At 40.5% G+C, this 242467-nt stretch overlaps 1 protein-coding gene and 1 long non-coding RNA gene across 9 annotated transcripts; one reads left to right on the plus strand and one right to left on the minus strand.

Moving 5' to 3' along the window:
• Positions 1-59318: 59318 nt before the first annotated feature.
• LOC116443183 lies at positions 59319-113787 on the minus strand. Of its 2 annotated transcripts, XR_004239773.1 has the most exons (5): positions 110412-113787; positions 86721-87462; positions 76743-79937; positions 62553-62677; positions 59319-60779 (listed from the first exon to the last, which is right to left on the minus strand). It is a non-coding gene; the product is annotated as an uncharacterized LOC116443183 (long non-coding RNA). The 2 variants fall into 2 exon arrangements; XR_004239772.1 differs by lacking the exons at positions 59319-60779; positions 62553-62677 and adding an exon at positions 65170-72541.
• Positions 113788-136102: 22315 nt separating this feature from the next.
• Positions 136103-237914, plus strand: GRM3 (glutamate metabotropic receptor 3). 7 transcript variants are annotated; one of them, XM_032105421.1, is made up of 7 exons: positions 136121-136330; positions 173813-173921; positions 193140-193743; positions 206705-207560; positions 227271-228337; positions 231857-232031; positions 237368-237914. In XM_032105421.1, exons 3-7 carry the CDS (start codon positions 193276-193278, stop codon positions 237439-237441), a joined length of 2640 nt encoding a protein of 879 aa, XP_031961312.1. In that variant the 5' UTR covers positions 136121-136330; positions 173813-173921; positions 193140-193275; the 3' UTR covers positions 237442-237914. The 7 variants fall into 7 exon arrangements, with proteins under 7 accessions (XP_031961313.1, XP_031961312.1, XP_031961315.1 ...); XM_032105424.1 differs by having other exon boundaries at positions 173813-173915; XM_032105423.1 differs by having other exon boundaries at positions 173813-173911.
• The last annotated feature ends 4553 nt before the right edge of the window (positions 237915-242467 follow it).

Below are 242467 nucleotides of genomic sequence, written 5' to 3' on the forward strand. Positions count from 1 at the left end.
CCATTCAGACATTAAATAATGAGCAGAGCAACCAGCTTGTCGTCCAGTGGATATTGCAATGACAGCTGAACAATTCTTTTATATAAACCTTGGTGCTGGACATCCACCTGAGATAAAAGTTGCTTTACACTGTAACCAAAGAAAATTCAGTTCTGCCTGTTTTACACAGCCTGGATTTTGCCTGTGCTTTTGGATAAATGAGTAAACAATCCTGGCTCACAGAAGGCTGTACAGAATCCCACTTTGCACTGACACTCAAATGAACTGTGCTTCCTCTATTTGTTAAGTATGTTGTAAACAGACATGCTGTTCATCAACATGCTTTTTAAAGCATTCCTTTGCAGATAGATTAATTAAAGTAGCTGAAAACCATCAAATAACGGAGCTTACCTCGACACCAAGGAGCTGTTCCTGTTCTTGACTTTGCAAAGTCAAGAGTTTACTGTGCAGCCTCCCTAAAGTACAAAGCCTTGAATAGGATTGGTACAGCCTCTGCCAGCAACCTCCTCTGTCACACCAAATGTGTTTGGATAGTAGCTAGTCTTTTTTTTTTCCCAGATGGCTTTAGGGCACATTTCATATTCAGCAACTACTGCCTGCCTTCTTTTTTCATCATATAGCTACAAATAATATGCAAACAGTCCTGGTTTAACCCCAGATGGCAACTCAGCCCCACACAACTGCTTCATTCCACCCCTGCCCCTGTGGGACTGGGGAGATAAACAGAAAGGTAAGAGTGAGAAAACTCATGGTTGAGATAAAGACAGTTTAATAGGTAGAGCAAAGCAAAGCAAGCAAAACAAGGAATTCATTCACCACTTCCCATGGGCAGGCAGGTATTCAGCCTCCACCAGGAAAGCAGGAGTCCATCATGCACAACAGTGACTTGGGAAGACAAACACCATCACTCTGAATGGTCTCCTCTTCCTACTCCTTTCCCCAGCTTTGCATTCTGAGCATGACATGATATGGTCTGGACGTCCCTTAGGTCAGTTGAGGCCAGCTGTCCTGTCTGTGTCCCTTCCCAAACCCCTATGCAGTCCCAGCCTCTTTGCTGGCAGGTTGGGGTGAGGAGCAGAAAAGGCCTTGACTGTGTGCAAGCCCTGCTCAGTAGTAACAAAAACATCCCTCACTTATCAATAGTGTTTTAAGCACAAATCCAACCCATAGCCCCATACCAGCTACTGTGAAGAAAATTAACTCTACCCCAGCCAAAACCAGCAAAAATAAAAACTGTATGAAAAAACTTACAGAGGAGTCATTAATTGCTTCAGCAGATTTGTTCTTAGATGAGTAACACTAAATAAATATTAGAATATCTGTACCATCAAATTAAGAACAAGGGACTTGCAGGTTAGCTGCCCCAATCTCAATTTAAGGACAGAAGCGCTATAACATCTACTTCAGAAAGCAATTTTTAAGTCAGAAGAGATCCAAACATGGCAAAGATGCCATGCTAACAGTACAGATGTTGGCAGGCAGACGTGTCAAATCCCAAAACACAACTTGAAGCTGGTTAGCAAACAGGTACTGCAGTCCCTTTGGATGCAAATTGTATTTATTAAAAAAGTAATCTTTAGATCTCTCATATTTACCACTCACTGTTCCTGAATATAGAATTTCTGAATTGTTTAAAACACAGAAGGTGCAGCAGCAGCACTGCCTAAAGGAGCTTCTCTTTCCTTCTACCATAGCATTTACTCTTGGTCCTGGGGCATGCCTGTCACCCTTTCCACTGTGTCAGGGAATTTATTTGGCTGCAAAACATTGCATACACCTGTAATCATTTTTGTATGCATTCCAACTTTTTTTTTTCTTGCTTACAGGCAATCAGTTCCCCATGGATCCAATGCAATAAACCAACTTAAAGGAAAAAACCAATAGGGTACTACTGCTTAGAATCAGTGCCTAAATATCCCAAATTTCAAGTTACATCATCTCTCTAGAGCATATTGCCTATCTGCACTTCTAAACCAAAGTTCACAGGAACAAGAGAACAGAAATCAGAACAACACAAGCTGAGACACAGAGCTTTTCAGTGAAGAGATCATAAATAAAAGTCCAAGCTTGCTTGATCTCTGACACCAACACAAGTGCTGAGACTAATCCTGTGAAGTCTGACTGGAGCATGCCTAGGGCTGTGAGTACCATCATGGGGAAATCCTACCTGCTTTCTCTTACTCCTCCTTACATGTGTGGGGTGAACTTCAGTAGCTCGTTACTCTTCAGTCTGTCTCTAGGTGATGTATCAACCAGGACAGTCGGTCTGCTTTCCTGGCTAGTCCATAATAGGGTAACACAGCCCATAATAGGGACTGTGTTAGTATTAACAATAACAGCAGTCGAGTTGGGGAATTTATACCTACTTAAGCACCAAAGTGGGTACATTTTATTTAAGTAGAATAGGTGGTTTTGTACTAGGTGGTCTTAAATCTTATCCGGCACCCTGATTTCTTTCTCTATAGTAATTACATTTGAAGAGTCTAACTCTAACCCCACCACTTGAGCTGAGCTGTACCTTGCTTAGCAAGAAGGCTTGCTCAACCAACATGCATTTGAGAGGTAACACAGTTTATGAATCAATGTAACATATTGAAGATTATCATCTGCCAAACGGCTAGAGAGCTTGTGACCAGGCAACCTCCCAAGAACGAAAAAAAAAGTGCAGACTTGAAAATAAGCTAGAAAAATTACAAGCAATATTACACAGCAAATCTCAGTCAGTAGATGGAAGAGAAAGGGGAAAAAGAGATAAAACATCCAGGTCTATATGAGACTCTAAAGGCTCTAAGAATATTTTTACCTGGATATCAAGAGGCAGTGTGAAGACTTATTTCCTGAAAATCTATGCTCTTACTCAGCCTCACTACTGCAGGAGCTAGTGGCTGTAAGAAGAACTGGTATCAGTCAAAAAGCTGAAACTCTGGCAAATGGGATGAACCAGAGCGGATCCAAAAGCCAGTGTCAGCTAGAAAAGCCAAAGACCCCACTGCTCCCAAGACAGGGTCTCTGTGCAGAAAATACCTCAATCCCAGCCCCTTCTCTTTGAAATGACATCTTCCTGATGTACTCACGGAAGTCAGGCTCCTGGGAAGCTGAGAGCACCAGAGTCATAGGTCCATTGCACACACACCTTTCACATATACAGTGGATCTGATGCTGAGGTCAACAGTCTAGACAGTCTTCTATAAGGAGCTCCTCAAAAAAAAGACTGCAAGGTTTTTAAACTTTAAAACAGCCAGGCTCTGTTAGAGTAAAAGCTAGGACAATTAACTCACCAAACTGAAAAATATGTGCAACAGATCAAAGAGAAAAGACTGAAAGAGTATTTGTACAGCCCTCCCCTGACTGTAACTGACTTCTTTCTTTCACTCCTAGTGATGATTGATTTGGGGTTGGATTTGGTGCAAGATTAGACACATAATTTGTCTATCTGCAGCTGCCATTATACAAGCTGAGTATCTAAGCTCCATTATAGTTGATGTAAATCTAGTTAATGCAATCTAATTGGGGCCTAGGGAACATATCAGATCATAAAAGAAGACACCTAGGACAGGCTTCAGTTATGCAAGCAGAAACATCCATCTATTGCTGTTTTATGTGGAAATGTGCAGGAATTTCTGTGAAAGCCAGCAGACACAACATACCTCCAAGGAGGACCATGTTCTTCTAGAGCATCAGCTGGAGGTCAGAGAGGCTCTCAGAGCATCTCAAATGGCTACCACTGCTTTCAGTCCTTGCACATCCTCTGTCATAAACAGGCTTGATATTGCCCCTAAAATAAATCTGATCTTCCATGTCCAGGAAGTTCTACTCAGTCCAGTTACTATTTAAAGGATCTGTAATCTCTAGCTGAAAACACCAAAAACCCTGAAGGGAGCAAGCACCCTCCAGCACAACTTTGAATCTCTCTACTTACTTCCTACACCTGAACATGGCTGGTTCCAGGGACATCTGAACATGGTTAGTCCCAGTGAGAGACAGTTTTAGTCAAGGGTGCAAAAATTCTTCTAGAGAGGGGAAGGAATGCAAACCTACTTTACCTCCAACTACAAATATGTCGCCTTTTAACCCTATAACCTCTTTTTGTCTTTGGCTAGTGCAAGAGTTTCATTAATTTGTCCAGGTAAAGTCAAAGAAATTGAAATGCTAATGAGAAGACACTGGTACAAAAACTGCTGTATCACCAGACTCCTTTCTGGGCATCTTGAATTTAGCATTTTCTGACAAGGCAAAATGTAATATTTCTCCATGTCTGGATACAATGGGAAATCATAAAACTCAACAGCTGTACTCTGGATCAAATAATTGGTTTTCAAAGGAAGCTGGCAGTAGCCAGAAGATACCACATTCTCCAGTAGTTCACAGAAGAGTGAAAAAAAAGACTCCAAAAATAGCAAGGATCTGCTTTTAAGAAATATAAACTAAGAAGACTTTCTGTGCTCGGAGGAAGGAAGGCTGCCCAGGAAGAAGGATGAGATACAAAAGCAGCAGGAAGCCAATGTCCTGTACTGTCACAGAGAGCCCTATTCCAGCCCAGAGGCCAACATCCAGAGGGATGAAGTTGTTGAGTCAAGAATACATGTGGAGGATCTATAATTTTTTGTGCCCTCCACTGTATCTCTGACTCTGTGCAGCAAATGGCAACTGTGCTATAGAAGACATTCTTAATTTAGTCTCTAGCATGTTATTCAAAGGTTAAATGACATGCCAAAGCCCCTTCATTCTTGATGAAATACTGTGAGATGAGCAAAATCCACTGAGAGTAAGGGAAGCAGCATTAAATTTTTGGCCTGCTGGGAAAAAAGTGTACTGCAGAGGGAGGGTGTCAGGTAAATTTTATCCAGGTGGTGATATTTTGCACAGCTTGAAATACTCTTTCATACACAAGTCACAGCTGTAAATAGTAAATTAAACATTTTCTGGCTATTCAAAAGTTCATTGGAAAGATTGATTTTAAACCTGAAAAGGTGGGGAAAACCTAGGTGCAGAAGTGGAAGGCAATTTATCAAAATTCAGCCTACCCCTGTGCCAGCTTTTATCACTCTTTATCCAGGTCTTGAGAAGACTCTCCTCTCTTCTCACCAATGTGTGTTTTGTTGTCCCTCTTCCATTGCTATGCTCCCTCTGCAGAAATCTGCTGGAGTCTGGGCCCCAAGGTGCAAAGAGAAATAGATAACTCTGCCCAGCCCCAGCACATTAACATCTCATGGGATTCAGCAGACAGATCCTTTCCATATTCAATGAGGTGGACAAGCAGCAGCAGTCCCATTTGTGGAGTCCAGAAAAAAAAAAAAAACAAACCAAATTAGAAGTCATTAAAAAATGTATGTTACCTTGAGGTTTAGAAGTAAACACCCCATTTGAAAACCCACATATCTGCATGACAACATGTATAAGAGGCAGCGTGACCTCCATTTTCTCTGAGATTGAGGGCTTAGGGTCATAAATAAAATTATGAGAAGCACTAGAGCCTGTTCCTGCTTCACTGCATAGAAGAAAAAAAAAAGTAATTTAAATACAGCCTGCTTGAGTTTTCTCTCTATCTTTTTAAAGGACCACCAACAAAAAGTGGCCAGCAGAAGCTTTTTCTTTTTTCAGAACAGAGCACTGTGCTGATTAAATATTAGCTCATTAGCACGGAATATTTATTTTGTGGCAGCTTGTTGTCTTTTAATATGCAGAATAACACACATGGTTTTCCTTTAGTGGCTTAAACTTTATTTTTCATGTATTTTTAGCATTTCCATCTTGCTTAATTCCATTTTTAAATGGCATGAAATTCCCTTGAAAGTGCAATCTGTCTTTGTGCAGGATCTGTGTCAGCTCTCTGTAGTGTATTGATCTGAAATATGATGGACTGCAAACCTAACTTATGGCTTTAAACCACAGACTTGTGGCAGGGTTTTTTTCTGGAAAGCAAAACCCAGCCATTACTCTTGGAAGCATTGTTTTTCAAGATTATACCTGGAGGAATGCAAAGCAAGTGCAGGCAGGGTTGATAAGTAAACTCACTAACCAAATTCATCTAATCCACCAAGCTGAAATTAAAATTGGGCTTCCAGTTCAAAACATGCAGAAGATACAGTTCCGTAGCTTGAGCTGAAGAAAAGTGCATTTATTTCCAGTATGCTGAAAAAAGGGGAGACCTTATCACTCTTTACAGCTAGCTGAAAAGAGAGTGTAGTGAGGTAGGAGTCAGTCTTTTTTTCCAGCTAACAAATACAAGAGGAAATGAACTCAAGTTGCACCAGGAGAGGTTTATATTGGATATTCAGAAAGAATTTTTTACCCAAAGGGTGGTCAGGCATTAGAACAGGCTGCTCAGGGGAGTGGTGGAGTCACTATCCCTGGAGGCATTTGAAAGATGTGTAGATGTGGGACTTGGGGACATGGCTTAGTGCTGGACTTAGCAGTGTTACATTTGCAGTTGGACTCAGTGATCTTTCCCAGCCTAAAAAATTCTATGATTCCATGATTCTACTCCTCATCCTTTCTGTGGCCTGTGAGCAGAGGGCCCCGTCATACACTCCTCTACACAAAGACCTGGTCCCACAATGTTGAGGGCACAGCTGTTCCCCTACCCCAATACAGATTTGTCTACTCAGACCCACTGACATCAACCTTGTTAGTCCATTCCATGGAAGGTCTACAGAAAGACCCAACATTTACCAAAACATTGAAGTGTTTCTGTCTAGACCATCTCTGCAGTGCATTTTCGAGGAAACACAAAACATAGGATTTACTGCATAAGAACTAGATTATTTCACTGTTTAGGCAGAGAACCATCAAAGTGCCTAAAGGGGAAAGACAAGAAAGGAACAGGGTTTGTGCACAACTCCCTCCCATCCACCTGTTTCCTCAAGATAGAGCTTTGGCTTTATGATTGTTTTCAGTTAATGCAATTACTTCCTGGGTTGTAAGTAACACTCCATTATAGTTTTTATTTCCAGGAATCTCATATTTCCCAGCTTCCCCACTGTAATGCCCACCCATCTTGCCCCTACAGTCACAACAAAAGTCTTCCTCAATTTTCTCATGTCATTTGTTCAGTATCTGGCAGTAAAGAGAAACCTCCCACCCACTCCTTTCTTTTTATGTGGACAGAAAACAGCTGTGAACAAAAAGGCACCAAGAAAGCACTTTCTCTTACATTAAACTTGCTGTTTCTGAACACCCACAGAGCTATGAGCATCCTAAAGCCCCAGGCAGCTCACAGGGCACTGCTGCTATGACTTCCCCAGTCACTCAAGCCAGAGACACCATTTACATTATCCCAACTTGCTGCAGCCTTTGACTGATGCAGATTTACTGTGCCAAAGTTGCAAGAGTCAGGCATCTGATTAGTAAGGTAAGGACCAAAACCCAGTTAATTTAGGATTGCCTTAACCTCAGCTATCCCTAGCTTTTGTAGTCTTTTAACATAGGGCAACTTATTCCTATAAGGAATGCCTCTGTATGATTAGCATGTGGCTTCACAGTTTTTTCTCTAATTCTGACTTGCACACAGATTTGTTACCTTGGCTGGCCAAGACAAAGAGAAAAACTTCTAATTTTGGTTTGGAGAGTCTCTAATGGCTATTTATGAAGTTGGAGATTGTGTTCCATATCTATGCATATATACATACATATATGTATGTGTATATATATGTGTATATGTACACAATGCCTGTTTCAAAGGATGCTGTAATTCCTGTGTGTTAAGCATGTTCCGTGAGATTCTGTGATTACAGAGTCCTTTGTGATATTTCTAGATTTCTTATGTTGGGGTTTTTTTTCATAATTCTATATGCCACCTGAATCAATAATTATAAAGGAAAATAACATAGTAGGGGATAGCAAAATACTTGTTCTTGACAAAGCTATCAAAATGAAGGAGGTCTGGTTTTGTATTTGAGTGAAAATGTCAATGAAAAAAATATTGTAAGGTTATTTGGTTTGGCTTTTTAATAATTGCAAGATCTGTAACTTAAAATGTGTAATTCAACCCAATATATAAAATCTGTCCGGGGCTCTTTTTTTTTTTTTTAGTGATGTCTGAAAAATAAATTTAAGCCAAAGAGGACACATTAGAACAAAGGTAACTGAAAATTTGAAGTCAATTTCTAAACTGTCCATCTAGATGAATGATTTTATCAACTCAAAAGATTAACACACCCACAGTCCTCCTAGAGAATGAAGTGAGTTAAATTAAGTGTGAATATTTTTAAGTATGAGCCACTAAATAACTGGTTTTTATCTAATGCACATAATGTTCTGCCTACAAAATTCTCCTCCCTCCACCTCCATTATATAGTCATCTAGAGAGGATATGAAGAAAGTTGTGATACATTTCCATTATTCTGATTAAAAAAAAAAGCGAGGGGAAAAAAGAAAGAAAGAAGGAAGTTATAAAAGGTTTGTTTATATATATATAGGCCTTGTTTTAACACTCATACCACTGCAATAAAAATTGCCCTGGCATTTATGGCTCAAATGAAAAATTAAGAGATAGGTTAGAAAACAATCACAGTGATATTTCCATTTATTTCTCTTCTCCTTTCTTCTTCCCATCTTGTATCCTGTGTTGTTGAAGAGAACAGATGGTTAAGTAATCAACTAGGTGTGAAAATATACAGTGATGTTGCTTCACACATCTGATAACAGCAAAGGCCCATTTGTGGATGTCTCTTGGAAAAAAGAGATGTGATAGGATTTTGAAATTAGATTAATCTTGTTAGGACAAAATCTACTTTCTAGACATAAGTAATTGAAATTGACCTAATTCACGAATTATGCTAATTCTATTGTACCAACTAAATTTACATGCCTCTCTGTGTAGAGAGTTAAGACACATTCATCACCTGGACCTTCCCTGCCACGAAGATTGTGTAAATAGATGAAGAAAAGACTGCTGACAACTAACTGGAGTGCACAGGCTCAAATGCCTCAGAGAAGGTTTCTGTGCCTACCTGTCACTTTGGCTGTGAAAGTAAAAAATTTAGAACCACAAAATCACTGGTGCCAAACTCAGAGAGACCTCTGTGACTGTGCAGAAATGTCTCAGAAACCCAGTTTGGCTGCTGGGTTTGCAGTAATCCCCAAGGCTATGAAACCTACAAACTGCTTAGTGCCTGAAGGTGGGCAGGATTAGTCTCTTCTTTGCTCATTTACCACCCTGAGCTCAGGGAAAGAGTCAGTGCTGGTGCTAGGGGTTATTCAGACACAAAATCTGATGCTCTATTTTTTTCTGACATAAAATAGATGAAACCACAGAGTAAGGCTTTCTCCTTCTTGATCTACTATTTTTCCTGGAGTCATTTAATTTTTGGGTAGTAATCTGAGCAATAACTCAGATGCTATAGAAGAAATGGAGGGGGCTGGTACCCCTTTGGGCCATTGCTTGCCATGAGGAGCTGTCTGCTGCAGCATGGCTGGAGGGGTTCAAACCTCTTTTTCTGAGAAGAATAGAAGCCACTTGTCTAAGAAGATAGTTGTCTAACATTCAGATGACACAGCAAAAATGCAGTAATCTCTATTCAAAATAAATTACAAAGGGTTAAATTCCATTTGTTTGTGATTTCCTTGAGAATCGAGGGCTCCCACTTCCTGAGGAAGCTTTCCAATCATGACATATCCATGAAAGAGTAAGATCTGTCAGCTGCATCAGCAGTGGTTAACAGTTCAATGATTGGACTCTATGATCTTGGAGGTCTTTTGCATCCTTAAAGATTCTATGATTCTATAAATTTTAAGAGAAAATAATGACTCAATTGTTTCTACCTATCTGTCTCTCTCGGCCATTTGTCTTCTGTCTGGCATTTTCTGTATCTCAACCTTTTGTTTGATTGATTCCCATTCACTTTCTCCCTGTGAAAACAGAGTATCTTTTTATACAGCAAATGGCAGCTCAGTCTTTCCCACTGATACTACCACCATGTCCTTCACACAAACATGTGATGTCCCCGCGAGTTTCAGTTGGTAGCCAAAGCTGTGGCACAGCTCTCTCACACACGACATGCATCCCTTTTTCTCCATTGTCTGCTCTTGACAGCTTGTCAATGGCTCACCCTGTCAAGAGAGACATCACTTCAAAGCACTTTGTTTGCTTGAAGGGAAAATAATGTTGATATGATCAGAGGTAAAGCAATAGGCACAGAAGCTGCCAAGAAAGCTCCACATGCTCGTACACACATGCACTTTGTTGTCGTTCAGACTCTTTATTTTCCTGGAGGATGTCAAGGGTTTTTTAACAGAATATAAAAATAATATTGCTCCAGGCAAAGAATAGACCGAGCAATAATGAAAACTGGCAAGTGGGGATGGCAAAAGGCAACACACTGCACGTCTTTATGAGAACATTTCTTTACCTCATCTTTCAAACTGGGAGAGCATAAGCTGAAGGGCAAGGCAGAAGCACATATGTTTGGAAGAAAACATTTTCCAAGAGCCAGAGCAGAGTATGCAGATTCAGAATTTCCTAGAGAGAACAAAGAGTTATATGCAAACTCCAGAGTAGATTTTATGTGTGGGGTTTAGGTCTGACATTTATCTTTTCTATTCTATTGATTTCTCAAAGCGACATATGCAAATCCAGAAGGTTTTGAAACAGAAGACACACACACCCATACACAAGACCAGGACACCATTTATCTAAATTCTAAATATCAGAATTTTCAAGGGAGTCTTGTGATTTGGGGGAACACAGATTCTGAGGTTTAACTTCTTGTGGTGCCTTGAGAAGAGTGTCCTTACTCCTTGCAATCTATTCTAAATCTGCTTTCAATTAAAAAAAAGAGGAGAAATGTGACTGACCTGACCTGTTGGCAGTTTGCACTGGAACATGGATTAATGGAATCAATACTTTTGTGAATGTATCTGGTGTTTTCTGCCAAGAAGCTACCACAGATTATTGATCTGACTGCCCTCTTCCCTAAATGGATACAGAATGGATTTTACTTCCAATCCTCCAGCTGAGAGGCGGAGAGGAGAAATATAACCCAATATGTAAACTCAGTAAGATACAGAAAGATATTTCAATGGTCTGTCAGTGCAAATGTTTTTTCAGTGATAAGGGAGTTCAGGAAAATGTACAAAATGGAAGATAAAGCCTGTGAACATTGTTACATATTAAATTGACCTAATATCCACTCAGTAAGCCCAATACTCTCTCTGTTTTCTGATCTAGAAGCTACAAAAACTAGTCAAGAAAACTTGAGTATGTATACGTAATAAATATGGTTTATATGGACCCAAATATGTCTGTATTCTCATCTCAGACAAATATGAGTAAAGAGCAACAGACACAGAAAACACTAATTTTATGAAGCATTATTTTACCACATCGATGTCTGTTTTCCCCCTGTACCACTGAGGGAAGCTGTTCAGGGAACATCATCTTATGAACATTTTGTACAAAGCTGTACAGCTTCAGAAGCAGTGTAATTTGTGCAATGAGCACAAATATCTGTAGATTACCTTCTTTCATTCTATAAAATTTGGCCAGGGATGTCAAGGGCAAGAAGGAAAGGTACACTGTTGATTAAAGGAAGACTAGGGAAAATCTGGGCCCTCCAAAAGGAAACAGGACCCTTGGTTACTTGGGATATGGAGAAGACTGAGGCGTTAAATGACTTTTTTGCCTCAGTGTTCACTGGTAAGTGCTCCAGCCATGCTGCACAAGTTACAGAAGGCAAAGGCAGGGACTAAGAAAATGAAAAACCAATTCCTGTAAAAGATCAGCACAAAGATGTAGGGCTGGAGCTCCTCTCCAATGACCACAGGCTGAGAGAGTTGTTTTGCCAAGAGAAGAGAAAGGTCCAGGGAGACCTTAAAGCAGCTTTCCAGTTCCTGAAGGGGGCCTACAGGAAAGCTGGTGAAGGACTCTCCACAAGTCCACACAGCGACAGGACAAGGGGTGATGGCTTTAAACTGATGTAGGGTTGATATAGATTTGATCTTTCAGAAGTAATTCTTTACTGTGAGGATGATGAGGCACTGAAGCAGGCTGCCCAGAGAAATTCCTTCACGGAAGTATTCAAGGCCAGGTTAGATGGGACTTGGAGCAACCTGGTCTAAACCAGGTGTCCCCACCCATGGCAGGAGAGTTGAAACTTGATGATCTTTAAGGTCCCTTCCAATCTAAACCATTCTATGATTCAATGGGAAAAGGGTCTTCTCCTCTCCCTATGACCTCAGCTGAATCCTGGCAGTGGGGAGAGGAGAATGTGATGGTGGGAAAAACCAGATGCAGTGCACGTAAGGCATGTGTGACAAGATATCTCCTGTAAAGCTTGAACAATGGCATAAATGCCAGCAAGATCATAAATAACTGTTTTGATACAACTACCAAGTCATTTCTGCATCAAAACACATGGGTATTATCACTTTGTCATTCCTGTTCCTTCTGATTTATCTCACACATTGCTGCTTTGAAGATGCTGCTGGTTAATTACTGAGGGGTTTATGTAGGAGGAAGGCATCTGTGAAAAACAATAGGTTACTCATTGTTTCCTACAAGGACTTCATGTAATGCTGAACAGGGCAAAAAGATGTCCTCCCTCAGGCTCTAGAACTTCCGACAAATCAGTAATGGAAACAAACCCTCTGACTTTTTCCTCTTGCTGGGTCAGAGGCAGACAAAGAAATGTTGCTAGGGAAGCTAACAGGCTGTCACTCTCCATCAAAATCTACCCTGATGAATAAAATGCTATTTTGAAATTAAAAAGAAATGCCAGACTTTTATCATTGTCTTCACATCAACCTCTCCTACAGAGCCCCATTGAACAGTATTTTCTCCAAGAATAGGTCTCATTTCATTCTTCGTGATATACAGATATCATAATCTCTTGGCTGACTATAGATCATAGAATCAAGGATTAATTTTGGTTGGAAAATTAAGATTAATTTAATTAATCTCTAAGATTATCAAGTCCAATCAACCCAGCACTGTTGAGTCCACCACTAAACCACATCCCCAACTGCCACATCTACACATCTTTTAAATACTTTATTTATAGCATACCTTTTATTTATACCATACCTTTTATTTATACCATACCTTTTCAAAAGGGACAGTAACTCCACCACTGCCCTGGGCAGCCTGTTTCAGTGCTTGACAACCTTTTGGGCGAAGAAGTTTTTCCTAATATCAAATCCAAATCTCCTCCTCAAGACCATTTCCTCTTGTCATATCAGTTGTTACTTGGAAGAAGAGACCAACCCCCACCCGGCTACAACCTCCTTTCAGGGAATTGTGGACCAAAATACCAGCTCCCTCCAAACTTCCTTTCATGCTGAACAATCTGAACTCCCTCAGCTGCTCATCAGGCTTGTGGTCCAAAGCCTTGTCCTCTCCATTGTTATTCTCTGGGCTCATTCCATCACCTTAATGTCTTTCTTGGAGTGAAGGGCCCAAAACTGAACACAGAATTCCAGGTGCAGTCCCACCACGGCCCAGCATGAAAGGATAATTACTGCTCTGGTCCTGCTAGCCACACTACTTCTGTTACAAGCCCGGATGCCACTGGTCTTCTTGGCTTCCTGGACACAAAGTGGTTCCTGTTCAGCCACTGTTGAGCAGCACCCCCATGTTGCAGTGCATGTGGCAGGGGCCACAGCAGCAGAGCATTCAGAGAATGGGCAGACAGGCCTCCAGAACACAGAGCTCTGACTCTCACCCCGCGGTTACAGCGAGTTCCCACGTCCCTAGAGGTTCTTAGTTTACATGTTTTAAGTTTATTGGTTCAGGAGTTCTCCACCCAGTTTTATGTATAAATTCATGTTTATGTATTTCCCCTAGTTGCTTATGTTTTAGTTCTGGAAAGTTCTCCCTTCTTCGATGTCCCATTGGTTGGTTTATGTAATTCCCTCCCCTAGGTTATCCCCATTGGTTATTCCCCTGTTGTCTCCTCCTCCTCAGTCAATCCCCATTGGTTGTTTCCCTTTGTTCCACCCCCGCATAAAATGCTGTGCTTTCCCCTTTTTCCTGGTCTTTGGCCCTGGGTCTTCCACCGGCAGTAAACCAGCTGGAACCTACAGAGAGACCCCTCTCTCATCCTTTGCCTCTGCCAACACTTTTAGACCACCTTTGTTTGGGGCTCGCTCCTTGCAAAGGAGCCAGCTTTCCCTGCTTTCTGCAGCTGACAGCTTTCCCCCCTTGCTGCAGGCAACCCCTGCCTGCAGCAGCACAAGCCAAGTACGTCTGCAGCTGGACGCTGTGCTGCCTCGGGCAGCCCCAACAGTGTCACCCCCAGGTTCTTTTCCACTGGGCAGTTTTCCAGCCACTCTGCCCCCAGCCTGTAGCGCTGCACATGGCTGTTGTAACTCAAGCATAGGAGTCGGCATTTAGCTTTGTTGAACCTCACACAACTGGCCTCTGTCCATCAATCCAGCCTGTCCAGATCCCTGTGCAGAGCCTTTCTACTCTCCAGCAGATCACCACTCTTTCCCAGCTTGGTGTCATCTACAAACTCATTGGGGGTGTGCGGAACAGCTACACGGGCCTCTCTTCTCTCTCCCTGGTCTGGCCTGGAGGCTGCCCTGCAGAGCTGAGCTGGAATCACAAGCTGACAATCACTAAAGAGCTGACAGTCTCTGCACGGGCCCTCCTGCCAGCAGCTGAGGGAAGACACCGGGCCTCGGGAAGACGATCTCTTTTGGGACCATCTCTCCGGACTGGTCACAGCTTCCTTGGTCAGAGCTACTGACCCCTCACCAGCTGTCATAGGGGTGCATTTGATCCCCTTGTGCAGGTCATTGATGCATATGTTAAACAGGACTCACTCCAATACTGTGCCCTGGGGAACCCCACTAGTGACTGGCTGGCAACTGGATGTGGCAGCATTCCCCACCTCTACCTGGGCCCAGCCATCCAGCCAGTTTCTTACCCAGCAGACAGTGCACCCATCCAAGCCATGAGCAGCCAGTTTCTCCAGGACAATGCTGTGGGAAGTGGCATCAAAGGCTTTACTAAAGTCTGGGTAAACAACATCCACAGCCTTCCCCTCATCCACTAGGCATGTCACTGCCATGGAAGTTCAGGTTGATTAAGCAGGCAGGACCTGCCTTTCACGCTCCCCTGCTGGCTGGGCCTGATCCCCTGGTTGTCCTGCACATGCCACATGATGGGACTCAAGATGATCTCCATGACCTTTTGCAGTGCTGAGGTCAGGCTGACAGGTCTGTTGTTCTCCAGATCCTCCTTCTGCCCCTCCTTGTGGATGGGCATCACATTTACCAACTTCCAGTCACCTGAGACCTCCCTGCTTCACCAGGACTGCTGGTAAACGATTGAAAGTGACTTGGTGAGCACTTCTGCCAGCTCCCTCAGTACACTCAGGTGGATCCCAACCAGACCCAACCAGACTTCTCTGTGCCCAAGTGGTGTAGCAGGTCACTCATCATTTTCCCTTAGATCATGAGGGCTTCACTCTGATTCCTGTCCCTGTCTTACAGCTCAGGGGTTTGGGTACCCAAAGAACAACTGGTCCTGCTATTAAGGGCTGAGACAAAGAAAGCATTAAACACCTCATCCTTTGTCACTATGCTTCTAGACACATCCAATAAAGAATGAAGAATCTCCTTAGCTCTCCTTTTGCTGGTGATATATAGAAAAATATTTTATAGTCTTTTGCAGCAGTAGCCAGATTAAATTCTAATTGGGCTTTCAGACTTCTAAATTTCTCCCTCTATAGCCTCACAACATCTTTGTTGTCCTCCTGAGTTGCCTGCCCTTTCTTCCAAAGGCTATAAACTCTCCTTTTTTTCCTTGAGTTCCAGCCAAAGTTCTCTGTTTAGACAGGTTGGTCTTCTTCCCAACTAGCTCATCTTTAAAGTGTAACTCTTGATAAAAAATCATCTGAATTTAAAAGTTTCTGTGTGTTTAGTAGGGGGAGATTGAAAATGCAGTGTGAAAACATGCTAGTTAACCCCCTTGAACAACAGCATATTTAGAGGAAGTGCACGAATTACAGTCCCCATTTCTCACATCTCCTGATAAACAAATCAGATTTTCTGCATCACAGAACCATAGAATCATAGAATTGTTTAGGTTGGAAAAAATCTTTAAGATCACTGAGTCCAACCATTAACCCAGCACTGCCAAGTCAGGTAAATCCCACTCCCATTTTCACTTCCTCCACAATATCCAGGAACAGAAGATAAAAGAGGGTTTGCTATCTGCCAGGCCACTGATAAATAGCAGTCCCTGGAAATCATAACAATAAAGCCTTGTGCTGCACACAACCCATCCCTTCCCTTGACAGCTGCTCTTGATGCTGTAAGTAGTTCATGCTGCTTTGAACCTCAGTGGCTGGAGGTTCGTGTGGCCCTTAAAGCAATGGGCAACCTTATGCCTCAGCTCATATTTTGTGCAACCCTCTGTACTCAGAGGGGATGCCCAGGGCAGGAGCCAGCAGCAAACAGCAGCGGGGTGCAAACAGAAAATAAATCTAACAAGCACTGGATGGCTGGAATTTAATGCACTTTAGAGCATCTCATTTTCCTACTATCAACCATAGGCCAATTAAAGCAGCAGAAATACAGAGCATCACTGGTGCTCAGTGACTCACTGAAGCACAATCCCACTGCCTCTCCTGGAGCCTGTGCATTGAGACTCTGTGATCAGTTTTTATTTATCTCAGGAAGATTTGAGAGCATGCAGCTGTCGTGGTTTAACCCCAGCCAGCAACCAAGCCACACACAGTCCCTCACTCCCTCTCCCACCAGACAGGGGAGAGAATTGAAGGGTAAAAGTCAGAGAACTCATGGGTTGAGATAAAGACAGTTCAATAGGGAAAGCAAAAGCTGTGAACACAAGGAAAGCAAAACAAGGAATTAAGTCCCCTCTTCCCATGGGCAGGCAGGTGTTCAGCCATCTCCAGGAGAGCAGGGTCTCATCACGTATAATGGTGAGTTGGCAAGACAAATACCATCACTCCAAATGTCCCCCCACTTCCTCCTTCTTCCCCCCCACTTTATATAATGAGCACAAGGTCATATGGTCTGGAATGTCCCTTTGGTCAGTTCAGGTCACCTGTCCTGGCTCTGTCCTCACAACCTCCTGTGCACCCTCAGCCCCCTCGCCAGAATGGCAGTACAAAAAGCTGAAAAGCTTTTGGCTCCAGTGACAAAGCATTTTCTGTGAACCTCTCAGACTAGAGTAAATGTCCCAAGTGAAGACTCTTATTCCTTATTTATAACCAGGATTTCACTTGCTGCCACTTTTGACACCTGCCTCTTGTTCCTTTCTTCATGCACTCAGTGTGCATGGCTCCATCTTCTCTGAGAACCTTAAGTTGTAGGAATCTGCACTTACCTGTCCAATGGTTTTCTGTTCTCCAGGATGCCTAACCTCAACAGACAGAGCAGGCAAAAAAAGACTCCTTGTGTCAAATTCATCTGACACATACAAATGTTGTAGTGCAAGTGTAATTGTTTTCATGGATGAAAACTGGAGCCTGGGTTGATCCATTTATACATAGATGTCTACACCAGGCTTGTCTAAAGTTAGGTGAAATGAGTCCCATCCATTGTAGAGAGTGAATGGTCTGGATAACATAGAGAAGAAATGCAAAAAATTAGGGGCCAGTCTCACTTCAAAAGATGTGAAGTGGGATTTGTCCTACCCTGCTTCAAAAGTTTTCAATGCATATGTCTAAATTAGAGCTGGTTTTCTGGACTCCTTTACACTCAGTGAACACAAATAGACACTTCTAATGTGTGATTTGTTGTGCCTATTTCAGCTGTCAAGAGAAGATGAGAAGATGAGTGACTCTTCATTAGCTGACAAAAAAGGGAATCCAGACAACTATCACAGGTGTGTCTATGGACAACCTGTGTACCTAAAATTAAGAAAGATTATTCCCAATGCTGCATTTATCTGTGTCATATTGTTCCCAGCATTCAGAGTTTTACTGGTATTAACTCCAGCTTTTTGAATAAACATAGTCCTAAAATTCTAGCACTGAGTTTTTCTGTGGTATATATCTCTCTGATTCAAACATCAGTGAAGCCACTGACAGTGTCCGGAAGGGCACAGGTGGGGTTTGGCTTCTAAAGGTTGCTGTAGTAATTGAATGGTTTTCATCCAAGTGCATCCCTGCACTAGGTGCAATTCATTACAGCCATATTAACATTCTGCAAAGACTAAGACAAAGTGACCTGGAGGGTTTTTGTCTTCAGGCCTTATTACAATGCAAATAAGGAGATGTATCACCTAGAAAATTCCACAAGTAGGCCTCTTCATTCAATATGCTGATAATGATGTACTAGCCTTCATCTGTGCCCATAGTGGGTGATGCCACAGGCAACATACGTTAACAAAAAAACCCAAGAGGATACACACCAAATCTTTGGAGCAGACTAGATTTAATTCAGACTACTAGGAAGTAAAGGCAAAAAAAAAAAAAAAAAGAAAGGCAGGGAATAGACTGTAAACAGAATGGCAGAGAATATTCACTGAGATTGTAAACAGAAAAATGGAGGAAATTCAGAGATCTAATTCACTGTGTAAGAGCTATTTGCATCCTTGGTTTCCTTTGCAGGCACAGTCATTTCATTCTTACTGCCACGGGCAGAAACTAAGTTTTCCATATGAAATGGATATGATAATGCAGCTAAATGATTCACAGACAAGAGTGAGGTAAATTTTAGACATCTCAGAGCATGGGCAGAACTCTAGGACAGGTCTAACACAGCAGTACAGACATGCCTGCAGATTCTATGAAACAAAAGGCCAAGGCACGCCTTAAGCAGCTCAAAGCAGCATCCAATTTTGGTTGGGCAGTATGCCAGCTTGTACCTTAATTTCCCAAAATAGGAGTTTAAGAGTACTGGTAGGTTTTCATTCGGAATCTGGAACCCTTATGTCTCTCAAGTATGTCTTTTAGAGTACCTGTGCTTTGTCAGTCCCTACTCTGAAACATCCAACATCTCTCACCTTCTGGCACACGTGCCTGTAAACTGAGGTCACAAGTGAGGCAGGGATTGTTAACCAGCTTATAAAAAGATGGAATCCAATGAGAAGAAGGAGATGATGCACTGACTGAAGAGCTTGGAAGTTGTGTTTCTTTCTTCATATGTGTGTAATTCCTGTAAAGGAAACATTTGGCCTTTCTGTGCCTCAGTCTGTCATGTTTAACTAATGTTAATAAGCTACCCTATGCCATGCAGACATAGGACACAAACTCTTGAAAGCCTGTTCCGAGTTTTGTGATTGCAGTTGACAGCAACACATAGATACCTCCTCTAGATGGTATCACTTTGCATGTGGGAAGGCCATGTAGCAAGGGCACACTAAACATGGAGAAACAGAGGCAGGGTATCTGACTTATTTTTCTTACAAATGTGAATTAGTGTGAAAGAATCTATTCACCTGCTTTGGAAAGAGCAACATTTTAAGGCAAGAATAAGGTTTCTGAACAGTCTAATGATTAAGGCATTAGACAAGTATTTATAGCAACTAAAGGCTGAGATATAACTGCTGAAGCCTCAGATATGATGAGGTCAAAACCACAGTAGTCCTTTTTTTTTCTGGTGTAAAACTTCAGTTATACTATTAAAATAAACCAAATTTTCTCTGTTTCTTTTCCCTCACGCCTGCCTTCCTTCCTTCCTTCCTTCCCTCCCTTCCTTCCTTCCTTCCTTCCTTCCTTCCTTCCTTCCTTCCTTCCTTCCTTCCTTCCTTCCTTCCTTCCTCCCTCCCTCCCTCCCTCCCTTCCTCCCTTCCTCCCTTCCTTCCCTTCTTCCACCACTTGTCTCCTGTTAGGCTCAGCTCAGCTTTCAATACAGAAAAATAGAACAGGTGATACTGAAGTAAAAAATGTCTCCTGACTTGGGGAAAATATAAACTAAAGATATCAAGGACCTAGAAACACTGCCCAATTTTTCCCACAAAACCAGCTTTATATGCAAGTTTAAATGGTCAAAATAGTCCTCAACATCTTCAGTTAGAGCACCAACTACCATGAGCTGTAAATACAGTAAACCTGCAGCACTGGCATAGGCAAATTTTTCTCTTTGAAGTTCTGCTCTGTCTGCTTGTATCCTCTGTCTCATTCATGCACATATTCCAGTTGGCAATTTTTCTGGGTGAATATATTTGATGACAGCTCTTCAACTCATATGAACTACTTAAAGGTCTCTGCTAATTTCTTGCAGTATTGTCCAGCAGCACAAGAACTATTATAAAAGGGAGAGATGAGAGAGAGAACTGGGGCTCAGTGATTTATTAACTGTTCCCTATTCTGTTCCTAAATCAGTTAACAGAACTTATGGTAACCTACTTACTTGGATTTAGTAAAGAAACTCACACTAAGGAGACTAGCACTGCTGTGGCCCAAACTGGTTATTTAGAGACTGTAATAACCTGTCATTTCTTGAAATTCATCCCTGTGTTTTATTGAGATGAAGCATTCTGAGGTACTTGGGGCTTGTATAAAAAAATTGTGATATTTGGGGATTTTTACTTCTGGAATACTTAGAAAAAATTCTGATCTTATTGGCTTGGATGTAAACACAGACTAACTTCACTGACGTCAGCAGTGTAAAAGCCATATGCTGCTCCTCCTGGAGCTGGCTTCAAATGATCTAAGAACTGATGGGCACCATGAACCTTCTGGGTACAAATGAGGCAGAGTCTGTTTGCTAAATCTTTACAGGTTGAACTTTCTCTTGGTAAGAGTTTATTGTACAAGGTTGTAGAGCCATATAAAGAAAAAACTTGGGGCAACTCTGCCTAAAACTTGGTTGATTCACAATGAAGAGATGACAGGATAATTCAGACATCTTGCAAAATGTAAGACTAAATGAGAAGGTAAAAAACCAGCTGGATAATACACCATCTTTATGCCTTGTTTGATCTTTAATACCTGGCCCATGTTTGGAATGACAAGTGGCCAAGCTTCACTTCCCTGAGACTTGTTTCAGTCACAGACATTCAACATGCAATAACAAAGAGTGAAATATTTTTGCAGGGAATTGTTGGATAACATTATATTCCTACTTTTCCTCAGAACTTTGAAGTTCATGGGGGGGAAATGGAGCTAGAAGTAAAGGACTGTGATTTTAAGATAATGATTTTTTACTTTGTTATATTCTAAATCTTTTGCCATGTTAACTGCAGTACATCTTGGGCAAAGACTAATCTTTAAGTACATACTCAATCACATTTATTTCTGTTCTGCAAGAAAGAAAGAAGGAAAATTAATAGTTATGACAGGTGCTAGTTTGCTTATACTGGTGTAGATCCATGCTATTGAAGAGCACGTTGTGCAGCTTTGCAAAGGCAGTGATTTCCAAAAGCCCTAATCACCCTTAAACTCTCTCACAGCTCTTTTCTTCACTCTGATATGGCAGCCTTATAACTCAATACATTTCTCCATCCAGCGTGTCTAGAAATTACTATGATAATGTACCAGATATGCTGCCGTCACACTTCATCACTTCCTATTATGTACAGCATCAGGTACTGAGATGATGGGTTTATAATCAAATCTCTTGTACACAGCTTGTTTTTTGCCAGATAGAAAAAAAATGCAGTGTAAGTTTTACACCTGAGCCACATGTTTATGGGTGTAATCTCTATCCCTATTTTTCTTTAACTGATCTTCTTTAAGTTAATTATTGACTACTTCTGCTAACCCTTATTAAACAAAGAGCTGTGGGTGGCCTGAAGACTGACTGATTTAAATGAGGCAAGAACAAAAGATGAGTATGACTCATAGATCATCAGTGCTAATCCTTCACGATAGCAGTCTTTAGTCTGATGAGCCTTTCAAACATCTACTCCAAGTCCTTCTCACCCCTTCTGCCTTCAAAGCCATCAGACCACAAAGGATTAAATGATACAAAACACTGTATTCCAAAACTGGAAAAAAGCCTAAGAAATCTGTCGTGTTTCTGATTCAAAGACAATGGAGGACATAACCATTTAGAGTTATTGTGGAATAAAAAACTGCTAAACATACCTAGGGAAACATTTCATGCCTTGTTCACTAAGCATCCATTGATGATATAGGAGGCAGATTATTGAGAGACTTATGGTATATCTCTTATGCTGTAGGTTTTACACTCCTGCAACAGCAGGTGATTTGTAGGGTGAACTGAGATCCCCATAGAAATAGATGCAAAAAACCCACAAGACAGTCTGTTGGTGGGAAATCCACTGAGTAATAAGGTTACTGTGAGCAAATCTCACTGATCGTGATCATGGGGCACTTCTCATTTGCACTAAAAGCAGTAGGACTCTTCACTCAGTGTCTTATCTCCAGCTTTGCCACTCATCTTCCCTCTAAAGGAGGAATGGAAAAAATAATGGCAGTCAAGTTAATCAGAAGAGAGAAAATATATTCTTGGCCTTGGGAGACAAACAGCAGTAATTTGGATTTACCATGTAAATCACAGCTATGCATCCTTTCATATCCTCCTGCCTGCATTTTGGGGAATATCAACACATTAAAAATCCATAACTTCCTCTCAGAGAGTTCAATTTTTTATTCTGGGTTCATCTCTCTCCTATAATTTTTCCCCATAAGTTTAATTAGCTTCATGTTGGAATGATACAGTATTCAGACCTTGTCTGTCTTATTTGGGAAGCTATTTCAGTGCTTGTGATGTCAGTTAATTTTTGGTGTAAATAGATCTGTGATAAGTTTGTCTTTGTGATTTTCTGCCAGAATTATCATCTAACATAAATATTTCTACTCTATTGCTACTGTTGAATGTTTTCTTCTCATGCCAAAATGTATTTACATGAAGTAACTAATTTCCCTCTCACAAGACTAAATAAGCCAAGCTCTGCTGATTAATCTTTTAAAGTGTGTTTAGTGTTTCCCCAAACATTCAAAGAGACTTCTACAGACTCTGCTTGATATGTGATTTACATACATGGTTCTACATCAGGCCATCTTAAGGTTTATGCAGTGAACTTAAAATCTTACTTGTTGTAAGTAAGAACCCTCTAATTCAATACATCCAATAGCAGTATTATATCTCTGCATGACCTCACCACCTTAATAACTCATACTTGTCTCAAGAGCAACAGGAATCCTGAAGATATCTAATTTCTTTTGTTGCTACCTAACCACTACAGAACAAACTATTCAATGAATCTCTAAATTAAAGACTTGGCATTGTATATACTTTGTATTTTTCTGGTCAAAAAAATCTTTCCTTGTATGATGATCTGTCCCTTGCCAATAGCCTACAATTATGTATGGATTTTGTAGCTAACTCCCATACCAAGGTGTAAGAATATGCTCTGTTGTGTACACTCAGTAGGTCTAAGGCCAGCCATGGAAGAATAGAACTAAGAACAGCTCTCCACTGAGACATCTTATTCACACATCCTTGAACTACTTGGAGTGTTTGTCCAGTTTGAATTATTTTCAAATTATGTCACAAATGTGTCTTGAATTTTAGTAATTAAGCCAAAACAGAGTCCTTGCAATTGTACTTCCATGTTATCAGCTTTACTTTTCAGTGGCTCTTCAGTATGTGAGGCAAAAGAGAATACATTAGTTTATGTCTTTACTTCTGAATGGCATTCCAGCATTCAAGAATGAAGGTGTTTGTATAATACCATCAGATTGTGTGCGATTTCTGTGCTAGAGATGCTGGAAAGCGCCAGTCCAAAGAAAAGGTAAATACAGAAATACTGTATTTTTCTAATACAGAAATACTGGCTTTTTCTAGTGGACTCCTTTGTTACATTGCAGGTATTGAGAAGGTCAAAGTCTGACAAATTTAAGGTTACCTTTAATATTTTTAGGATATTTTTTTAGTAGCTGCTTGAAGATCCACAAGAAGAAAAAAAATTGCTACATCAAAACTAAATGTGTGCACCATGCCCCAGAGGTTAGAAAAGTCCTTGTCTTTGGTTTGGATTTATTTTTATGAGCTGCAAATAATTTAATCACTGCATTTTTTAATCTGCCTTACTGATATATTAAAGCAAATTTTCCTTAATAAAATGTATTTATCAGACCAGGTTGTGTAGGGAAGAAAAATTATATAATAACTTGGAGCAAGAGATTCTTGATGCATAGTTTGATTAAATTCTCATCAAAATCCATGGGAGTTCATTAGAGTTGAAGAACCTCACTTCTTTAAAGTTCTTGTTAACTGGCTAGCTAATATTTTCGCTTTGGGGATGCAGTTTCATGACTAGTTTAACCCAGTGTATGGATGGGTTCCTGGAAAAAGGGGTGGGTCTGCCTCTCCTCCCAGTCTCAGCTGTATGTTCCCACAAGGGCATCTGATTAAAAAAAACACTCATAAATCCACAAAAGTGGATTTTTTTTCAGCCACACTTCCAACACCCCAGTCTGACTTACCAAACACATCCTGACTTTAGGAAAGTGGGTGACCAAGTGCTTGGCTGAGACCCAGGGGAAAGGGAAAACTGCCCCCATCAGCAATGGTACAAATCAGCTGCACTGAATGGGAAATTTAGCTCACCCTTATGTCAAAGTGCTGTATGGTTTGGTCATTTGCAATTTACCATATTGCCTTTTAATAAATGTAGGTATTTTCTACCTTACACTGGAAGCTATTTAGTTATTTTTATTTCAGACAATGTTAAAGGCAGATATCAATTGCAAGGAACTGATGCAGCAGACAAGAAGGAAAAAATCAAATGTCCCCTTTTGCATTGAAAATTGAGGATCTACTGCCTAAAGCACTGGTTGGGCTGCCAGTGCTTCAGTGGTTGCTAAAGGGTGTGAGCCAAAGGGATTCTCCCTGAGGAGATTGTAGATGGCAGAGCTGAGCTCTGGATCATCTGCTTTGGAGCATTTATATGTCAGAAACAAGAAAGAAAAAAAAAAACCTCAGAGACCTCAGGGAACAAGAAAATCACTCTGAACATCTAAATATGCAGCAAGGAAACCCCATTTCTAAAATAATTTCACTTCTCCATGGAACAAATTGGAATCAATCCAAAAATTATATAAAGTCTCAGATCTTGCTATAGAAAGATCAAATCTTAATTGTTTACTTCTTAAACTGAGATCATAAATCCCTTTTCTTTCTTACTGGCCCGTATGTCTCATCTGATCTTCATCTGAGCTCATTTGCTGAGCCTGGATTCCCCGCCTTGAATTCTGTACTAATTACTCTCAGCTGCTTATTGTAAACCAAACTGGCCGATAATGTACCTACTGCTTCTACCCTTCTCACTTTCTTTCTAGCTGCCTCTTCTTGTGTTCTGACAAGGAGTAGCCACTATTTAAAAGTCCCTAGGTCTGATTTCTGTTTGATTGGTTTTCTTTTCTTCATGGAAAGAAGTTTATGCTGGGATGTCAAACCAAGGAGCAGCAACCCCCAGCCCTCATCTGCAGTAATTAAATGGTGTAGTCCATATGAGCTGATCTTCCTGATGTTTTATTTTTGCAAAATTTCGGTTCTATATTTTATTTGAATACAGCTTAGGGCAATATTTTAAAAAATCTTTGTGGAGGAGTTTCATGTTTGGGATTGGTTTTTTTGAAACCAGTGTATTTCTTTACCTTTAGTAGTTTGCACTGTTTGGATTTAAACTGTTTGACAGTATTTATCAAAAGTCTACAGACTGCTTTCCCTGTCAAAGTATTTTATTCTGACAATGCTATAGAAAGCAGCATAATGACTCTTCCACAACAACACTTCAATTGCTCGACCCTCCAAAAATAAAGGCGTTTTTTCATTAATTGCAGAGATTTTACAATTCCTCTTCAGCTGAACTGACTTTACTACTTTTTCACCTCTGTAAAGGAAAAAAATTCAACATCATCTTCTGGAGCCATTCACTGGGTAGTCTCAAAGGCTCACTTTCCTTTGGACAGCTAAGGGACATTCCTGAATTAGGAGTGCAGTCATTCTAAATCACTGCCATAGTCCAAAGAGAGAAGAGAGGGGCACATTCCCAAAGAGTAAATCAGAGCTCTTTGACTTGAGAGGTCTGTATCTCTCTGTCTGGAAAAAAAAAAAAAAAAAAGAAAAAAAGGAGTCCCAGGAACGCTGTGGAAAAACATACCACCACCAATTTTACAAAGAGCATTGGGCAGAGAGGGGGCTTGAATACTCAGGAAGAGACTGAGCAAGCTCCCAGTGTCCTCTCTAGGATAATAGACACTGATATTAGAAGCCATATCATTTCATTCCACCCCAGTCATAATTAAAGATATTTCATAAAAACATAAAGTCACCCATAAAAATCACCCAAATGAGTTTGAAGGAATGTTTCATATGTATTTCAGCAAGACTGAGATACCTGGATCTTTTATATAGCCTGGAAATTGTCATCTTATATGCACATTAAACATAAGACACCAATAAAATTATCTTTAGATGAATGCTGGCCAAACATTCAGTGGAACAAGGACTGAACAGCACTGAACCAGCAAATATGACAGTCCTTGCATATTTTTAGAGATACCTAATAATCTTTTCACAGATGGAAAAATGTAGTTTTAAAATAGCTCTGTTGCTTGGGCAAGCAAGTAACATCAATAGAGAACAGATGAGTCTATATTTTGCACCTTACACATTCTTGCCAAATTCACTATTTAATTTAAAGATTTATTAAGGATGAAATGAGTATTTATTCAAACGAAATGAAGGGAGAAGTAAAGTCCTAGAGAATTCAATGACAAAATTTCGTTTGAGTTACAAGAGGTCAGGATATTATTACTCAACAGATTTTGTTCCTTGAACATTTGCCGTTTCCACTTATTTCTATTACTTAAGTGACACAGGGAGTGACAATTTTTCTTTGTCCCCCTTCTCTCCTAGTGCTCCTGAAGTGGACTAGATGATTCAATCAGCCATCCACTAGAAATTCTATCCTGGTCCTGAAACAGCTTAAAAAGGGAATTTAAAGACCAAAAATGTTTCATTGGGTAATACCTAATCAATTCTAGTTCTTAATCTGACAATTTGCCTAAAAGCATGGGGGCCAGTCACACAGGATGGCTTCAAGACCACACACACAAAGGGACTTGAGTGCCACACAGAGCAATGGAATCATGATCTTGACCCCATCTTTCCCTGTACCATCTCTACAGACATGCTTTGCAATGTGGAACATGTTCCACTTATGTTTCAGTTGTAATGTGATCAAAATTTGTCTTGTTTTGAGCTAAAGGTTGGACTAGATGTCCTCCAGAGGTTTCTTCCAACCTACATTATCCTATTATTCCCTGTACACCATTGCTTTTTGTTGTTAATGTTTCCTTGTGGTCAAGTACAAAAATTGTTTATATATTTATTGAATTAATAATAATTATATTAACATGGTGCAATAGCAACTCTGTAATTTCCTTTGTACCCTATTCTTGATCCAGCAGGAAAAACCTGTAATAAACTTGAAGCCAACAAAATCACTCCAGGAATTTCCAAGTCTGCTTACACTGAAAGAGTTCAGCAGATTATTTATAGCAAATAAGTGATGGTTTAGATATTCAGAAAATATCTCTCATTTTGTGATTTTATGCTTAATGGCTTTAAAGAAAGAAACAAGGATTTGTATTTCTTGTCCCTTGCTATCAATCTATCTGGATTTTTTTAAGCTCTTCCTTTGCAGACTGCATTATAATTTCAAAAAAGGTATAAGAAAGTGAGACTTCAGGGACAGAGATGCTTTTTACTTTCCATCAGTTCTGCAGTATGGCCTCCAAACAAACTCCCAGCCTGCTGACCTTCTGTCAGGAAAGTATCATAAATTGACAAGATAGTAAAATCCCAGAAGTTTTTATGTTGATATCAGCCTCACAGACACATCATAATTCCCTTAGTTCCTGAGTCAACCTGACACCTTTACCTTTACCTCAGCTGCTCACCTGAGTGAACAACATTTAGCTAAGAGAAAAATACGTCAGTTGATAATCTTTATGTTTTCATTCAAAACATGTAAAGTTTAAGTTCATGACAGCAACTCAAGCTAAATTCTGCTTGGGCTCTGAAGAGTAGAGGAGATTTTACATACTGCCATAGGTGTGCAAAGCTCTGTCAGGAGAATGCACAGAGATGACTTGGGTCATCGTGGTCTTCAGTGTCCTCACAAGGGGAAGCAAAGGGGCAGATTCTGATCTCTTCTCTCTCGTAACCAGTGACAGGACTGGAGGAAACAGCATGAAACTGAGTCGGGGAGGTGTAGTTTGGAAAAGGTTTTTCACCCAGAGGGTGGTTGAGCACTGGAACAGGCTCCCCAGGGAAGCACTCATAGCATTGAGCCTGACAGAGTTCACTGAGCATTTGGACAACACTCTCAGGCACATGGTGGGATTCCTGGCGTGTCTCATGCAGGGCCAGGAGTTGAATTTGATGACCCTGATGGGTCCCTTCCAACTCAGCATGTTCTATGATTTTATGGTCTCTGAAGCTATCTTGTTTGCTTTTCATTGTTCATTATTCATTAGTATTTGTACTCTGCTAATCCCTGCAAGTTTCAGTTATGCACCAGAATAAACTGCACATACACAGACATTTCTACATTCAAAAATTTAAGAAGGCTTCTACCCTAGAGAAGTCAGAGCTTGAAGAGATGGATGTTTACCAGGGAAAACCCTCCCTTTTATCCTCATTAATACAGCTGGGAGCAGTGGAATGTGGGGAGAGAGGATTTATCCATTACCAGTTTCACAGCAGCAGCCACACAGCTGTACAGTGCAACATTCAAGCTCATGTCCCTTTTGAGAAACAGTCTTTTACCTGTAATTATTTTGTACTTATTTCTCTACATATATATTTAGAAAGTTGCATAGTGTAGTGGTTTGGTCCAAAATACTCATTACTGTTTATCTGCTGTGAGATAAGAATTAGGAGAAATGCAAAGCAGGCACCAAACTTGAAAGAATATAAAGAAGTTTATTAACAGACCTAAAAGAAGGGAGAAAAGAAAAAAAAAAAGAAATTATACCACCTTCAGAACTCTCCTGCTCCCCCCACCTTCCTCCCTTCTCCCACTGACAATGTTCAAAGACAACCCTTAAGATGTTCAGTCTGTTTACCACTGCCATAATAACCTTGTTTAGTCCATTTAGAAAGAGAAGTCTCTTCTTGCTCATGCTATGAAAACATTATCACAACGAGACAGCCGCCCACTTCCAAATATTGTTCAGTCCATTTAGGAAGAGGAGTCTCTCTGCCTGCATGTGAGTCCCTTCCCCTGACTTGCAGCTTGTTCAAGGTCACACACAGATAGCAATTGGTTTTCCCACGTTCGAGGGTCCACTCTTGAAGTTTTTTGGGGTACAATTTTAAGGTTGAGCCGTTCAGAAACAAAAACAGAGGCCCTTCTCCTTCCCTGGGAGCAAAGGGTCTTCCTCATCTTCAGCGTTAGGACTATCTCTGGGAGCATCTCTAGGGACTGAGGTTTTCTCCTTTCCCGTTTGGAGCAAAAGTCCTCATCTGGTCCATCTCTCCCTGTCCAAACTTCTCATGAAATTACAGCTGCGTCAGCATCTGCCTATCTCAGCGCAGGTGCTTTTGCTTACGAGTTGAACACTCCACCCCCCATATCTTCATGGAATTACAATGGGATACTCTGATATATCATAGCTTCACAACAGAATTTCAGCTTTAAGCATCTCCTCTCTCTCTTCCCTCAGGTTTTCAGCTCTTCACAGCAATAAAAGGGTTACTCTCACCTCGGCCTTGCAGCTTTGCAGCTGGAATGTTGAATTTTTCTTATCGCAGTGGAGAGGGGGGAGAGCCGAGCCGCTCCGGCTGCCCACGGCAAGGCAGTGGGGGGGGTTCCACGGCTGGAACAGGTCCATCGGCTCCAGGATGGCCGTGGCCCGGCCCGGCCTGGCCCGAGCAGGGCCTGGCCGGGCCCGCTGGCCCCCACACGGGGCCTGCAGCCACCTGTCCCAGCGCCGGAAACGAGAGAGAGCTTGGGGGGGGAGTTTGTCTATTCTTAAATGTGGATCACAGAAGTGGTCACAACTTTAAGTGGCTTAGAGAATTGTCCATATTCAAACTGGCCAGCTGATAGATTCTATCAGTTCCCAGAGGAAACTGTAAGCACCCCTTAGCAAGGACATCCCTTCTGGGACTATGCTTGCTAACCTATGACATATGATGCACACTTTGGTACAAAGACAGAATTAGATAAGCAGACTTGAATCAAGGTATAAAAAACATACTGATAGCTCTTAATCCTACTAGGACTCACACCCCTTATATTAAAAGTTCACTTTTAACAGTAGATGAGTTAGATGACTTAGATGAGTTCATAGGTTATTATGTTATCCTGGCAGATCTAACGAAACAGATAAAAAATTTTGCTGGACTGGAACAACAGGAAATGTCTAGGGAGACAGAAGGCCCAGCATTACAGCTATGAAATATTCATATTCAGTCCCTGAATACAAAAAATTCTTAAATTTATCTTATAAGTATTAATAACAATAATAATCATGCCAATCTTCAATAGGACTGAAATAATGGTAGACTAGCCTCTGACTTAAAAAGCTCCAATGCCTGAGTAATCATCATCTTAACTTTTGGTAACCTCTTACTGCACATAATGGGAACATTGCTTTGAAAGCTTTAAGCAAGCACAGCATATTACAGAAGGAAGAAATACTTAAAATTTCAAACCACTCTGCACAAGCATTTTGTGCTGTTACAGACAATAGAGCCTGTGTTCACAGCTCACTATCACTTCAGCTCAACCCTATAGCCAGTGCCCCAAATTAATCAGAGCTGCACAATTCAAAAGCAGCAGAAAATGATTAATTAGAATCACTTGTTGTCAAACAAAAGAGACCTCCTCTATGGAGGGAAAGAATGGGAAGGTAACAGGAGGAAAAACAAATCCTGATAACACAAATTAATGGGAGATCTGTCCCACTAGGAAACACTAGCAAGAGCAGCAGAACTGAATAAGCTGGATAGGGCTGATTACAAGTGTTGGTTCAAGCTTTGCTCGATGAACTGCATCCAGAGCAGTTTCTTTGAGGTCTAATAATGTTTGAAGGCAGTCTGGAGGCTCCACGACACTACAAAAGCTGTCACTCCTGACCATCACCTCCCCAATACCATCATAATGGTTAACTTTGTGATGTCTTTTGCCCCCTCAACTGAAGAGGAAATTAACCAATTCAAAAAATGTCAGTAGGGACAGACACACAAGCAAAGCAAGATAAACTAAGTCCAATTCTTTGAGAAAACCTGGCTTCATGTGTGTGCCACATCTGTGCAAGACAGAAAGATGTTAAATAATGCCAAACTTTTTAGATTTGGTCGCCCCTCTTTTTCCTAGTAATTAGTGCCCATCCTAGCTGTCTTAGCCCCACCTGTGCTCCAGTCCTCCTCTCCAGTTACCTTTTGGATTCTCCAGAATGTCTATCCTCAACAAAAAGCAGTCAGGCCTGCCTACTCATTTCGTCTCTCCCCAGAATAACTCCAATTTTGCATCATTTAGCCTCCCTCTATTCCCATTCTAACTGGCCTATTGTACAAAACTGCAAGGGAAAGAGTAAGAGAGGAAAGGGGCCAAATTGGGACAGATTTTTCCAGAAGCTTTTCCTACCCATTTATAAAGCAAACCCAGCTCTGTCAAAGATGAAATCCACAGAAACTCCCCCACCTCCCTTTCACACTCTGATATCTGTTGTGATGCACAAAGGTGAATATTTTGCTTCTCTGGTAGCCCTGCAAGGCAGGATGGTTGACTTTAATCTGACATTCCTGTTGAACATCACGTCTTTCTCCCAAGGAAACATGCTGTCCCTTGGCACGTGACTCATTGCTCGTTGACACCAGCAGTGCTTTGCCCAGCTGCTCTGTGATGTTTTGTTTTGACTCCCAGTCATGCAGAAGACAAGACCTGGTGAAGTCAGATCTCAGAGAGACCACACAGGACATAGCAACAGTACTACTGGTCTATGTGTCTATGTTTCTTTGACTGTAGATCATGTAACATGTCTGATTTGGCTTTAAATGAAAAAGAACAGCTTGTCATGGCAGGAGGATGCAACTTAACAGCCTGAGTTCTTATTCTGCTTTTTACAACCACCTCTTAGTTGCCGTTTGCTGATCAGGTTTGAGTACAGTAGCTATGCCAGCAGCATTCAGAGCAGTTCCTAAAGTATATTTGTGTTTTGAGAGTCATCTTTATGGTACTTCGGACAACTTTTAATTTAGTATTGAATGTAGTAAAACCTCATCCATTACAAGTTTCACATGTTGGTGATGTATCCAAATAAGCTGGACTGAACTGTTAGACTAGAACAGGCCCTGAGGAAGAGGTTTCCCAATTTCTGCTCTGTTCCAAAATACTGCAGTTTTATTTCAGAAACACTGTGCTTTGGAAACTGGTTTTTACCTAATCTGTCATTTTAAAAGAGCACTGGTTACTTGTTGACTGGCTTTTTTTTTCTTTACCAGAGAGCTGCAGTGCTATGTATCAATATCTAACTGGAACTGGAAACTAAGCCTTGATTCCAGATCATAATAGGGAGAATCTTGATATTCTGCTCTCAGACAGACAGAAGAAGCAGAACGTAAAGGTTGATGAAGTATGCTTAGAAATCATGAATTCAAGCAGCAGAGTACACTGCAGAGCCCCAAATCCAGCATCAGCCTCAGCCAGTGACTCTAAATGAGCAGAAGCCAACACAGATTTGAATGCAGGATGTCAGGCAAGTATGACCTTGAATCTAAGCCTCTGAAACTCATAAGAGCTCATTAGCAGGGTCATAGTTTTGTGAATATCTGTCTATTCCCTTCCTTCTTATGATATGTTCTCTGGCTTGAGTGTCCATACACCACCTTCTGCAGTGTGCAGTGAGGACGGCAGTGATGCAGCAGTATCTGGGCCATGGAAACTTGTTTATCCTCATTCATTAGCACAGCCATACCATTTGCAAAGATTGCTTGTTGATTTATTGGCTGATGATGACAATTTTGCTCACCCTTGAATAAAAGGCTCTACAAGATCAGTCAGTTTTAGCTGAGAAAAACCTTCAACTTCATTGCTTTCCTCTGAATCCTTGGGTAGGATCTAAGGATGGCATAGGACCTACACATAGTAAAAACCCCCAAATGCATGTCTTTTTCAAGCTGGCTGTGACAATGTGCAGGTATGTACAGAATGGCCTCATGAGCATGTTCAATACTCCTTGAACAGCATTCTTGCTGCCTGCACTGGTGTCTGTTGCTGTGGTTCTTGAGCTAATTGGTTTAAAACATAGAGTTACCTATTCTGCCACAGAATATGGGGAATATGCTTGTACCAACTCAACCCAACCCAACCCACCTCTGCAAGAATTAATTTCAGTGCTTTGCGTAAAAATATATGACAATAAATGTCCATTGTTTAGACCTTTCTCATCAATCACAAAGATGCAAAGACTCTGCTCAGTGCCATGAGACATGAACTGAGGTTTCTCTAGGCAAGTGGATAACTGCAGTTAAACTCTGGAGGAAAAACCCGATGGATTTGAGACAGAAAATTAGCCGTAGCTGTTAGCAGCTTTGATGCAGTTGTGAGAAGCTGCTTTTGGTTTTTAATATAAGTAGAAAAATCAATCACCTCAAACCCTGTTCTCTGTCTTTAAAGTATTTTAACATCTTTTCCAGTTCCCAAATTAGCAGCACAGACTGAAATACTAAAAGTAGTCTTTTCATTCTATAAATCTGGAGCCCTGGTAGTGTACTGCAATGCAGCATTTACCCAAGACCTGTCCAAAATTGAATAGATGAAAGAGATATGCTTAACCGGACCGTATGTCTTCACAAACACATTGGCTAACTTTTGTTAGACTGAAAACTACATGGGATGCTAGACATGAATAAATAAGTAGCATTTTTGTTGGATTTTTTCATGTTATGGAAAAAATCAGGGCTATAAATATCTTTCTTAAAGCCACAAAAACATCAATTTGTGTGAAAATTATATATTCTATTATTATTCATTCTTAATAAAAAGATTTCATACTTTTGCTTTTAGATAGTGAAGTTCATGTTTCTAAGGTTTTCTCTACCCTTCCACTTGTTTGATTTCTGGCCAAAAAAAAGTGTCTTAGAATTCAAGTCTCTAAAAACTCAGGCTTTCAGAAAATATCAAATGTGAATCACGAGAATAAGTGACATGTTGGAGACATGAGGCATACGGCATTGTTGAGCAGCTTTCTTAAGTTCTAGTATGTGTAATGATACATTGTTTATCTCATCATATTTTCTAAGGATTTGATAGACATTGGCAATGTAGAATACAGTAAGAGCTACTGTCACCAGCTACAATGGTGATAAATGTTATCATCTTAATCATACATGACTGGTTGATTTTAAAACTGGTCCAGAAGAACTATTTAGTAGGATTTTTATCATTCTTTAAAGCATAAAACCATTAAAAGCTTAATAGCTGCTATTTAAACAGAATTAATGCTATCAAATGGTTCTTTTACTGAAAATTTTGTTTTTCAGTAGATTTACATTTTGAATCATTTTTTGCTATATTTTTGAGTAGCTGCAGTTTTCCTGAATGCATTAAAATTAGTAATAACAAGAATCTCTCAGCTAATAACAACCATGACTTAAAACCTGAATTGTTTACTCTCAAAATGAATAGAGTTCAGGAATGATTTTTCACGGAAAAGGTCTATGCTTTAAAATTCTTAATCACTCAACCAGTATAATGAATATTTTCACCTATATTAGATATGTGGAAATACAAGCATGGTAGAAACATAAAAGATGTGCAGATTGGCATTGCCATGAAAACAAATGGTAAATCACCTTTGCAAAAATCATAGAACCTTAATCTGCTGAGGGATAATTAAACATAAACAAGACCTTTTGGCTGAAAAATGAGAGTTATTGCTAAAATCTGCCTCCAGAGGCTCAGCACAGCAATCGGGCCCAGCACATTTTAGAAAATAGCTGCCTTTGTTCAAGAGTGCAACTTTTGGACTATGTTTCATTTGAGTATCTTAATAAATTCCCTGCAGATATCACATGCATATAAATGTGATAAACAGGGTAGTAACCATGTCTCCATCGGCTAAGGAAACACAAGCTTTCCTAGGCCTTGTGGGATTCTGGAGAGTACATATTCCAGGTTATAGTCCGTTTCTGACCCAAAAGAAGAGTTATTTTGAGTGGGTCCTTGAGCAACAAGAAGCCTTTGAGCATCTCAAACAGGAGACAGCTCGTATGGTAGTTCTTGAGCCTGTCCAAACAGGACAAGCTGTGCAAAATGTGCTCTACATTGTGGCCAGGGAGCACAGCCTCACTGGGAGCCTCTGGCAAAAAACATCAGGAGAAAGCCCAGGTCAGCCATTAGGGTTTTGAAACTGAGAGAATTGGGGTTCAAAAGCCCACTACACCCCTGAAGACTGTAAAAGAGATACCCCTTAATTTTTCAAATGTAACAAGAGACACAGAAAAATAGGAACAATGATGCTGCCTCTCACAGGGCTAGCACAAACTAAAGGCTGTTAAGATGAGCCAGCAATAAGTCTCTGATTGAGTCACTCATGCATTGCTCCACTTCAAGCCAGTGTAACTCTGATGGGATAAAGCTGTGTTCATATATTTATATGAACATTAAAAATATTCATATATTCAAAGATATTTATTCATATTACAGTAGCACCAAAAGATCTCTTAATGAGCCTGGAGCTGATGTAGCAGGTACTGTGATAAAATATTGAAAAAATTATCTCTATTGCAAATAATTTACTGTGGATGAGGGAACCAATTCATTTGAGATTATAGAGACAGCAGTGAGATTGCAAAATATGTAAGAGCTGACTAATTATTCTAACATTACAAGTAAGACTTTAACTCTTGGCATCTGGCTTCATTACTCTGACTCAAGGTACAATATCTCTGATCCTTTCCCTGACAGGTTTTTTTTTGCCACTCTCCACTATTCTGTTGTCTGTGAATTACTCTCAGTGCTTCACACCACAAAGCATTCCTGCCCCAGCACCATCACTTCTGCCGAAAGCGATGGACATTCTGGGAAGTGAAGGACTTCCAAGTGCTTTAACAAAGAGACCATTGTGGAAGTGTTCCATGATTTCTTGTTATCTGCTTGTCTGAACTTGTCTTCTTTAATTTCCCTTTGCCATTTAGCGGGAGAATTGTTGGGGGTAGTGTGAGGCAAAAGGAAGAAAAAATCCCCGAGAAAAAGAGATTGTGGAAAGAACAAAAAGCTCTGTTAATTCAAAGGCAGCAAGGTTGGAAACAGGGCAAAATCGTTGCCCCACAGGATCGTAGCTGCAAATACCAATGTCTTCACAACTGCTAAATAGAACTGTTCAAAACTTTTTCAGATAAAACTCTTAAAAGATGTATTTTCAGCTCCACTGAATGTTTCAGGAAAGATTCTGTTACTACAAAAGCTTCTACCTTTTGTTAAAAAAAAATCTGCTTGGGGAACGTGACATTTCTACTTTAAAAGATGATTTATTCTTTGGAGGTTTTGTGTGCTTGTTTGTTTTTACTGACATTTTCGAATAAAACATAATCCTACTCTGACATCCCAAAGCACAAATTTAACATAATTTTCATGAACCCTCCTTGTGCTATGTAAAATTCTCCATACTCTTTTTCAGGTGCAAAACTGAAGCATACAGACTTATTAAATATCCTATTACAATAATTTTGGTTTAAGCAACATTTTTATAGATACATAAGAATTACAGAATGTTGAGTGATCAGTTGTTTATCCTTTCTCTATGGAGAAGAAAATACAAATCCGTGCAATGTTTCAAAGATGTTCTCCAATATTTATTATAAACTTCCAGCATAGGAGATCTAGTAGTTTATCCAAACATCTGTTCAGAGGTCTTACTAACCTGATAATTAGAAATTTTTCCCAATCTCTATCTTACACGTTTGTATTGAAATTTCTGCCTCAAATATTTTGGTTTGAATTAAGTCAGCATTTCTTGCAACACATGCATAGGATGTGAAGGAAAAAAATGGCCATCATCATCTTAAAACTAATTAATTCCATTTCATATATCCTTATGTTTCCACCTGATCTTGTTTTTACGGAATAAGTAGACTTCTCCCAGCCTTTTGATATAAACTGTGCTTTCTTTTTGTCTTTTTTCTCTCCTTTATAGATTGTATAGTTTATTTACACCTGTCTTGTTTTCAGACTGGGGAATGGTGCACCAGCTGAGATTTCATCACTGCTTAGTACAGCGAAATAATCACTTCCGTTGTCATGCTGTTAATACAGCCCAGAATGAGATTTGCCTTTTGTGCAACCACATTATCTTGTCATCTCAGACGCAGTTTGTGAGCCATGATGACCTTGGACTTCTCCTCCCATACTGCTGTTCCTCCAGTTGTTCTCCCATTTGTATTTGTGCACTTCAGGTTCCCTCCACAGGCATTACTATTCATGGCACTTGTCATTATTGAATTTCATCCCCATGGTTCAACACTTGCTGCAGTTAACAGCATGGTTATGAATTCTGATCTGCTCCTCCAAAGTACACACAACCCTCCTCACCCAAGAACTTCAGTGCGTGTGCTTGGCTCCTTCATACATGCCACAAATATAAAGATTAACCAGGACTAGGACCAAGGCAGACCTTGGGGGTACCCTGCAAAACCTACCATATTTTTTTTGATAGAGAAAGTAATGAAAGCACTCCCTAAGTGCCGTTTTTTAGTCAGTTGAACATTGACACAGAGTGGCTATAATTTCCAACTTTGCTGGTATAGAATGTTTAAAAGCTTAATAAAGTCAGAATACTTCACATTTTCAGCTTCTCCTCCATATGCTAAGCAAGATCATTCATCAGAGAAGGAAATTCAATAGGTTTGACATGATTTTTTTTGGTAGATCCACATTGGACATGTTCAAGTATTGCATTTTGCTCTTGGTTCTTATCTACTGATTGTTTAACAATCTGTTCTTGTATCTACCCTGCTGTCAAAGTTAAAATGACAGGTATATCGATTTTGTAGGTGTTCCTGTGAAAGTAGGTAGAACATTTTCAGTAAATTCACACTTTATTTACCCTAATAGAGAAGTAGCCACATTTTCAAAATAGGTAAGCACAGCAGGAAACTACACTGTAATGCAGAATTTCATCATAAATGTCACAAAGAGAAGCCAGCATTTGAAAAAAACATCCCTGCATCATTTTCCAGTGTCTTTCAATATATCACTAGGAGAAATCTTGTTCATATCTCCTCACCTAAATTTATTTATATTATATTAATCCCATTCTTCCCTCTTCCCTTTTTCAAAGATCAGGGAGGATTTCCACCACTTCTCAGGCAAACCCAAAGTGTTTTGTGGCCAAGGGTAGAAGAGGAGCTCATCACCCTTCAAAGCACTGAAGACTGATCTGTCTGCATGTCCTCTTTGAACCTGATCCTTCCTTGGCCCCCATAAGCATTATTCATATCCAGCTGTTTTGGGGTTAGTCAGTCTGATCCTCTTTGCACATAAAATGTTTATTGAAACAGGGACCTGAACACTTGCTGCTCTGTTTTTCAAATAAATTTTCAGACAATGAAAAAATCTTTGGAAGGCATATGTGACCCAACACACACATATACCATTTAAACCCCTGCATCTTAATTTGACCCCCTTTTTTAAGTGACGATGAGAAATCAGGGGTTTTACTCATCTCTTTTTTGTTTATCTGACTCATGCCTTAGGAGCAGCATTTCTCTTGCTGGCTAGAGAAGGATGAGGCTTGCACATAGACACTGGGCAAAGATTTTACTTAGTGAGGCTAATTACAGCCTTTTTCTCTCCTCTAACCTGGAAACTCTCACCATCTTCTCTGATAGAGTAAAATTTTTCATACCTGGTGTATTCTCTCTGAAATGTGTCTTTTTGATGTATGACTATGTAACGAGAAAATACCACTTGAATTTACTTCTGCACATTGTTGAAACAGAGCTTAAAATCAATTTTTAAAAATAATCCATGTAGAAAATTATACTGTGCATCTATGAAACAACATTTTCATGCTTATAACCATAAAACCATGAAGTCATTAAAGGAATCTACTCAAGAAATTGTAAGCAACATTAGAGCAAAACGTATTCATCTGTTTCCACACTATTGCCATGAAAGATTTCTGATCAGGCTGAAGCATGTAGCTTGGTTTTTGGTCTGAAGTCATACGAATCTAAACCAATTTTACTCAGATCATCACACCTCCCAAGACCTGCTGCTGAGCTGAAAATCTGACTGGAAAATTCCAGTTCACAATTTAATTTTCAAAATGTTAGAAATGACTGACTAGGAAAAAAAAAACAAAACAGAAAAAGCAGGGAAAATGAGAAGAAAACAAACAAATGTATTTTAACCTTAACTGTACCTTTTATAAATTCTGTCAATAAAAGAACCATCTTTAAGTAATTAATTTGTCTATAAGTATAACAACAATACAGCTCATTTCCTAAATTTCAGTTTAAATATTGAAGTACATTGGTTTTGTGCCAGACCATAATATTCTCATAATGAAGAATATGTAGGAGGTGTAAGGTTTTAAAATTATTGCATGGAGCTTCACTGATTTTTTCCATAAAAATATTTGACTTAATAGTGTAGGTATTCATACAGTAAATTAAAACCTAAAATTGCAAGGAATAATACTGCTTTAATTGCCTGACAGGATGGGGATTATTTCTCACATTCTCTCCCGCACAGATGAATATAACCTTCCTAAAGAGGAAATCTATTCACTGCTGAATAAAGAGGACTGCATTAATATATTGAACTCTAGGAAGCCCCTAAATAATGTAGTATAAAGTATTAGCATTTTTCACCCCTTGAAGATCAAAGCTGAGGGTATTAGTTGTATGATGTAAGATTCATAGGTTATATCTGTGTGAATGCCAAGGTGATATTGCAGGACTAAGTCTTACTGGAGTACAAATCTTAGAATTAAAAAAATCGCACAGGGCAGGGAATTTTTTGGTGTGTTTGTTCTTCTCCTCACATACTGCATCCTTCAAAACAATTCCCAGGGGCAGCTTGCCTTTTTTAATCTTGCAACTGAAATGTGAAATTTGTGCTTCCTTCAGTAGACGTTGATGAAGCTCTGAAGGAACTGGGCTCTGGAGGAGATCCTTGTGCCATGGCACACAGCAGCTGTCCAACAGGTTTCACTTTGGTATGCCCTCAATGTTTAGGCATAATTCTTTGGGCTGGTGAAGGGACCAGCTACATTTAGACCTAGAGCAACTGGATCTGAAACCTGTGTAAGATTCAGCTGCTGGAATTAAATTCTATGCTGTGGGTGCAGATGTTTGAACTGATTACAAAACCTGAGCAAATAATTATTTTGTGAATGCAGTGCTCCACAAAAGCAGAAGTGCTGTTTCTGGGTCAAGCCGAGGTATCAGTGAATTCAGCAGAGCTCACCATAGAGCCTTTGACAGTACTGGGATTTCTGTTCCCTATTCCTAATGCGTGGCTGCTGGGAGATTCACAGCAGTGCCAACGTGGGTGACATGAGCTGTGCCAGGTGCTCTGAGTGTCGAAACCCAGCTCTGACATTGCTGCTCTCAGTAGCCAGAACCAAGACACATAGTATGGAAATCTTGTCATGAGTATAGGGATTCTCCCAGCACTAATTAATCTCTGGAAACAACTGATAGCCAGGCATGGAAGGCTCAAAATGGGTATGTGAGCAAAAATTAAGGCACAACCCCAGGCACTTCCCACTGCAGGAGGGTTTTTCCAATTAATATGGACGGTTTCCTAACCTGGAACTTGCAGTGCCAAGGTGGAGTACAGCCTTTTGGGGATGGTAGATTCCTCACTCAAGAGAACTGCTCCAGTGATACTGTGGATATCCAAGCAAAGTATTCCAGGACTGAGGTATCCCCAGGGATAATGTAATATATTCCCAGGGATAGAGAAATCATTAAGGTCCAACCTATGTACATCTTCCATAGAAATTTGCTGGAGGGTGGGAAGTATTTATTTGTTTGTTTCTGTATGTCTTCCCTGCCCATCATATAGCACATAATCAACCCCATGCAAATAGAAAATCCTAATTAAATAGTTCTAAAAAGCCAATACTTAATTGTCTCTCTACATGTGACATTATTCCAGTCACTGAGAGTGGAAGGTAATCCTAACCGTCTGAAATCCCAAAAGGTAGATTTCTTCCACTGGCTCTTCTTCCTTCTGCTTCCTTCAATTATTACAAGCAAAGAGCCATCTTAGAGAACACCTGTGCTCTGCAGGTGCCTGGAGCTTCCCTGTGGTACTTGAGCCTCTGAGGGCTGTAACATGCCTGCCAGTATGCTCTGAACAGATTGCCCCAGTAATGGACACACTGTTCCCAGTAAAGGAACACAGACTGCTGCATGAGGTGAGGTGATTCCGGGAGTAGATGAAGGAAGATGTGCTTGTCTTAGGGCCATAATGAGCTGCTGATCTAACAACAAAATTCTAGTGAACAACCCACCAGGCTTACAAGGAAAAGTTTGTAGATTTAGTATTACTGTCAGCTGTAATACTAAAATCTATAATTAGGTGTGGTAGGTTTGCTAAGAAAATGGTATCTCTGAGGGAAAAAAAGTGGAATATTTAGAAAATTCAATAGCTTAACCATAACTAGAAAGAATCTGTGTTTCTCTCTGTTATATTCACTGCTGTGCTGTTTGATCTCATTAACTCAGTGATTTCCAAAGTGGGCCTCTGTGTCATATTTGCAGATGTGTTCTTCATCTTAGCTTTCTAGTGAGTTTTGGGTATACCCTGTCAGAGAGTAAAATCATGAGTGTCAACCAGAGTTTCCAAGGGTTTCTTCTATATCATGGCCCTGTTCCAAGCTTTGCTTGGGATCAGGTATCATGTATGTGTTTGCTGTTTTGCAAGTCTTAATGACTGAAAACTTGTTATGGAGAAAGTCATACAGCAGAAAAGGCATCAACCTTCCAGCCTGTGTTCAGGCAACTGAATCCAGCCCCTCACCAGTGGAGCCCAGAAAGCACAATTCATCTTCTAGAAACTGAGACAAAAATCCACCTCAAACATAACAACTGCTGGGCCCATAACCACTTGGCCCTCTGGTAGATGGTGGATGCCAAAGAGTGAATTTAAATTTAATTACTCCAATGAGTTGTTTAGGGGACAAATTTTTACATATATATAAAACCTAAAAATTTGCTTCCATTTTGATGCACGTCCTCAAAGTTACTGACTTTGGGGAGGGAAGTGGGGTGGTGGTCTTGAGTAGTTTACCAAAGATGACTCAGGAAAGACTGTCACAGCAGAGAGCTAAATCCAGACAACCCATGCTTCAGCTATCAACAAGTTTACAGAACCTCCCAAGCATATGAAACTCTACTGTGAGAGACATAGTCCTTCTACAGCTCCTTGAAAAAAACCCTCCTTATATATGAAATGCAGAACAGATACAGGCAATCTGTGTGGAACTTTAGACAGTAGCAAACTACCTCCTCGTTCTTTGTCAAGTGTGGCAAACTTTACAATTTCCAAAAAAAGTATTGACTTAATTGAAAAAATTCTCAGTACAAGCATCCACATATGAGCCAGAGAAAAGCCAGGGAAAATGTAATTTTTCTGTATACATACATACAGGGAAATCCAGGTGCATTCAAGCCTGACTTCAAACTATAGGCAACTGCTTGTGTAATTTCAGCTCAAGCCTTTGCTTGTTACAGGAATTTTGCATGAATGGACTCTGGTCATCAGTGTCATGAATGCGATTGGATTCAGGCCAACCGCTGCACTTGGAATTAAAGTTCCAGTTCTTCACCTCCACTGAGAACTCAACCATAAATTCTCAATTAAGATCTGGCTGAGGCTCTGTGAAGCATGAGTGGAGATTTTCTTATGTAAATAAGATAGCAGTCAACTCATTTAACAAAACTTCAACAGTAATTGAGCAGCAACCAGCTCATATTGCGTCTTTCACTTCATCTTGTTCTCGATTAAATAGACAAAGGCTTGGCTGCATTCCCCTATATTTTCTCAAGTCCTTACTTGCCCAGTATCATTTGAGGCCTGATGTTTCTGATTGTTTCTGATGGAAACCTGTGTCAGACTAATTGTATAGCTTTGTCTAGATCTTTATTGGACAGCTATTAGTTCTGAGTTTTTATCTGCACTAGGTAATGAAGGCTCAGATCCAAAGACATTATATTGCAAAAATAGATAAATTCCTGTGTTAAAATGCTGTCTTGATATTAGCCCTCAGCCACTGGGTAGTTGGTTGGTTTGTTGGTTGGTTTTTAGAGCTTTTTGTGGTTAATTTTTGGGGATTGGGTTGTTTTTTGGGGGAAGCAGGGGCAGTTTTTGTTTTGCTTTGGGTTTTGTGGTTTCTGGGTCTTTTTGGCGGGGAACAAGAGTGGGTATTGTGTTGTTCCTCCAGATGGGTATTCCTGTTTTCTGTGGAGTACTGAGTCAGATGTCTAATTCGGGCAAATCATCACTGAACTACTGATGTAAGTGTTCCTACAACAGAATTTATGTCCTTAGAGATGTCCGTCCTTACGTCTGTCCTAGAGATATTAATGATGAACTCTAGTAGAGTGTTCTGTATCATCATAGAGTCACAGAATAATTTGGGTTGGAAGGGATCCTAAAGATCATCTCGTTCCAACCCCCTTGCCATAGGCAGGGACATATTCCACCAGACCATGTTGCTCCAAGCCCCATCCAACCCAGACTTGAACAATTCCAGGGATGGGGCATCCACAGCTTCTCTGGACAACCTGTGTCAGGGCCTCACCACCCTCATAGTAAAGAATTTCTTCCTAATTTCTAATCTAAATCTCCCTTCTTTTAGTTTAAACACATTCCCCCTTGTCCTATCACTATCTGCCCATGTGAAAGGTCCCTCTGCAGCTTTCCAAGAAGCTTTCTTTAAGTACTGAAAGGCCATAAGGAAGCAATTAATCTCTGCATGTTTCTGTCTGTTTTTGCTCTTGTGTGTGTTTTCACTGCATAATATTTTGTACCTGCATAAAAGATATTTTTTGAAAAGACATAAAAGTGACATTTGTGGTACAGGACTATATGTAGCACATTCTGAAACTCAAATTCATTTCAGAAGTTTAAAAATCTCCAAGGGGTGTCTGTGCATTGCTTTAGTCCAGTCTGGTTTTCATGTTAATGCTTTGAATCAGCTCAAGAAACTGATACCGAGGGATAGCCAAGAGAAGGGCTAAGTAGACAAGAAAAGAAAAGAACAAAGGCTTTTTAGCTGAAATAGCTAAAAAAACCCCAAACAATAGTTGGAGCTTATGCAAATGCAGTGTCTCTTTTAGTGCATTCATCCAGTTTTAAAAGTACCTAAATGCTATGCTCTCTAAAGTAATTTGTAATGGAAAGTGTAATAGGCTTCAACAGTTGGACTAAATTATTCAGTTCAAAAGAATGTGCGTGTGAGGAAGAGAAATAATGTTACACTATTTATATACCTCAGCAAAGGCTTGATTCTTGCACTGAGCATCCAAGTTTTCTAAACCGCATAGGCTGGCAAACACCATTCTTAAATTTGAAAAATATAGCTGACCACCACTCTGGAGGAATTTAAGGACCTGTTTATGTTATTTCTTTAGACAGTCATATTGCAATCACACACAACTCTAGCAATATGTAAAAAATTCAGGAAGTAAAAGAGTATTTATTAAATTGGGTCCATATTGAGAATTAATGACATCATTTGAAGATTTCCCTACAAAAGAGAGCTCTCAGAAGGTTTGGAAGGGTTTTGTGGGGTTTCTTTCACTAGATTGATAACCAGTAACTCCTCCTCCTGGTGAGACTGACCTCTAACCCATTGCTATCTATCACGCTTTTTGAACTCAGCAATGCTAGATGAGGCATGTGAATTAAAATGCATCTTTTCTCTCACTACAGATGGATAATGAATTTAAATCATTTTACATCAAGAACAAAAACATAATCTATAATTAGGTTTGGATGACACCTCCTCTTATAAGAATATTTCCCATGTTTTCACTTACTAATTGAAATGTTTTTAAATTTGACTGTTCAAGGTGACATTTTCTGTGCTGGTATCTGCTTCTGGCTGCTTTTTGTAATTATAACCAAGTTTATTCAGCTGTTTCCAAGAATGTAACTAGGGGGGGGAAAAAATTTGGTTTTATCCATATTAAAACTCTGCTAACCTTTGAGAAGATCCAGTGTCCTTACACTGTGGAACAGGAATTAGAGACTTGGCAAGGAAGTACACTGTTATATCAGCCTTTTTACTGTCCTCTTGTTCACCTTGTAAGGAATAATATTAGTCAGCAAATCTTTGTTGATGGTTCACATCCAACTCCTCCTATTCTGACTATTCAGAGGAAGGGCTGGAAGGAAGATGTTTTTTCTATGCAATTTTTGAGAGCATGAATTCAGTCTCTCTACACCCACCAATATGGTTCCCCACACATATCAGGATCAGTGATGTGAATTCAAAGAGGGAGTAGAGTTGGAGTGTGATAATATAAGGAGGGAAACTCAGCAGAAAAGAGCAGTTCCAGGGTCTATATGAGGAAAAATAACTGTCACAAAAAATTGGTGAAGTTATACTCTGGAGCTGACTGAGGAGTATTGGGGTATAACATAGGGATGAGCTGGAATGGGAAAAAATGAGGTGGAAAGATCAGGACAATCTGAGTAAGCATGAAAACAAGAGTAGGTGCCCAATGAGAAATTAGTCTGATTGACTGGGGCCTTCTTGTCAAAAATAAGTCTAAAGAGCTGGAATATCAAACCCTGGAGGACAGACAAGAAACTGGGAATGAGTACCAAGGGGAAATGTGAAAGAGCTGATGCAGCAGCAGAGTGGAAAAGATTGGGTGCATGAACAGAGAGGGGCAGGGTAAGGATAGTGAGAGCAGAAAGGGAGAGAGGCAAGGGATATTTGGTCAGGAAATCCATCAGAGGAAATGGAAGAGCAGCTAATAAAGAGATACCTGACTTAGGTGAAAGTTGCAGTGGTGCCAGTCACAGCAGTGTGGCTGATGAGAGACAAGAAGTCACTCTGAGGGCCCAGAGAATTCATGACTGAGAAAGAACTGCAGAACTGTCCATTCCTTGGTACCATTCAGCTTCTGGTACTGAGCAGTGTGGGACAAGATAATGCACTATGCAAGAGCCAAAGGTGTCCCTTTTGGGATGGACTTGCAGCACATCAATGTCATACCAAACTGTGGAGCAACTGTTTGTTGTTGGTAGTGATGGTGTAAGTAAATCTTTACACACAGACATAAACACTACAGAAGATATTATTTATATTTCAAGTGCAAGACCCAGAAATTAGGGTTTTTCACAATTAACACTCTCTTTAAAAATCCTCATTCTTTTAAAGCACTTTTTATAAATGGAAAAAATATTCAATATTGTCATAACTGTAGGCTAAAGACAACTCCTCACATTTCATTAATAATTGACCTCTGTTTGAAATATTGCCATGCATATTTGTTCTCTTCCAGGACTGCACCTTTACTGTAGCTAAAACTGCACTTCTTCCAAAACTGGGTCATGGCTAAAGCAAATATTTTATTAGGAGGTTTTATTAAACATATTAAATTTTGCCAGATAGATAATAACAAATTTTTACAGCCTAAAAAGAGAATTGCTTTTTTAAATTTTATTTGTATTTTTCTTTTTTTTTAGGTCAGGGAGAGAAAATCTATATAACTCGTTCATTGAACCTGATGAACTTTACCAGCATTATTGCACAGAAATATATTCTGTTGCCTAGGATCCAGCATCCTTAAAGGGGGTGGACAGGGGTCTGCAATAATAAGATGTATATAAATGAATTCCTATGCTACTGTGCATTCTAGAAGTTGTTCTTTGCTCCTATGGTTACCCTAGGGAATATAATATGGGGGAGCAAAAGAGCTGGAGCATAGCAAGACCTCATATCTTACCAACTATTTGTGCTTCAGGGACTGTAGGAGAGGCAGAATAAATTATAAGAAGCCTTTAGGCATGCCAACCTCTATAAGTATGTCAGCATGTGCTGGGGGAGGCTATGTGGTTGTGCTGTCAGATATTTTGCTCTCAGCTGACCCATGGGGAGATCATTCTGTTCCTAAATTCCACCTCCTGGAAAATCTTACCTTAAAAGGAAAAATCAAGCAGTGAAATCACTGCAGAGTTCCCAATGTCCTCAGTCATGCCAATAACCTTAAAAACAAAACAAAACTTTAAAACAATTTTTTTCCTTATTTTCTTCAAGCCACTGTTTACTTCTTTACTGTAATCCATGTGGTATGTTTAATGGACAAGGAACGGGATTTCTGCTAGTGTTGTAACCCATAGGATTTAGACTATGTTTGCCTGCTTTTCCATCCCCTCCTTAAATGAGCACTCCAATGATGCCATTGTTCTAACACAAAGAAATGAGAACAGTCTTCCATCCTGACTGGTCTCAGAGCCAGCTCAATCTTTTTAAAGATGTGGCTTTGTGTCTGTATTTAGTTTGCATGGCCAGGTTTGGGTAGCTGGGGATAGGCTACAGGGATGGCTTCTGTGAGAAGCTGCTCGAAGGTTCCCCCATGTCCGACAGAGTTGTCACCAGCCCTTCCCCAGGAAGGAACCAGTTCCCAGGAGGTAGCCACTGCTGGCCAAGGCCAAGCCCATCAGAGATGGCAGCCATGCCTCTGGGATAACTTATTGAAGAAGGAGAAAACAGTTATTGTGCAGATGTAGTTGCAGCCAGACAAGAGAGGACTGAGAATGTGAGAGGAACAACTCTGTAGACACCAAGGTCAGTGGTGGAGATGGAGGAGGTGCTCCAGGAGCTGGAGCTGAGATTCCCCTGCAGCCTGTGGTGAAGAGCATGGCGAAGCAGGCTGGTCCTGATGGACTGCACTCTGTGGGAAGGAACCTAGGCTAGTTCTTCAGGAAGAACTGTAGCCCATGGGAAGGACTCACACTGGAGAAGTTCATGAACAACTGTCTTCCATGGGAGGGACTCCACATTGGAGCAGGGGAAGGACTCCTCTCCTTGAGCAGTGGCAGAAACAACCTGTGACTATAGCCTTAACTCCCTGTCTCCCTGTGCCACTGGAGGTAGGAGGTAGAGCCCAGAAATGAGACAGGTGTAGGGGAAGGGTATTTTCAAGATTAGTTTTGCTTCTCATTACCTTGCTCTGATTTTCACTGGTAATAACTTCAATTAATATCTCCAAGTCAAGTTTTGCCCATGGTGGTAATTGGTGAATGATCTCTCCCTGTCCTTATCTCAACTCATGAACCCTTCTTTTTTATTTTTCTCTCCTCTGTCCAGTCGTGGTGGAAAATTACAGAGCTTTGGTGGCTACCAGGTATCCAGTCAGGGTCCCCACAGAGTTGAGATGGGTGTTTATGGGCAATGTTGGATGAGTGTTTGAGCCCTGAAGCATTAAAATCACTAATTTGGAGAAAAGGAGGTGGAGGGGCAACCTCATTGCCCTCCAATCTTCTGGAGGAGGGCAAGTGGGGAAGGAGATGCTGATCTCTTCTTTGTGGTATCCAGTGATAGGATGTATGAGAATGGTTCAAAGCTGTGTCAGGGGAGGTATAAACTTGACATTGGGAAACATTTCCTTACAGAGAGGCTGTCAAACACTGGAATAGGTTTCCTAGAGAGGTGTTTTATGTGCCACGCCTGTCAGTGTTTAAGGGGCATTTGGACAGCACACTTAAAAGTGTGCTTTGACTTTTGGACAACCCTGAAGTGATCAAGCAGTTGGACTACGTGATTGTTCTAAGTCCCTTCCAGTTGGAACTATTCCATTCCATTCTATTACTTCCTAAAGAGTCATGGTCACACCAACAGCATTATTTACTTTATTTTTTGCAGTCCCTGTGTTTATCTCTGCAGCCCGTATTGTGTGTATTTGGAGAAAGGCTTTTCGTAAGGTAAGTGGCAGGACAGTTAGAGGCATCCCAACACCTAGTAGGATTTATTGTGAACTGCGTGTTTAGCTGCTCCAGACTGTCAGTATATCCACAGAATCTCAGGGCACTCTTAGACTTTATATATTTTGGTTTTTTCTATTTATAGAACACAGATTAGAATTTCTGAAGATTTGGGATTTAGTTGCCTAATGTGGCACTTTTATCCTTGCGTTCTTTTCCTGATTGAACCAAGCTGCCTTGCTGAAAACTGCAAAATCTCTGGCAGAGTGATTTTACTTTAGCAGCGTATTCTGGCTAAGTCTACACTCATTTTTCTGATTAGCACATACATCATCTATTATTACCTCCAAGAGCAGGAACTACATCTTCCTTTCTGTGTCACTCCTTGACAGCTGCCCCAAAGTCATCCCTGATGTATGGCAGGCAATGTATTGCTGAAACACACCCAAATTCTTTGCACCATATAAAGACAACCCACTGGTCTGCAAGTTCAATTCTCTTTACAAGATGGTTTCCACATATGCATTTTTGGATGCTGGTTGAAATATTTGGATTCCTGCAAAAAGGGAAGATAAATCCACTGGGAAGTGAAACTGTGCTGGACAGTGAGCAGTGGGTTTTGTACCCAGATGTTCAGATGATCCTTCTGGATCCTGTTGTGCTTGCATGACTGGGTGTGGCTGCATAAATGCTCCTAAGGGCTGATGATGCCAGGATGAGAAATGCCCATGAAACAGTTCAGATCCTTGCTTCACAACTCTGATTAATTGTTTGATTAATGCTAAATAACACACACACACCCCCCTAAACAAACAAACAAAGAAGCAAACAGACACCCAAATAAAATTAAAAATTTAGCAAACAGAACCCAAACACTATCACTCTGACAAGCTATGCTGCTTGTGGAACTTATGCCAGTGGACTGTGGACAGGATGCTCACGCACTTGCCAAAAGAAGTCCAAGCTACCAACAAAAGGCATAAACCACTGACTTAGATAAAAATTAGTTTGATTTTTTTTTTTGCCTTATGTATCCATATGTGATGGGTTAAGCACCATTTGAAAAGGACAGGGAGGTGGGGAGTTGCAGCAGACTAGCTTGGACTGAAAATCCCAAGCTTAAAATAAAACCAACTGAGGCTAAACTGTGACACATGGATAAAAAGAACACGGTATTATTAATGCTTATCACTCTTTAGGTCCATACAGTTCAATGACAGTTTCAAAAGGATGTACTGATAAAGGATTTCCTGGTAGTTTGACACAGTGTGTGGTGGTTCCAGTAAGCCTCTTGCTGAACAAAGAGCACCAGGGAACGTCTGAAGCCTGAATGGATGACTGACAGTGCTGAGCCTGAGAGGGAAGCACTTTATCCAGGCTTTTGTCATTTTTTTCAACTAACTACATCAATGCTTAAGCTGCCATCTAAGTGATTGCCTTGTTAGTCAGAGTATGAAGCAAAGTCTTAATTGTTTGCAAAGTTTGTGATGCTTTCTTCTGAGGTCTCAAGATGCCCAGAAACCAGTTTTCAGAACTACTGGAATTTGAGCAAAGACAGCTGTGCTATTTGGGTTGGATTCAATGCATGGGAGATCTGGAGATTCTCTATTCTGCTTCCCATGGCCACCACTCACCCAAAAGTGTGATGGGGTTCAGAATCCAAAAAATGAAACATCTACCAGCTACAAATTATGCAAACATGATTTTCCTTCTTGCACTGAATCAAGCAGAAATCTGCGACACTTGAAGTCCAGAGAGTGATACAGATCAGGCCTTTCTCTGGTTTTGGCAAGTCTTACATAAATGAGACTATATATCCATTTTCTCTGGCAGTCTCCCCTGAGCTTATGTCTTCCTTTCCCTGCAGCTGGAATCTCCCCACAGAAATCAACCTTGCAGCACTAAGAAGTGCTTATCCAGTATGATTTGGGAGACAAAAAGATAACTTTACATGAAAAATTTCCAACTGCCTCCGGGGAGCTGAAGGAGGGTAGGAATGTTCCCTCCATGGGAGGCTTGGACATCCTGGCAGAAGACAGAGTGAGAAAGGGAGGATAATTAAAATAGTTTCTCTGCAGATTCACCGAATCATGACAATTCATAACTAGACACACCGTAGGAGGGACAAGAAGATTTACTGGATCAAGGAGCTTCTTATAAAGGAGGAACAAATTAAGAGTATTTAGCATGAAAATTAACACGGGAAGCTAAGCTTAATACTGACCCAGATACAGATAGAAAGCTACTCCCTGACTAAAATAAAATAATTATCAGCAGAGGAAGACTCTTTAATTCTAGCCATATAGAGTTAGTTAAGGAGTAATATTTGGAGAGCAAGCAGGAGGGGCAGAACCAGGACCTAATCAGACACAAATGCATTAAACAGGGAAAGAAATGTAGATCATACAGTATTACCAGAGACAGACAGAAAAGAAGCATGGCCAGACCAGTGGAAGCCCTTTAGCGTGCAGCAAGCACCGCACGTGAGACTGATGTACTGGCTTGGGCCCAAAGCCACAGTGATGCAGTCAGACAAATTTCAGGCTGTGTTTGCCAGATCAACAGCAGCAAAAAAAGGATTTATGAGCTGACAAAACACTTTCACGGAGATGTGCCCTTTTCTTCTTCTGCAGGGACTGTGGTGGAGCCTGGCTCTCACCAGCACTCTTGGGTCACAACTCATCGCAGCAAAATCCCAAGTGCTGCAGTGAGGAAGACAGAATGTAAGAAACCAACCCTGAGAGACAATTGCTGATTTTCCCCAGTATAGCCTCTCACACTACCACAGCTGTATGATTGCAAAACTTGCCAAAACAAACCACTCCCACAACCCACAAGGAGTGACAAGCATACAGGAGAGCCTGGCAAGTGTCTTTGGAAGGTAGTTAGGGCCTTGTATGTTCCCTTGCCACCACAACCAGTGTTGTGTCCTTGATAGATCCCCTGGCACCTGTCTTGTCATTGTACCACAGGTATGGATGTTACCACAGCCCTACACTGAAATAAGCCCACATGTGCTTATTTAATGGTGATTCTCATCACCAGTCTGTACCACCCTTTTGGACAAATTATCTCAGAAAAAATTTTTCTCCCCAAGAACCATGGCAAATACATCCTTTGAAGCTGACAGAAGATAATCATCTCCAATAAGGGGTGAATTTGAAAACAGCACAGATAGGAATCAACTTATTCTTTAATGCTTTAAGCAAATTTCATTAATTACAATCAATTCTGTCTGTGATATCTAGAACTTTGAGCTAAATGCTGTCTTTACTGTGCCTTCAAATGTATTGCATGAGCTGTCTGGCACTATTTGCTTTCACGTGCCTAGGACTTCCACCTGTTAGAACACTGTCAAAAAAATTCAAGTAATCACTGCTCCATAGCAGTGGTCAAAGGATCAAATGTTTTAAGCCTTCGAGCTTCTACGTTTTGCTTGGTGTGCAAATTCTCAATATATCCTTACTGGTTTTTCTATCGTAAGTTGTTCAAGCAGCTTCAGCTGGCTCAGATGTCAGTCATGGGGAGGTCTCTGTGAGCTGGAACAACTCCCACCACACTTTAAGAAAACAAGGTAAATGCTCACAGTTTTCTCAGCATCTTCTGAGCTCTCCACTACCACCAGCTAAGCTACCTATTTTAAAACTAGCTTAAGTAAAAACTACATGGTTCTGCAGTGATGAAATGCCCTCTGTCATTTTCCATTAAAAAATGCATGACCCCCTTTCTTCATTACACAGAGCTTTAGCATATACTAGATGTTATTTCCACTCTAATAACACCCAAAGGGTTGAACATATTTATATGTACATATACATATTTTCAGCAGCTCTGAATTTTCTTGTAGCCTTTCCTCTTTAAGCAAGTCTCTGGTAATTCAGCTGTGAAATTAAAGAAATAGGGGACACTGTAGTGAGCTCTACTTTCTTTTTCCCCTTGTGAAGAAATCTTAATAATGTTCAGTTTATGGCTGTCTATATTAAATAGGAAATGCAAAATGCTACAGCTTCAGATAAAGAGACAAGCCTCTCTAGCTGGTGGCTGGAACAGTTAATTTTCTCTCTCGAATTAATTCAGAGAAATACCTGCAGCATGTCAGTGAAATGCTCTAACTCTTCTTAGTAAATAGCAGGAACCTGATAGTGTTGCCTCTACTTGTGGTGGCTGTGCTTTCCTTGATTTTGGTACTAAAGCATTGTGGAGTATCCTAACAAATACTCCCAGATTCATCCCACCTAGTTTTAAGGCATCTAAATTAGGAGCCTACCTGCCTTAGATACTCTCTATGGTAGTCAAGGTGAAAATTTAAGCTACCCTACAGAGTAATTCACCCCTCCAAAAAATCTGCACTAAGGCTGGAACTATTCTACCCTGTCTAGGTTTCTAATGGAAATGTCTCATTAAATATAAACCTAAAAGGAAAAAAAAAATCACATCTGACCATTTCCATTTCCATGAATTGAGAATATTGGCTCACCATCATTTGTTGGGCTTCACTGATGTGATCACAGTTTGATTGATCTTGATATGCAATAGTACATGGTATATTCATAGTTTGGAAAATACAGATCCTTTTCCAGCTAAAACAACATGGGTTAGCAAATAGAAAACTAGAGTGTTATAGCAAAAACTTGAGGGGTTATATTAGCTGGTAACCTGCTCCTGGCTGTCCAGAGGCAGCTTTATGCAAAGGCTGTTGTGAGTGCAGGTTAAATAGTACTGGTGGGACAGCTTCTACCAGGCTCCTGTTTTTTCACTCTCAGCCTATATTCCTCTCATTATTTTTTCTTGCAGCTAAGTACTTACGAGCACTTAAGCGACTCAATTTCTAGCTTTAAGCAGAGAGAGAGGAAACACCCACTCAGCTATGAGTTGTCTGATCTTTCCTGGCTACTTCTTTTTTGGAGAGGAGATAAATGTCTCTCTGTGGAGATAAACCTCTTCTTCCTTGGACTTTGGACTACAGACCTAGCTTTGAGGTAAAATAGAATTTTTTATCACTCTGGGAGTGCTTCTTCTAACCTAAGGGCAAGATGCAGCTCATAGATGAAGACACTGAAATTTCGATGTCCACTATACAGACGTACCTCCCACAGCTTCTCTGCAGTATGTGCCAGCTCTTTGCAAGCTTTCAATACACTAATGAGGCTGCTACTGAATGCACATATTTAAGCAATTTACCTACACCCTTGTACTTGTTTTGACTGGGGTAGAGCTAATTTTCTTCACAGTGACCAGCATGGGGCTATATTTTGGATGCGTGTTGGAAACAGTGCTGATAATATAGAGATGTTTTTGTTATTGCTGAGCAGGGCTTACACAGACCCAAGGCCTTTTCTGCTTTTCATACTGCTGTGTTGGTCAGGGGGCTAAGTGTGCATGGGAGGTTGCAAGGAGACACAGCTGGGACAGATGACCCCAACTGACCAAAGGGATATTCCAGATCGTGTAATATCATGGTTAGTATACAAAGCAGAGGGAGGAAGGAAGAAATGAGGGAAATTTGGAGTTATGGTGTTTGTCTTCCCAAATCACCTGGAGATGGCTGGACACCTGCCTGCCCAAGAAAAGCGGTGAATTAATTCCTTATTTCACTCTGTTTTTGTGGGCAGCCTTTTCTCTCTTTTCTCTCTTTTACCCTTCTGATTCTCTCCCCAGTGCTGCTGGTGGGGGAGGGAGGGAGTGGCTGTGTGGTGCTGAGTTGCTGGCTGGACTTAAACCGTGACAATTTTTAATAACCCAAGCACCCAATGCAATTCATATTGCTTCAAAAGAAGCATGTAAGATGATTCAGGTGAGTTGCTCATCTGAACTGCCTATTATTTGCCACTGACACTAAAGTATAACTCACTCAGATGTTTAACTCTTTAATACCAAAGTAAATGAGGTTGATCCGGTTTGGCCAAATTTAGAAATATATCCTCTGAGAAAAGGCAGGTCACCACCCCTCCCCCACCAGGTTTGGGGACAATAAATTTTCCTCGAAGGAAAGTGAAAGAGATAAAAACGATTTATTTAACAAACACATGGGAAAAGGATAATAATGCTAAATAATAAAATCTCTCACTGTGGAGAAAAACCTGGGAAAGTGTTGGAGTCCTCCCTTTGGTGTCCTCGGAGCTGGGGCTTGGCCCAGGGCCCGGCCCTCTGTGCCCCGTGGAAAGTCCTCCCGATGTGCTCTGATACTGAAGCAGTCCAGTGGAAAAGGGAGAAAATCCAAAATTCCAGGGAAGGGAAAAAAATTCAACTCTCAGTCTCTTTCCAGAGAAAAAGCTGAACAACTGGCCAAAAATTGACCCAGGAGCAGAAAGCCAGGTGCTTCCTCGCTCCCCTGCCGCAGCTGGGAAAAAAGTTGCTATGTCTGTGTGACCTTGAACAAGCTGCAAACTGCTTTGAACAAGTTTTGCTCAGTTTTTCCTCCCCCCTCTCAGGCTCAGTTTAGAGGCATAGAAAGGCACAAAAATTAATTTCTGGGCATAGGGCAGCAATATGGGATACACATCATAAAGTCACCCCAAGACAGAGGTAAATCCCACTTTCTGGTCTTGACCCTCTGTTATTCCATCTATGAAACACTGCTGTTATTGCTCACTTGCATAACTTCTCAGCAAAAAAGAATAAAGTTGTGCCCTGCTATTATACAACTGACTTACCAGCTACCCTTACTGTGGTCTGTTGCCACCATTCCTGATTGAATTTATCTAATGCAGGCAGAACTTGAGAGTTTGTGTCAGTCATGTGGTGCCTTTCACTTGCATTGAAGGGGAAAAACACTTAAAAGTTGTTCAATATCAATTAATCTCTGAGGAAACCGCAAGCAAAGTGGTGACACTAATGAATTTATACAGAAAACACTGAAGGTTAGAAAGAGGATGCTTGTTTAACTAGTTCACTAGTTAAAGCATTAATGTGCAAAAGTGAAATTGTAGGACTATCTCACTCATGTGGAGTCTACAGCAGCTCAGGGCAGGTCTCATTCCCTTACACTCTGTACAGCAATGTATCTTGAAACTAATGAAGTGCTGTGTCTTTATGAGACTTGTCATGGACAATAAGGCTAATTGGAAAAGGGGGTATTAATGTAATGACTTTACCTTCATGTCAGTAAACTATGAAGGAGAATTAGAAAACTTGATGGGATTGCTTTGTTCAGCAAACTTTCTTAGTTTTTTACCTTAATATCTAATACAGTTCTGAGTGGTGCTGCTTAACACACTGGATTTAGAAGATTTTTTATATTTTACAAATCTTTGCATTTCTTTCCATCAGAACTTCAAGGAAGTTGTTCCTACTAATCAGCACTTTAATTCTTTAATCAGATGAGAATAAAGACCAAATTTTTTTTTTATGTGGGTCCAGTCAAATACAATGCCATTGCTGGAGCTAAAATATACACTTTATTCAAGTAAGTCTGAATGATCTACTGTATCCTACCAAACTAGCAAACAAAATATTTTGGTCTGTGATACATTAGAGATGCAACTGGCCTGTTGTACATGGAAGCAGTTATTAATTATTAATGGCAGTTTCAGCTCCTGATCCCTTATTTCTCTCTGGGGAAAATGCAAGGGAATTTTTCTGAGGTTCTTCTATACTATACAGTCTATCCAGCTGGCACTGAGATTCACCAGCTGTAAACCAGTTTTATACCACCTGATCTTATTATAGCTTTTATCAAGAGGGCAGGGTTTTGATCATTACTACTCTATTAAATACTAGTGTCCATTGCTATTTCTGTCAGTTATTTAAAGAAATGAAAACTTAGTAACTTCAGCTATTATTGTTGAGATGTGGCACTGGCCCTACTTATTCAACCTCTTGGAAGAGAATTAGATTAAAAAGCAGCATCTTCACCAAAAACCTTAAAAAGTCAAATCTGAAAATAAAGCTATCATTACATTGATACGGAAACTGCAAGCAAAGTACTCAGGAGAGACAAAACATAAAACTATCAGCAACATTTTAACTGCTCAAACAGTATAAGCTGTAGCAAAGAGTGACTATGGTTTGACGAACAACTTTATGGATTTCCTAAGGTTCACTGCCCCCAAGATATGGCAGAAATGGAAGAATGAAACAAATAAAGAAAAAATTATAAAATGGCAGTTATGATTATTAAAATAATGAAAAAATTATCTGTACAAAGCAGTATGATTTTTGGCTCTTCACATTTCAATAGATGGCAAACAAAAGATGTGATGGATAGCAAAGAGAGGAATGTGGATGTGTCATACTGTTTTAAGGCAAGTTTTATATTGAGAAGAAGAAAGTGGTTTATTAGTCAAGTAATTAATCTGTGCAAGTCATTGTCACAAGGTAAAATGGAGCTAAGTCTTACAGAAGGATTTGAAAAAGCTCAGGTATTTCTGTGAATAATAAAATCTTCATCTTTTCATCAGACAGACTGTATAATATACAAAACCCTTCATATCACTGATGCTGTCAATGCTGGGAACATCAGATTAGATTAGATTTTCTAACTTAATATGGAAGTTCCATTGGGCCTTTATTCCATCTGACTCATTGCAGTCTGACCTTGGTACGGCAGAAGGTCATGGAGCAGATCATCATATGGAGCAATCAGCATGGACTTACGAAAGGCAAGTGCTGCTTGACTAATCTGATCTCCTTCTGTAACAGGGTGACCCGCTTGGAGGATGAGGGAAGACAGTGGATGTTGTTTACCTAGGCCTTAGTAAAGCTTTTGACCCCATTTCCCACAGTATCCTCCTGGAGAAACTGGCTTCCCATGGTGTGGATGGGTGCTCTGTTTGCTGGGTAAAAAAATAGTGTTGGGGCCAGGCCTGTTTAGCATCTTTATCAATGATCTGGATGAGGGGAACGAGTGTTCCCTCAATGAGTTTGTACATGAAAAGTTAGGTGGGAGTTTTGATCTGCTGGAGAGTAGGAAGATGGATCTGGACCAGCTGGATTGATGGACAGAGGCCAGTTTTACAAGGTGCAGTAAGGCAAACAAACACAACCAACCCCATGCAGAGCTACAGGCTGGGGACAGACTGGCTGGAAAACTGCCTGGTAGAAAAGGACCTGAGGGTGTTCATTTACAGTGACTGAACATAAGACAGCAGTGTGCTCAGTTTAACTCAAGTTGGACCAAAGAAGGTTTAGACTGGATACTAGGAAATGTTTCTTCACTGCAAGGGTTGTCAAGCACTGGAATAAGCTGCCCAGAGCAGTGGCAGAGTCATCATCCATGGAAGGAGTTAAAAGACATGCAGTTGTGGCACTTGGGGACATAGTTTAAAGTAGCCTTAGCAGTGCTGGGTTAATGGTTTGACTCTATTATTTTAGATGTTTTTTCCAACCTAAAAAATTGGTAGGATTCTATGATTCTATTTGTCAGTGTTACCATGTATTAACCTGGGTTAATATACTCCTGCCATGCTGTTTTATCCTTGGGATCATTCTGACAGCATCTTGCCTATTCTTCTTTTTTAATTCATTGAGTTTTAAGTTGCCAAAAGTCTTCAGCTTTTCTATGAATCAGTGTTCAGCTGTAGCTAAAGACATAAATATCTATAAACTTCTGAATAACATTGTATTAGGATTTACAAGATGTGACATACAACATATGTCTTCTTCCCCCTCTATAGCATTTTTGTTCCCTGATATTTTTTCCTCTTATCTACTGATTCTCTTAATAATGAATTACAGAAAATTGAATTTAAATGCTTTGCCTGTGGTCCTGAAGTTCTGTGTTAGAAAAACATGTGTGTCCAGTGTTATAGTGAGAGAGACTCCTGGAGGTGTCCTGGGAACCCTGACAACTCTTGAGTGAGAATAACCCAAGACTGTTCTCCTCCAGCTTCTCAAAGGACATCAACACTCAAAACACTGTGCCATTGCTTCCTGCCTTGAGTAGAGTGGTGAGTCATTTCCCTTCTGTTTTAGGGGTTAAAAAGATCCATCCCTTGGCTCTACAAAAAATTCAGGCCACATTTTTTTTCCTTGTTGTTCTACACAGATGAAGGTCATAGATGAGAAACTTTTCTCTGTCTGCTATCCTTTTGCCCATATTTCTTATATCTCTGCAATATTTGATGGAGTGTTTCAAGTCTGGAAAGATAAAATCAGTTTCAAACTGCACATGACAAATTTGAGTTGAAATAACCAAAGCTTTCTCAAATCTATAAGCAAACTAGGTGCTACAATGGAAAGTTTTGAATAAGCTTAATAAAAGCTGATGCCTGCAGCCCTGCCTAGAATAAGCACACAGAGAAGCTCCATTGAAAAAACCAGCATGTTAATAACCATGAAATTCTCTTTAGCCTTTAAAAGAACAAATCTCGATCTCTTAGTGTGAAACCCACTGTTGGAAAAAATTCCCATAACTTTCTCCTTAGGAGGGTGACATGTAGGAAGATATGGATAGAGGGAACAATAATGAAGGGACTACAGAATGAGGGTCTGAACACAGATCTGCAGGGGAACACAAGCAAACTGTGAGGTTATTCAAGTTTTCAAAAGTCAATTACCAGTTGATGGGAGATAAATTTTAAAAAGCATAAATTTATTTCTTTGGTTTATAAAAGATTATACGCATGAAATTCTTAAAATTACAGGGGAACAGACAGTGAATAAGAACAAAGTTTCTTTCCAATTGCATTAACACAGCACTGGTTTCTCTATTCATGATCTTCTGGTGCTTTTCTCTAATGCAGCTAGCAGTAGTTACCTAATTGTTGTTCTTTTTCTTTTTGACCAGAAGGGACTCTATAAGTGTAGAAAACTGCTTTCATCCTTTTACTAAGCTTTTAAAATTTGTCTTGTTTTCTTTCACTATGTTAACTGTATATTCTCCCTTGTCACTATCAATTATTACTTCAAGCAGTATTTTTGAGGGTTTTTTTTTTAACCAGCCTTTTGAAGCAGCAAGGTTAAACATCAAAGTTGGCGTAGCATATACAACCATGTCATGCTCACTGCTTTACAGGGAACCACCAGGGGCCAATCATGGAGTCAAATCACATCTATTCAATACAAAAGATCTTTCCTCTGTGTGAGCCCTGCCCATTTTGTGATAGAAAATTAAAAGGCTTCCATATAATTTTTCTTCAGCGAGTAGTACAAACATACACAATACATTGTCTGCATATCTCCCAAACTGGTTTCCTGCAGTTTAGACACACACTGTCTTGCAAACAAATTTAGCTTCCCGTCGTTGAAACATGTCTCCTCTTGGGTTAGTGAGTTAGAAAACAGAACTATCAACATTCAAGATTGTGTAGCATTGAGTTTCTAAGGACTTCAAAAAAAAGAAATAATGGTTCTAATAGAAATGGCATCTTTCTCTCTTGTAATGACAATTTTATCCTTCTCAAATAGAAACTCTCACCTAATTTCAACTTTTCAGTTGAAAGGTCCACTAGGTTGTTGTGTGACTATTCTATCAAATCTCAACAGTAACAATTTTCAGTTCTTCTGTCCTTTGCTGCATTACTTGTTGCACGGGTCATTTTTTTCCTCTTCTATTTCATTATTTTCAACTTGTCCAATATATTTGTGGTATCATAAATTTGAGTTGGAGCAACATTTCGCTCATGCCAGTTTGGTTGTTGGTTCAGTGTATTCCTGGCTGCCCAAGAAAACTGGACCCAGATTTCCAGCTGAGGTCTCCCCCAATTCTGAATGGAGAGAAGGATTGTGTTATGAGGCTTACTCCTTGCTTATACTGATTGTTTTGGAATTTGTAGGGTTTCTCCTACAATCTGTCATTGTGTTTCATGGTCATTTGTGAGCAATAAAAATGTCTTAGTCCTTTCCTATAAACCTGCAACCCAACAATTTCTTTACTATCCTTTATTAGGAGAGCTGACTGGTTTTGCTTAAGAACACTATCTGTATCCCTGTCATGAAGTACCAGCAGTTTCGTCAATTCTCACTCCCAGTTCCATAGGATCACCTGGATTCCTGCCCTTCAGTTCTTCAGGTGCTCTCCAATCAATGCTACCTGCAAAATTGCAAAGATCGTAATAGCTCATTAATGACAATACTGAATAGCAACAGACTCAATAATGGTCCTTCAGGAACAACATTAAATTCATCCTTCAGTTTCAACACTGAATCATTACACATCATTTTCCAAGCATGTTTTCCTATGCTGTGCACTAAATTACTTTCTTCCATTTTTCCTTCCTCTATTTTTATGAATTACTGTGGAAGACAATCAAAGTGCTTGCTCTTGAAGCTGAGGTATGCAATGTAGGAAATTTTCCATACATCCTCCTACTCCATAACCAATGAAATTTGATTTGGTATTATTTATTCAGTTTATGGCTGTTATTTTTTTGATGACTTTGAGGTGAATGTGATTATTTATTTCACTCTTACTTCCAGAAACTGATTTCCACAAACGTTGAACTCACCAGGTTGTGAAGCTGCTTGCAGAGATTTGCAAGTAGTGCCATGATTACTCACAGCTCCCTCATTAACTGTTTCCTTTTAATTATAAAATTAATTAAAAATAAATTAAATAAAATTTAAAAAATAAATTAAATTTAATTTAAATTAAAAATAAATTTAAAAATAAATAAATTAAAATAAAAATCAACTTTTATGTGAGTACTTCACCACTACCACACTTTTTTCTTTTCCAGCATGGAGAGCAGAATGCACAAAGGGAGAACAAAGAACACATGTCATCAGCATGACTGGACACCACTCTGGATGTGTCTACATAGAACTACTCCTAGACTACTGAGAGAGAAAAGAGGGGCTTTTAATGAATTGATTCCTCTTGAGCTATAAAAAAATTTAGGGACTTCCAGTAGCCTATCTGAGGTCATCCAGGCTTGGGAGAATTTAGCTCCTGCACAGGCTTTCCCAGGAGCTCCACATTGGAAGAAGCTGAGAGATGATTCTCCAAAACTAAGACTGGATTTCTCTTAACTGTAATATTCCCATTCCAGACAATATTTTCGTTCTCTTTTTATTTCATTCCCCTCCCTCTAATCCATTCCCTGCTTTCAGGGACCAGGGGCTGCTCCTGGGGACAAAGGGTTCCACAAAGTTGTTACACATGCCCTGAGTACAGGGCCGGCACGCTGGCAGGTCACCAGCAGGACTGGCAGCCATGCAGCATAGGCAGAGACCGAGGCCCTGGCTACAGGCGAGTCATGGTGCCCACACTGCACCTAAGTGGCTTGGCTCCGCCCTCAGAAAGCAGGGGCAAGGCCAGGACTGGGGAAAAGGCTTTGCCCTGCTGACAGGGTGGGAAATAGGCTGGGAGAGCTCTATTTCCCCCTCAGGTGCAGAGACAGGGGCTCTCACCCTCCTTACAGGGTTGCCTCTCTCTCTGGGCAGCCAAAGGAGCACAATGGCAAAAAGCCAACAACAGCAAAGACCCAGCCCTGCTTCCAGGGAGGTTGCCCAGCGCAAAGCCAGCCATGGCTGAGAAGGTGCCCTGGCCGTGCCAGGAAGGCCCTTTGCCCAGAGGGCCTCTTGTGCCGCCTCTTCAGCTCCAAGCTCGCTCTTGCCTCACCATTCCACTCTTGAGCTCAAAGCCTATGCTCCTCTTGCTCACTCTTGCCTCGTCATCCCCCGGCTTCTGCCAGTGGACAGCCATACACTTGGGCCTGAGAAGCTCCTGAAAGGAGCTGAAAGGAACCGTAACCCAACAGCCCCCCAGGGAGATCCTCAAGCCACCTCCCCACAGACCCCCCCAGCTCCACAAAAGCTTCCAGCTTCAGCTCGACTCACTTCAGCTCCAAGCTGCTGCTCTTACCTCACTGTTCCACTCCTGAGCTCGAAGCTGCTGCTACTCTTGTTCACTCTTGCTTCGCCCTTCCACTCTTGAACTTGAAGTCATGCTGCTCTTGCTCACTCTTGCCTCTTGTCATCCCATGGCTTCTGCCAATGGACAGCAACACACTCAAGCCTGAGAAGCTCCAGCTCCTGTGCCTGAAGGGAATCATGACCCAACAGCCCCACAAGGTGAGCCTCCAGCCACCCAGTCCCAATTTTTTGCAGTAGGTCTTCCAACATATTCCTTCTTGGAATGGTATGTGGCAAGATTCCTCCCTGAGTGTGGACACCCCTCAGTTATTTCTCAAAGATAAGCAAAAGAGATTATCCACCATTTTTGGTATGGCTAAGTGACATTAACTTTTATTGAATAACTGGGTTTTGCTAGCTTTAATATAATCGCTTCAATGTTGCTTCAAAACAGTTCTTTGTACTACACTAGTTTTTATAGCTCCTATATTGCGTCGGAAATAATTCTGATTAAGCTATTTTTGTCTAGTCAGTATCATAATAAGTCATATAAATTTATATGAATATATTTGGTTTGCAATCCTTTCTCCTGCAGGACAAAATTGTATAAAGGTTCAATTACACCTGTAACATCTTCCATGCATAAACTGTTGAAAAAGTCTGGGGCTAAGATTGGATTCAGTCACACCCAGGTTCCTCTCTGAGGAGTTTAGAAAGCAAGGGGGTCCTTTTTTGCACCTCATGACTCAACAGAAGGGCTTTTCTAACAGATTTTCTCTGCAGCTCCCACTCTGCCCGCGACAGTACTCTTCTAAATTTACCCAGGTTTTCAGCTAAAAATGTCACCTATGTCCCTTCTAAGTTATCCCAGATTTTCTGTCAAAAATGCTCTGTCTTCTGTGTTACAAAAGACTTTCCCTTCATAAATGCTCAGTTTTCCTCTGTTAATTATCCTAAATTCACTTGTCAAAAATACCCTTTATGTTGTTTCATCTAAATTTCCTCAAATTTTCCGTCAAAAACATGACTTCTGGCCCTCCAATAGATTACCTCAGATTTTTCCTCCAAAACGTCCCCTAGCTGTGTCCTATAGGTCACCTAAGATTTTACCCCAAAAATATTCCTTCTGTCCCCTATATATTGCCTCAAGTTTTCCCTCCAAAATGTCCCCTACAAGTTACCTCAGATTCTGCACCCAAAATATCCATTCTGTCCCCCACAGACTTCTTCAGATTTGTCATCTAAAATATCCCATACAGATTACCTGAGATTTTGCTCCTAAACTGTTCTTTCTGATTACCTCAGATTTTCCTTCTGAAATGTTCTCTTCCATTGAGATTACCTCAGATTTTACCTTCATTCATTCCCCCGCAGATTAACCTGAGATTTTACCTGAAAAATATTCCTTCTGGCCCTTAAAAATTACCTCAGGTTTTATCACAAAATTTTCTCTGCCTGTTCTCCACAAATTTCCTCAGACTTTTCCCCAAAACCAATTTTCTCCCCTAGAGATCACCTCAGATTTTCCCACCAAAATGTCTGCCACACGTCCTCCACCGACTACTGCAGCTTTTGTTCCCACACTGCTCAGTTTTACCCCAAAATATCCTTTTTGTCCGCTACTGATTCCTCTCAGATTTTCCCACATAAATATTCCCTATTTGTCCTGTACAGATTACTTCAGATTTTGCCTCCAAAATATTCATTCAGTTCCCTGCAGATTACCTGAGATTTTACCTCAAAAATGTTCCTTCCGGACCTTAAAATTTACCTCAGGTTTTATCACAAAATTTTCTCTGCCTGTCCTCCACAAATTACCTCAGATTTTTCCCCAAAAACCATTTTCTCCCCCAAAGATCACCTCAGATTTTCCCGCCAAAATGTCTGCTACATGTCCTCCACAGATTTTCCCAGCTTTTATTCCCACAGTGCTCAATTTTACCCCAAAATGTTCATTCCATTCCCTGCAGGTGACGCCAGGGAATTCCAGCATTCCTCCCCTATGAAGTTTTTTCTCTCCCCTCTGAGTTACCTCAGCTTTTCCCCTCACAAACTGAAACCCCGTGCAGTCCTGTGACGGCACAGACCCATCCATTTTTTACCATAAATTCCCTGTTCTTGATTTTTCAATTGTCCACAACCATTTCTCCCCAGTGTGACATTTCTTATCATTCTTTCATTCCCACCCCACAGGTTTTGAATCCCTGTTTTACATATCCATTTCAGCTGTGCATCACAGTTTTACTTTTCCTCCTACCATCTGTCTTCCCCATTATCCTGTCCTATTTTCTCCCCTTAGCATTCAAGTAACTTTATTCCAGCTTGCTCTGTCATTTCCTATGAACATCCCCAGTCACACCCAAAGCTTTACTTTCCCCTTCATGAAATAAAGCACTTTACCCTTCTGGATGCTCTCTGGAAAAACTCAGTTTGGGAGCAGGCTGGTAGCAGGGGCACTTTGACTTTCAGTCTGGGTGACTGCCTGTAGCACTCACAGGTGACCCCAGAACCATAACCATAGTGTTCTGCCATTCCTAGAACTGAATATCTCAGTCAACATCTTCGGGACATTTAATGACTAAATAGGTATCCGTTACAAATATGCCTTTTTTTTTTTTTTTTTTTTAAGGATGTAAATGTAAATACTTTTGTACAGTTTTGGTACATGAAGAGAAAGAGTGTCCATCTGAAACAAAGGCTACCACCCTCTTCCCCCTGATAATTTTTAGCCATCACTCCAGAGTTCAGGAAAGTTAGAGACAGGTTTACCATAGTGCTTTGAAGGCTTCTTTTGTACTTTGAGAGCAGTGTTTAACAGCCTCACCTCTAGGATGCCTCTCTGCCCAGAGAAACTGCCAGAGAGCCGAGCCCCGTGGAGACAAAGGCACATGACAAACCCTCACACAGCTTCAGAGCTGCTGGAAGAGGAGAATCTGATCTATTGACTTGTTCCCAAAATAGCACCCGGTGGGAGGTGACTGACTGGCTAATACCTGTGGTGTTTCCATTACCGATTGAGATGAAGTCTGTTGCCAGGAATCCTGGGGTGGTTTCCTTGACAACCAGAAGAAATGCACAACCGAGATGCACATGACTTTTCAGGTGCTTTTTTAACTCCTCCGAAACAATGAGCTGCCCTACCAGAACTCAGATAAATAAAAGCTAGGTGTACAGCCAAATGGCCAACAGCATTTATGTTCAAGGGCAAATTTGACCTGAGCCTGAAATCTGCCATGAAACAAACCCTCAAGAGAGCAACCAGCCTGGAAGTATATACTCCTGGAAGTATTTCAATAGGGCAGAGATCTTGCAAGATCATCTTATTTGTTATTTTATAGCCTTTAGATGAGAAATTTCAAGGGATGGAAGGTATTTCCACGAGATATATAGATATATCTAACGTTGAATTAATTTGAGTGTCTCTATTAAATCCAAAGCCTTCAAATTCCAAAGTTGATTGCAGACAATGAAGTGTTCGTCAGAAGCACTAGGGGTATTTATTGGAATCAGAATATATTTTGAAATTATTTTAACAAGACAGTGTAAATTTTAAGCCAAAGCATACAACATTAATAGGAATAACAGTACCTCGTTATTCATTGTATGTAGGTGTGGCCACAAATTTTCTATGGACAGTAAATTCACTGAAAAATTCATATGTTCATGAATTCAAGTTATACTGAGAAGCAGTTTAAGCCCAATTATGGCCAGTATTTTTCAACTAAGGATTCCATTATAAAATGTCAAAATATATTATGTAATAATTTCAAAAGGAAATGTTCTTTCAGGTTTCATAGTTTTGGCATTTTGTTTGAAAAATTACCTACTCTTTAAGGGAAAATTAAAAATAAAAAAAAAAACGAAGAAGACAACCCCAAGAAGTATCATGTACAATAGATTGACAATTGGTTTTAAGACTGAAAATATATTGGGGATGTTTTTGGCTTTTGTTTTTAACACTTTTAGATGAAGGACCAAAATATTATTATTCCAGTTGAACTCAGAGTTTTACTTTTCAATTTAGTAAATAGTCAGAAACATCCATTTCCCTGCTTTGTGCTTGGGAGGAATAAGCACATGAGAGGAAGGTAAGGAGAAATTGAAGGGGATGCCGTGGATCAAATAAGTAAAGTAGAGGGAGTAAAGAAAGGACTTATCAAAGGTGACAAGCCGGATGACAGATGTAAATGTTTTTGAACCCTATCTGCTGACATCAGGAGGCTGAATCTACTCACTTCCCTGTTAGTGTTGATGGATGATAATCACTGGAGAATCACTGAGGTCCAGAACTAATTTTTTATGAGTTAAGAATCTGGGGTATAGTATCCCAGATAAAATTTTGGCTGGCAGATCATAAGAAATTTCAGAAAACTTCCCTAAATTTTACTTGTGGCTGAGAGAGTGAGCTGCTGAAAGAGGAAGGTAATAAAGTGTTGCTGTGGCAAAAAATAACTATAGAATACAAAGAGTGTTGCATAAGGAAATAAATCATCCCAGTCTGTCTTCAGTGGGAGTCAGGCAAAAAATATATGAAACAGAGTGAGAGTGGAAGCAAACCAAGTAATATAGAACAATGTGCACTATTAAAATAATCAGGAAAAGCGGGGTTGACCTGGACATTTTAAATGAGGACACTGCATGCATCTGAATGAATCATTAGTAGAGATTTAGGTGCTTTCCTAAAACAGATTACATTCATAATAAATAGACTTGAGTAGAGAATTTTAAAACCATATTAGTGGTAAAGGTTGGTGCCTGGGGCCGCATTAACTCAGCATCAAGCTCTGATCTGTCATAGATCAATGAAATGTAGCAAGCCTGAATTGCTGATTCAATTTAGTATTCATTTACTTTCAGAGCAGAACATAAATAGTAAGGAAGAAAATATGAAACATGATCTCTGAGACCAAGATCATTTTCTAGGGAACTTAGCATGCATGCACACATTCATCTTGTGAGTATTTAGGAAACTAAGTACTGAAAGAGCCCAATCAGTTTTGAAGCGGAATCTGCCTCAGTGCCCCAAAGGCCTTTTACCCCTAAAGATGAAAGAAACTTTGTCTTCCTTCATAGCAGATGCTGCACACAACCATGCTGGGTGTATAAGCGAGAACGAACCTCAGCAGAGTGGCAGTGAAAGCTCCCAGCAAAAATGTGGTAATTGTAATATCTGATTTAAAATCATAGAATCACAGAATACCTCAAGTTGGAAGGGACCCTTAAGGATAATTGAGTACAACTCTCTGCTCCTTGCAAAACTACTTAAAACTAAACCATACGATAAAAGAGTTGTCCAGATCCTCCTTGAACTCTGACTGGCTTGATGTGTGACCACTTCCCTGGATAGCCTCTTTCAGGGAATGACCACCTCTCCATGCAGAAGCTTTTCCCCATGTCCCATCTGAACTTCCCCTGATGCATCTTGGCTCCATTTCACCATGTGCTGTTGCTGGTCACCAGAGGAAGGAGATCAGCACCCTCCCCTCCACTGTCCCCCCAGAGAAAGGTGCAGCCTCTTCTCTTTTCCAAGCTGAACAAAGCAAGGGACCTCAGATGCTCCTTACAAGTCTTGCCCTCCAGGCCTTTCACCATGTTGATTCCCCTCCTTTAGATGCTTTCCAACAACTTTATGTCTTTCTTACACTGAGGCACCCAAACCTCCACACAGCACTCAAGTCCAGGTCAAATTAGTGCAGAATAGAGCAAGACAATCATCTCCGCTGACCAGCCAGTGATGGATGCTGTGCTGGATGAACCCCAGGATAGGGCTGGCCCTTTTGATTAGTCATGTGGACTCATATTCAATTTGGCATCCACGCAAATCTTCAACCTTCTTTCCATGGAGCTGCTTTTCAGACTCTCGTACCCCAATTTGTATGTGTAACCAGGACTGTCCCATCCCAGGTGGACAATCCAACACCTGATCTCATTAAATTGCATACAGCTCTTTAGTGCCCAGCTCTGAAGCCTATCCAGATCTCATGACTGAATGGGATAAGGTCCAGTCTGCATAACATTGTGAGAGAAGAAACGGAATACAGTTTTTCTTCTTTCAAATGGCTTCAAAATGTTACCAAAGAACTTAAGGCAACCTGACATGTCTTCAATAAATTCAAGAAAGATTGATTAATATTTCATTTATATTCAGCTACAGTTATTTAATATATTAGATCAGATACTGAATTTAAAGTCAGGACACATAGGTGTGGTCATCCAGCTCACCACAGAATCATAGAATACCTGTTGCTAAGGGATCGTTCCTGTAGTGCACATGCTACAACATCACAGCTTTTGCCATGGGAACACGGATCTGCCAAGTGTGATCAGATGCTGGCAGTGGGACAAAACAACAGCGTACAGCAGCATTAAGACTTCTCCAAATGTTTTGAAATCTTTTCCAAAAAAAGGTGTTTTAAATTGTAGCCCAGTCTCACAAAAGTCATCCTGGGATACTTCTACCTGAGCCAGCCCGTGCAGTCGCCAGTCTTTGAAGGCAGAATTCTACTGAACCCTTCCTACTGCTCTACTGAGTGTTGACATTCTGTTACTGGACAAAATATCACCTCTTCATCCCAACTCTTTTACCATGCATGACCCTGGAATGCCTGAATGCTCCTATTTCAAATACTCCCTATGCATTTTTAAAGATTTTCTTTTCCAAAATAGTAGTGCTATCTATTCATACAAATAACAAGTGACAAGAAAATGTCATCAATCATTGACATATCCTCTGAAGTTTAGGTTTGCTTTCAAACTCTTTCTACTCCACTTCTTATTTTGGTGTGGCAATAAACAGCTTTAGATTAGAGTTGCAAAGCTGATGGAGTGTATTTATACTTAGCAACTGTCTGTAGAAATAAAGATTAGCATCAAGGCTATATTGGTTCTCCTGTCAGGATGCTGTTCTTTTGAGGCTATACTATAGCCAGCAAATTCATATTTACCTACAGATTTAACACTGCCAGTGCAGATAAGAATATACTAACAGTTGGGGTAGGCATAAAAGATTAGTTTATTTCATGACCAATTTTGCAGTAATCCTATCTGTGTCAAAACAATTTGAGAGGGGAGCCCTACAGTGAAAAGATACAGCTACTGAGATACACTCAGAAACAGGAATTTATTTTGCTGTTTCTTCATTCAGGCTTAATATTTTTAAATGGAAAGTTTAAAATTATTATAATGCAAAAAGTTTTATCTGTGTCCATACGTACATACATTTTTGTTCGATTGTGGGTATGGGTGCACACGTGTGACTAGATGTATATGTATATATGTATCTGTATGTGTGTATTCCCAGAGGATTATATATATTTTTAGTGGAATGTATTTTAATACTAACTAAATAATAAAATTTATCTTCTTCATCTCTTGGTTTGTCCTGACACCTCTTTGTAGCTCCAGCCTATAAAGGCTTTAGGATTTACCAGCATTCTTTTACTTTTATGCATCGTGCATTTAGGATCTGACCTAAATCTCTGAATCCCATGGGAGATGAGTTGGAGAAAGGTTGTCCCTGTCTGCAGTGTTTGGAGAGGAACATACTGCTATGTTTACAGTGAGAAGAGTAGGACAGTCTTGATGTTGAAAAATATTCTTGGCAGTGATTCAGTATTAAAGCTGCATAGTAATTGCTGTGATTATGGTAGTCAACTATTGATTATAGTATTTACTATGCATGGTAGAAAAATAAAAAGGTATGCATAATTGGCAATATGTGTTTTTCTATAATGACAATCATAGCAACCACTGTAAAAAATTACGCTCTAGAAACAGCACAGTTCTAAGAGTATGTACAAAGCTTTTTTTTTCTGCCAATTCCTTCCCTGGCTCTTTGGGCAGTGGCTTGCAAAGGTCACTCATTTCTCTGAGCTTGGCAAAAAGGAAATTTTTGTGTATTTTTCAAAAGCAGCAATTAACAACATGAATTCTAATTGTGGTGGGGTTTTTTCATGTAAAGTGTGTGTGTGTCATATTCAATGTACATTTGTTGGAATAACATTTGGTGGATATTGAAGCTGGTCAAGATGTAACCAAGGAATTCCTCAATCTAAATATTCTGGTGGGTGATAGTTCTCAAAACACTGTGTAGGGGGCTGGCTGCTGTGTATTCAGTCACTGGAGCTGTCTCTTCTACCAGACATAGATATTCTGCTTTGCATCTGTCATATGCTGCCCAGAATCCTTTTTTTTTAATTTGGATTATCTTTGTTGTTAAGACCAAGGTGATTTGGTGTTGTCCTGTTCCTGGACAACATATATATTATACATTAAGCTGAATATATGTATTATAAATTGAGCTGAATTTCAATATTGATGATTCTTCTAATTTTCTTCATAGGGAGCTATGTTCCACAGCATTCTCAGACTGGTTCCAAGGCATAAACTCCCCTAGGCTCTTAAATGCACCCTGGGATGACACTGCCTCAGAGTAGACTTCTGGTGAATTATGGTGAATCATATCTGAAAATCTGTGCTGAACTAACCAGCTGCACTGTTAAGACTTGACTTGGTTATTGTGGTGCCAGTCCTGAAACTTCAGCTCCTACCTGTTCCTGCAAAACTTCGATAGGAAATGTCCACGAGTCTTTGGCATTATTATATGTTCAAAACCACTATGGTCTTGATCAGAGAAGTGTACAGCCACACTCTTGTCCAGAGCATGAAAGAGGACAGTGATATGCACTACTAAGTGTTATTTTTGATCCACAATGCATAAATCTGTGTAGTAATGTGATAGCTGAGAAACCTATTAAAGTCAGTTAGCCCCAGAGGAGTACATTGCTAATGCACCTGAGATGCTTTTATATACATAAAAGTGACAACTCTGCTGTAAAAACATTACGCAGTAAACTTTAAAACCCATGTGCAACTGGGATGTGGACACTTGTGGTTCTAAACCAGATGTGCCAGGTGAATTTCAGGGATTCATACAAAATTGTGTTGCAGAAGAGCTCAGCCTTTTCAGTTAAATAGACCTTCCTATAAAGATATGATCTGGAAGGCTGAAACAAAGATCTTCTAGAAAGTGAGCAACTATATCAGTCAGGGATAAGCTCGAGAAACTGCAATCACAGTCTGTTGATGGGGGTTTTTTGAGAGCTAGAAGTGATCAAAGTTAAACTCGGTGATCCTTTCTGTCAAAAGGTTTGTGTGTTAGTGTTTGGGAAGGGCTGATTTAATGGCACTAAAACTATGAATTTCTCACATTTCTGAATTGTTTGTACTGAAAATAAGGAAAAATCGAATCAGGAGACTGAATAATTCACTCTCATATTTTCAAAATGGTATTTTTAATTCAAAAGTATATTTTAAATGTTCTTTTGTTTCCTTTTTTTTAAAGACTATAAGTATAACTACCATAGATCAAAATAATCTTTGTTTTTGATGAAACTAAATGACTATGTGTCATTTTTAGTTTCACTGGTGAGCATTAAAATTAAAATTACTGGTTTTTTCTTTCAAAACCTCTCTTAATTTTGTCCATATCAGATTCTAAACGAGCTGTCCTGCAGTTCACAGAATTTAAAGAATAAAATTAATCTACTTAAAATGACACTTCCCTCTCTAGATAATAAAGAGAATGTTATCCATTTGTAATTTTTTTCATTAGTGTTAGGAATATTTGATGTGGTAATCTACCATATAAACTTTCTCTATTGAGAAAATAATCAATAAAACTCTTTCATGTGTTTCATTTCAAAGGAAAGCTGTGTTAATTTAGAAAGAGCTGGCAATGATGGAAAGAGAGATTTTGACTTTGATAAGGTCAAAATTGAAAAAACTCCATTATTTATGTGAATATATGATAAAGGCAGAGAATTGAAAAGATTTGTATTTCATTCCTACAGATACCACAGATGTACTCAATTATGGGCAAATGTCTGTGCTTTATAGCAGATTCATTCAATGTCAACTCTCAGCATTCCCCTGTGATTGGCAAGATGGGAGCCTTCAGAAAACACAGAAGCTTCCTGATAGTGTGGGTGTCGTGAGATCCTTAAAAGGAAGAGAAAAAAGAATCATTTAGTATGGAAAAAACTTTCAGATCATCAAGTCCAACTGTAACAATGTCCCCAAGTGCCACATCTATGCATCTTTTAAACACCTCCAGGGAAGACAATTTCATCACTTCCCTGGGTATCCTGTTTCAGTTCCTGATGATCATTGTGGTGAAGAAATTTTTTCCTAATATCCAAACTAAACCTCCCCTGCCTCAACTTGAGGCCATTTGCCCTTTTCCTACCACTCAGTCACGGGAGGAACCCGTGTTCCTACCCCAACTCACAGCAACCTCTTTTCAGGAAGAAGTATCCCAGGATGACTTTTGTGACACTTCTCTACAACTCAAAATACTTTTCGGTAAAGATTTCAAAACATTTGGAGAAGTTTTAAGGCTTCTCTGTGCTGGTGTTTTGTCTCGCTGCCAGCATCTGATCACACATGGCAGCTTCACATTCCTATGGAAAAACCTGCAGTGTTGTGGTACGTGTGTTACAGGAAGAATTCCTTAAAATGGCCACCCTTACTTTGTACTTGGCTTAAATTCAGCATCTGATAGAATATAAATATAAAATAACTGTAGCTGCATATAAGTGGGATATTATTCAGTCTTTCATATCTTTATGAAAGACATGTTGAATTACATTTGTCATGATTCAGAACAGTTTAAATGTCTGAACACGGTCAGGAACTGCATCTTGGAGTTATTTACTACTTTCTTTTGACTGTAAGGAGGGATTAAATATTCGATTATTCAGTTAACTGCACAAATGTGTCTAGTGACATAGTAGGTATTCTGGAGAATCCAAGATGCCTGTGTAGGACCGGTATATGACACAGAATCTTCAGGGCAGTTTGCCTCTTTTGGACTGGCAGCTAGAGACAGCATGAATTTGTGAGGGCATATCAACTGACATTATATTCCTGTATTTAGATATATGAGTGAAGCCCTAGATGACTAGCTCAGGAGAACCTATGCACCTTTGGTTTTCATCTGTACAATTGGGAACATTTTTGGCTTCCTTACAGGAGTGTTGTGAAGACAGAGCGTATTTCTCCCCTCATGCTTCCTTTATATTTCTCAAAGTTGCCAGAATTATGCCCACAGAAATTTCTGCTATTTATGAGTTGCTACTCAGTAGCCCAGCCACAGAGTTGATCAACCAAGGGAAAAGAGATTTGGCTGCACAGTCTATGTAATTTCCAGATTTGCCATAAGTTGCAGTAAAGTTCTGGAAGGGCACTACTATGGAGAGTTCAACATCACACCAACGTTTAGAGCTCTTGGGTTTATGAGTCAGATAAACTACTGGAAAACCACTCTGATTCTTTTCAGTAAGTACTTGAGAACTGATTCAAAATGAAAGCTTCTAAAATCTCCTCTCTTCCTGATTTTCCAAATTAAAAACTTGATGTGAAGAACAGTCATGGCTTTTCTGAAGGAAATCTCTTTAGAAGGAGAGATTGTTCCCCTTTTCCGTGATAATTAGAGTAAATTACTTGGGAATAGAGTATTCAGCATTTTCACATCTCTTCAATGAGCTTCAGAAGTCAGCTCTTTAAATCCTCACTATAAAGCACCCCTTGATTCTGTTTTAACCAAAGCAGTTTACTCACTCTCTGTTTTTTAAATAAAACAACACTTACATTCTAGTCTACTCTTAGACTTAAATAGCAGAAAATTAATTGCACAGAACCCAACTAAACAACATTTTTTTTCAAAAGACAGACATAGTATTTTCTAGTATCCCTGCATGATGTGTCTCACATTCACACATGGATAAACACACTGTGAATTAGATGGAAAAAATATATGTCTGATGAACCTTGCCTTTCTCTACATATGCATAACTATCATGTGAGAAGCAGGATTCATCATCTCATGACTAGGATCCCAATTCAGCTGTCAACGTATAAATGTCTGCGTATGGTCTGGGTGTATAAACTCCAGCTGGAGCCAGAGCTGCTCAAGAGCTCAATGCCGTTGCCAGACGGTCAACATTTGGTGTTAGTGTTGTTTGAGGTGTTCTACAGTATCCAAGGATTGGGAGATCATGAGATAAATCAGGTGGTAAGAGACCTCAGGAGGTCTCTGTTCCAACTTTCTGTTCCTCTATGAGGTCATAGAGTCATCTGTGGGGTCCTTTCAGGTTTCTCTGGGTTATTTATCTTACCGAGTTTTGAAAAACTCCACAAATGGAGTAAAGGCACAAATGGAGACTACAGCACCCGCCGGTAACTTGTCTCACTGTTGGTTGTACTGAATAGAGAAAAAAAATTTCTTGATACCCCATCTGAACTTTGCTCCCATTCAGTTGGCACATGCCACACAGGAATTATAGGAAAACCACATCCTCCAGAAGACCTGGTAACGGGTCAGCCAAAAGGTTCTGCAGGCTCCATAGACTGTCCTGGTTAGAGATCTTCCATGTATGGCAGAACCTCAGACACCTACCTCACACCTAAAAATGTAGAGGTGGGATTTCATGACCCAAAATTAATTGCCCCAAATAGCTACTTTTCAAAGAGGAGGAGTTCTGGTGTTCTTTAAGTCTGATGGTGCCTTTGCCCGCCTCTTGTAGAAGCCTTTATAATCTGAGATACCTCAAAGAACAGTAAAAGTCTAAGTATAGGCAACTGAAATCAGATGATGTAGAATAGCCAGAGATTCACTTGGTATCTTTCTTCATACTGGTTTAAGGGAGTTCTGTATTATTCCGTTTTTGACAGCCTATCACACATTAGTCTCACAGGCTTCCCGTATGCAGACATCAGACTGTGATTTTTCCAAGAATTCTCAAGAGCTTTTGGAGGAAAAATGGCTATAATATTACTTTCAGAATTCCAGGCACTGCCAAAAATTTAGAGGTTTAAACCCAAACTTATTTACTAGGATCTTTCAGTCAAATAGGAAAGGAGCATTTGCATGTACTATTCAAAACACTGAAATAATTGCAAAGTTTTCAATTAGAATATGTTAGATGATCCTAAGTGATCAGATTATAATTTTGCTATCACACAGGTGTATAATCTATGAAAATGTTAGAAAAGGGTATCCAGGAAAGTGAACTACTCTTTTTTTTTTTTTTCTAGTTTTTAATAGAAATAAATCTTTTGTTTGCAAGTCACAAATATCTTTCCTGTTTCTTTCCTGTTCGCTTCATCATTCTAGAGATGAAGCACTATAAATGCCAATTTATTTTTCACTGTGAGGTTAGTCTTTGGAATAATAGAAAATAATTTTCCTTTTCTTTAATGAATAAATTATTGTGGGAGGCTCTGCATGATAGTTTGATCCTGCATAGCTATTTCTTCTGATTATTAGCAGGATTTTACATTTAAATTCCTGAAACATTATTAACCCATAATCATTTGCTTTCAGACCTTTCTGATAGCTTTACTCTTTCATTAATTCCTTTTCACTGAGGTAATAGGGAATTACTTTGTTTAATGATTCTCTAAAGATCCAAGAATGCTAAAAATCCTAAAAAGGCAATTTTATTTCACAAATAATATTGTATTCACCAATACAATTAAATTGTAATGTTTTCTGCAGTAGGCCATGTCCCTAGCAATGGGGTATGCAACATCCTAATCCAGAGGCAATTTTGGCAAAATGAGCTTGTCCTTTCCTAGAGCTAAGTATCAGTCAGTGGAAAATCATCAAATAGATTGTTTACTCTGAGAGAATATTTAACATCCCAAGAAAAAGATAGAAGAACCCTGATCACTGACTTCCTTTGGAGCAAAGTTCCCCGAGTTCTGCTCCCATGGGCAGTTAAGTTACTGAATCCCCTGAAAATATCCTTAAAGGTAAAAAGCTCATGGCCTGGCCACTCTGAAGTGAGAGTCCCCAACCTAACCATTCTGTGACTGAGCCTTCAGGCTGTTCATGGCCCCTGAGTCTTGCAGTGGGCTTTGTGTATTCCCAAGTCTGGGCCGTGGTGATGGTGGCAGAGAAGTCAGTCCTGCAATAGAGTATGTGACTTGACAAAGCAGTGCAGCAGAGCCTGGTTTAACAGGAGAGAGTTAACACACACTGCAGTGGGTCTCCCCAGTGCTCCCTTCCAGCCTCTGCACAGTTGGGATTTATCCTTGGGAGTGAGCTTCTCTGTATGCCCTTCTCACTCCACACTCTATGTCCTTGAAGCTTTTATGGATATACCCCGAGGAACTTCTACCATCCTAGTCTAGTCACCAATAACTCCTTTCTTTCCATACTCAGGGTTATGCAATAGTTGATAGCCTCCTTTGATTGTAGGTGCAGCCTCAGGAAAGGAAATTCTTCTCAAATTGTCTTCCCTCTAATCAAAACTTCCTTGTCCTCTGTCAAAGAGCTCAAGTTTTGTCATTGTTTCGCCTACTCAGTCCTTTTACAAAATTTTTCTTGATTGAAGTAATTGAGAATTCTTCCAAAGAAAACCAAGAAAAACCTTTGGTTTGCATAGTAAAAGCCTGTGAGTTTACTCAGTGTTATATTTTGTCCTGAAACTAACAGAGATCACCTTAGACTTCTGCATGTATGTCAGAGCCCAGGTAAATTAATATTTTTAAATCTATGATAAGAAATACACAGCGATGGAAATGGAGGAATAAATGAACTTGAAATTTTGGTATATATTCCCTGCTCTACGGACCCACAGGCAGAGTCACTTGCAGTTTAGAATACCTGTGGTTGATAACTGTGGCCTGGAAATTTATGAGCAATCTGAGAAAGATGAGGATATGCTGCTGTAGCACTCCAGCCTATACCAATAGCAGAGCACTTCTTCCAGTGGAAGGAAATATTACCCAAATCACAGCTAAGCCAAACAGCTTGAACTGGCAAATAATAAGTATTTTATAGGAACCTCAGGGTATGGCATGCATGTAGTGTCGTAAAAAGTCCAAGGATGTTCTGCTTGCATACAGTGTATTTCTATTCCCTGCAGCTTTTATAGTGAAGTTTCCAAGCTGTGCATAAGCAGCAGTATAATAGGATCCCTATTTATTTCTCCTCCAGGAATGCTGTGCATATTTACTTGCTCATCTTCCTTCTATTTCCCCCAGTAGCTTTGCTAGAAAACAGTATTCACTAATAATTTGCCTTTTCCATCAGTTTATTTTAGCAAGCAGGTTTGATATTTTTTCTTTTATCAATTGATAATTTTCCTTTATTTTGTTTTATTTTGTTTTTTGTATTTTGCTTCCCTTCTTCATTACAAGAGTGTAATGGATGCAGACTCTGAAACAAGACGTCAAGGAAGTCTTCTGTGTGTCCTTTATTAGTAAAATGTCTCAGTCTGGGAAGAAGGATGGTCCTATGAATGTTCATTCAGAAAATTGGATCCAGTATTTGGTTCTGCTAAATGCTTCTTATTGGTGTTCAGAGCCAAATTTGGAAATGTGAAGCAACTGCAGATAGAGACAAACCCTTAAAATTCCTCGGAAAGGCTGTCAGTTCACATTATGTTGTCCAAGGCCAGGCTCTTAGTGCTGTACTATCCTGATAAAGTTGCTGCTTACTTTGATCCCTAAAGAGGAACTAAATTCTATGGTCATTCTCATGTGTTTTCAAGATTACTCAGAGGACCATGTTTTTTTTTTTATGGGCCCTAGAATCCTGTTAGCCGAAGAGGGTCTCTTCTTTCATTCTCAACTCTTTCAGTTATTTACCTTGTAAAAGTTTTCTGTTTCTGACTACCTCACAAAGCAGCTTCAAAGTCTGTAAACAGAGATGTGAACGAAATAATCAAATCATCAAATGTTGGAGGGCATTCAAAATTTGTGAGTTTCAGTTTTTTTCCCTCTGCATTTTTCTGAAGTCTCTACGGAGGTAAAACCCCAGACTTTAAACTTATCTGTAGTCTTGTCATCCACCAGCTCTAGATGAGGCACGCATTTGTTTGCACCTCATTCCACATCTTAATTCTCTTTCAGTTAGAAAGGTATTCAGTATGGTCAGTGACAGGAATAAGGGCAAGAAAAGAATCTGAGTAGAAGTGGAACTAGGTGAGATAATGAGGCACTATTTAATTCTTCAATATCATCTTTCAAGTGTAAACAACAGCTTTTCTTATCTTCCAAGATGGAAATGAAACCACAGTATGGCTTCTGAGTATTCTCTTGTATTTGCAATAGTCTTTATAAGTTCAACAAACCAGCAGTACATTCCGACTGAGCTTTTATTTGCAATTTCATCTGAGCAAAAAGCATCTTGAAAAATTTCTGGGTAAGCAACCAGCCAGATCTTTCTCCCCTTTCCAAACAGCTTGGAAGCACAGCTTCTGACAAGTCACTCTTTTCACCCTTCTTTCTGTTACTTTGTAAAACAAGCTTTTCACAAAGGAGAAAGGTTTGTCACAAAAACAAGGGTGTAATATGTCTTGGATCTGTTTGAATACAAGTATGACAGCAATATTGTGTTTCATATTGATTTTTGAGTTGTTAGTAAATGCTTCTGAATAAACAAATTTTTCTTCCATTTTGGAAAAAAAAAAAAGAAATACTTGTCATGACTCAGTAAGTCACTTAAAAAAACCAAAATCACAGAAAAGGAAAGTAAATGTGACTGTGCAGTTTCCTGGATTTTTGGGAAAGAGGGATGAATTGGAACCCGAGAGATTTGTGAGTGATATTTCTTGATGCAGTTGTACACCTTTGACAAAAAGGGCCTCATCCCTGTGTTCAGAGATCCTTCTGAGTTGCCCCATGAGAATTTGATGAGAACAGCCTCTTTTCTCACTTACTAGGCAAATGCATGAAACCCTTGGCAGGTTTGAGAGAAAACAGAAAATAATGTCTCTTTTGCAATCTCTTCTGAGTTCTTGGGAAGTGTTTCTGTAGAGTTCTTCACAGTAGAGGTTTCTGGATGCTGGAATCCATCTCTTTTCCATGAGTTCTAAGCCATATGTCTAAGCTGCAGAGGAGGGGAAGAATTTCAGACACTCTACTATATTAAGCAGCTTTACAGTCAGTTCCCAGGGCTATCTGCTGCACTGCATGGATTACTCTGCAGTGGCTAATACTTTCCAGGCACTGGGACATTTCCTAAATTCCATGTAAATCCACCTGCCTTGGGTTTCTTCTTGGCCAGATGTGCACTACCAGGACAGGTAGCTAGTAGGAATCATGGGGATATTGCTGGAAATTAGGCCAGAAAAACTTGATCTAATATGCCTACCACGGGAGATCCAGCTTCCATTTGGGAACCAGACATAGAAAAATAAATGTCTAGGCACTTCAGTCATTTATTAAAGCAAATGTGAGACCTCTGTGGTGAAAGTTGCCAGAAAATTGTAGTCCAAAGTGTAAGACATCCTTCAAAGATGTAGAATTTTTTTTCCTATCAGTAGTAACTCATCCAGATGAAGATCTCTTTTAAGTCCTCTCCAGCTACTTCATGGCTTCTCAGCTACAAAAACAAGCAGCATATCAAAACCAGCACTATTTTGAAAATTGACAGTTAGGAAAAATGATGAAAGATAATGCAGTAGCAGCAATGAATCAGATTAATATGGACAACATGGGGAACATTCCACCTACGCAGGGAGCAGTGCCTGATATCAGAGGGCTCTTTCATCTGTGATAACAAGTCCCAGTGGCTGAGAGCCAAACCTTCAAACTGGAAATGAGATGCAATTTTTTAGCAGGAACATACTTAACCATTTGAACCATTTACTAATACACATAGCACATATGCCTTCCTCCAGAGCCCTTAGACCACAGGTGATTCTCACCCAAAATGAGAAACAAGTGAGTTTGCAATGAACTGGAAGTTATCAAGGTGATTAAAACACTTCCTGGGTAAAATCTATCCCCAAGTTATGGAGATGAAAAAATTGATAATGGCCTTGAATATTAATTTCTCTATAAGTGAGGAAGCAGCTAAAGAATATCTGTGCTTTGGGAAGCAAGACTTTAGTCTGACTATTTTTGGTGAATTTTAGGAGCCTGAATATTGTAGAAAACCTACACTGTTCTGGAGTTATGTGATTTTTCATGAAAACAGAACTGTTAAGCATTTGAATTTTAATATTCTGGATGAACCATATTTTTTCTCAGGAAACACTATTTTTAAAGTATATCTTTGTATTAGACACAGTTTCCATTTTTTTTCTGTGGCAAAAATTTCTTCGTCTATTCTCAAGTTTTGTTTATTAACAACAAATCCTGGAGCTTTGGACACCTGCCCAGGTATTCACAACAGATAATAAATTAAAACATTCTTTACCTATGAAAAGAATCAACCACCTCTTTGAGATGAACAACAAGAACTAAATGAACCTATATTTCTGTGGTGGTGGATAAATTACAGTATCTCAAACAAATAACTGTACCAAGTTCCATAACCTAGATTTATAAAAGGGACCAAAGACCTGGATTTAGCAATAAATCAACTAAAATCTTTCCTTACTCCAATTAATATTAAGATATGTCTTTTCTTCTGTTATAGAACCATTTTATACTGATCAGGTCTTCTTAGTGATCTTTCAGGGATGTCTCTACTTCACATGTGTTTAAATTTGTCCAATAGACCATGCAGAACTGACTCTTTTATGGGTGGTATTTAGCCCTGGAAAAAACTTGCTAGTTGGAAAACTACTGCACGTTCTGTCCTTCCTAAACTGATTGATCAGGGAGATGTCACCTCCTACTTTGCCACGGACTCTACTGCAGACATAAGTATCGAAATGACTTCAATATCCAGGCACTGTATAATTTAATCACACTCAAAGGATTTCCATAATTGTATCCACAAACATTACTGCAAGATCAGCTTTCTGCTCCACAAGTTTCAATTAGGATGTGCAACACCCCAATGCATTAAAAAAAAAAACAAACCCAAAAGAAAAGAATGGTTCTATTCCTCTCATCTTCAGGAGGTTTTTATACTAATATTAAGCAAGTGAGCACTTCCACTTCTCACTTTCTAAGTAGTTCCTTTTATAATGTTCCTCTCTCCTGCACTTCACGTCAGCCTTGTAATTTCTTGCATTTTGCTAAAGGCACAAGGAGCACAGAATTGTACTGGAGATTGCTAATGAAATATGGAACTGTTCACTGCTAAACTACACATAAAATATCTGGCCTAGGTTGTTCATGGAGCAAAGATGTATCTCCTGTCTGCTAGCTGTTAAGAAAGCTGTATGAAAACCACACTTAGTTTCAGTCTGCTTCCTACCGAGTCAGGGGGGAATTAACTGTCTGAGAGACACAAGCAAATTAAAGACATTTTCAGAAGTGAACTGCCAAACACCTGAAAATCAAACTGCTTTCTGAATAGTGACATTAGATCAAGGCGCTAAAATTTAGATATCTCAGTCTGAAAATGTGGATTAAAAATCCCAATTGTCATGATATCTTGGCAAGTCTTGGAAAAATGGAAAAATAAAGGACTATTGAATTCTTCATGTTCAAGAGACAAAAAAAATTACAAAGGATTTTAAAATACTTAAAACATGTTTAGAGCTAGATTCCAAATTATCAAGTACTTCTTCAAGACTTAATCAAACTCCAGATTAATGAGAAGAAGTGATTACTAGTTCATTCTGTTTAATATGTTATTCTCATTATGATTTTGTCAATTATAGACTTGAACAGAAGTTTAGAAGAATAAAACAAGAGAATGAACAAGGCTCCAGTACTAGTGCATTGAAAGTAAATAGGATTTGTGGAAGGTACATGAAAGACAAGAAGGTGATTGTTAATTTCTACCTCTGATTTACTAAGATCAGTCAGGTTTAATCGACCTGAGTTCCTTCTCTAATCAAATATCTGAGTCTGTGAATGAGAAGTAGTTTAAAAATATTGTTCACCTGAAATTAAGCAGGTCTTTAAATACATTATCCAGGAAGTGCCCAGTAGGCAAACTGAGAAAATGCAGTCTGGACCCCAAAGTGCATGGAAAGCAAACTGGACTGCTGGCCCAAAAGTTCATGGAATCATAGAATGGTTTGGGCTGGAAAGAAACTTAAAGATCATCTGGTTCCAACACCCAGCCATAGGCAGGGATGGCACCCACTACATAAGGTTCCTCAGAGCCCCATCCCAGCTCAATCCGAGTGGGGCACTGTGCCAGCTCAGCTGGGCAAGAACCTGAACAACCTGATCTAACTTTGCCATTAGCTCTGCTTTGAGCACTGGACTACAAATCCTCCAGAGATCCTTCCTAACCTGAGTGCTTCTAGGAAGTTAAACTGAAAATTCACAACCAGCAGCTAGTTAACTGACACTCTCTGCTCTTCTTGTTTGATTCTTTCTGCAGTCATTTTCATGGCTAACTTCAGTGTGTTCTTCAAAATATCATTTTTCTGCTGTTGTTTTGTCTACAGCAAAAACAGTTTTCCTAGATGCCTAAACCAGGTTTCTTTGAATAATGAATTATAGACCTTGGATGATAGGTTGCAATCTATTGTCGTGTTTCACAGCTGTCTGGATAGCACTAGGGAAGGAGATCTGTTCTTAATGAGGCTGTAGGTTTTCCAGCCATTATTATTAGGCAACTTTCTCCGACAGGTGATTCCCCATCCATTTTCACTACGTAAAATTTGGTCAATAAAAATTACATGGGGATATATGGCTTGACCTTTCCAGCAGGAATCCACCAAAAGGGTTTTCTAACTTTCAAATAAGCAATGCTCACAATGGGAAATAAAGACAACATAATCCAGCCGTAAGAAAAATTCACAAGGGTTTAAGTGCTTGATCAAAGTTCATGGAGCCTGTTAGTAACTGGAGTAGGTGTTGGATCATGGGTGTACTCAGGGAAAAGATAATTTTTGCCATAATCCACATTTGTTACACATTCTGTGAGAGCTGTTTTATAATAAAGCTGGGCCATTCCCTGAGTATTGACGTTTTTGAGGAACAATCCTTCCAGCTCACTCGGCAACTGCACTAAAGGCCGTGATCATGAAGACACTTTTGCAGCACGCAGTAGGACTGGGATGAGATGATGAGGTAGTAACATGCCACACTGTGTCCTCCATGAGCATGAAAGTACCAGGAACAGAATATTGACTGACTTCCCATGATTTTAAGCTTAACTCTTAGGATAGCATAAAACTGCACCATTATTTTCAGACTTAATACTTGCTCTGATGAAATGTCTTAATATTTCATTTGTTATTTTAAAGAGCAATATTGGTGATTTTAAAAACAATGGTTGCTCACATGAAAATGTACAGATTTTCCTCTCTGCTCTCCTATAGAACACTTGAAAAAGACAAGCTGCAGTATAAATGTTGGAGGCCACCTATCTCATAAATTTTATCCTGGCGTTTTGAAAGCAAAACCTTCTGCTTAGTGACTTCACTACTCTCTCTCTCCTTTTCCTCTTTTGTTTTAATTTTTGCTGGTATATTCTGATTTTCAATGCCTTGTGGTAGGACATGTCAGCCCAAAACATCATCCATACAGCTTTCAAACAAGAATGAGTATCTGCAATATCAAACTTCTTTGTATATGTTCATAAATTCAGGAAGAGAACAAAAAGAAAGTACTTTGTCTTTGCTCTTTGTTACCCCAGTCTTTTGGGTTAATAACCAGTCTCAAACAAATATTTACATTTTTCTGGAATTAAGATAATTTTTTAAAAGTGCAATCATTTTAGACAGTATTAGAAATATAGTTCTTCATCTGTGACAATATGATAAATTCTTTGCATTCATTGCCCAGTGTTTAAAATAGGAGATATTAGACAGAGCTGGTAGCAGTTTAAGCACAGATACATTCTAGCAGTGCAATTACTACGAAAAATAAATCAATTAGAACAGTTTGCTAACAAAGAACCATTAGATAACATATTTTCTCTTTCATTTATGAGCATATGGTGGAGGATTCATCTTGTCTTGGCATAAGGACATTTCTGTAGAAGAAAAATGGGATTGACATTTTATTTTTACACCAAGTTAAATTTCCTAGTAAGATAATTATTTATGAAATATGATATGTAAGTTGATGCATGATCTCTGGAAGAGGTTACTAAAGAAGGAATAAAATTGATATTTTTAGCAGTAGTATATAAAATACACACACAGGAGTGCTATAAAGAAAATTGTCTGGTTACCAGCATAGGAGCTGATGTTGTGATAGCTGCTCTGCTGGGTGATATTGCTGGGATTTAAGTTAGTACCTCTACAGAGAAAAATATCAGTTGTTATAGCTATAAAGCTCTGTTACCAACAGCTCTCCTCCTGACAGAATGAGTAGAGAGGGAGGAATTTGTTACACTTTTTATAAATGTAAATTTCTATATAAATTACTCTTTCTATAAATGTAACTTCTGTTATCTCTATGATATTGTTCCTGTTGATATGGAAATCACTTATTCATGTTGATGATAGGCCACTGGGAATTATTGCCCTGCTATTCAGGCTTAAATCTTGTCAGAATCCTAAAACTGTTCAAACTGTTAAAAGCTGATGCAGCCAAGATCTGATCCAAAGATGTTGGATTGTCACCAGTACCTGGTTTGTCACTAGTACCAGGCTTCCCCTTTCCATAATCATCTCTTTCCATGGCAGGCAGCATTATATCATCATCTAGTCCAAACTTCTTCCTATCTCAGATATTGATGATTCTCCACATTATTCTCTTATGGAGGCAAGAGTCTGTGATGAAAATATGTCCCTTGGTATGAAGAAATTAGGAGAGAAGAATCCAGCAAAATTTTATTAGTTTCTCAAGTACATTTGCATTTAATTATTGATTAACCACTGTATTGCAACTGTCTTTCCCAACTGAATGACATTTAGTGTCCAGACCATCCATGTGGGCTCTCCCTGCTACACAAAAAAGGCTGAAAACCCCTGTAGGATTCACTGTATTGTATATTCCTCAGGTCTTGAATAACTAGAATAGGTTTCTTTTCCAATTTTCTAATTATTCCTTTGAAATTGCAGGCTCTAGAACTATTAGTAGGATAATAATCATCTCATCCATACTGTATAAGGAGATGTTTTTTATTTTAACTTCTGCCACATACAAGACTTAGAATGAGTGTTTTTGATGCAGAAAACCACTGCAGAACCCACTGATTCTTTCTCTAGTATTATCCCTATATATTTTAAATATGTTCCTCTGTAGTTCCTATTCCTCTGCTGTAGGAATGACCTGCACTCCCTCTATTTACATGGATAAAATTTTGCATTTACCCAAACTGAAAAAGCATCTTGGTTGAATACATCAGTTCATCAGGTAGTCTTGGTCATTGTATCTGACTGCTCTAGTTCATCATTTTTCAGCATTCCTCTACTCTTTGTGCCAATCACATACTTTATTGACAGTGTTGATATATTTACTACCAGATCATGGATAAAAATCTTGAGCAGTATCAGGAACATTTTCTATGGTGATTTTTCCCACTAAAAAAACCTATAATGACAATTCTCTATGAATAAGAACTCCTTAAAATTTGTCAGTTATACCATTCATCATCTCCTCCTTGGTAATTCACAGTGCAGTATTTTTAATTATAATGTCATAAGGTTCTAAATCCTTACAAAAGTTTAAGTAATGTAATAATTAATAATGACTTGAATAATTCAGGCACTTTGGGCATCCACAAACTGTCATTTCCTCAAAAATATTTCTTTTTTTTTTTTCAGCAACCATAAAGTACTCTGACATTACTTCAATTCAAAGCCTTTAATCTTTAGTAATCAAATTCCATTATTTTCCTTTGGCCTAGAAAAATGCAAATATTTTTCATTAAATATACCTCTTGAATACTTTTTGCAGGTTGCTGTAACTCTTCTGAGCTTCTTCTGAGTTCTCCTCAGGATTTGTCAAAATTTTCATCACCAGTTGGGGCTGTGATGTGTAACTCATCTAGGTCATACAAATTCCTCATTGCTTATCCTGGGTGATAGGTGAGCTGAAAGGTGCTTCATCATCTTTACGTTGTGCAAGTACATTATTCTTGCCTGTTTACAATTATGGAACAGAAATATTTATTGACTGCTTCTGCTTTCTATTCGTGTTGTTAATTGTATCATCTCCTTCTACAAATTACCCTGCATCATCTCTCGTGACACATCTAATCTACTTCAGGAATGCTGCTGTGAAGGAAAGCAAAATATTCCCTCTTGCTCTTGAGTCTTCCAGCTGGAGAAATCCTATCAAGCTTAGTGCAGTGTCTCAGAAAAAAAACCCAAAGCACATCCAACAAAACCAAAACCAAATGAGGACCTACCTGCTTTGTTGCTGACTTTGTGTGTTAATACATCTGATCATCTTTGCTCTCTTGCTGTGCTTTTCTTTGCAGAATATTTTTTTCCTCAGAGATTCAGCCATAAAAGCAACATCATGAAAGCTTTCTTGGGATACATTGTGCCTTTGTATTAAGACTTCTCAGTAGCCTTTGTCATATTTCAAGATTCTCTACTCCCAAATGCAAAGTTATCTTTAAAGGTTTCTTGCAAAAAGTTACCAAGGAAACAGCTAATAAAAGTCTTTGTCCAGATAAGCTGGAAGTTCATAGATATTTTCTTCTTCCATTTGTTTCCTTGCAATAAATGTAACTTTTATATAAAATCAATTTTTTCTTAAACACTATTAAACTTTTATAAAGATAGTTTTATCTAAACTGTAACAGAATAGAGCGGCAGTGATAAGAATGTTAGTTCCTGTGTATCCATATATTAAAAAATGTTGCTGAGCTCATGTAGATACAGAACTGGAGAGATCAAGTAATTTGCCGGAAGTCACATGTGAAAGCACATTTGGAAGGCAGGACATGAATTTCTGTCCCACAGCCCAGAATGCTTTCCACAAGGTCTTGGGGGTTTTTTTGTTGTTTGATTGTTTGTTTGTATTGTTTTTGTTGTTGCTCTTGTCATTTTGGGGGTTTTGTTTGTTTGTTTTTGTTACAGATGTCGTGATTCTTTGAAAACATTCATCCTTATGGACAGAAAATGTCATCCTTCATGAAAGAACTGGAAAGAAAAGAAGAGGGGGGAAGTCACAGGGGGAAAGTGGTCTGCTGCACTTTTTGAACCCAGCTGTAAACCAAGAAGAAAATTACACAGAAAAAACAAGTATTCATTTACCATTAGAAAAAAAAAAAAAGACCATTTTAAAAATCCAAATTCAAGCTGCAAGGATCAGACTGAAGCACATTTCTCCTCAAAGGTTCAATAGCTGTAATATTTATCTGGAGATCATTACTTTGCTTCTGAGAATGAACTGAGGACCAGCAGCTGTAGAAATAGATTGTCTCCCTCTTCTCTTTAATGTAACTATTTATTTAAAAAGAAACACAAAAACAAATCTAAGTAACTGATAGCAAACTTTACAAGTGCCCTCTAATTGTTTATTTTGAAGCTGTTTACTGAGGAAGCAAAAGGGTGTGAAAGAGAGAGGGAACATTTTATGCTGGGGGAAAAAAATACAATGTTGAGTCAATTTATTTCCATACGGAGGCAATGTTGGAAGGCTCCACTAAGTTGCCTGGCACTAGCTGGCAGAAAAAAATAAATGAAAACACATCTTTAAGAACAGAGCTTTATTTACTGATGCCCATAAATGGAGCGGAGATGGAAGGTGTTCAAAATTTCTGACTGGCTGATTGTCACAACTGACTGTTTTTCACATCCAAGTGTTCCACACATTGATACACACACCCTGCCAAGACCCAGGCTGCATCTTTTGAGGAGTCAAAATTCTATAAAGGCACAAAGCATGCATTTCTAACACAATGTATAGTCATGAGTTTAGGTGCATCATTTATAGTAAATCAGTTTTCATACCCATTGTGGTGTTGTGTTTCTAAGCAGGTTTGCTACCTGACAAATTAAAGTTCACTCTCTAATATATGATGACAGTGTTAAATGACTGCTTTAATAAGCTTTGCCCAGAAATGTCGTTCCTGTTTTGATAGGCACTGATGGAACTTGATCTTGAAATTTGAACAAATACTAAAGGAAAGGCTTAGAAACCAATTGGTAGTACAGGCACAGTTTGGAAATATTAGTAAAGCGAACACACTGTCTGCTGCTTTCAGTGGTTGCAAGTACAACTTCAGTGTTTTCAGTAAAATAGTGACACTTTCAGGTATTATTCAGAAGCATAGGATCAATTTCTTGCTATATTTATGTGCTAATTATATCACCTGAAGTAATAATTAATCCATCAAAATTCATTATTTTCCCCCTAAATCTCTGTTAGTTAATGATGGTTTACAATATAGTACACACTCATCTATAACAATAACCTTTTATGTACAAACAACACGAAGATAACTATGTGAACCTGCTCTTGGGTAAGAGTGAAGTCCATATTATCAAATCTCTTGAGGGCTTTATGATCAGTTCGAGATGTGAATGCTCAAATCAAAATATCTTGCTGTGATTTAATGTTCTGAGATTAGGTGCTCCTTAGCTGATGAAGATTTTTTGGTTTCTATTTGATTAGTCTGAAATTGAAACATGTGAGTTAGTGGATGACTTCTAAGTGTCTAAACAATAAAGCCTTGAACAATTATAACTCTTAATAGCAGGATTTTAGTACTTACTGTAAACAGTGAATCTACAAAAAACTAGGGTTTTTTTATTTGCTCTCCTCTACTCATTATGCTTCTCTCACTTCCAGGTTTGATTTTCTCATCATACAAATGGAAAACAAGTTTTCCCTCACAGCCACTCACTCAGAGCCCCTTTGGTTTCTGACTGTGGGCCTTTCTTTGTGACACAACACCAGTGACAACAGAGGTTGTGTTAGCCAAACCGTGATCTAATCTCCTTTTCAACTCTACCATTGTCCTCAAAATGTGATCTCAGTGACACCAGGATAAATGTCTGTCAGATTTTTTGTCCTGAAGGATATATGAGTGAGGGAGCAAAACCTAAAAATTCTGCTGTTGCAGAAATGGAGTTCAGGGTTTATTATACCCAGCTGACTTTTGTTAATCTGGCTGTAATTTTTCATTCACCATTTCCACATTCAAAATGGAGGGGATTTCATAACTATTATTATTATTATTATTATTATTTCTTCCACATTTTTTCTTTTTGACAAATCTTCAACACATGCAATTAAAACACTTGATCTCCTTCCCTCCTCTCTCCCTTTTCTAAGCTCTAGCAATCAGGACCTATAGCCATTCCCCTCCTTTCTGCATCTTGCTAAATACACAAACATACTGTTACACAATAAAGAATGTCCCCCTAGAAATAGATACTGTGAGGGTATGTGGTTAGGACACATGTTGAAATTGCTGCTGAGCAATGGGCAGCATTCATTGTTATCACAGTTACCATTGTTACCTATTGTGAATATTTTCTTTCACTGTGAATCACCTCCACAGCTTTTCTTTCTCACTCCTCTTAGAAGTCCCTCTGGTTTGTTGATATCTTTCTAGGAATTAAATGTTTAGAACAGACCAGAAACCATTTCAAATGTAACATTTCAGGAGGGCATGAAGGATAAAAATTAAGAGCATGTAGAACTATAACAAAGAGGAAATATGACTTTGAGACTGGGTACTGTTCATGTGTTGCTGGGTGGAAACAGATCACAGTGGACACCCACACACCATATGCTGTCTACCATCATTCACAAGGGCTTCCAGACACCTCCCACCATCCAAGGTATTTGTCTCAGGTTCCTTTCCACTCTTGATGCATTAATGCTGCCACTTTGTGGTTTAAAGCTTTTCTCAGGCACGCCTCCAACCTGCTGTGATTTGTTCCTTGCTTGTCTTTGCTTCTTCGCTTTACTCAAACCCCTCAACTGCCATGCTCTTAAAATAAATCCAAGAGACAGAAACACAGTCACATGCTCAATGGAAAATCTTCTTCAAGATTCTGGAGGTTCAAAAAAGAGTTTTAACGTTCACAGAAATTCAGCAAATATCTATTGTGAAGATAAGTTTTGAGTACTTCAAACCTGCATGTTCCAACACTGTTGCTGCATCATCTAGAAATATGACGATTTTCTCTTCATTTAATGGGTAGCAAAACAACACCGGCCTTATCTAGGTCAAGGACACACAAAAAAATCATAGTATCATTAGAAATCAGGCTGCTGCACTGTAGAAGAGGTATAAAAGTTTCCTGTATGCAATCATGAGTAGTTCTGCCTCCAGGACTGGTATATGAAAATAATTCTAAATGGGCATCATAAAAACATTACAGAATAAATTAAATTTTGTGTGTTTTTCTTGCTCAGGAGAAACATCAGTGTTAATAATAATTTGAAACCTGATTGATATGAAAGTGATTAAAATAAATGTCATTAATACCCTCAGTGCTTAGGCCAGACTAAAGCAACCTCAGGGTAAGCAGAAATGTCTAAAACTGACTTCTTTAAAATGTCTTTTAAAAACCACAGTAGTTCTTTGGCTAAGCAACTTTTGATCTCATAATTAGAACTAGAAACTAGAAATAACTCAACAGAAAGTCAATTCCATCACCCTGAGATTAACTCAGTTGGTGAGAGCATGGTGATAATAACACCAGTCATGGGTTCATTCCCTGTATGGGCCGTTCACGTAAGAGTTGAACTTGATGATCCTCATGGGTCCCTTCCAACTCAGAGTATTCTGTGATTATGTTTAACCATGGTTAATTTTTATTCATTCATAAAATCGACACTGGACAAACCATTGAACGAAATATGAGCAAAAGTCATGTGATAACTTTGTAACTGAAGAGCCCACAACAAACACTTTGACAGCTTAGGACCAAGTTGAGACTATTTTAATTGATGATCTAATGGTCTGTTACTACCATGCACATTCCAGGTGCCCACTCAAAGCAGGATGTGATGGATTCCAGCTGGATGGAATACCTGACGTGCTGGTTTGTGTCAGCTGTCTTTCCACTCATATTCATCAGCTGTCCCCCTAACACAGACTCTCACCAAAGGTACAGACTCTGCAGTGACATGAAAGAGGCCTTGGAAGGAGTAAAGTTGATCTGAGTCACTGTGAAACATCCCAGATAAGCCTGGATTCCCCATTTCTAGGTGTTAGGAAGTGCAGGTGATGGCATTTGGATTTTGACCTTCAGTTTCTTAATTTTCAATGATCTAAAATGAGATTCGACCTCAGAATTCAGAAAATGGGATTTGAGCAGGTCTGAGGTTTTTTTCTCACCATTTTTTATCCCCAAAAAAAATTGATTTAGAGCTTGAAAAATACCGTATGCACTTTAATTTGCATGTGTCATTCTGCTTTGCATTGCTGAGTAGTGACTGCAGCTTTCTACTAAGAACTTTTGCATTTAATTCTTTGATTGCTCAGGCTGCTTACAAGAACAAAGACTGTCTTTTTTTATTCCATTAAAGATTAATGGAATATCTTCTACTTCATAGCAAATAAATTAGTCAATTGTTGTTCTATTCCCTCTCTAATGATTTTTAAGTATTGGGTACACAGTTTGACACAAACTTGGGATCTGTTGCTTGCATCAAACAATTAGGAATAAATAAAAATATAATTAAAAGTATACATAAAATCATAATGATAAAAGATAAGAAACCTAATAAAAATAAATAATAAAAATTATACAGATAAAGTATTTGGTATTATTTTATTAATCTCAATCAAATTAAATACAAAATTTTATGTAGTTCCAATTTGACATTCATTCCTCTCATTCCAGGCTGCCAAGAAGCTTATTCTGAATGTCATCCTGTTGATGAATTCCTTGGGAAAATGGTTCAGCTGATAAGAAACCAGTGGTGGCATCAAAGGAAACTTGTCCCATGAACAGAAAATTTGATCAGATGTATTATGGGTCTTAAGACCTTGGCAACAGATTGATTACAACTGAAATCTGGTATCTAAGTAAGGATTCTGAATGCAGCTTCAGATTTTTCATGCTTCAGTTTTGAGGTTTAATATGAGCTGCCTGGAAGTGGATTTATTTATTGTAATATAGAATTTTCTGAAAATCAGGATCTTTTAGAAGGCAAAACTGCCTGCCAAACTTGTAATTGTCAAAGTTCTGAAAATTGTCTGTCTTCCATTACCAGAGTAAGTATATCTTAGTGCCTTTAAATAGGTCATTTTTGCACAGATCTTCAGAAAAACATTCAGAAGGAAACCTCCCCTGTATCGTCAGAAACTGAGACAATACATGGAGGTGGGAATTTATCACATTTTGGCATTTAAAGAAAGAAAATTCATCGTTTTCCTCTTCAGATGCTTGTGCACAATAAAACAAACCAAAGGCTAAGTGTGCCTCCAGAGAACCACGTCTATGGGAAAGGTTCAAAAGCTGGAGAGAGAAGAGGAAGAAGAAAACACAATTCTCGCCTTAATGACATGAAAATGAATCACACATTTTAAAATCCAGCAGTCCCTTTTTGATTCTTGGCTGCAGTTTTCTGGTAACACTTCTATCAGTCACATTCATTTGAAGCATGTGGCTACACGTATTGGAGATACGAAGACACAGTTTCTGCATTTGCAATTTTCCGTCTTCAAAGTGCTTTTCATTTTTATGATAAATCTGGAGGAAACCTTGTGATGTGTGAAAGATATTTCTCCCTTTTTTTTTTTTTTAACTCATCACTGTTATTTTCTTTAGTTCCTCTCTTAGCCAGGATGCTAATATTTATTTGCTTCAAAGATGTCTTTCAAGCCTAGTGGAGCCAACATCCAGTATCACTTCCAGTAAAGCCTTAATTAAATGCAAATATCAACCATTATACTTCAGCAAAAGGGGAAAACTCATGTAAACATTGAAACATAAAAGCTTCTGTTCTTCTCTCTTAAACTGAATGGACCTGGACAATATATAATAGGACCCAAGAACCAAATTAGTATAATACTGAGTCACCCTTATTGACCTCCATTGGTTTCAAATATAATTCAGTTTCGAGTACTCCTTAGTCTAAAAAGATAATTGCAGGGAGAGGAAAAGAGACCATATGAAAAAATATTATTTATGTGCAAGAGACCCCTGAGGCAGCCTAAAAAATCCCCAAAAAGTAGAAGAGAAGGATTGTTTTATGTCAGAAATATGCAAAAACCTAAACAGACAGTGTGTGGGCAAAAAAATGTTGGTTGCACACATTCATTTATTTATGTATATAAAAAAAAATGGAAATATAGAAACTCTTCTAAAGTATTATGGAAAAGCAGAAATGTCAGTTTAGGTATTTTGAAGCTCTTCCTCTTCATTCTATTTCCCACATACATAAAGGGCCTGCACATGTGCTTGAAACACTGTTGTGGCAGACTGGCAAACAATTGACCATGTAATGACTTCATACCTGGACCTCATCCAGAATCTCAATATAAAAGCCCTTGAAATGAAAACTTATTCAGGTCAGTGGTGCTTCACAGCAGTATGTGAAGGCATTTCATCTGTGAAATAGTACTTTCAGATGACAAAATAGAGAATGATCTGAGTAAACTGGAGGTTTGGTTTGAAATCAGCAAATGAAATTTAATAAAAGCATGAAAGATGCTGCATTTGAAAGAAGGAGATCCAGCACTGAGTTAAAAAAAAAGCCTCAGCTACAAACCAGTATCATAGCTAAAATATTACAGCAATCACATACATATTAAGGAGGAAAATTTTGTGTGATTTTTAAAAAGGTATATTGCTATGTGATGTGTTATTGAAGACTTGATTATAAAATAAACATGGAGGGGTTTAATCTGTAAGAGTGTGACAAAGATTGAGGTAATCTAGAGAAAGTCCAAGGGTGACTGGAAAACAATAAGAGGTTTAGGAGCACATACTAAAAAAAATTGGATTTATTTAATCTAGAAAAGATTAAACAAAGCTATGATTCTAATCTTCCAGTAGTTATTGTTTTTATAGTAACACCAAAGAATGATCAATTGTTCAGACAGTTCAATAGTGGTCAAACAAGAAGTAATTGTCTTAATTTGCAGAAACAAAGATTTAGGTTAGATACTAGGGAAAACTTTCTAAGTATAAGGAAGCACTAAAATGAGTTGCCTGGATGAGATGCAGTATTGCTTTCCTCTGAGATTGTAAATCAAATATCTGTTAGAGGTGGCCTCACTACATATTACTTGCCTTTTTTAGTGCAGGGTGTGCAATTAGGAGGCTAATTAAGATCCTTCCCAGCTTTACTTTTTGAAGATTTATAATCCATGAGATCATGGGCTCTGATGTATATACCCTTCTAAAGACGTGCAACAAAAACTGGCACCCTTAACTATTTTTTTTTTTTTTTTGTTAAACAAGCATCTAATGCTTATAGTTGAAGCAAAAAACTTACTTACTTCTTATGCTCCAAGAAGCATTATTTTAACTTCAGCTGGATTTGGCTTCCTTTCTGTAGGAGGTCGATTGCACAAAGTAGTGACCTATTGGCCAGCTCCCAGCAACACAAAAGCCAAGCTCTGCTTGGTGTGTTAGAACATTAAGTAGATATCAAAATTAGCATGAACAGAGATTTTTCAAATTCCCTAGAGACCAAACACCCTGAGAGAAGTCAGATACCACTGTAAATCAGGATGCTACACACCGAGGCAGTATTTTTCCTATCCATTAAGTTCCTCCTGCAAAGGAATCCTACCTTGCATCAACCAACAGTGATGCCTGAATATGTGGGAAGATATTGCAGGATATTGCAATTCACAGAGATGAGAGAAGCAAGTGATTTCTGCCGCACTGGTTGGGAATCAGGTTACTGCTGCAATAATCTTGTTTTCCTTGAGTGAAAGATGGAGGCTGAAGAGGAGAATGGGACGCTACTTCCCAAATCAGGCCCTTGCCTCCAGCCCCTCTGCTCCATGTGTGTACCCCAGGCAGAGAATACATGAACATCTCAAGAGCCAAAGAATATAACCTTAAAACAGCAGGAAAAAAGACAGGAAAATACATAGTATAAACTTGGAGGGGGCAGGGGTGGGGGGGAATGGTTCTCAAGTGTATTAAAATCTTCAGATTTCAGTCCCTGAGGCAGTCCTGCTTTGGGTACAGTTCCTATGAAAATGCCTCAGACTTGCATGAATATTGAAGAATCTGACTCTACCGAAAAAAAAAAAAATAGTTGCTAGCTATGTAAGTTTTAAAATACTGTCTATGTGTTCTACATCTCTTCTGACAGCTCTTCACTAATTGTTTGCCGTTACAGCCCAGTATTTTACTGTCTGTGGCACAGGTGGGAGCTGAGAGTGAGCTGCCCTGAAATGGGATTGTCCTGCTCATGGTAACCTCCCCAAAGGCTGCCGTGGGCTTTTCCTGATGGCCTTGGGGTATGAGGGGCTCTCTGAGCCTCAGCAGTCAGGCCTGACCTCCAGGAGGATCAAGGGTGCTCTCAGCACCTTTAATGTGGCTCTAAAAAGGAGACATCAAGCATCAGATATTGGAGACCAGTGACGGACTGCTCCACCATGCCCATCCTCCAATATTTTGATGACTGTTTCCCTGATGTGACCAAAACCCACTGGTAAAACGCTTCCCTGTCATTCACACAGGACTGGGCTCATGTCCAAACTGTCCTGCAGCACCTCACCAGTGCTATGGATCTCATTACCTGGAATTGTTCCTAGGGCAGTTGGGATAGCACAAAGAGACCATTATGTCAATCATTGCTCACACCTCCTGCCATGTGGGTGGCACTCAGTTCATTCACCAGGATTAGGAACTCAGGTACAGTGACCTTTTGGTTTTTATTTGTAGTCACTATTTCAGGATCTAGCTGTAACCAGCTGCTCTGCTGGCTCTGTGAAATTCATGACCCACCTCCCCAAAACTTCCCAGAGTCCCATCCCATAGCTGTTAAGGAAGATTTCTGACCTAGCAATTCCACACATTATGCTACATACCCAGCATGAGCACTATTATTTCTCAGTGTGCAATCACTGAGGTGAGTTTTGGGAAGTGCTGATGTGCAGAGAAATATCCTCATCCATTCTTTTTTAACATCCACCTTGGATGCTGACAGCAACAATCAGCAGCCTCATTCATGTGCTGCCTCTTCTGAAGAATATATACAAATGGACCCAGAATAGAAAGTGCACTGTCAGACTCCATGGACAAGGTTTGTTAAATATGGTGAGGGCATAGAGTTGCCTCTGTCCCTTCACCTCTCTTTACTCTGCATTTTGCACTCTGAGAAGAGAAATTATGTCATCTGTTAATAAAGATAATTCCATCACTAAGGAATTGCCTCAAGGCACTAGGTCAGGTTCTGCAGTATTTCATCTCTGGGACAAATACCAGTGTAAATGGATGTGGAAGAGGTGTTATATTTCACAGGAAGACAAGGAAAAAAATTAAATCTGAGCAGAATATATGCGTTTTTCTTCTGGTTTTAGCTTGTGGAGTAGCATGAGTCACTTTCAGATACTTGCAATTGGTGGATCTGAACATACTGCAAGATTATTGGAATTACAGAAGCCTGAAGTGAGCTATGGATCAGGGTCAATTTGGTAGCCAATACACCGAAACTGGAACAATTTATCTTGGCTCTCATTAGAGGAAAGTGTGAACTCAGAGATCCATAGAAGTGATGGTTCTTTCATGCTGTGTTAATTGCAAAACACCTAATAGTTCACCACTGGAAATCCATAACACATTGTAGGAGTGCATGTTTCTACAGAGGGGTTTTGCTTTACCACTCACAGTAAAAAATGAAGTCAGTGAGTTAAGGGGAAACAAAATCTCTCAGGGTCCACATATTTGCATTCTTCAGAATTTCTCTTTATGTGTTCATAAAGACAACTATTTTTCAAGACAACACCACTCCGTTTTTAATAGAAAAAATGTCATATTTTATGGAAGTAGCAAAGAAAGGATACAAATTTGTTAGTATTTTGTATCTGATGTCTTCATATCAAAGATGTTGGGCCCTGTCCTAGTCCTAGGCTATTCTCCAAGTCAAAACAAACCAAAACAAGCCTTCCACTCTTCCTGGGCATGGCCAATTCATTCTCTGACCCATGGGACTGAGCATACTTGGCTTTTCATAGTCAAGACTTTTCTACCAAGTCCGTCTGGATTTTTTCAGGAGGCAATGGAGATAGACATCCCTCTTGAAGGCAACTCATACCTGTGTAAGACAGATGACTGGAAGACAGAAGATTAATTACTCTTTGGAGGTATTTCTCCCACTCTGTACTCAATATAGGGAGCCAAGAGGATGGATTTAATTTAGTCACCTGAATTTCAAGGAGATGAAGTTAGATTAGGTGAATCCTACATTTAATCTTTGTCAGGTTTTTCATTTCCTGCAGATAGTTCCATTATCTGTCAGATAATGGAGGTCGAATCTGGAGATGAAAGTTTTCTTTCAGTGGGACTTGTATGAGTAAAGCTTTTCACAATTATTTTAGCCAGAACTATTTTTCTCCTTTGTTTATAAGTTCTAGAAAAAAAAAATATATCTCCCACAATAGAATGTCTGCACTATTTCCATGTATCTATTTTTAGCTCATTATTTCAGGCTTTTTCTCTTTAACACAATACTCTTCAGCTTACTTCTGTGAGGGAATCCTTATTAGCCAAGGGGTAACCAAAATCTTGGAGATGTGGTTTAGGCAATGAGCAATGATATACAAATATATCATCTGACCCACAAAAACTATCTTTGACAACTATCAAATAACTTCACTGTCCCTAGTCCTCAGTGGGAGACAGTTTTAAGGAGAAACTTCCTGAGGGTACTCTTGGTCATAAAAGAGCTATGGTTGGTAAAGCTAGATAAGCCTAAGTGTTCCTGAAATTACAATGAGCATCTTCACTCGAGTTTAATCACAGAAAATGAGATTTTTGACAAAGTTTTCAGCCACCTTGTCACATTTCTTTTGTGTTACTTGGAAAACAAAAAAGTATTATGGCATTTTGCTCATCACTGAAGTGCGTCACTGAGGTCAAGCAAAATAGTTCCTTTCTGGTGAGAGACAGCTGGTGTGCAGGCTGGAGCTGTGAGGATAACGGATCAAGAGCAGGAAAAAACATTGGCAGTCACCATGGACTGCAGGGCTATGGGATGCTGGGAGTCGCCTCTTCCCACCACCAGCTGGGGTAGCTGTCAGCTGGGGAAGGACGCTTGGCTGGCACTGCTTCTTTTGGGTCCCGCCTGTTTCTTTGTCCAATAAATGTCTTTCAAATGCATGTGTCTGAGAAAACGAGAGCAAAATTTCATTAATTCATTCAAATTCGTAGACATTGATGTCTCAGGGAAAACACTCAGTGTGAGAATGGGCACAGCCAGCACAACAAAGTTCTGGGAGGTGGGAAGGAGGAGGTTTGGAGCACAACATAATCCTGAGTCTATGAGATATCATAGCTGCTTACTCTCTGTGATGCCAATGCTGCAAAAAGGGAGAGGGAAGAAATTGCAGAAGAGTTGTCTGCATGTTTGTCTTCTTCACAGCTGGAGAGGGGATTTGGGAACGCCAAAGATACAACTTCTCCTTCACCTTTTGTTGTTTCCAAATAATGGAAGTTGCTCTTCTGTTCCTCATTTTACTGTTGTGATTGGAGTATACTGTTCACAGGGTATTTCTTGTCAGTGTGTGTATTGAAAGAATGATAATTTTGGAGGAAATAAGTCTCCTTTTTCTAGAATTTGTTTTCTTCCAAAAACTAGTCTGAGCAGCAAAGCACTTGTTCTGGCAGGGTACCGATGCCAGTCCTTTAATTTTCTGTGCATTTCTGTACTGAGAGAGAAAAGATTACTGCTTGCACTTAGCCTGGTGCTGGGATTGGGGATTATGCAGATATTTTGACCCTTGTTCTTTAACAGTTTAATTCCAAACAATGCAGAATGAATTATATTTTTGATGACTTTGTATATTTATTACAGTGTTGACTGTCTTCAGGTGATATACATATACTTGTGTGTACATGTATATTTACACATACTTAAAACCTGCAGAATCAGACCCAAAAGCAGGCAGGTTTGATGACATTGCTCTTTCTTGGGCTGCACCACAGAACCAAACTTGTTGCTATGTTTTCACTCTCTGGGATTTGACATGAGAGAGCCACTGTTTGTAAGGGGGAGAAACAAAATGTCCTCCTCATCCAAATTTCTTTTTCTTGGGTTTCTTATTCCCCCACCCTCTCCTGCCACAGGACAGCACCAGCTATCCAGGCTCTCTTTCCAGCTGGTGTGTTGTCTGAAGTGACTACACAGCCTGTAACTAACTAAGCTTCAGGACTGAAATGCAAGTGGGTGTCAAGAAGGCCAGAAGCAGGAAGATGAGTTTAGATGGTTGAACTTCATCCTTCTTTCTTGCAAGTACTGGGATAATCTCTTCGTTATAATAGAAGAATGAGAAGGAAAACTTCTCAAAAGCATTTCCCAAGCATACAAACAACTTTTGTTTCCAGGTTTCTTTCAACCTTGATAGCTTTACAGGTACCACAGGTAGAAGTGAAATACACAACAGTGGAGTTGCAGGATTTTTATTTTGAACCTTGTGCAGACTTGTCTTACATGGCTCCTTCTTTCCAAGAAGAGATTCTAACTTATTCTGAGCTTACCTGCTCATGCACAAATAAATGTATGACAGAAGAAAGACTGAGGGTGGAGTTGAATGACTAATGCTTTGGGAAGTGTGAACACTGCTCTGCTTCTCACAGACATTAGAAAGCTGGCACCCTGCAGTCTTCCTAACATGACTCACGGTGGAGTGTGAAAAGGAAGGTGTTATACAGGTTCACCCATTAGAATCAAGGTGTTCAAGCAGGGAATTAGCTGCTGTATACACCAGTTCCTCATGGAACTAAGCAGGCACAGGAGCTGACATCCCTCTTCTAGCAGGTACCCTGACATGCTCTTCCAGTAGCTATTGAACCACAGAGGGTAAGCGCCTGCTCTCAATGAAGACAGAGGCAAACCTCACACTGGGAATAATCCTGGACCTCTAGAAATACATGAGAATAAAAAGGTGACAGCCAAATTTTAGAGGGTGAAACTCTGCTGCCAACTCAAGACTGTATCAAAAAGCCATTTGGTCCTTTTGAGTGTGTTCAAAGACTTGTCAAGTCTCACAAAAATGTCTTTTGTTTCCGCACTCAGTCTAGCATTTACTTTGCCAATCAATAGTTCAAGGCAAGGACCTCTCATAGGCAATATCTGTGGTCAGTGGCTAATCTTCTGTTGCTGATAACTGAGGTGAGCATAAAATTCAGCACAGATGCCCAAGGTGGGCAGTGAAATAACATCAAATACTGCAAAGGCAGGTTATTGGTGAGATGAGGCAGCATAATTACTGCATTGTGAGTTGACCTGACAGGCATGAACAGGAATCTTGTAATCATTAAGGAATTCAACTAGACTCATTGTGTATCAGTACATAGGATTTTGTCAATAAATTCATTACAGACAAACCTTCAGTAATTAATAAAATATTCTGACTAAATGTAGAAATCTGGGGGTGAAATGCAAAAAACCGTTTACTAATCCACTAGAAGTCCCTCTCAGAGTTGAGCTATTTATCTATCTCATGCTGGGTGTTTTGGTGTAACTCAGAAAGAATGAGCTGTCTTGTCTCTATTCAGTCTCCAACTGCACTCTCCTGAGACCTCCCCAGACTACTCACACCTGTCTCTGTCTCTGCAGAAGGTCTCAGCAGTAGCTATTTGTGTGATAATTCCTACTACGAACCAAATGGATGGGGCAGTGAAGCAGTGATAAACAAGATTAGCTCCACCATATGGCATCAGACACATTACTCCTCTAAAGCAAATTAATATGCTGACTGTGAGACTCTTGTGGTCATAACTCCATCTCTGGAATGCTTCTGTGTTTGTGGACAGCTCAGCACTATGGCAGCTGGTTGAGCTGGCTGACTCCATCATCCTCTCTATGCTGTCAGTGCAGACTATCCTTGCAAAGCATTCCGCTATCTGTCTCCAACGTAAGAGTTTTATTGGCAAGAAGTATGCACAGGAAAACTGAATAATTAATAAGAAAAGCATCCACAAATATGCTGGCTGGATATCAGAAATGGGTCTACCCCCAAAAATCAAAATACATTTTTAAAGGGAAAAAAAAAAAAAGGTTTGGTTAGAAATATTCCTGCAGTGCTTTTTGGGAAGTGACTCCCTAATTCTTCTTGATCCATTTCTTCTCTGCAAAAAATCTCTTTAGAGCAAACTCTGATTCCCATGAGGGATCATAAACCCATTCTCTTGAGGATTGTGCGTTATGGGAGCTGACAGTCAGCAATGCAGTCAGCTGGAAGTAAAGAAGACCTAGAGAAGAAGGGTACCTGCATTCAGACACCATCAATCACAACTGCCATAAGGAATTTTCACATTCAAACTATTTAGGGCTGATGGGGAATTAGTTTTGGAGGTGATATCAAAGTTATTCATCTAGAGTAGACATGTTTTGTAAAAAGCTTCTCTTAAAAAGTCAGTTTTGCAAGGAGAAAAAGTTGTGCTGGAGATTTTCTGAGCTAAAAGACAATGTATCATCACCAAAGGTAGTCTTAAGTAGTCCAAGTGTTTCACATGAAAAAAACATTCTGGCACCTGCTCAGAATAAGATGAATCTAATACGTGAGATGCTAAATTAGTCTGCTAAAAAGCTGCTTAATTTTACTGGAGTACAGGTGGTATTCTATTCCAAGGATAGAGTTCATAAGCATTTGATAAAAAATGTTGGTAGAGGTAGGACTCAAAGGAGTTCCACCAGCATGGTGAAAGTCAGCTTCTTAGGCACTGGGAGAGAGGGAAACCAGAGCCACTTAACTCAGTACTGCCCCAATATTCAACCATTAATAATTTTGAAAAGCCAGTGCATGGCCTCCTGTTCACCCAGAAAACCTGTAGAGGAATCAGGAAGGAACTAGAAGCTGTGTGAGTTGCACAGGGAGAAAGTTAAGGGCACAGACACCAAGAAAATCAGTCTTCAACCCCCCTGCTGTATCGAGGTGGCCCATTCTTCCGCTATCAGGTGTGCAGCTGTCCCAGTATCCTGAGTATTGTGCATGCTGGGATGAAGGGTTCATAACCACTAAACACTTCTCAATACTGCTGTTAATATGAGCAGTTGGATCATGCAGTTTTTATACCAGAAGTATTAGACATATCGCAGAGCAGGAAAAGGAATAAATTATAACTTTTCTGAAGTTTCTGAGACGTGAAATCATGCATTATGAATTCTCCATAGATACATCACTACTAGCCATCTTCTGTTTTATTTCTAGCTGCAACACTTAGTTTCTGTGAGAAATGAATGAATATGGTAGCCAAGAATTTCCAAAGCAATGAGTCAGTTAAGACTGGCAAAGGAGAGAGGATGGGGAGCAATAGCTCCTTCCCCATTAGTATCACCTGGCTCAGAGTGCCTACTCCAAGCTGCATGATTGGTTAGAAATGCCAGCACACACATTGCTCTCCATCTTCCTTTCCTCCTGATCTATGGTCCAGACATATCCATCTGACAGGTTTCCATTTTTAAGTTCCCTAGTCAATTAATTGGCACATTCCTTTAGACCTCTCAGCTCTGGCATCCAAAGATGACAGTTATTTCCAGAAATCTGAACTGCTGTTTTTCTTGAGTAGAAAATTCACGATTTAAGAAAAACTGTCACAGTTGTTTTGCCTTGAAAGGAAATGCACCACCAAGGAGGTAATGGCTGAGTTTTTGCAGGTTTGTGTTTGCATTGCATGGGTTAGCTGCAGAGTGGCTGGAGCCTGTGACATTTGATAGGAAATTGGTAGGCATATTCAAAACAAGATGGGAGATCAGGACACTCCCTTATCACCCTGGTAGAGCAGCCTTTCCTGGTGATACGTTCAGAATTATCAGGCACGTCTGTATTTCTTGATCTCCTTTCTCTCTGGTTTTGAGTTCCATCTCAGGGAAAATAATTAACATTTACCGACAGCATCTTTTAGCAATTTACTTCTTAGGATTAAGGAGATTTGCTAGCCCAAAACCTCTGATGTACTCAGACACCAATTGTGCATAAAAAGAGTTATTCATTCCCCAGGCATGTCAGTCTGGCACCTTTCACCAGTGCTACATGCACAGAGAAGAGAAACATGGAATTACACTTCAAAACCAACAAGACAAAGGGCCAAATAGAAATTGCCCTCTCTTCCTCAAAATATTGACTTTTTAAGCATTACACCAGTTATTATTCCTAGCTTAATGAATGGGGGAAAGGCAACAGATGAGGCTTTAGAAAGCTGAAAAAAGGAGTGAACAATGTGGGTCTCTACTGCTTCTCTGAGTTTGTATCTAACCATAACTTCAGTGGAGAAGCCGAACTCCTAACAGAACCATCCCAAACAGAGCTGAACTAGAATAAAACTGGATGCAGCCTGGTCTCTACAGCTTCCCACTGTATCTACTGCTCTGCTTCCAAACTGGATGATGAATACAGCCCTGAAGGAAGCCTACAGGCATTCCTCAAATTATAAGATAGATATAAGGGATTTATTGAGCCTCTTCCTCCAGCTTCTACTGAGAATCATTTACTCAAGGCAACCTTTCCTCTAAATATGTTTAAATTATGCTTTATTTAAGTTAGTTCTGCAACATCAACAGAACAATGTAGGACAGAGTTGGAGTTTATGGATCCCATTTTAACAGCACTGCATGGCAAGGGCTAAAAAGTGTTTCCTCTCAGACCTAGTCCTGTCAAAAGTTCCCTGCTGATGGAGTGAGGTGTTGCAGGGGAGGTTTGGCCTCCACTGAGAGCACCTGATCTGTAAATCAGCAGGCAGCTACAAAACATGGGATCTGCATGGGTATTTTTACGTTAATTTTCTCTCAGGCAAGAAATTACAATTTTAGAAGCACCCATGTTTATACCAATCTGTCATAAAGCTGTGCAGCATGAAGATACCTGAGCAAGTGCTGAACAACAAGCTTTATTGTGGAGCTCCACTGTGGCTAATTAACATCTAGAAGTTGCTATATTAGTCCGGGCAAACTGCCATGCAAACCTACTATACTGCTTTTTGCATCCAAGCAAATTGCATTAGAGCTACCCAAGGCAGCTGGAATGCAATACACTTTTACGGATGGAGGAGGCTTACTCCCACAAATTATCAGAGATGCAAGGCTCCCAAAAGCCTAAGTCATCCCTGAGTTCTACTCTAATGTAAGAATAAGCTTAAGGGAGCAAGGCATTTCAAGAAATTAATCTCTACACAATGTTTATTTACTAAATTCTCACTGTATTATCCATTAAAAGTCTTTTAACGCCTTGTCTGATTTAGATAAATACTGTTTGTGCTTAAGGACTATGAAAACAACCCATGAGAATCCCAGAGAAAGGTGACTCCTTCATTGTAAAGGTAACTTGTATCGTTAGTAACTGATGAATATTTTTTCATCTAACATTCCTTCCAGGAATGAACATGGTTTTTAACACACTCCTGAGCCAAGGTCCTACTACTACCCTCTTTTTCTGCCCTTGTTTTTAAGGGTGATGTTATTCCTCCTAACTCGTATCTCCACAAGTAGCAAAGAAATTACCCCCTGTAATGGGCTGAAGAAGGTGATATTTATTGTCTTTGAAACTTCAGCGATTGCAGGTTTCATGATCACTCCTGAAGAAATGTTTATCCTCAAATAGCTGAGACAATGCAAGTTGTTCAACGGATCCTTGTGTGGGAGTATGTTAAGGAGAATAGTTCACTGAAGCTTACAAATATGATGAGCTGTTTTAATAAAACAGCAGAAACAAGAATTACTAATGGAGGAGAAGGGATCTGCCTGTCTTCTCTCTGCCAAGATACTATCAACCAAAATTAACAACTCCTATTTCAAATCCCAGTGTTTCAATGAAAGGATTAATCCATACCCATGCACAGCTGTGTGAGACTGTCTTAATCTACAGGACTGATCAGAGCCTGGAAGCAATTCCCAGCATCCATTCAGGACATGAGGACTCTGCTGGAACAGCAAGCAAAGGTGCTGCAGGTAACCAGCTGCTGGTTTCTGAGAAATGAAGCCGTTGCTGCTGGGAGCTGATCCAAACGCTTCACTTAATTTGATAAAAGCTTTCCAGCATTATCGCTATCACTTACACTTTCTGTTACTATAATGCTGCTTTCAAGTGCCTGACTTAAATGTCCCAGTATTTTTCAAAGAGTGATGGATATATTTATTCATTTATTTGATAAATAAGTATCTTGTTTGCTGGAGCTGACATATGTTACTCTTTATATAATAAATTACAAAAAGACACAGCAGCTACCAGTGGCATCTAGGAAAGACACATTTTAAACATCTTTTTCATACTCAGAAGAGGAGAGAAAAAAATTTTTTGAGTGTGATTCATCTTTCCTACTATAAATCTGTCTTAGAATGAGTTGAATCCTACTCCCAGCATAAACAGTCTACCTATCTTGGGTAGCATGGCTATTTTTCTACTTCAGAATTTCCAGCACAGTAAGTCACTCAAACCACTACAGTGCCTTTAAAACCAGTGTTAAGGCTGTTTGCTAAGTCATTGAGGTAGGAAACATAGTCACGGACCCTGATCGCAGCATGATAAGTGTTGTACAGATGCTTACAAGCATACAGAGTAAAATGTAAAGCAGGAATCAGTAGATGGACAGGAGAATGCAGAGTAGCAAGGGATCCTGTTAATTAATATGTTGGAATGTTATCACAGCACATAAAAAATGTAACTACAGCCAGCCTCTGTGTGCATCATGACAGAAAGTTGTTTTAAAGATCAGAAAATGACATAGCAGATATTCAAAGACTGCTTCCAAAATACATCCAAGCACTCTTGAATGCATGAAGGGATTCGATCTACCCACCCTTCTCACTCAGGTCTCTGAGAGCACCAGTGTGAAAGGAGAAGCCCCACTCACTTTTCCTGAAATGTATCCCATGGAAGGAGCCTTCCTCCGGTGTGCAGCTGCACTGTACAAAGGGAAGGTGGCCAGGTTGCCCAGCACACCTCGGAATGGGAGGCAAACCGGCTGTGGCCATCCTCTGAGTGCACACATAAGCTCAAGGTAAGAACCCAGCCTCAAAAGGCCCAAGGACATTTTGCTTGCCCTCAGCATTTTTGTGTCTCTTAAAGCAATATATGCAACGATAACATCACATCAGTCTGGAAAAAAATAGACAAGCTTCAAAGTGTTTCTATGCCCCACAGCAGATCTCATTTTTCAATTAGATCAGTCTAATAAGACTCTCTAAACATTATTTCTTTGGCATCCATAGTCTAGATTAGTTACAGCACCACTGGTATTACTTAACATTAGGTATTACTAAACTGCTGTTTATAAAAGATGTTTATGAGCCTTGAAACAAATCATCTGAGTGTTTTAAAGGAAATATTTTATTTTTCTATTTACTCCAAATAGCAGATTGATGCAGAAGTTGTAAGAGTTGATCTATATTATTTCACTTCTGATAAATAAAGTATTATTTGTGCTCTAAATTACCTCATTTGTCATTTAATACTGGTATTTTCCAAACGTTTTATTTTATGGCTCATGTAAGCAGTAAAAGAAACACCAATGCCTGCTTTTTTTACCTAGATTTGCTTGACTTAAAGAATAGTAAGGGACCTGTAATATTTTCAAGATGTAATATTTTCACTACTTCTATTTGTTACTATTTCTAGTTAATTTCTCCTGAGGTTTATAATTTGGGAGAGTTATGAGGGATTTTGAGGGTTTTTTTGCTCTAAGAAACTTACTCGCAAGGTATATTTTTTTTTACCTCTAAACTGCATTTGCAACTAAATCTCCAAGATGACACCAATTTATTTATCTTAGGTAAAAAGAAACATGAAGACAATGCCTAACAGCAGCAGGACACAGTTGAAGAAGAGTATTGTGATAAATACCTAGCTGAGTAGCAGCAAATCTAGTGCTGTGTTTCCTCTTGGCAAGCAATTTAGATAAACTGCTGTCTATCCTAAAAGATCATGGTCCAAGATTTCAGATGGCGTAAAGGGACATCTTCGCAAAGTTCAGTGCAGTGGATAAGACTGTCCAAGAAGTTGGCAATTTAATATTGGATGTTTTTTTTCCTATCCTTAAGTCTCATGTCCTAAGTGCTCATGTCCTGGTAACACCTCAGTAAATGTCATACTCTGGAGTGTTTGCCTGAAGATGTGCCTGTGCAGCAGTGTTCGTTCCTGGGGCACAGACTGGTGTGCAACAAGGAGGGTGTTCTATAACAGGGAAAATAGCCCTTACCTGCAGCCAGATGAACCAACACAGCACCTTTCCTGCTGCCTGGATTTGAACAGGAGTTTACAGATTCATGGGCATCATAATTGTGACTTAAATGTTTGTGAATAACAGCATTCCTTTCCTACCAGACAGCAAACTGAGTGTAGACCCACTGTAACCCACAGTAATCTATAATAAGATTTAATGTTCAAACCAACAGTTTTCCAGCTCTTATGTAATTGGAAAAATGCAAGTCATTTCTGTGAATAAAGGACTGTTCTATCAGGCACCTGGTTATCACCACAATATTGCTGGCTTTCCATAGCTGGTGATTTGTGTTTTCATACCATACACCAAACTTAAATGCAGCTTTTAAGGATGAATGTGAAATTACAGCCTTTTTGAATGTGTTTTGAATTATCCTGGATAATTGTTAGGTCAGTATGAAGGATTTTCATGCTCAAAAACAAAAATCAAGCCAAATTTTCTTCTAGTATGACTTCTCAGAGTTCTGCTGCAATGAACTCCCCAAAGTGTCATATTGTTGGTAATATGAGAAAATAAACTGTTTCTGAATCGAAAATGTTTTCAGCAATCATTGGATTAGGCACTGTTTGAAGCTCCAGCAGATAATAAAACATGACTGTAAATGATTGTTTCAGCTTTATCTTTCAAAAAATCAGTCAAAATGCGGTTTCTTCCAAACAAATAAAGAAAGTATTTATAGCAAAATATACTCCCTAATGAATAAAATGTACAGTCAGCCATAACCCCAAACATGTGCCAGACTCCATTCATTTTTTTCAAGGAAATCCATGGGTTGTTTATAAACATACTGAACCAAAATATTTAGGTTATCACTTGAAAGGGTCTCTCCGCTGAGATTAGGCCAGGAAAGTTTAAAGCCTAGAGGTTGTTCTACAAATATCTGTGTATGTGTCTATAAATATTCTAGCATTTCCTGTAATTAGTGTTGCTCGATACTCCCTCTTTCAGGATCTTTTATTAGTGTCTCGTAACTTTGCTAAACATCTTGATTAAGGGTTTTTCCCTGCTAGGGCTATCCAGGCAGAGTCAGAACTAATTTGTTTGAATCAAAACAGCTAAGCCTGTACTGAGAATACTGTTGTTCCAGAGGAAAAAAACCATATTTTTTAGAACGATTAGATAGTTCTAGAATGCTTTGTAGAGGGATTTGAAATTTGGTCTATTCTATTCTGTGTATATAAGAAAATCTACAAGGAGATGAGCAAATTAGAAGACTTGGGGGAAAAACCCAACCGTTCATGGATGCCTAAGAGAGATTATTCTGAGCCTAGCAACTGAAATTAGCAATAGCACTCTCTCTCCTGAGCACACTTCAGTCCCAGCAAGGATAATTTGTGCTTGAGTGTCCCATTCATCACTTCCCACACAGCAAACAAGTATGACCCAAACACTTCCTATCTCTTTGGCAAGTCAGTTTTATCTTCACTTTTCCTTGAGACTTCCCTCTTTTCTTACATTCTCACATATCTGAACCCAGCTCAAAGCTGTTATTGGCCCATCCAGTACTGACCTACCCCCACACTTCCTTCCCCTTCCTGGTCTTTTGGGCCAATCTTTTTCCCTGAACAACTGCTATGATTGCTTCTTTCCCTAATACCCTAAGATCTTTCTTTTTTGTACTTTTATGTTAAATCTTATTCCCTTTTATCTGCAGCCCTTAGCCATCCTATCTATACATATTCCAGGTTCCAGATTCTCATGCTACCCCCTATGTACACCAACAAATGTACTTGCAACAATTTTCCAAACTGTCTTACTCCCCAAGCCTCCATCCCTTCCTGGTACTTTGTCCATTTTACACAACCTCCCAGTCCCAGCATCCACTTAGGGACAATCTGTTCCAGACTCCCCTCCACATGCCCAGACACACCAGAATTTTTTACCTAATATGTGCATCTGGATTTTGTTTTGTTTGTAATTTTTCTCCTTTATTCTGCCAGAGTCCAAAAAGGATTATTGATGATGTGGAGGACTTCAGCTTTCCGAGTAACATTTAACAAGACTGTAGGCAACTGCTCTTATCAGCAGAGATGATGGGTAAATGTAACACCAGATGGTGTTACCAGGCCCACCACACTCTCAGAATTGTGGGTGTGTACGTGTAAACACACAGGCATGTACACATGCAAACAAATAGCCTACTGTGTACATGCAAATGTTTTCTTCACACTACTTGCAGCAGAATAAGCTTTATCTGTCTAGAAGGATGCAGCTGCCACTTGCCTTGGATTTGTTGATATACCAGAACTCTTTGGCATTGCTCCACTGATGCAGAGAATCACAAATGCTGGCTATACCACTTTACAGCTGCTTTCCATCATCTGAGATGCACCACACGGAAAGCTCATTCCAGCAGATCTGGTCTTATCTTTATTTTCAGACATTTGCAATCCTGATCATTCTGTCCTTTCCCTGATTAGCCTTATGTAAATGGTCTTTAAATTTTAGATGATGAAACAGATTTGCACTGTGATTCTTCACTCTGAAAAGTGAAAGTCGTCCAAGAAAGTTTCCTTGGAACATGCCCAGGTGAAATTATCCTACCCTAAAAAATATTATGAAACATTTTCAGATCAGTATTTTGTTATTAAGAAGAGGCCTTTTCTTCTGATAACTTGTAGGAGGAATTAACAGCAAATTCAGAAGAGCTGGATATGAAAGTCATGATGCAGTACAGTATTAACTAGGTTTGGGGACTGAATGATGGCCCTTAGGTCAATTTACACATACATTGTGAAAAGTGTGGCAGATATCTAAATGGAATCTGTACAGATATTCACTTTGATACTGAGAGTTTCATGTTCAAACTGCTGTCCACCAAGACCTCCAGGTTCCTTTCTGCCAAGCTTCTTTCCACTGAAGAGGCTATCATCATATGCTGGTGCATGGGGGTGCTCCAAGTGCAGGACTTCACAACTCCCTTTGTTGAACCTCATGACGTTCCTGTTGACCCATTTCTCCAGCCTTTTGAGGTCGTTCTGGATGGCAGCATGACCCTCTAGTGCTTCTGCTGCTTCTCCCAGTTTGGTGTCACCAGGAAACTTGCTGAGGCTACACTCTGCCTCATCATCCAGAGGTTTAACAGTACTGCACCCAGTACTGGTCACTGAGGAACTCTGCTAGCCACTGTCTCCAGCTAGATTTGTGGATCACCACTCCCTGGAGCCAGACATTCAGTTTTCAGTCCACCTCAGTCTACTCACCCAGTCTGTACATCAAAAGCTTCTCTATGAGGGTCTAACGGGACACGTTGTCAAAGGCCTCGCTGAATTCCAGGCAGACAACACCCTCTGCCTTCCCCTTATCCAAGAGGTCAGTCACTTCACCACAGATGTGTGTCAGGTTGGTCAAGCAAGGCTTCCACTCAGTGACGCCATGCTAACTATTCCTAAGGATTTTATTATCCTCACTGTGCCTGGAAATGGTGTTTAGCTGTGATCCTAAAATCTAAATTCAGCAAAGATCTCAGGAAGATAAATTAACTTTGAGCGAAAACACAACAGTGCGCAGTTCTGTCCACGTTCCTATTAATTCATAACAATTCAGAGACTTACATGCTGTGTAATTCAAGCCCTCATCCAATTCAAATATCCACAGGAAAAGACAATTCCAAAAAATCCTGCAGTTAAAAATATGGGAATTAGTATATGTCACAAAGGTAACGAAGGGGGATAGGTCAACTTAGTGCTTTCGATCACTTTGTCCCACATTGTATATAGTAACTCTTCTCTTTTTGTTTCCATTGGAATAAGTGCTATGAAAACATAATGAAAGATATAAGGCAGCATTTATAAATGTGGCTGCAACTTCATATCCTGCAGTCCAGTCTTACCATAAAACTTTGAGCCTGGTGTTTTGAATAGGTTTTTAATACTCATTGAGCTGCAGATGTTTTGCCCAGAACATCCTGTTGTAAGGAGGAAACCTCTAGAGCTGAATATGCCAGCCTTCCTAGGGGTTCTGACTTCCAAGTAGCCAGCTTTGTTAAACATCCATGTGGATTATGCTGTTAGCCACAGCTTGAGACAGGCTCCCAGGATCTGAGAGTCTGGAGCAATCAGCAAAAAAGGCACTCCACATTTCAGTGGGTTTGCAGCAGCTGAGGCTTTCTGCAGTTCAGTCTAAAAGTCCAGCTCCATTCAAGTATCTTCAGGTCTTCCAGGGTCCTTGAAAGCCTTTTCAAGAGCTGTGAGCTTTAGTAGCCTTAGTGGACACTGTGAGAAGTTTGACATACTTGGTCATTTTACAGCTCTTACTGCAGCCGTGGAACTAACGGAAACATCCAGCAGACAGCTTGCAGGCTTAGTCTCAACCGGCATCAAGCTAAGTCCTAAACAAGAAAGGAAAAAAAGTGAAAGAAGGAAAAAAGTCACTTCTGAGGCAGAATTTCCCTGGCTGCAGCACTCACTGCATTCTGGAACCCTATGGAGGTGGTCTTTAATCCAGCAGCCCAGAAACAGTAAATGGAGATAGGAGAGACACCTCAAAACAAGCACCATTTCTTTGTGAATAGACATCGTCCCCACCCCTAAAGTAAGCTTTAAGCATCACTTCTGAGGCAAGTAGGGATAAGGGCTCTGTTGAGATCTGCTTTAGCTACCTGAGTTAAAGGCTCCTTCCAGCTTTTTATTTCCATCTCAGTCATCTGCTAGTGGTCCCATTTGCAGCAAGGAACCACCAGAAGGAGCAGTTCAGAGATCACTTTCCTGATAGCACTAAAAATTCCTCACACATGACAGATGTAAGTTCATCTCTCTCAGCAAGTAGGGTCATTTGAGCCTAAACAGGCTTTCTACCTCATCTGAATACACCTAAGTTATTGGAAAACCAGAAACACTCTTCTTGCTCTTTATCCATGTATGTGGGTACGTGAGGACTGCTGCTACACTGGGCTAGGTTAGAAACTTGTGTTTTGCTTGTTACCCCAGGTGATGTGCAGCCACAAGATTCAGGGATCTTCCCATCACTTTCACTGTTTCACTGGTTTTTCATATGCTGGGTACCACAAATGTATGGACTTGACAGACTCTTGCAATAGGAAGCTGAGCTATCAATGTCTTCAGTCATCCACTGGTTTAAGAATATGGGATCTTAAGATTAATATCTTTGTCATGTGTATCAGAGAATCTGATAGTTCTACATCTTGGCACATGTGCCATTTTGGAAATTAACTTGTGGATGGTCTAAATCTTACTGAAAGTCTTTGGGGTTTGTTTTCCCAAATGCTTCAGCTGTATTTAAATATACTCTAGACTTCTAAATCGCGTTGGCATGTCTAAAAATTTTGCTGAGAAGATCTGTGAAATATATGATGTGTATTTAAAAATGGCAATGTGAAAGTTTGCTGAAGCTATAAATCTGTCCAAGTTTCAGAAGCTAAGAACATTGTTACTGACTAGCTAGGCAGAGTAAGATTTAAATGCCAACTTTCCTCAAAAAGAATTCAAGACACCTTCAAATCCAGCTATTTACAATTAATTCCACATAAGTTCTGTTAAGAATAAAGCTGGAAAGAAGACAAATCCTATATATGGGTCACTATTTGCTTGCAGCTTTTTTCGGAATGAGAATGCTGGTTTTCACATGTAGCATTAAATGTGAACAAATATATTGATCATAGGACTGCAGCATAACCAGAAGAATATGCTGATTTGCCCTGTGGAGAGGAGTTAGCTAGTACTGCAGAATTCCTTCTCTTAGCCTAAAGATATGACCAATCTCTTCTTGGCAGCAATACTGTTAACCATCAACTGAATCCATTGCTCAAGGAGATCACTTGGATTCAGAGAAGTCCCAGAAGGAATCATGCAGCTTGAAGGCAGATGCTTGCAGCTTCAGAGCTCGAAGAGAAAAGCTGATATTGGTCAGTCCTCACAAACAGGGTGTACAGTATTTATTTATGGAACAGCCAGATATTTCTGTATCGCCACTCTCGCAACTAACAACAGATTCCACCCATACAGGCACAAATGGTCTAAGAAAACACTTCATGGTACATGGAGAATTGAACACAGTTATCTTAGCAGACATCTCAGAAGGTCATAAATACAAACCAAGGTTCATAAAATAGAATTTAAATACTCCAAGCAGTAATAACATTTCTTTTTCACTATCATAATAATCATTTCCTATAGCTGAGCATTTTACTTCTCTTTGTTTTGTACCCTGGAATTTTCAATTTCTAACCCCACCCTCCTTATTCTCCTCCCCTGGTGTGTAATGCTCTACATTCAATCTGGTTTAGTTCGTTTTAACTATGTGGAAAGTCTGTAGAATTCCTTAATTTAATTGCTTTGCTGATGCAGCAGCCCAGGAATAATGGACTTTTACTTAGTTGAGCTGAAAGGTACAGTCTGCTTCCATCAGACAGTCAGTTCCCATTCTCCTCTTGCTGGTATCAGGCACTTGTCAGCATAATCTCATTGGTCTGACTTTCTTCTGCTTTACACAGATGCAAATTACTATTTCTCAAGAGGAAAAATAAAAAACAACGCAACCCTAACAAATTACTTATTTGTCCTACATTAAAGAGGTTTTCAGGGATGCAGGCCACCACTGTTACAACGTCTATGTACAGCAAAAAACCAAACAAACAAAGAAACAAAATACTCTTCAGAACACCAAAATATTTTGTTTTGAGATTTCCACAATAGCACATTATTTTCTGGGAGGCAACATTTAAAGAAATAGGTGCTAATAACAAACATGAAGCAGGTTTCCCCAGTTTTTGCATATATCTCAGATAGTGGAATATTCAGTGTAGAGAAGGTCCATACCAAACTGCTTCTTACCTGGCTTGGAGTACAGATAGGACCTCTCTGAATCTCTGCTTACACCACTCAAGCCTAAAAGTCATTTGAGTCTTTGCTACTTAGACAAGCAGGTACTCTATTGCAAGCCAAGAGAAAAACTGTTTGGCATAAAATGGCATCTCAGTTCCTTTATTCAATCTAAGATTTTTTAATTTTATTTTCTTTATCTTACTTTTTTAGAGAATGACTTAGCTAGCCAACTCTTTGCACAATTCTAATTAGGACTAACTACAGGGAAGCCAGAGGGCAGAAAGAAACATGTTAAGTAAATTCAGAGAAGTTATCCCTGCTTGACACTGACATAAGTGAGAAGAAAATCAGGCACTCTGCACTTAACACTTCTGTCATCTGCAAACACATATTAAAAAAATAAACTACAAATAGGTAGATCCTCTGTTTCTGTAACTCAGCAAATCACTGAGCTTTGCAAATTTGCAAAACCTGTGGTTCTGTCGCAGCTCTACTCCAGTTAGGACCATGGTATTTGGGATTGTTTTTCACTTTTGATTGATTCCTTCTAGGAGGTGATGGGCTACACACGTGCACGCAGAGCATTCTCTCACAACTGCCCTGCTTCTGGGTAAACCACCAGCATGTTTCACCTCATCCTTCCATTAATCTCTAATAAATGTTATATACTGATGGGTTTGAAACCCTAGATAAAATATCAAGTGTAACAATGTTTGCTTATCTTTTTTATTCAATGCTTATTCTAAAAAGCATTGGTGTTATTTTGTTCTCTTTCTTGCATTATTTCAGTTGTTTTCAATTAAATCACTAGGTGTAAGGGTATAAAATATGCACATAGAGCTTTTCTAAATGAAACTTTCACTTTAGTCTTAAAGTATCTCTTTCTCTGCAGAACCCATCACGTATTCAGATGATTTATAGGTCATCCGTGACTTTAAAAAGATTTATATGAGAACTATATATGAACTATCTTCTTAATAACAATGTAACAAAAAGGATTATAAACCAAATTCTCAAACATAAGTAGTCATCCTTTGTAATTCACTTCCACTGCCCTGGCTGGGTAAGCACAAGACAGATTCTTCCCTGTACCCAGTTCCTGCTCAGTGCAGGAAAAGAGAGAAGTCACATCCCTCTGCCTGAACTGATTGCTCAGCATGAGCTAACACCAGCAGACACTTAAACCAGCTAAAAGCATGGCAAAGATCTGCATTGTGCTCATCTCTTACCTCCACCTCTCCCGGCAAATTGTGAGGGCAGGAAGCCACTGGTGTATCTATGCCAGCTGAAAACTGGCCATGATGTGAGAATCCCTTACAGGTCAGCAAGAATCCGAATCCATCTGGGCCCCTGCATTTCAGCAAGGAAATGTCTGCAGAGCTTTATGAGCCAGGGTGTTCAGTTCAGCACTTGTGTTTGTAGTAACATTTGCCCTCTGGGCTGCAACCTGTTCCACAGGAGGTTTCAGTCCCCTTTAAACCATATGAAGTTTAACAAGGGTTAGTGCTGGATTCTGCACCTGGGACAGGGAAACCATGGATATACGGACAGAATCAGCCGGGCAAGAGAAGGGATTGCCCTGCTCTCTTCTCCTCTGCTCTGCTCTGAGCTGGGGCAGCCTCACCTCGAGTCCTGTGGGCAGTTTTGGGCACCACAACATAAAAAAGACATTGAGCTATTAGAGAGTGTCCAAAGGAAGGCCACAAAGACGGTGAAGAGTCTGGAAGGGAATCTTTATGAGGAGTGGCTTAGATCAGCCAGGTTAATTTCATAGACCTTTGCTGCTTTTCCTTTCCTCTTCAATTTCCCTGTAGATTCCTTGCACACTCCTCTTTTTAAAAGTTTGCAAGCTCTTGCTAGAGTAACAATAAATAATGGGTGGAAAAAGAAAAACAGACATAGTTCACTTGTAGTTCAAAAACATAACCAGGTAATTAAGTGTGGAGTTGTAGTTTAACCCCCATTACAACTAAGTACCATGTAGCCACTCACCTTGCTCTCCACTGGTTCCTCAGTGGGATGGTGAGGAAAATAAAAAAAAAGGTAGAATTCATGAGTTGAGATAAAAAATTATTAAAATTATTTTAAAATTAAAATAAAGACAAATGTAATTGTTATAATGATAATGACAATTGTAATGAAGAAAAGAACAAGTGATCCACGATAGAACTACTTACCGTGAACTAGTCAATGCTCAGCCCACCCAAGAGCAGAAATTGTCATTTTCTGGCCAATTCCCCCAGCTTCCATACTAACCACGGTGTTGTATAGTATGGAATATCATTCTGGCCAGTTCCAGTCACCTGCCCTGGCCATGCTCCCTCCTGTTTCTTGTACATCTGGTCACTGGCAGAGCATGGGAAAATGAAAAGCCCTTGATTTAGCACTATTGAGCAACAACTAAAACATCAGTGTGTTATCAACATCATTTTCACACTACATCCAAAATACTGCACTGGACCAAGTACTAAGAAAAAAAAAAACTCTACCCCAGCTGAAACCAGGACAGGTAAAGGCACTTCATCAAGACAGAGCACTGGGAAGTGAAGCAGCTCATCCCTCCCAAGAACCATTTGGATGTGCACATCATCCAAATGCCTTTTACATTTGCTGAAAGGTAGGAAAGTCAGATTTCAGAAAGGAAGAGGATGAATATGTTTACTTTGTTCTTATCACTGTTATGGTTTGTTCTGCATCAACAATAAAATCCTTTATTGCCTTTTTATTCCAGATGCAATAAACTTTTTTTTATGAGAGATTAGTACTACAACTTTGTTTCTGCATTTCATCAGCCAAAGCAGCTGTTCATTATTTTGTGTATTTCAAAGCAGCAGAGATTATCACTAAAACAGACATCAAAACTTGTGGTGGGGTGAGTAAACATTTTAGCTGTGGGAAAACAGATTCATTTGCTCTCTTAAAATATTGTAAAATGTTCAAATATTTCTTTGATAAATGTGCTGTTTTGATGGTGTTCCCTGTCAATTCAGTTTAGTGCATAGGCAGTAGTTACTATGCTTCTGCTGGTCTGGGAGGTGTTAGAGGCTTGCAGGAAAACCCAGGTGTTGGTTTTATTAGAAATTAAGACTCTTGCTATTGAGAACACTGTACTAGGACTCTGAAATCCAGGTTTTATTCCTGTATTCATGTGTTATTTTGCATGAGTCACACAGGTCCAGCTACTTCAGACCCAATGATCTTACAGGTCTATTCCAACCTCAATGATTATATGATTTAAATATATTGAGGAATTAAAGGAATTTGGGTGAATCTAAAGTTTGTTCCATATATCCCCCAAAATAAGATAACAGATTTATTTAAGAGTTAGCTGCAAACTTTCACATGAAAAACAGCATCTTTTACTTGTTGAAATACCACAATCTCTCATATAAGAAAGCTAATTAGATGAATATGATGAAAACTGGGTTTGAAATCTGTTCATCTGTTCATTTCCAGGGAAGTGTTTATATACTGAGACAGTTATTTGTCTTCCTGCCCATTATATTAAAGAACATAAATTAATAAAAATGCAATTTGCTATCAGATGTGGCCAGAGAGTGAAAACAAAGCCCTACTCCATAAATGGTTTCCAAAGTTAAGGGTCTGATGTGCTTTGGTTCCAGTATTCACTGAGGTCACAGATCCCCAAACGAGAGGGGTCTGTTCATTTCCAATTCATGAAATCTGAAAGTGCAGTTGAAAAGCACTTGCTTAGAAATTGCATTGATTGGAGACAATCTTCTTGCTTTCAAATCTTGTGATCATCCAATTAAGTGCAGGAACTGTGTTCACTGTTACAACAGAAGCCCTGTTGCCTGCTCATGCTGTGCTGCCTGCATATGTATATAAAAAGAGAAAGATAATTTCTATCCTGCTCATTTTCTAAAGACTAAGATCAGCTAAAACCAGCTGTTAGACTGAGAAAATAAGGGCAAATCAGACTGATAAAGATAGACACCTTGTGAGATGCTCAATTGTGCATGTATATAGACATCTGAAATACATAAGCTTGAATAAAATCAAGGAAGTAAAAGTACTTCAAGCTAGTAGACTTGAACACCTTGCTGGAATATATACTTAGGGGTTTAAATCTTTCTGAAGTTCTGGTCCAAGACCAGATTTGCAACAGAACAAGGATTGTATCACTCACATCAAGCATCTTACCCACAGGACTATCAAGCATAATATTTTGTTAAAGGGTATTGTGAAAGTATCATGGACAAAAGGAAAAAATAAATTCTTGCTACAATGCAAATCCTCACTGATCACTTTCCTGAGTCAGAAAGTCTAGAAGAAGCTATTCAGAAAACTTGGCAACATTCACTTGAGCTTTCCTTGCTTCCAGCAGCTTGGGATCAGAAATACTCTCTTTGGTAGCTTTTCACCTATCATCTTCCTTGTCCCTGGCCCTAATCTGCCAGCAGAGGGACAGGGATAACACATCTGAGCAACCAGCCCTTCTGGCAGCAAGGTGTAATGAGGTGAAATCAATTGAGTTTAACACACATCTATTTTTCTTCTCCTGCTTATAGGGTGAGGCAGCTGAGTTTGCAGGCATCCCCATGCCAGCACATGGCTGGAAGATAAGCAGAAAGTCCCTGCTGGACTTTTGTTCCGGCATAACTGACCTCCAAGGATAGGGAATCTCATCATATGGAACATTACAAGTGCATTTGGGGAACGTATCACCTGGACAAAATAGCCTTGGGGGCTGCCTATCTTTCTGTCTCTTCATTCTTGGAGGTCATCAATTAAATGCAGACTTCTACACTTGTCTCTGAATAATATATTAGGACTGGTTTTAAAATATATGAGCATATCTATTCATGAGGGGGTTGAAATTTGGACCATGTAAATTATGAAATCTCAATATTATTTCCTCTCTTAACTCATTGCTTTATCTCTGAGCAGATTTCATGGCACAGTTCCTTTCAGAGTTCTTTAATTTACATTCCATGAGAAGAATGCATCCTTCTATTCAGTGCATCCTCTAGGTTCAGTGTACCTTGAAAAGCCCAGTCTGTCCAAGCACACAATTCACTTCTCACCATGGTAATGTATTTGTTTATTTAAGTGCAATTTAAAGTCTGCCTCCTCCTGGAATCACCAGGTTAGCTTTATCTGAAAAAAATTGTAAGCTTGCAATGAAGTATTAGTAGCTACCCTGTAGTTAATATAATTTCATCAATGCAGGGACTGACAGGAATGCTTCTCTTCCAATATCATTCTTCTTTCCTCTTTTTTTTTAATTTATTTTTTAAAAATCATTAATTCAGAATCTCGTATCTGAATAATCCCTGGTGCATAGGATGCTAATTCAAAAATACCACAAATTGAACTTTTTTTGTCCATTTATTGGTTGGCTTGTTGCATAACAAGAAAACTGATAAGTTTAATTACTTTTATGAAAATGAAAGGTAACTATTATAATTTTGCTAAATTGTTAATAGTAGTGCCATTTCAAACTAAACTAAAACATACCACAGGCTAAGTGACATGCTTGGTAGGGAGCATATCAAGCAATGGAAGAGAATTCATATTTACTAGGACAACATTAGCATTTTATGGTACAGAGATTGATTACCCCACCCTCATTCGTTTGTTTCTCACCTGCTATGCATTTCTCCTTTAGGGTCTTGCATAATTCCCTATTTCACAACAGCAATAATAATTATTTGATTCAATGATAGATTATGTAGTCTGAATGTAATCAAGAGCTGGTAGCAATTACATCCAAATTTAAAGACTTTCAAAAGGATGTTTACATGGTAGATTTCAAATTATATGGATTAAATGCCATGGGTCTCATCCATGAAGACAGAGAGAGGGATTCTTCTTTGTGTTTTGACTCTGTAAGGAATCCACTATCATTCATATCATGTGCATTTTATGGATGAATTATTAACCAAGCTTCTCCCTTGTTAATACCACAAATTTCTTTTGCCCTCATTAACACTGTCCAGGTGCAATTTAGGAAGTAATTTTGCCTAGGGTATACTCCCACAGAAATGTAACTTACTTGTTAATTAATTCAATTCAATTAATTGGCTTAAGGGTTATTTTTGACGTCACATCAGTAGAAGTCAGAGGGAAATTCACCCCAGAAACTTCACTTGGAACATGATCTGTCACCAAAAACTCCATTTCTCCTCCACAACAGGTCTAATTTACACAACAGATCAAGGGAAGGGGGAATCAAAAGCATCATATTGCAGCCTAAAATAAATTTGAAGGCCATCTTGAATTTGGGTCATGAGGAGCAGTTGGGCTTTTAACTGTCTCTGAACATTTTTAATGGCACGACTATTCTTAGTCACTGCATGATTTAATTTAGTGCTTAGGGAACTTAAGGTTGAAAGATACAGATGCAGTCCTTGTCTTCTTGTTACATTTGAAGTAAGTGATCTAGATAAGCTTTGGGCATTTCCCCATCAACTAAACTGGCATGACTTTATTGATTTTGACCAAAGGCATAACACTTTATATAGCTGAAGATGAAGCCAAGAGTTAGGCCTTAGATAGAAAGAGATGGATAAGATCTTTTCCCCTTTGCTTGCCTGAGATTGTTTTGAGCAACATTCCAAAAGCAAAGCAAAAGCATCTTCCCCTTCCATCACTAAGGGGACTGCAAAAGTTAATTTTTGTATTTATATAATGGTTCTAACTTGTAGAGAGATGCACTAGGATTCCTCTTGACTAAGTTCAAGGTGAGGGGTATCTGCAGGATAAAGTGAAAATCAGCTCTCTGAACAAAAAAATCTGTAGTATTCTGACTGGCTTCTAGCTGCAGCTCCAGAGAGCTGTGAGCCTCTGGTAATTCCTATGTATTGCAGATAGGCAGGTAATTCAGATGCTCTGGGGCATCTCAAAAGTCACTCCATGCCTTCATTTAGGCGGCTGACACCCCAGGTGCCTACATTAAGAACACTTATCTAATCTCCCCTCCCAGACAAAGGAGATCAAATCAAAATAGTTCATAAAGTCTAGGAAATGAGTTCTCCCATCATTAAGTTCTGCAAGAGGTCAGAAAAACACCACTCAGGAGCTCACCTCCTCCCTATAAACAGACTGCACAATCAGGGGTAGCCATCCATGCTGGAAGCACTGAAAGCTCCCATTCTTCCAGCCTGGGATGCTGCTGACTGTGAGTGCAGCAGAAACAGCCTCTGGTAGAACAGTTCATCTCAAGAGTGAAGGAACAGATGCAGGTTCATTCTGATGAATCTTTGAAAAATGACACTTCAGGCTTTGGCATAAAACTCAGGAAATAAGGGTTCAGGTACTGGCTTTGTCAGAGACTTCCTATGAAACCTCATGTACAGAATACGGGATTATTCATACACAAAACTTTAGAGTTGAAAGTGTCAAGAAATAATTTTACAGATAAAGTGGTGTGCTGGTTTTTGAGCAAAGTCTTTCTTCTGTCAAGGCCCATGAGGAACAGCTGCCACTAACCATAAACGAAGCAGGGGAAAGGACAAAGTAGAAATGTGTTGCAATTTGAGCTAACACGGTTTGTGGTCCCAGACTAAGTTAAGTTGGTGTGGCCTCTCCATTCCAGCATCAGGATCAAAAAAAGGTCTTAAGGTGAATGAGTACAGTAGCCTCCTCTTTGTCTTCTTTGTTGATTAGATATAATTTTTAAGTTGCTTGATTTGATTTAAACACAATAGTTCCTGTCTGCAAGCAGAAATAAGAAACAATAAACTTCTGAGGTCACTTTGGAGATTATTGTCTGCATACCAGGATGTTTCATGGTTGTACTTCCACTTGCCTTTTATACTAGAAATATTTGGGTCATTTAGTCTCCTTGAGATGCCATCTTGTACAACTTACCACCATACATAGTTGTGCCTAAAAGGATGAGTTAAAATTTTCTTACATGTGAAAACTAAAAACAGGCTGCTTCAGTGCAGCAGCACATAAAGACCGTTTACTTACAAAATACCTAAATGTTGTATATCCTTTGACAGTCTGTTTAGCCTCTGGGACAGATCTAGGAAAATGTTTACCTGCTTGCATTTCCTCTGAGAGAAATAGAAATCAGGCATGCAAATACTTTGATGTATCCATCACTGTGTTTGATCCACTAGTTTATATAAGAGAGCCTTTTCTTTACAGTCCTTCTATCTTTTGTACTCCTTACAGGGAAGCCTGAAAATCTATATTTTCAGGCAATCCGAGGGGATTTGAACCACAAGCATTCAAGGCTTAAGTTTAAAATACCAGACCTTGAAGGCAAGCTGCAAAATTCTAGGTCAAATTGGATCATCTTTGGATAGACAAGGAAGGAAAGAGGACACCAAGGTCCAAGACATCTAACCAGGCACTGAAATATAGTGGCATCTGAAAATCCAGCAGCTACTCTGGGTGTCAAAGATTTCTGTGCAGTTCTCAGAGCAAGGAAGGTGACTCTGAAGAAATTGGAAATACCACATGGAATCCTAGAATGGTGTGGGCTGGAAGGGGCCTTAAAGATCCTCTGGTTCCAACCCCCTGCCTTGGGCAGTGACACCTTCCACTAGCCCAGGTTCCTCAGAGCCCCATCCAGCCCGGCCTTGAACACTTCCAGGCATGGGTCTTCCACAATTTCTCTGGGCAATCCTGAACACAGCATAAATGAGCCCATTTCTAGAACGAGGGGCAGATCTGCCTGCCTCTGCAGGTCCCACCCACGCAGGAAGCACCAATGCATGTGAGTAACCCTGAAAATGTGAGCAGCCCCACAGAGTGACCCATACACAGGCATTTGGAGAAACAGACAATTGCTACAGGAGATGGGATCCATCTCTCCTAATCCTGCAGGACAGACATTTTCACCTGAGCTTCTTGCCTGAGGCTGCCTTTGGAAGCAATGGAGAGGAAAAGGCACCTTCAGAAGCCTCTTCACCTCATCCTTAGGTAGAGATATAGAAAGCAAGTTTCGGGTGAGTAGCTCACAAATATGCCTCCATTAAAAATATCTATCTTTAATCAGACGAATCCTGCCTATTCTCACAGTGTCCTCAAACAGAAGCTCACAACCCAGGGACCCAAGGGAAGACACGCTTTGCACCTCTCAGCGGTGTGGGAGCTGCCATCTCGCTGTCTGCAGGATTTGCAGGTGCAGAGCGAACATGCCAGAAGCTCCCTGCAGCATCCATCAGGTGTAAAAAGCCCTGGAGAAATGGATTTGTGAAAGGTCACAGGCAAAGCAGATTTGGATCAGGCTTCACAGTTAAGGCAGGAAATGTTTAGCAAGCAGATAATTATTTCATTGGTGCTTCCCCAAGAGGTGGAGGCTGGTTTATTCCACACTGTGCAGCAGCAGGTTCCAGACACATCCAAAATGAGGTGCAGTGAGAAGAGATTTTATGAATACCAGAGGAATTTGCATTGGATAACATTTGTATATCTTCAAAGCCTTAATTTCTGCTTGCAAATCTCATCCCCAAATCCCCAAAACACATGAAATTAATTTCATTTGAATAAGCCAAGGCCTTAAAAACTTAAATACTTAGAAGTCTCCTATACAAAAATAACAGGCTGCCCAGACCAGTGATGCAGCCACCACCCCTGGAGGTATTTAAAAGATGTGTAGATGTGGCTCTTGGGGACATGGATTAGTGGAGGACTTGGCATTGCTGGGTTAATGGTTGCACTCCATGATCTTAGAGGGCTTTTCCAACCCAAGTGATTCTATGATTCTGTGGAATGGTAAATTTTATCACAGAGTTATACCATTTTACCATGTTTCTCATGGTAGCAACTTCCACATTAAAAACAGAAAGTATGAAATTGGAAGGATTTGTTTAGGGGAGCATGCATAAATAAAGATAAATAGGGTAAAATGTGGTCGTGCTGGATCTCAGTTTTTCTATGTTTGAGACAAGTGTAATTCTGGGGGCAGAGAAATAAGTGAAGAATGCTTATTTAATAGAAAGTCACTTATTTTTGAGATGAGTTCAGGTTTATTTTGCTGTTTGCTGTATTAGGAGCATCTCAGAGATTTACAGTACTAGTGTCTGAGAGAAACTTATTAGGAAGCAGTGCAAGTGAAAGGCTGCTAAGTTCATTTTCCATGCAGCCACCTGCATTCTATCCCACTCATCTTTTATCACAGATATGTATTTTACATAGTTATTTGACAGAGTTTTAGCACTGTAAGAAATAACATAAGTAGAATCTATTCACAAAAATATGTTTTTGCTGAGAGAATGGCTGTTAGCAACATTAAAATTTGAACATGAATGTATCAGTCAGAGCAAAACAGTATACAAAAATATTTGCTGCTATTTCTCTAAGGCTAATAAGACAAAAATAAAATTTAAAAAGCATTCTATCTGTAGCTTTTATTTCCCATTTCACTGTTATTTCCTCACACTTGCTATAGAAATATATTCAGTCACATGGAAATAAATTTTAGATTTTAAAAATCCTAAAAAGACTTTTTTTTTTACATCTCCTTTTTTTTAATTAGACTTATAACTATACAATTCAACATTACAATGCAGACTTTTCAACTTGCTGCTGGCACAAAAGGATTAAATACATGACACCAACTAGGATGCCACTCTATAAATCAAGGTGATCCTGGCGTGTCCATTCCTGCAGTCCTCTGCTGCCCCGAGGCAAAAAAGCTGTAGAGATTTTCTTTATTCTTTCCTAATCCTCTCCATTTCAGTAGCTGACAGCGTTGGCAGCACTGCAGAGGAAGGGAACGGTTCCATGGCTGTGCTGTGGGAGCTGCAGGGCTGGGAACCACAGGGCTGCTGAGGTGTGACATGAAGGGACCATGGGCATTGCCACAGAGAACCCTCTGCAGACCCCCCTGACCACTGCACCAGGTACATTCAGGGCTCAGACACAGACATCAATTACAGCATCTACAGAGGTGTTCATCTGGCCAAGTGTCCAGGGTGCATGCAAGACTCATTTTACAATTAGCAGAGGGAGACAGGCAGTTTAAGGATGTGAGTCATCTAACACCCTACATCTAAAAAGAGTTGTCAAAAATGGGTAAGATCTATTGCACACTCTAAATTAAAACAAAGAGGGGAAAAAATTGTTGTTTCACTCCATCGACTGTATAGTGATCCAAAAGCAGCCACTCTACCCTTTCCTGCCATGGATGTTTCACACTCCTGAGGTCTAATTTTCTGCACCACGACTCACAGCTGATGTGTCAACTGGTTTTCAGACCTTTTTCATTCTGTCTCTGTTGCTTGGATCATAATCTATGGCAAGTCAAATCTTTCCTTTGCCTGTCTCATCTTCTTCATCAGTAGCAGGTGTTTTTCTAGACTAGCAAATTCAGGAAGTTAAAGTTATTCTGACAGCCACCCTCTGAGCGTAGGGTTGTCTCAAGTACTTAGCAATATGTGTTTATATGTTAGATACAGGTAGCTGGTGTTTGTAATAAATCTGCCAGGCCTCTTGCAAGCACTTGGTGCCACTTTTCCTCTTTCTCTAGTTGAACCGTGTCAGCAAGGCCTGTTGAGTTGAAACCAGAGGGAAGTGTCTTTCCTTTGCAAATGTCCTCAAGCCTTTTTACTCTTTAGTATGCACATATTTCCTTTGGGGCTGCCTAGACTGAAGTAAAGAAAGTTAGTTGTAAGCTGTGAAACCACCTAAGCCAACTTCATTTTTTTGCTGTAGTGCAAAAAAGACATATATTGATCAGTCAGGTGTAATAGGTTAGACATTTCACTTCCCATTCTCCTGTTTTGCTCCCATAAAAGCAATTCAGGAAATATGAAACAGAGAGAGAAGAAAAAATGGGGGGTTTACTGCTAGGGTAATATCTCTGACTCTTTTAATGTTTAGAAGTATGACCAGAAAGGTGAGGAAGTCAGAAATGAAATTGCCAGTCCAAGAAATGAGAGTTCTTTTGAGCAGTGTCAGCAAAGTATTTCCCATTTACTTCTCTGCAAGACTTTCTACAGCAAGCCTTGACAGCCAGGTAAGAATTGATGAAGTAAACCTGTGTAGCTCGACTGATGGAAGAGGTAGCTGGAAGTGTACTTTGATATTCCACTAAACTGAACTTATGAGTCCTGGCATCTACCTCACACTTGTACAAGTCACTTCAGATGCCATCCAAATGGCCACAAATACCCATGTCTTCACAAACAGTTGGGAAGTTCATCTTCAGTATAGCTTATTTACATTATTCCCTCCTTTGCAGTCAATGGTCTATTGGTCTTAGAGATAGGATTTAGGCAATTGCTTTATGATCTATAAAAGCTTCAGTGTCAGACATTAAACAGGAAGGAGTTTTGAGGCGAAATGTGCAAAAAAAAGCACAACTACAGATAGCAATTTTTTTTACTTTACTACCTCAGAAGAAAGATGCCAGAGTTACAGGGGCAATAAATAGCCCAGGTATAGAAAAAGCACTGAAGGATGTTAAGGCTATAACAGAAAACACAAATTATTTTTTTGCATCAGTGTTCACCATAGCCTTTCTTTACAGGTGACAGGACTGAGGATCTGTCTCAAATCTAGCTGTCAAGAGCGAGAATATATAAAAAAAAAGTGATTAAATGAACAATAAAAAACTTTGAGTCCCAAGTGATAAAGGGATTCAGATATGAAACTGCTGATCTGTGACCTGCAACCTCTTTCTTAATTCAGCCCTGTTACCAAAGGAGTAGAATAAGTCAGCTGTTGTTTAATAGTATTTTGTGGGTGATCTGGAGAAAAAGAGATGAATAAGTCTGTCTGTCATATGAGAAAATTGCTAAGAAAACTAGCAAGGAATTGCCTTTAAAATGTGTGGAAAAATCTGTTGGGAATAGCTTCTTGATATGGGGAAAGCTGTGCTGGTCATGGCTGCAGGAGCTCTTTGGGTCCTATAAGCAAGCAGATACAGGTGACCTGTATTTGGGTCTTTGCAACATTTCTGACAAATATCCTCATGAAAGAGTTTCAAGAAAACTTAGCAAAGACAAGAGCAGGTAGAAGGTGCCTGAAAATGAGGAAGCAAAGGGTAGGGATTTGTGCTCAGTTTTCATTACAAAGGAAGACCCCCTCTCACTGAGTTTCCCAAAAGTCTGTTCTGGGACTAATACTGATTAACATCGTCTGGAAAGATCTGGAAAATGGTTAACTAATGAGACATGAGACTGTTACTTATATAGAGAGATACTCAGAATAGTAAAAAGCCAAACTAGTGGCTACAAGGCACAGAAGGATCTCATGATATTGACTGACTGGACAATAAAATGGCAGATGAAAATCACTGTCGATGAATGTGAAAAACTGCAGATGAGACAAAAAATAACTCTAGCTCTGCATGTGATACAATGGACTCTAAATTAAATACTACTCCTTATGATAGTTTGAAAATGCCAGCTCAGCTTTCCTTTGTCAAAATGACAAAGAAAATGTTACAACTCTTTAGGAAGGAAGAGAAAAAAAAAAAAAAATAGAAAACTAATATCATCATTATGAGACTGTAATAATAGGTATTTCTTCCACACCTGGAGGGCTCCAAATGGTGGTGTGCTGATCTCAGAAAAAGGGACTGTGAAGTTAAAAAAGAATAGAGAAGGGCAGAAATGTGGACAGAAACAAATCATGAGGAAGGAAAACTGAACAGCCTGGAATTTTTCACCTTTTAATGCAGGGGAAGGGTATGGCAAAGTCTAAAGCCATGAATACATTGAAGAGACTGAGGAAGGAAAAAGTCTTTGTGGTCTCCCAGAACACAGTAGATCAGGGTTCTTGCTGAGGCAGGCTTAAAATTTAAAAAAAAAAATGGAAGTGCTTTTCACACACTGACTGTTTTGGTGAGGGAAATCCCCACAGCAGGATTTTGTAAAGGCAAACAGAATAATGGGATCAAAAGAAGATTAAAGTCCCTAAAGCACAGGTTGCTGGAAGCCATAAGAGGTATATCAAGAGAAAAATGTTCTATTTTGCCCAGTTCCCAAGTTTTTCTAAGTACATGCTACTGACCAGGATTAGACAGAAAATACTGTCCTTGATGGACATTTGGTGTGATCACAAACCACTGTTCTTAGGAAGCTGCTTCTGTTCCCTGGCCAGGATCTGATAACTGTCACCACATGTAGTGCTCCTTCCGTACTATAAGAGAGCTACTAGGGCAAAATCCATCTTGAATCTCTACTTTGAGGATCTTCTCTTTTTCTCTTTTCTCTCTTTTCTCTTTTCTCTTTTTTCTCTTTTCTCTTTTTTCTTTTATTTTCTTTTTTCTTTTCTCTATTTCTTAGAACTCCAGAATTAATACCAAGCAGTAGCCTAATTACTGAGCATTTCCCATCATGAAGCTCATCTTACAATGGCTTACACCCTTGTCAAAACGGAGTTGTTGAGATGGACTTCTCCATGTTGATTCTCTGCATCTGTGCATAATTTCATACAAAAGGATCTCATCACTTATGAGAATGAGTCTAAGAAAACAATAATGTTCTCCTAGTCAAACTCTAGGACCAGATAAAACCCAACAACTGGGTTGCACAAACCCAACTGTGAGCACAGATTTAATATAAGGTGAGCCATTGCTTCAAGGTATCATGTAAATTATTCTGAAAGTGGAGAGCTCCTAAATGTGAAAAACCAGGTACTAAGAAGTCACTAACACTTTCAGGTTTTAATGCCTATATCTTATCTGGGAAACAAAAAACCAATATACCAGCCCCTACCTCAGGAATGAAGTAAAACTAAATGAAAAAAAAAGTTCCAAAACACTTGAATGTTTTTTCTGAAAAGAAATGGACCATTCTCCCCGTAATGCAGGGTAAGGCAAGTGCACAGTATACAAAGTACAAGGCAGAGTCACTGAGCAGGGCAGAAAAATCAAATTATTGACAAAGCCCTATTTCTTTAGGGTGCTGAATGTGGCAGGATTTTCTGAAAGAGAAAAAAAGACAGTGTTAAACCAAGTAAGGAGGGTATCCACATGCACAAGGAAGCTGAATTAAGATTCCACTATCGGTGTTAGTTCTCATTGCTTTGCAACTTCAAATTATTCTCTCAACCACATTTACTGGTGTGCAATTTAAATAGAACAAGCTGAAGAAAAACATACAGATCTCACAATTTCCCTGTATTTCTTGTCTTTTCTTAAATTAGAGAGAACAACAGCATTCCAGAGGGGAAAGGGAAAAAAAAAAAAAAGAAGAGGCATCCAATAAAAGGCTTTTAAACAGCTCAAGTGCTATTTTTGTCACCATCTGCTCAATTATATTTTATGCTACTAGTAGTTTTACAAGGCCAGGTATGTCTTTTCTGTTGGAAAATGGTTTGTCTTTGTTAAGGGAAATTCAAGATCCTTAGCTTGTGACTGATTTGGATTTCTTGCCTTTTTTGTCCCAGTCTCATTTCCAGGAACTTCATTCCTTTTATTTCAGGTTTCTAATTCTGGACTCTGTTCCTTCCAGGGGTGCTAGTAAAATTAAATGGTTGGGAAAAATTAAAAAAAAACACAATAAAAACCAAAATTCCACCAACAAAAATCTAAGCCAAGATAAAATCTAGAATATCTTTCAGCTGAAAAATACAATAAACTTCCTGTGTATAAATTTATCCATTCATTTTTAACTAGTGGCAAAGCAGAATCTCAGCAGGACATTTCAAAAGCAGTATATCCAGATGGATTCTCAGTGTGAAAGAATTCTGAAATAAATTCACTGACATAATAAAAACAGGGTTTTCAGGCTTGCAAGGCAGTGGTGTAGGGACTGTGAGAAAATTTATTTTGCAGGAAGCCCGTACCTTGTGCTAATGGGAAAATTTAGATCTTTTACATTGCTCTGTATGTGGTAGGTCATAGATAGGATAGGATTATAAAGGAAATGGATCTGTGTGCCACAGCCCCTGACAGCACTGTGCTACATTTCTTGGCCCGTGCCCTAATTCAGAGCCACAAGTAATCCTTCCTATGAGCCAGTCAATGCTTTAAGTGGTTCACAGCTTGATTGTGTCACATCACCCCCCAGGGGCAAGGCAAACTTGTCGATAATGCCTAAGCACCTTAAACAAAATATGTAAATGCAGTAATTCCTGCAGAGAAGAGCAATGGGGGAAGGGAAAGTGTTTCACAGAGAAGAAATGTTAGAGGATTTTCAGGGGGAAGGAAGGAGTTTGAAGAAGCCAGACTGCTAGCAGCTCAGACACTAATAAAGAGAATAATAATGCACAGAAACATAAAGGTGACTTAAGTCAAAAGCAAAATATGTAGGAAATTCTGGTATCTGGTACCCAAGTATCCGCACAGTAAGAGAAAGAGATAACAGTCAGTATTTTGTAGAATGGGGTCATCTGTTCATATTAATTTAAATATGGCAGAGATTGGAATGTGCTACTGTGCCGTGCCCTGTCCCCTACACCTCCTGGGAAAGGCTAGAGTCCCCTCTCAGAAGACCTCCTATATCAGAGACTTAGGAAGGATGGAGTAAGAAGAGGCAGAAGGATGATGGACCTTGGACCCAGAGTCATGAGCTGGCGGAGATTTAAGGTGTCCTTCACGTATCAGGCAGAGCCTGTGTTATGTTCATCCCTGCACCTGCACAAACTGCAGCAGGGTTTTGGCTAGGGAAGGGCTGGAGGGTGCAAGTGGAGTGTGTATACTTGTACATCTTGCAGGGACCTGGAGGGACCCTTGCTGCTCATGTATTTTTATGAAGGAGCCCCATTTGGACAACATCTGGATGTCACATGTGTCTCCAGCAGTATGTTGGGAAACCTGATTTCTGAGAAGGAAGCAGAGGTGGAAAGAGGGCAGCTGGTTCCCACAGTGAAGCCAGACCTTTTCGCCTCTTGTAGCTGACAAAGATGAACAACAGCTGCTGGGTTTTTTCCGTGGAAAGAGGTTTCTTTGTGGAGAAGGGGTAAGGAGACCTTGGGGTTAACTGGAGACATGGCTAACAGGCATGAGCCGGCAGACATCTATCTAAAGAGTAAAAAGGAAGGTGAAAAAGGCAGAGAGAGACTGAAGGAAATGGGAAAATTGGCTGGAGGGAAGATGATGAGAAGAGGCAGGTAAAGACACTGATGGTCATGGGAGATGGAGGCAGAAGGGAGGATGCTGCTGCATGTGCACAGACAGTGTGGAATGAAGTCTTTCTTCCATGTGCCAGACCATACCACACGAAGCACAGGTTTTTGTTGTGTTGAGCCTTATAGTCAGAGTTGGCACTGTCCTTGTGCATGAGAGAGGCTCAGAATACCCAAAAAAAGCCTGAGTATGTCATGGCATATTCTTCATGTTGGTACTAGGCCAGTATCCCTTCAGCCAGCTAAGAAAGCCATCACAGGACATCTGACAGGAAATAACAATGTCACTGAAGGTCCAAGGGATGCCACATGAATCAGCTGTAAGAGGATCAGCACTGAATGTACATGAGGACTTTCTGCACCATATGTATTGACCTAAAATCTCTTCAAAACCACTTAACAATGAGAAGACATTCCATTTTGATGATGAGCTTCATGATGAAGACCATCAGTGTTGTTTGTTAAGAGAAAATAAAGGGTCTATTTTTGTTATACTTTCTTTGCCCTGCCCAGCTGAGGAAGTAGAGGGGCTTTGGTGGGCACTGGTGTGCAGCCAGCAACCACAGCAGTGCGTAATTTTCCACAGCGATCCATGAAGACCTTGAAAATGACAGAGTGACGCCTCTTACACTCTTCATTGCTGTGGATCTTCCCTAGGGATTACCATATTCCTCTGAAAGATGAGTGCCACTGGACTGTTCCTTTGGAGTATGTCTGTGTCCCTTACAACTGGCAGGTAGGGATGGGTCAGAGTCTGTGGGGTTTTGTAGATCCCTGCATCAGCCATTATGAACTTTTTGCCTTTATGCCTCAGGAGACAGAGACTGAGGTGACTATAGTGCTGTGGAGACACATCTAGACCCCTGAGACTACTACCATCCAAAGAGGGTTTTGTACCCTGAGACTGGCAGACTCCCAGGAAAACATGATATGATCTCTAGGTGCTTCTGGTGTGTGCCTCAAACCACAGAGATAAGCCAGGATTGGCCCTGGGGTGATGACTACAACTGTTAGCTCAGAGCAGAGCCACAGAACTGGATCCTGCCCACTCACACATCACTTCCACACAGGAAACAGATGCAGGGCTGTTGGAAATCAAGTGGCAGGGAGCAATTTGCTAGAAAAAACCTCATTGATCTACATCCCTGTTCCTGTCCATTTCTGTGAGGTCCCAGGAAAGGAGGAAAGACCATAAGCCTCATTAATTATTCAGGTAGGCTGGGCCCAATCTATAGGTCACTCACTGGCTGTACAAGCACATTTGCAATTTTTCTAAATCTTTGCTTTTAGTCTTTAATCAGCAAATAACTTGAGTGTGTCCCAAAACAGATGCTTATAGCAAGTTAGAGAGCCCTACAAAGTGTTTTGCTGGAACACTCTCTTGCCGTCAAATGTAAAATTGGAAAGCTCCCATGTGTACAGTCTTGAAGCTCATGCTAAAATTCTGTGTAAGGAAAAGGCATGCATCTGTTTGTTTGTGGTGATAAGCCTGTTAATCACATTCACAAATTTTATAAAAACAAATTCTTCAGCTCATCAAAGCTTTCTATGAACTCAATTTGGTGTTATGTGAGAGCTCAATTTGAAAGGAATTGATCTTTAAACTAGACATTACTACTATTTCACTAATAGATAATTCACAAAGACAAAATAGTCCTATTTCAGGAATTTTTAGTGCTGCTTTACCATCTTTGTTTCACAGGCAGAAAATAAATAAATACATTTTATATTAAAGCCCTTCCTTTGGATCCAGGTCAAAGACATTGAGGGCTTTTGATTGTTTTCTCCAAGCTGTCCCCTGGCAGAAGTTGCACAGCCTGATTTCTTTGTCTAACCGTGGGTGTCTCTACAATTAAGTGTAGCATGAGGTGCTCAATTTAGCCTGAAATGAATGATTTGCCAGTAGCACCCAAACACAGCTTAGCCCAGAGCTTCACTGAGATCATTGTATGGCTTTTCATTGTCACACTGTGAGTACCTGTAAGCCTGAACACCTGACTGAAAACACACGCTCAGTACGTGGCTGCATCTTAGCTATCCTATGTGGATGCACCACGTGCTGTCCCAAAAGAGAATTGAGGCACAGCTGTGTTCCCTGCAAAACTAAAGATGGTTTTCCAGAGTCATAAACTGAAATGAGGTCTCCAGAATCCTGCTTTAGAAAGACTAGGGTAGGTTGTCTTATTGCTAAAATGAGACCCTATTGTGCCAGGAGAACTGGGTGAGGAAGAGCCCTGGAAGAAAGTGGAATAAAACCCTTGTACCTTGGCCGACAGCTTGTTTGACTGTTCAGGTTTATTTTCCCGTTTATCAGTAGCCAGGAATCACGTGTAAATGCAAGTAGTAGCAGTGTTAGGGACTGATATCAGACATTGCACAGCAGCAAGGCATGGAAAGGGAGTAAACCATGGGTACCACTGATGTTTTTTGAAGCACAGAACAAATGACCGGGTCACCTCCCTGGCTCTAAGTGACCTGCTGGAAATCAAACAATACACCTCAGCAAAATTCTGCTTGGTGCCTGTGGTGGACAATTTCATACACAGTGGGTTTTATATCCTGCCCAATGAAAAAGTTACTTTCATACTCACTTCGAGGCATGATTGCTATGTACGAAACAATGCAGAAGCAGATCCTTCTTTTCACTAGTTTTTCCTGGCAATCAGCCTGCAAGACTCTGAAAAATTTGTATTCCAAACCTATTTGTCAAATTGTGCTATGATTTGAAAGACATGAGACTGACTTCCTATTCATTCCAGTTTACCCTGATGTTAAGCAATGTCTCATGTACATTTTGATCCAATCTAAAGAAGGGTAAACCTGAGAGAAACTGCTGTCTTTCATTTTGCTCCCTACTTAACTTTAGTCCTTAATGAAACAGTTTAACATGCACATCTTGGCAAATGTCCTTGGCTTCCAAAAAAGAAAAAACTCATTGAATTAGCCACATACCTCAAATGTAATGGGTAGATCACAAAAAAGTAAACAGATGTTAAATAACTAAACATAAAATATTACAAAGCAGAAGCAGATTATTTTGTTTTATTTCCTTTTACTTTTGCTTAACTCCTTACCAGAACCATGGCTGCTGAAACAATAGTGGCCCCATGTGAGCTGCTGGATTGCAGCTCCTGACTGCAGTGTCTCTTTCCTTGCTTTAACTGAGCACTGGTGGGGAGCTGCCTGGGGTTGAGTACAAAGGTAGGGGGAAACATTCAGGGAAAAGTGGACAATGGCCTCTGCCGGCTGAAGAGTGAGAAATTCACAGTGTCCCAACTGGAGCGGTGATGAAAAGGGAGGTATTGGGATTTTACAGACATCCTCTCCATACTACACCCAACCAGCAGGAAGCAGCCACTTGCTGTCCCCCACAGCAGAGAATGAGCAATGAAGCCACATATAACACCAGCAGTGCTTCATGCAGCATGGCTTAAACTCACCCTCTCTGAAGTCAATGCATCTATCCTCAGTGACTCTTACAGCTCACTCACCTCACTGGCTTTAATCCTTTCTTTAGGACCACGACCTTCTGTTAACACTCCATCTGATGTAAACCTATGGTCTTCAAATATATATAAGCCAAAAAGTAGCTTTATTTTTCCCTTTGCATCCAGCTTTGCTGCACCCTGAAGTGATCTTTTCTCAGTAACTATTTTTCTTCTCTCTTCCTGTATAGGACTTAGAATATAGAGAGATAATACAAAGACTATGGATGATACATGTATCTGTACATAAAAATACATATGTGTGTATACATATATTTGTGTGCATATATTGGTATGTTTTCTTTGTATCTATCTATCTATCTATCCACCAATACATACATACATGCATACATACATAAATACATTCTTTTTCTAGGAGATGTAAAGCAGAAGCAAATTGATCAAGCCAGCTGGAAGCGAGAAGGCAGGGGGACGGTGATACAACGCCCTGAACTGCCTCGGCTCTCCCGGCTGCTCTGTGCTCACCCTGCCCGCTCCCGGCTTTTTGAGGATGCGACAAGTCGCAGTGCCGGGGCGCAGCATCCTCGGAGGAGCGTGTGCGTTCCCCCCGCCCCGGCCCCGTCCAATCAGGGTGCTGGGGGAGGGATGCTCGGGGCAGGGATGCAGGGTTGCCAGGCGACAGCAGCGTCCCCGTGTCCCGGCCCCCCCACACCCGTGTCCTCCCCCCGGGACCGGGCTGCGCTCCTGCCCGCGCTGCCGGCGCAGTTAAACAGCCGCGGGGAGCCCCGCAGCATGGGGCTCGCCTCCTTCCAGGGCTTCTGCCACAGCCCCGCTCCCGGCCGTGCCAGGAGCAATAGACAGCTCCAGAGTGAGAACTAGGAGCGCAGTCAATGAATAAATGGTAGGGATAAGGCTCAGCCGGCCCCTCCGCGCAGCGCCGAGTGCCGGGGGAGGCGGTCTGCGAACGCCAGCCAGCTCCCACTCCCTGTCTTTGCAACTCTAGGTCGCCTCCTAATTTAAAGCTTTGCACCAATCCCCTTTGCCCGGAAAGGAGAGGAAATCTAGAAAGATGCCAGGCTGCGAAAAGGGACCCCAAATCACAGAGCCGGTCCCAGGCGCTGCCTGGCTAAGCAGAGCCAAAGTTGGTCAGAGGAACGGGAAGCGGGTGCTCCAGAAGAGAGGGGAAAGGAAGGGGATCATGGCTTGGTGATCACAACCTCTCCATCCCGTTGTCCCCCTCTTCTTCTCCTTCCCTCACAGCTTACCTCTGACCACTTAGGAGGCCTTGATGAGTTTCCATCGGGATCCGATCCAAGGTGGGGGGGAGAAAGGGTGATTGTTCCCAGAGGAAGCAGCTCACACAAGTTTGGGGGGTGAGACTCTCCGGTGGATGTTTAACGAGCACGTCGGGAGGCCCGCGATGCCCGGGAGCAGCTGGAGACCCTCACCAGGACTTATCTTCATTGCACGGTAAGGAGCTGGGCACTGGTATCCCGCGTCCTGGTCCCTGCATCCCACATCCCCGTCTCTGCATCCTGCGTCTCGGATTCGCGCATCCCGGTCCTCACATCCCCGTATCCCGCATCTCAATCCTCTCATCCCACTCCTTGCATCCCACACCCTGCAGTCTGGATCCCTGCATCCCGGGTCCCTGCAACCCACCCCCGCCCCGTTCTGCCCTCTGGACCAGACGCAGCCGCTGCCCCGGCGGTTGCGGGTTGTGCAGCCAGGAAAAAGTTTAGAGCAGTGAATTGCGAAGAGGTTTCCTGACGGGATTCGGGGGGCAGGAGAAACGGGGAAGTGGGGAGATGGAGGGCAACAAGGGCTTTTACACTTGCAGAGGAAGGGTAGGGTGCAGGGGGACCCCTGAAGTCGACAGCTGGTGGGGGGAGGAGGGGTAGGGCAGTGTGCAGAAAGGAGCTGTGTCCAGATGTTGCCCAGAGGTTCCTGCTTCCACAGGCTTTGGGGGTGAAGGGATGAGATCTTAAGCTTGCCGTCCTATACCCTTCCTTAAGCTAGGGTGGAAAGTGCCAAGCCAGCAGCTGGGAGAGCTGTGCTGACTGCCCAGCTCATCTCCCTGGATCTGCTGCTGGAAGAGAGGGGGAGAGAGGTGGGGAACCTTAAAGAAATTGGAAGTGCCTTGCTCCTCTGGGAATATCTCCCCTGCAGGGACCTGGCTCTCTCCAGGATCCTAAAATTGGAATACTTCAAAAAGGAAGGAGAAATTAGCATGGATGATAGAGCCATTGTAATTCTCCCTCACATATATATCTGCCCACGTATCTGTGTGTCCATGTGAGTACACAGCCAGCTGTGTAGGTGTGTGTGTGTGCTTCCGGGGCTGCCTGAGCCTGTGGATGTGCCTTGCCCACGTCCCTGCGTTTCTGGGTTTGTAGGTGTGTGTATCTGTGCTTATGTGTTTGCTTGGATGCATATGGATATTTTATATGTACAGATTCATAGGGCTGTGTTTTTTGTTCCTAGACGGTGTTTATCTAACCCTCTGTAGACCTAGAGGTGTGTGGGTACGTACCTTGCATCTGTGTGTGTGCCAGGCACACGTATCTGCTGGGACACACATGTGGGTGTGAGAAACTGCAGCTCCCTGCCAGTGTATAGGGAGGATTTGGGGGGGGGAGTGTTGGGTTTTGGGGGTTTTATCCCCCCAGGTTATCACAGTGGATATGGATCATTTTACATATACATCCCTAGATTTCAGCAATCTTGGTAAAACCCAAGCAATTCATGAAGAACTAAACAGGCATCACACCCAATACTGCATTGAACTGAACTAAGGATTTTCTGGTAGTCTGTGAGTTCTCTGGCTTCTTCTCAGTTTATGCCACCTGCTGAAGATTATTTTAGTTCCTTTTTTTTTTTTTTTTTTAAATTAGTTAAATCAGCTTTAAAAAACACTTGGAAGACTGTGAAACAGACCAGCCTGGGACACAGACTGGTACCTATTTCAGCTTGCATAAGTATATGTCTCATGTTGATTAAATATTCATGACAACAATTTGAAAATCACACAACCCACCTGATCAAATACGTATTTTAGGAAAATTACTTCTTTCATTGTCTTGAAATGCACCTAAATCATGATGACTTCTTCTGCTGTTATTTATGTTGATAAACGTATTAAAAGAAAATGTAACTTCTCCAGTTATATTGGGAAAAATTGCACTTTAAGCTACTTTTATTCACAATTAAGGTAATAGAAAAATTGTACTTCTGTAATGTTCATCCTTTGAGTGAAATCAGTAACAAATCATGCAATTGCTTCTTAATTATTTGAAGAGCAATGCAAGTTAATTGTCCCCTACTAGAATATTTCATACTTTAATTTCTGTGGCTTTTTTTCTTGTTTGTTTGTTAAGGGTTTGTTTTAAGAATGATGCTGTCCACTACTCCCACTATTTTTAGAGACCTCCATTATATATTAAGCACAAAACACACTTCAAAATAGAAAATATATGAGTTGCTTTACTGCTCTGTAACTTAAAGACAAGTAAAATGGCATTGGTATCGAGTACATTAAAACTAGACTTTCATGCTCGAGCAAAGATGCTTTTCTAATCACTGTTGATGTTTGCCTGGGTTACTTGTGTTGATGACCTACTTACAAGGTTCTACAAATAAAGGAATAAAGTTTTTTTAGGCAAATGTTGACACCTTGTCTAGGAGTAAGATTCTAATTTTATCATTGAAAGAGTGGATCTAAAGCAAGATTCAGGGGTAAAGTATCTTTCTAGATCCACATAATGTTTTTACAGTTAAATAAATGTGACAAAGCAAAGTACTAAATCAGACTGGAAAGCCAAAATAAAAGAAATACATTACAAACAATGCTATCGTTCAGTTCAGTGCTCTGTGTTACATAAGTGGAGCTGAATTTGGAAATGAAGGCAGTGTAGGGACGTGTAGTGGCATTTAAAGAAAGAACTATTTGGATGGTTTTTGTGAACACAACTCGCCCATGGCAGTGTCCTACAGAACATAAATTGTGCTGTAGCTCACGGAGTCCTATATGGAATACTATAAGACATGAAAGACTTGGTTCTAATGCTGCTTATGCCAGGGTCAAATTGCAATTTTACCTTTAAAGCTAGTGGGCTAAATTCTGTGTTTGCCTACAAGTATTCAGGTGGGTCACATGAGATGTGCACTCACCAAAAGTCTGGTTTAGCAGTGCAATTTGAGAATCCAACCTCAAGATTTCACAGGGTGTGAGATCCTGTCTATGAGGCTGTTAAATTTGCCAGCAGCATCCTACTGAAGGGACTTCATTCTCTGATCAGTTTTTGAAAGTTGTCTTCAAAGTCCTATAAAATTTTATCAGGATTGCTGCACCTTGTTTGCTCCAATTTGTTGTACTATAGTTATCAATCAGTTGGCATGAATTTTTGTCACTGATAAAGTCACTCTCAGGATGCCGCAGAACAGCACCAAGTTGTTTGACACTCTCCAGGATCAGACAGCATTACTGTTCATGTGGGAATGTGTGTAACTATTCTAAGCTACGTAAGCTCTTGTGAAGATGGTGTAATATTGACTGTTGGGGCATTTTTCTGCTTATTGATATAAAACTGAGAGCTGGTTTAAAGCCTAATCAAGAACTTAGTTCAGGTCAGAGAGTTAAAGAGAAGATTGTTCTCTTGCTCTCTCCTAGCGTGGAGAGTAAGTCTGTGCTTTAATGCCTGAGTGGGTTGCATTTGCAGTGGAGGGGTATCTACAGCCAAATAAACGGGGTGACCAGAGGGAGAATCAGCCACCCTGCCCCTGCAGCCAGCCCTGAATGTCCAGAGCAAAACCATGGTGGACCTGGGGTCTAAAGGTGGCAGGAGAGGAGTGCAGTATCCTTCAGTGGTACCATCCTCCTAAGTCTCTGCTTGTGACTGTTTCTTGCTGTGAACTTAGCAAGACAACTTTCACTCTGATAATCCAGCCCTAAACTGGCAGAAAAAACTGGAACACATTTCATTTTATGAAAATACAGATTGGCTGAAAATCCTGAGTTTAATTTAGCAGTAGGAGTAAAATGATTAAAAAAAAAAATCCTCCAAGGCACAATGATGCCTGGGAAATACCTGCAATTGTCAGGTATTTCCACTGAGACAAAACCACAGTTTGCTGTTAGAAGTGCCTTAACCATTGCAGATTAGTGCAATTGTCTCTTTCTTCAGGTAAACCCAGAATCCACTGTGTGATCTCAATGGATTTGCTGGCTTATCTATTGTCTTTCAGGCATGTTCAGATTTTAAAAAATACTGCAAAAAATGTACTGTCTTGATTCCAGCTGCCTTTTAAGAGTAATGCAGCAAATTTTCATGGGGGTAAATCACTGTGAACCTATTAAAGTCAAAAAGAAGAGAATTTACTAGAGTTACAGCAAATTGCACACAAAAAAATAGGCTGTAGAACTATATTGCTTTTATCTGATATTGGTCCTTTCAAATATAAAATTATGTAGTTGGAACAATTATCATGCTCTTTTTCATAGCTATCCTGAGATTATGGGAGTAGTTCTGTAGTCAGCAATGGTCCTGCTTGTGCAGGAACATATGGGCTCCTCATATAAAGCAACAAGCTTTCCCCAAAACCTAAGAATCAGGTTAGCAGCTTTTCCAAACCATCTAAGACCCAACATATCCACATGTAAAAGTATGGTCTTAACCCCAGTTACTGAGGCAGCCTTCCTTCAGAGCAATTTGAAGTCTGGCAAGTGGCTTGAGCTTGATAGTACTGATGACCCTGACCTTCCAAGCCACTTTCCCAGTACATCCAAAGGGGAACAGCATGATCACCAAGTATATAAACTAGATCAAATATGCGTCAAACAAGGTGCATAGAGAGGGAGTCACTGATAAACTTTTCATGGATGAAATGGGAACTTGGAGCAGACTTCTGGCGGATGCTGCCAGACCTTGAAATTCTCCATTAGAAAAGTGAATAGAGAAGGGAAAAAAGTTTTGAAAACAAAAAAAGATTGAGGAAAATATCTCCGTACGAGACAAAATGGGAAAAATACAGAGAAGAAAATTGCTTGACAGAAAAGGAAAAAAAATCAGTAGAGATACTCAAATGACTATTCAAGCTGGAAGAAAAGTAAATTAAATGATAAGCCAGTTGTGGGAAGAAGAGATTTTAAGGCAGATGAAGGTGGTGAAGTCAACCGAGACATTGTCAGATTCCAGAGGAAAATTAAGCAAGTCTACACAAGGGAGAATTAAGCCAAAAGCTAAGTCAGTGACCACAAAGTCAGCAAATTCATATGACAGAACTGTATCAGGAGAAATAATGGAATAATTGGTTTTTCATGTGAAGAAGGATGAACAGGTTAGTTTAGAGTACCCTTTAAGGAACAGGGTACCTGAAAGGAGGGGTGCTGAATAGGGGAGGTAGAGTATGCAGGTGAGAAGAAACAAAAATGCTCTTGAGAAAATGAGGAGTGCTTGAGGAGAGAACAAAGGGAAGAATAAAATAGGGAAGCAAAATGAAAAGATTGGGACTGGCATGACATCAGAGGAAAAGCATCCACAAAGACTGGAAGAAAGGATTGACAAAAGAAAGAAAGAAAGAAAGAAAAGAGTATCAAAGGGTGTGGGAGGTACAGAAAAGTCACCTCCCACTGGTACAGAGGAGGAGCTGGGGCCTGGGCCTGCCAGGAGGAAAGAGCTGAAGGGAACCTGAAAACTGAGAAAAGTCTTTGTCTAGAACATGATATGCTGGTGGAAGACAGGGAGAAGAGAAGAGAAAATGTGCAGAATGTAGTGACTGAGAGCACCCTCAGCTGAGAAATATAGTAAAACTTACACATTAGCTTCCACTCCCATGAAAAGCTCCACTAATGAGACCACACACAAACCAGGGACAATTTTTGTGTTACCTAAATGCTGCATCTGGAGAAATGCAAAGCCTCAGCCTCTGTGGGTTGTGGTGGCTGGTCCTCCAAAGGACACATTGAGCTGGCTGAGATCCTGCCCTGTGGTCTGTGAAGGAGGATGCTGCAGGCAATTCAGCGAGTCTGGGATTGGGCAGTACTGGGATTCTTCTCTGGAATGAGCCCTACAAAGAAGCTGGTTGAGATAAGTGGGCAACAAGGGGCTGTCTGATTATATTGAGAGACTCTAAACCTCTTCCAGCAAAACTAATGTGGCAGAAGCCAAATCTAACACTGAGGGACATTAATGGCTTGCAATAGGCATTGAACACCATGTGGTCAAACCGACGCTGAGGTGTAGGATGGGACACCATTTGAAAAGGGTTTGAAAATCTTACAAAATATTGTTTCACCCCCAAGTTCCTAAAATTTATCTCTAAATATATTCCTAAATTTTTTCATCCCTAAAAGTTCCTAAATATTGTTTCATCAGTGATGTGACTCCCTGCTCCATAGGTATGTAACAGCAGGGCTGAGATGATCCAGAATTTGTCTCTGTTATAGGAATGCAGGTTAAATACACTCCTCGTCCCTGGTGAGGAATAGAGCCCTATGGGAAGCTAGTCTAGGGTCTAGGGTTCACTGAGAGGCTCCTAGACCAGCTTTGATCTTGTTGACCTTGAGCAGTTAAAAGTACAGGTCACCACATCAGGATGTTTGTCTGTTTTCCATAATGTAGCTGTGATTAAGTCTCCTTAGATCCCAAACTGCCTCCAGCTTGTATGTGCCAGGTCTCCACAATGGGACACCTGCAGCTGTGCTTGAGGGAACATTTCTACATATGTGTTTTGTAAGAGATTTTTGGCAGAGATATTTTTGGATCCAATACTTACTGCCTAGCAATTTCTGTATTGCTTTATAATCATTATATATTATATTGTTATTATTAATTTCATTCATATTGGTTGCATCATCTAGTGAAGAAATTATCAGGAAAGCATGAGAAGACATGTTCTGCTAGTGTTTAAAAATACTACATTTGTAATGCTTAGCAGAAATCGGCTGGCCTGCTGTTAGGCTCACATAGCCAGAGATGTGATAAAAATCAATAAGCAAATTTTGGGGATGTTTCCAGAACTCATAGAATGATTAATTTTTCCCTTTTATTTCTCTGTATTTTCATGACAAGAGAAAACATATAAATAGACAAAAGGATGGAGGAAAAAAGATAAAGATATTTTGCAGTAACACATGTAGGGTTCAGTGCTAAGGTATTAAAAGAATATGCTTGGATCAGCTCATGTGGCTAAGAAATGTCAAAAATTATCTTTCCCTGCAAGATTGTTTCAAAATTGATATTTTAAAGCAAAAATAGAATTGGTTTTGCCATGACAAATCAGTTTTCAAAAAGCTTCATTATAATTTTTGGTGAGATTATGTGTGTATTTGATTGTTGAGTGTCACCAGTCGAGAATATGGCCATAGACTTCTTTGCTTTTTATCATATATTTTTAATGGCATTTTTACTAATCTTTCGTCAGTCACAAAGACATCTTCACTATATGTCAATTGACACTTCATTTGGTTCCATTGTAAGATTTCCAGATGTTTCCGAATACCACAAATTAAATATCTTGATTTTACCTTTTAACAGATGTATTTTACCAGTATTTAACTCTGCCTTGCAAAAAGCAGGGGAAAAAAACACCCATGTGGGGCATCAATGTAGTTATATTGGATTAAACTTTGATAAAATTGTGTGAAAAGGATACCTTACAATGCCTAATAGATGTTGCAGTGCGTTATTTTCAGAGAGACTATTAAGTTTCTTGTTTTACTTATTATGAAATACTTGTCCATAAAATAACATTTTACTAGAAAATTTGCAAAATTTATAGGAATCTTCTTATATATTTTCCAAACACTGTGAGAACACACTAAAGTACACTTGTTAAATCTACTTTGCAAGTGTTTCATTGTATTCCCTTGGGACCTCTTAATTGGGCTGCTCATTTTCCTCCTTGCAGCCACCATGGCATTAGAAGAGCCCTGACAATACCAGAGATCAGCAGACAGTGCATTTTATTAAACAGGTGCAAGCCCATCCTACACCGACTGACGACGAGGTTTATTTATCAGGCAAGTCTTGGCTCTCAGAAGTTGAGGAAAAGGAGAGCAATTGTGTGGGAATGGTAGCCCAACATTCAAGTCTGTTTTAGCCAAATATTCCTAAACCATACAGCTCAAGCTTCTTTATCACACCATTATTACAAAATACATTTATTTTAGAATAATAAGAAAAGAGCATTTTCTTCATAACCAAGAAAAGAAATAAGCTTTCTACCTCAGGTCTTAAAATCAGAACAAACCCCACTGCTCTTCCAACAACAGCAACATGCAGCCCATGTCTTTTTCATCCATTCACGTGTCAATGTGGCTGTCATAAGGCACATTTACATATGGCCAATCCCACAGCTGATTCATTAAGATGATTTTATGGGTGAAAAGGGAACATGACTTAATGGAGTAGCTCCAGGAATACAAATAAAATCAGATAACTTTCAGAGAATAATAACTTTCCTTTCTGAAGTGGACTTGAAATCTCTAAGAAGAGAAGAGCTCTGCTTAAAGCAGCCTTTTCTTCTTCACTCAGAAGTGATATCCGATTAATTGTGCAGTTTAGCTGAACTTTGCTTTCCTTGGTATCCTAGGAGAAAAGCTCTGACAGACTGAGAATTTTAACTTGTTTGTAATGTAAACTCAGTATACTGGTGGTGCTTTTTTAACACTCCAGAAACTGCTTGGGAGGAAAAAGAAATAAATAAAAAGGCTTTGATCCTCTAAGCAAACAAAGAGGGGAGAAGGAGGTTAAAAGAACCATCATTTGTTAAAGGCAGAGAAGGAAAATGTGGGAAAGGTGTTTCTATTTTAACAGTTTCAGAGACTGCAAGACTCTTGGAAATATCAGACACTTCAACAGCATTAGAGACTTCTGATGAATAAGGTTTGATGATTTATTTTTATTGTGTCATTGAAATTTTTGAGATTTATAAGGATTATGAAATTCTCAATAATATCAGTCATCTAAACAAGATTTTTTTCCCAGAAGCAGATATCCAGGACAAAGCTTAGAGATTAATGCTAATACCTTGAGTATCCAGCTCACATAAACATATTTCCAGTGGCATTATTCAGTATGAAAAAAGGAAGAGTTTAGTCTGGAAGTAACACCAGGTCCTGGGAGCTGAGATTTGTGTATCAGGTTTTTGGCCAAAAGGTGGAATGTAAACTGAAGCTTGCAGTAGCAAGGAGGGGTGTGACCCAGCCATGCCCTGGTGGCTGCTTATCTCTGGGAGATGCTTCCACTCCCCAAAACATAGGTATTTTGGCCTGTAGGTAAGATGAAGTCAAGTCTTACATTACTTCTACTTATGTGCCTGTCTATTCCACATTTTTTTAAGGAAGGAAGCAGATAAATAGTTGCATTTAGCCCTAACTACCTTTAATCAATGTCCAGGGAGCAGCTGCAGAGTAAGAGGGTTCCTTAGTCCCTGTGATTTCCTGCCGAGGGCACAAGGTTCCAATTAGAACTTATCCTGAGAGAGTGCAGTATCCATTAGGGTAGAAATGGATAGAAAGAGACCCTTTTTAAGTAAGATTCTTCATTTTCAAAGATTGTACACAACGTTCCCTTTGCCTGAACACAGCACTTATAGTCCCACAGGTAATGACATCAGTAAGGACCTCATCTGATCCATCTCCCCCTCCAAAGATGGGATAAACTGTCTTTAAACCTTTATTAACTGATACTTGTTGAATGATTTCCTTAAAATCTGCAACAACAGACATTTCATAGTCTCCTGCAATAGCATATATCTTAAGTGATTCACTTAAGTGCTCCTATGGACAGAAGGTTTCCAAAAGTTTAACTACATCCCATTTTTTGCAACCAAGCCTGTCACTCTTATCCTCTCTGCTATGGAAATTTGAAGCAATTTAGTATTTTCTTTTCCATTCCAGCCTTTTATATTGCAAAGAGATTAGATTTTGACTGTTTAACGTTCATTTAGGTAATGTTCCCTTCAGTCATCTCCTCCTAACTCAGTGAAATAACTGCTTTTCTTTCACCATTTGCTTTTTTAAGTAGCTTGGGTTTTTTGCTGTTTTCCTTTTTGCCTTCTCCAGTAGCTCGTCTGGACCCATACCCAAAAGATGAGTACAGACAATGAATGGCTTCACTTCCCTTGTCTTGAATACAATATTTTTCAAAGAAATCCTTTGTACTATTCCTTTGTTCTGTTCTCCAAGCCTCAATCCAGCCAGCATTTTGCTCCAAGAGCCCTCAGGAGCCCCACAGAGCCATAGTGATGTCCTTGTCCTGTCACCTCTCAATTTGCTGTAATTTTTCTTGACTGTTTTTGGTCATTCCTAGTTTGCAACCACATCCACCTCCAACCAAGTAATTGTTAGCTCTCACATCCACAGTAATATTTCAGAAGAAAAGTTTTTAAGGCAGTTTGGACAACCTGTTTCTTTGTCTTTGCCAGAAGGATCTGTGTGGGCCATGGCTTCTCTTGGTTCAGTCACTGCTAAAGAGAGGGCATGCTTGACTCCTGCACTGTCTACCATGTGTCATGTGCAGGAGCCTTTGTAGAAGGGAAGCCTCCAGACCAACTCCAAGTATAAAATGTACCAATGAATGTTGCAGAGCTGAGTGATGGATCCAGATGTGTGATGGGTTTTCATTTGGGTATTCCAGCTGTGGGCCTGTGAAAAGGCAGAAGCTGCTCATGCTTTCAGGATCATAATCACAGAGCCAGGAGGTCTCAAATGAGATGTTTGACTTTGCTGCTGGCAAACCCACACAGAGTTCATCTACATTAAGCCTGATGAATGTGGCATTAGGCAAGAATCCAGAACTTCATGACTCCTAGGCACACTTTGTGCCTCACTTGTTTAATCTCTCTTCTTTTATTAAGACTCAAACTTTTCCCCGGCCAGTCTAGAATATTTCCCAAACAGTCCAGGACATGGACAATGTCAGAGAGGTTCTAATAAAGCTGCCACAGGTACTTGCACCAAAGGCTCCTTAGAGAACCCTTTACATCTGTTAGGCTCATGCATAGAAGAGTATTACTGCCAAAGAAAAAAAAAAAAGAAAATAATAAAAACTCAGGAAGGAAAAAATAAAAAGCATTTACTCTCGTATCTGTAGTAATTTGTGGAGCACCTTAATATTGCAAAAAAAATGCTCCCTCTAGCCTTCAAATTAATCAACATGCTGTTTTAATATATCACAGTGAATTAAAACACATCCAGTCCAACTCACTTTTTCCTGACCATTAATTTCGAAGTCTTGAATTCCCCCTGAACAGGCAAGCAGTTGCTTTGAAGATTTAACTGGCCAGAGCACAAGCCACCATTATGTATGAGAGAAGTCCCTTTTCTCTGTCTAACTTGGTCACACTGGGACTGCTAAATAATCACTCCTTGGATGCACTGGGTGAAAGGGAAGATGGATGTCCATGTGAGAGAGAATTTTTCACAGTCTGGGATAGGGAGACACAGAGAGGCACCCATGGATGCATCTTGGTGCTTTTTCTCTCCACTTGTAGTACAGGCAACCCCAAATACTCATCTGATATGTTGGCTCTTGAACCTAGACCATACTAAATAATTGAAGTACCTAAGATACACTGTCTGATCATGGTCAGCAGGGCCTGGCATTGAAATGCCACTTACTGAAGGGTCAACAGTGTGTTCCTAAGGTCTTAAAAAGAGTTTCCATGTAGATTCATCTCTATTTAATCAACAGGACTTATGCTGGTAGTATTTTAGAGTGCTGCAAATTTTTTGCAATTCTTTTTTTAAAGCACCAAGTAATAGGTCCTCTAGTATGTCCCATTTTTGTCCATTCCCATTTATAAGATGGTTTCCATGCCAATGATTACAGTTAAATACTAATATGAGTAGTTTCAAAAACAAAAGCACATTTGGAATGATCCATGTTTATCTTTAGAGACTAAGAGCTGCAAAGACGAATGGATTGAGAGGGATTAAACACAAGGCTAATTGTTCATTAGGCAACCTAAGACCAATTAAGTGTGCTAATCCATTCAATATTTTTTCTAGCTATTTCCATTTTTATCCCTGCCAAAATTATTTTGCATGCATTAATTCACCTATACTTATTTATTAATTAAAAAAACTCACTTGAAATGCAGGTCTTGCATCCTGTAGTCCCTTCTCAAGCAAAATGTCCATGATAGCAGTAGCAGAAGGACTTCAAGATGTGACTGAAACTCTCTGTACTGCTCTTTTCCTAAAATAAAACATAATTTCTTTCAATAAGATTAATGTGAATGCATTCTCCATCTGTATTGATTCCAGATACTCTCCATGTTTAATTAAGACGTATTTTTCTGCAAAATTATGCATAGTTCTATACAATGTTCTATGAAAGTCGTCCAGGCTGTACCTGGCCAAAATAATTGATCTAAAATTTATTGCTGATTGCTGACTACTATTATGTATTGGTTTTGACATTATTTTGATGTGTAATTGACTATCTGTTTGCCAGATAAGTAGACAGAGAGTTATTGATAGCTAACTTGATTATCATGTCTTCCAAGTTCTAAAAAGTAATTTTTTTTTTTTCAGATCAGCTACACATTAATATTGTCAGATTCTGGCTCCCAAAATGACCCTTGGAAGAAAACAGACTTATAGTAAAATTATTCACATAGATGTTACCACAAATATGGGAAATGAGCCACAGGCCAGGTAGCAGTGCAACAGGAATGGATTTAAGGCTATGGAAGTTCAGAAGCATAGCATGACTCAACACCATGGTATCATATTGTTGTGGAAAAAGGAAATATTCTACTAGGATTAATAAACAGGAATATTGTCTTTAAGATATGGAATCTAAACATTAATCTCTACTAAACACTGGTAGGGCCACTTCCAGAGTATGGCAACCGGTTTTGGGCATTATGTTTTAAGAAAGAATATAAATCTCTTGGAATATCAGATATCAACAGAATATCAACATGAGGAATTGTGCGGAAAAAATAGATTTGTCACAGGTAAGTAAAGGCTTAAACTGTCACACAGAAGACTAGACCTCATGAAAAGCTTTTAATTGTAAGGAATGGGAAAGACAGAATAAACTGCTGGGAAATCAAGGAAGTTCCTGTTACCAAAGTGTCTAAAAACAAGTTAGCCAAGACATGAGTTTGATAAGACATAACTAAAATTAATCTCAATTTGGGTAATAGCAAAGGAAGATCAAGATCAAGATCAAGACCTTACAGGGTCCCTTCTAACCCTCTTCTTCTCTCAATGACCTGAATATAATTCAGGGTTCCTACCCCAGGGTCTGTGTTTTGTAAATCTCTCCTGGTGAAGTGCAGCAGAGGCAGTCAGAGTAGAGAGCATCATGCTTCTCCTGGGGAAGAGAGGAGAAAATGGACAAACTGCAGGAGCAAACAAGGTTGTCCTGCAAGAGAGAGGCAAGCTCTGCCACGCAGGGGCAAATCTTGTGCGTATACAGGGATCACAAATGGATCACAAATGTCTGCTTAGTTCACATTCAGTCTCCTTATGAGTGACTTCAGTACAGACAGACACATCATGTAAAGACCATGAGCAGGCTCCCCTCTTACTGTAGGGGCTCTGCAGAAGTCCCTGTGTGTCTACAAAATCCAGCTTTAAATGAGTTCTAATATTAGGACAACAGATAAACAAGAAACGAAGGAGCATCACGACTTGTGCTGTCAACTTTAAAGTCTACTCTGCATGTTCACAGGCTTTGATACCCTCGTGTAGGCAGTACACTATATAAGGTTATAAAGTTATGTATGTTTTTGGAATATTTGCATAAGGAAATGAATGCAGTAAATCTGTTGACATCGTCAATGCAGAACTACCATAACTCTAAAGCTTTCTGCACTGCAGTGATGATTATGAAACTAGTAGGTAGTTTATGTTATTAACTCAAGGCATCATCTTTAATAAATACTCATAAAACACATTGGCAAAAGCATAAACTGCAGGAACATGAGTAGGAAATTTGTGACATGCTCTCTATCATAGATAAATTGTTAACACTGCTGTTCAGTAATTACTTAATCAAAAGCATACTTAGGGAAAATCTGAAATAACAGGGAGATTTCAGTTTTTAGACTAAGAGTCCTATCTTCATGTTAATTACTGAGGCAGGGTTATAGTATATTTTCATAAAAGTATGAGATGGTATTGAAATTCAAATAAATCCTTTGAGGTTTTATGGCTCATACAAAGTGCAAAGAAATTCAGAAAGAAAAATTTTTCCAAATTAATAATTCTTTCTTAAAGAGTGATAAATAATTAGATGTTGTCTTCTAAAAGGACAATAAGTTTTGTCATGCGTTTGTGAAAAAATATTCATGTCATGGATAGGAAGGATATTTCATGTAAATTACACTCTTTCCTTTCTACCCTGAAGTTTTTCTTCCATTCAAAAGATACTGTATCTTTCATCATTCAAGGCCTCTCTGCATTGACCCTGGAGAATACTGAAATATTCCCTTTATCTGTCCTAAATCAGGTGAACAATAAAAAGATATTGATTTTTCATACAGCATAAATAGTTCACGAATGTATAAAAATTTAATTCAGGATTCAGTCAGTCAAATACTAGATTGTGATAAATTAGCAACAAACTCAGTGGAGCTGCTCTATGCTACAGCAACGGCCAGTGCTGTTCAATTTGTCAGGAGTGCTGCACTTCCATCATTTAATAGCTTCAAGAGATAATAACATCTGCAGTTTTGGGTTTTCAAAGTCAGCCTCTTCCTTCCCTTACTCTTACTCAAGCAGTAGAGAAGAGTTTGCAGCAAAATCTTTGCACTGCAATAAAACATTTCTCTTGCTCCTCTCATTGAGAGTGGCTGCTGCACTCTGAGCTTGGCCATCACCAAGGAAGCTGCTGAGGAGTCGATGGCATGGGAACATGAGTCATGAACATGTCCCAGTCCCCCAACTAGTGTAAATCAGTGTAACTGCACTGTCACAAGCTCCAAGGACAGAGATAGCTTGTAAATACAGGAAATATGGGGGTTGTGCAACATAAATAAAGCCAGATGAGACAATTCAATCTATCTCCTGCCCCAAAGCAGAGTCAGTATTATTGTGTCACTTCTGAAAAAAGGTTACTTTTTTCTTGAAAACTTTTGATGGTAAAGACTCCACAGCTCTCCCAGACAGCATGTCCCTGTGCCTCAGTACCTTTATGATGAAAACATTTTCCCCTAATGTCTAGCCTAAATCTTTATTTTTATGGTTTAAGTTCATTTCTGCTTTAGCTAAAGACTGACACCAAAGTTCTCCTTTCATCCCAGTTAATTTCTCACCCCGAGCTTGATGCAGCTTTGCTTACAATCTGGTCTGGCCACAGCTGTGATGAACCTGACACTGCTGATTGGATTTGGAAAAGTGTGAGTCTCAGGCCAGTGTGTCTATGCCTTCTCTAGTGGTCTGAAACTGGCATGCTTCTCAGTCTGAGAGATCTTCCAGTCTGCTGAACTGGCCATCAAGGCATGAAACATTCATTGCCTCTGGAAAAATTAAAAGTAATGCTTGTGAAAAAAAGTAGAGTCCTAAGACTGGGGTTTTTTCTTTGTCACCTGTTACAGGAACATTCTGTTAGGGTTTTTAACATAAGAAATAGATACAATGACATGTTTTAGACTGTTTGTGTGATTAGTACAAAGGAAAGCACTATCTCATCAGTGGAATAATGCTTCCTTTCTAAGTTGTAGCACCTCTAATCTTCTGCTCTTCAGTGAGATGACAAACGTCAACCTGTGCATTAAGTGTTTTTAAATGGCATTAAGGTTTTGTTGCATGATGGTTCCAGCTAATGCTTAACATTATTATCTCGTATGCTCATTAAAGGAAATATTTAGTTTCTATCAAAGTAAAGGACTTAGTGTTTGGTGAAGAAAATAGCATTGGTTTGAAAATAAAACAGAGTATAAGTAAAGGAAAGAGCTATTGCTGGTGAAAGGCTTTGATGAAAACAGTATTGAGAATGGCAGAAATGTCTTTTTTTCTGATAACTTCTTCTCTATTAATGGCCTATTCTGCTATGATAATAAAAACTCCTTCAAGGGTCACAGTGCTTCCCAAGTTGATTATTGCAACAAAAACAAATTGGTTCAAAGCCTTTCCTGAGTAAACAGTTACTGATAACATTTTATCTTCCCTGTTCATTGCTCTTCACTAGGGCTTGGTCTTCTCTAGCAAAGCAACCGGAGACAGCAGCCTTGGCTAAGCCTCAGGCTGGGGGGCATTTCCTCAATGAGGAGATTCACTGTGGCATTTTCCTGGCCTCTGCTCAACCTCACTTGGTGCCAGGGTCAATTCACTTCCCTTCTACTGAGATGGAGGGAAGGAGCTTGGCATTGTCTGGTGGTCAGAGATGTATGTAGACTCTGTCAGCCATGCTTTAGGGCCTGGAGCTCTTCCTCTGTTTGTTTAATCCTCCCATTCCCCTGCAGAACCCAGGAACACAGCTTAATGATGTCCTTCAGATGCTTCTAAGCCACATTCCTCCCTGAAATTTTCCAAGAGCCTTCAGACTATGGACAGATTGCCTAGCAAGCTCCTTTTTACCTCCTGCATCTTCAGGAGATGGTCCTCTTGAACTTCTAAGACCCTTGCTGACTTTTTCAGAGTGACAGTGGGCAAGAATACCTGGAATTACAAAATAGGGTTATTTTTTCAGCTCAGGCACATTCCTCTGGAGTAAAACTGCAATGCCTCGAAGGACCTTTAGGCCTGTAGAGAGTACAATATGGTCTGGACTGGTGCCTGGCACGTAGGCAGTGGTCTCCTCACTCCTGCCCACAAGCCTCCTGCTGTCTACAGGCTGAGAACCTTGTGCCCCAAGCCCTTAGGGTCATGTGTTTCTCCAGCCCAACTAAGTGTGTGGAGAGCAACTGCAAAGGCTCAGCTGGTTGCATAACTATGTTAATTGTTTTGCCTCTGGGTCTCCAGTATCATTTAGTTTTCCTGAGAACTCCTTGCAGTTAACCAAACAGTTGCAGTTCATCTTAGACTCTTCAGACTTACACCACATAAAAACTTCTTCTAAGCAGGCAAGTAATTCTTTCCACTTCAAGTCAAATGAAGGGATTTCTATTGGAGCCTTTTGCTTGTGATTAATACCAACAGTGAAAGTAATGTTTAATTTGCCTCATCTCCCTCTAAAAGACCAAAAACTGTCTTGACTCCCACTCAGATCTCTGGAAGAACAAGCAGTCTCTCACCATTGCCCCTTCTACGAGAAAATCTTGCTTTCCCCAGTTCAGAAAAAGCTTTTTTACTTTAGGGAAGGGGGGGGACAGAATAGGGGGGGGGGAAGAGAAGTATTTGTAGTGACCTCTTGCACTTCTCACCACTTCTGTGACTACCAAGGAATTGGTGCTTCTTTTGGTCATTTCATTCCACAACCTCATTTTTTTTCATACAAATCAAAGAAAAGAAGCATTTGAGGGTGGGATTTACCTCAGCAGACATAACCTGAAGCCACAGTGTGGAGATCTACATCTTTGGAAAGTCATATTTCATAATAAAAAGAAGAATTACACTTTTAAGGAGTGCTTCAACTGACCTGTTTTAGACATCTACTACAGGTAGAGAGAAATCATGTTCAAAAATTGTTTTGTTTTTTTCTATAAAATGACTATAAAAGGGCCTTTGAATAACCAGATCACAAGTACGACCACATAATCTGACTGTTTCATTAAAAGAACCTCACCTAAATGTCTAGGGTGGGACTCCAGCAGTTCAGGCTCAGTTTTATCTATGTTTCTCACATGATTTGAAATTTTAGTAATAATTTTATTCATAGCCTGCTCTGTGACTGAACTCAAACAAGGTGCTATGTCAGAGAGAGAGGAAAACATGGTGCTGCTGGTTTTTTCTCTGGTCCTTGCCAAGTTGTCCTCCCTCATTTATTTCCACAAGAGTCTGCTCTGTATATCTTCCAAAAAGAGACACTTTTCTCTCTGCAGCACACAGGAGGAAGGCAAAATGTGTCTGAGATCCTACAATGCCATCTTTATTATTTGGAGATAAGTTTATCTTGCAAAATGAATTTTCTCTCCCAGAATTCAGAGTTTGCCTTTCTATTGAGGTTTGACTTTTTAACCACACATGAAAGCATCAACTTACTTGTGCTGATGGGGATGTCTTGCACTGTTTACCTATGCTTCCTGAAGTGTACACAGATGACCTCTGTCAGAGACTGAATAATGACAGACATGGGCTACAGAAGCCTTTGTTTTAACCCAGTCCAAAGCTTCCTAAGTTCTCAATGCTAAACTCTTAGTCTTGAAGTGGGAATTAATACAGGGAGGTCTTTTTGCTTGCATTACACAAGAGGCCAAGCTGGAAGGTCAGTTATGGCCCCTATGCCTTTAAAGTCAGTAGATCTGTGAATTATCCATCCATAATTTTCAGGAATGCCAAATTAAAACTGTGTTAAAGTGAGAAAGAAATATATTAGAAAACCTGGCAAGTATTCAAATCTAAGCTCTCTGTTCATCTTGATCTTGTTGATTTGAAAGATTTGCATTTCAGACCTTTCAGAAAATACTAAGTAATTCTTTCAATCATCTCATAGTGTCAACACACTGGTCCAATATTAAAGTGTTCAAATATGCAAACTCTTCTCAGTTTACATACTATGCATATGTGATAACTTTCATCTTAGTTATAATAAAGACTGAACCAACAATTTCCTAAGCCAAAAAATTTAACATTCTTAAACTAAAACACTGTTTCCTGTTCATAAAGCTGATTTGGGCTCAGAGCTTCTGTGGTTTGAGTGTGGAGGAGGTTGCACTGCACAAATTAAAGCAAATACATTTCCTTCCAAGTGGTGCTGTCAGAAAGTGACTTCTGCTAGACTCCAGTTTTCATGTAGAGGCGTTTGCAGTATCATAAATACCTGTTCTTCCTCCTCACGTCAAGAACCCCTGAGACCTCAGGTTCCCTAATTTCCTTTTGGAGCACAGATTCCCTGACACAGTTCACCAGAATTTAGTTTAGTTTAGTTTAAATTTGGTGCCTGGTGGGTTGAGTTTTTTCTTTTCTTTCTTTAGCCTTTGCTGTCTTCTGTTAAAAGCTGTCATGATTTTGAAGGTCTCCAATTAAAGGCTAGACTTTGCCCTTTCTGCATAAAACAGAAGGAGTCTGAGTCCTATAGCCCCCAGGAGTGGATTCTCATGATTTCCCTTGTGAACTCCTTTCTCCTCAAAACTACATTTTATTCCTCCTCCTCTGCTGCACTTTGCAGTGCCTCTCATTCTGAAGCTGGCTCAATTAGGGATAGGGAAACTCTTTCCTGGGGCTGTCAAAGCTTCCTGGAGATTCCCACATACTGTAATCTTGCAAAGATTTCCCCACCTGCTTGATTTTTTACTTGTTCACAAAGTCAGCTAACTTTAAGCCCCAAAAGACAGGAATACTAACAGGATCAGGACAAGGCCTTTATAACATCCATCTTCTGTTCAATGGATGTGATTTTGGTTAAAATGGTTCATTCTTTTACATATTCAAATCGTCCTACTGATTAGCTCAAGATGGTCCTTCTGGCTTTGTGTGGCATAACCACGTAATAGCAACAATTACAAGGACACTGCCCTGCTGAAACTCAGAAGAACACATCATCTGCATTGCTCCAGTCTTATAGCCAGAGTTGTATTTAACTTCATGGTTCAAGGATTTGGAAAAATTTCTTGCCTTTATGTTCTACCCTTGTACCAAGGGTCTATAATCTCACACCGCCCCCCACCCCCACCCCCCACCCCTTTGCACCAATATCTGTTAATGGGCAGAGAACTAATTACAATACAAGCAGCCACTGCACCTGCACAGGGACTGTTCGTAGCCCTGACCCTGCTACACTTAGTCCCCAGGACTGACCTGCCAGCATGTTGCTGTTGCACTAGTGGTTTTGATGATTTGGATTTTCCTAATCTAGATTTGAATTACAAAAATTTAAACTTAATATTAACATATTCCCACTCTGCCCAGGAATGTTCTTTTTTTTTTTTTTTTTGCTATTGTCTTTACAGCTAAAAATATATCTCTGGCATGAAATTGAAGGATTTCCACTGATTTTCACTGAATAACTTTTGAGTTACAGCACCATAAATATCAGGGAAGCAGACCAGGTTATTCTTTTGTACTGTTTGAATTCACAAATCCACTAGTACTAACCCTCTTGTGATCATAGCTGTAGTTAAATAGACTAGGGGGGCTGCTTTTAAAGATAAACCTTTGTTTACGCCTCACCAGGCTTCATATTTACTGCTTAAATCAGTCAAAAAGTACTCACAGAACCAGGAAACAACTCTCCTTATGACTCATATATTACTAGGTCCAAACTGTTCTTTAACTGCTCCAGCCCAGAGTTAACATGTTTTTAAAATAAATCCCAACTCTAGTGGATGACTAAAGGTACAGAACTCACATCTAAAATTTATTCAGTTCCTAATGTCATATTGTGTTTAAAAAAAATTGTGAATTAGGCTAGACATTTCATAATACTGGACATCTGTCTTTGACAAATAAATATGTCATAGGCAATCAAAACAGCCCTAGGAGAATATTAAAGATGCTACTATCTCTTTAAAAAGAGACTAGCATAATGAATTGAAAGAGTTAAGGCCATGTTTTCCACAAATGTGGATGAACAAGCAGCTAAAGATTATTAAGATGACTGCAAAGACTGTAATTTCATAGTTTTATCTGTAGTTTGTATCATACATCTGAGCTCTGTGATTTCAATGACCTTCTATGTGATATACTAAAAAATGTGGATTTTGCCTCGTTGTTCCTATTGATCATGGGCTGTATCTGGTCATTTGACAGTCTATTATCGGAATGATTTTTTGTGTGGTTTGGTTTGGTTCTGAAAGTTGAGAAATGCTGCAGATATTAATCAGGGTAGGACTTTGATCTTTGTTCCACCTGCTAATTCTCCATTGGATATTCAACACAAAGTTGTCACAGAAGAAAACTACATCTCAACATGTAGGAAGTGAGGAACAGAGACAACACCGAGGAGAAAGCATTTTCTCTTTCCGTGAACTATTTTTACCTCAGAGACTGTTATTCCACTGAGCAAACTCAAGATAGGTAGAAGAAAATGCACTTTGCAGGCTCATCTTGAATCAGTTGGAATCCTCAATATCTTCAATGCACTCATATTTTTACCACTTGGCTGGTGATGTTGTGTCTGGAAGATTGCTGTGGCAAATCCAGCAACATTTCTTCTATAGACCAGCCATCCTGCTGTATAATAAAATACCCCCAAAATCTGCATTTTACTAAAATAGATGCCATGATTATCTAAGAACAGCCTGCTGGGAACTTGCAGAGTTCAATGCTACATTTATAATGTCACAATAAAAATAGCAGTCTGACTCCAGTTCAGCACTTTCCTCACTTTCTCTGGACAGTGACAGTTGTTGACATTGTCAATGACTATCAGCATCTACCTCTCTGCATTTCAATCTGTTCTTATACAAGGGTAGATGACATTCCATTAATCAAGGTGTTGCCATTAAAAAAAAATGCCTAGGGGAATCTTTATCAATTTTCTCATGTTGAGTTCAAAAACAACCCTTTTGTACCGGTGGTTTTCACTCCTCATTGCTAAACCTTTCCTATTTCTCCCTGTGGATGCAGATTCTGCCGAAAATATATTATCATTAGGGTTGTGTTTCTCAGAAAAGTAGAAAAACATGGATATCAGGAAGTTAATCCTGCACCCATGAAGAATCACAGACCACAGGCTGAAAACTGAAATTTTGCGTGTTTTGGGGAATAGCATTAATAAAAAAAAAATCCTTACCTTAGAAGCAGTCTTTGAGCTACCAGATCACACACTGAAAAACAGCATTTCAGACAGATTTCTAGCTAATGCTTTGGAAGAACAGACAACTATATGGATTAAGTTTTTCTTCACCTAAATGCTTTACTGCAGTTCTTTCCTCTACATTATCCTGTTGAAGTGGGATTTTGCACTCTTGTCTCCCTAGGAATGCACCTCCAGTGAAAGGATACATCCAATGCCTCTTTTTCATTTCAAAAACCACCATCAGCACTATTTATACTAAAGTATATTAGTAGAAACACATCTCACTACGATGATACACCCTACCTGTGTTCTTAGTTAAGCAGGTTGCTCCCATCCTTTTCCCATCACCCTGGTAGTTACATCTCCACAATTCCTGTGTCCTGACACAGAACATAGTCTGGTTTGAGATTGCTGGGTGGGATGTCCTACATATTTGTCCAGCTGATGCCCCAAAGTCTGTGTCCAGCTCTCATTCTGTTTATTACTGGAAAAAAATGGGAAGCAGATTTCCCTTTCCACATTAGTGTGACTTCTTCTCATGTCACTTATTGACAGCTTTTTTCAACCTGTTAAAGCAGAATGATGAACTGCCATGAGAGGGTAAAGCTCCTCCAGTTTGTTTGCCTGATTGAAGATTTGTGGCAGGTCTCCTGAAGCCCCTCTGTGATACCAGTTCACACAGGTAGCTTCCCCTTAGCTCATGCAGGCACACAAAATGTTCACAAAGATGATATATAGGCTGTTGAGCACCCTGATGAGTGTGTAGCTCAGCTTCCAACACCTCACATCTGGCAGAGAGTTTCCAGTGCAACTAGTGAAATCCACGAGCTGCCTCTGTGTTATGAAGCAAATAGAAATGGTCTTACCTCCTTTTCAGAATATCAGAAACTACAAATAGTTGTGCTAATCTTAGTCTGGCCATAGTGGCCTGAGGCCATTTTTTAAAAATGGCTTTGAGAAGGAAGAAGCTCCCAAGTGTAGCTGTTGGAAGGGTTAGACATCCTGCCTACGTAAGACTAGATGAATTAATCTTCTCCAGTTAAGGGAGAGCCAGTGTCCCTGCTTTTTAAGCATTTTTTTCTGGGTTGGGATGAATCTGTCTCCCTTGAGGTCTCTGCCTCTCTGCTGATGAGGGAGGGAGCTCTGTTGATACACATGGCTAGGCTCCAGGCCTTTGAATAATTAAAATTAAATGGGATTAAGTTCACCCATTTTGCTTATTTTTTTCACCTATTGTAACAACTGAGAATAATTTACCTAACCTTCTTTCTTCTCACAAGCAGTTTGGAGGTAATAATTTTTTATCACTTTAAAGTTTCAGATTTTTTAGCACAAACTACAGTTTATATTATCAGTGGAAATATTTTGATATAGTAGGGACTTCACCACATGCTTCAGTTGTTTTTATATCCATTATTGGTGTGCCATTTTAATGCAATTTTCCGCAGACTCCCATGTTATTAACCTGCATTCATCATTTATATCCCTCTCCTGAGGCTTTTTGTAAGACTCTATAGAAGAAGATAAACAAATTACAGATACAGGAATTAATTGTTGCTTCACTGGAGCACCCCTCCAAAGGAACTTTAGGAACATTGGTTGGAATGAAGCAGCCCATAGACCTCACTGATGGGAATAGTGGGAAGAAGGTTGAACACAGCTGGACAAAACCATATACAGGGAAACAGGTTAGGGCAGATATGAGAAAATGGAAGGCACTGAAAGTGAAAAAAATTACTGCAGACGTTCAAGGAATGAGGCTTTGCATATCAGATGTTAAACACTCCTTCCAGCAAGGTTTGCTCCTTGTTGCACATACAGCCTTTTCTACAAGCCATGTCACTTCTGATGAGCTCATTAGACAGCTCTGCCTCTCCTTTTTGTTTAGTTCCCTGCCCACTGAGGTTCAGGCATAGAAATCCCTGCTGCCTCATAAGGGAGAGGAGTCAAAGTGGCTCGACCCTTCCTGGCAGATCCTGGGTGTCCCATGGTCCCAGCCCCATCTCCAACGCAGGACAGCTGCCCAAGGCTTGGCAGCACGGCCCTGGAGGAGGGCAAGGGGAGCATGGGGAAAAGGAAGGACCACCGTGCTGAGAAGGAAGACATTGTTAAAAGGACAGTAGAGAGAAGAAGAAGGGACATGAGGGTAAAGTGAGCTCAGAGGAATGTGAGGGCATATGGTGTCTCGAACCTCGGGGGAACTGTGCTGTGCTAGAGTGGGTAATGACAAAGAGTAACAGACTGTCCCTTACCCTGAAAATCATGTGGTTGAAGTGGATAAAATACATCAGAGGAGAGATGAGTGACTGGCCCAGTGTGCAACAGGAGCTCTGCATCAGAGCCGCTGAGAGCACCCAGGCAAACCCCAGCCGGATGTGCCAGCAGTGAGGGACTGCTGCCCTCGGGAGCATGGGGAAAACCCAGGGAACAGAAAGCTGTGATGAGACAGAGGGTAAGGAAAGGGCAAGGGAAGGGTGCAAAGTTTGGCTCCAGTAAGGTTTGCTAGCCTGACCTCGAGTGTACACAGAGCCCATGAGAGAGTGAGAGCATGACTGAGTTCTTTGCTTGGAGCAAAAATAGCGGCTGTGAAAGAAACGGGAAAGAGGCAGGCAGATACAAAAGAGAAGAAAGCTGAGGAAGAAAGGAAAAGAACATGAAAACACTATCCTCAAAACCTAGGCAGACATGCCAGCCATATTAATTTCCAGTACAAATGCCCTTCCTCCACTGCAGCTCAATGAGGGATCTGACCACAGTTAAGTTTACATTGTGTGTTTTCAGTAACAATAACAAAAAAGCCAATGCCCAGAATTAAAAGTCAAAGGCTCATCTTAATTCTGAAAGAGGAACAGAAGGAGCAGCTTTGCATGGAGGTGAATGTGTTTTTCTCTGTCTACAGAAGAGTTTTGTGGGTGGTTTTAAGCAGTTTCAGTGGTGGAGCTGATAGTTCTAAGAAACAGTCTCTTCTGTTATATTCTAGTTATTTTTTAGCCACAGCTGTCAATCACACTGCTTTTCAAAGAAGGCAAGTGTCAGTATCTCTGCTTTGTAGAGACAACACAGAGATGAGAAACAACTTGCCCAGTATCAGTCAGTACAGTATCTGTAAGGCAGTCAGTACCAGTAAGAACCCCACCAACAGGGTCCCAAGCCTGGCCAATGTCTCCTCTGTGTCCCCTCTGCCAGGGCTGGGGCGTGTTAGTGTTATCTGCTGAAAAAGTCCTGCAGCTCTCTCAAAACCACAGGGTAGATTCCCATTCGCCTTGACTGCTGTGTGGCCAAAGGAGAGTGGTCATTTCCATGCCACATCTCAGAGTGTGGGGATCTCTACTGGAAATATGCACTGGAATTACTGAATACAGGGGTGGGAGTCAGGTTTTTTGGCTTCATTATAGTTATTCAATATATGACTGGGAGGAAGCATTTAATGCTTTGGGCAATGATATCTAAAGTCTGAAATAGACACCTCTGTTTAATTTTTGTGCTGTAGAAAGAAAATAAATCTACACACAACAGCAACAACAATAACTGGAAATTAGGGAGATGTTTTCCCCACTTGTGAAAACATAACCTGTACAGATTCTCTTGTATCTTCTCCTGCAGCATCTGGTGCTGGCCACTCTCTGATACAAGATGCTGGTCTAGATTGGACTTGGGTGCAGTCCAGCCTGCAAATATCTGTGCTCCTAAATAAGTTGCGAAGCTTTCTCACATTCTGTTCCTCAATCTGTATAGAAAAGCCCAAATAAAGCATAATCTTCTCCTCTGAGAAATCTCACATTACATACTTTCTTATACTCAGAAGCAAAATTTTTTTCAATGCTGTCTTCAAAGCACTTGTATTCCTGACAGGGGTTTTGTAATGTGCTTATCAAGGCTCTGCTTTCCCAGTGGAGGCCCACAGCTAATTACTACAGTCACAGAGTCTTTGTATAGTGGGTCTTAAACACCTTGCCACCCTCAAAACCGTCTGGTCAGTTCATTCTTGAAAAAAGCACCTAAAATAACAGAGTGGGCAGAGATGCTCTGTTTGTTTTGCAGTTTTTAGTAAGAGATCATTTAGCACGTTTCATACTTCAAATTTGCAGTTTGTTAAACCAGAAAAAAATAATCGGGAGATGAAAATACAGCTTTTGAATCTGAATTCCATCACGTCATGGAAAAATATTTCTTTTTGTGCTACAAGTGGAGGACAGATGAAGAAAAAAAGAAAAGTATTTGTTTAAAAACCCAAGAGGCCAAACTGCTGCATGGATGAAATTGTTCATTTCCATTATCTCCTTAAATTCAGATCAGTGTTCTTTTAATATAGTTTTTACTGTTACAAAGGGGATTGCAACTTCTATTACATGCATGCACCTTGCTTCACAGGAGACAAAAGTCTGTGTTCCTTGACTGGAACCATTTCAAACAAACTGTGTGATGGATGTGGAAAAATGCACTGTCCCAGGACACTGGCAGAGAGAGTCCAGTATCTGAAACACAACATCTACAGAGGCAATAGTAAGAGTTGTGGCTGGTTTTCTTTGAGGGCCAGACACAGAGATGATGCTCAGTATAAGAAACTGGTAGAAAATGGATCCAACCTTGCAGACAGTGGAGAGCAGCCTGAGATTGCAGATAATTCTGTGGGAATGATGAGGGAAAATTCAAATACACATAACAATAGTTTTAGGCAGAAAAAAACCTAAAACCTTTAAGGGGAACTTTAAGTTGTGGACTTCCAGAAGCTGGGAAATTTATTAGAGAAAAAAAATTGCTAAATGTTTGTATTTTGTGTCCTTCCATGCCATTTAAGGAATTATGAAACATACAAAGGAAAATGACAAAGAAAAACAACCAAACCTCTAAATCCAAGTAACGAGACAAAACAGAGAAAACAATTAGCCAGATTCATCATCTCCATTTCATCCAATTTACACCCACTGTAGAGTTGACCCTTGCAGGAAAAGAAAGACCTGGCAGTTATTGCCCAGTCATGTTGGGTATTACAGCCCCTCCTCACAGACCACTAGTGGTCCATACATTGATTTTGCAATCAGACCAAAAGCAACATCCTTAACACCACACTGGATTATTGCCCTGACTCTGACTCAGGGAACATTTCCTCCAGCTCTTGTGTTTTCCTTGGAGACCCTTCCATCTAAACATTGACCAAGCTCAACCTGCTTTAGCTTTTGAAATATGACAAGGTAATAAATCAGAGCCACAAGCAAGCAGGGCAGCAGTGCTATTGCAGTTTAGAGGGAAGGCTGCCATACAGTGCCAGGACAGCTTCCCATTTCACACTGCCAGCAGCACTGCACATGTCCAAACCATACCCCGAGACCAACAGGATCCCTCCTGTGATCCCACACCCCAGGGGGTGGTGGAGACAGGATACAGGTAGCCATGGTTCCAGTGATATTCAAAATTAACCTTGACACCACAGACTTCTCAAACACACCACAGGACTCTATAGATACCACTCTTCAAGGGTAAGCCCTTGTCTCAGATGTTAGAAACCTGTCTTCTGCCCTGGGATGTCCCAGGCTTGCAGCAAGGGAGTAGTAAATCCTGGTGTTCAACAGCACTGCACCACTGCCAATCCTCTGATCAGTGGACAAGCCCTGAGATACAGATGTTAGATGTTAGGGAGAAATTCTTTCCTGTGAGGGTGGTGAGGCCCTGGCACAGGTTGCCCAGAGAATCTGTGGATACCCCATCCCTGGAAGTGTTCAAGGCCAGGTTGGATGGAGCTCTGAGCAACCTGGTCTAGTGAAAGGTGTCCCTGTGTATGGCAGGGCGTTGGAACCAGGTGAGCTTTAAAGTCACTTTCAACCAAAGTCTTTCTATGATTCTATGAAACTGTCCCCATGTTCAAAGATGCTGCAGCAGGTGACCTTCTGCCCACCCCAGCAGCCTTTCCTCTCCCACATAAACCCAGTACACCCTCTGCTCCTTCCAACACTCCTCAGTCCATTACAGTCTCATTGAGAAAAAAACCCTGGAGATTTGGTGCCCAGCACTGGAGGAGCCACTGGGGGACTTCCAGATATGTTTAGGGGATTTTTATCCAGCACATTAGTGTCAGACAGTGGAGCTCTGTTCCACAGCTGCTTCCCTGCCAGACTCGTCATGGCAAGGCTGGGGACTCGCTCTCCAGCTGGCAGACCCCAGCTTCCTGCTGGAAAGAGGAATCCTCTTCCAGGCACTTGCAGCCAGCGTACAGCTGCTGCAGCAGTTTTGAGGGAAATTTGTCCCTCTACTGCCAGCACCAATTTGTGCACATTTGCAGGTGTAACAAATTTGCTTCAGATGACTTCTGGGAGGGCAAAAGCGTTGCCTTGAAAGTGTGTCAGTGATACCACTTAGCACTCACATTTTCTACTTCAAAGTGTTCTACCAACATTAATGAAGTGACCTTAAAAATAAGAGCTGAAAACACCCTAATAAAATGAAAATACTGCCCTGGAACAAGTATATAAGCAAGAAGGCAACAAAGCCATTATAAAATGAGGACATTATTACTTTTTTTCTTTAATGAGCTTGCTTTACCCAATCTATTTTAAAAGTAGCTCATCTGTTTAGCTGAAACCCTCCAGTCATTTTTTGCTAGCACTATGAGGTGGAATATAGCAACTAGGGATGTAAAATTTCAGTTCTGTGACCCTGGTGGCCTGGGAGAATATAGTATTCTATTTAGGAAGATCTTAAATTACTTTGCTTATCACTCCAGACTATTTTTAAGATATATGTAAATGTATGGTACAGAGTCCCTCAAAGAAACAGTCAGCCCCTGTTTTGAAGCTCTGAGACAGAGGGACTCAGCTGAGATTTGACCAGGAGCTGTACACAGTCACAGGTGTGATTTTCTTCTGAAAGCATCATCAGGACACATGTAGCTGTGAATAGATCAGAGAGGTTTGAACAAAGCAAGCAAAAATTGCCAAATCTAGGCTTCTCGTAAGTTAGTCTCCCATTGCTTTTAATAGGGTTAGGATTTTGCCTGCTGGACTGAATTCCCAGCTCTACACTGAATTCACTGTAGCAGAAATCCCCTAATCTCTCTGTGCATCCTTCTCTCTGCGCTCTTTCCTATCTCCGCATCTGTGGATAAGGCTGATACTAATGTCTGCCTCCATGGGTATTATGAGAACTAATTAACTGAGTTTTCAGGAAAATTTCAGCAGCAAAGGCAAATTTCTCAACTGGAGATAAAACACGTACACACACACACAAATACAGATACAGATATTTGTGTGTATAGATAGATATACACATATAATCTGGTATATATAATATACCTATCACCTGCCAGCCCTTTCCTAATGCCAAGGTTCTTCTTTTCTTTGCCTCGTCTTACTGTTACAATCCCACTATTTTTAAATGCTGTACTTTATTCAAAGTCAGTGTGGAGATGTCAGGCAGGTAGTTCTTAAAAAAAAAAAAGCAAAAAAGAAAAGCCTTTGCTTTCTCTTTATTTAATAGCATTTTTGTTCTGCAACCATTGCTCCTGCCAGTCAGAAAAACTGCTTGGTTTTTAATGAAAAATCCTAACAGCAACAAATTGCAACCCTCCCTTTCAACACAGACATGCCCTTTGAATTTAATTACGCTTCAGGCAATGCATTATAACGAGCTTGTGATAAGTGACACCAAAAAATCTTACAACAAACACAGCAGATATCCCCCACTGGGCAAAAACAGCTCAGTACCAGATTGCCTCTTTTGGTTCGAACTCACTCAGGGCCGGAGTCTGCCTGACTTACCCCACCTGGGCTGGGGTGTCAGCCTGGCCCCGCTGATGCCGGGAGAGCTGAGCCCCTTTCTGGCTGCCGAGGATTCGCTCCCTGCACAGCCCTGCATCCCCGGGTCCGGCAGGAGAACGCCAGCCTCGAGGAAGGGGTGGAGGATCCTGCCCCGGGGCAGGGACATTCCTGGTGAGGTGATTCAGAGCACCCAGCAGAAGCCGAGAGGAGCCGGGGACAAAGGAAGTGGAGGAGTTTGGGAGGTTTCCTTTTCTCCCAGAATAATTTCTCACAAGCTGTGTCAACTATCCACAGTTAAACAAATACTTGAAATATCAACATTTCCTATTTGGAGGGAGAGGCAGCACCAATTACCTTCGGTTTTGTTGTCTTGGGAGCTGCCACAGTCAGCGAGAGGAGACTGCCTGGGATTTTTCTGATTGTTCGCGGAAGAAAATTTCCTTTGAAAACAAACACCCACAGCCCTGCCTGTAATCCAACACCGGGGTCAAACTCTGTCCTTTGCATCCTTCTGGATGCTAACATGGGATAATGCAATGCCCCTGTGTTACTTAGATCTTCTGGGATGATCAGTGACTCCCAAGCAGGAGCAGATCAAAGAATCATAGGATTGTTAAGGTTGGAAAAGATCATCAGGATCTTCTCCAAGATCATCAAGTCCAACCTTTGACCAAATGCCACCATGCCCACCAAACCATATCACAAACTGCCATGTCTACTCAGTTTTTGGCCATCTCTAGAAATGCTGGTTGTGCACAATGGTTGGGTCTACTTATTATTGGGATGCAAGGTATTCATATGCACAGGGAGACAACAGTCACAGATGCCTCCTGACTGCTGGTGGGCAAGTATCAAAGCAAGTTCTATTTAACCTCAAACGCCATATGGATTTAAACATAAAATGAAGCCATTCCAATCCTGCCAGAGGGTTTCATTATTTCAAAGTAGCTGCATCGGACATGGGCTCTGTCTTCCATTTCCTTTCCCATCAGTACAGGTGTCTTGGCTTACTCACATTTTAAGAGAGGTGATTTTTTAGTTGCATATCAGATATATGTGCTCTGGGTCTGGAGACCCTCTTGCACATGTGTGCTGGTTTGGACAAATTTGGAGGATAATTTCTCTCCGTTTTTTTTTCCTCTCCCCCCTCTCAGGCTCAGTTTAAAGGCATACAAAGGCACAAAGTTAATTTCTGGGCATAGAACAGCGATATGGGATATAACATCATAAAGTCACCCCAAGACATCATGTCAGGGAACTGTTTCCCTGCTGTGGTACAGCTCTCTTGTGAGCTTCTGAAACAGCTGTTTTCATTGAAGTCTTAAAGATGAAAGACAGAGCTTTTAAAAAGAGGGGGCTGGGATGCACAATCAAGTTATTGCAGTTTAATGTGCTTCTGTGCAGCAGCTGAGCCACACCAGCCCAGCTGGGTTCACACCCTCAGCTTCAGGAAATGCAGGATTTAAACTACATGTTACCATGGCCTGAGTATGACTCTGGTGAGATATCCACAATAAATCATTCACTTTCTAGAGCACAGTAACACCAGCATGCAACTGAGTTCTCCAGATACTTAAATGTTTAATTCTTGATTTCATCACTAACTTGCCCTGCAACCATAGGTCTTACCACCTCCTTAGCTTTCAGACTTCAAGTGTAAAATGAATATGAGAAGTGCTTATACAAAAGGGTATTATGAGAAAAAATGCAAGAGAGTCTGTGAGATGCTGAGATATTCTGGATACCTGGCCTGAGGGCCATTTTAAACACACCATTCTTCTAAGAGGAGTCGGAACAGGAGTGCTTTGCTTTAGTTACCCCCAGCGCTCCTTGTTATTTATGCAGCTGTGGAGCTGAAAAATTATTTAGAGTCTTGTCTTTTGCTGCAGTAAACACAAGCCAACAGGGCTGCATTGCTCTACAGGAACCGAGGAGCTGCATCGCTTTGTTGCATGTTTTAATGTGAACCTGTGAGTCACAGTTCTTGTACCAAAATATTTCCAAGTACATCTCCTTTCAAAGACAAAATTTTAGGAGCTGCTGTCATGTGTTCCACGTAAGCAATGTGAAGGATAACATCAAACACTTGGAAAGTGTGCAAGTACACCAAAGGGAAGGAGGGTGGTTTACTGAGCTTTAGTCAGTTCAATTCCATGAGTTTTATACATAGAGGACTCAGATTGCCGCAACCGTTACCTGTGAATAAAGATTCCTTCTGGCAAGTGGTAATTAATTTTTAGATTTTAGAAGTTTCTGAATTTCAGAGACCCCTGAGCACATTTGTATGAAGATTAGACATTGTTTCTTTTCTCCTTTTCTCTTTGAAGTCTTTTCTTCAAAGATTGTAGCTCGCTGTTCAGACTGCATAAACCCTCTCTTGACAGAGCCCGCCTTTCTCTGCACTCACAGAGCTTTGAGTCTCACTCTGCTCTCCCTTACTTTGCTCTGAGCCCCATCAAAGAACAGAGAGATTGTCAGCACCACATCGCTGCCAGTGGGGAAGAGAATCAAACCCTTTGCCAAATACATCAAGTGAATTGCTCACCCCCTGTGGGGAAAATTTACCACCTAACAACGCAGTAAGTGATATTGATGGTGTGTGTTGTTCACATTTCAATTTTTTAGAAACTTGTTTCCAGGATTGTGAGAAGCCAGGTTACAGTGATCAAAGGTCGAAGCCTTTATTTCCCTGTAAAACAACTTCCCTGGGGCTATGCCTGATGTGGGAAGAAATTTGTGGTTTTGGAAGGAGATTTATACAAGGCATGTACCTAAGCAAAAAATGACCAAATATGCTGAATTAGAAGAGTGAGATTTTCTTCTTATTTACATACCTAAGAATTGTAAGCAACTGCTCAAATGCTGAAGAAATGACCTTGTCCACATATTTAGTTGGAGTAGTAAGTGTTGGGTCCATAGAAATGCAGCTGAGTTCTTAATGTTCACACCGTAGATGAACTTCTCACTTCTCTCTTCTCAAGCTGTGCTTCTCTTGACCTTGTCATGAAACAATATTTTGCAACTTCTTTTCTAATAGGAAAAAACAGGAGAAGTGTTTGCTTTTCTTTTCCATTCTGGTGAACTAATTTCTGTCAGGTCATTATAACGAAGGGGAAGGGGAAGGGGAGGGGGAAGGGGAAGGGAAGGAAAAAGGGGAGAGAAAGGAAACGGGAAAAGGAAAAAAGGGGGAAGAAAAAAAAGGGGGAAGATAAAAAAGGGGAAGAGAGAAAAAAGAAAAATGAAAAAAGGAAAGAAAAGGAGAATATTAATATAATCCAGGGATTCCTTTTTTTTAACAGCTTGGGATGAATTAGTGAGAAATTAGAAAACCAGTGTTCCATCTTCATAATTCAGGGAATGCTCCAGCTGTATGCATAGCTGAACTTCTGGGCCTTGGTGTTAAATAGTACAAATCTTCAAATATTCCTACTGCTGCCTGTGCTCTCAGCTGCCTTCCCTCAGTGACCACTGCCAATAACCTGTGTGTGAGGAAGTCACTGCTGAGGTGAATAAAAGTTGTACCATCCGGCTGAATTCTTGTACATTAAGTTTCTACTCAATGTGATAACGGTGATGACCCAAGACAAGCAATGGGATAAGAGCAAACAGCATTCTACAGTCTGGCCAAGATTGACACCTTTCCATTTGGCAGCATCATGGTTTTAGCCAAATCACTGCAAGTCATGGCAGAAGCTTTCAGGCTGAAAATACATGGCGGTATGTTCACTGATGCATATTATATTTAATTTTCACAATGTCTTGCTCATTAGCAATAATACCCCAAAATTATCTTAATTTTGTATCTTAAAAATACCCCAAACTCTCCTAGGCATTAGAAAGTACCAGAGTAGTGAAGTGTCTTGCCCAAGACACCAGGGCAACGACAGAGTAAGGAGTAGAGCCTGGAGCACACATACATCTTCAAACCACCCTTTATGTTACATTGCTTCCCAATTTAGTGCCCCAACTGGTCTAGTCATGCACAGTCCTCTTAAGCATTCTTGAGTTTTCCCTCATGTCATTTCATAGAAATTTCCTTTCGTAGCCTGATGAAGGAAATATTTCTTACTCCTGTTATTAGTCCTTTTTATCCCCCAAAAATTCAGTGCACAGACCTGAAATTTTATATCACTTCTTGGAATTGGCCCTCTGGGCCCCACATGCCTCCTTCACCCACCCTGAGTATTCACAGCACAGCCCCGTGGTGGCCCAAGGTGCCAGATACACAAGTGCAACTGCACCAGGAGAGCTCTCTCCAGGGGCCACAGGCCAGATGACAAAGAGCCAGGGAAGGAGGTTCATAGCTGAATGTCTTTGCCCAAGGGAAAGCAGACCAAAGAATACAAAATGTTGGCAGAGGGCATGTTGCCCTTGATTGAGCCCCTGCTGGCTGGAAACCCAGAATTAACAACAACAACAACAAGAAAATTAGTAAGGCTTGCCAGCTGGGGAGAGACATCTGGCTAGTGATCAGAGGGGCATGTGAGTCAATTAATCCATCTCTGAGCTGGATTAGCACATTGAAACATGCTCCCCTTCACTGCTGCAGAGGGACCTGTTGAATGAGCTGTAAAGATGAATGGAACTAAAGAAATTTCATTTAGATGAAGAAAAATGGCTCTGAAGTAGTGAGTGGGTGGTTTTTACATGCCTTATGTGCTGCAAGAATTAAGCACAACTCAGAGAATTTAGGGCATGAAGCAGCCATTTGGATACAAAAGCTCTTGCATTTAAGGTCTCATGGATTTAAAATTTGTATCTAGATATCTGCCAATTTATTTCTCATGATTATAGCATACCCAGGAAAAAAGATACTACACTTCAGGAAAAATAACTCTTTGAGTCCATTCTTTCATAACTGTGGTAAATCAAATTACTGTCTCCACAGAAGCTATTCCTAGGCTCTTTTGCTGTTATATGGAATGGCAGGACTGTTGCTCAAGGGTATCATGCTGCATTTAGATATGGAGAGATTGAGACTCAGTCTCCACCTTCTCTGTCATTGCAGATCAATGGGACATGATCTTCTTAAACACTTTTCAGATCATCAGAGATAGGACCTGAAGGGATGACTTTGGTCACTGAGTTCAGTTCTTGCTGTCATGAACCATCAGGTCATATAATCCCTTCTTTGGAATTCTTCAGCTACCTCTTAAATTTTGTTTTTTTGACTGTTATTCCTGCAGTCAGAAAGCTTTTCCAAAACTTCATTCCTCTGCTGTTTAGAAACTTCTTTATAATTTCCAATGTCTGTTTATTCAGGACCAGGTTACAGTCATTCGTTCTAATTCCAGAAATGTCTTTTAATCCCCTCCCTTCTGAGTACTCAGACCCCTGAGGTGTCTATGCATAGCTGTCAAAAACTTCAGCTTTCCTTTCACTAAGCTAAACACGTGAAGCCACATTGTTTCGCCTTAAAAGTCTCATCAGTCCACTGTCTTTTGTAGTAGTCCTTCTCTATACCTATACCTACTTCAATTATTATTTTCACAATAATACATGGATTATGTACAAGTTTCAAATGGCATCCTGTGCAATGGCACCAACACCACCTTACACCTGCAGAAAATACCCTTTCTGTCTGTACTCTGGAAGTTGTATTCACTGACTGGAGAGCTTTCAACTTTAGGAAAGTAGGAGTTTCAGTTAGCACCTGGAAGCTTATACTTGAGACCTCATAGGAAAAGGCTCATGAGTTTTCCCAACCAGGAGATGGTGCCCAGGGACAATCTTGATGCAGCTATTAGCAAAGCAAATTGAGTGCTAGGATGCATCAGGCAAGACTTCTCTAGCAGAAGTGGTAAGGACTGTCTTTTTGTATTACTAATGAGCTAAACAGTGCCAGTGAAAAGACATTGACAATATAATCCTGATTGCCCATACTGAGAAATTGTTTGAATGGTCCCTGGAGTTCTTTTGGGATGTGACATTGTTCTGAATAATTCATAGAGATGTGTGGAGACTTAGCACATAGTGGGGATCATTTACCAGATACATTTACAATGTGGGCCCCCTTTCTCAGAGGCTGGCAGAGGCCAGCTGGATGAGTGCCCACCACTGTGGGCCTAATGATCTCATTGCCTCAGAACGGTCCCACAGAGGTTTACTTTATGAGACCAGACATAGCTATACATATGAGGGTGCAGCTTCTCATGTGAAGGACTGTGCACAGTTCTGAACGTCTGTACTGATGGCAGAGGAGCTCAAAGATTGCAGCTACAGCTCCTAAACAGTGACAGACACGAGAATATGACCGTATCATTTAAAGGCTAAAACAGTCTCCAGCCATGGAGGTTTGACCAGTATAACTCTCCCAGGACAGCTCCTGGTAAGAGGCTTGAGACTGTCTTAGCCCCAGCAGTATTCACATCAGATCTGTGGGATGGTACCTTCCAATTCTGGAGCTCCAGAGGTTTTCTCTGTAATGGCCCATCTGTCAGACAGTATCCAGACCAGAGTGGTCCATGACTATTTGCTAAGATCATTTCAGCCAAACTGAAAGGCTCAGATGTAGTGAAGAACTACCTTGGTGATCAAAAGAATCCAGAATTAACTCTATGAGAGCAGGAAAAACTGATTTTGAATGCTTTTGAAAAATCTCCTTTATACTAAAAGAGAGCTTTATGTACAGAAACTGTCCACAGCCCCTGGGAATTTGATTCTCAATTCCTTTAACTGGAGCATGTCAAATAATTTCAGCTGTCACATGTCATGTCTGAGAGACATGAGCTTTGACACAATATGTGTCAAATATACCTTCAAACTAATGCAACACTTCTCTGGAAGGTAATGACAATTGCTGAGCATGATTTCCTTCCAAATAAATATGAAAACTCCATAGACATCAGTCAAAAGAAATTAATTATCCTTGAAGACATTTCATAAGAATCGCCTTCTTTCCTCTCTCTCTGCTACCTCTCTCCTCCCTCACGGAAAATGTCAAAGTGGGTAAGTTCAGGGCTTACCTCTCTGAAAAACAAGGGGGCCTAGAGTAATGAAAGCCCAAGCCAACAAACATCTGTACATAACTAGGGTTGTATGAAGTTGACAGACATCTTGTCCCTATTGCTTCTGTGTCACTCAGTGTCCATTACCAGCTATTGACTGTTGTCCAACACAGACAGTCCCAGATATAAAGAGGGAAGGACTCCCTCTTGGTGTGTGTATGAAGCCTATTGCAGTGAGCATTTCACCTCTTTAGGACCCCTGCTTATACTTACACATTTCTTAAAATACAGTACTTGTCAGAAATTCAGTTACATCTTCAGAGGAACCAGGAAGGAAAGCAGAAGAATTTCTCCCCCTTTCTCTTTAAATACAATGAAAAGACTCAAACCTTGTCCCCAGTTTGGAACCTGTTCAGATCAGAGGCCCAACAAATCAAACCCCTCTTTTTTAAGGGACCATCAACAGTTCATTCAAAAGGAAATCTAATTTTAAAAGTGATCATAAATAGATACGTGTGCTTGAAAATAAGAATTTCAACAAGAAATGCAGTTAGATATAAATAGAAGACAATCTAAATTTATGGACTTCATAAATACATCCAAACTTACTCTCAAAGCCCATGAATATGGTGAAAGGACTCCAACATTTTTCATATCACCAGTGGGGAGTATGAGACTTACAGGGAGGGAGAAATGTCCCTACAGTCACACTTGACAGAGAACTATGAATTCTATTGAGATTTCATGATCAGCAGATGATAAGTTAATCATGATGAGAGAAAAGAGTCAATTAGGACAGCTCTAGGAGCATGAAATAGATGTAAATATCCCATTATACCCATTAAGCAATATTCCTTCAATACGGCACAGCAAGAGACACAGGGAAAAGACCAAGGAAAGACAAGCCTGGCCAAGCTGGTTGTCACCTATGCCAAGTGCAATCTTATAAGTGTTTGCTGCCAGCAAACACAAACCATTCAGAAGTGAGAAGTTCCTGATTCAAGAAGTAAAAAACAAATGGGTGTTTTAAATTCACCTGCAAACTTCCCTGACTTTACTTGTCTCTAAAGGAACCTGTGTATTCTAAAAAGAAAGTGCTCTTTAAGAGAGATTTTTAGCCTTTTTGATAGGATGTTCAGCAGAAACTCTGGGAGTATTAAAGGAGTCTTAAAAGCAGATTGCCTGCCTCATTCAGCTGTGTCAAGAAGCTGATCCAAAGACATCCAGGAATTTTAAAAGGTGCTGGAGCTGGCCCATCGGTTTCTAGTACTAATAGGAACCGAGCTGTTAGTGTTTTTGCATGACATCCTGTAAGGAAAATCACTGGCATTTGGCTTACTCAGGAGATTTCACCATCTGTTATTGTAGGCACTCAATAATGATACAAAACACAAATAAGCTGAAAACCCTAACACTCCGTCAAATTTAGTGAGGTCTTAAAATATTCCTGCACAGGTAGAGAATTTTGCTGGAGGAGAATCAACAGAGCAACGGGCTCAATTACATCCAAGTTTCCTGTGTAAGACCTGTCAAGCAACTCCTATCATCACGTCTGTAAGTGAGTGTGAGTAATGGGTTTTATTTAAATTCATGTGGTGTTTGCTACCTACACCCAGACAGATAATGAACAGATAGCAGAACAATGATCATCCAGAGGCTATCACTTAATTCTTGTTTTATTCTGCAGCTTGCCTGCCTTCATCTGTCTTCCCTTCCGAAGAAGTAAGCACGTTCCTTCTGTCTCAGATGGAAATGCAATGGCCTATTATGCATTCATCACAAGTTTTCCATTTTCCATCCAAAATCATGACAGTGATACAAATATGAAAGCCCACAGAATTTGTTTCCAAAAGCATTCAGCTCCACGCATATATGTTTAGCTTTCTGCAATTGAATTTCTTACCCCCCAAAACACACAGTCAACTTCCTTCTAAGTAGCAAATATAACATTTAAGGAGTTTATTTGCCTCACCAAAAACAATAGGTATTAAGCATGGTAGTAAGGGCAGAGCATCCTACAAAATACTGAAATAACCTGTTGGCTCGCTGCAGTTCTATTGATTTAAGAAATGCAAAGGGAATATGCTGAACAAGATGAGTGGGGAAATTAAGTAGCATCACGTGAATGTGGTAGTAAAGCATCCTACATACTCTCATCACTGTCAGCTTCCTGCAGGACAAAAATATGTGTTCAGCCCTGAAAACTATGTCCTTCCAATTCAAGTACTGGTACGCATTCATTGCCCTGGCTATCTGAATTCTTTTGGGTTTAAGGAGGCTCTCAAAGCCTTACAAGTGTGAATGCTGTTGTGCAAGTAAAATTAATGACTCCTTTTCTGCTTCCCATATTTTAAAGCTTTAAATGAGTCTTATTGCTGGGGAAAAGATGAGAAGGAGCAGAGGGGCTGTCAGGATGGAATTGTAAGTCTTTTGGCATTTAAAATCTTAGACCTGATTGACCTCATGACAGTGCTTCAGACCGGTATTTATCTTGGTGTTGTAAAGCAACCCAGGCATGAGTCCCACCATGCAATCTGCTATAACTAACTGGGGTATGAAGCTCAAGTGAAATGCTCCAGTCAAGCAAGTAAACATTGAAAAACAAACAAAAACATTTGCATTTGAGGGAGTATTAAATGTATTTATCATCTGCCCTCTGAGTCTGTGTAAGTGCTGGAGTAAGGAGACAGTAATATGAATAGTTGTAACTGAGTTACTAAATAAAATGGAAATATATGAATAATTAATACTAATAATAACTAGTGCTTGCCCGACTGGTATATGCTGAGGTTTTAGCTGGTGCTTGTCAAGGCATGATACACTAAAGGTTGCTTGGGGAGAGGGCTTCCTTGTTGCCCAGATCCCCCAGCACACCGTGGGCTGCAGCATGAGCTCCGGGCTGCTATTTTCAGTGCAGTGAGGAGTTCCCAGCACCACCCTGCTCATGGCTGTAGGATGAAGCCTGGCTTCAGAAATCAGAGTCAGCCTGCCAAGCACTCTGCCTACAGCGTCTGTCTACACCTGGTCCCTGGCCCAGGGGAATTCAGATTCAATAGGCGTTATTGACACCCTCATATTTCAGCTGGCTTCCCTGCTCTTCCACACAACCATTAGAAAGGCTCTCCAGAAAGCACTTTGGAGCAGCAGCCAAACCCAGATTCTCTGAAAATCCCAAGGGATTTTCCTAAGGAACTTTCATGTGCCCAGAAAGGAGAGTGAGCCCCAGAAACACTGCTATCTTAGGATTTTTTCTCTATGTGCTAGCAGCAGAGAGATGACCCCACATGCCCTATTGAATGGTCCTTCTACCAGTTCTTTTAGAGGGAGCAGGTGATATAATTCTCCAGAGAGTATCTCCTGTTTTACCATCATGCCCCTAGCTCCTGCTTTACCTATCGATATACTCTCTCACAACCCAAAAATACCTTTCCTTGCAAGATATGTCACAACACTGAAGTTAGGTCTGAGGCATGGTGCCAGCTGAATGAATCTATCTAAAGCCTGGAGATCATGGGATTCATCCAATGGGGCCAAATTTCTACTGCCATCAGAGGCACACCTAATTTACCTCCATGCAAAGGAGAACAGAGTGTACTCACTGACCCGACTGCCCTTCACTGCAGGAGCATGTAACGCAAGCATTAATCCTTAGGACACAGCTGCAAGGTCACAAAGTAATATTATCTCTATTTTCTATAGGTACAAAGAGGTGAGCCAAAGACAGATGAGACGAGAAACAGATTTCAGTGTGCTTGTTTACTTTCTAGACAATTGGAAGGGAATTTTGTGTATTATATTGTGAGCCCAAAGCAACCTCCAAAAAACAAAAAACTCACGTGCTTTAATGAATCGAGTGTGGGAAATATGTGATGTACATGAGTTTTTCTGAGATTTGGGGTAGTCAGTATTTAAATTAGATGATTGTCATACAGTCAAAAAGTGCTGAAGGACACCTTCATAGAAAATGCCAGGGTTTGCTCCTTCTCATCAACAACACAATGAGTATTCAGGGCACTTTAAGTAGTTCTGACCTATTATCATAGAGCTCTTTTCTCTTGGTTCTGCTGCTGGCTATGCATTTCCCCATTGAAATTAATTATCTTTATGGACAAATAGCTTTGTAAAGGACTAGCACTGTGGCCATAGTTGTCTAGTTTAAGTGAGGCAGCACTGGTAAAGAGAATTGGGAATTCAATGGATGTTTTTGAGGGGAAACAAATTAGCTTTGGATGATGAAGACCTGAAAAAGTGTTTTGGTAACCTAAATGGTGTTTACTTTTTGCAGCTGTATCAGTCTTTTAACAGGAGCCATTTTTTTCTTGCATATGGACTAGGCTGTACTGAAGGTAATACACCATTGCCTACAGCTTCATGTTCTCTTCATTGTTCTTAGACATTCATCATCTCTGAGAGTTTTATGCTGACACTGGGAAAGAAGCAGTCTTTGCTTCTTCTGCCATTGATTCAGGCCATACTTTGTTTTCTCCACAGCTTCTCATTGCTAAAATACGGGGATGGCATTATGCCCTGTAACAAAGGGATTTGTAACTGTGGGGAAATAAAAAAATTTTTTACCCATTCAGCTGCTGAAAAGGAGAGAGCTGTTCATAACTCCACAAAAAAAATATTTCTGAGCATAAGGGCTAGGTGTTCAAAACAGAGAAGTAACCTAGAGAAAATTAGTTGTTTTGTGGGTTTACTTCCCTGTTGCCTTGCTGATCCATCTAGGACACTCTTGGTCCCTGAGTGAAGATCATGCCATTACTTTAGACTCACAGTATGCACTGAAGCACAGCTAATGCTCTCCTGTAATTGCTTCCTGAATGCTGAAAACAGCAACAAAGCCCACATGCATGTATGCACATATATGCTCACTGCTATGCTTAGGCTGATGGAAATTGTATAAACTGCTAACTCTGTCTGGAACTGTATTGCTTCCAACCAAACAAGAGCACATTGATTTGGGAAGCAGATCTAGGAGTCAAAAATGGGTTCTGTGAAACAGCAGGCTTAACAGCTGAAACCATCAAAGCTCTGAGCCTCCATGCTGGCCAGATGATGAGTTTTTAATTTCTTCCCTGTGGTCCTGAGAAGCAATAGATAAAATAGGAAAAAATTCATAAGTCAGTACTGTTGGCCTTTAAATGTAAATGGAAAAAATCTGCAACTTCTATCAGAAAAGATAGATCAATTGATATATTTCTGTGGACCTCCAATAGTCGTGTATCTCTCACACGCAGGTATCTATCAAAACTCTCAGAATTTCTTAGTACACCTACTCAAATTCCATATACTTTGTATTAGATGCATCAAATCAGAGAGGAAAGGAGGGAGGAATTTAATTTTACACTTGAAAAATTATGGATCTTTCATTTCTATGCCTCTCCACATTACACTCATATTTAATTTAAGTTCTTAAGTGGTTCTAAATAAGCTTCTAAGATTCAGTTTAAGCACAAAATATTCATTCAGGATGAATAAATAATTCTGAATAGCTGGAACAAGAGAACAAAAAGGGTTTTAACATTAACAATGGGACAGATCCATCAACAAGATAACCATGATTGACACAAATGGAGCCTCTTTCACTGGTACTTGATTTGGCCATTGCATTAGGCAGTGTTTTGTTCCCTGTGATTACAGTCCTAGCTCAAAACAGTCTGTTCATACAAGAGAACACGTAGTTCAAGTTTATAATACCCCTGACTCACTAAACCAGTGGACCAGACAAAAGTGTCATGTTGGTAACTGACACAAATTCTTGAATTTATCTTGAAAATTGTAAGTTTTCTCTGACTGTGGTACCTCTTGTTAAATTTTTCAAATATTTCCCATCATATGATTGTCTCAAGCCCTAGGTGAATGGAAATGTAGGGTGTTTTCTGCTTGAGGCTCAGTGTACAAATAACTAGGGAGAAAGAAGCTGCTGGCACAAAGAGGGGGAAGGCTTGGAAGAGGAACACAAGGAGGTCGTAACTGGGAACAAGGAGTGGGATACACCTGAGAGCTGGTGAAGGTCTGAGCTGAGCAGTAATCAATGAAAGGAACAGTCCACAGACTGAAGAAATGGAACTTTCAGCATTTAAAATGCTATTGTAACAAACAAACTTCCTGCATGCCAACACCCTGACTGCAGTGCCACGTTAACTCACCAAGTTCATGCTGGACTAACTGGGGCATGCTATGAAGATAATAAGAGCATTTATCTGTCATGAATGCAAGCTTATGGATTGATAGATCATTTGATCTGTATGAATGTATTATGGATTTGCCGTTAGCTTTTATCTTTAGCCATGCTGACAGAATCAAAAAACATATTTATTACACTTGGTGGGTTTTAATCGACTTTGCATTTTCCTGTGAGTAGAGTTGGAACACAGATAATCTGCAAAATACACTGACAATCTTCCAGTTTATTCTGGTTTATTCATATTTTTTCCAAAAAAACAGCCAAAGAGCATATCACAGATGTATCCTCCTGTAAAAGCGTTATATAAGATTTGAAGGAGAATAAACTAGCATTAGCCATAGAAGAGAGAAAGATGCAGTGCAAAAAAAGCTTATCCTCTGGGCTCGATGAAGGAAACAGCTCAAAGCTAGCAAATCAATGATCCCAGAATGAAACTGAAACACTGCCCACAGAGAGGATGGATTTGCAAAATGTGAGTTCTCCCTGTTTCATATGGTATTGCTCCTACTCACAGAGGAGGGCTTTTAATGCTAAGGCACAAGGCTTGATACTACCAGGGCATGATAACATCTAAATAATGTGACAGAGGGACCAGTCCTCTGCTATACTGAACATCTGAGAGAATGAAGGGGAGTCCATCTTATCTAGATTTCTTTGTTGTTGATGTCTCATGTGAACTGAGTGATGATATGTGGATTCCATCAATACTGTCAATAGAATGTAGGGTGTGAATCAGCCTAAAATAGAAAGGACCTCGGGGTTCTGGTGCACAACAAGCTGTCCATGAGCTAACAATGTGCCCCAGGAGTCAAGAAGGCCAATGATATCCTGGGATGCATTAGGAAAACCATTGCCAGCACATCCAGGGAGGTGATCCTGCCCTTCTACTCACCCCTAGTGAGGCCACATATACATACTGTGTCCATTCTGGGCTCCTCTGTGCAAGTGAGACATGGAGAGGGTCCAGCAGAGGCTACAAAGATGATGGACTGAAGCATCTCTCTTACAAGGACAGCCTGAGGGAGTTGAGCCTGTTCAGCCTTGCAGTAGGACAAGAGGCAGCAGGCAGAAACTGATGCACAAGAAGTTCCACCTGAATGTGAGGAAGAACTGTCCTGTGCAGTGACCATGCACTGGAACAGGTTTCCCAGAGAGGGTGTGGAGTCTCCCTCACTGGAGATAGTCAAGAAGCATCTGGATGCAATCCTGTGCCATGTGCTCTGGGATAACCCTGCTTGAGCAGGGAGCTTGGACCAGATGATCCACTGTGGTCCCTTCTAGCCTGACTGCTTCTGTGATTCTGTGAAATGAGTTGCATGCCAACAACTTTTGGCCATGTTGGCCTCACTGACTAAATGAGAGTCTGAAGAGTCCACTCCAAGCAGAAAATTCCTTTGTCCAGTTCTACAGTCCCTGGTCACTGTCCATGGAGAAAAACAGATACAGTAGTGTGCAATTTATTTCATCCTATTGTAATGTCTAAAGTATATTAGATGAATCACGTTCTGTAACTGACAAGTTCTGGGAATAAAGCTGTGCTATTGGCTTACATAACAACAGGGGAGGTGTAAAAGTTAGAGCCTGGTACACTGCAAGGATAGAGGAGTTCTTGTAGCATGCTCTGATCTTTTGAAGGCTGTTTTTCTAAGGAAATAGGGCTTATGCAATTACATTAACTGCCAATTCCAATAAAGACTGAATGCTAGCCAGTGTCAACAAAATCGTACAAAATACAGACTTTGAAGACATTAATTTCTTACAGGTTTCCTTTTGAGGAAAGGAAGGTGGCTGAATAAAGGAATGAAGAATGAGATTAAAATCCCTTGATAAAGAAAGGCGGAAAAGTGAGCTCAGCCACATAGTAAACACCAAAAAACCCCCCTGCAGGAAACCACAGGCAAAGAGACTTTCCATAGATAGGCTGTATCACTATTGTAACCTATCTTACATCAGCTGGAAACTGCCAGATAATGTATCTGTCTTGGAAAAAATAAAATGCCCTGGTCTTATACTATGTCAGAAAGAAAACACTCAAACTGGAACACGAATGTCACCTGGGGATAACCTGTGTTTGACTGACATCAGTGAAAGCTTGGCTCTGAATTCAGCAAACCCTGATGTCAGGCCTTGCAGACTTGTTTTAGACAGGAAAGCTACAGGTAGGGCACAGTCAAAGCAGTCAGTGGCTTATCTAAACCAGTGAGAATTCCTCTGGTCAGGAGTACTGGCAATCTTTGACACTTTTTTATTGCAAATGAAGATGTCACTTCTACAACCCACTAGGATGTACTAAAATCATGCAGCCTGTGATAAGAGTAGGCTGTTACTCAAGTGTTGTCTTCATTTTATATTGGAGAGATGCCATAGGATTTCCCATTTTAAATATTGTCACCTGCTTTCACAGGCCTCTCCTGTTTTCCATGTATATTTTTTCATTCCTCTGTGGAATAGGAAGAGGCAGAAGATGTTGGCCATGCTGATTTTGCTTTCCTGAGAGAAAGGCAGCTGGGCCTGAGCCATGAAGGGAGGGTATTTCACTGCTTGATGACAAACTTAATGTGATAGTCCTAAAAAGCACATAAGATCATTCAATTTAAAACTCAGGGAACTGAAGTTCTTTCTCTCTGCAAGTTGTCATGTAGCTTAAAGGTCTAGGATGTTGTCAAACCTATCTGCCCTAGAAACTGAATTTCAAAATTTCCCCTCAAATTCCTTCACATTTCCATGCTTGTTATCCTTGTGTAATTCCCCTCTTCCCAGGCACTTTCAGTGAGATCCCCAGAACTTGTCCCCAGGCTCAGCAACGCCCTGAGCTGCTGCTCAGCTACTGCTGGAGCAGAACCACATCCAAGGCTGCTGTTTGTTTCCTGAATTTTCTCCTTGCTCGAAGATACCTCTGCAGTTCATCACGTGTGATGTAGGGCCCTTTGCCTCCCAGAGCCATGGCACTGGCACGTGGAGTAACACCACAGCCCTGGGAAAAAGAGACAATCTCCAGAGACAGTTCTTCTCCATCATCTTCCTCTCCATGAAACAAGCCGTGGAACTGGAAGAATATGCCCTTGAGGGGAGTGCAGTCTGGTTCACAATCTGGCATGTACAATTCCTAACCTACTTTTTTTTATGCACCTGGTCTTGTGGTTTCTCAGCTCTCATTTTTCAGTCACTGCTTGACAGGAGAATTTGAGGCAATTATCACAAAATGGCTTTCATTGCATGCCCACTGCCATGTGGATGGCTCTGCCTTCCTGTGGTCAGTAGAAATGCTGGCAGACATGAAGTTTCTCCCTGATCAAAGCCAGAAAGTACAAGCAAAGCAATGAAATCCTCACCTCTGGTTCAGTTTCATTAACAAATACAACTAGTGACTCTTGGCCAGTTCTTGAATTCTTTAATGGGATTGTTATTCATTCATGCTGGCCTCGGTGAAATTTGGGATACAAGTATTAATCTTAGATTGCAATGAGAACTGTAATAACAAGAGAGCTTGTTATTAGAAGGCACACAGGCCACACAGAAAGAATATCCAGTCCTGATTGTCCCAAAATAAATCAGATCTAACTCCTCCTGGAGTGAGGCAGGAGTACATCCTTACTGTGGACTGTACCTTCCAAGAAATAATAAGCCTCTATGCAAACATCCATGCAAAGCATTTTTAACTCTTCCTTGACCAAAACCCTTTGTCTGCCTCTAGTGAGGAATGAAAGGAGCACAGTTAAGACCTAGGCTCATCCTGCCTAGCTTTGGGTCCCAAAGAAGGAACCTCACTTTAGATGTCTAAAATTAGACATGAACTTTCTCTGAATAGTGTTTGCCAATTTGTGCTTTTTCCAAAGCAAAGGATCATCGTCACAGAATAACCATAGAATGATTTGTGTTGGAAGAGGCCTTAAAGACCATTTAGTTCCAACCCCCCTAGCAAGCCCCATCCAACCTGGCCTTGAACACTTCTAGCAATGGGGAGTCCACAACTGCTGTGGGCAACCTGCTCCAGTGTCTCTTCACCCTCATGGCGAAGAATTTCTTCTCTAGATCTTTTGTAAATCTACTCCCTCTCATGCCCTTCAAAAAATCCCTCTCCTTGTAGACCTTTCATCTTGGCTTATATAAAATGTGGCCATAAGTAAGAACACAGGACAAAGTTTGCACAGGTTTTAGAAAGACATGGATTCACTAGGAATCGTTGAGGTTATTCATGCTTGTCTTTCCTCTACTTTGTCACTATGCCTGAGATTTGGCACCAAAAAGCAACTCCTTGCAAGGAGAAGTGTCACAGACATGCACTATGCTTTATCCTACAACTCAGCTGGGCCTTCATCTGCCGCCAGATATGCTGATGCAGAACACTAGCACTGTTCCAGATTACTCTAAATAGGGCCTGTGTCTTTCTTTCCCTTCATTAGCAAGGAATTCCCTGCTCACACTACCAGGCCATGAATTATTCTGGCAGAGGTTTTGAGGACCAGGCTGGTTGGACTGCAAATTCAGTTCTGTGGCCGATCAGATGGCTGAAAAGCCATTTACTGTCAGCACAGAAAAGAATAAAGACAAAGCCAGTGTTAGAGAAAGCTGTTTCCTGCACCATGCTGGGCAGAAGGTGACAGACTACAAGTGGCAAGGTCCCCAGGGTGTCCTGAAGCAATCGGTGAATAGAGCCACAGTGGACCATGAAACCATGCATGGCTTTACCCAGTGTCGCATCTCTTCTTTCATAACTTGTGCTAAATGCCTCTCTAAATTTTGAGTTAAGCTGTTGTTGCCATAGCAATGGCCATTTAGAGTGAGAGAATGCAGTGAATGTGTCGGGGGTGTGAGGTTCTGGCTCTTCTCATAAAAATATATGTCTGCCTGTACATACACTGCTGTGGAGCTGCATGAAAGGAGCCAAGCAAGCAGTTTACATCAGGTGTGAGGGAGGGACAGGTGGTATGGGAAGAAGAGAAGCTTGGTGCAGGTTGGAGTTGTTTGTTCCAGGATGCCTCTGCAAAGAGCTGAGTACTAAACTGAGATGAGCCTGAGTGGTAACTGACATACATTTCATTTCTTAGCAGTAGAAGTCACTCCCTTGGTCAAGACAAGGCATGTCTGTTGCTGCCTTCATGAGATAAATCTTTGCAGAAACAAGAAAAATTTGCTTTCTCTGGTTTATTTTCATTGAAAATAACCCTTGCCGCTAGCTCTTTAACAGGAAATGCTTTTCAGCAATCTACTCCCACTGTTTATACAAGTTTATTTTCCAGGGCACAGGCTGAAAAAAAGTCAATAAATAATGCAGGCATTATATTACCTAATTTTAGATGCACTTCTAAGATTTTTCAACACTCCTAGCACTAGCATTTTTAGTGGTCACAGCAGGAGAGATTCAGAACTTGTAAGGTTTATTCCTCACTTCATGCCACCTCTCTGTGGGGTGAGGAAACTGCTTAAATAGTTACAGCTAGGGCAAGATCCTGCCCACCTCCCTGAGCCTATTTCCCTGAGGATTTTGGCAGAGGTCCATCTTCCTCTGACTAAATTTGGCTTATGTGTGGAGTTAAGCATCACCTTGATCAAGTTCAGGCAGTGTCTGAAGTGTTTTGGGAATTCTCAGCCTGAGAGTGAGATTTAGATACCTGATGAAGAAGAGCAGTCCATTTGTGTCACTGGCTGGGTTTCAAATTCTTTCAAAGTCCCACATTTGACTGATTGTGAGCAGCCTTTTTAAAGTCCATAAATTCATAGCAGGGCATCCAAGTTTCATAATGTAGCCATAAACTTTTGTGACATACCTTGTCCCTCCATGAGCCCAGACAGGGTCATGAATCAGAATTAACATTCCAGGTTCCCGTAAGAATACATGATTTAAGCTTTGAAAACAATCCGGGGCCCAAAAGAAAGACATAAATGTGAGTGGTTTTGAAGTATAGCTCTGTATTTGCCTGTTTCTCAGTAAATAGAAGCCACCAGCTCCTGCTCCCTATTGGTGACATTACTTGCATCTTAGGACATGCCTAGTGCATGGCAGGTCTGAGAGACCGAGGATATTGTTCCCACTTCAGGGGTACTTGCTGGTGGAGGTAAGTCAGTCTTGTGCCTTTCTTTGCTGACTGGAAAAGAAAAAGGCAAAGGCAATCAGTCAGAAAACTCCATAGGCTTCAGTAGTTTACTGATTTACAACAGCTGCAAATAAAGTTCTGTAAAATTTTTAGTACAATCCAGTTCCCATAAATAGCTGAGGGCAGCTTTTGTTTCCAACAAACTTCTCAGACTTTTGTGATTAAAACTATAAAGGCAGTAAGCAGAATTCACAATCAATTATGTTTTATTAATGTTTTTTTAATACACGCCACAGCCCAGTAATCATGAAGCTGTTCAACAGTGTTGTTCTAAAATCAGCTAATAGGAGGATGTAATTTGTGGCCGTCTCTGCTCACTTACAAAACACTTCCTCCGTTAATTGTGATTTCACACTCGGCTGAATGCTGCAGCCTGGAGGTAACATTCATGTGACGGAAGAGTTACCCGTCTGGGCTCTGGGGGGGAGGGCGTAGACGGAGGTGGAGGAGGGAAGGATCGTTTCAACAGAGGCTACTGATGTTAAATCTTTAATCTTTTTATGTTCAAAAAAACAAAAAAGAGAAAAAGAAAAAGAAAACAACTAAACATCAAAAATCTACAATCCACTGCTAAACAGTTCTTTCTTTAAAAACCTGAACATTCATTCCATGTTTTGATCCCTTTCTAATGCTTTTTGTTACCAGGAGCACGACAAAACAAGGGACCAGTAGGTGAAACCCTGTCTGTAATCAGGCACCTACCTTGACCTCAGATTGTGAATGCTAGGTGAACCAGTCTCCCCAAAGCAAGCACCTACATGTTCATTGGAAATAATTTCATGCCTTTGGGGGGGTCCCAGTGTCTTTTTTAGACCAGAATAGGCAGGAGATACTCCTGGAGGAGGTCAAAATTGCCTAAAATGTTGCGATATGTTACTGAGCAAGTTAGGCATATGGAATCTCATCACTGAACCGGCAGTGGTGATGAGACAAGAGTTCAGCCTTCCACAGCCACAGGCAAGGCAGCAGCTCCTGCTCTGAGGTGCTTGCAGTGAATATGTCAGAGGCAGAAATATTGCCTCGATCAGCAAATGGGAAGAGCCATCTTAACTTGGAAAATTTCCAGCTGAGTGTTTGGTACTGCTGTGGCAAACTGGGAGATACAGCTCAGACCAGACAGGGAGCACCAGCCTGGTAAGGTTTTTATTTGACTTACCACTAAATCAGGGTGGGGAGAAGCAGCCACAGAGGGGACTTTGCCCACTGCTGGTCATCAGCTTTGCTATTTCAGTTTCTCCTATCCTAACCAGTAATGTGGACAGCACCAAGCCAGGTTTGAATGCTGCTATTGGGGTCTAAGCCAGGATTGCATGCCATCAGAGCAGGCTGGGTGGCAGCAGAAGTCACCCCATATACAGACAGAGACAAGAAAGGGTGCACACTCTGCTGCTCTGTGAGTCTGGTGTGACTCTGAGGCTGGCTGTGCTGCCAGCCAGACTGAGCCTCAACACAAACAATAATGACAAAGGACTCTCTGCCCTCCACATATGCAAAGGCTCAGCCATATTTTCTGTATTGCCACAGTGTGAGGGAAACATCTTGGCAGAATGGCAAGATTGAAATCTGGCAGCTCACTCTGGAGTGAGCCCAGAATGCCCAGGCAGAGCACCTCGGCTGGAACACAGATTCACGGGGAGATCCAGCCTCAAGAAAAACCCTGCAGGCATTGCAGAGAGCTGAGAAGTGATTAGGAGCACAAAGCAGCAATGATCTCTGTGTGGGCAGAAAAAAATAGATGCTTAAGAATCAATTAAGAGGGAGAGGTTAAATACGTGTCTAAAGACTAAATGCACAGATACTCCTTAGGGGGCTGTGCTTTGGATGGTGTTAACTTCACTTAGTTAAGCCTCACTTGCATTAAGCACAAGTTTTAAAGCTTCTCTTAGCTAAATATTTCATCCCAGGACATGACACTGAAAACATCATGGTTTACTTTGAGCAAGACTACTCCACACTTATGCCATCACCTCTCTCACCCAACATTTGACATTGCTGACCTTAGCCTGGTGCTGGTGTTCCCACACCACCTAAGCAGGAATAATTGCTGTGACATCCACAGGTCACAGAAGCCAGCTGTTCCTTTGTCCCCGAAGGCTTTATACTCCCATTTTTCCTTTTCCATGTCTTTATGGGACCACACGTGAAGGCTGAGACTAAAGTCAACTACCATACAATCAATAAGCACACAGCACTTGCCTGTTCATTGCAGTCACTGCTGGTGGGCTTTCAGCTGTCACCAATGCCTGGAAGAAATAAGCAGATGGACAAAAAGCAGTAAGATTCAGTTCAATCCAAAGAAGACAGAAGGAAAGATGGTGGGACTTTCAAAGGTCTAACCCTGCATTACATCAAGATCATTACACCACAAACTGTCCAGATGGCACAAAGCCTCGGGCTCACAGCTGGACTTCTCAGTGCACTTGGATATACTTATTGTCAGAGCAGGGAGAAACCCTAACGAGTTGGGAGCCTGCCTGGCCTCACCCAGAGCTCTGCCTCTGGTGGTCTGCTCATTGTAACTCCCTCTCCTGAGACCGAGCTCACTTTGGAAGGACTGAGCCGGTGCCAAATGCTCTCATGTATTTTAACAAGTAACAAAGACCCATATTTCCACACCATATTAAGGTCCGGTGATCTTCAGGAGCTCCTTGTTCCTCCCCAGGCTAAATTAATACATCTAGTTCTAATCTAAAATTTAGTTATCTAATATCTGGAAACTTAAAGAGTAATACGCAAGAGACATCTGTTTTCCTGCCTGATTAATATTTTAATTTTTTTTTCTGAAACAGGATATCATAGATCTCTGAGGAGAGGGCTGGGCATCTGCTGTATGTTGACATTGTAGAAAACATAAAGCATCAGATGTTGATGCTCACACAGTACAAACAGTAACACAGTGTTCTGAATTTCTCTTCTTGTCCTAAAGTAACAGAATATAAGTTTTTATTTTAGGACTGGTGATTTACTTCTACACTGACATATAATCTCTTGCTTTATATGTCTTTATACTGAAATTTCTCATAAATTTTTAGGGTTTTTCAAGCTCTTTTACAGTATAGTAGGCATGGCATGAACTTGTATGGTTTGTAGCCTCATGCTGCTGGTAATTGCATTAATTAATGTTTTTCCTGTATGGGTTTTCAAAATTAAATGAAATTCACAAAATCACTTACTTGGAAAGCCATTTTTGTCATTTTTCATAAGGAAAGAAAAAAAATCTGAGATACAACAGCAAACAATTGAAATTTAAAGCACTTTGATTAATTTTCAGCAAAATTATATGTCAGCAACTGATTAACATTTCATGAAGGAACTTCTCCATTTCCATAGTAGAAATTTATTTGTTTTCTCCACCTCACCACATTTTCTGCAACTTTTCCCGGGTTTGTTTGTTTCTTTGTTTTCTTTTATGTCCTGATTTAAGCTACCCGATTTCAGCCATTGTTCACATCAGGATGTGAACAATTTGTGTGCTTGGCACAGGTCTGTCACTGCAAGGTTTGGGTTACTTTACAAATATTTCTCTTCCAGAGGTGACGACGTCTCTAATTATAATTGGCAAGGAGACTCAAGCTTGTCTATCACTTTCTTTCTGATTAAATAACACATGCTATATTTCAGTGTAGTTCTCATCAGGCATTAAGGTCAAGTTCTGCTAGGGCACATATAAATGTGATGAATGTGTTGGATGATCTATGCTACTGTGCAAGTTCTCCATGATCTCTGAGAGAAAGAAATCTTTGCATTCAGCTTCTTGTGTCAGTCTTGAAAGATGCACCAGAATTTTGAGATGAAATTGGAATTGTTTTAGAAATTCGCTTCCCTAAGATGAAATCTGGAGGGCACAGCAAGGGCTTGGGGAAAGATACTTCTCTGATGGGTGACCTTTGAGAAAAATCTATTGATGAAACTATTAGCTTCAGTATTTGTTAAATGCCACAAGAGCACAGGTGTGGTGGGAACCTCCTCTGTGACCTTACACTGAGCATGGTTCTCCTCCAAAGAAAGTTTACAAAGGACAGCAGGTGATACCGAGCTGACATATGGCTCCAGGCACCACAGTAACACATTATAGTTCTGAATAATGCAGTATAAATCCTCAACTGCCAAGGGGGAGCCACCCACAACAAAGCTATACATAATCTTCCCCGGCACCCATGTCAGCTCTTCTTTGTCAGGAAGCTGCATAAAGAGATGAGCCCTGCAAAACACTGTGAAGGGGAACAAATGTGGGAAATTTAGGATATAGTACATGGTAGGGAAGAGAGGAAACCTCTCCAGAGTTTTAGCCCAGTCATGTAGATTGTCCCATTCATTAGTTAATGGTGTTGAAAAATAGCTAGGCAATCTGAAGTGCCTCAGCTCTCAGTAAGGCTTTCCATTCCATCCTTATAACTGGAAAACTAGAAAATGCATGGCTGCTGGGTGCTGGATTGCCAAGCATTGGTACTGGTATGATGGAGGGCATGAACAAAATTGTCATTGATGTATGAGCAATGAGGTTCAATTTATAAGTCATTTGGCTAAATGAAAGATTCAACTGCAATTCTCTTTGGAGTTTGACACCTATAGAAAAACAGACTGAAAATGCTTAGTCTGATAAGAATTCGTCTCTAAACCAACAGCACGAGTAGACCTACTCCGTGAGCTGCAGAGAGAAGGCCTGCAGAGGACCAGAGCTGCCATGTGAATATAGCCCTGAAAGACAGATTTAGTTTTGGAGATGATATCAGTGGGATAATGAACACAGAAACCCCAGACATTCTTTCTCATTTTAGTTGCTTTCATAGAAGCAAGGATGTGTCCATCCTTACTAAATAAGCAAACTTACACCAAGAAACAGTAAATTTGTGCAATCAACTTTTCACAGACAGATAAATAATCCACCAAAACTGATGATTCAGACCTATAGGCAAGTAGGTTTTCAATGAGAGCAGCACGGCTGCTATTATACACAAGTGAGTTACTTTCACTAAGGGAAGTGCTGACAGTATCCCCCAAGGGCAGGTGTAGCTTCCCCCTGTGGACTTTTGGTGGTGGAAAGAGAAGGGGCTCTGGAGTGCCAACTGAAGATTTTTCACAAGCTGTGTGTTTCTGGCTAAAGTTCAGATAGAGCAAAGCTGGCAGAAACCCTCTGATGCAGACATGGAAACTTTTCTCCTTCAGCCTGTTTATTTTTCATATTGATATTTACATTGCTTCTACACCCAGACTCTACTTCTATTTCCACCAGGGATCCAAGGGCTATAGGGCAGGAATGCACATATTTTAAGTACTAACAGTACTAAGTACTAACACCTAGAACAACACAACCCTGCCTGTAGCTGATGTTAAAATTTTAAATATAAACAAAATATAAAAGAACTTCTGCTTGATCAGCACAGACTTCTTTTTGAAATACCCCAGAAACATGCTTTTAGTAGAAGATGGTACTGCAAAAGCCAATTGGAGTGGTCAATATAGTGAAATCACTTCAGGAAGGATATGATCAGTGGTATCTTCACCATGTTTAAGAGGAAGAATATGGGCTGTATCAGCCTGGAATAGGTATGAAATGTTTGTATATATAGTCCTGAGTTAGGCAAGCTGCAGAGAAAGCATGTGGGAGGTGCACACCAGAGACAACAGGAGAGGAACTGAGCTGCAAGCCCATCTCTGTGATCTGCTTTAAAATAGTCTTCACCATACCAAGATGTCTGTTCAGTGTCACTGTAGTGACACTGCTCACTGACCACCCAAATCTGTCTCACAGCTTCCCTCAGGAGTCCCACTGCTGAGAAACCCTGGAGGCATCCATCCCTCACAGCCCGGAAGGGAAACCTCCCCTGACAAATCACCCTATGCATTAATGGCTTCACTCCCACCCTCTGCTCAGCATCCCTGGTCCTCAGCAGGACGTTGCAATGCCACTACACAGGCAGCAATGCACAGTCTGATGAAGGAGAAAAGCCCTGTTTGATACCTTAAGCTCTGTTTTTGTTTACTGTCTTCCATTTATGAAGAGAGCATTTGAACACATAAAATAGGATGTTTTTCCTGGGGAGCAGGACTCTGCATCCATGGTGTCTCCCTGCAGTCTCAAAGCCCCTGTGACAAGCTCAAGACTTCACAGGCATTGCCCTGGGGAGGGTAAAACAATTGGCATGAGTGGGTGGCCCCCACCCATGGACACCCCTTACCAAGCAGTGTCCCCAGATAGAGCAGGATTGTGGGGATGAGTCATCTGTGTTCTCCAACCCAAATGGGGTTCCCAGCACCTCCTCCTTTCATATCCCTAGACACCTTCAACAACTTGACCAGTGTTGTCAACACAAAGTGGCAAGGAAGAAACAGCGTAATGGTCATGCCTGTTCCCAACCCTCACTTCCTCTGATCGCCCCGTGACTTCTGCAGGGACTGATCCCTTGCTGTGCCATCACTGATTCCGGTTTCCCTCAGCAGTACCGCTTAACAAGCTTAAGTGACAGAACATAGAAATCCTTTGCATTCTTTGCTGGGGAAATCAGTTGTCCATGTGCAGTGTTGAAATAATTTTCAGTACCTTTCTGTCCTTTCTTGCTGATGTATCAGAGACACACAGATTCCTGAGACACGGAGGAGATGCAAGGTGAAAGGCAATGCCATTTACAGAAACCAGCACCTATGAAAGAGTCAGGGAGATGAGAACATCCTCCCTGCTGTTGAGGGAAATCCACTGTAGCTCTAGGTATGTCCCAGGACAGTTTTAAAAAACCTTCTAGAGAGCCACATTTTAAAGCCTTTTCTTTGGGTAACTCAGTTGTTCTTGGTCGTGTTGAAGGGCTGTTGAAAGCAGATTGTTTTAATATGACCTTATAAAAGACTCATGTAAAAGCCAGAAGGTTTATGATTAAGGTATCAGAGGAGCACTGGGAAAGATCAAAGTTTGATTCTTGGTTGTGCTGATGATCTTAGCTAAATCACTCAGGAACAAGCTTGGAAGAACTTGTTTAGGAAGTTTTTCAGAATCAGTGCCTCAGTTGGAACCAGGGGGTTCAGGGCACAGTTGACCTTTCCAGTGTTTGATAGTGATTGTGAGTGCCGAGCAAATCAAAATCTGAATTTAGAATCTTCTGAGAATTTTATTTCATCTTTCTGTACCTCTTTTTCGTCCACATGTAAGACAGGGAAAACTAATATTTTGCCAATGTTGTAAGGACAAATGTTTGCTGAGATACAGTGGCAACAGGAGCAACAATGGTAAATAAAATGGATGTTGCATTAAAAAATATCCCAAGTCCTGCTTCTGTCCAAACGGTGGATTAGTGATGAAAACAATGGAAGTCAACACAACTGAATTATTAACCACACAGCCATTTATGTGACAAATGTCACCTTTTTGTCTAATAATGATTTCTAATGGGATAGTACCACTATTTTATATGCCCTGTATACACGTGAATAATGTTTGGTAAACTAGAGTACTAAGTCTGATACAGAAAGTACTGCTGAATACATTCAGCATCATTACTTCACTTAACATTACCAGAAAATATATTTTCTGGACCTGTTTAATAAACCACAGGTGATAAACAAACTAGCTTACTTAGAGATCATTTAGGGATGAGGAAGCCTTTTTTCTATTGACATTTCTGAATGGAAAATTCTGCTGAGACAGTCTGCAGCTCAGACTATTAGGATAGCAGAGAGAGACCTTTAACAGTGAATCTGACCCATTAATGATTTATGAGAGAACAGTGTTGGAATAAATATGAATAAAAAGCTATAATTTCATACAATTTGGTACAGCAACATTGAAATTGTACTAGGATAAACAACTGCCTTGCAATAAGCATGTTCATTCATTATTCAGTGTTAAATCTTAATTGTTGCTTATTTCAATTTCTTTGTGCTAAGTGTTTCTAAATTATAAATAACCCTGCAACTCTAGTAGTATATACTCTGTTAAGGAAAAGGTAAGTACAGAAATAAATTATTAAAGTGTTCTGTTTAACTATTGCCACATAGTTTATTTCAGGATTGGGAGATCAAGGCAGCCTTTGATAAATTTGAAGATACATTGACAAGGAGTCTATGGACATTTATGTTTCATAAACAGACTTTGTGTATGTGTATTTATTTACAGAATTGTTACAAGGTGATCTTCACTTGGAGGTTTGATTTCTCTCCTTTTCAGGTCATTGGCAAACTGTCCTGACCTTAGTGAGAGTAAAATCATCTTAAGTACACACATCACTGCTGTGTTCTCCCTTTGATCCGAGCACCAAACTGTGATTAACATTAAAGAAAGCCCAGCTGCAAGCATTTTCATGCCCTGAGCAAGCATGAAACACGAGACTCCTTCTTGTCATGTCTCTTATTTTCCTCTTTCATGTCTCCCTTACTTATTTATCTACTTACCTTAATTTTCTTGGAAAAGAGTCTTGTTTTTCTTAAGGAGGGATGGTTGTGTGATTAAGGCATCTCACATCTTTTTGTCTCCTTTTGCCTTTTCTAATTCTTCCCATCTCTTCTTTAGAGGTCCAGTGGAAAGACTTGTTGGCTTGCTCTTCACTGGCTTGTGGGACAGCACTTCATATCTGGCAATGGATCAGAAGGACTGAAGAGTGCTTTTGCTCCCACCAGTGTTTCTTAGAGCTGCTAAAACAGGACCAATGAAGATGTTCACCAGACTCCAAGTGCTTGCGCTAGCTTTATTTTCCAAAGGAATTTTCCTTTCCCTAAGTGACCACAGCTTTGTCAGGAAGGAAATTAAGATAGAAGGAGACCTGGTCTTAGGAGGCTTATTCCCAATCAAGGAAAAAGGCACTGGGATAGAAGAATGTGGGAGAATCAATGAAGACCGAGGCATCCAGCGCTTGGAGGCCATGCTGTTTGCTATTGATGAAATCAACAAAGACAACTACTTGCTGCCAGGAATTAAGCTTGGAGTTCACATCTTGGACACGTGTTCCAGGGATACATATGCCTTAGAACAGTCTTTGGAGTTCGTCAGGGCATCTTTGACTAAAGTGGATGAAACAGAGTACATGTGCCCTGACGGCTCGTATGCCATCCAAGAGAATTTGCCACTGCTCATTGCAGGAGTCATAGGCGGTTCCTACAGCAGCGTCTCCATACAGGTAAGTCACAGCAGCCCCCCCAGGTGAGAGTCGTTCATCTGCAATTCCAGTGAGAGAACCACTGCTTATGTAAGTTTTCCAATAAAGCAAGTCTTAGCTTGGTCACTGTACCCTAGGGGTCAAGCTGGCATATGATTTTTACTGAATTCACATTAGTTCGAGTCACTCTTTAAAACACTTGTAGTTCAAACCTCTGGCAGCTGTCCACTTCCTCTAGTTATGGTGTATGCTGAGGGCCTCTGAGGTTTCCAAAAATCTTAGTATTTATTTTGAACTTTGCATTTTATGACACTTCTACATTTTATGACACTTCTACATTTTATGACACTAAGCGCAGATCTCTGCTTTCACATCAATCATAACTGATACCACCAATGTGTCTGAATATGTGTTCCTGCCATGCTGTGTGTGCATAACATTTTTCATTTTAACACCAGACATTTAAAATAAAAAAAATAAATCCTTATCTTACTTCCAGTCACTAGTGGGATTCCCCAAGGCTCAGTATTGGGGTCTGACCTGTTTAATATCAATGACCTGGATCAGGCGATCAAGTGTAGCCTCAGTCAGTTTGCAGATGACACTAAGTTAGGCAAGAGTGCTGATCTGCTGGAGAGTAGGAAGACTCTGCACAGGAATCTGGACAGCCTGAATCAATGGACTGAGGTCAATGGTATGAGGTTCAATAAGGCCAAGTACAGGTCCTGCACTTGGGTCACGACAACCCCCTGCAGTGCAACAGGCTGGAGGAAGAGTGGCTGGAACATGTCCCAGGGGAAGTGGACCTGGAGGTGCTGGTTGACAGTGGCTGAACATGAGCCAGGTGCCCAGATGGTCAAGAAACCAATGGAATCCTGGCTTGTATCAGCAATAGTGTGGTCAGCAGGACCAGGGCAGTGACCTCGGTACTGGGCACTGGTGAGGCCACACCTCAAATCCTGTGCCCAGTTCTGGGCCCCTCACTGCAACATTGAGGTGCTGGAGCATGTCCAGAGAAGGGCAATGAAGATGGTGAAGAGTCTACAGAGAAAGTCCTATGAAGGACTCCTCCTGAAGGAGCTGGGGGTGTTTAGCCTGGAGAAGAGGAGGCCATATAGCTACAAATACCTGAAAGGAGGTTGTAGCCAGATGAGGGGAAGCCTCTTCTCCCCAGCAACCAGTGACAGGCTGAGAGAAAATGGCTTTAAGCTGTGCTAAGTGAGGTTCAGGTTGGACATCAAGAGGAATTTCTTCACAGAAAGGGTTGTTAAGCATTGGAATGGACTCCCCAGGAAGGGAGGTGGTGGAGTCATCATCCCTGGACATATTAAAGAAATGACTGGATGTGGCACTCAGTGCTGTGGTCTGGCTGACATGGCTGGGATTGGTCAAAGGTTGGACTCGGTGATCTTGAAGATATTTTCCAACCTAAATGATTCTGTGATTCTGTGATTCTGTGATCCAGTTATTTTGGGTCAAATAAAACAAGCCAGTCCACATGACTCATAATCACAAGTGAGTGGTGTCTTAAGCCCAGACTGACATAGACTAAGACCCTGCATCTCTTATTTCTTCATGGTCAGCTGCAGGTTTCCAAAGGCATCAAGTCTTGACAGTGCAGGAAGTTTTTTCAGAGACTCAATGTAGGATGCTTTTTCAGACTGAGCAGAGGCCTTAATCACTGCACCAGTGTCAACAGCAATAAGAGTTATTTTGTATTGCAGACTATGCTAGCAGTGACAGAAGGTCCACAGAACCTCATTTGCCTGTTTCATAAATAGGCCAAGAGTTCATCCAGTGTTCTTTTCAATCAGAATTACACTGGGGAACTGGTTGCTTCTCTTGTGAAGGCATTAAATCTCATCAGTTGGGAGCATGGTCAGATCCCATAGGACATGCATGAGCACAGAAGAATTTAAAGAAATTACATTTTATCTCTTTTTCTCTTCCAGTGTATAACTCATCTGTGTATTCATAGTAGGGAATATAAGGGCAAATCCTTACCCACACCACAGGAGAATAGTTTCTGCAGAGCAGAACCTCAGCCATTTCTTTAGTAGGAGTGGTTTTGTCCACTGTGGACCAGCTAGCAGAGCAGGAATGTATCCTTCATCAGTTATGTGGGTCTGATCACTTGGAGAACAAAAAGCAAATAAGTTTCAGGCTGAAAAAGAGACATCTGAAGGGGAAAAATAATAGCTACAGAACCTTGGGCAGCACAAACTGTTAAGGAAATCATTATTCATTGTCTCTTCCAATCAGACAAAAGAGTACATCAAATGAAACCAGCAAATGGTAGGTTGTTGTAGATGCTAAAAGCTAAATGAGTCCCAGAAGTGACTAGAAACAAAAAGAAGCAATTCTGTAAAGTACCTCCTCTGGTTCAGCAGTTCTCAGAGCTACAACTGTCTGAAGGCTGGCAAAATATTTTGAAGCATCATATGACTGCCCTATCCCACTGGTGGAGGGCTGACAGTCTTTTTGCTGTACCTTTGGTTTGTGGTCAGTGTGTTTCTTAGTCCACCCTAAATTCAAGTGTGTCCAAAGGACATGAAGATATGAGGTAGCCTGAAAGACATATCTATAAAAGTGGTTAGAGCAGAGGAAGTGGTACAGGTATTTCACTCCCTCCCAGAAATCCAGAGGGATTCCGGTCACACTTCTAGAGCAGTCTGTGGCCTCTTGCACAGCATCTGTCAGCCTGTCCCTTTGAAGCCAGTCTCTGGTGATCATTGACCTAAGGCTAAATCCGTGTCTGAGGCAGTAGATTGGATGCAGCACACATCGAATATACATAAGAGAGGGTATACAAATGTTTCATATTGCAAAATCTTGGGTTTGGAGCAGCTGTCCAACGGAAATTGGAAGTCCTGATTAGAGACTTTCTCATCCAGTACATGTAAAAAATGGCAATATAGCTGTATGCAAATCCATATGTCATCCAATTTGCAAAACCTATGGAGGATGATGAACCAATACTTTTAGTTAATATTATTCTATGATCTTCCCTAGAGTTGTCAATAGTTTTTCAAACATAAGATCTTTCTTAACACAGTTCTTCGGAAAAATAGTTTCACAAATCATTTGACTTGTCATCTAGCATTTTCCAGCTAGAAAAAAGTATTCAGTTGTTTATTTTCTCTTGACATAGATTGTGTTGGCCTTCCTTCAGTCTCTCTTTTCTAGCTTTCCTCTAGATTTCACACCACCTGTAAAAGATGTAATGAAGTCCTAGAAAAGACATAATTAAGCCATTCACTCCTGTTGCCCATCCTGTTAAGATAGCCAGTCACAAGTTCTGTTTCAAAAGAAAATCCCTGTCAAGAATAATAGACATTGCAGACTAAAGCCTGAAATTGTAAGGACTTTGAAGCATTAAAGACAAGCATTTTGGTGCCATGCGAGAAGAGACTACCCAATTTCAGAGTCAGTCACCTGTACAGAGTAGCTCCAGTAACAACTGGAACCATACCAGTGCTGAAAGTCAAAATATTTCACCAGGCATATGTGTGCAAGGCTCAGCACCCCAGTTCCCTGTGTTTTCAAGCAGCATTCAGGGTGCTGCATGCTTCCAGATGTAGCCCTGGCAAGCATTTTTACTTTTCTGAGAGCTGTAAACACCATAAAGTCCACAGTGCAGTTTCTTAGCCTTAAAATAAAACATGCTGAGTTATTCAGACAAAAATTATTTCTGCCTTTTTTTTTTCCCCTCCTGTGAATTTGTCTTTATATTTCAATATTTTTTCTTCCTCTCCCTTCACCCTCCCTCTCCTGCTTTTTTTGTCTGGACAGCTGTCTGCCAAATCACTTCATGATGCTCCTGCTGTCAGATTTGTATTTCTTTCATTACCCTTCCACTAAGGAAAAAAAGATTTTGCTGGTAAATCAGCAATGAACACCTTCCCCACTGAGTCAGTATATGTGATAGGCACTTTTTGCAGAGACTAAAAACAACAAGAGAATGCCGAATGCTTAATTGTTTTCTGGTCAGACTAGGCTATTATCCTTAATGATGATCCGGATAATTAGTTTTTAGATGTTGTGTTTAAATTAGCAGTGAGCCCAATCTGCACAGCATTTGATCTTTCAAAACTCAAGCCAGGATTCTTAGTCAATGGAAAAGCTCATGTTAAAAAAGAAAAAACAAACCTGTTTTCATGAAATAATATTCTGACTTGAGTCTAGCATGAGGAGGTGAAGAATTCAAAATTTGGAGGGTCTCCTTTTGAGGTCATGGCTTTTCGTCTGAGCCAGGTTATCCACTCTTTCTTAGTTCACAACAGAAATTTCAAACGCCTTTTCCTTGGAGAGATCGACACATTTAAAATTATAAGATAAAAAGGCAACATTCATTTGCAGAGGAGCGCCTGAATAGCCAATCCCAATTCTATGTTTAACATACTTAGGTCAGCTCTTGTCAGGAATTTGCATGTGGAAGCAGGAATACAATTACTCAAGTGCTGGATTTGTTCTTTCCTATTTCTGAAAACTGGATTCATCTTCTGAAAATGAAGACTAGGGTCCATTCCCTGCAGTCAGCTCTTAGAAAAATGAAGACATTCCTTTAGGTGGGCTGGGTTTTTAATTTCTATGTGTATTATATTCCTATGGATGTAAAGATTTTTAATGCTGTCAACCCACAATACCTCCAGATCACTACCATGACAGTTATTTGCAAGTTAGAGCCTCATCCAGAAAAAATGGCAGAACAGAAACCAGTGCCCTGCTGTCTTCTCTTCAGTTCCTTGCTGTCTCTCAAGCAAACTGTAACAAAACCACTGGAGAAGGTTTAATGGTGCATTACTGCTATCACAAAAGCTAAAGCCACTCCTAAGTGAGTGACCATCTGGCATGAAATTCAGAATATGTACTCATTTACTGGCAGTCTTTTCCTGGCTGTCATTTCTCCTTAGCCACAAAAGTCTGCCAAGGGCTTGTGGAGCCTGAAAGCTAATCACCTCCATTTCCTTCCTCCAAGGATAAACCATCTTTCAACCGGAGTCTTAACAACAGTTTCTGACTTCTATCACCACTGAAAATAGTGTAAAATCCTTAAATGAACCAAATGCAAAAAAGAAACAAAATATAACATATGGGGCTCTGCCCCACTGTGCATGGACCCCACAGGGATGTGGGCAGGAGAAATGTGCAGGGGGTTGCAGAGGTTTGCCAGGCCACACATACCATTTGTGCTGTGCAATGACAGCCTCTGGTGATTTTGTGCTTGTAAAAGTAAACCAGATCCTTATTAAAAAATCTATTCTGTGAGATGGACCACCTACCACCAGCGTTTAAGCTACACGTGCACTTGCCAGCTTCCATGTGTCTCCTTTAAGCTCTCTCCCTCTTATATCTCTGTTTTTCCCCTCTCTCCACTACCTCTCAGCCAGATCCTTGCTGTTTGTTCCTCTCTTTATTTCTATTCCACTTTCAGAAACTGAACAGCCACTAGGCTGAGATTTTCAAACTGTCCAAAGAACACTGGATATTTCTTTCCTAGAGATTTCAAAGGAATGTGGGTACCTCCCTCTGGCTTCTCTGAAAATCCCACAGTAACTGATTCCTTTACAGTCTTTTTGATTTGGGTTTGGGATATTTTTGGGGTTTTTTCAGTGTGTTGCATTTTCTCCTTTTGTTAAGGGGAAATTATGACTTTAGAGGGATGGATAAGTAACCACTAAGATCACAGGTGAGAAGGTGGGAGCTCTACCATACAATGAGAGAATCATAGAATCATTAAGGTTGGAAAAGACCTCTGAGATCGTCGAGTGGGACCTTTAACCCAGCACTACCAAGTCCACCACTTAACCATCTCCCCAAGTGCCACATCTACATGTTTTTTGAACACTTCCAGAGCTGATGAATCCATCACCTCCCTGGGCAGCCTGTTCCAATGCGCGACAACCATTTCAGTGAAGAATTTTTTCTTAGTATCTAATCTAAACCTCCCCTGGCTCAACTTGAGACCCTTTCCTTTTTTCCTATCACTTGTTACATGGGAGAAGAGACCAACCCCCACCGGGCTACAGTCTCCTTTCACCGAGTTGTAGGGAACAATAAACTGTTCCAAGTGGGGAAAGGATGTAACTGCAAGAGGAAGTGGTCAAAAATAAGAACTAGCTAGGGTCACCTGGACGTCACCTACACTCATTCTACTTCTTCTGACTAGACTTACTCATCAGTAAATGAGTCTCAAATAACCATATTTACCACTGATAACTCTTCTAAGTCCAGAAGCAATTCCATGTTTCTTTAGAACCACCAGCCGCAGTTTTAGTACCTTTTCTGATCACGTGTATATGTGACATGAGTCACTCACAGGCAGGTTTATGAAGTCTCAGAGAAGAGTTGCACTCCTCATGCAAAGCAAGGTCTTCTGCACAGGTCTCTTTTCAACTTTAGTGCTCAGCTTACTTCGCTTCAACAGTAATGCTGTATGGAGGCAGAGTGCATTTGTGACAGCTCACTGTCCCATCCCCTGCAGGAAAAAAAAAAAATTTCCAAACAGTTCCTTCAAGGCACAGCATTTCTCTGGATGCCCTCCATGGTTTACTTTTTATTGCACAGATGGACACAAATATAAAAAGAAATTCCCAGGTCCTTTGCAGAAATCCTAGCTGTTACTCTGACAGTATTCCTTATTTCTGATGTTCATTTTGCAGATGAAGTTATTTCACCATTCAAACACTGCTTCTCTCTGTGTGACAGCTACTGAGTCTGCTGTAAATATTTATCTATATTTTTCCCAGCCTCATTGCCTGAATTTTCAGTAGAAGAGCAAAATAATGTTCCCTTCAGCCCTCTCCCCACTAACAAAAAATGTCAGACATTTTTATTTGTTTGATAATGAATTATTTTTTCTTGAGTTTCTGTTTGGAAGGGATTTGGTTAAGGAACATTACTTACAAACAAGGAAACAGCCCTCTTAATACCAAAGAGTGAGAAAGCTGGTGGAAACCACTGCTTCAGTCCTGCAATGCACCAGAAGATTCCATAGGAGAACAAGCCAGGCTGGGACTCCTAAATAACCTCACTACATCTAATTGAGTTCCTTACAACTGACCTTTAATATCCCAGTTTAAAAACTGGGATATTGGCATTCCCAGTGACCTTCTGGGGTCAGTGCTTGAAGTCCTGCTGAAGCCAAATTGGTGCTTTCTGCTGCAGGTCATGACACAGCCCCTGTGCAGTCACTGCCTTCAATAAAATATCCTTCAGTTATAATATCCCAGAGATGGCACCCATAGTTTTAAAACAGGCTAGAGAGAGATGATGTTCCAGGCTGATACAGCTTTTTCAGTTCTGAAAGCAGTGAGGCCCTTAAGGTCCTAATTTCCCTTTGAAAACATATTAGCTTGGAGTGAATTTTTTTCTTGGGTCCAAGCTGAGCAGCTGCATTTGCATCACTGAGCTCTCCTCTTCCCGAATACTCCCAAATTATATGAGTATGTCAGAAGTGTCCAGACTGAGTCACTCTGGGTCGCACTGTCCCCAGGTAGGACCCTACTAAATCCCAAGAGAACAGGGAAAATTATGATGGAGCCCAGCTTTTAAGTATTGCTCATATTTATTGCCAGTGATACAGTCTGGCAGCTCAGTAGGCTCTCAGCCTGCTGGGCTGTATCTGCAGAAACATGGCCAGTACACAGATGGAAATAAATATTTCTATTTATTCTATTCTCATTGGACCACATGTAGAATATTATGTTCAACTTTGGGTCCCTTGGTAAAAGGACGATTCAATAAATAAGAACATAATCATGGGGAGGAGAGTCTGGAGCACAAACCCTACAAGATGAAATTGAGGGAACTGCACATGTTTAGTCTGGAGAAGAGAAGGTTTGGTATTAACCTAAAACCAGCTTTTCAGTATGTACAGGTTTGTTCTCAGGAACACAAAGTAAATGTCTTTATCAACATGATGCGGGACCAGAGGATAGAAGAAAGTAGTTATGAATTGAAAAAATGGAGACTTTAACGTGAGAAAAAATGTACTTCCCAGGAGCTGAGACCATGGGGAGACTGCACAGGCCAGTGGAGACTGTTGACTAGAGAGGTGCCTCATTTAGTCTTTACATCATGTTTATGCCTGCCACCTATCACACATCCACGTCCCAGCCCATTCACAACCAGTGTTTCTTTCCTGCCTTTCTAAAATAGCACTTTCTGCCAAAATTTTGCTACATTTTTAGATTTAAGAAAGAAAAAACCCATGTATTATATATAGGAATGAATGCTTTAGGTGCAGTTTGACTTCCAACTGCCCAAATAATAACAAAAAGCCCACAAGGTAGATTACCAACATTTAGGAATGGGATACAACGTACACTGGTTGCAGTGCATGTTCCTTTAAAGCAAGAGTTCAGGCCCTGTGTTATAGCAATGATCTAGAAATTAGGAAAACTTGGGACATGGCTTTGCCATGGTCTTGCTCTGGGAATCTGGACTAGCAACTTATTCCCAGAAATAGAAAGGCTTTCTCAGGAGTCCAAATGCAGCAACAGAATCTCCATTAGGAGAGATTGCAGCTCAGAGAGACAGAAATTTGCCTAGTTTCTCAATAGAGACAAGACTCCTTTACTTCAATCCTGTTCTGCTCCACAGCCTAATTTATTGTCTGTTCAGAGTAGCTCTTGCCTGTCTCAAAGGAGCTCTGTGAAATTAGATTCATTAAGCCATGTTAAATGCCATGAGATTCTCGCATGGTTAAATTTCAGAAGGGCAGAGAGCACTGTCATCTAACAAGGGGCCTCCTCTGTCCTACAAATATGTGATACACGCTTGTGTGTTATGGTAAAGAAACCCTATCTATTCTAGAACTTTTGAAATTTATCTTTTCTTCTTTTCTCCAAAATGTTTCCTGCATTTTGCAGCCCCATACACATTCAAAAAATCCATGTAACAGTCTCTGGGCCATTAAGAAAGGAAATTTTAACAAAAACATCAGAATAAATCCTACTGCCAGGAAAAAAAAAGAAAAAAAAGTCTATCAATGTTAAGAAAAATGTTCCATGAGATTCAATAAATCATAGGACAGATCAAGGTCACTGAGACATAGAGGTGTTACCTATCTGTCCCCATTTACCAGCAGGACTCTTGAATGGCTACAATACACTAAGAAACCAGGTTCATGTGTTTGAGCTGTATCTAATTCATGGCTCCTTGCAGGTTGTTATTATGGAGCCATTTTCAGTGTTTTAAACAAGATTGGCAATTTCCCACAAGCATTTATCCTGTCCCTGCAGCTGCTCAGAGAAGCAGAAGTGACAGATGTGGCTCCAGTGCTGGGAGAGGGACACTGGTCTCCCCTGGCACTGCCGCAGCCACTCCATTTGCAGGATTTGCTGGTGCAGTACATCCCTACGGAGGGTTGTGGCTGGCACTGGACTTACTGCCATGCTCATGTTGGGCAACAAATCACCCCCCATCCCAGCAGCTGAGTGAGAGCCAGGTTTGCCTGGGGACTAGACATTTTACCACAGGACAGTGGCTGCACTAATAAGCCCAGCAGTGTAGGGCAAATAAAGGCTTCCCATCACGCTGAACGCTGACTCTGTCGACACACGTTATTCACAGCAAGCTGTGCAAAGTGGCTGTTTTGGTTTGCAGATGTAGAACATCCAGACTTCAAAAGTATCTGCAAAACCCACCAGTTTTCACAGTGAAAAGACCTGGCTACTACTGCAACTTAAGTGTCAACATATGGATTTCAGGACTAATTGCATGCACCACGGCTTGATTAAATTGCTCCCTGGAGCTTTGCCAGAATAAATTATTTCACTTAGCAAAAGCTGGATCTGCACTGCAATTTTGAAGCTGTGCCACACATGCCAAGGCAGCACGGAGCTACAGTGGAGGTGTGCCTCAGGTGGTTCAATCTCAGTGCACATAACTCTGGTTTACATCCCACTGTCCTCTACTACACTGAGTACACATAGTTTAGACATCATCTCCTCTGCAGAACCTGCTACCTGTGCTCTTCTCGTTAGTCTCTTAACCAGGATAACATTTTCATAATCAAATACTCAGATCAGCATGGAAATGGCTGGAAAAAGGGACTGTTCTGAAATCAATTGCATCAGCTAGGTCCCTGAGACTTGACCTTTTTTGAAAAATTAGTCCCTAATATCAAGACATTACAATAGTCCAAAAAATCCCCACCTGAGAATTTCAAGAACAGTGTCCTGATCTGAATTAACAGATACAGCTTCACTGAATTCCATGAGCAGTAGTAGTTTTCAGGGATGCTTGGGCCGCTATCCTTTATGATTAATCAGACTTCTTTATATTTTTTAATTTTTAGTCCATGAAAAATCTACCATCTGGACAGCTTCATAATGAGAAGCTTTACAGCAGACAGCTGTAAACACATGAAAACTTTCTTCTCCCCAGAGGACAAGAATCAGAATTGCAGCTGTTTGCAAGGACCCTGGAAGTATAGTGGCCTCCAAGGCTGAGGGCCCCTGTGTAAACTGGGAGAGTAGTTCAATGGATGCTTTTTCTGCTTAGACTAAAAGAAAAAAGAAAAAAACAGAACAAAACAAACAAACAAAAATATATTTAAGAAAAAAACAGAAAAAAAGAAAAAATAAATCAAACTAACAATAAAGCTGCTTTATTTTTAGGAGCATTTTTCTGTGAGCTGAAGGGTTGTCTACATACTGAACAGCATTACTTGAGCTGCTGAAAACAGACTTCTTTAGCCAATTTGAGGGGGAAAATGCAGAATGATATGTGTGCATATCTTCATTATGGTTTAGCACAAATAAAATAATTCCTGCTAGAATAAACTGAGACGAGAATAGCAGTTCCAGCCCACACAGTTGTGCAGGAAATGTTCCAGAATAGCTATGTGGAGTAGATTCTTATTACCAAATCAGAGTGCTCTTGAGAGAGGACATGTGAACCAAACCATGGGGATCTGTGGGTATATAATCAAAGTTACAAAGCCACAGGGACTTAATGATGCTCAAAGAATCCATTGCACCTTGGTGACAGAAAAAGCCTCTCTACCCATCCTGTTGCTTTAAAGCTGTTCATTTACATCACCACAATGCAAATTCAATCCCACACTTCCAGTATAAGGGAGTTTAATGCTTGTTACCGTCTAGCAGGGAGGTTAAGAACACATCAGCTGCTTTCTGAGGGCCGGTAACTAGTTCAGCCACAGCCTTGTGCCTGTACCCACTGCAAAACTACAGAGTGTCAGCTAAAGCTCAGGATGCTCCTTCCAAGCACTGTAGAAAAGGTTATATTTTGTTTTAAACTAAAATAAGCCACTCCCAGTGGTTTATTTTGTGAAGGCGAGCTTCAAGTCAACAGCTACAGCTGAGGTGCCAGGACATCTGGTCTTTCCTGGTGTTTTAGAAGGACAGGAGGACAAGGACCTCCTGAAGTCTTCAGTTCCATGTGGCCCAGGACTTGTGAAAGTCCCTGTACACGTATGGATGGCAGCAGAGTCTGGCCCAGATGAGATTACACCTGTTTACAGGGGGAGACTGAGCTACAGCAGGACACTAGTTCAGTGTCTGCATTACAGAAAAGACAGAATCTAAATCTATAAAATCCCAAGTCGTAGAGGTTGCTGAAAAGCAATAAAATTCTTCCTTTTTTTTTTAATCAGACTGTCTAATTTGCTACTGACGTCTGAGCCTTCAAAATTTGCCTGTTCTACAACATTTTTTCAAAACAGTCCTTTGCCTTTGAATTCTTAAAGACAGTCTGTGGTCAAGGAAAAATCTGGGGAAGATTGAAAAAATTAAATGATTGGGCAATTTTTAATAAGTTTCCCTTAGGAATCTCAAGTACACTATTGCAGGAATCTCAAGCACCCTATGGCTTTTCAAATGGTTTCATCAGGCTGTACGCCAAGATTAGCTTCAAATTTAATTTACCGGACACAACTTCTAGCCCCCAATCTTCCCTTTATTATTTAAGAATCTATCATAGGAAAAAAGTGCCATAACCTTTCTTCATTCCTTTCGAGATGCGGTCAAGAGTTGCACTTCTGTGAGAGCAGCAGAGTAGATTTGGAAATACTTAAGCACTGGACATAGCAACACATGAAAAAAAGAAAAAAAAAGCAGGACTTTGGACCACATAAACTAGAAGGGCAAATAGAGATTATTAAAAGTTTTATTATTTATTAAAAACCGTAGGTCAGCATGACATTAGCTCAGTTGGGTAGAGCATGGTGCTAGTAATGCCAAGGTCATGGGTTTGGTCCCCATATGGACCATTCACTAAAAGCTGGATTCGATGATCCTTGTGCATCCCTTCCAATTGAGACTATCCTGTGTTTCTGTGAATCTGTGAATGTGATTGTGTGGTTCTGGGACATGGTGCAACTTGAAGAGTTGCATGCAATGAATGTGCCATCTCAGCAGGTCTGAAGTCAGAACATCTCAGAAAAAAGTTTAAATGAGTGAAAAATAGGAGAGGTGGGAACTTGTCTTGTGTGAGACTATAAAGTTCTGCAAAAGGCCTGTACATTTGTGATATTTGCACAAAATGGAAATTTATATCTTATTAGTGCATTTGGTTATCAAATACAATGAGTCTTGGAGAAGATCTATCCCACTACGCAAATTTTAAGAATTCAGAAGCAAAGGCATGCAAATCCTCAGACCTTAGTAAGGAACACTTACTGAAATCTGAAACTGAAATACATTGTCCATTTGTGTCTAATTATCTGTTGTTTAAACAGGCTCAGTTTCACGAAAATAAAGGTCCATTACAATCCTTACAAACATTACAGCAGGACCCAGGGAATTAACTGGGCATCAGAACAGTTTTTGTGCATAAGCTCAGTGCAATACTCTCCCTGGAGTTTGTTATCAACATCCCCTATCAACACCCTCGATCTGCAATCGTCAGAACATCTCTCATTAAAAAACACTGTCAATGCCTTTCCCGAAATATTTTTGTTCCATTTTATAAATGCCACTCTTTAATAATCTGTGCTCCCCCCCTTTGTCTCCAGGTGGCAAATTTGCTCCGACTCTTCCAGATCCCCCAGATAAGCTACGCCTCCACCAGTGCCAAGCTGAGCGACAAATCCCGCTATGATTATTTCGCACGGACAGTGCCCCCGGACTTCTACCAAGCGAAAGCCATGGCTGAAATCCTGCGGTATTTCAACTGGACTTACGTGTCAACAGTGGCTTCCGAAGGAGACTACGGGGAGACGGGGATTGAGGCCTTTGAGCAGGAAGCTCGTCTGCGCAACATCTGCATCGCCACCTCCGAGAAAGTGGGACGGTCCAACATCAGGAAGTCTTACGACGGCGTGATCAGGGAGCTGCTCCAGAAACCCAATGCCAGGGTGGTGGTGCTGTTCATGCGAGGTGATGACTCCCGGGAGCTCATTGCGGCCGCCAACCGCTTCAACGTGTCCTTCACCTGGATTGCCAGCGACGGGTGGGGAGCACAGGAGAGCATTGTCAAGGGCAATGAGCACATAGCATCGGGGGCCATAACCTTGGAGCTTGCTTCCCATCCGGTTAAAGAGTTTGACAAGTATTTCCAAAGTCTCAGCCCTTATAACAACAGACGCAACCCCTGGTTCAAGGATTTCTGGGAGCAAAAATTCCAGTGTAGCCTGCAGAACCGGAAACCACATAAAAAGGCTTGTGACAAGCACTTCACCATCAACAGTTCCAACTACGAGCAAGAATCCAAGATCATGTTTGTTGTGAATGCTGTGTATGCAATGGCCCATGCCTTGCATAAAATGCAGAGGACTCTCTGCCCAAACACCACCAAACTCTGTGATGCCATGAAGCATCTGGATGGCAGGAAGCTGTACAAAGATTATCTCCTGAAAGTAAACTTTACAGGTAATAAATAACTCCTCTTTTCGTACATACAGAATGGCACTGTAATTAAGGAAATGTTCATCAGTCATGGTAACTTAGCCAAATTCCTGGTGGCAGCTGTTTTCACAGTTCAGACCAGGGTGGTACCCAGGCAAGGTCACTCCTGTCACAAGAACACAGAAAGGAGAAGGAAGAGGAGCTTGGTGAGAACCCTAAAAAAACCAGCTCAATGCTCCTCCTGTTCCAGCAGAAGGAAGAGGTGAAGGTGGCAACAGCTGGTCTTGGCAATGTTGCACTCCATCCTCTAAAATTCCACACACCAACACCCATTTAATTCACAGCCAGTTTGGGCATGTCTGAAAGCCAATGGTCCTTTCACCACCTGCTACACCAGGCAGCTGCCTGCTATTCCCATGCCAAGACTTGGCCTTCTCTCCCTCACTTTGCTATGAATTTACATAATTGCTGGACCATGGCCAATGTCCTTGCAATAGTAAAGTAATAATTCCTGTCATAGAATCAGATGTATCTAAAATATTTAAATATATGGGATAGTGCCATTACCTGTGTTACAGAACTACAGGCTTAATGACAAAGTATAAAAAAAGCTACATTAAACATGGGCAGGAGATGAGGAGGGTGGTCAATCTGGGAATGATATGAGCAAACTTCATGGGGACTGGCTGCACAGCACATGGCATCTCGCTGGTTTTGCCATCACATATGGCTGAGTTTAGCTTTTTTATTAGTACTATGCCATAACAACATTACACTTTAGCACAGCTAAATAGATCTACAGAGGAAACAAGTGAAGTGTAGAACATCCTGTCCTTTTGTTGCTACATATCTAAGTTTCTTCTGAAGCATCTAGGTTGAACTTGCATTTCTATGTATTATTAAACTGATATTCTCAGCTGACTGAGTTGATAGTAAGGAAACATCACGCTGTGCTTTGTGTGAGAACAAAATTCCAAGAGGAATTGAAGGATAAACGTGTAGGATGCAGCATGCTCAATCCCAAGAGACCTTCAATAATTGTATAATGCTAGTAGCGCTGGAAACTATGTAAAACTGTCAAATTGGAGCTTGAACTTTTCCCTCCTTTAGAGATCTTCTCAGTGTTTGACTCAGATCACTTCTAGATCTGAGTCAAACCACATCCCTGGCACTTCACCAGCTCCCAGTGGGGTATGGCTGGTGTAGCCAAGTACTCAAGTCAGAATGAAACAAACTTTTTGGGTTTAGACTTATGGAAACTAAGAATCCATTCTCCTTCCCTTCCTCACAGCACTTACAACATAGAAAGTCTTTTCTCGCTTGCCTGCACTTATCCTCAGAGATACTTGAATGTCTTTAAATTGTTGAAATCAATTGGTTTGAGGAGGACAGCACTTCATGGGAGCTGGTTCCTGGCATACTGATCAGGAGGGAAGGCAGTGGTGTGCTTCTGTCCCTGCCAGGGAGATACTTCAGGGCCATAATGACCTACCCAAATGAGTAGGCACTTCAATATCTTAAACTTCAGTTATTTTGAAGATTTCTTCTGACACTACAGGTATTTTTATGGGCTTAAATGAATACGCTAATAGTAGATTCCAGCCTTAAGATTAAGCAACCTTAGTTCATATATAGGATTCTTAATAGTTTTTCTAACATGCAGATATTTTTAAGCACCCAAGCATTTTTGCACTCAACATCTAGATATGAAGTCAAAATAACCCCAAGTTTCTTTGACCAAAATCTCAGGAAAATGTTTATTTAGCTAGAGCCAGAAAAATTAATTTTAATTTTGACTGAAATATCTTTTATACTTTTATGAATTGGAAGTTGAAGCTGCTCAAGCTGGAAAAAAAAAAATTGAAGCCTGTAATTTTTCAGTTTTGAAAACAGAAGGCTCTTTTTTTGAACCAAATTAATTTGATTAAAAATCAGCATGGAAATCTTTGAAGAGGTTTAGATTCTGATAATTTTCATTTCCAATTTAAAGCATTAAGAAACCTGTCAAGTTCTTTTCCAATGGCTTTGTTCCATATGTATTTTTACCAGCTTACAACACAATTTGCTCATCTCCTTTCTTTATTATTAGTTCTTCCATTATAATGTGAATCCCTGTTTTAATGTAAGTTATTTTTTAAGCAGGTGAGTGATTTTTATGTAGCGAGTTATTCAGCAAGTCTTCCATGCCTTCTTCCTTTCAGAGAGGTGTGAAAAATTAATATATATGTGAGATTTTAATACATACAAATCTTGTTGTTGATTTCCATGGGACCAAGAGTTATCCTTTGCTCTTTCCTTGCTTAAGAAAGTCTTTGGGTGTGTTGTTAATGCAATATGAGGACCTTGTTGCATGGTATGTTTGATCAATGATGCTCTCCTATTTCCACCTCCAAACCTGAGGATGTTTTCCCAGTGCAGAGGGAGGGTGGCATGGAAGTTAGCAGCCCAGCAGCTACACTGCAACCAAGTCAGGTTGTGGATTTTCTCTCTTCTTTAGCCTGGGTAGTGATCCACACCCACCACACGGAAGCAGGCAAGAAACAGAACAGTGATAGCCATATTTGCAGACACACAAGCAGCTATTTAAGCAATGCCTCCTCTGCTGAAAGGCAGGGATCCACATAGACAAGCCCTGCAAGCATAAAACCTCAGGTTTCTATGAAAGAAATCTAGCAAACGAGCCTGAATGTATCGCCCCAGTTTCCTGGAACACGGTGTATTTCACCCACACCAGTCTGAGTAAACGATCAGGTGCATTTCTATGACTGGTGTGGGACGGAGCAATTTTAGACATTTACCCTTCACACTCAAATTAGTTTTGATTAGTCTTTGATTACAATTAATGGAGGGGATCAGCACTTACAGATGTGTTCCAGCCCATGCAAGGCATTATTTGCCCCTACATCTCTTGCTACTGACTACAGATGGAGTATAGAGTGATTAGGGCTTATTTTCACTTGCCATTTAGCTGAAAGCCTGAAGTGAGACTCTTAAGGCACAGCAATAATGTGATTTGCAAGGAAATACCCAGGGACTAGCTAACAGCAGGGTGGCTGTAGGGGACTGGCCAGGATTTGTGCATCCTTGTGCTGCCACTGGTGCTGACATGCTGTGACAGGTATTTCACTAATACCTCTGGGCTCCTACTTATTTCTCCTTTTTCATTAAATTGAAATAACTCCACAGAACTGCAGTGTGCCATGAAGACAGGGTGAGATTTCACTCCTTATTGTCTGTGAGGTACACCAAGCACATCATTTTCTTGCAAGTCGGTAAGACATATATGACAAATGTGATATTTTCAGCAAAGAGAAAAAGAGACCTGTGCCCAATTCCAGCTTCCAGCAGCAGGATGTGAGAATGCAAAGCCCAGCCCCTAGATAAATGCACTCACTCTATTTCAGTGCTTGCTTGGCCTTTTAAAGAGATATAGGCTGGTTCATCTTCTTGATCTTCCCATCCTCTGCATTCCCTCCTGAGGGCACAAGTGCGGCACTTGATGTTCTAAATCGTGATGGTTTTCTGCTGATAAAGAGATGCTGGTTCAAGAGGCTGTTAACTTGTATTACTAGGACAACAAAGAAGTGCTGAACAAAAGTAAAGGTCTCCATGGCAGAGAGCACAGAGTAAACCCAACTTCTCGCTGTACCTGGCTATTGCCTGCTGAAGGGCAGCATGCAGAGGGACTCCTGGGAGGGCTATGAATCCAGGGTTGAAGCCACATATCCAGCAGCCTTGCTCCCTCACAAGGGTGGAGGGGACAGTGCAGCAAGTAGCTTTGCTGACTATTTTAGCTTGTTTAGGCCACCAGGACGACACAGAAAAGCAGTGTTGCCATTGCCCACAGCACTACTGCAAGCCTCACATTTGACAAGTGCCAGGACAGTGTGAGAGGGGTGTCCGTCATTTGGGATAAAAATGAGCAGAGTTCTGCACAGCTGTGCCCTACATGTTGCTGCCTGCTGTAGCTGCTCCTCCACGACACTGGACTGGAGGTGAGGAAGGGTAACAGTGATACTGAAAGACCAGCATTAGCTCCATCTGACCCAGGGTTGGTTATCTGGTTGTGCAGAATAACAGCCTTGTCAGCCAGGAGTGTGGGCCTGGGCTCCAGCTTTTCCCACTCCAGTTAGCAGGGCTGATGGTGTAACAGGACTAACTCTGCCCTCAGTCTAGTGTGGGAGCATATGGGCAGCGGGGGTTGGATTTTGGGATGTATGCATGTCCACCTGTCTCATGAAGCTTTCTGAATCTCCACAGCTAATGGTGGGAAGAATTTGGCTAAAGTAGACGACTTGGAAAAAAGACATTAAAAATTTTAGGCAGTGCATATTTAAACTACTCAGTGTCTTTTCCTATCCCTTTCTTCTTCCTGAGCTACCAGAGTCACTTGTGTTCAGAAATCCATCTCTTCTACAGCAAAGCCTGTATCATCAAAACTAGTTTATCCTGGACAAATCCTCTCCCATGGCTAACCAGAATGACTACTCAAAATGAGAAAAGGGTTGTAAGCCAGGTCTGATTTGTCCCCTTTCCTCCACTGGACTTTATGACAAAACCTGTATTCTTGCCTGGTCTTACATTTCTATGTGGTTCATTTTTTTTCTTCTCTTCCTCCTCACTCTGCCCCAGTCAACACTCAAATAACATGAAGCAGAAGCACACATTCACCTTCTCCTTTATTCTTGAGCACTGATGACTTCTGTTGTGGGAACACAATTTCACAGACCATTTCCATCATAACTGTTCCATCCAGGTAAGAAAGGGCTTAAGTGTCGTGGTCTGCAACAAGCAGATGTCACCTTACTTCTGAGCACAGCAGCAGTGCATGGTCCCTGATCTGGGATTTAGCCATAAATATTTCCTGTGAAAAGTGCCCTTCAAAACTCAGTGCTCAGCCAGGCTGCATGGAGCACAGACTAAGAGAATGCTGCATTTGCTATCACGAGCAGATTACAGCTGCAGAAACTTCAAAGGCCAGCTATGAGTTTACAGCAGGGAGTACCTGTGCAGCCTAAAGCTGGAGCTCAAAGCCCAGGCTCTGTGGCAGATGGCCCTGCTACTCCATCATGTCACCCGAGGAGCTCCTTCTCATCAGGTCAGATTCCCCTTGCCTTCAGCACTCAGTCAGCAGTGAGGTCCTCGTGGTCTTCCTTGTGATGCTTATTTGTAACATAAACCAGAACACGCTTTCAGATTAAGGTAAAGCTTACATGGGCAGAAGGCATCCAATACCTTGTTAATCATAAAAGTCGTAAAAGTGTAATACATGATGGATTTGTAGCTAATAAAAGCAAGAAAAATGTAGAGTGAATTCCCCAAGATACTAATTAAAAATATACATGAAAAAGATGTCTAGGATTTATAGGAAAAAATTACTGCCTTTCCCTGGGACCAAAAATGTGTCATAGTGTTTAAAATCTTGCAAGCAGCTAAGGGACAGTCTCTGAAAGCACACTTGAGACTTGCTGTTTCAGAGCAGAGGAACAGTTGAACCTGCACAGTATTTTCCCATATTCTCTCTGTATTGGAGTTACAGTGGTGTAAATACACAGAGAGCTGCAGCAAGATTTTGATGACCTGGAAATCCCGATGACCCCATCTTCTTTCTCCTTCCTCCTCTCTTTACAGGCCTCATGGGATCTGCTGTTCCTTTACTTTAGGTAAATTTACATTCCAAGAGTAAATAAGCTAATCTCTACTTAGTCCTCCTGAAGATTTTAGTATATGTATATATTAATATATTTATGTACTTTATGTATATGCGTTTATATAGATTTTTAATTGTGTATGCTCTAGATCATAATGTATAAAATCATAAAGTTAAAGAATAAAGGAGGTTTGGTGGGCTCTAGTCTAACTTCCTGCTGAAAGGAAAGGCAGCTGTGCAATCAGACCAACTTGTCTGATAAAGACAAAGCCTTTCCTATCAGGTCTTTATAGATGTAAACTGGTTGAAACTAAAATACTATAGAGCCTTTTCAACCCCTAGTTTAGGTTTGAGGTATCATGATGGCAAGCAACGGGTCTGCACTCTGGATGTGTTGTGTGTCACTCACTGCACCCTCTGAAACGAGTATCTGGGCTGGCAGAAGGACAGAGGTGTTGTCATCTCTAGGGCACGTGTTCCAAATAAAATTTCCATTAAAACGTCTCTCACCATGATGGCAGGTCAGTGACCTACCTGTTAATGGTGTCTGCTATCAAGCCAGAGACCATCATAAAAAGCTGCTGTTTCATGCTTTCCTTTGGCACTAACTCACAGTAATTAGCCTGAGTGAGCAGGAGCAGAGGTGAATTGTGCTTTCACCCCTTGAGATAAGTTCCAGCAGTGGAGGCCAAGGTGTGCTGGGCCATTGCTCCTCATCTAACTCAGGAGCAACGTACTTTTGCCTGCTGCCACAGCTGTCACCACTGCCTGCTGCCACCACTGCCTGCTGCCACTACTGCCTGCTGCCACAACCCTCTGCCTGACCTGGGCACTGAGCTCCCATGGACAGAAAGATGAGAGATGCAGCATTAGCAGGACACAGAGCAGCAACAGCTTTCCTTCATATAGTCCTCAGGAAGTCTCTGGAACTATGTTGCCTTTGGCCTTTACACAGCTGGGTGTCGTTCCTGGAAAGCCTGCAGAAACCACAGGCCAACAACAGCCCCAGACTTGTTACAGTGGCATATTTAGGTGAAAGTACTTTGGCATCCCTGAAATTGCAATTAGATCTCCATCTCAGTTTCCTCTACTTGAATGTTTAAACAATCCACCACTTCAGCTGAGCTATGAAATACTGAACATAAAATAATGTAGTTTATGTCTTGTATGTAATTTATAGTCAGCTGCTTATCTCCTATTAATAATGTAGCCTTTAGGCATCCATAAATCAGATTCACAGATTTCACAGCATCCATGCGAGTGTGTAAATGAGGATGAGATTAGATATCCTGTGTTTGTGGAGAAACACATGACTGACAAACTGAGCAATGATTTTCTTTCAGAGCACATATTTGAGAGACAGAAGGCTTGGTAACCTAATTTCTCTAAATAACAGGCTCCTGTGTTTGCCTGCTGCTTGTTTTATAATAGTTATTGTTTTATCTTTTGTTTTGCTGGCAAATGATATGTGAATCCCAAATACCAAGGGTCTGTACCAGTCCTCAGAGGAGCAGGAAGTCTCATACAACCTTTTCATCCCCCAACTATGCACATTCCCTTTCCCAGGCCTACTGGGTTTTACAGTAGAGGGCAACTCAGGACATACCATGGGATTATATTCTTATTCTTCATGCTGATTTACCTGGGAGAAATGTTCACACATAACTAAAGAGATGCCAGATCTGCTTCTTTCTTCCTGTGACTTGGAAGGAGAAAATATCAGGTGAGAAAGAAGAGTTTGGTTCAGGATTCCTATCCCTTACATTTTAGCATCTATTTCGGCTCTGAAAAGCCCATGAAAAGACCAGACTCTTCTCTACCACCTGCTACAGAAAAGTGCTTCAGCACTTCCATATCTAATATCAGATAGTCTCTCATGCTGAGATACTACAATAGGGGCTGGCAAAAGCAAAGGCTGTGCTCAGAACATGACCACAGAAGTGTTGAGGATGAGGACAAGGACATGAGAAGGTAATTCCATTTTACTCTTTTGAGTAATCCAGGTGTGTCCTGGACTTCCAGTGAGTCTCCAAGAAAACTCGTCTTTTCCAAAGGTGATGAAGAAAACTACAGAAAGTCACAAATCCAGATGTCTAATCCCAAAGATAACGAAATGCTATGTTATTTTTACAATACCTATATCCTTGTTGGCAGCTAATAATTATACTACAAAGGCAGAAGTGAAAGCATTATCTATAGAAAAGTATCTTTTCTCCTGAAATAACCTTAATTTCACTACATCCCTGGAAGACATTTTCTTCACCCAGTAGAGCACAGTACAAAAATATTCCCAGGCTAATGGTGGTTAAGCAGGAACAGGGACCAGACCAGTACAGCTGCATTAGTATGACACTGACACTCAGCCCAGCCTGGTGCTGCAATCTAAACATGGGTTGTGGTCTTAGTCCTACATCTCTTCCACAGAGCAAGTTTGCAGACAAACCTGTCCCAAGTGAACTGCTGTATTTGTACTTGTTAAACTGCAGCCCAGATGAGCATGTGAATCTATTTCAGCTTTCTGCAAAGCCTGAACTCTTCCCTTCAAATTTGTCTTGTCCGTTTCTGATTCCCAGTGCAAAAAACCCCACTACTCAGTGATACAGGCCTGTTTCTCTATAAAAGAGGAGAAAGAAACTCAACCCAAACTCAAAACAGCCATTGTTTACATTTTCCACTAATATGTTTTTCCCCAATTTTTTTCCATTTTTTCCAAAAGCAACCACCTCTACATCTTCATGGAGCAGAAATTTCTTTTACATATGCATACTCTTCACAAACTGACCTTCTACACAGCTCCCATCAACTGCAAACTGGATGGACCTGACAGACAAATGTGTGTGATTTTCATTTCCTCATTTGTCAGAGCCAAGTTTCTAAACACCTCTAAAAGCATCTCAGAGAATGCCTGCCTTGGCATCACTGCAATATTTATGGTTATTTAGTTAGCAGATACAGAGTATAATGTAAAAATATATTTCATTGCTGTTATCTGGGTGAGTCATTTCCTTTTGTTTCCTTCTTCTTGCCATGAAAGTGTATTTGTCTGAGCATATAACAAGTGAAGACAAAGAATACTAAAATTTTTCAAGGCAAGGGGAACAAGACACATATATTCATGCACAGAAGCAGAGAAACTTCTAACAGAAATGTCCATGAAATCCTAGCTGTAGCATGGCTACACGAGCAATCCTTTGCTTTGCTCTTTTGCTTTTTTTCCATCCATAGACAGCTCACCTGCTCCCTGTTGGGATGAAAAGGCATTCAGCACTAAGCCAGAAAGGACCATGTCTCCAAATAGAAATCCTTAAACTTAAGGCATGTATTTTATTAAGAAATTACCAAGACCAGTAATTTGGAATGTAGGGTCTCCACACAAAAACTCTCTCTTTCCTGAATGGCTGTGAAGAACAGCTCAGAGCCAGAAGTGGTGGGGATGGGAGTGGTGGTTGCAAACACCCAGTAGATGGAAAGCAGAGGTTATTGTTCCTCACACTCTGAAGGCCCCTGCCCCCTCAGTCTTGCATTTGCATTTCATCTCCTGCAGTTTTGCTTCTCTTGTACAATCCCATCTTTCTACTCGGCAATGTATGAATCATCTCATCTCTTCTAGACTAATGGCATGTATACATCTAACACATTTCTTACAAAAGAACCATTCAAGACCATTTCTGAAGGTTGAGTGATACTCACTTTTTAAATGTGTATCTGCAATGACTCCTCAATTCAATGTGCTGTACATTTTTCTACTTGCTGCTATACACAGATTCCAGGCAATTTGATGGAATACACTAAAGCAACAATTCCTTTGGAGATATGAAATATTTACCAGTTCTGTAGCTGAAATAGGAGGCTCAGTGAAGAAAACACCATAGTTTTATTCAGGGAAGGGATTGCACTGTGCTCAGAGGAAACAGGGAAACTACTGGTGTGAGAAAGCCGAGGGAAGCCCAGCTTTGAACAGAGTCCTCACACAGAATGTATGTACTACAAAAATCCCATGTAACTCTGTAGCTGAGAGAATATGGATTTTCAGGGTGGAATGTGATACCTAAGGGCTACATCTGATATCACTTGATTCTGTGACCCAGTATTAACCACATTTATTGCATGGATTGGAAAACACACAGAGAGGCATGAACACACACATACACATTCACAGGAGCCCTCACGCATTGCTCTCTAAAATTTTGCTTTACTTAATTCTATAATAAAAGATAATACTTGTTGTATGATTGTTGAGATTGCATTTATAAAGAGTGAGTAGCAAATCCAAAAACAGTGGTCTTTTCACACCAAAGGGAAGGGAGAACGTCCTGTGTTCAGGTAGCAGCACTGATGAGTTCCAGCATCCACAATCAAGGGACAGTCCCAGTTCTTTTTTTTTGGAGAGGTTGTTTTTGGCCTTGTACTTTCTTGCTACTGCTTTTGTTTTTTCACCATTTACAGGATGTTTTGCATATGCTGCAAACATGCTCTTCTTTCTATTAATTATGCCCTGAAAACAATCCTCCCTTCTTACCAAGTTTGAATTTGTGTAGTGATCAGTAGCTGTTTGTGTGCAGAAAGGTTGTGCTCTTGTGGTTCCTTCCCTTGACATAACTAACTATTCACCATGTACCCCTACAAATAAATTTTACCTGTGGTTTCTGCAAAAGTAGAATTTTTCCATGACATTTCTCTATTGCCCTGATGAATGCAGCAGCTGAACACTGCTCCAAGTGATCAGCTTTGTGTCAAAGATTGGCCTACTGTACCAGGATAGGTCTCCACCAGACAGTGGCTGAAAAAACTATGAAACTGCTATTGAGAACTGATGAAAATATGATGAAAAAGTTTGTTAAACTTCCTGTATTACATTTGCACATCGATTTGAACAGATAGCTAATGGCTAGTTAATGCTCCAGTAACTGAAAGAATAAAAAGCCCATCTTTAAAGGCTCTTTGGAGAAGAAATTATCTCCAGTCAGAAGAAGGTTTGAGGCAGTGCTGTAAATGTCTCTCCTAGATCTCTGAAACATTTTATCAGTCTAAGCCTATCAGTGTGTCTCTGCTTGCACCATAAAACAGGCAAATAAATCAACATTTTCATTTTACATTTTCCCCTGAGGTCCAGTGATTGCTGTTGCTGAACTGATTCAGTGGAGCAAAGTATTAGCAAAAATGATACTGTGCTCTCAGCTTTATCTTTTATTCCTGAGAACAGAAGAATTTGCAAGTATTAATAGGACGTGCAGGTTGCGTGTTGCAGAATAACACATGCCAATGAACACTGATGATGTTGGGAGAGGTGACGTGCTACCTCTACAGCTGGTGTGTGATATGCAGGAATAGCCTTAAAAGCCAAGAGTTATCCTTTATCTCACTCTCTTTTGACTGAAATTCATTGTTGTGAGAAGCCCACTTTCACCTCTCTGGTTGACTCAACATTTGGTCAGCTGAGATGGACTTTGTTGAATACTGAATTAACTTGCAATTTCAGTAGATGTGCATTTCCAGCCACCACCTTATTTGTATGGAAAAGAGTAAAAATAAAATCCAGACTCAGACCTTTACAAAGGAAGATGAGCACATTTAATGTGTGTGGTGGGCCTTACTGAAACATAAGTTTGATTTCCATCAGTGGCCAAAATTGAAGCCACCCAACTTTCATGTATTCTTTGAAACACTTTGCAGTGTAACTGGAGAACTATTGATGGAGGAAGTTACCCACCTTCCTGATGGCATCTCACATTAGCCAGAGCCCACCTTTGGAGGTGCCAATTTCTCTCCACTATGGGAGACTATAGGAGCTCTGTAAGAAAACTGCACTCCCAAAATAGACACTCTAATTAAACTTATGTTCAAGAAATATAGGTCATTTTTTTTTCAATTGCATATTATATTCCTAGAGAAAACTGATCCACTCCAGAATCTTACACCATGTGATGTGTGAAACATTTACCTTTCCAGCTATATTCCAATTCATCTTTGTCCTCCACAAGCATTATGTCAGATGTGCCAACTGCTGTAACTGAGCAGCATAATATGTCTGAGCCTAAAGCTTCCTGTGTTTCACCGTGGTAATGTCTATTCCTACTCTGAGGCATTCTACAGCTCTTTTTTTTCCCCAAAATGTTCAATAAATTTGAGCTTCAATTATTTCAAATACATGCTCTCCTTATAATTCACTGCTTAGGGTTTTATTTTCCTACTGCAAATACAATTTCATTTTGCAAATTACCTCATTATTAGCAATTTGTAGGGTGATTGCTGAGAGTTTTCAGTAGCTCCTTAACAAAAATAATAGCATAGAGTCATAAGATCTGTAGGAAGAGGCAATACCTTTATTAGACTGCCCACATATCTGGAAAAAAAAGAAGCTTTTGGCATAACATGTCTTTGTCATATCTTGTCTTGCATCTTGATCAGACCTTGTGTTTCTGAATTCTATACTTTTAAAGAAGTGAACAAAAAGCTTTCAGCAATTACTCTGAAAATGGATAGTAATGAGCCTGTTTGCAAAAGGAAATTGTGTTTCCAGCAGGAAATAAAAACCTGATATACTAAACTCCGAGCAGAGTTGTTCCTTCAAAATAAATGAAGGTCAAATTTATTGAGCAATGTTTCTGATGACCTAATGGAGTGACCTTGGGCCTGAAAGCTTGTGCACTTCTTCCATCTATAAGTCTAATAAGAAATACTGCCTTTCTTAGGCACTTGAAATTTCTTGCATCTTGGACTGTCACAGCTACAATATTACTACTACTAAATAATAGCATTGCAGTGTAAGCAACTAAATCTATGTCAGTCCACCTGATCTGGGAGTGTCTTCATATCAAGTCAATTAGGAAATAACAGCCAGAGGGTCTATTTCATGGTTCATTTGCTTCTGATCTCTAAGGGCAAACTATCTAACTAAATTATTCAGAGCTGTGTCTGGAAACACCTCTCCAATCCTCAAGTCCCCACAGAGGAGAGAATTTTTTAACCAACTTCCTTTAATATCTTAATAACTAAATCTATTCATATTTAGTTCAGGCTGACAAAGAAGGGCAAAAATATTATTAGGTATTTAACACTTCCTTAGACAGCTACGTTTCCAGTTTGGGGGTGGAATTAACATGTCATGGAACAGTGCCTCCAAAAAGAGAAAGATTCATGCCCCTGTGATATAACCATGTCCCTAATTAGTCCAAAAGTAAGTTTTAGCAAAATTAAAACGCAACTTTAATCTCTTTCAGCTGCACCTTGGATATGCTGGGAAGAGAGGGGTAAAAGGCATGGCATCCATTCCCTGCTCTGAGGTTACATGGGAATGTCCCTCACCCAAATGTTCAAATTGGACACAGGGTAATCCATAACCCCTGAAATGGCAGAAAATCCCAACCAAGACCTCAAGCTCTGACAGCAACATAAATGTTCAGCAACTGACAGAGAACTCACCAGCCAACTCAAATCTTCCTCAGTCCAAAACATTTCAGGAGCTACCAAAGGCCAGCCCAGAATTTACAGTTCCAGTCCTGAGCTTATGTGTTGTCACCCTCACAGTGGCCATAATTCTTCATAATGGGAATGGTTTCCCCTTGCTTCTGTGTACAAAACAGTGAGTTGGCCTGAGGGAGGAGTTAGGCAGTTTGAAGTCATGGTTTAATTTCCTTTGTAATTGCAAGTTGATTGCTGGTATGAATTACACTGCATGCATTTTGCCTCTTGTGGCAACCATTTCTTTAAGTGGGTGAACTTAAACTAATGGTATCAATTGAAAGGCATTTCTATGTTGGAATCTCACAAATTATTAATATTAATTATCAACCTAGCAGACTTATTTTTTAAAAAAAAAAGAAAAACACCTTGAATGATTTTCCATGAGTATTTGTTTTATTTTCAAGTTGAACTAATACAACCTTAACCAAAAAACTGCGAGAAATATTCTTAATTTCAGGGAAGATTATTTGTATTTTTAAGGAGAAATACAGTGAGTGCAGAATTTTTACATGCTTTTTACCTTCCATGTCTCAAAATCCAAATGCTTTAAGAAAGAAGAAATTATTTTTTTAATTCCTTAAATTTCCTTTAAAAAATAAAGGAAATTTCGATTTCATTGATGAAGGTTTGCAACTTAGCATCTAGTTCATTCTCCCCAAGTCCTAAAGACCACACCAATGCCCAAGACGCACACAAGCAAGAGGACAACACATACCTGGAAATGTAAAACATTATGCTTGAGGCAAGCATTTCACAGGAGAGGTAGCTTGAAAGTTCTGTGCTCAGCCAGGCTGAGGATAATGAGGATAATGACAAGCTGAAGAAAGTCTTCTAGTTATTCAGCCCCTTATCTTGTTTTGCCAATGTTCCCAGTCTGTTCTCTCTGATAGCCCCCACAGCAGCCTGTGCAGACAGCTTGTGAGAGACACCTGCTCACAGGTACACTGTGGAGAGCTTGGACATGTTGCTACCACTTGGTGCTCCAGCTGTCACCCTTTCTGTTCCAGATATTGGTGCTATTCATCTCACTTGACTTCAGACACATTTATAGTGGATGTATTTCAGATAGTCATACTCATGGTGGTCAACAGAAAAAGAACAGGTACAGTTTGGCTGGGCTATTCTAGATACCACTCTAAAGTAAACGGCCTGAGGAAAACATTTCTGTCTCTGACCACTGCAAAAGTTTGGGGGGTCTGGGACTGGTTTTAAAATTCCCTACAGCAAGCATCTAGCCTAAGGGAGAAACCATAGACCTGAGTGGAAAATCTATAGACATAGATGGGAAAATTACATTTGTAGGGGACTAATCTGTCTCATTTGTCTCATACATTTCTTAAATGAGAAGAAGCAATGCTGCATATGACCCAAACAAATCCAGAGACAGTGGTGCAGAGGTTAAAAGTGACTACTTGTCTCTGTGGAAACAATTGTGGAGAGGTACAATCTAGTGGCACTTCAGTATGATCTTTTCCCATACTAACTTTTAAATTGCCAAATTTCAGTGTGCCTTCTGTCAATCAGGTATGAAACCAGCTGCGCTGTGCTGAAGCAGAAACAGGAGTGGGTGCATCAGGTCTCTGTTGCTCGGTCTGAATGTTCAGCCAAGCAGAAATAAGTCACTTTGACCTCAACAAGCCATATCTAGCTAAAAATAAAAGAGAATGAAAATAAATGTGTATTCTCAGGGTCTTTTCTGATACTTTTCAAGATAAGGCATCATACACACAAATGAGCCCATTGGACAAACACACCATATCCTGTTATATTATAATCTAGGCTCTTCCTTGAAGTGTTTTAAGAAGACATTGCCCTGGATATGTAACAGGAAGAGTAGGGGGGATTAAAAAATAACTGTATTTTTCTGTTACATAAAAAATGTCTTGTTTTTCAGTCTTAAATCAGAAGTTTTGAGTTTTTGCAGCACCATCTAGTGAGACGAAGGAGGTTTTACTCGACTTTTCAGAAACTCCAGTCCGTTCCCTCTTTACATTTCCATTTCTATTTAATCATGATCTCTTTGTAGTCTTTGGGGACAACACACTGTGGAAGAATGTACCTTTAGTGCACCCAATAGTCCTTTCTACATCTCTTTCGAAACCACATGGAATCTCCCAGCTTTGCCAACTGCCAAGCTGAAAAACTGCAGTGCTTTCACCAAGCCTTGCTATTAATTAATTGCCTCACAGCTAGTGAGCTGTGTGTCTGTGATCTGTACCTTGTTTAGAAAGAATACACTCTGCAAACAAAGAACAGATGTGTGTTTTAATGGACATGAAGAATGTTCTTAGATGTAGGGATATCTGTCATCATTCCTACGAGGAAGTGTTACTGAGAATGTTTTCTATAGGACAACATCTACACACTCAGATCTGTGCCAGACACATGCAAGACTCTATGTAAAATATCCTTCTTGGCCCAAAGATGTTGCTGACAAACAAAACCTGGTCTGATTCCAAGCCAGTTAAGATGACACACATCTTTCCCTACGCTGCTCAGCTTCTTAAAAGACTTCCAGTGCCTAATTAGGATGAAAACTGCTTTGTTTTCCTCATTTCATTCCTCGTTAAAAAATCCTGGAGTATTTTTCACTCAACTGCGGCAATGTGCAGGATTAGAAGTATTTAAATATACTTCTCATACTATTTCTTCAAATAAAGGTTTTGCTCAATGATAAAATAAATCTCCCCTTCAGAACTTTCTTTCTGAAATTTTTCATGTCACCAAGAGCAGTACCTAGCTGACGCCAAAAATAATAAAGACTCCTAAATGAAAGCAACTCACCTGCTTCCAACAGCAGATAAGCACATTTTTGCTAGTTATGTGACTGTTGGAAAAATTGATCCCACTTAGGAAGATGGAAAAAAAGGGCATAATTCACTACATAAAAGCTATGATGTTATTTTATGTTCTTATCCGTATCTGCTACTGAAGGAGTAATAAATCTACAGTCATTCCTCTCTTATCTGAAGCTGAAGGAGTTTGTCCTCCACTTGCACAATGGAATCCTCTCCTCCAGTAGGATTTCTGCAGGGAGCTGACAGAGTAGGCCTGCCTGCACCAAGGTTCCAAAGATTTCTGTCTTCTGCCCTCCTGCTCTCATAAATGTCACTGCTGTTGCATCTTCATTGCTGAATTGCTGCAAGCTGGAGCACAAAGCATCACTGGTTTATCTTTAAGTCACTTTTAATTATCTTTTCTTTTCCTTGATAACTTCTTTTACAAAATTCCTCTCGTATAACTTCTTAACACATTTCATAAGGTGCAAGGGAAAAGATTCAAAGGCTCTGCTCAAAGGAGGCAAAATTCATATTGTCACTCAGCCTCTCAGCTAGCAGCTGAGTAGATCCAGAGACTCCTGTCTGTCCTCTCCCAAGGGATGAATGTAGAAGAGCTGAGCTACAACTCTGAAATAGACCTGCCAGAAATACCTGCTATAAAGATTGTAGGTTTCCTCTCAAAACTGAAATATAACTGGAAAAAAAATTTGGAGAGTGACTTATGACAGCCTGACATCATCTCTGGGGAAACCAATTTGTAAAAACCCTTATTTTTACTCTAAAACATAAGGTCCTGCTTTCTTGTGATAAGCATCTTAACTTTATTTTCATTATTATTACATCATATTTTATGAAAACATTACTTTTTGGAAGTGATTCTACAGGATCTAGAACATGTTGATAAATTATATGTTAAAATGCCTTAGTGATTTTGTATGTAATCAGTGGGTATATTAATTGCTGCCACCCAGTGGGCTCATTTGTAGGCTTTGGCTCACCATACTATAATTTAATACATCATTGTTTGGTTAAATGATTTCATCCTTTCCATCTGAAAGAGGGTGATTTATTTTCCTCTATCAGCAGCCACTAAAAAAGAATGTTTGAAGCTACAAGCTTTCATTAACTTAGAACATATTGTCCTACAAAAATCTTTTGTTTCTACTTGTAGCATGGGAACAGCCCTGTGGAAGGCAATTATACATGAGCTTCAAGCTAACTTTGTGACATTACCTGCTTTGCCTTCTGGACCTACCTGCAAAGTCTAAGGAAAATACTTTGTTCTATTTAAATGACAAATATTCTATCAGAACTTCTATAAGAAGTTGTTAAACATGTTACACAGAAGGAATTCTTTCCTGAAAAATGCTGGTGTTTCAGACCCTCAGATAACTTGCACTGGGGCACTTGTGCCTTCAATTTATACACTTGACAGATGTCAAACAACGAGTTTGCAGTCTGTCTTCCTTACCTGCTGCTCCACTGGTGCCAGCAGCAGTGACAGGCTCTCAGCCCACCTCAGGAGCTGGCCTGGATAACACTGAAGTGAATAAACTGGCTCTTAAAGCTGAGCTGCTGTGTTAACAGCTTCTACAATCTATATAAGTGTTATGAATAATGAAAGAAGACATTGGCAATGACAGCACGTTATTGAGGAGCTGTTAAGTGCTGCATTATGATTTCATTTTAATGCTGCTCCTGGATGAGAGAGCTCGCATGCCTGTGCATGAGGAGGAGGAGGGAGAGGAGGAAAGCTGCTTAATATTCTTCTAGTTGACCTATATTTTGAATTTAGCTACCTGTTTAATTTAGAGCATGTCACTTCCAGCAGGACTGGCCATTTGGGGGAGGATTATGCCGCTCTTAATTTTTGTGCACTCAGAGGTTTTGGACTACAGAATGGTAAAACTAGATGCCAACAGTGACAAAAAAATAGATAAAATAAACTTTTTACAAGTTCCTGGGCTACCCAGTCCTAATTTGTACAGTACAAGAAAAACATGGAGCTCCTGGAGCAAGCCCAGTGGAGGGGTCCAAAGATGATAAGGGGACTGCACCATCTGTCTTATGTGGAAAGGCTGAGGGAGCTGGGCTTGTTCAGCCTTTAGAAGACACAACTGAGAGGGGACCTTGTCAGTGTATGTGGGTATCTGAAGAGAGCCAGGCTCTTCTCAATGGCAGTAAGACAGAGGCAAAGGGCAGGAACTGGAACACATGAACATGAGAAAGAACTTCTTTTACATGCAGTGACCAAGCACTGGAACGTTGCCCAGAGAAGGTGTGGAGCCTCCCTCACTGGAGATATTCCAGAACTGTCTGGATGAATCCTGTGCCATGTGCTCTGGCATGACCCTGCTTCAGCAGGGGGGTTGGACCAGAGGACCCCACTGGTGGTCCCTTCCTACCTGAATTATTCCGTAATTCCATGATTCTGTAATCCTGCAAACCAAGGCTGTCCACCACTGTGGCTGACACAGCTGAGGTGGGAAGGAGCAGGAGAGGGCAGGGATAAGAACAAGCAGAGTCTTGATTCAAACCCATAAGGGAGTATAGGTGGCTGTAAATTATATCCCAACTCTACAATAAGTAGAAAGTTGGGAAAGAAATGCAGTCCAAGTGCAGCACCTGAGGAGGTGCAGGTTACAATTTCAACCCTCCAGCTGGGGCTTCTGTTCCGAAACCCAGTGCCCCTTTTACTGACTTTAGCCAGAGTACAGCACAATAAGGTAACACTTTGTGGAATAAAGGTGAAAGAATTTGGCCTCAGTGTTTTAAAGAAGCTAAATAAATCTACCACAAGAAATCCAAAGTATCTGGAGATTGAAGTGGAGGAAGGTATTACACCCTTATACAATATTGCTCAAGCTCAAACACAGCGTGGACACAGAGGCAGGGAAAGAGATTTATTCCAGCAGTGACAGTGGAACCACTTCTATGGCCAAAGACATTTATTGCTCATCAATGGTAAAAAAAAATCATTTTGCCTCCTGCCTGTAAAGATTTTCACCTTTGATGCTACAGCAAATGTCCAATAAATCACATGGTAAATGCAATTTCCTCCCACATTTTTAATAGTTCTTCATTCCTTGGATAAGCCTCAGAGGGAGGAAAAACAAAACTCTCCAGAGCTTACCAGTTAGAAGTGTTACAATATTGATTTCCCAGAAGGTCACAGATCCAGTTTGTGGTTTTTTCATCCATTCCCCAAACAAGGTACAGGACCAAAGCAGCATGTGCTGGGGAACTCAGACCATACAGAAATATCAGAAACTGGTAAAATTGAAGCAAAATAGAAGGGATTCAAAATTTCCTACAACACAGGAAGTGAAAAAGATGTAGTAGAAATTGTTGAGGATTTCACAGTTACTTCTCCCTCATCCTCAGAATGAATCCTCTATTCAGCTGCATTCCAGACTCTTGGCCTCAAACCTGACATTTAATGAACTGATCATTTAATTTTTCTTATATCATGGCAGCCAAGTTTCACCAAAAATTACTGAGACTCAGAAGCAGACCTCTTTCTTTCAAGAGAAAATGTGAGAGATAGCAGTGGTACATACTGGGAGAAATACTTGGAGAATTGATTTGTATCCAGGACATAATAAAGTAAGGACATTGATCATCTTACATTTGTAAATGTAAAGTAGAATAGGATTCTATTATCTGAGCTCTTCTTCCAAGTTCAAAACTGAGACAGATACTGACCTCTCAACTTACCTGTTGACAACTGAATTGTATTCTCTAAGCTGTCATGTGCCTGTGCTTGCCAAAGGGATGAAAAAAAATATAACTTTGATAATAACATTTCTCTATTTCTTTCTTTTTTTATTTCCCCCACAGCTCCATTCAACCCTCCCAATGATGCAGACAGTATGGTCAAATTTGATGCCTATGGAGATGGGATAGGACGATACAACGTGTTCAATTTCCAGTTCACTGGAGACAGATATTCCTATGTGAAGGTTGGCCAGTGGGCAGAAACTCTGTCACTGGAGGTAGACTCTATCCACTGGTCCAGGAGCTCTGTCCCTGTCTCCCAGTGCAGCGACCCCTGTGCTCCTAACGAGATGAAGAATATGCAACCAGGAGATGTCTGCTGTTGGATTTGTATTCCCTGTGAAACATATGAGTACCTGGCTGATGAATTCACTTGTGCAGACTGCGGGCCTGGAAAATGGCCCACAGCTGACCTGACTGGCTGCTATGACCTACCAGAAGACTACATCAAGTGGGAAGATGCTTGGGCAATAGGTCCTGTTACCATCGCATGCCTGGGCTTTATTTGTACTTTCATGGTCATTGGGGTGTTCATCAAGCACAACAACACCCCCCTGGTCAAAGCCTCTGGCCGTGAACTGTGCTACATACTGCTCTTTGGGGTCTTCCTGTCTTACAGCATGACTTTCTTCTTCATAGCCAAGCCTTCTCCAGCCATCTGTACCCTCCGCCGTTTGGGGCTAGGAAGTTCCTTTGCTGTCTGCTACTCTGCCCTTCTGACAAAAACGAACTGCATTGCCAGAATATTCGATGGCGTAAAGAACGGTGCTCAGCGGCCCAAGTTCATCAGCCCCAGCTCTCAGGTGTTCATCTGCCTGAGTCTCATTTTGGTACAGGTGGTGGTGGTGTCCGTGTGGCTCATCTTGGAGGCACCGGGCACCAGGCGATACACGCTTCCCGAGAAGAGAGAGACTGTCATCCTGAAATGCAATGTCAAAGATTCCAGTATGTTAATGTCCTTAACATATGATGTAATCCTCGTAGTCTTATGCACTGTGTACGCCTTCAAAACCAGGAAATGTCCAGAGAACTTCAACGAAGCCAAGTTTATCGGTTTCACAATGTACACAACGTGCATCATTTGGCTGGCCTTTCTCCCTATATTTTATGTGACGTCCAGTGACTACAGAGTAAGTCTTTGGATATCTGTTTCCATAAATTATGTGCAGTACTTTAGAGGACCACATCAGCATTCACTAAAGGCTTTTTTTTTCAGTTCTTTTGTCCCCTGGGTCCCTTGCAAAGAAGTTCTCTTTCAATGTTACCAGATTTTGGCTTACTTCTAAGAAAGGTGGTGGCATTTCAAAAAGAGCATGTGCAGTCAGAGCTGGAAGGGATTAATACTGTTAGTCTGATTGCAATAGAGGCATAACATATGGATTAAGTATTCATTTGAGTTCATCACTATCTGAAGTCATAGTTCTAACAGAAAAACCCAGTGGATCATGAGCTAGAATTAGTTATAATGAGTTATTTGGCAGAAAGGGAGCTTAAAATAAAATCCGGACTAACCAGTCTCCTTCTGCAAAAGAATCTGCTATTGAAACATGGTATTTTCCTCCAAATAAAAAATACAAGGATAGAATTAAAAAATTTCCTATGAAACAGGGTTGTTAAAAAAAATTCAACAGATGTTCGACTTAAATATAGAACTTTTTAGTCTTTCTGCACTATAAAAGACACACCTCACTGAGCAGAAAATATTGGTCAGCCTTCACCAGCAAACTTTAGAAACATTAAACTGTTTAAATTGTCAGATAGTGTTGCAAAGCTTCAAGTTCAATAAAATCGTATTTTTGAACAGAAGGAAATTGTCTCAGAAAAAAGATTCAGATCTGCTCCACTGGAAATCTCACAGTTATTACGATGTGAGAAGTGACTGTGGGAGTTGGCCCTTAGAGCAGTTTGCAGAGAATTAGTTCAACTTTCTGCCCAGAAGAAAGGTAGATTATCTTAGGGGGGTGTTATTGCCAATAGTGTGTACATGAAATAGCACATAAAACTGTGGAGCTAATAATGTCACTTAACGTACTTTTGGTGTGGCCACCCTGGAACAATATATTTATTTAGTACTATTTTTCCCAGCTTAGGAAATGTACTGAAAACCTCTAGAAAACAAGGGTAGGTAACAAATGACGCAGTGAGACACGCAGAGTGACAGTAAAAGCGCTAAATATATTTAGTCTAGACAAGAGTAAACCCAGGGAGACGTGATCACAGACTATAAATAATTTCAAGGCAACTAAACGAGAGGAAGGGATTATTCAGTCTCAGGAGAAGTTAGAATAGCAAGTAATGGATTGAAGTTAATGAAGGAAAAGTTTAAAGAAGGCACTAGGGAACAGTTCCGGACACCCAAAGCAATCAGGAAGACAGACAGAGAAGGAGGGAAATATCAGTGCAGACAGTCACATGAGTGGACAGTACAGACAGTAATGGCCAAGAGGAGCATGACTTGAATGTTCAAGCAGAATTTATCTCCTGAATGGAGTTTTCAAGACCACTTGTAGGCATTTAATTTATATACAAGGTTCCAAATAAACCAACTCAAGTACTACAAAATCAGCAGAAAATGCTTTTAACATCTTTTTGATACTTTCATGACAAGTCTACACTTCTGGGGTTCCTTTGAAAAGCCCGTATTTAGTTTCCATGCAGTGTCACACGTTGACTCTGAATCAACTTGTGCCATCCTAATGTAGCCCTATTCTGGTAGCATCACCAATAAACAGCCTTAGCAACAGCACCACTCAGCTTGGAGTCATCTGCAAGTTTGCTGAGGATACACTTGATCCCTTCATCCATGTCATTAATGAAGATATTAAATAACACTGGTCGCGATATGGACCCCTGAAGGACACCACTTGTCACTGACATCCATCAGGACTCCAAACCATTGGCCACTGTCCTCTGGATGTGACAATCCAAGCAATTTCTCATTCATCTAACAGCCCACCCATCAAATCCATACCTCTTCACTTTAGAGAGAATGATGTTTGGAGGCATCTATCAAAGGCTTCACAGAATTCCGGACAAATGACATCTGCACCCCTTGGTGAAGCCATGCTGGCTGTCCCGAATCACCTCCCTGTTCTCCATGTGCCTTAGCATAACACAAGGTCTAGCGGGATTTCCTCTACTCTGCCAGCACACCAGTCCAGTCTGTGAGGCCAGGTTACACACTGAACCACTGGAGTGACCTGGATTAAAAGAAGCCCTCTGGGATGGAGCTATTTTAAACCCAAATCATTTAATTGGTTGAGTGTATAATTATGCCACTACAGCTGAGCTGCTCCAGGCAGCACAAGCCCTAGGAAAGCAGGGTGGGGGAGAGGGTTTTGATAGTGAAAAAAACTTACCTTGAAACGAATGGAAATAAAGGTAGCTTCATTTATTCTTGTTTTATAAGAAAACTCCCCATCTTGCCCTACCTGTACAACTCAATATCCACCTAACCTGACAGCACAGCTCTGTGGACAAAATGCAGAGAGGTGAAGGAGAACGTGCAGCCAAGGTGTTCCTTTCTCATGCAGTCTCTGTACAGTCTTCCATTTTCACTCACCCTGTGAAAGCTGAGCACATTTCATGGTGCTTGCCACACCCATGTTGTGCAAAGAGTGATTATTAAATTACCACGGTAATTATCCTCATTGATGACAAAATACCAATTGTGCTCAGTATATATGTAAAGTAATGATGTCCATTCCCTACTCTATTTTTCAATTTGCACCAATTATTTCTGACAAGGAGATATGAGAAGCATTCCCATGGAAAAAGGATAATCTTAAAGAACTGCAGGAATATAACTAGGGAAAAATGAGCCATAGATGTATAATCATTCAAATTAAGCAGTAGAGTTTAAAGCAATTTAATTCAACATCTTAATTAAGGAATCTGCTCAGAAGAAAAGAATATAAACTGAAAATGAGGCAGTAAACTTGGCACCTAGTTATACTATTGAATAAAAAGGATAAAAGATAGACAGTGCCAGCAAAGCTACTCTAACAAATGCCCCAAGGCGACTATTCTAAAATACTGCAGCCTTACAAACAATTCATTTCTAAGCTGAAAAACTGATGGCTCAAAATCAGGACATCATTCAGACCCAGTCTGAAAACAGTCACCAGATATTATCTGTACTCCAAATCACACCTATATTTCTGCAAGGGCTTACTCAAGTTCTCTGATTAGGACTGGGGCTGGAGACCAAACTTGTTTTCAGAGGGATGTTTTGCATGAGACACCTGATGTAAACCCACATAATGTATACTATGTGTGAGCTGGTTCCCCCTGCAGCCAGCACTGCTCCAATATTTCCTGACAAGCATTACACAGGATTCTCTCAGCAAGTTAGAAATCAAGGGTAGGAGAGAAAGAGAGAAAATCTATCCTTTCTGTACTAAAATGAGAGAGAACACAATAAATGTCTCCTTGACATGCAGAGACACAGGGTATCACCAGCACCAGCACCTCATTCATATGATCCCAGGATTGCGGATGATAAGGATGCAACAGATGTTCACACCAGCCTGCACCAGTGCAAACACCCAGGACCATGGTTCATGCTGTTATGTGATAATGTTTCTAATATTCTGCCTTTCAGAGCTTTCCATACTGAAACACAGTGCTTTGTGCCCGCTCTCTCCTAGGTGCAAACCACCACCATGTGCATCTCTGTGAGTCTCAGTGGCTTTGTTGTGCTGGGCTGCCTGTTTGCGCCCAAGGTGCACATCATCCTTTTCCAGCCCCAGAAGAACGTGGTCACTCACAGACTCCACCTCAACAGGTTCAGTGTCAGTGGGACCGGGACCACTTACTCCCAGTGTAAGTAACAAGACTGCCACCTTTCCGTGGGGTTGTGGTGAGTTTGGGTAAAGACAAGATGGGCTGAACTATGTGACCCTGTGAAAGCACCACTTCCTTTGTGTCTGGAGAGGAAACTCATCCCCTTCCCATGGGAATCAGCTCAGAGCCTGCTCTGAAGCCCACTGAAGTCAGCAGAAAGTTTTTGGTGGGCTGTGACTCCAGCCTGTTGCACACACCAAACAGACCCTGTGTCTCACTGTCACTCTGGCAGTGTGACAGGAACAGATTGCCTGGGAGTATTCCTGTCAGAGCAACATGCTGACAGGATCTGGGCCACAACGCAGCATGCTCTCAATGGCTCATCACCTGCATTATAAGGAAAGGCTCCAAGTCTACCGAAAATGCATCCAAGGGATGTCATAAACTGCATCTGTATGCAGAGCATGATCAATACCCTTTGTCAGTGCCACAGCCTGGAGAAGCAATCAGTGTTCTGTTGCAAGGACAACTCATTTGCTCTGATTCCCTTCTTTCCTTCATCTTCACTCTCTTCATCACAAGCAGGCTGTGATTTTGTTTTAAGGCTGTCACTCCTTTTCTGGGTGAGTTGCTCAGAGAGTTATATGGATTACAAAAAAAAATAGGTCACCTGTATATTTGTTTGGGTTTTTTCTTTGTCTAGCTTAACTAACTTAACACGTCAAAGATGGGGGCACACAGCACCTCATTCACAGAGCTCTCTGGACAGCATGTCCACCCTGGAATGTAATTGAAAAGCACACTACAACTGTAAAGAGGAAGGGAATAAGAAACAGAGGAGAGGGGGGACACAGAGCAAGGTTTTTCCAGCAAGTTCACAATAACCTAGCCTGAGGTTTTTGAGTGTCACTTAAATTTCAAAATTGTCAAAAAAGCTTTGGCACTTCAGATTTCAGACAGAGCATGGAAGTAACTTGGCACCCTGCTATGTATCACATTAGCAGGGATTAGGAAGTGAAGGGATCCCAGGCATCCCTGGCTCTCCCATCCCAAACCACACTGCGCAAGAATGCCCAGGGTCCCTAAGAAGAGATCAGCTGTGTGGCTTTATATGTTCCCAGTCTCATCAGAGTCAGGACTGCATCCAGCCCTGACACCAGAGAGCAAATACTCCTTGCTGTTTTGGAAAATTTAATGAGATGGTCCTATGTGCCTGAAGTGCTGAATACTCCCAAAAGACCAATGGATTCCCAAAACCTCTTAGAAGTTTGGTCCCTTGATGAAATAGTAAGTCCCATGAGACTTTCATTCCTTATGAATTTTGTGTAAGTAGTCTTTCCAAGATTTTTAATACTCTCATGCTGGGGAATGAGCTTAGTGAAAAACCACTTTGATTCATAAACACTTTGTACTGGATTCTGGAATTTGAAACTTTTATTTTAATAGCTGGGTAACACGTGTGTAAGCATGCAGGCAACTGAGAGATATCCTCAGTGCACATCTTCACACTAAAACCTGCATTTTCAGACTTGTGAACAGCTTGAGGACATTAAGAAAAGCATAAAAATCCAGACTTAAAATCTCTTACTACTTCATTGTTTAGAAAGCTTGCTGCAATTATTTACTTTTACTGTTTACATCTAATTGAATCAGGGCTGCTTGCCTTGTTGGGCTTTTTGGACCATGGAAAGACTTGGAAGTAGGGCTGAAAGGTCCATCACATACAAAGGAAACAGCCCTGTAGTTTCCATCTAGGACAATCATTTGGGAAAATAACACTGTCTATCACAGCAACAATATTTTCAAGATGAAAAATCTTCCCTTACTCCCTTCTATGAATTTGCAGATTATTTAAAATACATTTCCATTATTTTTCTTAACTGTTTAGTCATTTATAAAACTCCAAAAAGGTTGCCATCCATATTGGTTCCAATCTTTGTCTAAAATATTCCTCTCATCAGTTCTGGGGCTGTCAGCTTGTTTTTATTTTGGTCTTGATGGCATTTTCATCATTCAGAAACTTCTTAATATCAGACTCATCAAAATTAGGTCTAGGGCATTGTATTAACTTTGAAAAGCCAGTTCTTATACATTGTCAGAGCTCTCGAGGTCAGGAGTACCCAAGTTGCTTGAACAGGCAGTGTTTTCCCTATCTCCACGGATCCCACCTCCATTGCATCTCAGGGTTGCCACCGCCTCTTCACTCCATTGATCATGAATGCCATGAGCACAGTGGGTCATGAACAGCGAGTCACACACAGACAGTTTTCAACACAGCTCCCTGAACCATGAAAACTGGTCAAACACTATGAGAAAAGGTAAGTGACTCTCATGATGGTCTTGGGTGATCTGTGTGTTAGCTCCAAGCTTTAATCATTCTGGTAACTGAAGTCTGGACTAAAAAGAATATAGATTTAAGCTAATTAGAGCCAGGGTAAGAGTGTACCTATGTATATGACATGTTTTGAAATATGTATATCTGTACCCATTTATTTGAACCTGAAAATTCCCATTTGGCAGGGTGCTGCATAAGTTCTGCTGCCCCAGCATCCCCCCGTGGGATGTTCCCCTGTTTTCCTTTTTTATGGATTTCAGCACCCATAAAACTTCATGGAGAACTCAGGTCTGATTTAAGCACCTATACAATTCAGACTAAGCTTTTACATCCAGATGTCCAAGTTATGTCCACGTGGAAAGCTGCACACAGAGCTGAGCTCCTTCAGGTGGCCTCCACAGCGGTCAGAACGAGAACTGAAGCTGTTGTTATAGCCAGACTGGCAATTTTTTTCCTGCTGAATTTATTTTCCCAGGCCTGGCTCCAAACTAGCCCTGATATATGGCTTTTATATATGATTAACTCACGCTTGTGCAGCTGTGAGCATGAGTAGAGAAGACAATGCTCTCAGGCACATGGTGTGATGCTTGGGGTTGCCCTGTGCAGAGCCAGGAATTGGACTCAATGATCCTTGTGGGTCCCTTCCAAGACAGGATATTCTATGACTCCATGACTCTAAGTGGCACACAGACAGAAAATTCAGATCTGCCTGTTCCTGTCTGTGTAGGCAAAGCTTCAAGGTCACCATGGCAGTGCTGGGCTCTTACATTGTACCCGTGGTTCTTTTCCTTGGATAATCTAAGCAAACTGAGGGACAGCCAGGAAAAAGGAGATCAAAAGCACGAACTCGAGCCAAATAACTTCTGCTGATGTCACACTTTTGTCCTTGATCTCAACACAAAATGAAGGTGAAGTGTCTCTTGCACATCCAGCAATATTCCAGGAAACCCCTTGGCAGCTGCTGTAAGACAGAGTGTAGCTCAGAATCCTGCAGGGCCAGTGATTAACGCTGCTGAGGTCTGTAATGAAAAGCAAGGTCTTTTGTTCTGTCTCAGGAGAGCTGGATGCTTGGTGTGAACACTTTACTCCACCCAGCAGAGTTAATAACTGCATCCCAGCACTACAAGAGAGGTACGTGCTGTGCAGGAAGCCTGGAAACTTAAAAAAGGCCACTCATTTCTCACCTACCACCATATATTTCTGTCCAATTTTGATATCCTTCTGACCCAGTTACCATAGTATTTGAGCTATTCAGGCTTGTCAGTGTGTTGGATTTCAAAAAAAAGAAAAAAAAGCCTGAAGCAAAAAAATCTCTGGGTAAGTGACTGATGTTCACAGAAACAAAACGCTTTTGCCTGTAGCCATACTGCAGTAGAACAGGGATTTGAATCAGGTTTCCTGAGCAGAACCAATTTTTCTAACAAAAAGTAGAAACAAAAATAACAACAATAATAAAAATTCAGGTCATTGTGCTGCCATGTTATACCCAGTTAAAAACAGAATACAAAACCTGATAGTTAACTTCTACAATTCACAGACATGATGCCCTGTGGTCTTTCACATACAACAGTTGCTCCACACCTGTGCCTCACAACACACATCCATGTTGTGAGACATCAAACTCCATTGACCTAATGCAGAAGAGGGGCTTGCTCTTGGGTCTCCTGTTTATCAGGCAGAGGTCCTACCCTCTGAGTAGTAGATTAGTCCAGTAGATGCCTCTAAATTTCTTTTGTTAAAGCAATTCATTTTTCCATGAAATATTTATAGTCAATGAAAGAATGAAAAATACTAGCTGATTTGAAGAAAGAATAATTTGTTCTAAAAATTATACTGAGCATCTTTACAGAGGCAGTGTGCAACTGAGAGTGCAGCCAGCATCAGATGTGGAAGATTGAGCATGCCCTTGTCAGCTGCATAAATTGCTTTTTACACTGGATGATTGAGTTTACTAAGTCGTTGCTTGCCATGTGTTTTCTCTGATGAAGGCATCACATTTCTCTGGGTCACTGTTACCATTAACCTAATGCATCTTTCAAAAAGCAGCTTTATGGTGCCCTGAGCAGAGATGTCAGAGAGTATCTGAAAACACGTTCCTGATGCCCAATGGGTAATTTTGACAAAGATGAACAAAGTGTGCTTTTAAATTAAAATCCACAAGACTTAAGCAGAATAGGGTAATATACTCTATGCTCAAAATACAAATACATTTGGAAACAGATTGTTAGGTTTAGTAGTCACCTAATACCACTAAAGCAATAAAAACTGATGTATAAAATGTTATACCACGTAAACAAGTTTATCGGAATCTGGCCCTCACCTCTGGATGCATATTGAATCCTGATGCAGAGCTCCTAGAAAGGAAGCCTATAGGCAGAAATTATTCTGGGATTAGGTAAGGAATAATCTTGCTTTTAAATTCAGTTATTAGAAAATTTCTTCACTTCATCAAATATGTTCTTAGAATTCTTATTTTTATTTATTAAAAGGTGAGTGACACAGAATTCTAATATGGTAGATTACCTCCTGGATTTAAAACTACATATATTTTCTTCATGAATGCCCTCTCCAATTATGTGAAAGCTCAAAGGATCAGACCTTAGAATTTCTTGCCAATAAAACACAGAAAATCCACTTTTTTTCTACTGAGGCACGTTAGCATCATTCTAGCTGTGTTAATTCACACTATCATGCAAAGTGCTACAAAGTGAGACCCAGTGGCACAGAATCATAATAAAAAAAATTCATGTATTTTATTCTGACACTTCTTGGAGAAGTGTAATCACCCTCTGTGCTCCCAGTGGTCAGCAAAGTGAAATCAGGTTTCTTAAGAGGATGCTTCAGCCTCGGGTTTGAGGTGCCATGTTGAGGTGCAAGCAGCACCCCGTCAGCTCTGCTGCTCACACAGGCAGTGACTTTTCATTGGGCACCTTGGTTAAATGGGGTGAGATGGTCCAGATGAACACAAATCCTAATCCTGTGCGTTGTCCCTTTTTGCTGTTCTGAAGTCAGTTGATTTTCCCCTCTCTTTCTCTTTCAGCATCTGCCAGTATGTACATGCCAACTGTGTGCAACGGGAGGGAAGTTCTGGACTCCACCACTTCGTCTCTGTGATTGTGACTCGTGGTTCAGTTCTTGAGTTTTTAGACTGTTAGGCAAAATTTTGCACATGTTGTGCACTCCAGAAAACACCAGAAAACAAAAGACATCCAAGCAAAATTAGTACCTTTTTTTAGAAACAGTGTAATAAATTATTTTTGAGGATTGTACAGTATATAGTGACGTTCTGGAACTTTTTAGACTGATTTTAGCCCTCCTGTTGTTAACGGTCGTAAGGGGCATGTAAATAACCATGGTTCACAATGTGCATAGTCCTGCAGTAAGGGAATGATTGTTGCAAGCACAGTTGCAATGTTAGGTGACTTCTTTCCTACGAATTTTTTTTGTAGCTCCTTGTTGTAATTAACTTAGACTGCATTTCTATGTTGTATATTACAGTTACCTTACGTGTAACAGATTGGTTTTCTCAGCACAAAACAGCAGTATTAATGTAAAGGCACCAATAATAAAAAGATAAAAGTTTTTCAGCATGGTTTCATTTTTGTTTCTTACTCTCTCAAGGTCATTACATTTTTCTAGAGAGCAGGTTAGGTAAAAAGGATAAAAAGTCTGGAGTGTGTGTACACAGGTATTTGTGTGTTGGTCTGTGCTTGTGTTATAAAATCCATATCACAATATATGTGCTTATGATTAATGCTTTTTCAAGGTCACATAAAAATTCCCTCTTCTTAAAAAGCCTCCCACATTATTAAAGCACCTCAGGTTTTTTTTTTTTTTTGTTATTAAAATGTAATTTCCAAAAGTGAAAATGCCTAATTTCATCTTAATGAGATATTAGCAAAAAATTTTTGACTCCTGGTTCACTCATTTGGCATGACTAAATGCTGTCATGCACACAATAGATTGGTAGCATATAAAAACAAAGATAATTTAGATTAAGTTGGAAGAAAATCTGTCAGAAAATTAGCTAAGACTGTTTAATTGTTTAATATCTCCAGCTGAAACAAAGCTGGTTCAGCTTGTCTGCATCAACAGTGCTGTGAAAGGTAATTGGAGTACCACAGAGACCAGAGAGTCAAAAAAGAGAAATGCAGGAAACATTTACACATGTCTCTGGGGTGACCTTTGCATTCAAACCAAATGCTTCAAGACACACATACCACCTACTTAGACAATTGCAAAATACCTTAAAAGTCTGGCTTTTGAAACTGCACTCTCAAAGCTGCTCCCACTCTATTGAAACAGTCTGAAATCCTCCCTTCTGCCAGGTCCAAAAAGTCATTAAGGAAACAAACACACCTTTGATTAATGTGTCTGAGCATATTTACCTAAGGGCTTGTTCCCACTGATCTCATTCCAGCTGAGGTCAATAGCAAAATTCTCATTGACTTCAAAGGCAACGCAGTGAGGCCTGAAAGTCAGACACTATGGATACGTAGTGTGGGATGTACATGTTCTCTGGAGTCCAATTCTCCTGCACTTGCAGATGTTTTCACACATTTCTGGAAAGCTGCAAGTCCTTTAGGGCTGAACTGGCAAAGGAAGTAGCTGTTATTTGGAATGCAAAAATTAAAGATGAAGGTTCTTAAAATTCCTACTGATAGATAGATGCTTATATTTTCTAAACAGCCACGTGTCCACCAGCAAAGACCTCTTGATGTCAACACTTCCATGACTGGCTACACAGGCAGCCATTTAAGCCTCTACATAATGGAGCTGTCCAGAACAGGAATCCCTGTGGCTTTCCCCAAAATAGACATAGACTAGTCCGCCCTACATGCAGAGCTCAGCATTCAGCTTCTTCCTCTCCACAACCTCTGGCATTCCTAAGGTTTCAGACTTGTTTCCCACCTTGATGCAGGGCACAGGGTCAAATTGTAACAGGCTGGGAGTCTTCCATTCTAAATCAAGACCTCTTAAAGCACCTCAGTTTGGGCAGCTACATTCATTTGGCTTTGATATGCTCTTTTGTGGACTAAGAGGCTGGTCACAGTGTGACAAAAGGTCAGAATATCTGACCATAATGCTGATGTCTCAGCTTTATGGAGCTCTTAAAAATGCCTAGGCCAATGACAGTTTCTTCTCAATTTTTATGGAAAGCCACAATCAGGGTCAAATGCACCTCATCTAACACTCATTGTTTACAAGGCCTAGGTAAATAGCTGCATCTGAGATTGTAAACCCCTTCTTTCTTTGTACTCAGCAGAGGGAAGTAGACATAATTCCCCTGGCTTATCTCAGGCAGACACTTAGGCAGGGATGAATCTCTCCAAATAAAGGCGAGCACAGCTTGCTCAGATCACAGAGTTTGCACTAAAAATTAAGGCATTGTGTCAGATGAATTCCAGCCCCAGAATCTAAATTGACATTACTGAAGTTAATTTACAGCAGGTGAGGATCTCACTGTGCTGGAGTTCTCATTCATTTCGATAGCACTATTGAGAAAATGACCCAGTGTCTGTGTCTGAACACCTGCTATGAATACTTAGTTGGCTTGAAAGCCACTTCCTTGTGGGGTTTTCATACAAAAAAAACCAACCAAAACATGCAGAGCTCTGGAGTTCCAGCCCCACCGAATGCCCCTGACATTCTTGTACTTTATTTGGCTTTGTCTTGAAAGCCTTTCACTACTTTCCATTAGTTGTCCACGGATGCAGATTGTTTGGTATTGCCTGATGAAGTAATCCAGTTTCAAAGCATAGCAGGATGGAAAATGAAATGTCAAAGCAGAGGCTTTCCACACCATTCTGGCATGAAAACCTTTTGAGAAAGGGAATCACATTTTTTTTTCTTTGCTGTTGTCTCACATAATTACTCTAGTTTCTCTATTTAAAACAGTTTATAGTTTTTGTACCCATTTACATAAAACTTCGGTTTAGAGTAAAAACCTTTTCCAGTCTCTTTATTGCCCCCATTTGAGCAATTCACCTCAAAGCAGAGGGGGTCCTGGCACAGTTCCTCCCAAGTACCTTGACTGTGAGCCTTGACAGTCACCACACTGCTCTGAGCCCTGCACACTCGGGAGTGAAATGCTGAAATCTGAGGAAACCCTGTGGATAAGAGCAAGGCTTAAGCCAGCGTCTACAGTGCCTTACTGGAGGCTGAAGAAAACTTTCATTTTTTATTCAGAAACCGTAAGTTCCAAGTACCTCAGTTCTCTGATAGAAATCACAATTGCAGAAAAGTTTGTGAAAAACTGATCACTTTTTATTTATTGGCAGAATAGAAAAATAAGACTCAAAAAGTTTATTGCAGGTCAATCTGAAATAAACAAGGTTTTGGGGGGATTTTTCATCTTTGTTCATGGGTTTGGGTGTGTTTTTTCATAGTTTGGTTTGGTTTGGTTATTTAGAAGAGTTGTTTGGTTTTTAAAGCTTTAATGAAGTTTGAAAGCAAGGCCAAAGTCTACTATGGAAAACCAAAATATTTTATTTTTTCTTCAAGTGATTGTTTTTCCTTCGTTAATTGAACACAGCTGGTTTCACTCATAGCCAAACCAATTTTAAAATGAATTGTCTTTTCAAACTGAAACATCAAAACCTATTTTAAAAATATCACGTTCTCCCTGAATGGAAAAAATTCAAAAAATCAGGAAAAAAGATTCCAAAATATCCTGACCACACCCAGAAATTTCAGCTCTGTTTAAGGAGATTTCCACTGCAATGCTTCACCCAATTAGTACAATTAGAGTAAGGGAGACCAAAACAAACCCTTAACTCATCACCAAATGCAGTCTGATGTCCATGGTGCCATTGCCTACTCATTAATGACCACTGTCTGCAAGACAAAGGGCAGTTGTTGTTTATCCAGAGCCACCTCAAAGCTTCTCAGCAACATAAACACAGGCAAAACTGAGCTTTGTCACTGCAAGAAGAAAAGGCCAAGCTGGGCTGGTTTTCCAAGAGGAGAAGGATGGGGTAGCAAATAAACGTCACAAAACCCTGCTGTGGCTTTTAGGTACTGTTAGAGCAGCAGCCTCACAGTACACGGGACCTTAGAGAATTCTCCCTGATGAATTCCAGCTCTACAGATCCAGAGGAACAACCAAAACACAATGTCAGCTTATGATCAACTCAATTCTTGTGTCTCCCTCGTTCCTGCTGCATGAATTCAGGGTGGGCACATCCAGCCAGGCGACTGGTGATGTCACTGTACATTGTGACACACACTCTGTATTCTGGGATGAGCCTGACTTACTTTTATTTCTATTCCTCTCCCCTTACCTTACCAAAGCAGCACCGTTCACAAGTCTTCAACAAGAAATAAAAACAAAGGGATTCAGTGAAAGTAGCACACAAGGGGAGAGACTACGAGAGACCACCACCAAAGATTAAGTGGAACTTCACAAGAGTTCTCTTGAGGTTACCACTGAGAAGAGAAAGCTCTGGGGAGACCTCATTGCAGCCTTCCAGTACCTAAAGTGGGCTTATAAAAGACTTACTTTTTATATGGCCAGATAGTAACAGAACAGGAGGGAATGGTTTTAAACTAACACGGGATATTTAGATTTCATGCTAGCAGAAAATACTGTGAGGGTGATGAGGGACTGGAATGTGCTTCCTGGAGAAGTTGTAGATGCCTCAACCCTAGAAGTGCTTAAGGCCAGGCTGGATGAGCAAGCTGGTGTAGTGAAAAGTGTGTGTGCCCATGGCAGGGGGGTTGGAACTAGAAGATCATTAAGGTCCTTTCCAACCCAAAACATTCAGTCTTTCTACCATCATTCCCTGTTACATTATCTACAACAGCTATTTAAGTCCTCCATGCTTCATGATATGGGACAGCCAGCAGCATTCTTTGCTGAGGAGGAAATGTCATCCCCATTGGTGTGTCAGCATCAATTGTAGCTGCTTCAACTTTTACATTGAAGCATCTGTGCTGGTCACTGCTGGAGAGAAGTCAACAGCCACTGGCTCCTAAAAGGTGACACCTGCTGCTCTCTGATTATAATTAAGAACCTTGATTTTATGGATACTACTGGCTCTGAAAGGACAAAAACTGCAAACTTTTCTCCCTCTACTAACAAAGAATCCCAGAATCTATTTTTCAAAAACAAACAGTCAAATCCTTTCTTTGAACAAGA

This window comes from Corvus moneduloides, chromosome 4 (assembly GCF_009650955.1).
Source record: "Corvus moneduloides isolate bCorMon1 chromosome 4, bCorMon1.pri, whole genome shotgun sequence".
Classification (NCBI taxonomy): Eukaryota; Metazoa; Chordata; class Aves; order Passeriformes; family Corvidae; genus Corvus; species Corvus moneduloides.

What these genes read in the sequence shown, in the direction of transcription:
- GRM3 (XM_032105422.1), top strand. Translation starts at nt 193,276, where the DNA reads ATGAAGATGTTCACCAGACTCCAAGTGCTTGCGCTAGCTTTATTTTCC. An exon ending in TGACGTCCAGTGACTACAGA is followed by an intron (nt 228,338 to 231,856) that starts GTAAGTCTTTGG and finishes GCTCTCTCCTAG; the next exon opens with GTGCAAACCACCACCATGTG. An exon ending in CGGGACCACTTACTCCCAGT is followed by an intron (nt 232,032 to 237,367) that starts GTAAGTAACAAG and finishes TTTCTCTTTCAG; the next exon opens with CATCTGCCAGTATGTACATG.